General features: G+C 46.4%; 7 protein-coding genes across 11 annotated transcripts in view; 5 read left to right on the top strand and 2 right to left on the bottom strand.

The window, feature by feature from the left end:
- The first annotated feature begins 3,105 nt into the window (after positions 1–3,105).
- LOC134067436 (connector enhancer of kinase suppressor of ras 3-like) lies at positions 3,106–50,961 on the top strand. Of its 2 annotated transcripts, none has more exons than XM_062522715.1 (25): positions 3,106–3,369; positions 16,354–16,517; positions 22,400–22,602; positions 23,772–23,859; positions 28,259–28,300; positions 30,066–30,185; positions 30,678–30,737; positions 32,392–32,460; positions 32,807–32,959; positions 34,499–34,623; positions 35,867–36,051; positions 36,763–36,849; positions 37,278–37,534; positions 40,193–40,230; positions 42,102–42,135; positions 46,255–46,308; positions 46,600–46,639; positions 46,806–46,975; positions 47,273–47,346; positions 47,903–47,974; positions 48,304–48,374; positions 48,773–48,846; positions 49,073–49,415; positions 49,693–49,883; positions 50,218–50,961. In XM_062522715.1, the coding sequence occupies exons 1-25, from the start codon at positions 3,309–3,311 to the stop codon at positions 50,464–50,466; spliced, it is 3,024 nt and encodes a 1,007-aa protein (XP_062378699.1). In that variant the 5' UTR covers positions 3,106–3,308; the 3' UTR covers positions 50,467–50,961. The 2 variants fall into 2 exon arrangements, with proteins under 2 accessions (XP_062378699.1, XP_062378698.1); XM_062522714.1 differs by having other exon boundaries at positions 48,773–48,897.
- A 203-nt stretch (positions 50,962–51,164) lies between these two features.
- Positions 51,165–87,830, top strand: scaf8 (SR-related CTD-associated factor 8). Its single transcript, XM_062523568.1, has 21 exons — positions 51,165–51,287; positions 53,628–53,711; positions 73,819–73,863; positions 74,040–74,201; positions 74,539–74,695; positions 75,172–75,299; positions 76,753–76,929; positions 77,789–77,868; positions 78,300–78,432; positions 78,780–78,911; positions 79,302–79,411; positions 79,960–80,153; positions 81,421–81,521; positions 81,921–82,034; positions 82,261–82,417; positions 83,212–83,342; positions 84,067–84,208; positions 84,332–84,394; positions 85,121–85,420; positions 85,723–86,481; positions 86,563–87,830. The coding sequence occupies exons 1-21, from the start codon at positions 51,258–51,260 to the stop codon at positions 87,828–87,830; spliced, it is 4,467 nt and encodes a 1,488-aa protein (XP_062379552.1). The 5' UTR covers positions 51,165–51,257.
- On the top strand, positions 87,712–172,048 carry tiam2a (TIAM Rac1 associated GEF 2a). 3 transcript variants are annotated; one of them, XM_062523775.1, is made up of 27 exons: positions 87,712–87,844; positions 122,685–122,784; positions 123,259–124,383; positions 127,710–128,262; positions 129,246–129,418; positions 130,654–130,878; positions 134,158–134,343; positions 134,841–134,987; positions 137,911–137,967; positions 141,114–141,281; positions 142,290–142,394; positions 142,755–142,833; positions 143,152–143,241; positions 143,390–143,611; positions 147,855–147,958; positions 159,088–159,279; positions 161,391–161,459; positions 162,119–162,244; positions 162,960–163,068; positions 164,674–164,853; positions 165,525–165,643; positions 166,499–166,607; positions 167,071–167,126; positions 167,402–167,495; positions 168,385–168,472; positions 168,811–168,953; positions 169,733–172,048. In XM_062523775.1, exons 3-27 carry the CDS (start codon positions 123,271–123,273, stop codon positions 170,506–170,508), a joined length of 5,283 nt encoding a protein of 1,760 aa, XP_062379759.1. In that variant the 5' UTR covers positions 87,712–87,844; positions 122,685–122,784; positions 123,259–123,270; the 3' UTR covers positions 170,509–172,048. The 3 variants fall into 3 exon arrangements, with proteins under 3 accessions (XP_062379759.1, XP_062379760.1, XP_062379761.1); XM_062523776.1 differs by lacking the exon at positions 87,712–87,844 and adding an exon at positions 101,177–101,297; XM_062523777.1 differs by lacking the exon at positions 87,712–87,844 and adding an exon at positions 118,480–118,614.
- Positions 172,049–172,394: 346 nt separating this feature from the next.
- tfb1m (transcription factor B1, mitochondrial) lies at positions 172,395–198,896 on the bottom strand. Its single transcript, XM_062523666.1, has 8 exons — positions 198,798–198,896; positions 198,130–198,269; positions 197,706–197,857; positions 196,788–196,896; positions 196,165–196,316; positions 195,224–195,343; positions 174,482–174,609; positions 172,395–173,860 (listed from the first exon to the last, which is right to left on the bottom strand). The coding sequence occupies exons 2-8, from the start codon at positions 198,260–198,262 to the stop codon at positions 173,554–173,556; spliced, it is 1,101 nt and encodes a 366-aa protein (XP_062379650.1). The 5' UTR covers positions 198,263–198,269; positions 198,798–198,896; the 3' UTR covers positions 172,395–173,553.
- Positions 182,938–183,865, top strand: LOC134068163 (claudin-20). The gene has a single exon (XM_062523715.1). It carries the CDS (start codon positions 183,033–183,035, stop codon positions 183,789–183,791), a length of 759 nt encoding a protein of 252 aa, XP_062379699.1. The 5' UTR covers positions 182,938–183,032; the 3' UTR covers positions 183,792–183,865.
- Positions 198,897–201,522: 2,626 nt separating the features above from the next.
- On the top strand, positions 201,523–206,317 carry clic5a (chloride intracellular channel 5a). The gene is made up of 6 exons (XM_062522740.1): positions 201,523–201,805; positions 203,662–203,771; positions 204,120–204,245; positions 204,345–204,451; positions 204,564–204,745; positions 205,019–206,317. The coding sequence occupies exons 1-6, from the start codon at positions 201,758–201,760 to the stop codon at positions 205,181–205,183; spliced, it is 738 nt and encodes a 245-aa protein (XP_062378724.1). The 5' UTR covers positions 201,523–201,757; the 3' UTR covers positions 205,184–206,317.
- Positions 206,318–227,673: 21,356 nt separating this feature from the next.
- Positions 227,674–244,738, bottom strand: part of runx2a (RUNX family transcription factor 2a) — a 51,978-nt gene continuing 34,913 nt past the window's right edge. For both annotated transcript variants that reach the window (XM_062522611.1, XM_062522612.1), the window contains 3 exons: positions 238,652–238,831; positions 236,190–236,351; positions 227,674–231,927 (listed from right to left, as the gene is read on the bottom strand). In XM_062522611.1, the coding sequence (XP_062378595.1) occupies positions 231,431–231,927; positions 236,190–236,351; positions 238,652–238,831 (839 nt within the window). In that variant the 3' untranslated portion in view covers positions 227,674–231,430. The remainder of the gene's footprint in view (positions 231,928–236,189; positions 236,352–238,651; positions 238,832–244,738) is intronic.

The following is a 244,738-nucleotide window of genomic DNA, read 5'->3' as shown; positions in this document are numbered from 1 at the left end:
AGTCATTCACAGGAACTGGTGCACAAAGGCTGGAATGAGTTGGTCTTCCACAAAGCAGCAATTTCCTACCAGCCAGCCCTTAAAATTTCCACAGTGACTGGATTTCACACCGTGATTTGTATGGATGTCAATTCTGTCTCATGTGTCTGTGCATATAGAGTTTCCTGCCCACCTGTCACCTGTGTGACTGCATGGGGGATTTTATACTGTCTCATATTGCAGGGTCTGGCTCAGTCTTAATTCATTATCACCCTATACGTACGTGATATTTCTCTGCATAGTATAAGTCAGAGCTTAATAAAGGCATATGTACACTTCTATGTGGACTCATAGACATCACACACACACACACACACACACACACACACACACACACACACACACACGTGTTGCGCGTGCAGTGCACATCCTTGCACACTCATGCTCTGAGTGTACTGTATACACAGTGCTGGATACAAGCACACATATACATACTGTACATCTACTGTATGTACTCAAAGATTAGATTAGATGTTAAATTAGCACAGCAAATAAGTCCTTAACCTTATAACCTTATAATGAAATAGACTGGAATCAGTGCCATATGACTACATGACTGTCCTTATCAGCTTGCCCTTTCCATCCAGACTGGTCTGGTTCCTCTTGGTGAAATGTCATTGTGCAGCTCTGCTTTCCAATACTCCATCAAGCCTAAACAAGTATAAAAACCCCTCGCAAATGTCTTGGGTGTGTTACGTGCCTAATTTTAACACATGTGCAATTACTGCATGTCAGCCATCAATTTCTTACTGTACGTGCTCATTAGAGAAGCTGTTTCGTGCCTCCTTATTATTAGCAACCACTTAGCGTGCGAATGCATGGCTGCACTATTGTGCTGCTACTGCTGCCTTTGTCTTCTCTTGATAGTCCAGAATCAGATGAAAGAGCGTTGGAAATCCCTTTCTCCTGTTCAGTGTGCAAAGCTGCTGTTTACTGACTGAGCACTGACGAAGAATGACCAAAAACCCTCTGACACCATCCCGTCATTACTTTGCATGTATAGCTGGCATGGCTCTGCTGGCTCACCTCCATGCACAATCTCCATCTGTCACAAGTCAATCTTTGTTCCAAAGTAAACACATGCACTGTGCATTTTACTGTATGTCTGTTTGATTTTTCACAGCACAAAAGCCCATAGTGCAACTCTAATCAGGTGATTCTTCAAAAAGCCCATAGTGCAACTCTAATTAATTAGGTGATTTTTCAATTAAGTTATTGGCTCCCTGTATACTGACTGACAAAGACATGGCACCAACCTGTGGACCTCTAGCTGTTTATCCCAGCGGAAATCTTAAGCTTGTGGTAAAAAAGCAAAAGTAATCGCGGTGTACCCGCATCCAGTATTTTATTGCCTGCTTGCAAATTACTATGTGCTGAAGTGTAATTGCAGGTGAACACAGATTCACTGACTTATAATCCAGCTGCAGAGTGGCAGGAGCGTACGGTACAGTCAGTACAGGGACTATCCCTAGTTGTGTACATGTGACACACCATCTGTATTGTCTGTGTGTGTGTGTGTGTGTGTGTGTGTGTGTGTGTGTCCCTCTTTCTCAGTCTGCATGAGTGTGTGTAGCCCCACCCACACTTTAACGATGCCGCATCTACCTGTTAGTACAAGTGCAATGGACCCATGCACCCCTGTAGACAAAACAGAGATCTCACACAGATGTACGTCACTGCTGATTGTATTTAGGATACTGTGGTGTGGTCGATATGACTAATTTTGTAGTGAATGTGTTGGTAAGGTATAGAGATACCTTCTGTGATATTCTTTAGAAAAATAAATACACTGAGTAGTTTGTTCATACTTCCTTGTTCCCCTGACTTTTGCATTTGGTTGTTATCATATATTAATAAAGTAAGCATATTATATCAAATTCATCATACATTGAACTTCACATCTTTAGTTCCCATTTGTCCTGCCTTTGAAGCAACTGATGAAAAAGCCTTCTCAAGAGTAAAAAGGGGAAAAAAAGCCTTTCCCAAGGTTTCCTTAGAGTAGAAAGTAGGGTGTGGTAGCAAAGTTGTCATGCTGCTTTTCATCCTCCCCTGGGAAAGTTGGGAAATGTTAGACCTAAAAAAAAGGATTCACTTGGCAACCATCAACAACATGAAAGACAACAAGAGAATAATCATTTACGCTGAAGACCTCCAAGAAGCCAGTACACAAAAGATAGATGCCTCTCTGGACAAAGGACAAAGACAAAAGGAGTTGTTACATGAATCTAGCAGGAACACCTTGTTCCTTTCAAACCAAGGGGAGATTTTGATTTGACACATCAGCTCAATGAAAACAATGTTGGAGCTTCATGTTAGGCCCACTACTTCCTCAGTTCAGTGACAAATAAATGTAGGGTACTTTTCCATAAGTAGCCTGTGCCAAACAGGACATATAGTGTTTTTTTCAAAAGAGAGGGAAAACGTCTGTGGTGTTTTATCCGTGTGCCTAAATTGAGGGATTTACATATGTCCCTGGGACATAGTTAAACAATTGTAAATTGTGACTACATACCCACAAGATAACAGTGACAGAAAATTAAGCATTTAACATAACTACCATTCCACCATCGTTCAATTGCACCAATAGAGGGTGCTTTTGAGTTGGTATTGGTCTATCATCGTGAAACGAAGACAGCCGAGGTCTATCAGAGCGTCATGCAGGTTTCTGTCTCTGATTGCCACGGAACTGTCATGTCTCATTTCGATTTTCTATCATCGTTATAACCAGCACAAATCAACGCATCGTCACTCCAAACAGCGTGACTGGAGTTCTTCTGTGAATTGCATTAATGGACTAAAAAAGCAATGTATCAAAACAGCAATACAGACTGTGAACATAGCCTACATTTCAGAGAAACGACTGCTTAATATTGTTACTGTAGGCTACGTCTTGGTTCGAATCATTATTATTTTACTGAAGAGTCTGACCATTTCTTATCATTAAATTATTCATCAACTTGTGCAGAGGATCCGTGCATAGGCTTTGCTCCTCCCTCGTTGTGGCGAACTGATTTGAGGGATGGACTGAATACTGCAATTTGAACCACTGGTAAACCCCCGAGACTTTTTTCTCCGCCCGCTTGTCTGTGACCCATGCGTGAATGAAAGTTCCCAAACGCCAAGTGTTCAAGACTCACAAGAGAAGCGGCTGTTGAACATATTGACAGGGCATGGAACTACCACAATAATGCATTGAGGAACACTCATCCAGTCAATCCGAAAGACTGAAACAGGCTATGAAGTTTTGATATTTAGACTGTTCTGTAAAAATGCAAACAATGGAGCCAATAACAAAGTGGACGCCAAAGCAAGTTGTCGACTGGATGAGAGGTAAGATCGTCTGTTTTTGGTCTTCATTATAATAGGGGCCCCAGAAGTTTTTAGGACCTGTAGCCCAGTATCTTCTGTGCCTTGTGTCTCATAGCTTTGTTTAGCTCTCGGGTTTCGTAGAAACTGGCTTCCTATTCAGCAACTCGGCACTGGCCGCGCGTAACTTGTTTAACTGTGGAAGTCAGGGCTATTGTTATTTATACGGATATAAGTATGGTAATGTGACAGCACATTACGACCCTTAAGGATGTCCGTAAATTGATGGGTTCAAGCTTTGTTTACAACCGGTTGCTTTTTCAAGTTGTCAGAAAGTGTTCTGTTTTTTAATGTTTTCACTGTCGTGGATGGATGATCATTCGACCAGTTCAGCTTTGAATGTGTGGTAGACAGAATAGCAGCCTAGGTCGCCTAGGGTAGTCTAGGCTACTTTGTTGAAGCCAAACTTTTGCTGAAAGCTACAAATGTAACCTAGTATGATCTTTCGCACATCGGAAGGTTGTCAGCCCAATTAGTCTAGCAATGAGTGAAGTCAAGGAATGGAAGTGTCCACTGATTGTTGTCTGTCACTTGCTGGTTTTGGAGACGGGGTCACGGGACACAAATAATAATTCAATCGATTAATCTCAGTCAGACGTCGTAGTTTTTATCCATTTCCTGATGGTTACTTGTGATGTCACTTTTGAAAGTTTTAAAAACTTCCCGAAAATACCATGCATTCCTCTCCGAGGACGACGCAGTGAAACCGATTCAGCGCTGAGCATAACGAAGTATGCCTGCTATGAACGTGACCTCACCATTTAGCTATTTTGTTCTTTAACACCCTCAGAAGCCTTTCCAGTGAAACTTGAATTCTGAATGCATACTTTATGAATGTATGTTACAACCAAGCTCATATTAGGTCAGGCGTTCTGTAGGCTGTCTTTTGTATGCAGACTTGCAGTGGATTTGGAATGTAAAACTGCCACCCTCACAAGCCATTGGGGTTTTGACGAGAGCCTGTCTGGTGGACCATTTCTGATGTCTGGATTTGGGTTCATTTTCAACTGGTGTGTTAGCAGTATGATGACTGCCCTACATTGGTCATATTTGGTTACCCAGCAGCTCACTTGACACTTATTATTATTTACTCATTTTGCAATGGTAAGCATGCACCCATTGAGTCTGAAGACTGTTTAGTCATGATCCAAAATGTGGAGCCACACATCATAGGCCTACTCCCACTATGAAATGTCAGAACGTGCTGTAATTCTCTGAAAGTATTCCTGAAAATGCCGAAATGCTGCCGAATATTTCCCTCTCACACGAAGCAGTCTCTCCCTACTTGTCCAACTCCTCAGTGACAGACTTGCCGACTGCCTTTCATGGCTCTCCAAGTTGGCTGAAGTATCTCAAACACAAACACAACTATACAGTGATCCTTGCAGGCAAGTTCAAAGGGCACGAGATTTATCAACCAGTGCTGAAACCTATCCTTCAAAATCCCCCAAAGTTTTCTCCTCAGGCAAATATCTCACTGCCTGGACTCTGGGAAGCCTGGGTCATCACAGGACTTTAATGGGCGTGAGAAATGTTGCCGCTGGTTTATTTTTAGGTAGGCGGCCATGATTAGAGAGCGGATGATCTAGTGGCCTACATCTGGGCCCTTTGAGGTGACCGGCACTGTAGGGGTCTGAGGCACAGGAAGGGAACATGCCACTGTAGGCTCGGCCAAACCTGGTCACCGTGTGGCCACCTCCGACATGCTGCAGGTGTGTCCGGGGAATGTGTGTGTTCGTGTGGGCTCTGCGTACATGCATGTGTGGAAGGACGCGTGTGTGTGTGCGTAGGCCAAGGATTTATCTGAAAGGATGAAAGGGGAAGCGTTGGCAGAGGCCAGAGTGATGGGTATCAGGTGTGTGTGTGTGTGTGTGTGTGAGTGTGTGTGTGTGTGAGTGTGTGTGTGTGTGAGAGTGTGAGTGTGAGTGTGAGTGTGAGTGTGAGTGTGAGTGTGAGTGTGAGTGTGAGTGTGAGTGTGAGTGTGAGTGTGAGTGTGAGTGTGAGTGTGAGTGTGAGAGTGTGAGTGTGAGTGTGTGTGTGTGTGTGTGTGAGGGCAACATGCCCAGCTCCAGGTGAGAGGCCACATGAGGGATGGAGGAAGGTCAGATCAGGAGGCCCGCCTGCAGCAGCGTCTCGACTCTAACGGTTGTGTGGTGCGTGTTGAAAGAGCTAGATTTGTGTAATTCATGAACCTGTTAATTACTGTGATGAGTGTTTGATGACTCAGTCTGAGTAGGATGTTTTGATCATCGAAGGTGATGAGTCATCTGTGATAAAGGATGAGAGAGAAGTTACTTGTAACCAAGTTACACATTTCCAAATTATCCCATTTAGTCATGCTCTTTTGTGGATTCCTCCCAGTGGTCACTTAACACTTACACGTTTGTCTCTCTGAGCAACAGCTGGGAACGACCAACCAAACATCTCAACCAGCAGCCAAGTGATGTCTGAGTTTAGCAACAGTGACTCATTTGTGAAGAAACTCAGTGAGCCTCCAGGGAGGTCTTCTGAGGAAATTTGGATTTCATTGTTGTGAAAACGCACTTATTGCCTTCCCAATTAAAGTACCGGTACAAACCATTTCTTGCTGTTTTAGTCGATGATTGGAAACACAGAGAAATAGTTATCCCCTCTGTAAATAAGCTGTTAAAAAAGGATGAATAGCAAAATCTCCAAAATAGTTGCACAAACAGTATCTCCAGTCGATGCTGCTGCAGCTTGGCTTTGTCGAACGTGATAAAAGGTCACCTGTGCCTCTGCCAAGTCGGCTGGCTCTCCACACGAGCTCTCCCCGCATCCAATGCAAATCTGGAGATCATCTGAGCTTAGTGACGGGTGAGCTTGGCCCTCTCGGCCCCGGTAATAGCGGTGGCCTCTGAAAACACGGAGCTTAGCGCAGCGGGAAAAAAATGCAACCTCAGGTAGCAAAGCACACAGGGGTCAGCGCACATCCATGGTTGCTTAGTCACGCAGAAAGATGGACAGGACACGGCAGGCTGCGTCGAGGCCGGTTGCCCTAATCCACGGGATCGATGGAATTCCCTGAGAGAGGCTGGGGAATGCTGCAGAGGCCTACAGTCCTGCCTAATGCTGCCATTTGGCAGGCTTCCAGTTCCACGCTTTCGTAGGGGGTAGAATATGTGATCAGCTTGCTGTCCTTGTGAACTCTATTTGGAATGTCATTGTGTTGCTGTGGCCGGCTACTTTACAGGTACAATGAATGCACCTGAAGTTTCACTGAACAGGTGCTATTAGGTAATGCCTTGCATCCTACAGCCCAGATTCTGACAAGATGCTAGTTGGACAACAGATTGTGCAGGTGTCTTGTTATCAAAAGAGCACATAGACAGATAAGCAACATATTTTCAGCATTGTCACATAATATTTGCGAGGTTTTGCCAAACAATTGTGGGTTTATTTGTGAGTAGTGGCTTATTTCCAGTCTAGTTAAAGAGAGCTGACCGTTTTTGAGTCCCATCAAAACCACATGGTCTGGCCCGTGTTTAAATAACTAACGAGTATGACAAGAATGTTGCTGGCTACCAAAGCAAAGCGGCCGCTTCAGTGGCTCGTGAACAAAAACATTTGTTAATGTCCTTTTATGCACTTGTAGTCAGTCACTGAGCTGTGTGGGATTTCTCAAAGGCAGGAATGTCTTGTGATTCTTGTCAAATGAATGAGAAAAACACTGTGGTGATTTTCACGTGTCTCGTGTACTGAGACATACACATGTATGAATATACCTTTAAGTTTTTATGAATAATATTGGCCTCATTATCAAATAATATTTGTATACATTTTTACATATTCAATATTTTAGAGCCTTTTCTATATGTAGGAGCATGTCCGAACATGTCTACTTTCGCCCCCCTCTATGACTAAAGCGATTGTAAAACAGGTCTGGTCTCTGTCTAGCGTCTGTTTAACTCGTTCTAGGATGTGGGTAACCTTCAAACTGGAGGCCTTGCCTTGTTTTGCCTAAAGGTTTTTTTTGTGGTTGTGAATTTTCTTCAGGGTTTGTCAGAGATCTGTCCAAGTTTCAGGCAACGTTGCCAACGTTGCGTCAGTAAAGGCATTTTGTCATTCACAAGGGACTCACAGTCAAAGTTGACTGGGATCTCATTGACCAATGCTCTGACCAGACACATCATCTCTGATGAGGTCATATTGTCTATCGGGCCATTAACACAAATGTCTAGAGATCAGATTCACACATTATGGCATGATGTTTGGTCTCTAAAGACTGGTATACACAATGTCTTATTTGAGAATCAAGGTAAAAATAGGTTTAGATAAAGACTATTCCTCGACATAGTTGGCACTGCTTTAGAAAAACGCCGAAGCATTTAATGTGCCACATGAGTGCTTGGAAAGGTCAACGCATAATAGTCCCTCATCTAACACCTGCACTTGAGTAAACAGGGGAAGGGTGTTGCTGCTCAAACACAAAGCATGTGAAGCACGGCATTCTGGGAAATTCTGTCTGGCTTCTCCCCTGCTTCTGTTAGGTACCATGGGGAAAGCAAGATGCCATTATATTGTGCCTTCATGTGCCTTTTTCCAGTCAATGCTGAAATAAGAAGGTCAGGAACTGACCTAGATAAAGTTGGACGAGTTTAAATCGTTCACATTTACACAATAGTGTCAAAAGGCAATTGCATTAGTCTGTATTTCATTTTTTTTAATTTGCAGTTCCTTCAACAGTGAATGTTGTGAGTTTTACTGAAAGCAAGAACTAAAGGCCCAAGTACAAACACATGATGACAGTGGAAAAAAACAAAACAAGAAATCTCCCCATTAACTGGAACCTGAAACCCAGATTAAAAAAGGACAATGCCTGCAGCTAGACCTGGGGACGAACAGAGTCACGAAAGAGGAACGAGGTAAAGAACAGGGAGTGATGAGGAGGAAGTGATGAGAAGAAAGGAGAGAACAGCAAGTAAACCTGTAATAGCAGCTCTTCATACAGGCAACATCTATTCTACACATTACACTTTTATTCACCAAGAGATACTGGTACTTAGACTTTGAAAGTACTTTTATGATTTCAAAACATTTGGTCAGTGTAAAATGTTTTATTACCTCCACCATGACGGTTATATTTTCAGTGCTGTTTGTTTCTCTGTTTGTTCGTCATTGCACACAAGCTACAAAGCTGTCAGGGTGAAGTAGCATTACTTTATGTGAATGTGGAGATGAACAGATATGGTGATAGAAAGACAAGGAGGTTTGAAGGTTTAGGTTAAGAAAAGGAGTTCAGTCTCTGTATCTTGCAACATTCAGATACAGATATTAACACTAGTGAGTTTTCTAGCTTGAGTTTTCTATGTTTTGTCATAGTCCATCACCAACCGTCGCCAACAAGTCCCCAACCTCCCCCCCATGTTTGTGACATCAGCACCGTGACTCACTCCTACCCCGCGGGTGTCAGATCAGGCAGTCATGCTGTCACTCACAGATACCACAGATCACGATTCGTCTGACTCATCAACAAGCACCACCAGGCATCAGTCAGTTAGTCATGTTCCCAGGCTCCGGTCTGCCATCAACCCGCCACTGAAAACCCCCACAGTGCCACGGCTCTGCAGCTCCAGTTAACAGCTCAGGTGTCCGGACCTCAGACTGCTTCAGAGGAGTTTGATTTTAAAGTGTCAGTCAGTGACATCAAGCATCATCCCTCTTACCAGCTGACCCTGGATCAGATAAGGCCTAGATTCGCACGATTCTGTCCCAGTGTTCCTCAGGGATCTCAAATAGCCAGTATAGTGAGGTGCCAAGAGATCCATGTAGCCTCTGTACCTCCCTAACTATCAGCAGGAGAGTAAATATGTGTAAATAATGACATGTCTCTTCTTTAGTTGTTACGAAATGGTGTTCAAAGCTTGAAAGTGTTTTATGTGCGGGTTGGTTTATAGAGCGATGCAGTCAATCTATTTGACCCTCATCTCCTCCTCCAGTGACCCAAAGGGGCCTAGGCTGTAAATCGTGTTCTGACGCCCGCTTCCCGCGTCTCCCCCCAAACCCATTGCCATAGCGACATGGGGGCTTGTGTTTGTTTACCCCATTGACTGTATATAAATGGTCGGTTTACCCCCAGCTAGCATGCAATCACAGGCTCTCCTTTTGCCCGGTGTTGGCACTTAACTTGGCACTTAGCTTGGCACAGACACAAGAGTTTGCTCTTAATGCTGGATTTAACTGTTAAGAAAATCGCCCGTAGCTACACCAGTTGATTGTGCAGAGGCTTGTGAAAATGTGCCAGCAGCTTCATTTGCGTATCAGAGGAGACCTACAGTATCCCACTCATTTGCCAGAGGAAGGTACTGTGTTTTATGGCATAACCCATATGGTTCCACACAGCTGTTTTAGTAGAGCGCTCAAGCAGGTTTTCTTTTGATGTTATGTTACTTGTGTGGAAAGTTGTTTGTTTATTGGTTGAACTGGTTTTGATTATAATACACCAGATTCCTGAGTAATGGGTTAATGGACCACCAAGATTGTATGCAACACATCTCTATGGCATCACTATTGCCCTAAGCTAAGGATGGGTCATGGTATGTATCCTCGGCCTTGACTGAATGAAATGTGTAGGAGTTCTCTGTCAGCTGGAGTATGACAGTAATTTCAGTTAAAATGAATGGTTTCAGTTTGGTAGGTTTTGGTGACTGGCTGACTGCTGTAGTCAATGGTTCAGACTCTCATCCTTGTGTTTTTTCTCTGAAAACCACTTTCAGTTGACACTTTCTTTGCGCCATGCCTTTCACAAAGACTTTGGTTATACTGTAGTCGTCATTCTCTGAAAAAACAGCAACCGCACTTGGTCTGCTACGAGCTCCGTGCCCGATGTTTAAACACCGGGGACGTTTTTTTGTCACCCTTTTGTTACTAAGCCACTCTCACAGTTGTTTACGTTAGTGGTAACGAGCGGCATGGCTTCCATGCCGATGAGTGATGAGTGTTTATGTGTCGGGGTGAGACGAGTTTCCAAAACCACTAGCATTACGCAGGCCCCCAGACATCACTACAGCACGATCCAAGAGGCATGGATGGTCCAGTCTACCTTTTGCCATTCTGTTGGCCAAACGAGGTGAGAAAAAAAGATTCATAGAGATAACATTGCCTTTATTGTGCAGGTAGAATCAATCCAAGTAGATGGTTAAATTAATCAGCAGCCACAGTCTTGAACTTAAAGAGTCTTTGTGTTTGTCTATGCTTTTATTTAGTTAGTGAACGTAAAAGATAAGCTATGCTGAACAAATATTGGGGAGTGGCTAAGCTGAAAGTGCTGACACCTACATTTTTGGCCATATGTACGTAACAGCCTGTAATTGATGCTAAGTGAACCTGTCAGAGAGGTTTCCTTTGTGCCCGAGGCCTTTCTTCCTGTTTCACCCCCATTCTACTGTTGCCACGTGGATCACATGCGTTATTGGCCAAAAGGTCAAAGAGATGACCTCCCCAGCAGCCGAAACTAAACTACCCACCTCAACCCGGCCTGGGGCAGCATCAGCCTTATCCTTAGCCCCATCAGCGGCTCCGTTTCCCTTATTGACAGTACAGCTGGGCAACATGGTGAGGAAATGCAAGCCAACTGACTGGTTTGTTTTGCAATCAAGAGTTGTGTGAACCTTTGTCCATCAATCCTCAAGCCTTTCATTTTCTCTTCAGAGAAAAACCCTGTGGGTTGACAGAAACGTCACATTCCTACTCCACCGCCGCCATTGATTGGAGGATGATTTCAGAGACATTTCAACATTGATAAGAGAAGGGGTTGTTGATTCTCACACACACACACACACACACTCACACACACACAGACAGTGGCCGACGCTTCCAGCCCTTATGTAACCGTCCCATTAACACAGGCTCTGTTTGGGTCTTGTTGTGGCTCTGTGAAGTCATGCATTAGGGGGGCAGCTTTGCACACATTCAGGAAGAGTTTTTTTTTTAATTGCAGCTCTCGCAGGCTTCGCTGGCCCAAGGGGTCTGGCCATAGAATAGCGTTGTGGCCCGCTGGAATTCCCACAATGGGACGCCTTCGGAGAACAATGGACATTCCTTTCGATCCCCACAGGTTCACTGGAAGTCTAAATAAGATGGGGGGGAGAGAGTTACAGTGACAGCGCTATTGTGTACACCGGCTCTCCCAGTGGACACCGGTGGCGGGGGCACGGCCAGGCCCAGGAGGGGGGCCCAGACTGGGGCAGGGAGCCACAGCAGGAGGGATGCATTCTGGGGGGACGTGGAAAGCCTCTTTCTCCCTGGAGTAGTAATCAAAACCCTGAGAACATAAGCCTCCTCTGCACCATACATACTGCCGAGCAGGAGGCAGGAGGCGGATGGATGGGGCTTGTATGGATTTAAGGAGGTGGCTGGATGAGGAGCAGAAGAGTAGGATTTGGGGGTTGGGGAGTTTGCATCCAGATTGTGAAAAGGGAGGGAGGAGGGGGGGGGGCTACTGAGGTGTTTCCTGCCAGAACAGATGTGCGTGTCACCAAAAAGCTGTGGCTCATTACTACTGTGAGGGTATCGAGTTCACCATCAGGCTAAAAGTCTGTCTCAGGGTAAAAATCCATTTGACAACATTGATCATGTGTGCATTTAAAGAACAAGCAAGAGATTCGTCTTATATTGTTGCGCAGGGATCTGTTGTAATTGGTTGTTATTGTAGGTCTGCAGTTTTGTATCCAGAAAATGCCATTCACAATCACTCAGGATGTACAATGTCCCTGAGACTGGGATAATCACAAGATTATCATGCATCTCCAAAAGTCTGGCTCCCTGGGAACATTCCTTGGTTTTTGCCCAAAATTCAAGGGCTTGGTCTTCAAAATAAAGAAACAGAGGCCTGCCGTTTCTGTACTTCCTAAGGATGTTAGTCAGGAAGTGTTTGGGATCATCGATGGAGCAGAATAAAAAGACCGCAGCGGTGGGGGTGCAGAGGGAGCAGCCAAAAGGAGTCCGATAATGTCCTGACGATGAGGTCAACTGCCCCGGCAAACGTCCCTCAAGACCAGGAGAGCGAGAGTTTCAGAGATTCAGCCATGCAGGCCAAACTCTCACGGACCTGATATTGCTCCGTTGTCGTTTCGATGCCTATAGCACTTCTCCATTTAGAGTCTGTGATCCATAGACGTGTTAGTCTACAGGGAGGCCTTGTGTGCTGTGAGCCCTGCACGTAACAGCAGGTGTCCCCTGGGTCCTAGTGGTATCCTCCCAACCTCGTTGCCCTCTGAGGTCATGTTGATGGAAGGACCGACTACTAATGACAGGATGATGGTGGCCGAGCTGAGCTGAGCCAATCGTCCTCCATTGTTGTGAAAATCAATCAGGCTTTCAAAAGGGAACCCGAGTCCTCGAGTTACGGAGAAAATAGCCCAAGTCAACCTCAAGCCATATGTTGACCTCTTGAGGGTTCTCACTGGCCCAGGCGGTCGTATGATCCCCGTGATTTGCTGTTGTTGGACACTATGGCTGATGTATGCAAGTGAAACTCATCTGCACCCCTGCTGTTTTTGACTCATTAGGGATTAGGTCTTCTCGAGTGCTTAAACTCAATTCTTGCATAAAACCAAAACAAGAATCACTACTTGCTCTGTCAAAACAAGGTTGAATTGCTTTTTGATTGAAAATCAATTGTATAGTGATTCTGCTTCGGTGAGTTACTTTATGCTAGTGGCTTTATTGTTACAATATCTCTATAATTGACTGAATCTTAAGTGTTTAAATCTTAAGTGTTTATGGTTTCAGTGAAAACATATTCTCCGTCTTTTTCAAACGCACATTCTCATGCTCTGAAAAGATCTCCGTCCTTTGTTCAAATCACACTAATGTGACACTCTATCGTCCCCTTTTGTGTTCACCTCACCATTTGAAACTGATAGTCTCTATCACACACCCTAAAGCCATTGATCTCTTTGGCAGTGTTATAAAATGCTGTATCAGCCCTGTGTGAGAACTCTGCCTCTGCCTCTTTCTCTCTGCCTCTCTCTCTCTTTCTCTCTCCCTTCCTTCTTTCTCTCTCTCTCTCACTCCCTACTCTCTCTCTCTCTTTCTCTCTCTCTCTCTCTCTCTCTGTTTGAGACCCATGGGAAAAGATAGGTTGTGACTTGAAGGCCGGCGTTTCCCCCTGCCTCTGCTTGTGGAGGACCTCTCAATTAAAGCCATTAGTGTTGCTTGGTGGGAGAGAGAGACGGCAGGCAGGTGGGATGGGGCTTCACGCGGGTGGCCAGCAGAACTGCCCTGCCCTGCCCTGCCCTGCCCAGCTTCAAAACAACCCAATTAAACACTGAGACCCGTGAGGTGGGATCTGTGGGGGACCACAGATTCCAGAGTCCCCATGAAGAGGGTATGGAGGGGGGGGTGCTGGATTTTTTTCTTCTTCTTTTTTTTTTTAAAACCCACTCTCTCAAAAGAAGGATAATCAGTCCTGTGCTGTGCTGTTTCTTTCTTACCCTTGTTTCGTCAAAACAGCAATGAAAACGCAGAAGGTCTTTGTGCCTGGCACAGGCAGAGGCTGCAGTCCCCCCTCTCTGAAGGGCTCTCATTAGCAGGGCTTGAGAGAGATGTTAATTTCAGTGTTGCGGAGCCACGTCGAGCTGTAATGAAAGCAAACCACAAGGAGTGGGCTCCAGCGCGCCCTGTAATCACTCAAAGGCATTCCAGCGCCACTCTCCTTTCCCCCCTTGCAGTCGCCGGTGTCCGGAAAGATCCGAATTGAGAATGGCATCGGTCCTCCTCGGGAAATGCCTGCTTAGCACAAGTAGACTGCGTGAAAGCCGAAAAAGAAGACTCTTTTTGCACCCTTCTATTACCATATCCCCCCGTATATCCGCTGGAGGTCGAGGTTTTTGAGTCTCTGTTTGTCTTGGGTCTCTTCCACTTTGATTCGGGGTCTCTCCCTTACGCTTGCGGTCAATCATTAAAGCAAATTCCTGTGGCCCTGAACCGCTCCAAGTATGGATGAGACCCAAATTCAGCATATCTTGCATGGGAATTCTCAGAGGAATATGTGAAATATGTTTTGACAGCAACCAAAACAGACTTCAGACATATTAATGCATTACTGGTGCAGACTGGCATTATCCCTTAAAGTATCCCTTCTGCAGATATGACCACATGAGACTGAGAGACATGAGACTGTGTGTGTGTCTGTGTGTGTGTCTGTGTGTGTGTCTGTGTGTGTCTGTGTGTGTGTGTCTTTGTGTCTCTGTGTGTGTCTGTGTGTGTCGTGTGTGTCATTGTAGAGCCATACACCCCACACCCCATCCCCCACCCCTCCGGGCTGCTTGATTAAGGCCTTCCTTTAATATCTGAAATCAGATCTGGAAACACAACAGTCCACTGGAGACCTCCAGCTCATCCACATTCTCTGTACTGTAACAGGATCGCCTAGCCCAGGGCGTGACGGTACAGGGAGAGCATCTCCAGCATACCAGGCTGTGTGTGCGCCCCACACACACACAGACACCCCTCTGCACAGACAGCCTCGACTCATAAGGGTTTTGATTGGGTGCCTCTCACCGCACAACAATCCACTGCTCTTTTCTAGGTGGCCTGTCTTCAGGAGATGGATGATGGGTGAAGAAGAGAGAGAAGGGGTGGGAGTGTGTGTGTGGGGGGGGTGGGGGGGGGAGTGTGTGTGTGTGTGGGGGGGGGGGAGTGGATGGAAGGGGGGGTTCAGGGAACGTGTATTTAGCTTCTAACACTGGAGGCCTTAGCTGTGTCTCAGCTGACGGGCCTTTCAGGAGTCCGGGGCCCAGGGCCAGGCCGCCGCAGCTGCCCCCTGTGAGAGCTGCCTTTGAGAGGGGAGACGCCACCCTCCGCTAGCCTGCCACGCCACCCACCCCCCACCAGCTCATTCTTTACCCCGCTGTCACATCAGAGGTGGTCAGCGCGAATGAGAGAGGGCCATTGTTTTTCTCTTTCTCTCGGTCTCTCTCGTTCTCTCTCTCTCTGTCTCTCTGTGTGTGTGTGTGTGTGTGTGTGTGTGTGTGTGTGTGTGTGTGTGTGTGTGTGTGTGTGTGTGTGTGTGTGTGTGTGTGTGTGTGTGTGTGTGTGTGTGTGTGTGTGTGTGTGTGTGTGTGTGTGTGTGTGTCAGTGTGTATATTTGTATGCGTGTGTGTGCATGTGTGTGTGTGTGTGTGTGGTAGGATATCAGATGTGAGTTCCTGTGAGAGCAGAGCTGGCCCTTTCTTATTCATGCTTGCGTGCCCATTTGCATTCTCTGAGAGGATCAAGGAAGCACGGCCATTATATAACACGCAAGTGACAATTCTTTGGCCAAACAAAAGTTTCAGCTCCCAGCTCCTGCTCCATTCAGGGATTTTAACTTCAGTTTGCTCCTTCATCTGATTTCTCTAAGGGAAGGACCGGAATAACTGCAGTGAACAGAGCTCAGAACAGAATAAGATCTTTCTGTTTCAAGCTCCAGCTTCTTTGTGTGTCAACCAAATGGGGCCTTGAGTAGCATTAGTCATTAAATAAATTTAAAGTAGCCGGCAGTGACCAGAGTTCACCTTCAGCAGATATTTTACTTCCATTGTTTAACCAGCGTAACACCTGAGGCCAGGTGTTTATGGGATGGTGGTTTATGGGGCCTGTATTATCTGGCGTTGTGCTATCTGTTATGGTTCTTTTGTTATCTCTCTCTCCATCTATCTGGGTGACACACCTGCTCAGTAGAAACTGTTGCAGGGGGAACCTGTTTTAGTCAGACTGCACATGTGTGTCAATACGCCAAGAGGTCACCCGGTCGTTCATGTCCTTATCTTAGCATATTTAGCATATAACCACAACAATCCAGGCCGTGTTTTTCACCGTTAGGCCCCGTGGGCATACAGAGGTTCCATAGTTGAATTGAATTGAATTGGTTATTGTTCTAATGCCGTTATCAATTTTTCAATTGCCTCTTTCTTTCTTTGTCTCCCGTTCTTCTTGTTTTCCTAGGACTGGACGATAGCCTCCAGCAGTACATCCATAACTTTGAGCGGGAGAAGATCAACGGGGAGCAACTGCTGAAGATCTCCCACCAGGACCTGGAGGAGCTGGGCGTGTCCCGGATCGGCCACCAGGAGCTGGTTCTGGAGGCGGTGGACCTGCTCTGTGCTCTGGTTGGTGCCGCACAGCACACTCACTATTCATCTCACTATACCCTCTACGCTCTACTTTTGTGTGTCTGAACCTGGCACCATCTCAATGCCCAGCGCTGCAGTGGGTGAAAATTTGGCACGCAAGGGCTCCTGTTGCTGTTGTGCTTGTCACAGCAGTCTGGTCTGTGTGGCCCTGGAAAGTGCAACGGGCTGGCTGGGACAGATGGTGGAGCGTGTCCAAGCATTAAGAGGAGATCAGATGAGATGTAGCTCAGGGAGCTATGGGCCACTAGCCCTCACCCCACCCTCCGCTGTGCCCTGCTTGGGGCCAGCCAGTCCTGGGCAGCAGTCCTTGGCCTCGCTGCCTCAGCCTCAAGCTGCACAAGTCAACAGAGCAGGAAGCCTCTCAGCGGCATTCCCACACTGCTCACTTGGGATTGTGAGCGGGCATTTTCACACAGGGAAAGGGAGGCCATTAAAGTTATTACTCATTTGATGTTATCTGAGATGGGGGGCGAGATGGGGGGCAAGAGGGGGGGGGGCATACTTTAAATTTGTGGTTGTTTGAGTAGTTTGTTGAGGCAGTCGGCTTCTTATCGCAATGCAGTGGTGTTGGTGATTGAACACTAGAGCCTCTCCCTCTCATTCTGCCCCATCAGTTATGGAAAGTAAAATAGAAATGATAAGTTAGCCGTAAGTGGATGTAACCTCAGTGTTCACTTTTCCAGTATCGGGAAACAAAATGTCTGCACACAACCAGAGACTCATGGGAAAATGTTTTTGGAGGACTCCATAGAGCGCTAGAACCTGACTAGCTTGTCAGCAGAAGACTATAAAAGCTGCCAGAAGAGGATTTACTGCAGGCTAGACTGTCTTAACTAGACCTTCAGCATGACAGTTTCAGAGGAGAGGGGGAGGGAAGAGAAGAGGGAGTAGAAAGTGTAGAAGAGGTGGAGATACGTTGAAAAGACTAAATACAACCAAAGTGAGTTTTCAGTAACAGCCAGCTCTCTGTCCGTGTCAGATGGGACTGATTTGACCACATCCTGTGTCAGAACTGCTGCGTGTCGGTACAGACTGATTCAATCTTCGACTCTGGAGGTGTATGACGTGTACAAGTTTATCAAGATGTTTTGATTACCAATGGTAATGAGCCTTTAAGATGTTTATTCAGCCATGTATTCCCTTTATTTCAGCTGGCTGTACTCTCTTGCCTTGTACTCTTCTGGCTATGCTCCCTTGTTTTAATTTGTTTTAAGTCTTTGGAAACTGTGATTTTATAGAGCCTGGAAGTCAGGAATAGTATCTAATAGTCATGCACTGAAGCTATAGTATGCATGTGAAGTCACGCACTAAAGCTTGAACAGTCGATCAGTTGTCCTGTTGGAGCACAACTGCGTTTACCTGACTCATACAGTACATGGACAGTACACACACAACCTCAACAACCCAACCCAACAGCACAACCAGACAGTGGAACAAGTCAAACATGGCTAGCTGCACACAGTTGTGCCACCAAATTAGTGTTAGGCCCCGATTCAAGTGCAGGATTTAACAGTAATATGAGTTTGGCTATTATAATATTTCCATTCAATTTTCCACTCATGCCCTAATATCCTATGTAGACAGACAAAACAGTCCCAAATGTGTATATGGCTGTTTCAGTAGAAGAAACAAACGAGCTCCTAAATGAGACGGCTTTGAAATGTTCTCGTTTGTCTCCACATAGATCTCTGTGATCTCCTGTCTAACAGATAAGGTGTAGTCATTTGTAGTGAAAGCGGAGGACACATGGAAACATTTAAAGCCAGTTTGCTTAAAGCTTTGATATATCCCCGTGTCGTAACACTTGAGCCATACCATACATCCATAAGTCCAGAGCCCCTCCTTACAGACCCTCTAATTGGGCCCAGACTCTTCTCCTCCCGGGCGGACCACTTTCAGCAAAGCCCAAATTGTTTTCTTTTGATCCGCTTCATAAATTTTGCCTATGTTTTCACTGCGTTCCCTGACATGATATGTAATCTCGGATAAACCGGCCATTAATTGAGAGCGATATTAGGAGTTGCATAAGTCACACAAATAAGATTCAGGAGCATGTGAGGGGGGCGGCGCTGAACGCTTACTGACCCTTAGGAAAGGGAATTCGAGGCCATCGTCACCGCGGGAGACGTTCCATCAAAGCTCCATTTTCATCATCTTCAGTGACTTTGCCTATTTGTCACACCTTATTTTCACAACATTCCTTTTATTACCTCCTACGGAAGTTGGGATCTCATTAAAAGTAACGTCCTACAAAGTCAAGGTCAACACTATTGAGAAAGATGTGTTGTTGTTGCAGTTCCCCAGAACCTTTTCACCTACAGCTGGTTGAAATTGAGTTTCGCCATGTTCTCCTCAGAAGTTATGATCCCTAAAAAAAGCCATGTTCTCCATGCCTATGTTTTGGACACAGAAACCTTGGCTGTGTCCAAAAGTCAAGCGTGCACGCTGGATAGTACCTTCTTTCCAGTAGCGTCTCAGTAAGCCCGCTCCTCAGTATGCGTCCGTCCCTACCTACATTTGGACAGCACTAACTAGTTGGCGTCACCTGACTCGGGGAGGGGGGTGTGTTGACAATTTGCATGACGTGTGGAGCTTGACCTGCGCTGCGCAATGGATTATGGGATATCTGAGGCCAAAAAGATGCATCGATGCACGTTTGGAAATCACGCCAAACGAAGTACCCATCTAGTGAGAGCGCTTGACTTTCGGACCGTCTATTCTGACGTAACTTCCGGAAAATGCACACTGCCCAGCATGTGTACTGCCCTTTCCCTACCACATGTATTTTACCACATGGCTTGAGAGGTAGAACTTCGTCTCACTGCATCTTGCTTGGATTGTTGTGCACTCAACTTGCCTACGTTGCAGCTTTGTATTTTGTCTTGGCCTAGACAACGGTTGGCTGCAGGCAAGACCACTTGCATAGTAGCACAGTCAGTCACAGATGTGCTTCTCCCAGTACAGCATTAGTGTAGCTTAGCATATTATTTCTGATTTCTGACCTAATATTTTATCCACTTTAAGTTTCTGGTATTTATCTAATATCTAAAGGTATTCTCAAATAACAGATGGAGCATGAACCTGGACCAGGGGTTGAGTATCTTCATTATTTTGAAAGCCTTTTCTAAGCTCTTTTTTTGTAGTTCTACATGTTATTGGCATTTCACAGCGCCTGTCTTGGACCTGACATATAATATATAGCATCTCTCTCCTAGTTTAGAATCATCCTCTGCTCAGGTCTTGATCTGGTATCCCCCTGTGAGGTAAAAGCCATCAGAGCAAGCCGTTCTCACAAAGGAGTCGTGAAATAGCTTAATGAAAAGAGCTTGGATTCATGGCCTGTGATGATTCCAGCAGAACCTCCTCTGAAACCCTGCACCTCTCTCGTGCTCTTCCAAAGCCTTGTGGCCCTTTCTAAGGAAAGAAACCACCTATTGTCTTGGAGGTCTGGAATAGACATTAGGGCTGTTTGAAGCCAAGTGAGCGGTGGAACGTGTGGTGCATTACCAGTGCAGGAGAGCTCTCTCTCTCTCTCTCTCTCTTTCTCTCTCTCTCTCTCTCTCTTTCTCTCTCTCTCTCTCTCTCTCTCTCTCTCTCCAAAACTCCAGAGCGTGTCTCAGGAGGAGGCAGAAACAGATGTGGACCCCCACCTGTCACCAGGGCCGAGCTGAAGTTCTTGCCTCGGTGCTTGTAGAACAGGGGAGCTTGTGTCCACAGAGAGCCTTGTGGTATCCCAATGGCCGTCCCAGTTCGACGGCGTCTGTTCCCACCTCCTGACTGCAGGGACTTTGGGGAAGAGACCTGCTGTTTCAATAGTCCCGCTTCATTTTTCAGTCCGCTCCTCTGGCCAGGACATGAGTTTGCTCACAGAGCTCTGCGGGCTGAGCGATTTCAAAGCGGCCCTGGCCGTAAACCTGTCAAAAGCGGTCCCTGGGTTGACACAGCAAGCAAGCAAGAGGCCTTCAAATGCTTTCAATTTAAAACTAATCTGACGTGGTGGAAGCCACTCGCACCCCCAGTTTTTTTTATGCCTCTTCCCAAGTACTGTGCGACAGTTAAAAACATCTGTGTGGAGAAGTCTCAAGGGGTCTGGGAGCAATTAAGACTCTAATGAAAGAGCCAAAAGAGGTGTTTGAGATTTGAACCAAAACAAATGGCGGAGCAGCTTCCACGCCAGGGCTGCTCAGCAGTCAGTGTTGAGGTGAACAAAGGGATGCTTGCGTCTGGAAGCATGTTTATTTTTATGTGTGCCAGACACAACAACGCTGTTTGTGTCCCGATTAGATCTCGCCCATGACTTTGCCTTAATATTTACTGATGCGTTTTGTTGCCCAACCACTTTCCACTTTCCGATTTTGTCAGTTGTGTCTGGTTACCACATTGCATCTTTTTCACTCTCACCTTCTCTATTAAAATGGTAACTCACCAGGGGGTTACACTTGTAAATTCAGATTAAGCTAGGTCCAAACCATTCCCTTTGTTCAGCACATCAGGTGAGGTTAAAATGCAGGAGCCTGGCATGAATTTTCACCGTATAGGCCAAAACAGGAGGCACACGATTCAAGAACTCTGGCTCAAATGCATTCTTTCCATGATATTTATAAGGAATGAAGTCGCCAGATTCAGCTTCTAAATTAAGCAACACTTTTCATGGCCAGCTATTCAAGAGTCTTTGGTACATGTTGAATAACGGTGCAATAGGTCAATGATCGTTTGGAGAGTAACAAGGTGGAATGCGTCCATTTTTATTTTTAGCTTGTGGAATGACAAACACGTCCTTAAATGTGGTGGTGGTGGGGACGGCGCAGGAAGTCATCTTATAAGATCAAGCTGCCATACCTTTTCCAGTCACATCTATCTATGGTTTTGTACTGAGCTGAACTGACATGGTGGTGTCTGTTTATGAGTAACTTTCCGCCTTTGAACATTTGACAACTGGAGGATTTTAAATGTCAAATGTCAAATGTCAAATCCGGCAGTTGATGGTCTTTGACGGATTAAAAACCTAAGGGCTTTTGGGGTCTAAAACTTGGTGGTAGCACTCGCACTTATCTGTCCTCAGTGTTGACCTGCCTGCAAGTGCAGTTAATTTGCCGATAATATGTAGATCCCTTTCCAAACACGAGGTTGTGCTTACTGCTCTCATTTCATTTGAGTTCCCACCAGCGGAACAGTGTGATCAGGGCCAGCTTCTAGAATGTAGTCGCAAGCATCGCAAGGCCTGTCAGGTGACCCTGCTGCTGTAACAGCAGCACTGATCGGCGAAGGTCTGAGAAAGAACCGCTGCAAATTCGAGGAATGTGTGAGGAGGAAGTAGCCTGTCTCAGGAATGTGAACTTTGCTCACTCCATGGGAATCAGGTGAGGGCACGTGCAGGACTTTACTGGAGGTTTAGGAGAGACGGAGAGGGGGGGGGGGATCTGCTGGGGAATTCTGAATAACTCCCTGGAGATAAGCAGTGACTGATGGCCTCCTCAGCGTTGGGCGATGGTCTTCAATTGAGACTTCATACTAACCGGCCAGCAAACGTGTTACATTTTGACTTAAAGATATTAAAGTTCCAACTGGCATAATCGACTAGCACAATCAGAACCTTGAAACTTGTGATTATCTAGTGTCATCAGGGAATATCACTTTATCTTAAACTACTGGCCAAATAATCATATTTGCTGTGTGTTCAGTGGAATAGTTTTTACTGATTATGTACTTTTGAATTTTCATGTGTTTGTTAACTGTCATTGTGTCGATTTGACTTAAATACAGCATAGAACAGTTGCTCATTCATTGTGATGAGAAAGTGATGTGCTATTCAGTTTTAGTTTGCCTGACTCATTCCTGTTTTTATGTGCTTCTCCTAGAACTATGGCGTGGAGACCGATAACCTGAAGAATCTGGTCGTACGAATGAGGGCGGCGTCCAACAACCTCCACATGGGAACGTCTGAACGGCGCAAAAGCTCCACGTACGACGGCACCAGCTCCCACAAGCCCCCCAACGAGTTCCTGACGTCTGTGGTGGAGCTCATCGGCGCGGCCAAGAGCCTCCTGGCCTGGTTGGACAGGTACGGCGTGATGTCACTTCCCTTTAGTGCCACTAGGTCTAATGGTACACTGCACGCATGACAGACGTAGCATCTGGACAAATGAACGCAGTTCAGCCACAGAATTATACGTTGATCGTGGAATAAGCATTTGGGCCCACTGATAAAAAATCTATAACCTCATGCACTCCCTCACTGGAGCTATAACATTCACAGAATCCTCTTATGACTTATAAGGGATCTGTTTCACTCCAAAACACAGGATCCTAAATGCTTGCAGACAAACCCAGCAGGAATACTATTTCAAGTCATTTTTGTCTTTACCCTTGAGAGTGTTTTTTTTTTTTGTCCATAAATGTTTCAAGGGCAAATGAATGAAACTAGATCTAGTCTGGTCGGTTTCCGCCGTCTCATTTGGTCTGGTCAATGTCCAGCACTTCCCATATTAACGGAGGGCATCACTCACCAGAAATGATATCTGTAGAATGTATTACACTCATAGGGACTTGTGGGAGTTTGGTTTTCAGTGCTATGGTTTAGGGAGGAGGCCCTTGCAGAGGGCCCATCTCAGACTAGCCGTATAGTAGAGCTGATGAAACCAGACTGTCCCTCAGTGAGGTTTCAACAGACTTTGACTTCATGCCATTAATTGTTGCTTGATGGCTTCCCCCTCCACATTTGGCGATGGTTTCATGGTTAAGCAGAGGAGGAACTGACAACTTTTTCTTGTGGCAGACAGATTTGTGGGAAACTCCTCAGTTCTAAGCTTTTTTTCCCCTCCCCCGTGACCCTAAGCCCTGTCGTCTCCAGACGCTCTGTGGTTAGGCCGCCGGCCGCTACCGCCGCTATTGTGCGCGTCGGCTGCATTAGCCCCCGTGGAAGCAGCCGAACGTCACTCTGTTGTGCCTGTGTGTGATTGATGGCCTATTCACTGTTTTGATATACCGTCAGCGTGCAGTCAGGGGTGGGCAGCCTGGGACATGAATATTGTGGGAAAACGCCAACTAAAGTAAAACCATTTTTTTGTTGTCTTTTTTCCCCCTCACTCTTCTCTCCTCCTGCTGTCTGCCTCATGCCTGTCCTTTTTTCTCCTCATCTCCCTCCCCCACATCGACTCCTCCGCTCCGGCTCTCTGTTTTTTCCCCTCTCTCTCTCTCTCTCTCTCTCTCTCTCTCTCTCTCCGTCTAAAGGACGCCCCTGACAGGCATCAGCGACTTCACAGCCACCAAGAACAAGATCATTCAGCTCTGCCTGGAGCTCACTACCACGGTGCAACAGGTCAGTCATCCTTTACCGTGCTATACATCAACCCTGTCAGCAAAAGATCCATATTTCCTCCCGTGCCTGGTCTGTTCTGAGGCTGCTCTTGACAGATTGCGAGATCCCTTCAGGGTTTGCACAGCCTAGACATGATGTAGAGCTCGAGGTGAACCGTGTTAGCATATGGCAACACGAGTGTCAGGTTTTTTTTTCTTTTTTTTTTCTTTGCGATCTCTGTTTTCTCGCTAATGAGGGGAACCCCTCGGTGTAGCAGTCGCAGACAGCAAGTTTACAGTTTCATTAAAAAACCTCAGGCCTTTAAAAGTTGGCCGCCTGCGTTCCTCTGCCTCATCCTCCCTCTCACGGCCATGTGGATCCAGTTTCACCCCTGCAAGATGTTCACCATGGGAGGCTCGCTTCGCGGCGCTTTCATTACCGCCAGCGTTCAAAAGAAATGGTGGTGGTCCAGTTCTCAGTGGCAGTGGTCTATGAATACTACTACTAATAATAATAATGTGATGAAGTCCAAATGGTGCATCTATGAAGTCTATACATTTTAAATATATATTCATCATTTAACGTGAAGATACTGATAATGACTTTTCGTATTAGACTGTGCTGGTTAACTGTTTAACTTTTACATTTATTTTGTTGAAGCTTTTGTTGCTTTTTAACTTTTTAAACAGAGAGAAAGGACTTCCAGTCTACGAATTCTTGTTGAATGCCCGCTGAGATTGAGAGAAGCCTTAGCCTGGCTGGGAATGGATTGTGTGCCTTAAGCAGTGGGCAGCTCGAGCGGGGCAGTGGGAATGTTTTACTGTTAGTGGGAGAAGGTCAGGGTGTTAATTCCCTGCAGTGGCCTTTCCTTTGAAGTGAAGCGTTTCTGTGCAACCCCAGCCTTGAGACCTGTGGTTTCTCTCTAGACCTCTATGACCTTAAGCCTTGTAGGAAGTCATAGTGCTCCCTCAAGGTCTGGCAACCGGACCGGTCTCACCCCTCACTGTTTGGAGGCCCCATTCAGATGTGCACTTTCAGGAGGGTGAATTGTTTACCAAATATATTATTGGATTTGAAATGCATAATATTCTACCAATATTTTTATATGCAATATAAGACCATATTTTTGTATGCATTGTAAGGGAAAGGATGAACCGATGTACTGTTTGTGTGTTTTGAAGTTGGACAACACAAACCACGTCTATGACCAAGAGTACTGGGACCATACTGGGCTTTTCCAATGTTAAGTCCAGGACTGAGCTGTGCCAAACCCTTTGCCTGCTGCGATTCTGTTCTCCAGCCAGGGTATTTGTGTTGGGTGCAGACCTCGTGAGCCTTCACGGATACTTAATGAAGAATAAGCTCCTAGCGTGACCAATCGATGCGCGGCACTGTCACAAATTAAAAGTGTTCCGACACAATAGCGGCAATAGACATTCTCTCACTCGACCCAGAGGCTGGGAGATTATTTCGCTATATATAGGGATTTCAGAGGAGGGCTATTGAGATATTGCTGAAGGCAAAACACATGCAGTTATTGTACAGAGAATGTAATGGGGGGATTCGATTTGTGATGGCCAGGCTTTGTAGCCTCAGCTTACTATACTAGCCCCCCTAAGCTGAACAACAACACTGGCTCAGTTAGTTTGCCAGCATAACACTCTCTCTCTCTCTCTCTCTCTTCTCTTTCTTTCTCTCTCTCTCTTTCTCTCTCTTTCCCTCTCTCTCCTTCGGTCTGCCACTTCATCACTTGGCAGGACAATTTGTCTCTAGTTTCGAATCAAAGATGGCAGTCGGCAGCATCATTTGATCCCTATCAGCTGGCGTGTGTTGACGTGAACACCTAGGGGAGGGTTTTGCTCGTCAGTGCCGTGTTTGCGCCCGTATCCCGCTTTAGATTTGACCGAGATTGTCTCATTACGATCACGGGCTTCAGATAACCGTAGTGTGCCACAGAGAGTGGGTTTTTTTGTCGGCACAGAAAGTCTCGATGTACAAATGCCAACGTGCTTTAAAATGTTGTTTTGAGGACGTCGTGAAAACCGAGAGGCCCACTAAAAGGCCCATCAGAGAGAATATGGTGGTGAGATTTTTTGATGTGGAGCAGACCAGCAATGTTGGCTTTGTTTTTGTCTCAGGATTACACAGTGCTCTCAAGTTAAATCATTGAGGAACACGCTTAATTCACCGTGTCGTTTTCTAAATATAGAATGATTTGTTGTCTGATGTGATGGAATGCACTGCACATTTTCCACCAAAACCGACATTTCTTTCCACCTACTTTTGGAAAATCATTTTGGGAAAACGTTTGCATTGGATCCAGAAATGAGTAAGAATACATGTTTTTCCACTTTGTTCTTCGCCTCCACAGACAAAAACATGAGTGATATGAAGCAATTATTCTCCATCCACATTTGAAAACACACAAAAACCAGTTAGAGAAAGTCTGAGTCAGTGCGGGAGGAATTTAACAGCACAATATCCCAGACAGCTTATTCTGATTTGTGGTTCGCTTGGTCCGTTCATTCATTTTTAAAATCGCTCTGGATCTCTCTCCTCTCATTCCATGAATTGGGGAAAGTGGAGTTGGTCAGGAGAAGTGTGTGTGTGTGTGTGTGTGTGTGTGTGTGTGTGTGTGTGTGTGTGTGTGTGTGTGTGTGTGTGTGTGTGTGTGTGTGTGTGTGTGTGTGTGTGTGTGTGTGTGTGTGTGTGTGTGTGTGTGTGTGTGTGTGTGTGTGTGTGTGTGTGTGTGTGTGTGTGTGTGTGTGTGTGTGTGTGTGTGTGTGTGTGTGTGTGTGTTGGTCAGGAGCAGGTTACAGGCACAGACCCACTGGGAGTCCCCTGCTGTGTCCATTCCGTGTACAATAGCTTCACGTGGCCTACTACAGACATGCCTTTGTGGCCCTAACTCTCTGCGGCCCAGAACATAAACAAATTAACATTCTTTACATGTTTACATTGAATACCACTGAGGGACCGTAATTGAACGTTTAGCCTGAGTTTTTTTTTTTTTTTTTTAAACGGCATTAGGACATCTCTGTTTGTATTTCAGCTGCCTTCACGCCAAGGTTTTCCTATTTTCTCTGAGAAGTCTGAATTTATTTTCCGAACTAATGAACTCAAGCCGTCGATCTCAAGATCTCATTCCATCCAGTTCGCGCTTCGGCTAAAGAGCTGAACGCCTGGGATGTAAACTGTGGCCATAATACACTTGAACTTGAGAGGCTGTCCATTCACAGCCCGTAGGGGGATTGTGTTACGGTGTGTGACCCCTGCTCTGTGGACATGGGGCGACGCTGGCTCCCACACAGTCACGGCTGATGGTGGGGGGACAGGTGCCCCCCCTTACATTCCCAGCATTGGTGACGTGCTGCAAGCCGTCTGTTCTCAACACATGCAAACGCACACTCACGCACATGGAAGGCACCCACGCGAGCGAGCGAGCGAGTGAGTGAGAGAGTGAGTGCGCACACATCTGACACTTGCACACACAGACTTTAACCGGCGTGCTTTAACTTGCAAACACATACCCACTCAGAAATGCACACGCTCATGTACATTTGAAATGCTCTGTCACGGACACACACAGAGAGACACACAGAGACACACACAGAGACACATACAGAAATGCTTGCACACAAAATGGACACATGCATTCAATATGTATATGCAGACACACAAACATGACCCCCCTCCCTCCCTCCCTCCCTCAGCTGTGTTCTTGCAGCTGTGAATGACCAGTCCCACCTGTAGCCATTGGTCAGAGGGGGGGGTCACTCTCTCTGCCCTCACTGCAGGCTGACACAGCAGCTACTCCTCGATAGACACTTAATATCCCCCCGCAGCTGTCGCCCAAAGCAGCGCGCAGTTCCCACACAGCCGAGCACATGTAAAAAAATCACAGTCTCCCTCCATCTCAAGACCCCCTTGTTTTCCAGTTAGCCCGTTAGACTTTAAAAAAGGCAGCAGCAGCAGCAGCAGCAGGCACCCACAGACACGCAGACTCCTATCCGTTTTCTTTTAATACATGGGGCCGCGCTGACTCCTGCCTTGGCCTACTGCTTTTAGATCTCGGCTCTTGCCTGCCAAGCCTGTTTGCTAGCCTACCCCTGTAGTTTAGCGCAACCCCACACGGTATGATGCAATTATCTTGTCCTCAGACTGACGGGGAGATGTAATTCAAATCTGCTAACGCCTGATTTTCAGCCACCTCCTCGTCCCACAAGTAGCACTACGGCCACATGTTTACTTACATCATCTCCCTTGTATATCACATCTGACCTTGCCATTTGGTTTGGGTGTGCATATTTCGATTTTTTGTTTTTGTTTTGTTTTGTTTGTTTAACTCTTAACTGTTTGGTGTCAACTTTTATGCTGGAACTGTGCTCTTACAATGTTGTGTCTGATCTGTCTTCTGTAGGACTGCACGGTCTTTGACATGGAAGAGAAGATTCTGGAAGTGGTAAGGATCCTCCAATACCTTACTGTTTGTGCTGTGTGTGCGTGTGCGTGTGTGTGTGTGTGTGTGTGTGTGTGTGTGTGTGTGCTGATGCTGAGTGAAGTGAGTGTTTTAATGAATATTTCTGCCAGAGCCCCTCGGGGAGGATTCTTAACTCTGCACTTAGAGGCCAGATGTTTTCTGCCCTTAATTCCCATGGGGGAGGGGGGGGGGGGGGTATCAGTCCACCAGTCCACTGTATATGTCTTCAGCAGTTCTCCCTTACGCTTTTGGCACACGTCCAAGGCAATAGAGGAAGCAGTGAGGAGGTGTTAGAACATTTCAGAAGGGAAATTGGTAATCCATTTACAGGGAGATGGAGTGACAGGGCTCTCAGCAGCACCCCTCCCCCACACTGGGAGCGCTTCAGACGGGGGCCACTGGTGAAACGCAGGGGCTCATTTGCCTTCTCTCATCCATCAGTGCTTCCTGTTGGGTGATACTCTCCAGAACCCCCCCCCTCTCTCTCTCTCCCTCTCTCTGTCTCTTTTCTCTCTCTCTCCCTCTCCCTCACCTTCACCCTCTCTCACACACACACTCACACACTCACACTCTCACGCTCACTCACTCACTCGTGCGCGCACACACACACACACACACACACACACACTCTCACACACACACACCCACACACACAGAGACCATGACAGTGGACTTCCTCTTTTCCCAGACACCCCAGTGAACTCCATAGCAACCCCGCACATGGCAGGGCCGGGCCGGGCTCCACCACCCCTGCACCTTCCCTTGTGCTGTGTGTTTAGTCAGAGCGCTAGAAGTAATGGCAGGACAGATCCAGCTCTCTGCTGCACAGAGCTGAGAAATGCTGTTTTCATTGTGGTCACCCTTGTTTGCACATCCCCCCTCCCTCCTGTGAGCTGTTAGTATATTTGTGCAGTCAGCAGAAAATTCAATTGAGAATGAATTGGTTTGCTATAGCAGTGCTTCTGTGGTGTGTGTGTGTGTGTGTGTGTGTGTGTGTGTGTGTGTGTGTGTGTGTGTTTCTGTGAGCGTTTGTTTGTTTGTGTGTCATATACCTTGACTTCAATGGCCTGTGTTTGTGTAAATTGAATGACGCTGCTTGAACATCTGCGTAAGCGTGCAAGTTGGTGTCTGGGCTTGTTTGCGTCAGTCCCTCTTTGTGTCTTGTGAGCCCGCGTTTGTTTTGGGTGCTTTGCTATGAGCTACGAGCTACGAGCTGCGAGCTGCGAGCTGCGAGCTGCGAGCTGGGCTTGAGAAGAAAAGCCTCTTTCTTGGGCTCACGTCACCCGACTGCCTCCGCTAATGATGACGAAGTGGTGTGATTGGCCTTAATGATGGGGGACGGGGGGGACGGGGGGACGGGGGGGGGGGGGCTTTCCCGCCAGTATTTACTGATCCTTTATAGCACCCTTCCAGCCATCTAATGGCACCTTAATGATCCGCATTCTTTTCTCCGAGACGAGAGGTCCACACAGTCCTAGCCAGCCTCCGTTCGGAATCATGGTCAAGGACACTGCTAATGATGTGTGTGTGTGTGTGTTGTGTGACCATAACAGCTCATATGAACTCAGTCACACATGCAATTGCAAATGTAAAGTTCGGTTAACATACTCCATGTTCAAAGTGGCCAAAAACCATGGGGCATGTGAATCTACAGTTGGACAATGAATAGTTGCTTGTAGTGTGTCTGTTCTACTTGGTCTCCCAGCAACTGGGCGGTTAAAAGGTTTTCTTCTTCTGTCATCTGCAGTCCAAGGTGTTGAACACCATCTGTGACCAGACTGTGAGAACGACCTCTGACCCCCTAATGAGCCAATCAGCTTGCCTAGAAGAAGTCCAGCTGAACAACATCAAACCTGGAGAGGGCCTGGTAAGACATTAAGCTATGAAATGATAATGTTTACTATTATTTATTATTAGTCTGCATTCATGTTGTTAGGGGTGCCATATCAACCAAACTAAGGCTCAATCTAGAAGCTTCACAATCAATTTTTGTCGTATTAAACACAGCTCTCCCAAAACTCTGATCTGCGTGCTTCCGTTAGAGACAGAAGCTCAGTATTAATAACCGTTATATCACAGCCCTTTGCGTTGCCCCCTCACTGGCGTCGTCTGTGTGTGTGTGTGTGTGTGTGTGTGTGTGTGTGTGTGTGTGTGTGTGTGTGTGTGTGTGTGTGTGTGTGTGTGTGTGTGTGTGTGTGTGTGTGTGTGTGTGTGTGTGTGTGTGTGTGTGTGTGTGTGTGTGTGTGTGTGTGTGTGTGTGTGTGTGTATGAAGTCTGGTGTTTCCTCTCCTTTTGAGTCTTATTTACAGGGCTGTCAGACTGACACACACACTCTCTCTCCCTCTCCCCTCTCCCCCAGGGCATGTACATCAAGTCCACCTACGACGGCCTCCACGTCATCACCGGCACCACGGAGCATGTGAGTAAGACGGGCGGGTGCACACACGGGGGCTCCGAGCGCCCACCCGGTGTCTTGTCTCCGTCCGCCGCGGATAAATTTAACCGGAGCCGCCCCGGTGGCTTTGCCGTCACGAGTCGAGGCACCGTATTGAATGAACTGAGCAGCATCGATCGCGCTTCAGTCTCATGAGGCCAGAAGACCGCCTCCTGACACTCACTCACACACACACACACACACACAAATGCACTCGCACACACCTTCCCACACAGCCACCCACACACCCATCCGCTTTGTGTGAGCCACCCCAGCCAGAAATAGCTACCGACTCACGCACGCACTCACACACACACACACACGCACACACCATAAATTGTTGAAATTCACTTTTCATACTCAAGCGAGTAAATTGGCAGAGATGGGAAAGCATTGGATAACATGTTAAATTGTGGCGTTCTTCCACTTTATCTGGCAACCAATGTCTCTGATCAACAGAAACAAAACTGAATAGGCTACATGGTATACTAGAAAATGAGTGAAAATCAAGGAAGTCCATTATGGCACTTTGAAGCCAGTATAGGACTATGATAGCAGTCTGTTTTTGTATAAGTCGGGAGATAACGACCGCTCTATAGGATGGAAAATTACAAACCAGTGCCACTGAATTCCGTTGGCGCCTGATTTGCATGTTAACAAATATCCTTTTGCCTGAAAACACATGCCATGTAAATTCATACAGCTTTGCTAGAGCTGAGTAGTAGATTGCACTTGCTTCAGCACTTTATTTTTATATACTATATGTATACAATGCATTCTTTATTGAGGCAGTGATAAAAAAAAAGACAAAATTGTTGATTTTTGAATGGTGAAACAGTCAGTTGCCCCAAAGATGCTAAAACACATTTGATAGTAGTAGTAGTAGCATTTGATAGCCTTTCCCTCTCTTTTTATCTTTAATATTTCCTTGACAACCCCCCCACCCCCCCACCCCACCCCCCACGCAGTTCCATCAGCATGGCAACACAAGTGTTGTCCGTAAACAGTCTGTGGCTGCTGCCAAGAGCTGTGGGGGAGAGGGGAGCCGGGGGGCTAATGGAGGGTTAGCTCTATCCATCCCTCCATCTGGGGCCTGTTCATTCTGTGGGAAACGTATTAGCTAGCTAGCACACCAGCCCCCGCGGCGCGCCCTGCCTCACTGTAGGTAGGGAAGGAGCGAATCGGAATGAACCTTCAGCAGACTCCGACGTCAAACGCCACATAGGTGTGAGCTATGCCATAAGCAATGCAGCCCCTGTGTTCCAGCATGCCAGATTAGATTCCCAGGTCCCAGATTCCCATGATGAAGCACATCTAATTAATCACGCTGACATTTTACGTCTGTTCAAGAAGCCGAGCAGCTCAGTCTTTTATCATTCTAATCTCAGGGTTTTTGTTCTTTATGGTTTGTGTTGGACTTGGTATGGCCTGCTTCACGTCAGCCTCACAGATAAGAGTAGGGAGAATGCTAACAAAGTCTAAATCCTGTGTCTTAAACAGCCTCGATGAGGCTTTCCCTGTTTATGTCGAGGTATTTCTTGCTGTAGCCTGACAGAAAGTAGTTTAAGGACTAACATCTATTTTCCTTTCTCATTCTTCCCTGTCCCTCCCCTCTGGAACTGCTATCCTGTTGTTACAGTCTCCTGCTGATATGACGAGGAAGATCCATGCAGGTGACGAGGTGATCCAAGTCAACCATCAGACCGTGGTAAGGAATTCCATCTCTTCCATTTTGCTCTCGATTCTTGAAAATATCTTGATGATATTCATTTTCATCTTGTATAGATTTTTGATCTTGTCTTGACGATATTTTTGATCTTGTATAGACTTTTAATCTTGTCTTGACAATATTTTAATGTTGTATAGAGAGTAACACACACCAAAACACAATTCATGAGATGCTGACCTCAGGGGATAAACTTTAAAAATAATAAGAAAGAGTTGTATACTCTGGGCTTCAGATGTGCGTTGTATTGAACAAAATGTCTAGTTTTATAGGCCGCCTTCTGATTCCTAATCATTTGATTTGACCAATCATGCCTCCTGTTGTCCAGGTTGGCTGGCAGCTGAAGAACCTGGTGGCCAAGCTCCGAGAGGATCCCAAAGGCGTGGCGCTGATGCTGAAGAAGAGACCCACGGGCACCTCGGGGTTCACCCCTGCACCCCTCAAAAACATGCGCTGGAAGCCCGCCATGCCTCAAGTACAGGTCAGCTTCAGCACTGGGCCTCTCTCTTTCAAATCTCTTCGCTAATTGATTGGCAAACTAACCAGGCAAACTAACCAGGCTCCATTGGTTACAGAATGGAGAATTGCCATTCCAACTACTACTAGAGGGGTCGCTGGGCACAAGAGTTTTCTTTTTTGAAAATGACATTATTCTCTAATGGCAGGCCTGGTTCTTGTCTTATTAGCTCATGGCACTAGTAGGGAACAATGCTGCTATTCTCCGCCACAATACCAGTGTTTTCTACAAAATGATGATTCCACTATGATGTCACTCAGCTGTGGCCTGCGGCGAAGACTAGATTTGTAATGACCCGCACAGCCGTGTCTCTCCCAATGGAGAACAAGCATTGTTGTTCTCAGACGTTAGGCTGTTTAGCTGCAAACCGGGGAGAATTTCTGCTGTTCTTGGCATCGCCAGCGGGTATTAAATGAAATTACTTAAATCTATTTTCAATCTCTTTGAATAGCTTAGACTAACCCCTCTCGAAAGAAGGTCAGACAACACTCACACCTTTTGTTAAAGAACATAATCAAGGCTCCCAAATTCCGGTATTCAGACATTTATGTAATGCTAATCCCGATCAGAAGCCGCGTTCATCAGGGGAAATTAGGCTGTCAGGGCCGCTCTGCCCCAACTCCCCTTCTTTTGATCGGGATCCTCGACAAACAAAAGGCCCTTGTAATCAAGCTCGCCCGGCTGGCTAGCAGCCATGCATTGCCTCTCAGGTGCCCGCGTACGCTCTGGGAAGACCGAATCTGATCAAGCCATCTCAGTCTCTTTTCCCTCAAACAAAAAAAGGCCTCTTATTACAAAGGGGGGCCAATCCAGGCTTGTCTGCCTAATTGTTTGAACACGGTGTCTAGAAATCACGGTGGCAAATCTCTGAGGTGGACGAGCTGACAGGCAGAGGTAGATCACCCACGATGAATCCGAGATGTGTCAGGGGCCAGCCTGTGGCACTGGGGAGGTGCCAGGTGCTTGAGGATTTGTGACATGAAAGCATGAGCTATTGCACGACATTAGAAAAACATAGGAAGAGTTGGGCTTGGGAGGTGTGTAATTGATTTCTGGTTACTGAATTGTGGTCAGTACTACTGTATATGTTAGATGGGAAACAAGCTGGGAGACATAAAAGAAAAACAAAAATTTTCTAGTTCATGTCTTTAATATTTAGTGCTTGAAGAAAGTCAAATCACAAAATAACAGGAGTTATATGATGCAACATTGTTCCAAACTAAGCATGCAGTTTGTATTAGGTCTTCCACACTGATGCCATTGTGCCTAGAAAGAAAGGGGATTTCTTTAATGTCAATGTCAATTTATTTATATAGCACTATTATAAACAAAGGCAGTTTACCAAAGGCTGTGGACTAGCTTATCAGCACATTCAATCCTATGGGGGTCTGAAGATTGTCATCTACCGTACCTATGGCATGTGCACAACATGGCCAGGATCATGCTTAGCAGATGCCAGAAGTGAGATGGATGTTCACTGAGTGTTTATATTCCCTTCTGCAGAACACCCACTCCCCGACCAAAGCCCAGTCTCCCAGCAACACGGCCGAGTCCTGCTCCAGGAAAGAGAAGCCGGCCATTCTGGACCTGTACATCCCTCCACCTCCATCAGTCCCCTACACCCCACGGTGAGCAGAACCACCTGCCCCGGCTCTGGTCATTCCTGGGGGCTTAAGCCCTGGCTATCTAATGCATCTGCTCCCTCTAGCGTGTCTCTGTGATGCCCTCCACCCTCTATCCTCCACCCTGCTCTCCATCTCCACCAACTATCCTCCACCCTGGCCCCCCCTTCACCCTGCCCCCCCCCTCCACCCTAGACAGTAGAAGCTACAGCACATTCTGTTCTGCCGTGCAGCCCTGTGAGCACCAGCCGAGGTTATGCAACGTTCGTGCCGAGTTTTGACTGAGCCAAAGCCTCCGTCTCTCTCTGGCTCACTCACTCCGTGTGTGACCCCCCTCTCACCCCCAGCGGCTGACTCACTGGGCTCCTGTCTCTTATTGCCCCTTATGTATCTCGGTCTCTTGGTCTCGCTGTCTGTCTGTCTGTCTGTCTGTCTGTCTGTCTGTTCTAGACTCTAGTGTTTTTGGAATGTGAATTCCAACAGTTGATTTAATCATCTATCACAGCTGATGATTAATGATTGACTGTTGCAATTTTCATTCTCATCTTTCTTTCTTTCTCTTCTTATTTTTGTCTTTGGCGTTATGGCTCTATTCTGGGACTTCTCTACCCTTCTATTTGAGCAAAATGGCCTGTTTTATATCCTCCTAAGGCAGGGAGAGTAACAGAAAGAACAGAGCAGGCATCAGGGCTGGCTCTAGGCATGGCTTAAGCCCACCCAAGCATTGTGTCCTAGTACCCACCCAAACAAAGTCAAGACATTTCTTTTTTCAGTTGTCTCAAACCCTGCTTGGATGTAGATGAGTTGGTGTTGAGTGTAATGGTAGCTAGCTGGTACATAGCTGTGTAGTAGGCCTATGTATGTGTGTCAGGTAAACCCCTATCCTGATGCCTTAATTAAAACTCATTTTTTACATTGATCCCTGTTTCTCAATCATTGAGTACTGTCTGTATGAGAAAAAAAAAAAAAAACATTCAGTGCTACCTAACTCAAGTTTCTGCAGCCAACAGCTAGAACAGCCAGGCAGGTAGCCTGTAGGGGGAGAGGCATGAACAGGTAGTGTAAAGCAGTTTAAATAAGGTGCTGCATACAGACGTAGCCAATCGTAGGAGTAGCAGCGGATGAGCTGACTGAGGCCAGGCGTAAGCGTGACTCGGTGGCCAGCCCAAGCTAGCGCTACGCTCAATTTAGCGCCTGCTCTGTCTCACTAGATGACATTGTTTATGTCTGTTATGTCTGTGCCCTCCAGTGACATGAGGAACAGCACCTACGCCGGCATTCACAAGATCGGGAAGGGCTCCGAATCGCCCAACTCGTTCCTCGACCTGGAGAACCGGCGGCGCTTCACCATCGCCGACTACGACAAGCTGAACGTCTACCCAGTGGAGGCCAACGTCATCCAGCCGCGGATGAGAGAGCGCACCACCTCACGTAGTAAGGCCAAAAGCCAAAAGCCAAAAGTCTCCATGGTCAACCTATTGCAGATAGCTTTAGCTTCGCCAGTGAATTGTTGAAAGGGAATGAATGCATCCCCAAAATAAATATATTTCAGCCATGTGTAGACATAGCATAAACACAGGCAAGGACATAAAGTATAAATGTATCAGAATTGTTCAGAAAATGAAGACCTAAATAATCAGAGATTTGTCTTGTTTGTAAGCAAATGTGCAAGTTTGTAAGCACGCTTAGTTATGGATCAATCTGCGACAGATAGAGCTCACTCACAAATATCCACCGTCTAGATTTGTGCAGACAGTAAAGGCTCCCTGTTCTGAGCTTTTCATTTGGTTAATATGGAGTTGGAAGGAATATGATACCCACATGGGCTGTGATGTCTGGCGACTACAAGTAAACAGACTTTTAAATATTGTCTGACTGACACTGACACTGAGCATTAAAATTAATGTCCTGATACTTTAACTGTGCTGCCAGTCTGCCAATGAATGAGTAACATTGCCAGCCTTTTTAACTTGACAAGACAAACTCTGTGACACCCTGAAGACTCTCATAAATGTCAAAGCTGTATCATACTTATGATAACATCATTTTTGAATCCCCTCATCATTTCAATGAGTTTCAACTTTTTCTGGAAAAAGTGACTAACGTGAAAAAAAATGTAACCGTGAATCGTAATCTCTCTTACAGGTAAACCCCGCCCGCTCTCCATGCCTGTAGACACCTGCCTCAGTGTGAATGACGGCTACACTAAGCCCTGGGCACAAGGAAAGAAAGGTACTTACTGTTGTCTGGCTGCACCTGGCACAGTAGCTCACAACAGTGGCTTCAATACACAACAACGGAGTTAGCCACTTCACACAGATCACAATCTGACCTGTCATTCAGACCCATGTCTCCCCTGATACACTTCAGAGAGATGTCATGTGTCAAAGGCAGAGTCCTGAACCAATGTTGGTGTTTTAGTGTGGAAGGGACCAGTAGACAAGTACCATAAATTAGCCGCGGCTTATACATTGATTTTGCAAAATTTCTTAGGGGGACAGTTAATATGGTGTTAATATGGTTTTGTTTCATTTAACTGGCATAAAACACTGTCATACACAATGTGGCTTATATGCGGGAAATTACTGTACACTTCTGCTCTTTTTAGAAGGGTCTTGGAAAGGATTGTAGGTTAACGTTCATCATTGTGTGTTCCACAGGGGAAGAGCTCCTGTACAGGTACCTGAGTAACGAGCGAATCCCCACCATCGCTGAGGAGAGCCCTGCCGGCGGGATGATGTACAGGTCCAACGGGGACCGGACGCCGGTCCGCAGCCTCGACCACATCCGCAGCGGCCGTTACCTGGTCAACGTGGACCTTCACAACAGCGCCACGATCCCTTACCAGGAGGACTTCTCCAAAAAGGCCCCCATGTCGTCCACCCCGAAACGGCCTCCCGCAGAGCCTTCGCTACTGGTCAGTTGGATCACACGGCTTAAGCTATTGACTCACTGACATTCGCTTCCTCGTCCCCAGGCTACTACCTTGTCTGTCCTCTAGTGCCTTCGTCCAGCTGTTTTACGCTGTTGTCTTTCTATCTTTTCTCTGTCTTTTTCTCACTTTTTTACCCCCCACCCCCCTCTAATGCCCCCATACCCCCAGCCTGCTAACTCGCTAACTCCAATGCCTTTCTGGAACATTTCAAAAAGTGAAATGTGAAAATGCATCAAGTTGGGATGTTTCACCAGCACAAACTAAAAAAGAAAACTTCGTAGAGGTGCTACGGTTGTGGAACGGATTGCTTTTGATAGTTCTCTCAGTGTTTTCAGGTCAGTCGTGGTTCATTCTTTGTTCTTTTTAAGCTGTATTTTGTAACTACTAAGTCATTTCAGCATGAAACCTCTTAGGACCTTCCGTTACCTTTTTGTTTTGGATTTTCACTTGCCAAAGTTTTTTTCTCAGTTTGTGTGCACTTTCATTTACCTCAATAAAGCAGTGTAAACAGAAAAAAAAGAGTGAAAATGCGTAGGCATATATTTAAATCAAATCACTTTTCTAATGTGCTGTGGACATTATTAGTGTTGCGTTCAAAACATGCATCTGCTTATTTAAGCATCCACACAAGCTATGCATTCAGAAAAGTGTCTGGTGTCTCCATTGCCCAGCCATGTTGGGCACAAGAGACTCTTATACATATAGGTCACAATGGGACAGAATTATCGGCTCTGGGTTTGAGTGTTTGCACTGTGTAGGTTACGCTCCTGTGTTTTCAAATGATGTGCTTGGATATATTATTTCCTTAATGACAGCTGAAAAACAGTACATATTAGCAGGTGTTACTTAGAGAAAACCTGCTGTAGTGCCCCTCACAGACACCCTATCCCAATGCTGCGGATTTTTTTCAATGTCAAGGGTTACAGAATAGGAATTGTTTAACAGTATTAAATGCTATAAATGCTATGTCAAAAAACTGTAACAATCCATTGTACTTTAATTGCATTATTTTGTAATTTGTCAATAGTTTATTAAAGGTGCAGATCATTGTAATACTGTTTTGTATTGTCTTTTTTCATTTCAGCGTAACAAATAAACCTTGTGGCATTGCTATCATTATACAGACATAATTATTTTTTTTAAAAGAGGTACTGAAATGCAATCAGTGTGTTCAGTCACTTGTTTAGGATGTGCTTGAATAAACATTTTGAGGAAGTATACTAACCTGGGGTTAATGAACTCTGAACCCTTGAAGAGGGTTTATCAGCAACAGGATTTCCGATGTGCTAAACGTAGCCTACTGTACACACCCTCAGATATGTTTACGCCCTTCCATTCATATAAGAAGCCTATTAGCAATTCAGCGGCTGACAGACCATGAAGTCTTGGATGAAGTTCACATGAAGACCTACTGAATAATATGTTATTAACACATATTTCTGAAATATAGCAGCTTGATTTGAAGAAAATTCTCAAGAATTTTCTGAGGACTTCTGTTTTCTTAAAGGGCTTTGGCAAGTTGATAATCAGTTTTTTAAAAGAAAATGCTAAACAGCACAAACAAATGTCAAAATCGGCCTTTGGTGTATGCCACACAATTCAACAAATCAGATGCATGGTCACATTTTATTTCCACACTGAGATGACTTGTTTGTTGTTTGTTTTAACAAAAACACCCAGTGCACACCTCAGCTTCCCCCCCTCCCAATTCTTCCTCTTCTTTCTCACCTATATCCTCCTGGCACTCTTCTCCTCTCTCATGCCCTGACTTGCATACCTGTGCATGCCTGTGGGGCCGACTCACCTGCACGTTCCTATTACTTGATGAATGAACAGTGTGTGTTTAACCTGCTTCGCTTGGCCTTTCACTACTAACAAAAGCCACACACATGGATATGTGTCCCATTGTATGATGGAAGCTTTCTCGTTTTCCTTGGAGATTTACCTGTTTCAGGTGCTGGGCCTCAAAGCTCATGTATGCCACTGTGCTCTCTCTCTCTCCAACTCTAGTTTGGTCATGAATAGTTGCATTGACTTGCCTTCGTTTTTGTATTGTGTTGTATTCAGTGCATGCTATATTGTTGCCTGTGGTCGTCTGGGATTGGAGAGCATTGTCTGCATGATTGTAAACTGATGGCACACATACCAACGCTAGAACACAGAGTACCAGAACAGTCAGAGTAGGGAGACACTTCTTCTCATTGGCCTCAGACAGGCATCTAACTCTAGTGTAACTTCTCACACATCAATGCTGATCAGCCTTTCTATGCCAGTCCACTCAGGTCATTATTAAGAGAAGTCTTTTTCTTCTCATGCCTTAGTTAATAGTTGATAGGCTGTATTTTTACAATTAATTCATGATTATACTTTTCTACAAAGCATGTGTAGGGTTCACAGACAGTGCTCAGCCATAAGCAGTCCTCAGATCAGTTTAAGATTTAACAGTGAACTATTAAAATGGTAGTGGGTGAATTGTAGCACTGTCATACTGGGGGGGGGGGGTGCCATTTTAAGTGCTCTCCAAACACAGGATCATATCTCTGAAGCACCTCTCAAGTATACACTCGTCCCCCCCACACAGATCAGAAGGTCAGCACGCCAGACTAGGGAATGTTAACATGTGTCCGTGTTCTGCTCTAGGTGTCGGACTGGAATTCTAGCCGGGGCTTCATCGACAGGTGGGTATTCCGCCGGTGGCACACACACTACACTACACTACAAACACAGCCTCTCACTTTCCACTCATGGCTGTCCCTCATCTCCAGACAGGGACGTTATGACAAGTCGTGAGGGATTCGGTCTCTCCTAATTGACGGTGTCACATGCCAGCAATGCAGTGGCTTTTCTGCAGCAGCAGGAACGCAGTGGAAGTATATGGGCAGCTCTCTTAGTCATTCACATTAACTCGCCACAGGCAGCCAGGGGCTCACAACAGCGCCGTGTCCCTCGGGCCCCCAGACAAGACGACACAACAGTTGCAGTTGCAGCTGCAGACAGAATTCTGATGAAGCTCACTTTACTGGCGTAGTGCACTGCGCACACTACAGTATGCTCGATTTGATCCCTGGTGTTGGGTTGCAGAGAGAGGCAAGCACAATGAGATCTCAGGGAGTGGCACACAAATCTGGGGCCAGCGCCTTGCTCTGCCAAGCCTCGTGTGGGTGTGTGTGTGGGTGTGTGTGGGTCACTTCAGCTTACTGATTAAACCTGACTGCGAGGTAAGAGGAGAGAGGAGGAGGCCTGTGCAGCCGAGGTCTGAGCCTGTGGCCTTTTCACACGGCCCGAGGGTGTGTGACTCCCCTCATTAGGGCTGTGATTGATGAGTAATCCGCCCCTCTTCTTTGGCTGCTATTTAAAGGCCTTCTCTCCTCTCCTCTCCTCTCCTCTCGCTCCTCTCGCTCGTCAGTCACACTCCTAACGAGAGCGGCTGATAAGGCCTCCTCTGACCATTAAATGCCCAAGCACAGAGATATAATTGTCCACACACAGCATCATTTAAGGCCTTACTCATGTACGCAAGGAGTTGTAAGCCAAGAAAGTATTTGAAACTCATCCACTTTGTTATTCTTTCATGGTCACCGGCACCGCAAATACTGGCCGATATACTCCCTGAAGCACAGTCAGCGAATTAGACCCAAATACCTCGGCTATTACAATTCATCATTTTGTTATATTAACACATTAACACAAGTTAATTGGTACATTGTCATATTTTACACAGGAAGGCATGTGTCTGTTAACATATTGGTGAAACAACTTGGATTAACTTCATTTGCACTAGATCAAAGAAAAACAAAGCCTAATAAGATCAGTAAATGCAGTTGGTCCATAATCGATACTCTGATAGTTACAATTCCTTAGATTTAATGGGTTTTTTTTTTCAAAGCTGTAGTAGTTTTGTGGCGTTTTCCTATAGAATACATCAGACAGTAGTCTGTATGGAGTGCCGAGGGGTGAAATATAGAATTGACAAACAGGAAGTTGAGGAAAACCGAAGCCATTTTTTATTTCCCCCCAAATTGCAGGGTGCCTCTATAGCTTCCTATCAGTACCCAGGCCTGTATTTTAAGATCAGGTCATACATGCACTTTAGCTCACTGCGTCTGGGTGTTTGCCTAATTTGTCGTGACTCTGAGAGAGATAATGCCCTTGCAAGAGGCACAGTCACTATTAGTTGGACTAAAACAGCATATTGTGGCCAACTGTATTGGTACTTGGATGAACATGGTGAGTGCTTTGGGGGAATTCCCTCCATATGAATGGCATGTAGTCATTTGGGCAGGTTTCTGTGACCACACATAGTCGGAGCGACGGAGCGATAACTGCCCCTGTGGTTCGGGTGGATGTATATTTAAGTGGCCTTCCAACTCCGTATGCTTGAGTGTAAACTCACAACTATGTAATTAGACGTGAACACACATGACTGTTATCACAACTCACTCACTCATCACCTTTGTTTTGAACATCTCTCTGAACGTATACAGGCTCTAATGGTCCTTGTTTTACCCCCCTCTCCATCTCTCTCTCTTTCTGTCTCTTTTTTTCACAGATACAACCATCGCTCGTGGTCCTTTTCACAAGCAGTAAGAGCTCCTGCACTACACAATCTTGTAACACCTTTACAAAAGACAAAATGGCGTATGAATGATCAGATCAGTCAGTGATGTGTGCACACGCACTAATGGAGAAAACAGGAGTCGTTTTTGTAAACATAAAATAAACACAAAACAAGGAATGCTTAGCTGCAGAGCTGACCTTGCTCACCCTGACCACAGTGTATCCTTATGTAGGGAGTAGGCTGGAAAATGCACAACATACACACACACACACACACACACACACACACACACACACACACACACACAGAGTAACTGGTACCTCGTAGCTCACACAGGAACTCCGCTGGCCTTGACCTTTGGGCCTTTGTCAACATTGCTGTAAACAAGGGGCCCCTGAGGGAGTCCTTTTATTTAGTAGATAACCCTGCCCCCAAACACACATACACACACACACACACACACACACACACACACACACACACACACACACACACACACACACACACACACACCCTGCCCCAAAACATGAACACACACACACACACACACACACACACTTGCACACTTGACTACAACCATAAACAACCATATCGGTCTTTTCTTCCTTTCAGACCCAAAATGTTGCTTTAGTTTTGGTGAAACGTATTGCATCTTAAGGGTGACAAATGCAATTTGTATTGTGAGCTAATGGCTGCCTTGAAGAAAACAATATGCTAATGATAATTTATCACCACGGTTCAGTCCACTCTGTATTTATCAATTCACAATCTATATTCTTCCATTCTGAACACTGTAGGCTAAATGCTATAGTGATGCTAATGGAAAATGAGCATGCGTACACTAAGGTGACCAGATGTCCGAGACCAACACACTGGGGACATAATCCCAAAAGCGGGGACATTTTCAGTTTGACTATCAATCTGATTGAAATACATACACGTTTTATCTTCAAAAAAATGGGGACATAGGTAGTTTTTCTGTATTTTCCCAGGGACAGGCAACCAAAAACGGTGACTGTACCCTGAAACCGGGGACGTCTTGTCATCCTAACATACACAGTGCATTGGGACGTTGTCGTCTGCTTGCTAAATACACGGGCTGCACCCACAGTGTATATGCATTGGCACAGGAACTGGTCAGAGCTCTGTCCACTGTGTCAGCTCAGCCTGGTCCTCAAAGAAGAGCTGCTCTGTGCCACCCGCAGGCATCAGGTTACCTGACCTACAACTGAACGCTCACTATCTGAGTCTCGGTGGATCGTGTTCCCTCACCAGCCCACTCCCTGCAGTGCCCGACGACTTTGCCTATTAATGCCTCGCACAGGCACGGAGTTGAATTTGAACCCTGAGATGGGGCATCGCGAGTTAACACATCAGATATACACTACTTGCAGGTGCAGGGCTTCTGAGGTCCAGTACTCTAACACAAAACATGCAACGGTATCGGCCTGTGAGACCTGACTATAAGAATGAACAGCTATTAAGATGGCCTCGTGACTACTGAGTATCTGTTTAATTTGTTCAGGCACAAAACACTATAGTTTGGGATTGAGTTGGTAATCTTGAATTTCCTGTAGATTTCTTGGTTGGAAAGCAGGAAAGGAAAGAAAAGAACCCCACTGTGAGAGTAAGATCTTGACGAATCACTGAAAATGTCATGAAGAATAAACTGATAGCAAAACAATTCCCCTTCTATTACGCATGGAAGTAGCCTACTGCCAACAAAACAACTGCAAGTGACGCTTGAGAGATCACCGGTGCCATATTCTCGCCTATTTTCTCAGCGTGGTGCAGAACAGTAGAACCTGATACCACCACCAGGCCAAGCTTTGGCAAAGAGTCTTCTGGAAGAATGGCCACTCTGTGTTCCTGATATCCCAGGGGGTCGGACCCGGGGGGATATCTAGTTAACTGGTGTGACAGTTCCCAGCATGGAGGCCTATTAGAGATTTCGAGCCACAGCGATGTGATGTGACCAATCCACGCTTCCCTGAAGCAGGCAGTGAAACTGTAGTGTGTTGTATACAAGCATTTACAGGACACTGCATCCAATATCTGACAGTGACACATATTATTTAAATGATTCAAGAATTCAGGAACCCAGTTAAGGTTATAGGCCTACTAGGTAGCGAAGATCAAAGCCTTTCTCTTGGCTTCTGGATTGGCATTAGGAGACACTAGCACATCTCTTAACAGAATGGGAAATATGACATCAACATCAACTCATCTCAGAGGGATTTCAGCTTCCCGCAGCAAGCAACTGCTCTTTGTGTAAAGACACAACTGCTAACTAGTATCGCTGCCATATAGAGTGAGTATCGGCACACAGGGCTGTCTTCACTTCAGTAGATTAAAGTGAGACCATGGTAATATCCATTTATTTCCGCTTTCTTCTTCTACTTATGTTTTTGCCAGACACTGCTGCCTGCAGATGTTTACAGTGTTCAATACACTTTGATCTGACTCCTGTAGCTTGCCCAGTTACAGTCTTGGGAAAATGGCAAGTCTGCCTTTTATACTACGGCGACATCTTCTGGTCACTAGATATTCCTGCATATAAAGAAAAGTCACGATAATTTTCATAAATGTCAGTCGATTGAATAGTTGGGTCTAAAAAGGAAACCCCAGATAGCATGGCTTGTTTGAATGACACATGTGGTTTAAATGTAGTTTCACTGCGCGGTAAATAGCCTACTGTATGTTAGGAATACTACATGGACGTTTGCGGTCATAATATTTGATTGCAATGATTCAGCCTGAGGCCATTTGGATTCAGCCGCTGACACAACTTGCGCAGAGGTTCCTCTTTCTCACAGATGGTTACTGTGGACTTTAACGAAATAGGCTGCAGGCTATTGGCTGTTCACAAGATCAGTATCAGTCAAAAATTTACAAAATGTTTTTTGATACTTTTATGCAGCAGTCTTTTGGCGGTGGCCAACCCTGACATGAGAACTGAGACCCCTCTCGTGTGTCAGCTACCAATTGTAGGCTACCGTCCGGAAACTGACTGAGCTCTGTTGTGCAATAATGACAAGTTTCCTCAAAGTTTCGGACGAGCTATGTTCATTGACTCTAATTACCCACTCTGGGAAGTCTTAATGGAGCTCAAGCTCTAAAAGCGGAGCAGGTTTGGGATCGTCGAAGCAGGTGCGTGATTAATTTTATAGGCTACTTGTCATACAGGCAAATGTGTCGCGGCTGCGTTTTTTGTGTGGAAGGAGCATGTTGATTGAGAGGAAATGTTTTCTAGGCTACTGTTTGAACTGGTAGGCTATTAGTATTTTCGTCTATGAACTGGCTGTTTATTATGTTGCTGTCATAAATCCTAATTTCGCTTCGATGCAGAACCTCGGGTAAACCCTATCTGTAAAATGTGCAAACATGTTCCTCATTTTCCTTTAGTGTCTGTCTAGTAGGCTATACAGAATAATTTAATAAAATTACTGTACAAGAGATGTAGGGCTACACTGGTGTCCCTGGCTGCCTGAGATTAGGCTACGTTTATTGAGGGAAAATGATCAAACCATCAGAAAGTAAAATATAGGCTAACTTCTAAGCTATACCTTTCACAACCATCATAGTTTATTGAGTCTCCTGCAAAGAGGAACTGACACTAAACGAGAGGGTTGAGTAATCCCTAGATTTTTTGTTTTGACAGGCTTGGCATGAGCTGTGACATGATGTTCTCTTTTGGGAAAAAAGACTGCTGCCTGGCAGTTTTTATTTGTTGCATAGTTTTCTAGGTAGTGTACTAGTTGAAAGGACTCCATTGCAATATCACAGAGAACTATTTTGCAGACAGTGTTTTCCCCTCTTCCTATGAGGCTTAGGCAGAGACGGAAATGATTCAAGTTTACGGTCATAGATGTCCTCATCAGTTGCACTAGATATCTGTAGATGGGTCTGTTGTGTGATGCATGTGAAACATTAGTCATCTGTGTGGTGATGAATGCTCACCGTGCTGTCCACTGTGTGGCAAAGTGTAGAAATGCCGTCTAATGCTCTGCAACGTTACTTCCCCATAGTGGTAAGAGAACTGTAACAATGTGACCAAGTGATAATTTGTAAAAAGTCAGTCTATCTCTCTGTCAGATTGTGATCTGGTTTTAGCCTTTACTGACCTTCTGCTTTTCACTTGCAGGCCTCGTTCCCACTGTCTGTTGCCCCACCTATGGCAGCTGATGAGTACAATCCTGTAAGTACAAGAGGAACATTTTGTAAATGCATGTTCATTTATATGACTTAGAGAGACTAGGGCTTATCCAGGGTTCTAAGTGTCTTTTACAGCTGTTTTTAATTGTAAAGACTGTACTCTCCTATACACTCTTATATAATTGTGTTAGGGAACGTTTCTGTGTGTTCAAGTGTTTTTGACTTTTGGTGTTACTGTGGGTATGAAGTTTAGCGGTTGGTTTATGTGTATCGTAAAGGCTCTAAGACCATCAGGCTTGAGCTCTGATTGTGCACTCTTTTTCTGTGTGAACAGGTATCTCTAAGGCCCAAATCCAAGAAGAAGACTCGTGGAGGTAGGTGTCAGACTTTTGCAATTTGCACATTGTGATGCATTCTTGAATTATTTAAACATTATTATGGTTTCATTGATGTGATGTGTCAGCTTACCAAACACACTCTATGTGTGTGTGTGTGTGTGTGTGTGTGTGTGTGTGTGTGTGTGTGTGACTGTGACTATAGGCAATGTCAACATGAGCAGAAGGCGAGTTTCTGTGAAGGAGCTGGGCCCGGTGGACCACCAGGGCTGGCTCTTCAGGAAGAAGGAGGGGAAGGGCTTCCTGGGAATAAAGTGGAAGAAGTATTGGTTTGTCCTGAAGAAGACCTCCTTGTATTGGTACACTAGTGAGATGGTGAGTCATGGGAGTCAGTCAGTGAGTCATAATGTCACGTAGTTGAGCACTTCCTGTCACTGTTGCTGAATTGGCATATGGTAAGGTCACTGTGACTTCACCTCTTCTGCTACAGTTCTCAAAATGGACACTTACTCATGTGTCAATCAGTCCTTTTTAACGCAAATACCTTATTCATAGTTGTGCTTCTCCATTTGTAGAATTGTTCCAGAAATTAATATGTTGTCATTTAAAAGGAATTTTAGAGTGAAGTTAATTGATTTTCCCCCTAACTTCTCTTTGTGGTTTTCTTTTCAGGCGGAAAAGGCAGAAGGATACATAAACTTGAAAGACTTCATGATTGATAGGGCAATAGAGTGCAAGAAAAAATAGTAAGTCATTTGCATTTCCTGCTATATCTCTTGCGGTCAGACCACATGGCATTTTGAGTTTCCATTCTACCCTTGAGTGTTTGAAATGCATGCTCATCCTGCCCCTGTACTGTAGACAGCCAGGCTGGTGGCTGATTATCTATTGTGGAAGTGATACTTATGGGGTTTTGTTTTCTAAAGTCTTTAGTGAAATTGACCTACTCTCGGTCATATGTGTATTGTTAAATGGGACATCTGCGGTTTCCCTTGAAAGGACAATGCAGTGTCACACACAGTTTCAGTGGTAACCTGTTTTTCATCTTTCAGTGGTATTGTGTTGGCCAATATTTCCATTTAACAGTTTGGCTGATGCTATCAAAAGAGAGGAAAGCGCATCATATTCCTATCCAGCATATCCACTAACCTGGGGCACATTTCTCAAAACTATAGTTGCTAGTCCCATTGCCAACAAGCTAAGTTGCCAACAGGTCAGCAACTATGGTTGTGGGAAACGCACCCCTGGCTTTCATGCCTACATACATGTACCTTAACCTCCCTTCTTCCTCTGCTCCTACAGTGCCATGAAAGCCTGCCATCCACAAGTCATGATGTTCTACTTTGCAGCTGAGAGTCTGGAGGACATGAACAGGTAAAGGTGCAAAGGTCAAGAGACCAGGCAGGAGGAACAGAGAAAATTACCAGGACTGAAAGGCAGAGGCAGAACCTAAAATAGCCTCCAGTAAAAGACTGAAAGACTCAACTTAGTTTCACTTCTTCAGGATATGTTCAGGACAGAATCGTCATTAGTTTACTGCTTAACTGAAACGGTTTGCTCAGCAGATTCGTTTCCCAGCTTATGTGTAATGTACCAAAATCTGTGCTGCAGCAGAATGACACACCTTTAAATGTCCTTAGAAATTAACATTATGAATGTGAAGCTGACAGTTGATGTTTTCTTGTTTTGTGTGGTGCTTCCAGGTGGCTGAATAAGCTTGGGCTAGCTTCCATTCAGTACGAGTACGAGCCATCAGAGCCTACACAACCAGCAGGTAAGTCTATGGGCCCTAATTTTAATGGTGGGGGAAGTGCCAAGTCTTACCGCTAAGTAAAGGTAATTTAATAACTAGGCTAAATCAAATTTAATTACATCGACTTCAAAACCATAAGAAAGGCGTTTTGATGACATGGTCCAATAAAGACTGTTAAAGAGTCTTTAATGCTTGAGAGTGCTGTTTTTCAACTTTGTTTTCATAGTCTTCTTTCAAACTCAGCACTTGCCCACCATTTAAAGTAGAGCCCTATATGTGATGAATTCATGACAGACGAGGTTCCTCTGTAACCCTCTCATTCAAGCTCTAATACTTAGTTACATTTCCTGATATTCATGTTCCCTCATTCACTGTGTGTGTGTGTGTTTGTGTTTGTGTGTTTGTTTTGTCATGACCAGAGTGCTACAGCGAAGCAAGTGACCATGAGGAGACGGAGACCCCAGAGGCACCCCCACCCCCATACACAGAACAGGTGATGCAGGACTCCTTGCATATTGATGCTCAGCATGACAGTGAACCACAGGTCAGTGAAACCTGTGTAGCTCTGTTCTAGACTATTCACCCTGCAAATGGGGCTTACATTTATCTAACCATCTACTTCTGCTGAGAAATTGAAATTCCTGTAGGTTATCTGTAATGTTTTTTTCTGAAACATTTCTAGTCAGATGTCTAACTGACATGCTCCATTTTGTCTACAGGGCACTCTTCCCCCTCCCTACTCCTCGCCTCCTCCCAGCGAAGCTACTGGAACTCTGTCGTCGCCTGTCAGCACTATGACCTCACACAGCTCGGCCTCCTCGCTGGCCAAGCATCGCCAGTCCTGGCTGGACCTGGTCTCCCAGTCCGCTCCCCCTGCCCCGGCCCGAGACACGGTGGTCTGCTCCGTGCAGGTTCACGCACAGAGTCCTCCTCTGGAGGAGCCCTCTGTGTCCTGTGAAGACCCTGCTGCTCCCTCTGATGACCACTCGGCCTGCGCGGACACGGCTGAGGCCCTTATGGGATCCGAGCAGCTGCCAGAACCGGCTGAATCCAGTCAGACGAGTGAGTGTGTTTGTAGAGAAACTGAGAAGTGTCTCATTTTGAATTATGTCTTCAAGACCTGAAAATGTAAGGAAATGTGGGTGAAGGTTTTGAAGGGGAAAACACATACTGCCTTCTTAAAGAACAAAATGTTTGGGAAAAGTCTGGAATTTTTATTTTTAGGAAAAGGATAAGTACCCCGTGTCATGACCAGAGAACAACACAAAGAGACAAAACACAAAATAAATGTTTTCCTCACTTTTCCACATTGTCCTTGTCTTTCCACTTTTATTCACAGACGGTCTAGAAGATGTCGCTGATGAGATGGAGAGACTCTACATAGACCTGAAACGGGCCAGCCTCTCTCCAACTGGGGAACGCAAGCCTTCAACTAAGCGGGAATTCAGAGCGTCATTCATAAAACGATGCAAAAACCATGCAGTCAATGAAAAGCTACATGTCGTCAGAACTTTAAATAGTACTTTGAAGGTCGGTATTAAGCATACAGTTTTCCCATTTTCAACAGTACTACAATACGCATAGTATTTAAATGTATTGTTTTTATTGAATGCTAGAAATCTAGAAGTCATTGGGGGGCGGCTACAGCGCTCGTACCATGTACGGGTCTGAGTGCCCACGGGGGCCCAGGTTCGAATCCGGCCTGCGGTCAGGTCCCGATCACGTCCCATCTCTCTCTCCCACTTTGTTGTGATAAAGGCAAAAAGGCCCAAAAATATTCTTTTTCTTTAAAAAAAAAAAAGAAAGAAATCTTGTCATTGCTATTGATCACAACCCTCCTCTGCATGTGTTCCCTTTGATGTAGGCTAAGGAGGCAGATCTGCTTACGCTGGACCAGGTGCTCTCTGACCCGTCTCTGTCTGCTAGCAAATTCCGTGAATGGAAGGAGTCCAACACAGTGCTCCTGCAGGAGATCTGTATGCGCCACAACTTGCGGGAGGAAATCCCAGAACCTCCAGTTGCAGAAACAGGAGCAGAGGCAGCAGAGGCAGCAGCAGCAACAGCAGAAGACGTAGTAAACATCGCTGGGACTTATGCAGAGACCAGCATATAGACAACGTAGTCCTTACAACCAAATGGACTTGGACTTGGTCAGAGATATTCATAACCACATCAGTGCCACTTCAACTAAATTTAAGGACCTTGAAAAATACAGGCTCTAAACTGTGGTGTATTTGTAATAATTCTAGAATGCCATCTACATCACCAATGCCTTAATGCCTAAATGTAACTAATGAATGCCATGATTTTTGTATGCCCATTGCCATTTTATTTCTACATTTTTGTACAGTGTGCAGTAGGCTTTAAATGATGCAATGGATATTTCAATAATGTACTGCTCTAAGTTATACACAGCCTACACGATAAATGGCATAACCTAAATAATTTTGTTTAGCTAAACCTTCTGTAGGTTGTATCACTGTAAGTATGTGTATATTTTTTATTATTATGTATGTACAGGTATTCATTGATGCTTTGTTGAAATGTACATATTTCAAAGATAGTAGAGTGCTTAATAAAATTAGTGAACTTTTTTTAGTCTAGATAATGAATAGCCTGTTTGATTTGTGTCACAGCAAGCGACTTTATAATTCAGTCCGCTTTTGTTCCACAAGGTGTCGCCATTAGACCAAAAGTTTTTAAAAAGAAAGAAAAACGTGTATTACCTATGTTTAACACTTGGAGCCGCTGGTCTTTGTGTTGAATATCAATGTTTGTCCGCCATATTGCCAAGCTCCTCCATCTCACCCAACGATTCCAGAGCATGCATGCGGCCTCCGAGCCGGTGTAGCTCGGGAGCATTTTGATATTAATACTGTAATTGCGACCCTGAAAACCGGCATCATGGAGGCTGTTAAAGCATTTAACGGCGAGGTTTGTCTTTTTTCTACAATTATGAATCCTATATTCTCGTAATTACTTCTCTCGGTGTAGAAACTTAGCTTACGTTCGACCAGATGTCCATCTCCGACCTATGAAGCGTGTAGCAATAGCGACTTGCCACTGTAGAGGGTGGTCAATGAACCCATAATAGGCCTCATATGTTGTGTGAATGAAAGTGTTGCACGATTCTAGTATCAGAATGAGTTACGCAAGTTCTCTACTTAGACAAAGTCAGTTGTTTGCAATACGATCAACCAACCTCTTGATTCAGGAAATTGTCAATAGCTAACTTAATTTTGTATTTGGTAGGCTAGCTCGCTGTTGATTGCTAGCTGCGAACAACGCATTTAGCGTTAGCCTTTAGCATTCGTAAAACATAATAACGCCAGCTAGCTAAGTTGCCTATCTCTGAAAGATGTGGTTGTTTTGTGCATTGATTCAAGAAAGTTGTGCAAAATAAGAGATTTTAAATAACAGGCCTCAAATGCAACCTGCTATAGTACTGCGTGTGTATTCAGGGTATGTTAGTGGAAAATAGCTTCTCAGTCTGTCACCCTTGCATTGTTGAGCTGACAAATGTCAGGGACGCTTTTGCGCATTCACAAGCTAACCCATTTTCATAATTCAAGATTATAGACTTGCAATTAATGGGACATTAGAGTCACGCCCACAATTAAACGTGCTCTGATGGATAAAAATATCACTAAACTCAAGAGAAAGTTTAACTCCAAGTTAGCTGGACGGCATGTAGCGTTAGCTAACGTTAGATGCCTCACTGCGTATTAGCTCGGCTTCTATCCATACAGGCGAAGACCGCAAGCTCAGGAGTTATTGGCGCGTTAGCTAACATTACTCTAAAGAGCAATCCAATCCATTACTTATCTGATAAATAATTTTCTCGGGGCAAAAATGAGAGAGCCTCTGAAACAGCGATATTATTTGACGGTAGACTCATACTGTTAGCTAACTTTAGGTTGCCAGTGATTGCGTATTGTTTTGCAGGCCACGCTGTTACACTGAAACAACTTGTCAGACATTTTTGATTCATGCTTGGTGCATTTTATTGAGTAACGTTATTTCCAACGTGAAATATATATGATGTAGATATCCATTTCTGTAAACTACACGTAACATAAACGCTAGCATACTGAGGCTGTCTGACAGCTAACGGTGTGAAGTTAATGTACCTACAGTCATGAAAAGGTCAGTTTCTCTGCTTAGGCCAGATATCTGTCGCCAACTTAGATGTATGATGCTGACTGGTCGTGAATGAAAAGTGATCCCAGATATCGGCCATCCTTAATAAGACAACGCCCTAGGATATCCAAATTACACCAATGGCAATCAATTCTGTTTCGCTTGTCACATTTAGCCTTCACCAGTGTCCCTTGTTGTTGCAACATTACCCCATCCAGTTGATGACTACCGAATGTTAGCGACCATAGCACTAGCTGCTAGCTGGCTAGCTAGCGATCATTGTGTGCTAATGAAGTCAGCAAAATCAATCATTTAGAGCATCACCATACACACTTTATTCACAACTATTAGAATCATTACCTCATATCAAATTAAACAGCATGTGTGACCAGCATGTTTCCACGCCCACGAACAGTGACAGGGGAGCTGAATATTGGCAACAATGTGTCTAGTGTTGACAGATGTGATGCAATTTGCTTTTAGTTTAATGAAGGATCATTGGTTTATTGTTTGGCCCCTTTATTAACAGGAAATATCAGTTATCTTTGTCTTGGTCAGCATTACTGTTCATCATCATGCCATAAACTTACACTGTTTCATTATCTCAGTCCTTCCCCTCAGTTGTAGTGTTGTTACGCATGAATAAAGTTACTTCTGTTAGACACAGACACTTAGCTGTACACCTGATAAGGAAATTGCATGAACAGTTATTACATTTAATGTGATTAGATAGACAGACACACACACACACACACACACACACACACACACACACACACACACACTTTATTGATTCAGAAGGAAATTAAGGTGTCCAGTAGCTTAAACACATCATATATACAGACAACATAGGCACTCAGGTATATGACATATGTCATGTATATTAACCCTTTCAACAGCATAAACAGACATGTGTGTTCCCAAGGCATTTCTGGTGGCACAGAAAGCAATATTGAGCTATTGGTAGCTTGCCTGGTTTAATGTTGACATTTTGTTGACATTTTTCAACCGGAAATCCTTTAGGAACATTTTGAAATGGTCTATTAGCTGGTGTAGATTTGTCATTCTGTATCTGTCTGATGGTGGATGTGTGATACTATTTAACATTCGTTTTTTTTCTTTTCTTTTTTCCAGCTGTATTCGCTCAATGAATACAAGCCTCCGATCTCCAAAGCCAAGATGACCCAGATCACAAAGTCTGCAATTAAAGCTATAAAGGTAGGTATTTGTAAGTACAGGAAAGGAAAAAAATACGTAAGTGCTAGAAACAAGTGAAGGCACTCATCACTGTGCTTCATCCTTCGTGGTGATGGTGATGCTAAATAGGTCCATGCCTGTAAAACGGCAAAAAAGAAAAGCAATTTGTAAGTAGTTTAAAATTATAATAGTGACAAAAAAACGCATACAATTAACTCTTTATCTTCTCTGGACTTGGGTCACCCAGATATTTTCAGACTAATCTGGTATGGTATTGTAATGATTCAGAGAATTAAATGTCAAGTGTGCTAATAGAAATTACAAAGCTAAAGAAGTCGTTATTGAGACAGGATTTAAATTGCAGGCCCTAAAATCAAAAAGATGTTTGGCATAAACATCCTATTATACAAAGTAGAACATTTCTGTTATGCTCTCATTATGTTGTTCACAGGGGATGCTCAGAAATTAAATTTTCTCTCATGAAACAGAATTCTGATAGCTGACCCTCTGTGAGGTCCAGGGCGGTCAGGGCTGTCCGTCAAAATCCCCAGTAGTGCCGAGCCTTAAGCAATATTATATAAAATGCATTCTCCATCCCTCAAAAATAGTTCCGATCTGATGTTAGCGTTTCCATGCAACAGATACTGCCCTCTACAGTCAAGAGGAGTCCAAGAGGCTATTTGTGCACATTTAATTGCACACTCGTCGTCTGTTTCCACATCATGTTATGTTGATGTGTACGTTCCCTCTTCCCAATTTGGGTTCTCTCTTCACTCAAACTCTGCTCTGCTTCCACTCCCTGGAGCCATAGTGGGTGTGCCAACCGTTTACTTTTCCTACAATTACAAAACCTGTATGCTCATAATTACTTCTCTCTGTGTAGAAACTTAGTTTACGTTCGATCAGATGTCCATCTCTGACCTATGAAGCGTGTAGCAATATCAACTTGCCACTGTAGAGGGTGGTCAGCGAACCCCTACAGGCCTCATATGTTGTGTTAATGAAAGTGCACTATAGCTTCAGTGGTGACATATGTTCTTGTCAACTGTCCGTGGCTTGTCAAGCAAAGCGACTGTGACTGGTGACTGTAGCACTTTAGTAACTACCCAGTGCCAAGCATCTCTTTGCAACATTTTCACTGGTAAAATTAACTTTGTATACATTGCACTCTCAACTCTGCCATAAATACATTTAGCCTATAATTATTTTTTTGCATTATTTTGTCATTTGATCATTTTGTTGATTAGTTTCGATCTAAAACTGTGAAGGCTCACTCCCTAAAATGCATGACAGTAATTGTTTGACCAGTTGAACTCGGTGCCTGGGGTTGGCACTTAGGTTGAAAAAAGAACCTTTTAATAAACAAACTGTGTTATAACTTGTGTAGTGGCATCATTGGTTTTAGCTGTGATTGCCACTTAAGAGCAAGTGGTCTTTAGTTATCATCATCATCATCATCATCAAGAACTTCTATTGTCCGACTCAAGGTCCATTCAGATAGTGATTGCAGTTGTGCTGCCAGTGCCTGCTTTGAATGAGTCATGCCGTGAGAATGCCATGCACTAGCCTATCAGTTATTTAATAACATTGCCTTAGATGCATAGTCTCTTGGCTTATTTTTCTCATGGTGATCTAGTGTTCCCTGAAAAGCCTAGGCTGATTTTGTGGTCGTGCTTTTATTTTGGTTATGATTTTGATTTTGATATTTACATACAAAATTGGATTTGATTGTGATATGGCCAACACCTTTGGGCATCGTCTAGGTTATTCACTAGATTGTGGATTGCTATGGCTCCATCTTCTTGTTTCAGATCTCTATGGGTGGTTCAGTATTTACAAGGGAGGGAGTTGGGGCTGGGCGATAAATAGATTTTATCGATGTAATTGCCAAAGGTGGTGGCACGACAATTGTATTGCAACAGAAGCATGCAGCCGAGTAAGAGGTGTTGCTCTCTTTGAAATGACCGTGGCAGCACTAACGCCGGCCAAAACAAGCTAGAGTTGTAGAGACATTTCGAGGCATACTCATCTATCCCATAATAAGACGGCAATCCTTACAAATAGCCGTAGAGGAGCTTGTATGATTATTTGTTATGTCGTTTCTGTCTGTCTGTCTGAAAATACTTCTACGGATCTAAACACTTCCCGTGCTCATGCTACGTGATCTAGTTTGATGTCGTTATAGCAGGTTGCAACACTGCAGCACTGCAGGTTGGGGATGTCACACATGAAAACAACGCTGCAGAAGCACAAAATGATGAGGCCCTTGGGTAGACTAAATGGGTCATTCATACAATCCTCGTTGAGTTCTCATTGATGTCTGATGCATGATGGTGAAATAATTTAAAGGAGTCTGGTTGCTGTCTTTTATAGTGACTGTGCAAGATTCCTAAATTGTTGCAAAATTATAGTCTGTGTAATCTGACTTTAAAATCTGTGACTGTCTTCAAATGTAAGAGGACGTGATGGCCTACCTTTTTTAGCCTACATCAAAGTCTTCTGATGTATGGGCAGTCTATCATCCTTCCCTTGCTTCTTGTTGCACTTTGACCGCAAGGGAAATTTATACCAAATCCTAGAAGGAAAAATCAAAACAAAAAAAAGTAAAAACCTGGGTTTGGTGTGAAAAAAAAATCAGACTCTTTTTTTATGCTATATCGCAAAGCCTTTTCAATATGCGCCTATACTCAATCACAGATAAGTTTAGTATGAAATACAAAATTGTAGTCGTATAAATTCCAGTATTCCAACAGTGTTCTCATTTGAAGTCTTTATGTGAATACCCAGCATGGGCTAGAGTTGCCGTAGTGTCTTATACAGTATTTATAGGGCTATATACTCATCAATAACACGTTTCAAGTTCATTGTCATGTACCTGAGAAAGATGCACTCTTCTTTTCAAAATATTTTTTTTTCCCCCATGGCTGAAGTGGATTTGCACTTCTTGATAATATTGCCTGGAGGCATCAGCAAGGGTCATTTTTAAATTCAAACTTCTATGAGCAGACTTACATATTGACCTTAGTCATTTCAGATGTTTTTGAAGTGTTTTTGAAGAGCCCTGTTGGAACGTTTTTTTTTAGCAGTGAGGTTAGGGTGGTTTGGATGCACGTGATCTAACACCAGGGGCAGTTGATCAGATCCCTGACTCGGATGTCTCAACAGACTGTTAGAACCACTTCAATGTACTTTCAGTATCATACTTATTCAGCATCATATTTTTAATGTGCTGTCAGTGCCCTATGCATTCAGCATTTTAACACAGATCCAGGCATGCATTGCATTCTGTTTTTACTTTTGTGTTCCTTTTTCATAGGACCCAGGTCTTAGTTGCACTTTGTTTTAGCTGATTTAAGTCGTTTTGTAGTTTGCTCCCGGATCGTAGCTTTAGGGTAGGCTTTTATGACCGATGTTTGTGCATGTCACATGTTGACAGCTATTTTTATTTGTAGAACTGTGACCGAAGAATGTAACTTCAAACTCTTGTGTAAAATCATAGTGCATTCTCTCAATGTTGAGTTAGAGGACGTTAGTTATTGGAAATGTGGGGACAGTGGATTTTTTTTAATTTTTTTTAAAATTTTTTTAAAAACTCTTTTTTTTTAATTCAAATAGTAAATACTTCTCTACTAAATATGTTCAATATCATGACTAGTAACTTCTGCATGTTAAGGAATCACTGGTTGACCTTCACAGACTGAATGTGCTCAGATGTCTGGGTCTCAGGCATTTGGTGAAGCGCACACACTTATAAACGTTTCGAAACATTTAAAAACGAACATCTTCTTTATTTTACTTGTGTGACGTCTAGGTACACAACCGTCTCAGTGCTGACTGGACTGAAGTGAACAGAACAGAACAGAACAGAACAGAACAGAACTGCTTTCTCTCTCTCTTTCTAAGCTTGTCTCTTCTGCACCTGTGTTTGTGCTGACTGTGATTTGCTTGTGAAATAACGCCTGTTTCCCCTGTTTCCCTCAGCAGCTCCCCCAGCTTCCACAAAGCACTGAGCGTGAAGCAGGAGGATGGGGCGAGAGAGAGTTTCAGAGAGAGATAAGGGAACCCTCTAACCTGCTTAGGTAGGAGATGGGCTCTTTCAAAAAGCAAAAAAAAAAAAAAAAAAAAAAGGAAGACGGAAGAAGCCACAGTGATAAATGATAACACACAATTATAATTTTGAAAAAAAGTACTTTCAGAGATCCCTCGGCGACTTGAGAGGCGTCAGGACCAGCGGTTCCACCTCTCCTCTCAACCCTTCTCTCTATTAAGCTTTGTTGCGGTTGCAAATATGGTTGATTTGAGAGCCGTTAAATTGTGGTGTTTGAAAATTGAGGTGTGGTTTGCACGATTCAAGACTTCTGTTTGAGGCTGCCGTTTATAATGAAAAAAACAGCACGGCTGTAGGTTTTGTTTGGTGTACTTTACTGTTGATTGGGTTGTCTATGCAGGGTTGTCAGGCTACAGTGATTAATTATGGATGTGGAACTGACAAAGTTTTGGCAGTAGGATTTTCTTCCTTAGCTGTGAAGATGTAAATGTGCAGTGTTTGCATAGCTTGTTGGGTAGGGTGTTGTGGTGTGGACTTGTGGTGTAAGCTGTGTGGTGCCACAAAATGTCTTTTCCCCCTAAGGGGCTGAGACAGTCGAGACAAATGTATTTATTTAGGCTAGTGTTTTATTTATTCATTCAGTTACAGGGATGTTTGGGCTATAGCAAGTCACCTGATGGAATTGCCAGTGTATGCATGCCAAGGGCAGGTTGATGAGCTATTTATTCAAATGTTTAGGTTTAATAACAGACTGTTATCTCATGGATGTTTCTGTCAAGTAGACATTTCCAATAGTGTAGCTTTTTGAGATGAACCCTTGACTAGAATGCTTCCACAGGACAGGGGACCTAACTGAAGGACTAAGCTTTGGTTCTAGATTAGTTTTGCTCTCGTTTGTTTGTGTTGTTGTAACATGCTTATATCCATTGCACATATCTATTATTGGCAGTAGTATTTTGTGTAAGATAGCACAGTGTAGCCTACAGGTAAATTGATGGATTGAGCTTTTTTAGTTTTTTAAACTTGTGTTAAGTCGATCATCTAGTTGTTTAGAACTTTTCAGTTTGCCTTACTGAAAATATGCTGACTATGCAGCAGGCGGTCATGTCTTCTTTAAAGACGCTTTTGTCATTTTCTTCTATGCTTTGTATGATGGGTGTGTTCCCCCTTCAGCCCACCAGAAGATGATTTATTCACTGAAAGATGATCTCGGTCAACATACGACTGGACATGGCAAAAACTTTAATGTCAGTCTAGTTGAATGGGCCTAGTTGGCCATTTTGTTTTAGATCCCCAACATATCAAGAATTGTATTGTATTTTGTTGAAAAGTGCTTATTTTTTGCTCAAGTAGACTCCAGATCCTTTGGAAACATTAGGATCTCAAACAGCATCGTAGATGCTAATGAAAGGCGTCACAACTAGCTGTACGGCAGTCTAGTTCCAAGGAGAGCAGTCAAATACACATTGCCAATTGAAAATATCCTCTAAAAACTCTTCACGCTTCATGGAAATAACACGTATGCTTGGGATTGAAAGAAGCCTCTACCTTATTTTGCCATTTCTTTCCTTCATCCTCTGCTACTAAGGTAGTAAGTAATGTGTTCTAGCGAATGGGGACCAGGTACCTTATACACAAAGAGCCAGGCCCATTGATGTGGCAGTCAGAGTGCATACCCAACCGTAGTGACGGTGCTCCGTCACACGGCCCTCCCCTTCGGGAGTGGTGACCATGTGCTTCATGCACACTGACGTCAGTCACTCATGCACCCACCAGCTGTGCCTCTCCCATCCCAGGATGCCCCCACAGCCCACACACTAGCGCTACTCCCATCCCAGGATGCCCCCACAGCCCACACACTAGCGCTACTCCCATCCCAGGGTGCCCCCACAGCCCACACACTAGTGCTTCACCCCAGAATGCCCCAACACACTAGCGCTACTCCCATCCCAGGATTCCCCCACACACTAGCGCTACTCCCATCCCAGGATGCCCCCACAGCCCACACTAGTGATGCGTGGTTCAGCCCATTACCCGCGGGTCGGGCGGATTTGGGTAGGCCTAGTAGTTTTTTCTAAATATTGCGGGTGGGTCGGGTCAAAAAAGTAAAAATGCACATTTCTCACTTGTTAACTTCCGACATATTAGGTGGCGATGCACCTGCAATACACAGGAGGTGTGGTCGAGCGCAAAATAATTAATAATAATTTCTCCTAAATTCAGCACCCAATTGCGCCATGCGTGACTGACTGAAAAAAGTCAATCGCGCATTCGCTACTTTATGGACATGGAGCCTAATGATCTGGGATATCGAATTTTGTGAATACCTTGCTTCTGTCATATACACGAATAAACAGCTGTGCTTGTTAAATGCTTGGCAGTGTTTCACGCAAAAGTAGGCTAGCCTATGAAGTTGCAAGAGGAAATATGAATAGAAACTTGTTATGATGAAGATGAGATTTAACACTGGCTATGTCTAGGCTGCAGATTATGAATGGTGTGGAAGAGCGCAGATTGTCAAAATGACAGATCATTGTAACCCGCTGTTGTCCTCATGTGGGAGAATTAGGCTACGAAAGACGTTGGGTGCGTTTTTTTCCTTTCCGTGGGTCGGGTCGGATTTGGGTCACAATTCGAACATATTTTTGCGGATTGGGCGGGGTGGTTTGGATCTCCTGAAGAGTCGGGTTGGGGTGGGTTTTAAAAAAAGCCCACCCGCGCATCACTAGCCCACACACTAGCGCTTCACCCACCCATCCCAGGGTACCCCCCCACACTAGCGCTACTCCCATCCATCCCAGAATGCCCCCACACATTAGCGCTTCACCCATCCCAGGGGTCCCTCAAACGGATCACACACGCCTCCGATGGCCTCAGCAAGAGCATCCCACCTCTGACACTATGGGCTGGAGTTTGTCGGCGATATAGGCAGCAGGAGCTATGTCAAGCAGAGCCTCTGGTTTATGCAATTTCACTTCATCTTAGAGGTCTCGCCAAATTCAATCACATGCAACCAGTGTTAAATTCTGATCTATTTATCGTTTATTAGTTTACTTTGGTCTGGCCACAGAGTGCATGCACCGTCGGCAAAATGTGCTGTCAAACTGGCGCCCCATATGTAGCAAAGGGCGAGAGCAGTCACCCCACCCGGCCTCCTGGGTACCAAGCCTCCAGTCACCCCGGCCTCCTGGGTACCAAGCCTCCAGTCACCCCGGCCTCCTGGGTACAAAGCCTGCAGCTTGACTGCATCGCTAAAGATTCAGGCATACGTAACCTAAGTGATGCCACTCCGTCACAGTAGCAAAACATATGGGGATACTTCAGTGCGATCTTAAGCAGGTATCGGACAGGGGTTGTATCTGCTATCTGCATACCAGATCTGGAACAAATCCATTTTCTAAATCCTAAACCTTATCAGGTCTCTGAAACAGAGGTTCTCAACATGCATGTGGCTAAGGCACCCCTAAGGTTGAACCAAAATGCCAAGGCACACTGACTTATGTTTACTGATGAATGTCTCACACATTGTTATAGGCTATAACAGCTGGGTGCTCGTTCGTATATGCCCATATTTTCTCCATACTTACGACTGTCCATGAGCTGAGCACAAAAAGGGCAAGTTAGGACATCATTCACACTCTGGGAAAGGTGGTTTTACTCAGTTGCGCAACATGGGAAAAATTATGAAACTGAAGTTTTGAGTCCTCTGCTTAGATTGGTTGCTAGATGTGTGCTAGATTTTAGTGCTGGAGCAGGCAGGGGATAAAGTTGCAAAATGTAGCAATTGCAAATAGCCACGACTCTAAACACCACTTGACCTTTCTCATTGGATGTAGCCAGAGAGGGTTAAAGCGGAGTGAGAGGCGCAAACGTTCGATCATTTCCGCGTTCTGTCTTCGCAAAGGGGAGGGGGGCTAAATCCCCCTTTAAGCAGACCTGTTAACATTCGAACTGAACTGCTTGCTAATCTGCCAGAGATCGATATCCCACTATGACATCTTTGCGACACGCCTCTTTAAGCAGAAAGGAACTGTTCGAATTTTTCTTCCATAGAGATGCATTATGTTGCTCTATCTTGTCAGTAATGAAGGATCTTTGATGTAGCCCTATGCTCATACGTTCACACTAAGGTTGCAGGAGGGACTTCTGGAGAGAAGGAACAGCCAAATGCCAACTCGTTGCAAAATCGAAACCAATTCATCGATTTTGTCTGGCAGCACAAGTCGCAAAGACCATATGTTTAGTTTTACTTGTTTCACATTTTTTATATGTTGTCCACTGATAATTCACTGGGTTGTTTTGAAGGTGGCATGTCGCGGTCGGGGGAAAGATGGTTTTGTAGCGTGTCCATTGGTCTGTTTGTTTGTTTGTTTGTTTGTTTGTCTGGCTGGCTGTCTGTCTGTCTGTCTGTGTGTGTCCATCTGTCTGTCTGCTCCCATAACTTAAGTTAATTTACTGGGTTGAGGACGAGGTCCTGCAGTCAACTGACAGCTCCTGTGTTTGTTGCTGTTGTTGTTTTTGTTGTTGTTGTTTGTTGTGTGTGTGTTCTTGGATGGAAAAAAATCAATAAGCAAGAGGAAACCAGAGGTCCATCAGAGGAAGCATCTAACCCTATGGGTGACCACTTTAGATCCCCCCGTAAGGCCCAGTAACGGTTTTAGTGTATGCCTTACGTCAATGTAAACAAATAGAATGTTGGACGACGGAATGACTAGTAGCTCTGTGCATATGATGTACATCCAGGAATATGTTTGGTGCTCTTGGACAGGGGGGAAAAATAAGAATCATTCCAAGAAAGAGGGCGATTCAGAAAGTCGGCCGTCAGTATGACTCCTAGTATATGTAAATATCAGCTTGTGTGCAGTCCTATTTTACTGTAGGAATGATGTATGCTACCACTGCGATGCTACATGTTCCCACTCACGGCTGCCCCACTCAGCCGTGGGGCAGCCGTGGCCTACTGGTTATGGCTTCGGGCTTGTAACCTGAGGGTAGCCGGTTCGATCCCCGACCAGTCCACGGCTGAAGTGCCCTTGAGCAAGGCACCTAACCCCTCACTGCTCCCCGAGCGCCGCTGGTTGGGCAGGCAGCTCACTGCTCTGGGTTGTGTGATTCACCTCACTGTGTGTCCACTGTGTGTTCACTGTGTGGTGTGTGTTCACTGATTCGGTTAAATTGGGTTAAATGCAGAGAACTGAATTTCCTCACGGGATCAAAAAAGTATATATTCTATTCTATTCTATTCTATTTAGTGCATTTTGGAGGAGTAGAAGATCAGATGAAGCCCCAGTGTTGAGGCAAAAGAAAAGTAATTATGTAGTAGTCAGCTTTTTGTTGTCAAAGACTGAAATCCTTCCTTGCCTTAGAAACAGTTAAAGTCTGAGCAGCATGCAAAATTCATGGGAGTCTGTATTGACATACTGTTTTCTTCCGTGATGTGTAAGGTAAAAATATTTTGTTGTTGTTTTTAAATCTCCGGTAGAGAGAGATGAAGAAACATTTTTATCTTAAGAACAGGAAGACATTCTCCTCCATCCGTTCCATCCAGCTTGGGGAAACCGGAGCGTCTCGGGGTGTCTTGTCTGACGTCGTTGGTGTCAGTCAGCCAGCCTACACTCCTGGAGAGCATCATTCGGCATTTTGCTGCATTTAATGCTGCTGAGGGTAGTGTGTCTCACTGTAATTAACAGATTAACAGCTCAGACATGCATTTTTCATCCATGGATTATGAGCATTTGAAAGTAACATTTATATTTGACTGGCAGAGCCCTGGACTTAAGCACTGATGCATGCAAGCAAGTCCAATGCACTCTCATGAGAAATCTTGCCAAACAGAATACCATCTTGGATTCTAAGCATTGGCATTTGGCGAATGTGTACGCATACGTTAGGATATTTTTGTTTAACCTTGTGTAAGGACTGCACACAGTAACGTCATTTCCCGACTATTATCCGCGACCTATACACTGATTTTGCAAAATTTCTTCAGCTATGAGGTTAATACATGGGGGCAGTTAATATGGTTTTATTTGTTTTAACATGCATAAAACACTGTCCTGTGGCTTATACACAATGCGGCTCGTATGCAGGAAGTTACTGTATAGGCTTGTTAGTCACAATTCAGTTTGTTGTCTTGGATCTAAAGAATTTATTCTGTCTAGGACACAGCAGGATGACGGGCTATTCTCAAAATCCTGACCAATCCTTATCACCATCTTGGGTGTGTTGTCCTGTATTATCCTGCATCCATCTCTGACCTTGGTTGTAGCTTCATCACATATTCAGGATCTCCCCTTAGCGGCACCCATTATTTATACATATCGGATGTTAAGCTTTTGAGACAGGATTGTGCACATTGTAGAGAAGTGATAGAAAAAGCTTTTCATAAAGCTACAGTATACAGTATTTCTAGAATTTTTTTTTTGAGATTTAAAAACTAGATATCTCTCAGAATCAAGTTAAAGGAGAAATCCGGAGATTTTCACATAGAGCTATCGAGGTCACTGAGTACTGTTGGTATGAGAAAAGCGAAAACAATCGTATTTACATACAGTACATAGCTCAATCAGATAAAGCATCTATCCTTATAGAGATCTATGTGAAAGGCATCTCAAAAATGGACTACCGGTATATGTAAAGTTTCTTTCACACCTGGTACAGTTTCAAGAGAATTTCTAGGTGTTGATGCCTGTGAACAGTTTTGTACTGCAGCTTTTTCTGTGGTCCCTGTCTGCATTGCAAACATGTCAGAGTATGACAAGCAACCTACTGATATATACTGTGCACTGGAAAACAAAGCCTCAGATCACCCTTGAATAGTTACACTCTGCTGCCTCTTATGGAGATCTCCTTGATATTTTTCTTTTAATCTGTGTTGCTTACAGTGCTAACATGGAGCCTTGGCATCATATTTAAGCCTTGCAAAATGATGCATAAAGTGTAGAAGGAATCACCCCTATGTAGTGGACTAGTGACCGTTCAGCAGAGGCTTCAAAGCTTTTGGCTTGCAGTAGTTTTGAATGATCATGTAGTTTTGCCTTGTAATTAGATTGGCCAGTGAAATAACTAAGATGTGTAGAATTAGCAGCCTTCACCCAACGTAGCCTGCACTGTATTACCATCTGATAATTTTTCGCATGGCACAGCTTGAAGTTAACGGCCGATTGATCTTGTTTGAGACTCTTTTACCATCTTGCTCAAACATGTCAACTTTTAGATGAGACTCGTCTTCCTGATATCAAAACAGCCATGATAATGACACCTGACCCAGCTCTGCCTCTGATAGGGTCCGACACTGATACTGACATTCTAAGACTAATCCTCACTCCTGTAGACCAATCAAAACCAGCAAAGGCAACAACTACTGACCAATCAGATGTAGTGTAGAATAACTGCGCACTCATTCTGAGGAAATGGGCATCTGGAGATGGGCATCTGGAGAGAACATGTTTCAAAATGTTCTCCCTGTAGAGTAAGACTATCTATTCTAGAGCAAAATATCTACATAAACCACATTTTAGAATTTAACACAACAGAATTTGTATTGTACTCTCACAGAAAGAGCCTCTAATGCAAATCGTCGCATCTTACAGACAAGTCAGTAGATCTGTGTAGAAACCTTAGAGAGTTCTAAAAGACGCCCAGCTTGTCTGTTAAGCCCAGGACTGAACGCCATGCTCTAAAATGGGCTGTCTATCAACTTCTCTCCCCATTCTGCACAGTGTCAAGACCTCCAACACAGAGAGCCGGTCCCCCCCCCCCCCCCCCCCACACACACACACTCCCTCTCTCTCTTCTCCCTCTGTGGTCTGTTGTAACCCTGTTATCCACGTGTGTATTGCTGCCTCTTCTGCCTCAGTATATTCTAACTGACTTTCTTTCCTTGTCTTCACGTCTAAAGACAGCGTGACACCTGAAGGATTAGTGTACAGACTAGAAGAGACAGTTTGACAAGTTAGTCAGACCTGACATTTTCCCCTTGCATTTTTTGTCTGGACCTCTTACTCTGGCTGTTGGTTAGTGTGTTACAATTTGATATGGCAAATAGCACCCAAGATTAGGCTGGGTGAACGAACCCTGTCTGACCTGCTGGCTAATTTGGATTTCGTGTGGCAGCTCAGGCTGGAAACCTGCACATCTATCTCCCCTGCTTCCTGTCCACAACCTTTGGGTCCAATTACAAACTAGCTTATCCAAAAGACGCACTGGATCGTTGGTCTGATTGGTTGAAGGACTATCCAAGCGTACAGGGTCATTTGAACAATGCCAATTGATCACACCTCTTGTGCAGTAGAAATAAAGTGCAGACTCGCCATACTAATGTTTAATCTTAAAAGATTGAGCTTGGTATGGTGATAGCCAGACACTTTTGTGTCTTCGGTCTTTTTTTTTTTTATTATTATTTTTCTCGTAGCGACCTTTTCCAGATTTGTCTGGTGTGGATGTTGCCAAAGCCCTATTCTCTGGTAATTTCCTTGTCAGGGTGTTGTTTGTGAGCCAACTAGTTGCGAAGGCAGGTCGATCTGTGTCGGTCACACTGAACCACAAATTAATGATAGATGACAAGGGAATTTTAAGTGAAAGGTTTGTTGGGCTAATGGTGTTTTAATTGTCCTCCTCAGTGAAATTGCATGTAACTTAAAATCCATCAAATATGCCATTCATGAGGACTGTAATTTAACTATTATGTGGTCAGGATTTTCAGTTGCATTTTAATCGAGTGCCTATGACGTGACTGAAACCATGCACATTGTTCTTGATTTTCTCATTCTCATTCTTGATATTCCCATTCTCTTGACCGATGCCTCACTTTTGTGCTGTTAGCCTAATTTCCCGACTATTAGCTGCGGCTTATACATTGATTTTGCTAAATGTCTTCAATTATGAGGTTAATACTGGGGCGCAGTTAATATGATGTGAATATGATTTTGTCTCTTTTAGCTTGCATAAAACACTGTCCTGCGGCTTATACACAATGCGGCTTATATGCAGAAAATTACTGTACTGTCCCTTATTGGATGGAAATATATCCATAGTTTGCAAACTACGGGCTGCTGTGTAAATGCTGTACATGAATGAGAGGAATAGTAAGCTATTCTGACATTAACCGAAATAGTAGAACAGAAAGCACTGATGTAGCTTTTAATCAGCGGAATACAGGATAGCTGAACAAAAGTAGAATTATGAATTCCTCAATAGTAGAAAGTGTTGAGCAGTTTGTGATGCAATTTGTATAGTTTTCCTACTCATATCGCATCACATCTTGAACACAGACCTAACATTTGATGATTTTTCCCAAAATGCAAACAATCGAAAAATATAAGTATTTTATAAATATAACATAGATCTATGTTATAGGATCTGGGAAAAATACATCACACGGTGAAATAAAAACAAATCCTTGGTTACTGCTTTGTTTCAACCCTCTCTTGCGAAATGTCACCAACTTAAGATTCTGACACCATCCTTGCAACATCAATCCCTAGCAACGTCCTAGACACCATCCAGGATGGTATCAGAATCTTAAATTGGTGAAATTTCACCATGTGATGGGATTTCCCAGATCTCATCACATCACATACACTACTCACAAAAAGTCAGGGATTACTCTGCTTTCGGGTGAAATGTGTCGGCCTTTGTTTCAATGAATTGTTTGAAATGAGGGAATCACCAATGCATGATTCTACTTAAATGTGCCCCACTTTCACGTTCACTGTAGCTTGAACTTTTTACATTTTCTATACATTTTACCCAAAAGCCAGATATCCCTCATTTTTTGTGAGTTGAGTATGAGTAAAAGTCCTTTTGTCCTCCTTTTTGTCCTCTACCTACTTTGACTCCTTGAATTATATAGTTTTACACAGCATGGTGAGCCTTACTGTAAAACTCTGTATGGTAGGCTACTTACATAATTATCATTCAATCAAGTACCGTTCAGATTATCCCATTTATTTAATTTCACAATCTAGATGTGATTGGGCTTTAGCCTCATCTGCTCTGCCACATTAGTAAACAATAACACTAAAGAGTATTTGTACTTTTGAATAATTTTAACATTTTGCTCAGGTTTTAGTGGTCAAGCTGACTAATTTGATCTGGACATCTTTGTGACTGCAATTGATGATGACTATGGCATTGTCAAATAATGTTAAATAATATGTTGTATTTCTAGTCATTCAATTGCAATTTCCTTGATCATTCGTTATGTGTTGTAGGGACCTCTTCCATCATTCGGTGTAGTTAAGTGGACTGTAAGTGTGGGTTTGGCTGTCAAGGCCTGTGCTTTGAAGGTTAAGATGGTATCAGAATCTTAAGTTGGTGAAATGTCGAGGCCTGTGCTTTGAAGGTTCTTGTACACAGAGGGGACAGGAGTTTCTAATCGTTACTTTTGTAAGAGCATCAACTCAGATCTTTGTGGACTGTGGCGTTATGGTAGAATCAGGGCTGGCACTAGGTACTTTCTGTGAGGTATTTGTGGTGTCTTTCTACCATTCCTTTCCGCCCCCACGCACATTGTTGCAGGTACTTGTATCAAAGTCCTTATAGGCAAGTCCCGTCCCCCACCCCCCCAATCAGCAGCTATCTTAGTAATGCACATAGGCAGTTATGAGGCAGTTATTTTCCTATTTAAATGAATGGGGAACCATACGTAAGGATGTGGCTAGGATGGTAACAGAATCTTAAGTTGGGGAAAATTCACCATGTGATGGGTTTTCCCAGATGCCATCACATTTTGGCATAAAGGGCACATCAGGCGAATCTGTGTTTAAGTGTGAATTGAACGATATAAATATGGACCCCCCCCCCAGATTGCTAGAAACAGGCTAAAAATTATAGATAAAAAAAAATGTGGTTAGTTACTTACATTACAGGAAGGTGCAGGATACGTAGACAACTAACTACCCCATACAGTACATTTCTATGGAGGATTCTTTGAGTCTCTGTCTACTCATTAGAACGTCTCTGCTTGTATGCGGTTAGGATACTTCAGATACTGTTTGGGAAGAGAGGGATTTTACTGAAGACTGTGAATGCTTGGATTGGCTACAAGTTTTGGGTGGCATCTGCTTTGGTACTTTGAATTGGCATATCACTGTCTGCAGTGAAATGTTAGGATGGAGGATGATTGACCAGTTCATTAATTTAAATTAACAAATTTATTTCTTCATTTTATTTTAGTATTTTTTTTTTCTCCCCGTATTGTTTGTTTTAAATATTTGAGCCCATTCACATCCCACCTTCACAGACCCGCTTGCTCTTTCATCAGTGTTCCTTCCACTAGTAGTCCATGCTTAATCCACCACATCAAAATACATATTTAGCACTTGCACACCTCAACTTCATTCCTGGAGAGGTCCCTGCAAATAAGTAATTGATTAGTAATGAATGTGTGTTTCTGCATTACAGCAGACACAGTAAGATTATAGTATGTGTGTGTTCTTGTGTAGCATACACACCACTGTGGGTGAGAATTGGGAGCTCAACCATTGGCTATAGGTCTATGTCTACCTGCTGTTACCTGAGTGGCAGGGATCCTAACCTCTTATTTGTAGGAAAACCAACGCACACCTGTGTTTTTTGCGAAGTGCTGGTTACAGGATGCATAAACGTAGGTAAAGTGGAGGAGACCGCACACTCTTTTCCTGATGCCAGTTTTATTGAAACTGGTTTCAATAAAACTGGCATCGGGAAAAGAGTTCCCTCCACTTTACCTAAGGATCCTAACCTACCATTTAATACAGAGGACTTGCTTGAGATGGATCGTTGAAGTGACAGCATTTCTAGATGCGTGGCCGTTATGTGGTGTTCTGGAGGGCAAGGCAGTGCTGATGGGGTTGTAGCTCAGTTAACCTTTAGTTTTGTGAGCAGGCAGGTGTCCTCCCTTTTCCTAGCGTAATCTCCTCTGTGGTGAAAGGTGGAACTGGCGTTTTTATCTCTAGGCGAGAGCAAAAATATTTCATTTTATCAATGATGTGCTTTTTTATCATTTTTCCAACGTGATCTTAATCTGTTAAATCTCGATCAAATTTAGGTGTTTTCCAGGACGCGGTCGCTTTTATAGAAAGCTGTTGATATCTCAACAGATTGAATCCCTAGCTTGTGAATCGAAATAAACAAATTGTGGCATCTGTGGAAATACCCAGCTCTAGCTATCAGGTTGTGATTCATCTCTGTGCCTGCCATTAATGCTTGTCTGATTGTCTGAAGTCAAAATATAGGACATGGACCATAATGGGTAATGCGCTTAAAATTCCATCCCAAAGCCCAAGTCATAGTGAGTTCACCCTGAAATGTGATTGGAACCTAGGTTATGCTGCCTTTTTTTTTCTTTTTTTTTGCAGCTGAGAGCTGAACAAACATCAATAGTTGAACAGTTGAGAGTACCGGTAATAACATTAACCAGACTTCTTTGTCTTGTCTGTGTTCATTTACTGTGGTTAGCTTTTTGCGCCAAGTGCCAAACTAGCAGAATTTCTCAATGATTTCAAGAGTTCATAAACAACTTTTTAAAGAGTTACATTGATACTCTACAGCTGCAACCATGGCCATTAGCCAAGATGGTAATAGCATTTCATTGTGCTTCCTTGTTTATATTATTAGATGCTATTTATAATAGCTGTTTGGCTCGTTGGACAAAGTAGGAACCTGTCCCACTTGGCAAAAGGACAAGCGTGTGTTGAAGTTAATCGTCAAAAATGCATCTAGCGCAGTGGTGTGGCCTTGGGCCTCTCAGCTTCCCATCTGCATTAAGTTGTGACTCTGAATTTAAACCACAATGTAATCGTAATATGCACTCTGGGCATACTTCAATCTCTAAAGCACTTTATCCTAAATCTGACTACACTTGACTGTGACCGTGTAGTGTGAAATAGGTAATGTGATGTGTTTATGAAGAGAACTATTTGCTTCACCTTTGCCCAGCTTATTGATCTCCCTATCTTCAAGTTATGTTCAGCAATTCATCTTGTCATGTTATACATGTTAATTATGCACACATAATTACTACAAACAAAGCTGTGAAGCTCCTGTTTAACATGGGTAATATCAGTCACATTCTAACAGCAAATGGTTATAAAATATGTTGCAGCAATATATTTACTGTATAGACAGTTAGCTAAACATTTTACCAATCAACCCACAAATTGAGAGATGCTGATCTAACCGGAGTGATGACTAAAGTTCCCTTAAGTCCTCTGGCTCTGGCTTGCTTTGGATATTGGGTTCACTGTTTTTTCTTTAATACTTTCAATACACTCTTGTAAACTTCCCAGTATTGTGCTCTCATTTCATATAGCAGAGTCACAAGTTAAAATTCTAATTTTGGTGTCGGCATCATGTGGTTGTGTGAATCACAGATACACACTGCTGTATCTGCTAGCTATGCTGACTGCACTGTGTAGTTCATCCCATGGAAACATAAGCTTTCATGGTACAAAATGACCTGTTATATTGCTAAAGACACCAGTTAGCATGTGCCAACTGAGTTGTTGGTGGTGTTTGCAAGCTTTTTCATTGGCTTTTAGTTGGTGTTTGGTAGTGGACTTAGTTTTAGACTGCACTGAGGAAATTGTGGTTATTTTAATTATAAAGCATGTTGTAGGATATGACTGAGGAAGGATACCAGAGCAACACAGAAGTTTTTGAAACTTATTTTTTTTTAAATGAAACGTAACGGTGCACAGCAAAAAAGACTTAACGTTTCGATGTTGATTACATCTTCGTCAGAGTCTGCTGACAGTTATCGACTGTATCCTTCCTCAGTTTGATCGGTTTGTCCCCTCCCGTGGATGCACCAGCTGTGTGCAGAAGTGCATTAGGATCTACCCTTTCTTTGATGTTGTAGGATATATTTGGTGTAGTGGTGCAATTATCAAAATGGGTAAAACACCTTGACCTTACTGCAAGTGTATGTGAACTTGAAAGCAAGTGCGGATGTAATTTATTAGGTATAAGTCCAGGTATAACCCAATTACACCGTTTGAGGATGAGACAGAGATAAAGCACATCAGAAGAAGTCGATTTGGCACCTTCTAAACTAATCAATTGACTTGGAGAGGCTAAAGTCAATCTCCTCTCAGTACATGACTTCTAGGCTAATCAAGTGACCAGAAGGGGCTAAAGTCACTCTCCTCACAGTATATGACTGAGTGTGGAGGTCCAGTGAAATGCCCTCTGCAGTTTAATGTGTCTGGTGCTGCAGAAGATTCAGTGCAAGTGTATTTGTGTGCGGGCCTAAAGCTAGAATCTAGACATTAGAATCAACGCGCTGAATAGTTTTTAACCAAATTGTTTTGTTCACAACACACAACAAAACGTTGCTTGATAGCACTGAAAAGGCTGTGTGTATGCTTCTGAATTGGCTTGCAGCTTTTATTATCAGAACTGATGTCTACGGAGCGTTGATGCTCATCCTAACACTTGAGGAAAGTTACATTTATGTAACATAACATAATGTTAAAACAGTTCAATTGCACTGGCCATTTTAGATGAAGTATTGACTAAAATACTTTAATTACAAAGCAGATGTACTGTTTTTTTTATTATTATTATTTTTAATGATTACCCTATTGCATAAGATGATGAGAGTACTACAACTAGTTATGTCTGCTATTACATTCATATTTATTAATTTATCAGATGTTTTTTATGGATAAAGATGTAACATTCAATCCACAATGCAGAGGAGATCTTAGGTAGAAATCAGTTCTGCATCAATAAATACTGGTGCCTGAGGATGAGAGTGCAGAGGTTTTGAGTGAAAGTGCGTCCTGCTGATGTGTGTGAAATGGCTAACCTGACTTTCGCCAGATCCTGTAGTTCGCTGTCTGCTTCACACAAGGATCTGGGACTTCTCGATAGGAGATGTATTTCTGAAGGCGGGTCCTTGTAAAACATCCTCGCATGTGATTTGATAAGCCACTTGCCTGTTATCTTGAATGACGTGCTAGGCTTCCTCGCTGCGTGCCGCCATTGTTATTTGAATCAAACACTCGCTTCGGCGCTCCTGATTGGTTGCTCATTTTTTGATCACTGGCACAGGGGTTTGGATTGCCCTCGCGTCCAGACCCTTGTGTGGAGCTCAGCGAAACGCCTCTGGTGGAGCATGGCGGAACTACAAGGGTCTGGCGAGAGTCAGGCTATGAAATGGCACCAGCCACAGGTAGATCGTTTTCAGACATGTGACTGGATTTGTGTTTTACTCCTGAAACACTGACACATGTAACATCAGCAACCTAACTACCCCTGAGGTGTTTCATTGGTCAGGTTGGAGCAGTTGTCCGTCTAGTTTTGGCTACATGTCTCTAAGTATGATGCATCAAAACCAGAATCTCTGAATTGACATCTGGCCCACTATTTACTTGTGTGTCAAACATTCAGATTGGGAGCTCATGCCCATGTTTTTCCTCTAGCCAGAAGTCTTTTCATACTTTTAGGGCTGACCTTCAAAGTTCAGTCACAAGGCAGGAACCATAACCCAGGGCTTTGTCATTGAACATGACTGGTCTGCTTCTCTTTTCTGTGGCGTGATATTAAAGCTAAACTGTCTCTTCTGCTGTCGCTCAGCCAGAGATCTGATCTGAGTAATGTCCAAAAATATCTTAACAAGATTTCAGACCGTACATTTTATGATGATGAGACTGAATTGAATTAGCATTCTCTCTTCTGACAATGCTGTATTTTAGTAACCCTTTACTTCAGAGGTTTTCTACCAGTGATCTATGGCCCACTGGTAGCCTTTGAAGCCATTGTGGGAATCACTTTTTCTTTTATCAGTGATGGTCATCAGGTTGCTTACTTAGTCAGAATGGTGGTCCTGGGGTCACAATCAGTTGAAAACATATGCGTTTATTCATTTAGCAGTCAATTTTTCCAAAGCGATTTATGAAAAGCCCTGCTTTACTTGAAAACATGTTTCCAACATGATAAGACGGGTGATTGTTGCTGCTCCACTGTGAACACAGGCTATTTTTTCACAGCTTTTATTTTGATACCGATCTTTACACTGCTTACAGAGACTTGGCATTGTTTAAGTTTCAGTGGCTGATGTTCTGTGTTTGTTGTGTTTTCTCTCTGTTTCAGTTCTACAAGCACGTGGTCCAGAGCGTTGAGAAGTTCGTTCAGAAGGTGGGTTTTGTTCAGTAAAAGATTGCGGTATTCACCACATCTCTCCCCTCATTATTTTAATCAGAGGTCGTCGTCCTGGCTCTTGTAGATTTCTATTTTGGTGCGTGTGGTTGAATGCGCTGCTTTTGTTTTGTTGGCCACCTCACCTTTGACATGGTCTATCCTATCTATTCCAGTGTAAACCAGAATACAAGGTGCCAGGGTTGTACGTCATTGACTCAATTGTACGGCAGTCACGGCACCAGTTCGGTCAGGAAAAAGATGTGTTTGCGCCACGGTTCAGCAAAAACATCATCGGAACCTTCCAGAACCTCTACCGATGTCCATCTGATGACAAAGTGAGTTCTCCTCCTACCGTGATCCAAACGTGTATTTTAAAATCTGAAATTCCCGTGATCTGTTGAAAGGTCTAGATATTTGTCCAGTCACTGAAATAACAAAGTTAATGTTCAAATGATCTCGTTGTGCCGTATCTTTACTCAATGACAACTGTCAAAGTTGATTGTTTTTCCACCTAATTGAAGACATTCACTATATAGTGATCCTCTGATATATGTTAATAGTAGATGTAACTGGAACTACAAAACATAAAGCTATGAAAGAATTCCTGACTCTTCATCTTCACCTGTGTGTGTGTGTGTGTGTGTGTGTGTGTGTTTTTCCTGTGTCGTGCAGAGTAAGATCGTCAGGGTGCTTAACTTGTGGCAGAAGAACCAAGTGTTCAAAAGTGACATCATCCAGCCTCTGCTGGACATGGCGGCTGGTCTGCCACCCCCCAGCGTCACGCCCGTCACCTCCAGCTCTGCTGCGCCCGTCAACAGCACTACTCCTGGTAGGTACACACACACACACACACACACACACACACTCAACATGTAGTAAGTAGCCTGAAAACTTGTGGGTTCAATTCCCCCGTTGTGCCCTTGAGCAAGGCACTTAACCCAACGTTGCTCCAGGGTCAATGGCCCTTGTAATATCATTGACATGTGCTTGCTCAAGTCGCTTTGGATAGAAGCGCCTGCTAAAAAAAGAAAAGAATAAACTGGAAGCAACTTTTACGGGCTTCAACCCTGACAATGTCCTATCATGCCGGTAATAAACCCAACTCTGTGTCCCTGTATCCATCCTGTAGTGTTCACCTTTCCTTCCCTCATGTTGGTAGCAGTTAACAGGGTCTCATTGAAAGCTACAGCTTATAGTGGGGCTGACATGCGCATGATGTTGGTTTACAGTGCCACCTTGTGGTCAAATGGAAATGGGTCCTTACTGAGGTATCAGTGCGTTCTCATCTGTTTTCCTTTCCTCTAGGTACTCCTGCCACTCCAGCAACCCCTGCTAACATAGTGCAGAGTCTACCAGACTGGGCCGCACAGATCTCCAACACAGATACGGTGGCTGCAGTGGCTCAAATTCTACAGAGCCCTCAGGGCCAACAGGTGAGCCCACGAGCTGCGAGATTGCACAGATATGGCCATCTTTTAGTACAGTTTGTGCGACTGTTTTTTGAAAGTCAACAAATGGTGTTAATTCTCTCACAAAGAAACTGCTAATGTAAAGCGGATAGTAAAGGTAAAGGTGAAAATGTAAAGTTGCTTGTCCCCGCTTAACACCCTAATGAAACAAACAGAATGTCCCCACGCTTGCTCCCGTTTACAGGATGTCCGCACACTTGCTCCCGTTTGTATGTGTGTGTGTGTGTGTGTGCACCCACCGTGGTGATCATTAAAAAAACTAAACGGAAGCAAGTGTGCGGACATTCTGTTTGTTTCATTAAGTAGGGTTCAGACCAAAGATTCCCGACGAGACAAGATGAGCCGCAACGTTCTAAAACCTTGCGACTGCGACTCAACATGTTTAATGCTCTGCGACGGCTTGCGACGGCTTGCAACTACGTGCAACTTCTAATTCACACCGCTGCAACTCTGTCTCGTCGCGTCGGGAATCTTTGGTGTGAATTGGGCTTTAGTCTATGGGGGTATTCACACCTGCCTTGTTTAGTTCGATTAAAACGAACTCAAGTTCGTTTCTTGCTTGGTTCGGACCTTTTTGACTGGTGTGAATACAATCACTCGAACTCTAGTGCGGACCAAACAAGCGGACCGAGACCCAGCTGAGGAGGTGGTCTCGGAGCGGTTCCTATCGAACCCTGGTGCGGTTCGTTTATGGTGTGAAAGCAGACCGACCTCGATCCGACCCAGTTACAGAAATCTACCTTTTTTGGATTTGACGAGCTCCCGTAGTTTTTGCGCATTATGGGAAATGTAGGATAGCTCCGTGACGCACAACAGCTGTAAGCAGCAGTGGGCTAACGCTTTTTTGCCAACAATAATTTGATTTTGCATCTCCTACCCGTTCCGTCTTCCGTAGGCCTGCTGTTAGCATGTTGGACACACATGAGAGCTCTTCTCAGCTGTTTTGTTGCACGTCTTCGTCGTTGCAAAATTACGAGCATGATGTTGTTAAACTTGCATCAAACGGTCTTGACGCTCAAGCACTTCTGCAAAGCTGTAACTGTATAAACTATATTGCTAGGATAATAACGAGTACAGTACGCAAACATAGTATTTACGTGGGCCAACTTTGACTTTGGCTTCCTATTCTTCACCCCACCTACACGTTTACCAGCCAATGGTTGAACGACCTTAGTACATGTGCTTTTGTTTATAAATTCTGGTCCGGTTGCAATTAATCACGGTGTGAAAGCGAACCGCACTAAAATAGAAAAAAAGAAAAAAAAATTGGTCCGGACCAAATAAGTGAACTAACGGACCTTCCTGGTGTGAATACGCCCTATGTTTTTTTGTCCAGCACCTTTATTTTTTGGATGTGTGCATCGCTACCTTTTTGCCTGCTTAACACCCTGACTGTTTTGTTCCCTGTCTGGTGTAGCTCCAGCAGCTGGTGCAGAGTCTGCAGATGCAGCAGCAGAAGCCGCAGCCGTCTCTCCTGCAGGCGCTGGACGCGGGCCTTGTGGTGCAGCTGCAGGCCCTCACCGCCCAGCTCACGGCCGCCGCCGCCGCCAACACGCTCAACCCCCTGGAGCAGCGGGTCTCCTCCTTCAACAAGGTGAGGGGGTGGAGGGGAGTGGACAGAGACCTCAATGAAGCCACAACAGGAGGGGAGATGAGGCTTGCGCTGCGTTGTGTTGCATTGCGTAGCGTTGCGTTGTGTAGTGTATAAAAAAAAGTGTTTTTACTGAAATCAAAATGCAACACGAGCAGGTCAGTAGTCGGTGGAGGTAAACAAGAGGTAAACAAGAAGCAAGGATCAGGTCAAAGAGCAGGTCATCGCTTGAGGTACGAGTGTACAGGGAGTAAAGTTGTAGGTGGGGGAGAGAACAGTGTACAGTGAGTATGTGTGTGTCTGCATGTATATGTGTGTGTCTGGCAGGGAGAGAAGAGTGTACAGAGATGGAGAGTGTGTGTGTGTGACCGGGAGGAGAAGAATGTACAGTGAGTGTTTTTATGTATGTGTGTGTGTGTTTATGTGGGGTGGGGGGAGAAGAGTGGACAGAGAGTGAGGCGGAAGAGCGTAGATGAGCATGGTTGTCTGACCTGAGGCTGCGGAGATGGACAGAGGGAAGTGGCATGTGTTCACCACACAGTGCCTGGCTAAGGGGGCATGTTAATCATCAGAAATACATTTCCGTGTGCTGCATTATGGATGTGGCGCTTGGTATGACCCCGGGGCTTCGCTGTGTGATATCGTTAGCATACATATTTCAGACAGGACAGAGAGGAGGAATAATCTGCCCTCGTGTCCGCCCTCATGCATATATTCCGCTTTATCGGAGGTCAGACATCCTGAGGGCGCTTATAGTGTGTGTTTCAAATTCAGGGTCTTTGGGATGATTCTGCAGTTTTTGCCTATTAGCTCAGGATTTGGGATGTGTTGTAACTTTGTGGCTCCCTCTCTCTCTCCTCAGAAACTGTTGGGGCAGTTTGACTTTGGGAATGAAGCGGAGCGGCAAGAGGAGACCAAGAAGGAGACGGTGCAGCCTCAATTGTGAGTGCTCGTCTGGGTGAAAACGCTGCCTTGGCACTTTGTTGCCCTGTGCGCTGACATGCCTGTGCAGACCTGTGCGTTTGGTTGACGTTGAACCTACTGTAGCATACTGTGTTTTTTTCCTCTCTAACTCATCCTTCTCTCCATCCTTCCATTTCTCTCTCTCTCTTTCTCTCTCTTGCGCTCTCTTTCTCTTTTTTTCTCTTTCTCTCTTTTTCTTTCTTTCTCTTTCCTTTCTCTTTCTCTCTTTTTTTCTCTCTCTCTTTCCCCCTCCCTTCTCTCTCTCTCTCTTTCTCTCTCTTTTTTTCTCTCTCTCTCTCCCCCCCTCTCTCTCTCTCCCTCACTCCCTCCCTCCCTCTCTCTCTCTCTCTCCCCCTCTCTCTCTCTTTCCCTCCCTCCCTCCCTCCCTCTCTCTCCCTCTCTCTCTGCAGGCCCATGGTGTCTGAGTCCATCAACAGCTCCATCTTCCATCAGTTGGCTGAGCAGCTGCAGCAGCAGAATCTGGAGCAGTTCCAGAAGCAGCTGATGGAACACCAGCAGCACCAGCAGCAGCATCAGCAGAAGGTGCGCAGTAAAAACAATAAAAAACACATTTACCAAAACTGCTCTGTGCGTCTCAAAATGTCTGTTTGTTGCCTGGTGCGATAAGACATTTCTATTACTATATGAAAGGAAGAGGAATGCCGGTGCAACGCAGATGTCTTCTTTAGTATTTATTTAAAAGGTGCAAAGCATTGATGAAGACGTTTGTAACGTCGAAACGCTAGTCAGAGTCCATACCTTTCATACACTATCTTGGCCTGGTTGTCGCACAACTGCAGAAGCGCGGATAACTTTCCTTTGTTTACATTTATATTACTATCTGCGTACAGTCCTTTACCATTACATTCCCCTCTCTCCCTTTTGCACAGACGATGTCGATGGAGAGTCAAGAGTCCCTTTACGGCCCAGATAACAGCTCCACGCCCACACAGGGCAGCAGCCAACTCCAGCTAGCGGAGACGGACTCCAAGATGGATGACTCCATAGACAACCAGCAGCAGGCAAGTGCCCTCCTCTGCCCTTCCTCTTGACTCTAATTATGGAGGACTAACAGCTAGTGCTCCTGATGCCATGATGGAAGGTGCCAAGTGAAAGCGGGGGGGCAGTATGGTTGTTCATCAAAAAACTCTGAAAACCCAGCTCTTCAGAGAACATCTCCTTTCATAGCACAACTAGTCCTAGACTTTCTGCCTGACTATAACTGACGCTTGACTGTTTATAAACAGCACTCACTGATGCACTTAATCTTATTGCACTCCACCTTTTAAAAAAAAAAAAAAATGTAAACTGTAAAAATGTAATGTAATGTATTTGTGCCTGTAGGATATGGACATAGATGCTTAAACTGTAAAAATGTAATGTAATGTAATGTAATGTATCTGTGCCTGTAGGATATGGACATAGATGAGGGGCAGGACACTATGGACGAGGAGATGTTCGAGACCGATGAGAAGAAGACCAGTGGGACTCGCTCCAGGTCACGTTCCAGGTCTCGCTCCAGGTGAGACACTTGGGGATCAATTATTGTGACCACAATGGCTACTATGCTGACTTCTTCATGCTTCATGTTTCTCGTCTACTGTGATGAACAGCCTTTTTAATGTGCTGTGATGTCCCTGATTGCTTTGTTGTTATGGAACATTCATTCCGTTGGTTGCTTCTAGGGATGCACCGATTTATCGACCAATATCGGCCTTGTTCACTGTCTACTGTTACTATCGGCACATTTATATGCTATTTGCTCATGCCAGTGACGTTGATTTTTATCTGTTATTTTGCATAAATTCTGCAAAATGTCGTGCTATGACGTCCTGAAAGGTGTGTAAATGGTTCAGGTATTTTCTTCTATGAATATTTTGGTTTACACTAAAGGGTATAATTAACAACAAAAAAAGTTAAGAAAATGAATATTGGTATCAGTTAAAATATTCGGGCAAATTGTTATTTTATGGATATTGGCCCTAGAATTTCACAATCGGTGCATCCCTAGTTCCTTTTATTGCACACTTGTTCTGAAATGGCACCGCTGAGCTGTAATCTCTCCCCCAGATCTCCCCGCAAAAGACGGTCAAGATCGCGCTCCGGGTCTCGGAAGCGGAAACACCGCAAACGCTCCCGCTCCCGGTCACGAGACCGCAAGAGGAAGTCCTCGCGCTCCTACTCCAGCGAGCGGCGCGCTCGAGAGAGAGAAAAGGAACGACAGAAGAAGGGACTCCCTCCCATACGCTCCAAATTCCTCAGTGGTAGGCACACTTCAAATGTCACGTCTCCATTTTCATAATTCCTCATGGTAGGCACACTTCAAATGTTACATGTCTCACAAAAAGTTAGGGATATCATATCTGGCTTTGGGGTGAAATGTATGGAAAATGCATAAGTCAAGCTGCAGTGGTATTCTATCATGAAAGTAGGGCATTGAAGTAGGAGCATGCATTGGTGATCTCCTTATCTCAAACAGTTTATTGAAACATGATGACAAATTTCACCCGAAAGCCGAATATTCCTGACTTTTTGTGAATAGTGTGTATATATATGTTTGTGTGTGTGTGTCCATATATATGTATGTGTGTGTGTAAGTAAATCAGCAAAATTGATTTTGATATTGTAGATCAGTGATTCCCTGTGAGTCCCATACCCCTAGAATGATTGAGTTGGTGCTCGCAGCCCACCACCCGTCCCTTTGCCTGCATGCTCCCAGCACTTTTATCAGTCCCAATGATGGATTCCATTTCAGCTTCGCTGCTGTGCTTTTAGATTAGATTAGGATTGGAGTGATGACTTGGTACAATGTTACTTTTTTTAATGAGAAGCCTTCTCCATTTCTACTCTACCAGCTATCCATCACAGGTGTTTTCATATAACATTTGTCCCACATATTCGTAACAGCCATTCCTAACCATACACTACAGTGCACAGCTAATGTATGTGTATCTTGACCTAAAATTATTGGCACAAAGATTAAAGTCTACAATATTACTATTGCCAGTTTACTCATGCACAACTTAGGCCAGATTGCCAATGTACAGTATAGACTGGCTGGTATGCATGTGTGATAATGGAAATTGGAAACAAAATGGATGAAAAAAAATGGTTTCATGTAGAAATAGAATGCTATTTTTTCACGCAATCTGGCGACCCCCAAAAATTCTCACAACCCCCAGAAGAACCTCTGCTTCTGAGAAGTCCAACATGCATTTTCTCTTAGATCTTTGCCAGAGTCTCCGTGACCTTTTGGGTTTTCTAAACATGTCTGTTGATGTAAGCCACTGTGCTTCCTCTGACCACTTTCTCAACATGTCTTGCTGTGTTTATGTGCCTTTGCTCTTAATAATGCGCCTCTCTCTCTCTCTCTCTCCCCTCTCTCTCACTCTCTCTCTCTCCCCTCTCTCTCACTCTCTCTCTCTCTCTTTCTTTCTTTCTTTCTTTCTTTCTCTCTCTCTCTCTCTCTCTCTCTCTCTCTCTCTCTCTCTCTCTCTCTCTCTCTCTCTCTCTCTCTCTCTCTCTCTCCAGTGTGCAGCACTACTCTCTGGGTGGGCCAAGTGGACAAGAAGGCCACCCAGCAGGACCTCACCAACCTGTTTGAGGAGTTTGGCCAAATTGAATCCATCAATGTGAGTAGCTCTAAGTCTGTCCTGACCCCGTCTCCCTCTGTCCCTTTGGGTGTGAGTGTGTGAGGCTCCATCTATCTAACCCTGCACCCTGTGCTGCTCACTGCTCACCTCCCTCGGTCCTCACTGTCAGGCTGGAATAAATCACAATAGTCTTTTTTTTTTTCCCCTTTTCTGCCGCTGTTGTTTTATTTTCACATCTGATACCAATATCACACAGTCTGTCCAAACACGTCTTTTTTTTAGCCTCTTCTGGCACAAGGACGGCAGACCTCATAGTCTCGTTTCTTTGACTTTAACACACACACACACACACACACACACACACACACACACACACACACAGCGTTGTATCAGTTTTGACACATGTCGGCTCATTGTGCTGTCTGGGTGTCTCCACAGATGATTCCCCCTAGGGGCTGTGCCTACATCTGCATGGTGCACAGACAAGACGCCTACCGTGCTCGCCAGAAGCTCAGCACCGGCTCCTTCAAGATCGGCTCCAAGGTCATCAAGGTATGCGTGCATAACATAGAATGTCATTGTGTCAAGTGAACGTCACCGGAATCATGTTTGACATTTGAAGTGCTATCCCATACGTTCAGATGTTCTCAAGACATCCACATTCACAGTCCACAATTCAACGGTCCAGTCACCTGTCTGGCTATTTTGCTTGTGTCTCACTAATGCACTTTCTTGACTAATGGAACACATTGTCCATTCCTTTTCTATTTCCTGTCAGATTGCATGGGCACTCAATAAGGGTGTGAAGCAGGAGTATAAACAGTTCTGGGATGTGGACCTTGGCGTTACCTACATCCCTTGGGAAAAAGTCAAGCTCGATGACCTGGAAGGCTTTGCTGAAGGAGGAATGATTGATCAAGAAACCATTAATAGTGGTAAGCGCAAATGCTTGCTTCCTGCATGTTTTTTGTAGGTTTTGAGAACATCATCGTAAAGTGAACTTTGTAACACAGATACAGGCAAATAACCCAAGCACATTTCAGTCAGTGATGCCAGTCATTTCTGTCAGTGATGCCAATTGTAAGAAAAATCAGGAACAGCGTTTTGTTTACAATGATGCACATCAATGGGGAGAGAGCATGACTTCACCTAAAGATCCACCGGGTACTCTAACTAGACAAGGAAGTAGTTAGAGTTTAAGTGTCCTTCCAGGCTGACCAGAGATGGCATTGGTCATCCCATCTCACATGGACGACACTGAATCAGACTCTGGGCAATAGTGGGCAGATAGTTGCTAACACAGCCATGCAGAACTCTGAACCTCTGCAAAGTCATAATATCCCCTCTTATCTCTAAACACATAGTCATACACAGATATACACAGGGACAGTATAGGAACAGAATGAAATAACAACAGTCATCCCGTTTGTGGATTAAGACATAACAGTAACATCAGGACATAAACCCCTTGTGAATATAAAAATCATAAATTCTGAATCCAGTGCTCTGTACAGTAATTTCCTGCATATAAACCGCATTGTGTATAAGCCACAGGACGGTGTTTTATGCAAGTTAAAAGAAACAAAACCATATTAACATCATATAAACTGCCCCCTGTATTAACCTCATAGATGAAGAAATTTTGCAAAATCAATGTATAAGCCGCGGCTAATAGTCGCGAAATTACGGTAGTTGTCTGAGCTGATTGTTGACGTTGTTGTAACTGCAGACTGGGAGGCTCAGAAGAATGCCGAGGCGGCCAAGGAGACGCAGAGCCAGGCGGCCGCAGCTGAGGCCAGTGCCGTCACTAACGCCCAGAGCGAGGCCTACGCCCAACCTGTCACCATGATGCCTGTACAGGTGTGTGTGTGTGTGTGTGTGTGTGTGTTTTGTTAATGTAGCAACTTTGTGCAGTGCCTTTCTTCCTCCCCTTCAGACTTGGTCTTGGTATAAGAGGGCTTTCTTGTGTGTTAGCAATAATAGAGATGTTGTTAGGTTAATGGCTTTTTGAAACTCTCCTTCTCTTTCTCTGCCACACCATAGCAGGCACTTCCTGACTCAAATGTGACCCCCCCCCCCCCCCCCCCCTTCCCACAGTCTTAATCGCTTCTGGTATCCAAACACGTATAAACACTATCACACTCTGGGTGTGTTAAAGTATCCCCACTGTGTTTGTTTGCTACCAGCAGGAAACATATAGCAACCAATTCTCTGCCTGTGTCTGTCTGTCTGTCTGTCTGTCTGGTCTAGTGTGTTTATATTGGCGCTGAAACTCTTTTGGCCGTCTCAGCCCATCAGAGTTTATTATCCAGTGAGGGAAACGAGTAGCAGCTCTGTCTCTGTCTCGGACTGCTCTGTTTGTTTGTCTATGGAGCTCTTGATTATCCGGAGTAGATTACCTCGCCACCTCGGTCTGTTTACTCGTGTCCTACTTGGCGTTGTGAAAATGTACATAAAGGAGCGTAATCCCCTCCGGTGTGTCAGAGGCCACGCTGTTGATTAGAGACGACAGTAGAGAGAGAGGCTACATAAATAAGATGGAGGCTGAATAAATAATAATACTCTTCGCGTGTCTCTCTTCCAGATCCCCGTGGCACAGTCTGCGGTCCCTGCAGTCGGCCTGGTGCCGCCTTCGTTTCCGGTTACCATGGCGATGCCCCCACCTGGCTTCGGTCCTCCTCCGCCTTTCCTGAGGGCAGGATTCAACGCCTCTCAGCCTCCACCAGGTTGGCATCAAGAGAAGAAGAAAAAAAGATCTGTTTCTGTTTCTGCAATTGTGATGTCGCTCAAGTGAGGTCCCTAATGTTTTTGTTTGTTTATTTGTTTGTTTGTCTGTCCTGTCTTCACAGGATTCATGCCTCCAGGAGTTGCTCAGACCACTGTAGGAACTGGTCTCCAATCAGCTGCAGCATGTACGTCTGACATACCATAATATTTACCACAATATTTACACTTACATTTACATTTATTTGTTTAGCAGACTCGTTTATCCAAAGTGACTTACATGAATGTGGAATAATGCAGAGGAGGCCTTGTGTAACAACAACTAATACTAAATCAATAAGTCCTACCACTACTACTACTACTACTACTACTACTACTACTACTGCTACCAGAGAGTGCAGTTTAAGTTACGTAAACGTTACCTTAAATAAGTACTAGTATATTCTAAGTATATTCAAAGGAGAAAGCGGTAGAAAAAGACGGGGGTAGAGGAAGGCAAAGAGACATCTGTGACTCTCATTCCAAACTGATTCTTATGGTTGTGCAGTCACAGTATAACTCTAATGCATCCTCACGATCACAGTATTCCCCATGGAGATAAGGACTGCAATGCTAGCGTAGAGGCTAAGGAGCTGGGCTAGCATGCAGTAGCCTGAAAAGTGCCTCCCTTGTGCCCTTGAGCAAGGCACTTACCCCCAAGTTGCTCCAGGGTCAATGGCCCTTATAATATACTTGACATATGTAAGTCGTTTTGGATAAAAGTGTCTGCTAAATGAAGAAATGTAGATGAATGGATATATCTATAACATAAATGCACAGGCAGGCATGTTTCTTTGTTGCATTGTGTCAAAGCTTTCACGTGTGTGTGATGTATTCTCAAGAGATGTTCCTCGTTCTCTCTCTCTCTCTTGCAGCGCTAGTGCAGCCCTCCATGTCTGGCGCACATGAGAGTAAGGACTCTCCGTACGCAGCTATGCTCCCCCAGGCCGGCTTCTTACCTCAGGGCATCCCTGGAGTATACAACCCTTTGGGAGTCCAGCAGCAGCAGCAACAACAACAACAACAACAACAACAGCAACAACATCAACAACATCAACAGCAGCAGCAACAACAACAACAACAACAACAACAGCAGCAGCATCACGGAGGCATGGAGAAAGCACAGCAGCCTTCAGAGGGCATGGACGCCACTAGTGCAGAGCTCACGCTGCAAGGTCAGATAGAACTCATGCTGTTGGTTATGACCCTGTCCAGACGCTGCTTATACATTAGCAGAAATTAGCATGCTCCTGCATAATAGTCTAGAGGGGAATTGAGGCATCATAGGACTGTGTCAGTTGTACTGTACATAGAGTGAAAGCCATGTACTAATGAAAACGACAGATGGAATATCTGGGATAAACCTAAAGTAAACCATAAGGGGGAGTGGGTGTTCTGCAAGAATTGTCTGTTTTGAGTTCTACTTTTCTGTAACACGTGTCTGTCTGTCTGTCTGTCTGTCTGTCTGCTCCTGCAGGGATGCATAACGCGGTGCGCAGCGGCATGGGCCTGCTTGGCATGCACCCCTCGACGGCTCTTGGCCACCAGCTCACAGGCCAGAGGATGCCTGGCCTCCTGCCCTTGGATCTGCGGCCCAATCTCCTCCAGGGTGCCAACGCCCGCTTCCCGCTGCTCATGCAACAAGGCCTTTCGCACCAAGCTAGCCTGCTGGATGCCTCCCTCCAGGCACAGGCACAGGCACAGGCCCAGGCCCAAGCCCAGGCCCAAGCTCGTCTCCGGGCCCCCTTCCAGCAGATGGAGGCCTTCAGCAGGGCCGCTAACCCCGCGGCTGCTGGCGCGGACAAGCCTGAGGAGGAGGCGGCCCCGAGCAGGGCGGAGGGCAACGCGCAGCAGGACGGAGACCAGGACTACCGCTTCCCCCCGCCGGAGAAGAAGCAGAGCACCGGCCTGCTGAGGACCCCGCCGCCCGAGATGCGGGAGCAGCAGCAGGCCACCTCCAGACCCCCGCTCCTGGAGAGACCTCCGCGACCCTCGCTGCTAGGCGACGGGCGCAAAGAAGCCAGCCTGGCCGGAGGCTTCCGGGGCGAGAGCCGCTGGGGGCCGCCCAGAGGGGACTTTGACGAGCGAGACGTACGCGGGGGGGCGGCCGCAACCGGGACCCCGAAAGGTTTCCAGGAAGAACGGCCGATGGCCAACTTCCCTAACCGCTTCGAGATGCGTGGTGGAGGAGCAGCGGCAGCAGCAGCAGCCTCAGTGTCTTCTTCAGCAGCAGGAGGAGGAATAGGAGGAGGAGGAGGAGGAGGTGGAGGTGGTGGAGGAGGTGGTGGTTCAGGAGGAGGAGGAGGTGGTGGAGGAGGAGGAGGTGGTGCTAGTGGGGCAGGATCTGCAGCAGGAGGTCCTGCCTGGAATAGAGGAGGCGCAGCCTTCAACGCAGACATCCACAAAGACTTTGATGACAGGCGGCGACCGTGGGAAAGGCAGAGGGACCGCGACGAGCGCGAGCAAGACTTTGACTTCCGAAGGGAGATGAACGGCAACCGGCACAGCCGGGAGCGTGATCGAGACCGCGAACGGGAGAGGGACCGGGACCGCGAGAGAGACCGAGACCGGGACCGCGGCCGGGACCGCGGCGGAGATCGCAACCGTGACCGCGACCGAGAACGAGGGGACAGAGAGTGGGAGCGAGACCGGGATCGAGATCGAGATCGCGACCGCGAGGCTGAGCGAGAGAAGAGGGATGAGGAGAGGAAGCGAGAACGCGGTCGCGGCGGCGGTGGTGGTGGGTGGACCCCTCTTGCCCCTCTGGTCCAGCCCCAAGCCCCAAACCAGCCTCTACTACCCCTGCCACAGCCCCAGCTCCAGCTCGGGTCTGGTCTACGACCCCTCCTCCCTGACCCCAGGCCTCCTCTCCTCCCTGACCCTCGTCCTCCCATTCTGCCTGAGCCTCGGCCACCTTTGCTGCCTGTCCCGACCCTTCAAGTGCAGTCAGACCACAAGCCAGAGCTCAAAATGGAGCTCAAAGTGGAGCCTAAAGTGGAGCCTAAACCAGACCCCAAGCCAGAGGTTAACCTCGAGCCTAAACTGGAACCCATGTTGGAACCTAAACCAGAGCTTAGCCCAGAACCTAGCCCAGAACCTAGCCTTGAGCCTAGCGCAGAGCCTAGCGCAGAGCCTAGCCTAGAGCCTAGCCCAGAACCTAGCCCAGAGCCTAGCCCAGAACCTAGCCCTGAGCCCAAATCGGAGCCTGAACCAGAGCCCTTACCTGAATCCCCACCAGTAACCAGCAATACTGAGGAGGAGATGGCAGAACCACAGACCCCCGAGGCTTCCACTCCATGTATGAATGGCGAAGAGGCCGACATGGGGCCCACCGAAGATTTTGTCCCAGACCTCGCAACCCCCCCACCAGCTTGCAGCCTCACGCCCAGTCCCGCCCAGTCACCGTCACCATCACCTTCCCCGTCACCTTCCCCCTCCCCGATCCCGGACGAGCCCCCTGAACAAGGGAACGTCCCGGCTAAACTCAGCCCCCCCGTGGTGGACACTGACAGTGAACAAAGTGGGCCGAAGGAGGACGCTGAGGCAGAGCCAGTGCTAGAGAAAACAGACACTGAGGGGACATAATCATCACTCAGTAGGTAATGATCATTTTGTAAAGTTGTCATCTCTGTACTCTGTGTTTAAAGTGGCTCTACACAGAATTCGCCACACAAAGTTAACTCACGCTGTCTTGACACCCTAACAAATGATTTTATTCACTATGATGGAGAACGTCCTAGATGGCTCACGATAGAGGAATAAAAGGGTAGGTAATGTTTTTTTTTGTTGTTTTGTTCTTGTTTTATATTTTATTTGGTTTTAAATGCAATCCCACTACTTTTTATGCTAGGTTACTTTTGTTGAAAATTTGCTTGCCAAAATGTTTTAGCATAATGTAATTTGGGTGGGGCGAGAGCTTTGACCTTCCTATGGAAGAGAGTACGAAACCTGGCTTTTCCCAATCCATGGCTGAATACTTGAAAACAGGGGTTGCTGGCCTATTTCTCTCCTCTGTTTTAAAAAGAAGACACATACCGCTGCAAAGTTTGATGAATGCCTCTGTGGTGTCCTTGCTTCTTGTCTCTTAAGCAGAATATATGAATATATATCTACACACACACACACACACATACACACACATGCATACACACACACACACACACATTCACAGCAAATCAGTGAGAACAGTACCAGTCTAGTTGCATTGAAGAGGAACCTTAAGAAAAAAATGAAATATGATGTTACCCCATGTTAAATGTCTGTGATTTTATTCATCATATTGCAGTGATTTCAATAATTAAGCCGAAAAAAAAGTCGTATAAAGGAAAAATGGATGTTGGGTACATTTTTGTTTTTAGTTGAAAATAAACATGCTCTGTTTGTTAAAAAATGCTTTAGGACTGAATTTTCTCTGGAGGAATGCTTCTCTTGCACACAGATCATGAGCTCACAAAGTGATTGTCTTGGGGGGGATGAAAGTGTGAGAAAATCGAGGTGCTTTTAGATCGTGCTTGTCTTGTGTCTTCTATTTTACTCGAAGTCTCCTCGTCTGAAAGATGTGTTCTCAGGCAAGAGTTTCAGAAGCCTACAGGCCAAGTTTGCTTTTGCTGAAAAGAAGTTAGGTGATTTATTTTTTGGCAACTACTTAAAACAGCTGTGCGGGGTGGACGGACGCTAGGCCTACATGGTTTAAAAATAGTCTTTATGCGGTCTGATCTTAGCCAGTCATCTGAATGTGTCCAAGCCTCCCAAAATTCCCATAATTTCTATTTAGATGCTTTTGGCTTGCTGTAGTTCATGGCAGTAGAGCAGAGCTGGCAACCGTAGCAACCAGCTTGCACTCTAGAGTCTCTATAAGGTCACATCTGACCGGTTTCTCGACCGGTTTCTCTTTGGCGCTTCTGCCATATGTTTTTACCTTACATTTAAATTGGAATGTATTACCTTTAATCTCTTGCCAAGCTGTGCTGATGAAAAAGCTTCTGTTTTTTTTTTCCTCTGATTACTTCTGTGATGATTCTTATACCAACCAAAACTTGGGCTCACGTAAAAACACACTTCAAGCTCCAACACAAATGCCATGTCACAGCCTCATTATGCAAAAACATGTTATTCTATTGTTGTAAGTCGCTTTGGATAATGCGTCTGCCAAATGATTAAATGTACTGTACATTTAAAAAACAGTTCAGTTTTTATGCAGAAAAATGAGGATAAAGGTTGAAATTTCTAACGGAAAGAGCTTTATTGTTTTCTTATAATAGATGCAAATACTTATCACAACTCTGTTAAAGAACAGAATAACCAGGCACATAGCAAATTCCATCCAATTAATGCTGAATGTATTAATAGGATCATGTGAAAATTCAAAGATTATTTAGTAATGCACCACACATACTAACCACTGATATATGGCTTTCACATACAATAACAACTTCTTTCAGTAATGTACCAACATGAAATTAGCTGACAATAATAGCAGTCATTTGCGACTCCAAACCCAAAATTGAGAGAGAAAAGAAACCAATTATTGATTGTTTACGCACAAATCATGTTGATGTTGCACTATCAAAAATGCTATCACATCATTATCACATTTTCCCATACAAAATGTATGCATGTTTACGCCTAAATCATGTCGGATGTTGTACTATCAAAAAATGCTATCATCAAATAATTTGTTCATATACTAACAACAACAACAACAACAAAATGATGCTAATCATGGTCACATTTTCACATACAAAATTAAGCGCAAAATCGTATTTTCTTCAAACTCGCATCTGGTGCGAAGGAATGTTAAGTTCACATTATGCATCACAAAAATAATCACAAGATCCCGTCTCAAAGCTCCCCTTTTCACCTGTGACTCTTATAACAAATCTATTTCACGGGGCTTGAGGAGGCCAGTCACTCTGAAGTCGATCTGAGGAGACGGCTCATCTGACCATCTGGTGAGGGCTCGGCGCACAGCACAACAAAGGTGGGCCGCCAGCCAGCACGGGTGGGGGATTTTGGGAGCATATACAGTACAGGGACGCTGTACTGCTCTCCTGCCAGAGTACTGACGCTTCAGCAGTGCTTACTAAGCACTAGCCCTGTTTATAAAAAAAAAAAAAAAAAAAATGAAAGGAAGGAAGCGTCGAGTGCACCATTCTGCAGTTTGGCCCGCCTAGCATCTTGGCCTTGGACTCAGCATATGCCAACTGCAGCGCGAGAGAGAGAGAGAGAGAGGATCTGTTCTTGCTGTTCTTGCCTCGGGGCTGTAAATACCATTCAAAGCGAACAGGGATAGAGGAGACTTGTGTTCATCTTGCTTCTCATCTCTTCGTCCTCGACTGCATGATCCCCACAAATGTTGATTTTTAAGATCACATTGTCCTGTTTCGGACAACACACAAGTGGGTGGACAGCTTTTTTACAGCATGATAGACTCGTACTGTTTTTGGAGCACTACAAGCAGTGGCAGACTGATTTCTGAGGCTTGCTGCTTTTACTAGCTTTCTTCACGCAATGCATTCAATCATCTTCTGTAGCATCTGGCAGCAGTGTGCCTTCTAGACCTAGAGAGGATCCAGCTTTCTACACAGCACACATGCTCAGATTGCCCAACCACCACCACCACCACCCAATCCTCATTAAAAACCACTGCCAGCCTTACCGATACTGACACAGGGGAGCAACAAATTTATTTTGCCCGCCACTGAAGTTGGCTTTTGAACCAGTTCCATCTAACAAAGATAGGGACTCGTGAATCCGTCACATATCAAGTGGATGTGACCGATTAGGAAGAGTGCGGTACGCACGGGTGTCACAAGTCCACCCTGGTGCTAATTCTGTGTCTGCCGAAGAGTAGTAGGGCTGTTTTTGGACTGGCATTCCCACAGTGCTCATACCTACCCGGGCACAAGCCATAAAGCCAGGCAGTTCATACCACACACAAACAAACATGCGCTCTGGTCAGGCCCCAAGGGGGAACCACGGTCGTGCTGATCCTTTATTGTCGTGGCATGAACCCCCAGCGGAATGTTCACACAGATCCGGAGTTCATTACGTACCAGCTGTGGCCAGGTGGAGATGATTAGTCATCCAGGCAGCGAGTTCTACATTCTAAACTACGCCATGCTGGTTTTAGATTGCGCCTCGCCCTAATGAGCCTGTGCTGAAATTGTCATCCAATCATAATCAAGCCTCCTGTAGAGTCACTGGAGCACACATCCAACACTGTTGTTCTTCAATTTGTGAGTCATTTTAATAAAACTGTAAGAGGAATACACAATCAGCCTCCGAACAGTTGCACAGAGTTCTATCAAGTCTGACGCACCACACTAAAGAGAAGTGCTCCAAAGAGCCTGTAGAGGGCAGTGTGGCGCTGCTGGAGTCGGTACCCAGGGTGTTTGCCAAATGATGGGTGGAGGGTTATCCAGCCGTCGTTTTCTCAAAGAGCATCCACGTGCTGCGGTGCCCGAAAGGAGTGGAGCGGAGCTGACAGTGCCCATGCGTTTAACAGACGCTTAGCCTCTGCAGCGGCCTGGACATAAAACGCCTGACGTGATGCTCGCAAGGCATCCATAGAATATGTTGTAGCAGTTCTGTCATTGTGAACGTTTTTTTCCCCCTTTCGACAGTCAGTGACTAAGCCTTTCCGTGTGTATCTCACGCCCAAATATGACTTATAAGGTGCAGTTTAATGCAGACTCTGTGAGACTAGAGAGCACAACTCCTGCTCAACTCTAATTGTCTTTTATTCAGAAAAGTGATGGGGAAACAGTGCGGGAGATGGAGCCTATCTCCCCTCCAATACTTGCCTTCTCAGTTCCCCCTCCTATCACGGCTCAGTCGCTCTCTCTGTAATTAGTTTGCGGAGAGATTCCGTGAAATTCTACTGCCTCTGGAGGAAGGCCAACCAAGGAGCTCTTTTATCAGTATTAGCAGCCTTCCCAGGGGCCGCTGGATGCATGAGAGAGTTCTGCTCCCTCGGAATTGGGTCCGGGCACAGGGTCACAGCCATTCATAAAGTGCATTTCTAGCCTCCTTGAGCCAGACACGACTGGGAGATTCTTAGCAGAGTCCCTGTACAGAATTATTAGGCCTATTATTATTTTTATTTTTTTTCTGCAAGGAGCACTAAGTTGATTGCTTAGATGCAAATCTGTGAAAGTCTGTCCCCAGCTGTCTTCAGCTGACAATCTGTGGTGTTTTTCCACACAAGTCAGATGCTTCAATATATTGTCCTGATTGTGGTCCCATGATCCCTTATTACTACCTCTTGGAGTGTCAGTGCCGAGCTGGAAAAGCAGACCGTACTGTGACTGGGTACATGGCCCTACGTGTGACCTTATATGACGCGCTCTGGCTTCAGCTTTGTTGTCCCCTTAATCTGTCACAAGGGCAGACACTTCACTTTGGGTTTCACTGAATTCTGTCTGCCACAATTAGGTCTCTGTGGTGTGTGTGTCAGTGTGTGTGTGAGTGATTCAATCAGCTTAAGACCTGAGGGTGAGGATGGCTAATGAGTAAAATACACATGAACATGTTCCTCCTGTTCAAGCTCTCAGGCAGCACTGTGCCAGTACTCATTCTATAAGATGAGGGTCAAAGTTCGTCCATTCATTTGGCAAATGGCACAGAAGTTTGGTTTGAACGTTTAGTGGCACTTGTCCATTGCCCTGAAATGACCGAAGTCTATGTTAGGCCTAATTTGAATAATACACTAGTAGCATCTAACACAAGAACTGGAATTTCACAATATATCAACAACAAACATTATTCAAACGGACTGTCACGGTAAATCCCACAGGTATCGTATTACGATCAACATTTAATAAGACGTGTCATTTTTCATTCTTTGTAGAGTGATTTATTCGAGCCAAATACAGAGACTAAAATGCTCATTGTAATCTTCACTGTTAAAAGATGACTATACCTGTCAAGGGCAAGGACAGAGAGGAGGATTTCATATCTGAACGGATATAGGTCTCTCAAATTCTGCTTCCACAAATAAAATCTCAATTCCACACAGTGTACTTTCTTTTCAACTGTGCTCATATTGATTTTAAAGTTGCCAGCGCATTTTAGTTAACTTTAATAACTAAATAAGTCGGGATCATAATCCACGTTCTTGGTATGGCGTCCACATTTGGTTCTTGTCATTGGTAGCTCAAACGACACCGATACAATGAAACATATACATTACATAAGTGAACATTTGATAACAGGCGTCTGCCAAATACCATAACCATAACAGTGGCTATTGCTGGATCTAGAATCATCTGATACTGTACATAAAGCTTAGCGCTCTACAGTCCTATAAGTTAAATTCTTTAGGACTAGGCTTTCCTGGGTAGTGGGCTTGACAGTATTGGTAGCCAGAAGACTTACTGGGTTGATGTGTTTTCAGAGCATCACACCATTCAGATTACAGGACGGTACACTGCTTGGCCTGTGGATGTATCAATCAAAACACTAGAGAGTGAAAAGAGGCTAGGATTCTCAGCACTAGTGCAAAAAGAAGCTAATGGCTGTTTGTTTCCAATTAAACCTTTTTTTAAGGCGTATCTTTTTTTATCTTCATTTCTTTTACTGAAGTCAATATTCAGTCGTGCGTCATGACGAGCGTGTTTCCCAAGACTGCCTCACGTGTAGGTGGAGCAGAAGCTATTTTTCTCATAGCTTCACACGATGAGTAACACACTGCCTCGGGGCACGACACCTGGTTTAGCGGCCTGATGACAAAAATGATTTCACTTTTTCCACGTAGGGATCGGAGTCTGCCCCACTCGTGGTCGCCGTGTCTCCACTGCGTTTGTTTTAAACAGATGTACACGACTCCACGTTAGCCTCCAGGGCTGCCTTGTTGTCTGTTTGTTTTCTCAGTCGCAACCTCTCCTTGTTTAAAGACGTGACCCATCAGACGTGCACCAAACACACTTTCCCAACACACACACACACACACACACACACACACAGTTTCAGTCTCCGTCTCGAGGCTTGGAAACAGCAAGTCTACATGAGGTGAATTTCAATGACCTGTGCGGTTTGTTAACTCTGCACTTCATCATTTTTTTAAGAGATTGTCAGACTCTAGTGCTGCCTTTGAATCTTTGCCATATAATAATAACAAGCTAAATCAGTTGGCAGTATCAACAGTTGCCTAAATCTGTGAATAGCAGGACAAACCCAGAATGTCAAATCTCCTCGTACCATAGACATGGTTTGAAAAACTGCATGTGTTATGAATCAGAAATTAGCCAAAAAAGGGAGGGGGGGTTGTCGCAGTATAACATAGTTGAAACTCGATCTTTCTTGAAAGATTGTAGTCTTTTCAGTAAAGCTTGAATGAGGGGCATTAGTTAAAAGACTACAATCTTTCAAGAATCTCTCCCAAATCTTATCAGTGTAAGGTAGGCTTGAGTTATAGGCCTGCTGAGCTGTGGCTGGGCCCTTGAGTTGTGGATGGGTGCATCTCGCCCGTGATTTACAGCTCTTCTGCTCCGTTTCAATCTCCCCTCCGCTGCCAACGCCACCACCACCCCCCGCGGCGCTCTCAATCTGCTCACAGCGCTTCATCTATATCGCCCACTTAGTGTCATTAATTATTCATGATCATGTTTATTAATGACCACAGGCATCTGTATATCCCCCTCCACCACCATCACCACCTCCACCCCAAGTCTCATCTCTTCCTCCTCCACCTCCTCCTCCTCCTCCCCCCTCCTCAGTCTTCCCCATGCTGGCATCAAAGTGTGGAAGTGATTGGGATGATGGTGTAACGGCGGCACTGGTTTACAGACGCGCTCATGCGTTAAATGGGAAAATGAGCCCTTTTCCGGCCTGATCCCCTCAGAAGGTCTGCAGGGAGACAGAGACAGAGAGAGAGAGTCTCAAAGGGACCCAGGCATTAGCAGCTTCCCATAGCTACAGGGACATCTGTCCTGGCTCAGCTCGCCCTCACAGCCACAGGGGGATTGGGTGGGGATGGGGTTGGGATATGACGTCCCGACACTGAGCTGGATTTACTGGGGTGGGGACGGGTTTGTGTCAAACAGTCAGCTGGTGTCCTGACTTTGAAAGAGCAAATTGTAAAGATGCAACAGGGGCCGATCGGAGGAGTAACGTTTGTTTTGTGCTATTCCACAAATATCCCTGCTAATTAGTGGTGGGAAGGAGACAACGTGTATAGCTCGCGCGCTATTCCCTGGTGCTGGAAATTGCTGTCTCCGTGCCCCTTAAATGTGCCGGGAGAAGAGTAACGTGGCGTTCCGTGGCGTTCCGTGGCGTTCTGGACATGTGAAAATGAGATGAGAAATGACTCTCGTCAGGAGAATGCTGAGACAGCACAGCCCTCGTTATATGCTCTCTCTCTCTCTCTCTCTTTCAGTCTCTCCCTTACACACACACACACACACACACACACACACACACACACACACACACACACACACACACACACACACACACACCTATTCTGTCCTGGTGCTGGGTAGAGGGATATGCAGACAGATGCTCAGAATCTGGTACAGTGAGGGCGAACACATCCCGGGCCGTGCACAAACCCCTCTACGGTTATCGATCGTGATCGGATATGGCTGGGCAGGCTGGTGGGCGGAGGAGGGGGAGGGGAGGGGAGGGGGATGGACGGACGGACGACAATCTCATGCATGAGCAAGCAGGGCTCTGGTCTGTATCTGCCACACCCGTATGCGCCGATACGCACACACACACACGTACACGCACACAGACACACATGTGCGCGTACGCACACACAGACACACCGTCTTAGGCGTCCCTAGAGGATGGTGCTGAAAATGAGAAACATGAACCTGGCACTGAGCTCTTCTCAAATAAGGCCTGTGAAGGGCTGCGGCTCACACACATTTGTCAAGCTGCCAGAGACAATGCCACGGCCGGGGGAAAAAAGCAGGAACAAACGCCACAGTGTGTGTGTGTGTGTGTGTATGTGAGTGCAGTGTATATTGGTAAATCTCGCTGCCTTTAGACACACAACACGACGCGATCAAAAAGTGGGCATGAAGGATTGGCAAGTGAGCTCCGCAGTATATAGCGTGACGGTGAGACCCCCCCACGCCTGCCCTGATTGGTCGGCGGTCAGCGTGAAATGGAGTTTAGCTCTGACGCCCTTCTCGAGGAGGCGTTATCTCCAGGCTCTGTGTGCGTATCTGTCTGGATGTGGAACCGTCCCCTGCCTCCATGTCTCAGCGACGCCTATCTCCTCCACTCAGGCCGCCTAACCAACCAGAGAGTGTCCCGCTAACATCTCACCGAGTGTAGGCGGCAAAAAGCCATATATCAATATGAATGTGTGGTGTTTGTCTTCCCTATTCTATAAGGCTGTAATTAACCAAATTCCTGTCATCTTTTTTTAATGCTATCAGTTGGTGTGCTGTTTTTTTTCCCCATCTTTGTAAACACTGTTGCCATGGATGCCTCCAACCAGACCTATAAATATGTAGACAAGTCAGAATGAGAGGTCTGAAAAAGAGCCTAGGGCTTTTTTTCCCAGCCTGTGTGTGTGTGTGTGTGTGTGTGTGTGTGTGTGTGTGTGTGTGTGTGTGTGTGTTTATGAAGGGACAAATAGGCTTGTGGAGGTTGAACCATTTACTACTTGTTTCACACCAGCAAGACCTCATTTTCCTTCTTTTAAACACGCTTTCTGTCCTTTTCCTTCTTTTAAACACGCTTTCTGTCCTTTTTTTGGAGGAGGTGTGGCCCTTGGCAGTGATTAGGAAACCCATATTAACTGGGCTACAGTCTGTTAGTTTAATATGGCAATTTAACAGGTTTGTTCTCCTAAGGCTCAGTGTATGTGTGAAAACACCTCTCAGCAGGAGGACTGGCTAATGGTAGCAAAGGTTGGAAAGGTAGCCTGTCTGGTCAGCTTCTGCTAGCTGTATATTTAACAGAATTAAAAGATATTTACATTATGTTTAGGAGGCACTAAATAGTAAAATAAATAGTTGTAGTACAATAAATTGTAATAAGAATAAACTTGTTCTTATTGTTATTTGTATTTACTAGATCTGCCTCTTCAGGAATTATTTTTGTGATGATGTTATAAGGGGGGAAAGCCTCAATCATTTTTACACTCTGCCTGTCAAGTGCCAGTCGTGGAAAACTAGCATGGCGGGACTAAAAGTAGTTATTATCTTCTTTTTCCCTCTCATTCAGTCATGTTACCAGGCAACTCGGAAACAAGGGAATGAATGAATGAGTGGCAGAGGTATTTTTATTACTGAAAGGAAGCCCTTTCTCATTACGAATGAGCGAGATGACATTTTAGAGGTTATTAATGTACTGTTGTCTAAAGGCAGTGAGTACCCTGCTGAGAGCTACCTTAACTGTCTTATTGATGAATAAGCTGTGCTTTATTAGTCAATAAGTCACTTGTTAAATTATTAGGCATTTTTCAGGGAAGGGCTTTATAATATAACATTTGCCATCTTACACTGCTGCTATTACCAAAGATCCTTAAGAAGCCAAGATAAAGCAGCTCAGGCTTCTATAAAGCTTTTTCAACCGTCTCTGCTCTTACCCATTCATACTATTCATCGTCCATACTTTAAATAGTGTGTTGCTTTCAATTATATTCCATCTATAGTAATAATAATGATAATATTAATTTAAAAAAAAAACAGATGTGTAAATTACAAAAACTTAAATAACATCTTTATTTTTTCGATGTCCATACTTTAAATAGTGTGTTGCTTTCAATTATATTCCGTCCATAGTACTACTACTAATCATAATGATATTAATAAAAACAGCTTTGTAAATTACAAAAACTTAAATAACATCTTTATTTTTCGATATAACCGTGTGGTTAATCCGTTTTACCCAGTCCATGGCTCCCTGTGAGGGGGAGCAGTCCCGTCCCCTGCCCCCCATGTCATAGCAACCCCCATCTCCTCCACTCAGGCCGCCGAACCAACCAGAGGGTGTCCGCTAACGCCCCTCAGAGTGCCGACGGCCAACGCCATATATGTGTGTGAAGGTGTCTTGTTTATCTTCTCTATTCTGTAAGGCTTCAATGAACCAAATTCTTCAATATAACCGTGTGGTTAATCCGTTTTGCCCAGTCCAATGGCTCTCTGTGAAGAAACAGCTTAAGCCAATGAAAGGCCAAAGTGTTGCGCTGAGCCCTTGCCTGAAATGAAAAGGTCATTTCATTGGGCGTCTCTGGGGCTTTCAGTCTGATGTCATGACCACAGGTCCGGCATGCCCTGCATCTTTAATGTTTTCTTATGCCATTTTTGGATATTTCTGGCCTCCCACTGGTTGAGAGACTAGCATGGCTGGCTGGAAAAACAAACAAATTCGCTCCCTCTGGTAGCTTGCTGGGGGGGGGGGGGGTTGACTGGTTGGGCCATTTGGAAATGTAGCATTTAAGGTACTCATTATGAAGGTCCTCCTGTCCAGTAATTGGCTGTCTCCGCGTGATGCATTAATACTCCCAACGCATACATGCCATACTATCTGTGGTGCAATTCCGTTCTCTTTTTTTTTTTTTTTTTTTTTATCCAGAATGATTCAGATGACATGACGACACTGACATCACCAACCTCATTTGATATACGATCTAGCTAATAAAGCAGATATTTTTCAGACCATACGAATATTGGAAAACACTCTGGTGTGTGTGTGTGTGTGGGTGTGTGTGTGTGTGTGTCGTCATGTGTGTGGTCTAATGGTATTTTTTTCATTCAATGCGTTCCCTTTAATCCTTTGGTGTCTGTCAAAGAGGAGGTGCTGTCATTGATGGCCTTGGCAAGGCTCGCTGACAATAGGCACTGTCACTCACTTTTAAAACAATCGGCATCAACCTAAAGGCTTTGCTTTGTTGCCCTGTGTGCATCACCTTCCTGCAGGGCGGCCTTGGTGGGGGGGCTCTTTGTTTCTCCCCAATTGATTTCTCATTAGCCAAGACATTAACTGTCTGCTGGGGATCATTTACATGGTATTAAAGAGTTCCTCTTGTAATTACAGTGGCCATCAGAGGCCTATATGTTCACCCTTCACGGTCAAAGGCGGCAAAATATTATGAAATCTGTCATAACGCGGTTGATAGTTCAAACCTTTACCGTGTTTTAATGCGCCTGTGCAGCTTCAGCTAGTCATTGTTATGCAGCAGAGCCAGTGGTGGGGCCATTAGTACAATACTGACCGTCTGTGTCTTTTTGCCTGTCTCCCTCTTTATTTCTCACTCTCTATCTCTCCCTCTCCTTCTCTCCCTCTCTTTCTCTCTTCCTTGTAATGTCACCCAGCCAACCATATTCCTCAGACCACATGACAAATTATTATGGCCGTAATCAGGTCTGAAAGACCCTCTCTTAGATAGTCTTTAACAGCCATGCTAGACAATAGCCACAAATGAGTGGGACAAGCAAAAAAGAAGACCATGATGACCTTGTTTCTGTGGCTTATTACGGAAGATTGGACTTGTGTCTTGTGTGACGTTATGAAGAACAGGGTAGTCGAGGGTTTTCTGAGGGCATTCTGCTTGTTCCACTCTTACTTCATTGCTGGCAAATGGAGGGACATTATCCAGAGTTTAGTCTGTGCGTGTCTTCTGCTAATGTGTGTTGGCATGCCAACTCTGATCTTGGACTTGCTCTTGAGTCAGATCATTAATAGGGGAAGACGGGTCACAAGCGCTCCTCAATCAGTTTGTCATGCCGGGTGCGCAAGCATGTTCAGGGAGACGGGGGAGAGGGAGACGTGCAGGGCGGGTGGGGTGGGGTGGGGTAGAGAGGGGGGATGTCAGACCATTTGAATGAAAGCTGACTAGCCACCACCATGAGCTGCCAGACCAAACTAACTTTTACATAGACGGTGTCAGAACAAAGTGACTAGGTCCACACACACACCACTGTTCTTGTTCATAAAAGCCAGAGCAAGCAACACATCAAAGGCTTTAAATTGGCTTTAAATCTAGGACACTTGAACATGTACTCTGGAGGAAACATGCTGTGCATATTACAGTGTTTGTAAATTTTGGATTGAAGTGCCATTCAATTCGTTGATATTAATCCAAGTAGGCCTACATTACAAATATGCGTGTAGCTTAATCAAAGAGAAATGAAATTATGATTTGTAGATCTGTGAAAGGCAGACTAGTAGGCTCTATCGTTGTTGTTGTATTGTTCCTTCCCAATGAATGGCTACTTAACACCATCCAACTTCAGAAGTTGATCAAAATGCCAAGTTAGCGCTGGCTTATATGACTTCTCTAACTGCTTTAACATGTCTGGGCAGTGTCCAGACTCCAGACGCAGCCACAGGACCTCCTTTGTTGAGCCAAGACGGTGTTTGCCAGTGCGTTACAATGACAGAGACACTGTGTTGATAGCCATCTCTCCTGGCGCTGTAAATGGCCATGAGATGGCCGATATAGATGGCCCATCCTCTTAATGGGAGCCTGGCATTAACTCATAAAAAAGCATGGCCAAATACTGTAGATCATTTATGAGAGAGACATTGCCATGGAGTAAATTGTCTTTCCAGCTCCACACAGTCACACACGGCACACTTTCTATTGCATTACATGTATTTTGTTAAATGTTAATAGTGAACACAAAGAGATCAATGATATTAAAAAACACTGCAGGGCCACATTAATATGTAGACTCATGTAAATCATGTAAAGCCTAGCCCTAGACACCCTACGTTACACTTTTATAGACTATACTTTTATACTATATTCTATCAGTGCATTGGGAATTCTTTGTGTCTGCCGCAAGAACAATGACAACTTGTTACCGCCTTGAAAAAGGAATTGGCTGCAATTTTTACTGTGATAGCCGAACGGCAGCGTCAGTCATGTAGAAGGCGTGGTCTAGCAACCCTCCCTCCATTAGCCATGGGATTGGAAACAGGATAGGGGATGCCGAGGGGCGAAATGCGGGACCTCTGTTGATTTACTGCAGACCCAGTCACCATTTTTTTTATTACACGAACCATTTGGATGGGACAGCGGACGAAAACAAAAACAAACTCAATGATCTGCGCGTGTTAAGCTGTATTTACCTGTTCAAAACGGTAAGTTTGTTCCGTTTTTAAAAGTAGCCTGATTTATGTTTATGAAAGGTCGAATTGCGCTTCTTTATGTTCTTTCTTTCTACATTGCAACATGATAGGCTACTTTAATGTGGCAACATAGTCTGGCTGTGTCTTTCACTTAGTTAAACTTTTTGTAGCCTATGGGCTTCTGTGATTGAGGATGATACAGCTGCCGCCCGCTGTTAGTAGCACCAGGAGTCGGCATTGAATTAAAGCAATTTATCTAAGCGGTCCGAACTCGCCGGGTTGTGGAATAGCTTGGGAAACGGCACTAAGGGCGTTTTAGTTTTAACGTTCATCTCTTTAAAAACGAAGCAGCCTTTAATCCTAAGAACACGCACGTGGTGCGGTTTGAGTTGCCTACGAGCAGCGATAGGTTAATTTAGGAGCGCAAATCAGCGAAGAACCAACTTTGAAATCGTGGAGTGTCTGGACCTCTTTTAAGTTGTTAACTTGTAGCCTATATCTCGTGAAGTTGTTGTCTGTCAAGCATCTATCTAACGGTTATGTATCCTACCATAATATTCTGCGCTAAAGTTGTCTATTATACAGTGCAGCGCAGCGCAGTTGTTCCCCTTGCTGTGACCTGTAGATCATTTTGTTGTTCCGTATTGCATCTCCAGTAAATCTCCTCGTGCTGCTTTAGAATTAACCAGGATCGGTTGAACGCGTCATATGTAAGCCATCTGCTACAAGTGGGATTGAGACGCTTTACCGGTCTTTACGCTGAACATCCACAATACTCAGACAGACATTTGTGAGTGTGGTGTAGGCTACTTAATTGTCCAAATGCATCAAACTCTGCACCAGTGGCAGAAAGAAAATGTGCTATAGCAGAAGCACTTCAACTTTCCCAGATCATTGTGCACTGCAGCGTAGTGCACAAGTTTTGTGTGCTTTAGTTTTGGTATGGACTGATTTATGATGTGGTGTATTCAACTGGCTATTCTCATTAAAAAAAAAAGTGGTGGGCCTGGCTCCCAGGTTGTCCAGTGTGTGTAAGTAAGGGCTCATTTAGCTCCTGGGCCTTTGTTTGTGGGGGGAGTGTGGGTGGTGCTCGGGAAGAAGAGTGTCAGGTTGTCGAGAGGCACAGCCATAACAAAAGGGGCCAGAGAATCCCTGCAGAGTGTCACTGTCCAGCGTAAACGTTGGCTCGGCTGTGGCAGGAAGGCGCGGGCCGGGCATGCCATTTGGTCAAGAGCCCTCTCCGTCATGGTAACCAAACACCATGGTGTCCACTCAAAAAGTCATGCCACCTATTGTGCCTTTTTAAAGAGAAGCTTTTTCTCTTTTACATTTTTTTTTTTTACTCTGGCTAATATGTTACAAAGTGGTACATTCTCACCAGGCCTATAATTGGCCATATGTGTGCCACGCTGGAACACTGTGATTGATCTGTATGGTTAAATAAGGTTTATGCAAATAGCCATGTCTTCCTCAAGCATATAATCTTTTTCCCTTGGTTTCTCAAAATGAAACAGTACCGGAGCTCCTTTGGGTGTAATATGTTGTCTATAAGCTAGTTATGTGTGGTTCTAAAATGATTTGGATACAAATCATTTCCTAGATGCGGGCATGCGGCCATATCATAGTGATTATCTCCTCAGAGAAGCTGCTGGAAACATTAACAAATTGTATGTCTTGTTTTAAAACAGTATATACTTCAACAGCAAAGATACATGTGAGTTGTAGTTCATTAAGAGGACTATACAATCATAGCTCTTTCAGAGTGAAGGAGGTGGGGTTCAGAAGCATACTTTTCTTTAGTGACTTCTGTAGAAAATGTTAAATGCACTGTATTTTCATAGCCGCACCACATCTATTTGATTACCCAGCGACAAAAAAAAAGGGGGGGGGGGTGGTGGAAAGCCACAGTCCTCCCTCATAGAATTGGCAAGTAATGTTATTTGTCACCAAACAGCTGCTTGTCGTTACTGAAGTAAGTCAGACAATATGCATTACGATAAAATTGTATGAAAACAACATAATTAAAATGAATGAGCTATGTTGTTTTGTTGTTAGGTCATGAGGCTCTGTGGGCTTTACTGTCATAGTCCTGGGCACGGACCAACTCAAATCACTAAGTTGTAGCCTCTGTCTGTCTGTCTCTCTCTCTCTCTGTCTCTCTGTGTGTCTCTCTCTCTCTGTCTCTCTCTCTCTCTCTCTCTCTCTCTCTCTCTCTCTCTCTCTCTCTCTCTCTCTCTCTGTCTCTTTCTCTCTCGCTCTCTCTCAAACATATTTTGTGTGCTTTGTGAAGATTACTATTGGTGGGATTTGCATCAGTGTGACAAAGATCTCTCTTTCCTTCCTTCCCTCCTTCTTGAGGTGTTCTTAGCACCCTGTGCGGTTCTGTGTCGGTAGAATCAGCTTGTTAAAGGGAGTCCTCTTTGGTCTTCTCCCCATGTGTGAATGCAGTAATCACTTTGGTGTGTGTGTGTGTGTGTGTGTTGGGCTGGCTGGGGGGGGGGGGGGGGGTTCTTCTCCACATGCTTCTCAGATAGTGGTTCTCATTCTGTGCTGTTAGCAACCCGCTGTGAAACGCACATATTTCATGTCCACACTCATTTTCTTGTCGTTTTCCCCATATAAGGGGAGCCTGCTGGGGCTGTCCATGAGGTGGTAATGTCTGTGCTTATTGTTACATTCCGCTAAGGAGAGACAGAGTCTGTTACAGTCTGTTTATGGAGGCTCAGCCTTACAGAGAGAGAGGGGCCCCTGGGCTGCTGCTACCCTAGTCTGAAGAGTCCGACTGAGATTGAGTACAGACAGAACACAGTTAGGCCACTTACATGTATTTATGATCCATGCAAACTATTGTCGTCCAATATTAATCATTTTCCATAGCTTTAATGGAATTAAGATTCAAAAATCTTTCTTTCCAGAAGACAGCAGAGCGAAACCCTCCTTATTGACCACTAACGGAAACACGCGGCCCGTTATTTTTACCCTTCTGCGGCTGAAATTATATTTGGCCATTGAAGCAATGGCAAAAGTGTCACATCGCTGCACGAGGGCACAGACGTCTGGAGCCAGCTATAAAAAGCAGGTGAGGTAAGAAGGGCGTTGAAAGCTTCCTGGAGGAGACTTCAACTTCTGTCCAGCGGCCTGTCGACAGGCCAGCGGGTGAAGTCGGCTGCTTCCTGCTAGTGCGAACACTTTGACAACGAGCAGACCGGTCTGACCACAACCTAGACCGATGCCACGAGTCATCCTCTGCGCTTCACCAAATGACAGAAAATAAGCATTGTTCGCTGCTTATTCTGGAGTGTCAGGGATCCGATGACTAAGTTCGACAGTAGCACTTAGCCAGTGAGCCATTTGACCAGGCAACTATAACACGTACCTTGAGCTCACGTGTCGCTCGGCAACACAAAGGTCCACTGTTCATTAGACGAGACAAGACGCCTCAACAGTTGAGCAGATGGGCCTGTGGATTGTTCATGTTCGGGGTTGACACCTTAAATGGCGACAAATTAAAGCCTTTCAGAAGATTAATGCCGTCACTCAGATGGAATTGTGTTCTTTCACGTCACGTCTCAAGGTTCACCCGTGTGGTCTGAAAAGGAAAATGAAGATTAAATGCTGGTGAAGGCTTAAGCGATGTGTTAAATGAGCTTCCAGATTACAGTCTAGCATGATGAATATAAAACATAGTCTCTCCCCAGTACATGTGGCAATCTTAGTGGAGAACTGACCTCATCGAAAAGGCGGTACGAGTGGCCCTTGGATTTCATCTTTTTTCATGCGCACAGCTGCTAGGTTGCATTATGTATGATTGTTCATTTATCAATATGCTCAGTCTCTTTAGGGGGACGGAGTCGTTATCTGAGTGAGCAAGTCTCCTGTGCCCTTTATGTTATGCTACAATTATGCACCATGAAATTACCAGACCTCTTAAGTAAACATTACTGCAATCCATTATCGGACATGAACCGTTGGATTGTATTCAAACACAATATGTAGTTCCTTTTCTAGTGCTCTGAAGTGAGCACTGTAGGCTGGGTATCAGAGAGAGAGAGCTGATTTATCAGTCTGCCAGTGGACTGGGATGACTGACGGGCCTGCTGGTTCATATGCAGGTTGCCTTTGTTTAAAGTGCTCCACATTTCCAAAATCGTTGGCATAGAACCAAACGAATTGAAGAACAGAAGAATGTGTTTTTTCCCCCCCTGAGGACTAGCTATTCCATTGTCAATGACCACAAAGTCAAATCGCAAGACTTATTTTTTTTCCTCAGATGTTGTGCCTGTTACACAAATATGTGCTTTTATACAAAAGCAGTCCATTTTCTCTGTCCCTTCTCTCTCTCTCTCTTTCTCTCTGTGTCTGGTTTGAGAGCAGTTTGAGTTTGAAGGTCAGCCCATGACTGCCAGACAGATTTAACAGGTGAAATACAGACGGCCGGCAGAAATGATGCGCACATGTGCTTGTCAGTTTCAGGTGCCGTTCTTTTTGTGTGTGCTTCTTTTGTGTGTGCCTTTCACACTTTCGACTGGGAGGCAGCTGTTCCCGATTTTAGTGACTAAACCAGACCAGCGCACTAATACTAATTGTGATTGATCTCTGCAGTGTGACTCCAGATACCATTTGGCCCGGCAGACCCTCCTTCTGGAGTGGGACTGAAATTGGGAGAACAAACACTGGCTTGGGGAGGGAGTCATGGAAACTGGTGTCAGTGGCTCTTGACGGCACGGCGTCATGTGCTTTGTTAGTCATGATGGATGCGGAGGATACAGTTTAATCAGCCCACCAGCTCATCCATGTAGCCTCCATCATCCGTTGTTTTCGCTTTTTCTTTTTTTTGCGGTTTCTTTCGGAAGAGGGGGGTGGGAATGTCGGGAGATGATTTTCCTAAGTATCTACTGTAAGCCTAACCAAATGTTCCTCATTCTCCCTTTACTCGTAAAGTCATCGCTGGTATATGAGATCTAGAGAGCGTTACTCTACGAGTGTGGAATGTGTTAATGCATTGTCTTTAAATGACCTCTGATTGCTCCTTTGCCACGGCAACAACAAACAAAGAGTCCCATTTGCTGCCGTTAGATTCATGGAAGATTTGTTGTCCTTCTCTTGGTTGTTGTCTTGTCTCTGATGCACATTGAATTAATCGTCTCTGTTTTTGCACTCTTGTCGCCAACATTCAGCAATGACTGTCTTAATTATGGGGCCACCAGAATCCGTGAAATGTGAAAGCAATTAGTCCAACTGAAACATTTCGTTCTGCACTGATACGGATCTTCATGGCCTATTACGACTGGAAAGTGGCAAAAAATAAACGGAATTCCGTTTGGCATGGAGGAGATATCAGTGTGGAATGGATGCAACCAGGGCTTTAGTGGAGAATTCATAGTTTACCCACCTCTTATGTTACCACAGCACCCCTGGATGCATCTGTCTGCTTGGCTGTTTAAACACAATGGCACTGTTCAGAAAGGGTCAATGTAGTACCTCATCAAGGTCTTTAAATACACTAAACCCTTAAAACATGCAGACTGTCCCTGATTAATCTTTTCAACATAATCATTGTATCTCATTTCAGTTTAACAAAATAAAGCATGGTCGTACAGCCCGCAAGGCAATCTGTAACTTTATCTTACACATAGCGTTAGATGCCTTATAGGAGGTCCTGTTCTTAAGTCAGCAACTGTTCTGGCTCAAACTCCAAAGGCCGCAACTCTAGTCCAAGATCTCTTTGTACTGTGGAAACACAGGCAGTGGATCCACTCCATTACATAAGCGTAATTTACCCCGGACTGTTGGCACAGCAGCCACCAGGGGCATTAAGGGCAGTCCGTGCATACCACACATCGCAGCCAGTCATCTGTGTTTATTTTCTAATAAGAGTGCCGACCGCGGACGCTCTGTGCGTTTCCCTCCCTCTGGTGTCGGGTTACAACAATTGCGGGAAGGTGCTCTGGCTTTTCTCCTTGATTAGGCACTGCGGAGTGAGCTACTGTTTGACCCGAAAGGCTCTGCGTTTCTGGCAGTAAGGCTCGTGTTCAACAGTTTGTACACAGGGAGTGTTTGTGTAGCTAGCATGGATTGTGTCAAAAATCCGTTGAGACAGGAAGGGTAGGGTGCTGTCCCGCTGCACACCTTTAAACACATTCAACTGGGCAAATATTGTGCTTGGCAGACAGTCACTTCCCCCAAACCCAGCAACAGTGGAGGCTGCAGGAGACCTGGTGGGCTCTCTGCTCAACTCCCCAGCTTGAATAATTCACTGCAAACTCTGGCTCAGGCTCAGTCACTGTTTGTATGCTTTTGACACCGTCATCAGACTTGTTACATGACAACCTGTTCAAACATAATGAGCTGAAACGATCTGCCAGTGTTTAGCTCATATTTGTCCTGGCACTAAAGTGATGGGCTAATTGTCGCATTACACACTCTCTCTCTCTCTCTCTCTCTCTCTCTCTCTCTTTCTTCTCTCTCTCTCTCTCTCTCTCTCTCTCTCTCTCTCTCTCTTCTCTCTCTCTCTCTCTCTCTCTCTCTCTCTCGGTTCTTCCGTGACAGTCCAGGCATGGGCAGTGGACTTGTGAGGCCACATGCCCCGTGCGAACTTCTATTCTTAGACGTTGACATTCATCCGTCATTTGAGAAGGTTCGTCCTAATCAGTCCCCAGCTCGGTGTTTAAATAATGGTGTAAAAGGTACTCTGGTGCTAAAGGTACTCGAGTCAGAAGAGAAGCTGGTATTTAAATTTTATTGATTTCGTGCCTACATTTTTGTTCTCCCCCCCTGGCTTGTGGCTTTGCCTTCAAGTCCTGAATGCTCCGTCGGTCCCCCTTCCCCCCATCATTTCAGTTGCAAGTGCCCGTGCAGTTGTGAGGTAATCGCTCCCTTCTGGTGGGGGTCTGCCGCTATGCGTCCGCGTTACCCCCAAGGATTAGTAGCTCCGGGTCAGTTCTCTCCCGCCATGCCTCTCTCTCTCTCTCTCTCTCTCTCTCTCTCTCTCTCTCTCTCTCTCTCTCTCTCTCTCTCTCTCTCTCTCTCTCTCTCTCTCTCTCTCTCTCCACGCTCAACAAGCCTCTTTGTTGGCCAGCCCAGATGGGCCACCAAGGAGGAGAAGGAGAGGTGGGGGGTGCTTCGCTTAAATCTGGGCCTCTCTGGGGAGGAGGATTTGAGTCACATATCCTGTGTGCTGTGAAACAACTGCCGACCACTGTGTGTGTGTGTGTGTGTGTGTGTGTGTGTGTGTTGTGATTTGTTGCGACACACACACACACACAACCCTCAAGAAGCACTCCCGGCGGACTGTACGGGAGGTCAGTCATTGCATGTCATGCTGGGATGCTCGAGTAGCCTACATTCCTTACAGGCTCTTAACAATACGACTGTTCAGGCCCCATCTACTAGCACGCTGCATGATAGTAGAAGCATTCATATTAAAATTTCATGGACAGCGCCAGTGTCCAGCACATGTCCCAGCAGCTCACCATCAGCTCCAGACATGTTGATTGGCGCTGGTCAGTCACAGCCATTAGGTTGTATTGAGGCTCTGAAAGGAGACATTAAAGTCTTCATCGTGTTCATTCTTACAGTGGGACATGTGATGCAAAAGAGGAAGAAGTTGCATTTCATTAAACAACAGAATGGAAAGGCTCACACACCCGTTTCTGTGACTAATACAGTCCATTGGCCAAGGAGTCACAAGGAGTGGTCACTCTGTCCGGTGTTAGGTCATGTCTTAGGGCGTGGAGAAGTTGTGTAAGATGTGCTTCACTTACATTTAATGATTTTATGTCATTCTCTCTCCCCCACTACAATGTTCTGTTATCTGAGAGACACGTCGTTTGTTAATTCTGGCTTGTAAAAAGATAACTCGTTTTGTTAATTCTGCCCTAGGGGTAACATCTTATTATGCAAGGAACATTCTAATGAGTATTATTGTTATCCACTTCCCACATTTCTGGAGCCTGTTTAATCTCAGCCACCACCAACTCCAATCCTGAATCCTGGGGTAATTTTCGGCATGAAGGATGTCTCTTTCCAGCAAAGATTCTAGAACAGAGCAAGATGGATCACTGGCCGGAGAATACGTTGGATATGTTGAAGTACATTCTAACGCTCCATGGGCGCCATTTTGGTAAGCCGAAAAGTAATAAATCGTGCCTTTCACACGGCCAGATCATTACCGAGTAACAAAACAAAACAAAAAACAGCTGGCAACGGCAAAAACAGCTGTTGATGTGGGTTTATATGATTGGAACTGTGTCTGAAATGTTGCTGAGCTTACCAAAATGGCGCCCTGTCGTGTACTTCATTCTTTTGACGCAACTGATCCATCTTGCTCTGTTCTAGAATCTTTGCTTTCCAGTAACGGGGCTGCTGTGGCGGGTGAAAGGCATCAAGCCTTGTGGTCTGTTTGCTCACGGAGCAGCATGCCACATTGGAGACTTGTGGCTTCTTCAAATAATAACGATATTTTATAGTGAGGAGCTCCACAGCGGCATTCCACAGCTTGTAATAACGGCGTACAGAAAAGCCAATGGACTCATTTGCCACTGCCTGCATGGTGCTGTGTGCAGTGTTATGATTTTAACCACAGCAAATCAGCAAGCTTCGTGTTCCTTGACATTGCAGTATGTGTCAGTCTGATTGGTGCATGACCCTATGTGACCACCTTATCAGCTCATCCTACTCTATTAGTGTTGGTTGCTGGTGGGATGACTGTAAGCTGTACACTTGAGCTGTAATGAGCCTCCATGGCACAAAGTGGAACACACACACACACACACACGTAAACACAAAAAACGTATACACACACACACACACACAGCCTCGGGCTGGAGGTATCTCGTGAATCATTGAGCAGCCTCTCTGTGGAATGTCTCAGGCGATGCCGCCGAGTCCTCTGCCCATGTGCGAGGAAGTGGGATGCCAGGCCTGGATAATGACGGCGCTTTTAACAAGCTGCCCCCTCTCCTCTCCACGCCAGCCACTCCGTGCCCACCAGCAGCAGACTCTGGCCCCGCTCTCAGACATGCTATATGGAACAGCTTGTGCCCGGGCTGTGTTCAATTACCTGTCATTACAATGCAGCACACACAACACACACACACACACACACACACACACACACACACACGCACATACTCAGAGGGAGCCGTTCCTCTAAAGCCGCCTCTGCCCTCCATCAGAGGAGGACTCATGCAGAGGCCGTAGGCACATTATTTAGCTTAGCGGCGCAGCGCTATTACCGCACACAGCTGTGGCTGGTCCTCAGCAGACCCCACTCCATCGCATCATCTAGCTCTCCAACGGCCTCACTCACTCTTACTTATTGTGCGCTGCTTATTCTCACAGTCGTGGGTGTTTTTCTGTGTGTTCTTTCTGCAGCAGCAGCACTCTTGAACCCGTCCCTTTCTGTTCTTTCCTGTCATTATCGTGAGACGACTCCGACTTGGTGGTGAAGCGCCGACTTGGTGGCAAACCCTCGATTAGCGTTTATTTTTTTTTACATTCTTTTTTTCTCCTCAGCCTGGAGACAAAGAGTCTGATGGGGAGCTGGTGGTGTACTTGCTGCGGGCGCACGGGCCCGAGCACTGATCTGTGGAAGTGTTTTTCTTTCAGCGCCCAATAACTCTCTTTTGCGGCCAGTGTGTTGTGAGCTAGCTTTAACCGCAGGAAGGGGCAAACGGAACGGGGTTTGTGGCAGTTGAGCTATTGCCCCCAGGGTGCAATATCCAGAGGCAATATCTTTCAAGTTGTCTTCGATTTAATACTGGAGGTGCAAGAGGAACGGCCCCGTTTGTCCTTTCGCTAACAGAAACAGCTTGACCTCTGTTGCCCTCTGTGAGCAGAGGCATCTGTTAGACCTGCTCTCACTTTTCTAGATGTGCTGGGGTCATGCCCAGGAGACCGTTCTCAGCTGTTGTCCTCCATTTGTTCTGAGGGATGTCTACAATAGGACATCATTGTATCAGAATACAGTTTAATGTCTGTATTTGACAAAATATTCAGCATTTGATAATACAGTCTGTTTTATTTTGTACATTTTATCATGATGATATTGTATCAGAAAGCTTGTAGCCTTGATGAAATGCTGCACAAAGGCACAACTGTGTATCAGCATAGCTGATGGCCATGTTTTAGGGAAGGAAAAGGTTTAACTAGCTTCTCCATCTTTTGGATAGCGCTGCAGCTAAGTTGGCTAGTTCTTTTCCAAGTCTTGCATCAGTTCTGTGCACTTGGCACAGAGAGCAGTACTCTCCCACAGCTGTTTTAGTTCTTGTGCTGATTTACCAGACTGGAGTAACTCATCTCCCATGTGGTGCCTCAACAGTAAACCGATCTCCTCCTCTACCGTGTTCTTGTTTCCCATGTTGTAGTTTTGCCAGTGGATTGGCACAATGTATGGGTGTTTTGAAGCAAAGTGAAGCTTTTATGTAGATCTAAAATACACTGATACCGACCGACACCCTGGGACCGTCCCTCATTCACTGGAGAAATAGAAACAGCCATTAGCCTAATCAGTTCCTTCTGATATAAGTAAAACATTACAAAACCACTCATTCAATCATTCTCACTGGGTTGTACCAAGCAACACTTCTGAAGCATATGTCTCAATCTTACCCTCCACTCACTGGGGTTTGAGGACACCCCCTCTCTCTCTCTCTCCGTGACACACTTCCCTGCATGGTGGCCCCCCCACTGTTGACACACTTGCGAGAGGAATCTGGGTTGCCTGGCCGCCTTGCGCTGAAGCCAGCTGCTGCTTATACCTGAATAAGGCGAACAGGCCTGCACCCATCCCCTGGGACTAAAGCTCTTAAGAGCCTTGGTTAGGCAGTAAAATGCTGCAGATTCCAGCAATAAAATCTCCTTGACATCCATAATGAGTTGTGTGAGTCATTGTCGCTTTTGCGAGCATTGCACCCTTACGTTGCTACACTGTCCACAATAGAAGGCGGAAGATTTCACTTACATATTTCACAGCTATCTTCCTTTGCTTTGGCCCATGGTGGCTGTGGATCTTGGAGTGGGGTCACACTGTTTTAAAGGCTCACCTCATTGAGAGGTATAGCTGGTCAGCAGATTTCTCGCTGCTTTGACACACTGCGTCTGGCCTTTTGCCAGACTCACTTCATCATAAATATGGTCACATTGCTGATGGAGTAAAATCTCTCAGTCCCCAGTCCCCCCCCATCCTCTCCTACATGCACGCATGCCTCCACAGCTAGGATCCCGAGCCGGACTACGGCACTGAGGAGGTGTGATAAGATTTAAAGTCCATAAATTAATAGACCTGCCATGGGCTTGGTTCAGCGGGCCCATTTGTGAAGCAAAGGCAATTATACTTTGAGTTAGCCAGCACTGCACTATAAGCACTATAAGCACAAGGACTTAACATATCCTCGAGACTTCCGCGTCTGACTGAGGACTAAAATAGTATTTTTTTTTTTTAATCTGAAAATAAAAAAGAAAGGGAGTGACCCTGCTGCAATGCCGTCTCTAAGCTATGGTCACTTTGCTTGTAGTTCACAGTAGCAGCTCTTCATTTGGTCCCCTTGGTTCTTCTCATTTATTTCTCATGTTTTTTGTGTGTTTTGTCACTTAAACAGGATGACAGTATAACTGTTTAAACTATACTAGCAAAAAATAAGCATAAATAATAATAAATACTACTACTGTTATTACCGCTAATAACACTACTCATAATAAACAATAACAATACTCAAGAATAAAAATATGATTCCCCTCGGTTCTTTCTCCCTCCTTCGCTTCCTCCCAGCCAGAGCTCAATGTGTGTGTGTGCACTAGCCAGGTGCCTCACGTTGTGTGCTGCTGTGTAAACAGTCCTAAACTCTAGAGCCGAAGATGAGGCTTAATTGATGGTTTATTTGGAGACGGTGGCAATCAGACTGTTTACCCAAAACGGCTCCAACAAACCTTCAACGTAATGAGACAGGATACCCTGCGCTCTCTGTTAACAACCCAACTGTTCTGAGCCCTTGTACTGGCCACACAAGTACGGAAAAGTCAAATAAAAGATGGAACAGAGGTGACTCACCCAACAGCCGAAAGTGTTAGCATAAAACATCAGTCGGTAAATACACAGTAAGTTCCAAACCAAGCAAATGTTTGATTTTTATTGGAGCTGAAAATCACTGTGTACAGAAAGGCTATTTAAGAAACTATGTAAATTGACAAAATAATATGTAAATTCAGGCAATCAGAAGGGGAATCAGAATACATCAAATAAAAAATTCTGACCGTATTAATAATGAGGTTTTTGTCACCTTCTGCACTATCGAGGGTCCTCAGAGACACATACAGTATTCAGGCAGGAGCAGGCGGGAGTGCTGAATCAGCTGCAGAGGAGCCTTGGATCTCCACGATGGCCTTCGCTCCAGTTTCTACTCCGATATCTTTATTCATATCCTCATTTATTCACTATCTGATGCCAGTGGGCGCTCTGTAGAAGATGGTGCTACAGGATGGCTTTTAGCGCAGATGTCCAGATGGAGTTATAACACAAGCATATTTTTAAAAAAAATAGTGTATTAACGGCCGGTCAGATTATTGGCTGCGCCGTTTTCTGTGCCCTCTCTTGGATTGTATACAGGTGCTCGGTTCGTGGACGAGCCTCAAAGCGGAACAGTTTGGACTTTTATCTCCAGCATATGGTCATTAGTGGTGTACGGCCGTGAGAGCAGTTAACCTGTGATTAATGCTAGTGTCTGTGTGCGGTGTCAAAGGCCTGAGTTTTCATACTCAGCACAGCAGTCTGCAGAGCAGAGGTAGTTCGATTTAAAGACTTTCTGACGTCACAGCTTCGAAAAAAAGGTTAAGACAATGGAGGTCTTTGTGGGCGGTTTAGGGTCACTCTCACACTCACACGCACAAACACACACTGGACTACACACTACACACATCTCTGTCGTAATTCCCCAACTATTAGCTGTGGCTTATACAGTGATTTCACATTTCTTTTCTCAACTGTGAGTTAAATACATAGGAGCAATTATTACAGTATTAATATACTTTTGTTTCTTTTAGCTTGCATAAAACACTGTCTTGAGGCTTATAATCAATGGGGCTAATCTAATACACAGGAACTTACAGTAGAGACCATTTGAGTGTGGTCGCTGCTGTGATTTGTGTTTAACTAATATATTGTTTTGCATGTGAACATGAGGTTAATTATTAACGTACTCAGTCACAGTGTAATCAGATGGACCTCTCTGCACAGGCTGGATGGCACTTTGTTTTGCATGTGGTCAGTCCGTCTGATGGATGAGGAGCCGGGAACTCTAATTTGTCATCTCCGTGTCCCTGTCAACTGCAGCAGCCGCCACAAAGTAGTGCGTGGGCAATGCACCATGATTTTATTAATCACCTAGCGCCCCGTCTGTGGATGTGACTGATCGCTCTGCGCCTGGGACGGGACAGCCTGAGTCAACCTGATTCAATTTAAAGAGTAGATAACACAGTTTAGGCCTCACTCCATATGTGTCGCGTCTGACATTATTGTGTGTGTGTGTGTGTATGAGAGAGATGCGGCAGGTCCTCACAATGGGGTGGAGAGCCTCGACCTGCCATATGCCCACATGGCGAGCAGTAAGGAACTTGAGGAAGGCGGGCGAGAAGTAGCCAATGTGACCACCACGGTGTAAAAATTCTTTCCCCTTGTTATGTAAACAAAATGGCTTCTGGAGCACAGTGACATGAATGATACGGGGAGGAGGCTTCGAGTACAGTTGTTGATATCAAGGAGCTCAGTCTAGCAGGCAGTTGTGGAAGCTACCCCCTTGGGGCCTTGTTTGTGTTAGATCTGTGCCAGGTAGCGTGTGTGGTTAATATTTTAGCTCTCGCACACTGGCTGGGTGAGAAGACCTGCCTTGTCTGGCTCACCGGAGGTGTGTTCTTCACTCTGCTGTCGTTCTTTGCAGCGTAGGTGTTTTTTTTGCTCTCTGTCACACTCACACGTGATACCTCTACACACACACACACACACCACCCATCTCAGCACCAAAGTCCCAGTGAAATGCAGATTGACATTCCCCCAAAGGATCAGAACACTCGCCTTCCATCGAACCTGACACTCGCAGCGGTTTACACACATCTCTGCCTCAATGCCGTCTTTTTTCTCCCCGTTTTTAACATCTATGTCAGTCAAGCTAGCGGCTCTTTTTGGGATGCTCCCAGGAGTCCCACTGACACTGAAGAGCACTGCGGGGCTTTCATCAAGCTACCCGTCTGAAGCTGTTGATTCCTGTGTCAGCCGTTACGTTTCTGTGTGATGCACGCCTGGCGAATTGTGGATAAAGCAGAACCTGGCAGGCTATAACCAACAGGAAGAAATGTTTCAAACTCATAGTGAGCTTGTGTCGCTTAAAATGTCTGTTTCGTGTTTTATGCAGTGTGATGAACACACACTGGTTGAACTGGTGAACACAAAGGCCATGTGCTTAAATTGAGTCATCCCTACAACACAATTAAAAAACAAGAACAAAGGGAATCATGAATAATTGCTCTGGAGAAGTAGAAAGGTGTTCAGTGATGAAAGTGGCGTGGTGAAATTGAAGTAAATAATTAGTCTGGTTCAAAGGTTTAACACTTCAGTCAAGTATTTGAACAATGTCCCACTGAGGTCTATTGTGTGATGCGAGCTATTGTTACAGTCCTGTGGTCTGTGTGCCAGGACATGGTTCATGGCCGCTGAACGCCAGAGTAGTTATCAAGTTATTTTTGAGGAGCAAAGACATCAACAAGATAAGAAGAACAAAAAAATAAAAATGAATTGTACTTTTCTCTTGCCACTAAGTTCGACACTGATTTGAGAGAGAGAGAGAGAGAAGAAAAGAGGCTGGAAATTAGGGGCAGCAAGTCACGAACTATGACCTCTGGGTCTCAGTATTCAGATATGTCTGCATTCCGACTCTCCTTCTGCTTGCCTCCCTAGTTCTCTCCTTTCCTGGACCCTCCCACCCATTTCTGTCTGCTTATTTTTTAATCGTTAGATGATTACATCTCCAGAGAGTTGTGTTCAGCGGCTGTATTCTCGTTGGGACAGCATTAATATGCAGAATTATGACTGCTAATGAGTCGACATTTCCCTGTTAGACTGCTCACACGAATCTGGGTTGTTTGGAACTTAAAAGTAAGAAGCTTGTTATTTCTCTCCCTCTCTGCCAGCTCTCAACAGGCTTAAACATTGCCCCTACCCAGTGCTATTCCTTAGTACTTAGTTGTTGACATTGTAAGCCCAGAGGTTGTTCCGAATTGTTTTTGAATGAGTAGATGTTATCATTGTTTAAAATTGAAAGGGGAAGATAGTGCAGTCACATAATGTTCCACCGGGGAGCATAAAGAAAAATAAAGTAAAGTAGGCATGAAATACATTTGTGACCTTTAAAAAAAAAAAAAAAAAAGAGTTAATGCCAAAGTTGACTAGTATCAAAGATCGTAGAGCGCTCTATGATCTTTGCTAGTACACAGACCAGTCTACAGCTTCACTGTTAAATGGATTCCTTGGGTATTGTGTAGTCATTTTTTGTCTGCATTACCAATAAAGGCTGGTAATTGTGGTTATGATAAACCAATGAGGATCAGGTATTGTGCTTTCCAAGATGAATGCTAATCGAGTATATCTGACTCCACATTTGTCGTGCGATGCTCAAATCGTCACAAAGCCAGATCTCCGCTTTCGCCACTTACCAAGACCATTTGGAACTGATCGCCAGTCATTGTACAAAGAGGCTATTTCTAAAGCACACACACAGTGAGTGGTACATAAATAATTGAGAATGTGGTTAAAGTAAATGGACAAATCTATAAATACAGCGATGTGTATTACGCAATGTGTTAAATTATTCGGTTGGAGTTCTATATATATATATATCCTCTTTTGAACAGGGCAGTGAGTAACAACATTGAAGTACTGTAGCTGCACTGCCAAAGGCGTAGGCCTTTAAATCAGACAATGTTTAATTGAAACAAAGATGGCTCCCTCTGTTGGACCTCATTGTGTATTAATCATCTATACGTTTTCAAGCGGTTAATTGTGTTGAAACCACGGGCAAGCTCTTTGGTTCCATTAACGATGATTATCCACTGACGACTTTTGTGTCACCGATCATATATCATGTTTTCTCAATAGTTTATTTCATTCTCTCAGTGTTTTGTCCTAAAGTGTGGACATTTAATATTTTGGCATGAGTGAAATTGAACTGAAACTGAGACTGAGAAAGAAAAGGCAAAGAAGAGGCCAGAACCCCTTGGCATGCTGTAGTCCGGTTACTGGCTGGGTGTTTTTGTGGTTTTCTGAATGGGCCAGTTTGAATGAAGTTTCTGTGCAACCTCAAATATGCAAGTCTTGGAAGAACACGTATGTTTTGACAAAGATGTTTGTGACTGAGAGAGAGCTCACCGGGAAAGCACAACATTTGCTCTGCAATTTTTCTGATGCTAATTCCTTAGAATTTGTGTGGACTTGACATTTGACCGTTCGTCTCCCCTCACCCCATTTATCAAATTTCAAAAGTCACTCAAGTTCCCGTAGCCTCCCCCTCCCCTGACTCGCCTGCCTTTCTTCCTCCCCCTCTCCCTTCCCTCCCCCTCTCCCTTCCCTCCTCCTCCTGTCATTCTCTCTGGCTCTCTCGTTTCTCTGCGAGGGGCAGTCCTACTCCAGAGTGTAGTGTAAGTAGGGTGACGGAGGTATGTGGGGTCAGGCGGAGCAGCCCCGGTTATAGCGCACTCCTCGCTGCCTCTCGGCCACTCACTCGTCAGCCTGTCTGGCCCCATCATCTCCAGACGGCCCGTTTGGAAAACCGCACGGGGGTTACTCCCACGTCGTCCTGCGCACAGTCGCGGGTTAACGGAAAGCGGGCGACAAAGGGGGGAAAAGAAGGAGAAAAAAAGAAACAGTGTGCAGAGCTGGCAGGAGGAGTAGCTCCCTAAACAAACAACCCGGAACGTGAAAGAAAAAGTGAGTCGGAAGGAGGGACCGGTAGTTTACTCCTCTCCTCTCCTCTCCTCTCAAGCACGCGCAGTTGCCCTGGTATCCAGGCTGCGAGGATTAGGAGTTGCTTAGCCCCAGCAGCGTCGGGGCGGGAGTTTCCACGTGTGCCTGGTCTTGCATGAGTCAGGGTGTGCGTGCTTGTGAGTGTGAGTGTGAGTGTGTGTGTGTGTGTGTGTGTGTGTGTGTGTGTGTGTGTGTGTGTGCACTGTTTGTGCCTGTTACTTTAAGAGAACAAGCCCAACTCAAGAGAAGCCACTCTGAGATCAGAGAGTGCTGGATTCTCTGTGGCTCTTCAAAGAGATGATAGATTAAAGCTCAGGATAGAAGGTAAGGCGTGTGTGTTTTTGGTTGTGTTTCTTGTTTCATCTTCCTCTTTGTTGCCTCTATTAGAGGGATTTAGTAGTGTATGGGAAAAAACAGAACAGCACAAAAGTGTTTTTATATGGAGCAGCAGGTGTGGACTTAGACTAGACTACACCTGTCTGCGATCTGGCTTTATTTACAAAGTTTCCGTGTTTGCTTTGTCTGGAATCATTACTTGGCTGAATATGTGCCAGAGGCAGCTCTCTGCCACACACACTCCGTGTGTTACATGTGTTCTCTCCGAAGCTGGCCCTTAGTACTCTCTAGAAGCTTTCACTAGCTCGCTGTTTATTGACAGCGTTGTCAGTGTACTATTTACAGCCTGACTTACAGTTTGCCACAATGGAAACTTGACGGTGCGCCCTAAATTCTTTGAACTACTTCTGTGTCCAGATTTCACTTCTTAGAAAGCAATTTGAAATGTGAGGGTAATTGTCATTGTTTGAAGTTTAGCCTGTATTATTCCCACGGTCCAAATGGAGTTGCCAAATTGCCTAAATTGATGTTATGTTTCTTCTGTTGACCTGTTGCTATTTGGTCCAAGAGATTCATCTGTGAATCACCGGATGCGTCATGCCCTTTTTTTTTCGCACCACTTCAAATGAATGGCCAGCGGTATTCTCCATCAACCCTCTTTCTTTACAACAACTTCCTGCCCTCCCTGGCTTGTATCCTTCGTCCATGTGTCTTCCTTTCACTCGGCATTTCCCAAACACTGAGAATAGCTTCCTGTCCTCGTGGCTGTGTGTCCCATCTGAGGGGATTGCACATATGTTGTGTCCCGGAGGGAGGCGATGGGGGTCAGTTCCCCGCGCTGATTTAACTCTGAGAAGTTGGACTAAGGCAGCCACGAGGCTGCTAAGAATAACAATGTACGTCACGAGTGTTAGAGAGCTTTCCAAGTTTCTCATCCATCACACACTCAGTTGTTTGTTTTGTATATTTTGAAAAATTACGGTGCTGATTCGATATGGTTCTGTTAACATTTCAAGTGTTGCTGAAAATGAATCGTTATTGTGTTTGTTTGTTTGTTTATTATTATTATTATTATTATTATTATTATTGAGAGCCCGATGCTGATTTAATTTCAACGTTTCAACAAGTATCAAGAGTTCCAATATTAGTGTGTGTTGTTGTTGCATTTGAGGAGCCTCCATTCCCTGAGCTTGTGTGTATTGTGCTGTGTGGCCATGAAGTGTTGATCTCTGCCTTGTTCAGCAGTGCTGGGAGGGTTTGCACAGCGCTGCATTTCTGGTGGTCCTCCGGTTCAACCCAGGGGGTTTAAATCCACCTTGCCATGGCAACTTGCGTCAATGATTTGTAGGCGTATTGTTCACTCACATTTACAGTCAAGGGCATGCAGGTTGGCCTGCACGACACGTGCTGCTTTTTTCTCTGTCTCTTTAACCATATCTTATCCGTTTTCTCTCTCTCTCTCACACACACACACACTCCCTCTCTCTCTCTCTCTCTCTCTCTCTCTCTCACACACACACACACACACAAACACACACACACACACACACTTTCCCAGGGCTCACAGGGCCTGATAAGGTTAAATGGAGCCAGAGTGGGGAGAGAGGCCAGTCCCAAGGACAAAATGACATTCACATACATGCACATGTAAACACACTGGTATACACACATTTTATGTTCACAGACACTTGTTCACACACACACACACACACAAACCACACACCACACACTTTTCATTCTTATCTATGCAAGTGCATGCAAACTGTGCTCAGTGTGATAGGGATCAGTAATCCCTAATCAAGGGGCACTTAAACAAAAAGGAGACAGAGGAGTTTGCAGCATGCAGTAGTGTGCATGCTTACTGACAAAGTTGTGAGGTTAATAGGGGTGGTTCCTCTCACTTGCGAGCAGATGGCTCCCATAGAAAGCCAGACCAAAGTTCACGGCTGAAGTGCGAACCCCGCGGAGTGTGTTGAACGTCATGGCATTGTAATCAAGGGCCTGTGATGGACAAGGTTGCCCTCGGTGAGGTACCCCTAAAGGAGGACCTAAAGGAGGACTCAGCCTTCCGGCAGACGGCCGTCGTCTGGTTCGCGGGGGCGAGTGCTTGTGTGTCTCTGAGTCCCTTTCACAGTCGCAGCCTCCCCTCTGTGAATAGCGTCAGTGTGTCCGGGCAGTGGCTATTTCTTTGCTAGCATTGTATGTGAGAGCAGGCATTGTGCTGACCTTCTGTATGGCGACTGAGGCAGTGCCACAGGCTCATTTGTCTGCCCAACAAACCCTCTTTTCTTCCCGTCTTGTTGCCTCCGTGTGTGTGTGTGTGTGTGTGTGTGTGTGTGAGGACGGGCCAAGCTTTCTCCCCTTCTTTCAAGCCGCTCTCGGCCAGTGGCACCACTCTGTCTTGATGCTAATCAGGGAGACAGGGGGTCAGCTAGGGGAAGACATGGAAGAGAAGCGGGCAAAGGGTGGCAGATGTTTTCAAAAATGCATTTCCCAGGGTGCTAAGCCCTTGTTTTCCCACAGTGGAGGGCATGGAAGGTTGCCACTAGCCCGGTGGAGTGATCAGCTGTGGGTCAAGCATGGCAAACGCTTCATAAGCCGACGGCTTTCACTTTGTTGTTCCTTCTCCTCGTTCGCTTTCTCTGCGTCTTTGCACTCCGACTGGCTTCCTTAAAGCCACGTGGTCTTTACAAGGTCCTAAGCTGTGAGCCTGAGAGTCATAGCTTGTCCAGAAAGCTACTTAGATAATTGATACTGCTATGCAGTGTCTTAGAGATGTGCATGAACCAGAGCACCTTCTTTTTAAGGCTTTTATTTCGTTTTTTTTGTTGTTTGCCTTACACGTACAGTTATTAAATGATTTTGATCCTCAAGGTTATCATGCTGAATATGAGAGTACTTCCTTGTGCCTTGCGTTGAATAAACAAGGACCTTGGAGGCTGTGGTAGAAGCATGTTCCCACAGATACTCTGGGAAGAATCAAGTGTCTCCAAGACATATGCTTACCTGATATATTTGATCGATCGTGTATCCTTGAATTTCCCCTTGGGGATCAATAAAGTATCTATCTATCTATCTATCCATACATAATTTAAGCAATTCCTTGCAAGCGAATCTCAACAGGGCACACAGTACCCCCATAAGCAGCATGGATAAATCTACTTTATACGTTGAGCTATATCTTGCTATAACTCTTGCTTCTCACATGTTTTTATTTATTAAATGTTACCCTTCAAAAGAGTGTCTTGAGATGGGAGCTGGGTGTAGAGGGTTCAGGTACGGTGAAGCAAACTCTGTTTAGAGTATTGAGTTGTGTGAGGGTCATGATTTTGCACAAGGGGTGGGCCGGTCTAGCGCAGGAAAAGTCTCTGGCCACTTCTTCATCTGGCATCAGCTGCTGGACTGACTTGGCAGTGCAGAGTGAAGGTTTTGAAAAAAGAAAAAAAAAAATCCCAGGAATTCCAGCGTTCAAAAATAAACAGCAGGCAAACTGAAGACAGCTTTTTTTTTGGGGGGGGGGAGTTTTTCAACCGACTGAGTAAGAGCTCTGTGGGGATGGAAAAATGCAAGTAATGCTTCGATTTGAGAGTGAAATAAGTCTTTCAGGTCTTTTCAGCTATGGAAGTACCAGTCTCCTGTAGCACATGAGATTGAACTGGTAGAGATCAGACCGCATTTCATTCTGCAGGTTCAGCATCTGTGTGTGACTGAGAAGCACATCCTCTCACAGAGCAGATCCTTACAATTTAACTTAGGATCACACCAATTAATGATGTACATTAGATGGTAGTGTTTTCTATATCTTTCCTAAAAGCGCATTGAGTCTGTGTATGCCATATGAAATGTGCTATATAAATAAACTTGAATTGAATTGAATTATGCATTCCAGTATGATGAAGAATTTATTTGTGTGGGTTACATAAAATGTGTGTTGTAAATGTGTCAAATCAGTTTGTGCTCTGCTTTAATGCATTGCAGTGTTTGGCATAAACCATCTGCTATCTTTAAATGAATCTACTTTCCATACTTAGTCCATTATTTTGTTTTTATTTCCATAGATGAACCAGCGCAGACTTGAAGGCGGCTTGTTGGGAGCAGAAAAGAGAACCACGTAAACAGGATGGTCACAGATCACTGAGTAGAAACCAAACAGAGCAGGTGAGTCTACTTGATTGTGGAATGTGCAAACAAAACAAAACAAAAAAAATTAAAGAGCAAATTTTAATGTACTAAAATGTTTTTAAAGGTCAAAAATCTGATTAAGCGAAGCCATATATCAAGAGTTAATGTGTTATGTAATGGTTTATTTTACAACGTGAGTAGTTTGACATTGTGTAAGGTGTCTGATGTGACCACTTTAGAAGAGGACACACCATATTTCATTTATCCATTTAGTCTTGAAGTACCATGACTCTCAAATGATTCTCACGGGATTGGAATTGAAAACGCGGCCCAGTTCACACTGAATCAATTCGTCAGGCTGTAAAACGCCGTGACCAATTGAAGATCAAAGCAAAGGCACTGATATCAGAGGACAAATCGATCGCTGAGGGGGTTATCACATCACAAAAAAACCTCGACATCCATGAATAATATCACAGAGAATCTTTTTTTTTTCATTCTTTCTTCCAGAGAGAAGAAGGTATGGGGAATTCCGAGAGCCAGTATAGCATCCAGGGACCTCGAGGCTCCAGCATCGTCCTTCCAGGGAGACAGAAGCCCTTCCTGAAGTTCCGCTCCACCAAAGAGGAGTCGGTGTCGCCTCACGGCTGCTGGCGTGTCATCCCAGGCACGTCCGCGCACAAGTCCAAAGCTGTGGGCCAGGGTTGCCTCTCTCAGCAAAAAGGCAGTCTTCCTTACGTGCCCCGCCATTATGACTACATTGCAAAAGGAGCAAATGAGGGAGGGAATGGAGGACTATGGAATGGTTCCCATGATCCCTTGGCATCAGAGGGCCACTTGGTGTTATCGTCAGAGAATGGTTACGGACAGTATGAGGATGCCGCAGGAAACGGCAGGCTGAATGGCTACATGACGAATGGACACAAAACCCCCGAGAGAAAGGCTTGTCCAGAGTCTCTGGAAGAACAGAGCAGCCCGCGCGTGGTCATCAAAAAAGATGGCAGCCTACGCGTGGAGTTCACCAACAACGCCAGCAACAACCCCCTGCTGTTGGACGAGTGTGCCGGGCCTGTCCAGCTGCTGAAGTTCTCTCCGAACGTGGACTCGACGCCCAGCCTACCTGGGGTCACGCGCAGACATGACCTGCACCACGGAGCAGCGACGGCCACCAGCTCCACCACCAGGACCAGTAAGGGCAGCTCTCTGAGCTCCGAGGGCTCCTGGTACGACTCCCCGTGGGGAACCGGGGCCGAGCTGAACGAAGCCGACAGTCTGTCTCCCAGCAGAGTAGGAGGCAGCACGGGGGACAGCCAATCGAGAGTCTTAGACGATCAGTCGCTGCCTGAACTTTACCGTGACCCCACTATGGCGGTCACCTTCAACACCATCAAGGACCTGCCTCATCGGTTTCCAGATGAGATGGCCACCAAACATCGGGCCTCCTTCGTGTCTGTCATGGAGGTGCCCACTGAGGAGGACTGTCCAGAGGTCAAACAGTATGCCTCCTACACGCTACCCTGTCGCAAACCCAAGCCTGTCGCAGACGATGCCGTCAAGAAGGAGTCCATCAGAAACCGCATGCGGCGCCTCAGTGACTGGACCGGAAGCTTGAGCCGGAAAAAGCGGAAAACGCAGGTAATTTGAGGCTTAGTATTTTACTATGATCGTTCTTTATTGTATATCATTTATATATCAGCATTTTTGTTTGCTAATACAGAGTTTGAAGCTCTGTCGTGGATAGCCATCTCATATGGTATGTAGAAAGGGCTGCAAAGATGTCTGTCTCATTTCCTGGTGAACAGCACATCTGGGAATAGTTTCGCTGTGAAAATTTAAAATCGCTGTCCAAAACTTTTTTAAAAATAAATGTTTACCCAGGCTTTCCCCTCGTGTTCGCTGAAGTCAGTCATGCATTATTTGTATATAGTAGAAACTCCACATTTCCTGTGCTTATAATAGCACATTGCAAGTGCAGTGCATGACTCTCAGATAGGCGTGTGCAGATATTAGCGTGTCCAAGGTGAGGTCATGCTAAAACGGAGCCCAACACCCACGCACTGTCGGTGGAACTCACCAAGTCACGGACAGCTTTCGCTCGACGGGGACACTGCCTGTTTACTGGCATCTCCGCCATCCTCGTTTCCCTGCTAGTTAGGAAAGGGTACCCGAAAAAGAGCCACCACCTGACAGGTTCTTGGCGGCCCGCTTCACCTGGGCGGCGTGCCATTGTGGCCCAGTGTTGCTTTGTCAGGAGCTGAACGCCCATCCCATGTCGGGCACAATATTTTCAGCCACGCAAAGGCCAGCTGTCGGAGAGATAGCAGCCACGGGGCTCCGACAAATGAAAATCGTGACCCACTGTTCCCCAGAGAAAGACACGGAGAGCTGATTAGAGAAGCCCTAAGATTATCATGGAGAGGCAGAGCAGTTCCAGCTCAGGGACGTCCTTTTTTTAGGTCTATATTGAGGGCAGGATTTGTCCCTTTGCCCACTGGCCATGACCTCCCCACAACCTTCACAATCAACAACGGGGTGCTGGAGCTCCAACCTATTGGATTTGCCAGACTGCACGAAGGAAAGTTATGGCCTCGCTTACTATAATTGCTTTGTTTTGTCTTTGTTTTTGGATGTGTGAGAATGCAATGTGTTTTGAGTCAGAAAACAGTTATTTCAGTGGAAAGTGATCTTTTCCGATTCATTGAATATATAGTTTTAAGTTTAAAAAATGCATGATGACAACTGCGCTGCTTTGATGCTGTCTCTTGCTCTCTAACGAGAAGTGTCAGGATATGTGTGTTGTGTGTCGCGAGGAGCCGGACTGCTCTGTGGCTGTAAAACGAAACCGCTTTAACGAGGAAGAGGGGATGAGAATAGCTGCAGAAGTCGAGCGCAGAACTGCTGGCAGAGCTATCTGGCCATGGACTTGGATGGGGCGTGTTTGTGTGTAAACAGAGCCATTCTAAAGTCGCTCAGGGAGGATTCTTTATCGATATATGATATGATTGATGGGAAGGGCTGCCACGGTAGATATCCGTCTGTGTGATGGGTGGAAGATGGGAATGTAGGTTGAGCTTTAAAAAGATTAGCTTAAATGCACCTTTGCTCTTTGCCCATCCCCTTTGTGCTCCTGATTTATCTTATCTAACTTGCTTTCCAAATCCTAGATCTTAATTAGCGTTTAATCCGAGAAACGTCTTATGTAAGGATTTGCTCATAGGCTATAAGATGGGTGTTACACTTTTATGTATAGCCCTGAAAATGAGCAGTTTTGTAGCCTTGGCAAGTTCGTTTGAAATGGAAATGGCTGTTTAACACTCCACGTGACTGTGTTATTCTATCCACTTGAGTTTTGATTTTTGTTTATTTGCTATCATGAAGCTCATGACCTTAGACTGACCCCTGAGGCTCACAGTTTACAAACTGGCGTGCCTTGTTTTGTCTCCCGGGACCCAGAGGAGAGGTATGTTCTGCCGAGATGTCAGTTTCAATCATGTCACCTCAAAGTTCCTCTTCTCCTCGGTGCGTTGGTACCTGGTGACATTGGTTTTGTGGGTTTCCTTTTCATAACTCGTGTATTAGACTTACAGCAGACTTCCATTTCCTTCACAAAAGACAATTGCTGCTATGTACAGTATCAGCACAGCTTACACACATGCATTTATCCTGATGTAAATGACCCTCCTGCATAAAGCATATAGGTTACGAATAGATCTATAGGAAATGGCTGTGGATCAACTGAAATTATGTTTTTACAGATATAAAGCATAAGCATTCTTGGAAACAGGTTTTAATTAGGATAGAGTCCAGATTTGAGGGAACGAAAAAATAGGTCCTTTGTGTGAACTAGTTAAAGCCCTGGCATTTCCTGAGTTTTGTATCCCCCTTGTTCTGAAGGTTTAATGAGGTTTTTGTGTGCTGTATGACCCTCTCCTGCATGTAACTCAAGGTGGCCATGACGCTAGACCTTACAAAGCCCGTACCTGTTGGTGCACGCTTGGAGGCTCCACCGGTACCAGTCTTTTCTTATCGTTGGTCCCAAAGCCCTGTCCAAATGAACCAAGGGTATGAGGGTGAGCGCAGGGTTAGCAATATATCACTTAAGATTTATTTTTTTTTTAACTCTGGAAAAAGAGACTTCTATCCAGGACTCCATTACCTCACACCTGGCTCCCAGATCTTAGTGATGGGGTCAGTAGTTGCCCTCCGATGGGGATGGCTGTACCTTGCCCATTAATAAGAGGCAGCTGTTGGCTGGGTAGAGCTGAGGTAGAGCTTGCTGTGCTCTGCTCTGCGAGGGGCACTTGCTCTCTCACTGGGTGTTTTTGAAGTGCACTCGTCTCGTCCGTATTGAGCAATGGGGAATCAATGGTCTAATTTAAGGGAGTGCAGGTGGGCTTTCATTCTTCATAAAAGAGTGTAATCTCCAGAAGTGTATTACAATGCACTGCAAGTGAGGGTGCCCTTATGAACTGAATGTAATTGCTTAGCATTTGGGTGAGATCTCTCTGGGGATGCCAGCATGCCCATATATTAAGTTTAAAGGACATGCATGAAAATGACAAATAGATTGAAACTCATTTACTGTGAGGGATTTTACACAAAATCTTTATCCCAAAAGCCTTCAATCTTGTTTTTCATGTAGGTCATAATTCAGTCTTTCAATTGTCTGTGGTCGATGCAAAAAGCTATCTTTTTTTCCAGTACTTTTATCAATGATAAATCTATGCTAACACAACACACTAACTGATAATGGCCGCGTTTCCCAGATTCGTTAAGCGCTAAGAGCTTCTTAGGCGCGTTCTAAGAATGTTCTAAGAACGCTCCTAAGAAGTTCTTAGCACTTAAGAGCTTCTTAACGAATCTGTGAAACGCGGCCAATTACAGTTAAAAAAAGAACGATTTCAGCAAATCAATGGATGCATCCCATGACTGTGAACACCCCCCTGTCCTTGTCCCTGTAGGAGCCGAGGTACAAAGACCCCAACGAGTGCTTCGACAGCGGAGTGGACGGCCTCACCGCCGACACCAGCTCGCCCTCCCAGGTGTCCAGTCTCCTGTGGTACCCCAGGGGTCCGTCCCAGCCGCGCACCCGCTCGCGCTCCCAAGCCCTGCCGTCCCGCAGCGAATCGGCCGGCGCCCTGAACCAGGGGACCGACGCGCTGCGGCAGAACATCTACGAGAACTTCATGCGCGAGCTAGAGGCCGGCGGAGGCCGGAGCGGAGGAGGAAGAGGAGGAGGAGGAGGAGGAAGAGGAGGAGGAGGACTGGGCGGCGGCGGCGGCAGCAGCGAGGAGCGTCAGCAGGAGCCGTCCACGGAGGGCACGGAGGAGGACAGCAGCAGCGAGGAGGCGCGGGGCTCGCTGGAGCAGCTGGACCTGCTGTTCGAGAAGGAGCAGGGGGTGGTGCGGCGGGCCGGCTGGCTCTCCTTCAAGCCCCTCATCACCCTCCACAAGGACCGCAAGCTGGAGCTCGTGCCCCGCCGCAAGTGGAAGCACTACTGGGTCACCCTGAAAGGTGAGACACACGGAGGCCTGGATCTCCCACCATTAGGCCCTGTGCTGAGCATAGTGCAACAGCAGCATAGTGTACACAGTGCAAGTGGAAGCGCTACTTGGTCACCCTGAAAGGTAAGACACACGGAGGCCTGGATCTCCCACCATTAGGCCCTGTGCTCAGCAGCAGCAGCAGCAGCATCATAGTGTACACAGTGCAAGTGGAAGCACTACTGGGTCACCCTGAAAGGTCAATGTCAATGTCAATGTCAATTTGTTTGTGTAGCACTTTATAAAACAACAACAGTTGACCAAAGTGAAAGGTGGGAAACACGGAGGCCTGGATCTCCCACCATTAGGCCCAGAGCTGAGCAGCAGCAGCATCATAGTGTACACAGTGCACAGTTTTACTGTCAGACTCCAATCTGTCACCTCCATTTCAACTGGAGACGGCTGGCTTTGCGTCAGTTATGCTTAAGGGTATTATACATTCCTAAGTGGATAATCTCACGACGAATGACCTCCACTCCAGTGATTATGAGTTTGGGTATGATGGTGAATGAGTCTATCAGTATGGCTACTGACCACAGTGCAAGGGACAGCAAAGACCAAGACAGTGACTAGCCTAGATTAGAGGCTAGGCTATTACTATACCATAACCACTCTCCACAACTCCCAAGGCACTGCAAACTGAGGCACAGGATTTGTCAAAACAAAGCTAAACTAAACAAAATCCAAAAGAAATCTGGTCTCTGTAAAGCACATCTCGTTTAAGGCTTTTCAGATTGCCTCAGTATTTATAAAGCTTAATAAAGACACGGAAAGTTGTTATCAGTCATTGTGTCATTTTTATGTGTGGTCTAAAAGGGTGCTCTCCGCTTCATCAAGAGCGATTGCTTTTATTATACAGTATGTGCATTGGAAGTCTGTGTTGAACTGTTCCCATTTTCACTGTTCATTCCCTTTCTATCTCTCCCTACCTTTTCACCTCTCCTCCTACTGCAGGCTGCACATTACTCTTTTATGAGACCTATGGTAAAAGCTCCTGTGAGCAGGACTTGTCCCCTCGCTATGCCCTGATAGCTGAGGACAGCGTTGTTCAGGCCGTACCCGAACACCCCAAAAGAGAGAACGTGTTCTGCCTCAGCAACACCTACGGTGACGTCTACCTCTTCCAGGTATGTTATGTGCTCATTCCCCCCACCTACGCCATATCTTCAGGTAGATAGCTGTCTTTAAATATTTACAATGTATTTGACAGTGGGGAAGGGAGTATAAAAAGAAATGTAGGTATCTCAAATAACTCCCATAGTGTTTATTCTCCTTAGCTTGATATATTCACCATCATGAAGTCACGCTGTCGCTGGCCTGCTTCTTGTCATGCAATGTGTTGTTTATGACTTACCAAAAAATTAGAAACAGAAATTGTTTTTCAGTGTGTGTGTGTTTCTCCTCTTTAGTGTGTGTGTGTGTGTGTGTGTGTGTGTGTGTGTGTGTGTGTGTGTGTGTGTGCGTGTGCCAAGGCTGCTTGGCTTCCCTGCTTTGTCAGCAGTACATTCTTTGGTGATGAGTTGCAAGCTTTGTTTTCATGATAAAAGCTGTTGTGCCAGATTGTTTATAAAATGGTGTTTATTGAATTATTGCCTCTCCCTCAGGGTCACATAAATGTGTTTTTTTGAGGATATACACATGTGACATGTAGTACTTTTTGTTCAGGGCTGTTCTTTCCTTCCTTAAAGAAATGGCAGTGTGATCATATGCATTGCATGACACAAACAACTGTTGGATTATTATTTTCAAAACTGAACTAATTTTCAGCCATCCGTCAGAGTAGCATCCAGAACATTCCAACAGTCTTTTGCGTATTAAAGCAGCTAAGTGAAAAGTCCTGTCCCCGTGGATGGGTCTCATTCTCTGGTGGTATATTTGGGCTGAATAGGAGGATCTGTCTCTGTAGAGGTAACTGGATTAGATTAGGAAACTTCACACTTGTCAGCTCCAACCTCCGGTTTCAAAAGTAAGCCTTGTAGTCTCGCAGACTTTCAGGCCAGCTCATCGTAGCCTCTCTGTCTCTCTCTCTCCCTCTCTCTTTCTCTCTCTCTCTCTCTCTCTCCCTCTCTCCTTCTCTCTCTCCCTCTCTCCCTCTCTCTCTCTCTCTCTCTCTCTATCAATGAAATTCAAATGAGCTCTATTGGAATGACAAATATTTCTGTATTGCCAAAGCAGAACATTTAAAAAAAAAAAAAGGTTTACATAGAGAATGCTTGGAGTACAATATATGACAAACATAGTTATGCATCCAAGATTAACACTCTCTCTCTCTCTCTCTCCCTCTCTCTCCCTCTCCCCCCCTCTCTCTCCCCCTCTCTCTCTCACTCCCCCTCTCTCTCTCTCTCCCTCTCTCCATCCTCAGGCCAGTAACCAGACGGACCTGGAGAACTGGGTGACGGCCATCCACTCGGCCAGCGCGTCGCTCGTGGCCAAGCGTCAGGGGAAGGAGGACACCCTGCGGCTGCTGCGCGGCCAGATCCGCGGCCTGCTGCAGAAGATCGACATGGACGGCAAGATGAGGAAGATGGCCGAGCTGCAGCTGTCCATCGTGAGCGACCCCAAGAACAGGAAAGCCATCGAGAACCAGGTGAGCTGAGCGCTCACTCATCCCTCACTCGGAGCGAGGAATCCCGTTAAGCCTGTCCACTGCGTTCTCCCCCCGAGGGCGGCCTAAGGCCCCAATCCTCGACTCTTTCGCAAGGTCACCTCTTCAAAAAGCGCGTTTGAATCAACATGACCTAGTTTGGGCGCCGGTGCTTGCATAGTGATTTGCCTGAGCGTGAATATTTGACTCCAAGGCCGTGTTTTGGAGGCTGTTTGCATACTGCTCTCACTCTTTTGTCATGACTCAGCACCTGCATAGAGAAGCTATTGATGTCTTTGTGCAGCTTTCGCATGGAGACAGCAGCCTGTATTTCAACTCTCTTTTGCAATGCAAACAGCATTCAAAGACTAGATGTAGAACTCTGTACAATAATAAATGACTGTTGAGGCCTATTCATAGATCAGTTTATTCATAGGAACAGTATACAGTAGATAGTACAGTTTGCAGACGACGCCATATGGCTTGCATAGGGCATCACTTTTGGTCGCTTTCCCAGATGTTTCAGTCCACACGAGTGTAATCGCTGAAATAACTCGCGGTGCATTACTAGGGGTCACCCCCTATCACCCCCCCACTCCAACCTCAGAGACTGTAACAGCCTAGTTCATAAACCTGAGTTTATAGTAGGGTAATTAAGGAGGGGGGTTAGGTTCTCCCACAGAAAGCATTCCAGTACTTTAAAAGCACCGGCCAAGCAGTTCCTCCAACTGAGAGAAATGGAAACCGTGTGCATTTTAAGAGCAATTATCTTTATAATGGAGTTGCTTTCTTCTCCGTTTATGCTACCTTGTTAATGTTCAGAATGTCTGCTGCGAGTCCTTAAATTGATAGTAATCGGCTTTTGCTGAGGACGTGCTCGGAGCGCCCAAATATTCAATGAAATGTGCGCGTTTGGGGGGAGCTCCTACACTAAACATCGACCTGTGCAGCGAGACCCAGACAGCCCTGATTGAGCAGGATTTGCCCTTATTTGGGTACAGGAATATCAATGAGGCAGTCTGTAAGTGCATTTCATCTTCCCCCCCGACTATTCAGTCAATCTGACCTGTCAGCAAGGCTGTTTTCTCGCCATTCCGCCCCAGACGTCCCCCCCTGCGGTTTCCTCTTAGCAATCATGGCACTGCTGGACAGGGGTGTCTGGAGCCAATACTGGGGTCAGGAGGGGGGTAGGGCGGGTCGAAGGAGTGCCACAAAGCGGGATGGATCATGTGGTAGCAAGGGACTGCTGTGGTGAGGTGTGGGGGCTGGGCACTCGGCATGGTGATGAATGGATTTGAAGGCGAGTGGGGCTAGAAGGTGGGGGCAGACTATCCTCTACCTCCCAAGCTTTCTTTTCTTTGATGTCCTGCCCTGCCCTCCCCTTCCCCCTCCACCACCCTCCACCCTTCCCCCTGAAATCAGTGCCAGCCGGGCATACTCACGTCTTCAAGCCCCAAACCTTCAAAAGGAATTCATGGTTGTTTGTCATTTACAACAATTAAGCGTGCGCCTTTTAAAATGAAATAGAGGGCAGATGCCAGAGAGACAAATGAAGGGCACGGGCTATCTGAAAGGAAAAGGCACATTCCAGCCTCCTTTTTAATGGCACTGAAAATGTGACTAAATAGCACAGTTTGTAGAGAGGCCAGATGGGTCCAATATGTGGGGACTCCACTCCACCAGTGCTTTCCCTGCCCACGAGCAGCACGGGGTGCCAGTGTACTATCCAGTGGAAAGGGATGGCATTGTGTTGTGCCCGACTCTCTGCCCCGTTCAGAGGCACCGCGCACCATGATGTGGCGCTGCAGGCTTTCGCTCGGGAAGGATCCTGCCTGTAATAATGTTAATGAGCGTGCCCTGTTTTGTTCATAAATTACCCACCGTGCCCAAAATGGCATTTCAAGCAGTATTTTTTTCTGTCGGCTAATTGAGTGCGGATGCATTGTTTTTGCTTATACCTGAGCGCATTCTTCTCGCCCCGTGCCCGAGAACTCGGTGCATTTGCAATACTCACGGGACGCTGAGCTTCAAAGGTTTGGAAATGGTGGTGCGGCCTTTAATTGTCCTGAGCTGAGGATGGAACCTAATCCGCCTCTTCTTCAGGAAGGGAGATGAATCCCTTTGGCTGACACCTTAATGCCAGCGCTGTGATAAAGGCCTTCTGTCTCGGGCAGAGTCCCCCAGGAGATCCCTTTTGTGAAGGCGGTCCAGGCACCCATTGTGATGCGCGGGTCAGCTGATTGGATTTGCCAAAGCGCAGGGCCTCTGTAAAGCCTTAATGAGGGCCACACCGGTTCCCGTGAGCTATCTCACCCCGACCACGCAGGAGTCTCGACTAATCACGCCATTAAAGCGCCTTTTTTTTACCCTACAAAGTGACGGGGAACAGAGCGGCCTCCCCAGTCGAGGCATTAATGGGGTAATGTAACCTCATCATTGTGTGAGGAAGAGTGCTTATGTCGGGCCGGAAGAATCCTGTGAACTCGCGTTTGTCTTTACAAGAGAGACTCACACTGTTTTTATGAAGTGAACGGCCTGTCTTAGCAGATGAGACCCATTTGAGCGCGCAGCACAGAGACAGAGAGAGAGAGAGAGAGACAGAGAGAGAGAGAGAGAGAGAGAGAGAGAGAGAGAGAGAGAGCCGAGCAGCTCTGATGCAGTCTCATTTAAGATTCCCCCAGTCAGCACATAAATTAGCATCTTCCCGCTGTAAACATTGTGTGAACAAGCACTGAACTGTTTTTTGTGTGTGTGTCTTTGGAGTGCTGCGTTGTGTCTGAGGAAGGGAGGGAGGGAGGGAGGGGGCGTGGGTGATCATCGGAGTCAACCCAGCCACCCCCACCCCATGATGACTTTTATTGGCTGGGCTGACTCCAATGTGGGGATTAGCCATAAGCTCCCCCTCTGCTCTTCCCCAGTCAAAGCAGCAGCTCTCATCCCACCCACTCAGCCACCCACCTTTCCCCCCCAGCTCCAGATCAAGCCCTCCTTACCCCCTCAAGTAATTATGCCTCCGTGGAATGTCTCCCTACCCCCCCTCCATCTCAATTAAATGTTCTTCTGGTTCACACTAACCTACACACACACACACGCACGCACACACACACACACACCAGCAGTGTACCATCTTCTTCATCTTCTTAAAATCAGTTGCCTTTATTCTGTGTTCAATGTTTTTATCTCACTCTATTGTAATGCTTGTGGAAGGAAGGAAGGCAGTGCTGTAGTTTCTATGTCGTCTTCCACGTGTGCTTATCTGCCTGTCCCGTCTCTCTCACGCAGATTCAGCAGTGGGAGCAGAACTTGGAGCGCTTCAACATGGACCTGTTCCGCATGCGCTGTTACTTGGCCAGCCTGCAGGGCGGAGAGCTGCCCAATCCCAAGAGCCTCCTGGCCACGGCCAGCCGCCCCTCCAAAGCAGCTCTGGGCCGCCTCGGAATCTTTTCCGTGTCCTCCTTCCATGCACTGGTCAGTATGCACGAAAGACTATACCCACCCTTACAAAAAACAACTACCGTAATAGATAGATAGATAGATACTTTATTGATCCCCAGCGGGAAATTCAAGAAAATCTAATTAATTTCCCAACTACTGTATTAGCCGCAGCTTATACATTGATTTTGCAAGATTTATTCAGGTTTTAAGTTTATTACATGGGGATAGTTCATACGGTATATGGTTTTGTATGGTTTTAACCTGCATAAAACACTGTCCTGCGGCTTATACACAATGCAGCTAATACACTGGAAATTACTGTACATTCAAGTATAAATCAATTTAGTATATCTCTGGTCAGTACACAATAACTAAACTATATGTATACTTACTTACTTTTAGTTACATAAGTATACTAACAGTGCATTTCCATAAACTTCTTTTTTGTAAGGGTATCAGTGTTGAAGGTTTCAGTATGTTGGTATGATGTGTTTTGATCACGATTGTGTTCTCTTATATACCTCTTCCAGATCTGCTCTAGGGACGAGGCCACGTTACGGAAGCGCTCCCTGTCTGTGTCCCAGCGAGGACGGAGCAAACGAGGAATCTTCTCCTCGCTCAAGGGCCTGGACAACCTCACCAGACGGGGGCGCGAGAAAAGGCCCTCGGCCTCTCAGGTACATTTAACGGTAGTCCGCTGCACTAGAACTGAGACTAGTGAGTAGGTATCTCTTCTGTAGGGGATGAAGACATTAAACTACTGCCTATCTCTGCTGTAGGGGATGAAGACATTAAACTACAGCCTGGGGGTGGGTGGCATTGCTCCACTTACTACAGATGTGTTGAATGGAATGTGTGCAGTAGGGTATGAAAGAGTTAACATGCTGCCTGGAGGGGGTGTTGAATGGATCTCTGTGGCCGGGTATGAAAGAGTTAACATATTGCCAGAGGGAGAGCATTGCTCCACTAGTAGAGAGGTGTTGAGTGGATGCCTGCCCGGTGGATGCACCATATGGGGTCTGGTGTGAAATCATCTCTCCTGTTCAGAGAAAAAAATTCCATACCCAGGTGCAAATAACAGCCCTCTGTGTCTCCTCTCTGGATGGTAATTATTGCCTTGAGTGGAGCGTCATTTATTTATGTCTTCCCATTCCACCCCTCCACTTTCCGCTCTAGAAAAAACACCTCCGGAAAGATGCGCTGCTCTTTTTACAGACATCAAAAATATCTGTCTGTTGCCCGCGTTCAAAGGCCCAGAGGCTGAGATGCTGTTGAGCTGTTAAGAGTGGCTTCCACCTTCATTGTCATTGACTGGAACGCTAATCCATCGCCTCTCTGTCTCTGCGCTGTTTTGTGCAACTATTATCTGTCTTGTCCATTTAGACGCGAAATGAATCTTGTCATTATGACGAGCAGTTAATTGCTTTCAGTTTGAGCGGAGCTCACCTCGTGATCTTGAGAGTGTGATTAAACCGCTTGCTGTTGAAAATGCTGTTTTGTTGGATCAAGTCAATTAGGATCACGTTGAACTGGTTCATTTTTTTAATCACATTACCACATGGTGGTGCCAGAATTTAGAATATTTACAGGCGAGCTCTAACAACTCAGCTGGACGTCCCTTCTAGACCACAGTTCATTGTTTGTATCTGTTGACCTATTGGCGCTAGCCTGACCTCACAGTTGGATGACAGCACACCATTGCCATCAGGTGCCCCCCCCCCCAGGCAGGACAGCCCCGAAACACCCCCCCCCCCCACACACACACACACACACACACACACACACACACACACACCCTCCTCATGTCCCTCCCCAGCTTTGACAAGTGTCATGTAACGGGAGATGCAGGCGGCTGGCCTAATGAGACCCAATTCTGCTGTTGGCGGCTCAGACGTCTGAGGTGTGAGAGAGAGGAGCAGGGAGAGTGCAGTGCACACAAATGTGCTGTGAATTATTGAGAGCCATATGTGGTAGATTGCAGACTGCTGCACCAGGCCCCGCGGCTACAAACAGATGGTTCACGTAAGGGCTCCGCGCTGGTTGCTAAATATTAAAACGGAGTCTCACGTTTTTTTGGGAGACGTTAGGTGCTGAGTCAAAGGTGTTGCGTTGTGGATCCTCCTTTGTGATGGCAGGCGTTTTTTTTTTTCTTTTTTTTTTTTTCCAAGGGGATGTTTAATTGGCCTCAGCAGACCTCTGTTACCAGGCAGAATCCCTTTCTCTCGACTCAACGTTTTTTTTTTTTTCTTTCTTTTTTTCAATCCCTCCTTCGGTCAACTGTCCTCACACATGTGAGATAGCTAGATCAAATGGGGGGATGAGAGAAGAGATTAACTAGAAATAGCCCATCAAGCCCCGATACGGAGGCTAAAGCGAGGAGGCGTGGGAGCGTGAAGTAGCTTCACCGTAACTCTCGCTTGTCCTCTACGCAGATGAGTTCAGGGCGGACTGTGATCTCGGGGTGAATAGAGTTACGAGACGCCCCCCCAAACAGGCCAAGTAACCATCCATGCCCTCCACCGAAATCTCTCACTTAAACTCTGCAACGGAGCCACTGTGCTTGAGCTCTCGCTGTCTCCAGCAATCTAATCTGGCATTACTCACAAACTCCCGTAAGCTCACAAGGCACTGCACACTCGCCAGCAAATTGCCGGGGCTTTGTAGCGAGCAGTCCCCCCAGACTTTCTAAAAGCACTCAGCTTTGCTGCGGGAACTTAACATTTAGATTTTCATTTATTCATTTAATAAGATGCTAATGGATGTGGTGGTTAATGACTTGAGAGCGCTGTTTTGTTCTCATGCACCTTTTGACCCGCACCCTTACACTGATACCTGCACGGTCAGCCTTTTTTCCCTTCTTTTTTCTAATACACTAAATTTAGCATCAGTGATGACAGCAAGTTTTTCAATTTCGCTAGCGTCCATCTGCTTGACTTGTCTCTGTTAGCTGCCGAGTTGAAAAGAGACGAGATCTCTCCTAGCTATTCATTCATTGCCACTGTAGCCAGGTTGGAGCTCTGCTAGTATGGGGTCTTTTCAGCGCGGTGAAGCCCTCTTTCAGCCCAGCTCTGACTCAGAGCACCTATTCACTTAGTCACTCCTGCCAGACGCCTGATAGGGCTGAACAACACGGCCCGCCACAACAGTCTGAGGGAAAACAGAAGGCAGAGGGGAAAGAAAGGAAGAGAGAGAGAGAGGGAGAGAAAGAGAGAGAGAAAGAAAGAGGGAGAGAGAGGGAGAGGGGCAGAAGAAACCACCCCATCCACCTCTCCTCCCACAGTAGACACACTTCCCCCTTTCATCTGAATTCAAGCTTTACCGCAGTGCCTATTACTTGCAGCAAAAGCCTCAAAGGTTCCAGCCAGGATGGAAATAGTATCACAGCAAACGGCTCTTGCCGACTGAAGTTGTTTGATCAAATAAAAAAAAAATGTCTCCTTTTGGAGATGGTGAACATGAACATTGCCACCGGTCAACTAGTAAATGAGAAACAATTTTAATGAAGCTTCATTTTTTTTGCTTCCCTCATATCTCTCTCTCTCTCTCTCTCTCTCTCTCTCTCTCTCTCTCTCTCTCTATGTATCTTTTCATCTCCTCCAGCTCTTCGAGAGTGAGACGGAGATGCAAGTCAACTATCTGCCCCCATACAGTTCGGAGGTGAGTAAACGTGCGCTCGTCTTGGAGTCAGCATCTTTTCTAACAAGACCCAGGTGCTGCTGATATCAAATGAGTCCATCAGAGATGGCTCTGTTCCCAGCCTTGACATCAGCAGACGGAAATAGGACACATCTATAAAATTCGACTGAATTTCTCTATTCAGCTGCGTTTCTTTGAATCAAATGTGCAAATTTGTACGCTTTACATGAGACAGTCCCCGCACGCAAGTTCCTCATTCGTGGCGGCTCTAGCTACAATGCGGTAGTTCAGTGGACAGGATATCCGCCCCAAATAGTCTCACCATTAGTTCTGGGCCCTTGCACAATGGCCAGCATTGAAAGCGGAGCTGTGAAGTTGAATGTGTCCACTGTAAGTCCCCCAAACAGAACAACTACACAGACGAGAGGAGAGTGCGAAGTTGCCAAAATAAAGCGCAGAGATGCCTTTCCCCCAGGAGGCCGGCTGAGAGTCTCTTTGTGTGCCCTGCTGCGTCTGTGTTGTGCACTGTGCTCTGGTGGTGGCGACATGGCCATCTTCTGAAAGCGTCACAGTTTTTTTTCTGCTCTCTTTTTTTTTCGTATTTTGTCGGGAAGTCACTGTCCCTGGAGACTGTCACATGAAATCAGCTCTTGTTTTTTTTTTTCTCTCTCCCATGTTTGTCCTTTTCTCCTGCAGAAGACACAGATGGGCTTTAAGCCCAGCGCTCATTTGAGTTGTCATCTCACATCTAATCCCGTCTACTTTCTGTCTTTTTCAAAGTCGTCCTGGAGGAGCACGTTGCTTCAGAACCCAACTCCGTCTCCTCGGAGGTTCCGCAGCACAGCGCAGCACTCCTCTTGAGTCCTGGCAGCCTAAACGGCTGGACGTGGAGGTGGTGCGCGCGTAGCCAGTGGCCTCCGCCGTCACCCAGTGAATGTCGCTCAATGGTGTTTTTTGCCCCCAACGGCACCTTCCAGGCAGCACAGCATAAAAGGCACTACCTTTACCCTATTCCTAACCCTAACCCCCTCAACCCTCATCCTACCCCTAAACTGAGGGGAGTAGTGCCTTGAAGGCAGCGCTGCCTGGAAGGCACCGTTGAGGGCAAATAATACCAAAGACCGTGAAGAATGTCCCCCTGTTTTTCTTTTGAAAAGTTACTTTGTCAAAGCCCAAGCACCACCACCCAGAAGACTCAACAGTCAGTCTCAGCCGGCTTTGGCACAGCACAGCAGAGCACACTCTGTCCCTTATAATGGAGGAGGCTCAAGGACTCTATCCTTTTACACGCTCGGCTTGAGTTCATGCCCAACGCATTGCACTGAGTCACTCAGAATTATTTAACAGCAAATATATACGCTGTTAACAGCGACGGCACACATTCAAACACATTAAGATAAAAGTCGCGCTAATGTGAGAGTTCAGATGGGGGAGATAATTGTGCTGTGTCAGTCAATCGTTTCCCTGAAAAGACAAGGTTGAATTGTTTTGACTGGGTGTTTATTTGAATATTGGAGCGTTGCCTGGCGACCGTCTAAAAAGAGTGTTTCGGTAAAGTGGATACTCCTGCCAGTGTGCCTGCTCAACTTGGTTCCATCTTTAGAAGGCTCTGGGCGGAGGATGGTAAATAAATTATTTCCTCTGTATAGGGGAAAGTCTGAAGCACAGGGTTTTGTTTTCACACACACCAACACACACACACACACACACACACATACACACACGTGCGCTTAACTCTACAGAGGAGAAGGCTCAGACTCTCTCTCTCTCTCACACACACACACATCTTCACTCACAGCCACACATCCTTGCACACAGAGGGCATTGGTCTGTGGACAACCTTGGCTGCGCATGTGGAAAGTTGACCGGGCACTTGCCGCTCTGTTGCCGTGTCTGAATGAATGAGTACACAGTTACTCAGCTGCTGAATAAGTGGGGAGAGAGAGAGAGAGAGCAGCTGACTGGTCACCAGTGGCTACAGACCCCTACGCCCCTCCACCCTTGTCCCTCTCCTTTCCTCTCCTCTCACACCATCATGTCTGGACAGGCGGTGATGCCGTTATGCAACTGTCCGCCCCCCCTGGAAAATGTTGTTTTTCCTCCCCAAAGAATCACCATGAGCTCAGGGCCCATGGTGAGTGCCCACACTGTGGACAGGGGTGCTGGGAGAGAGAGTACTCTCTGTTCGGTAACGTCCAAACACCGATGTCTCACTCGGACTGGAACAATCTAGAGCTCTGTTTCAGAGGGGGGCCTTATTTCTGCTGGTAATTCTTCCCAAAATGGGCGTGAAGGTGAAGTCAGATTGTTTATTTTTATTTTCAGTGTGGCGAGCCATTTCCCATAAAATGTGGTCAAAGTGATGTGTTATTTTTTTATTTCTGGAGAAAGCAATAGCAAGTGTTTGTTAGCAAACATTCATGACTGTATGAAAGGCTCCCAGTCTCCATACACCACTCAGCCCTTAGCAACAGCTAAATATATGGGAGGTGTTCACTGTTTGTATTGACTACATGGAAAAATTTAGATTTTGTTTTACTTAGAGTCTGTTAAAAAAAATCCTCATTTTCAGCCATGGGCTACATACGGAGTGAGTGTGTACCTTTTGAAATATTTATGTAGCCATACGCAAGCTTGTAACTGGCACTCACAACTGGTATGTTCTCATCACCAACAAAACATAGTGACTAGACAAAGATGAACGCCTGACAGTTGAAGCCCTGCAACAAAGATCATCCTGGCGCTTGATGTCTTTATATAAGTCGTGTGTGCGTTGCATCTATAAATACCAGTGGGTATGAGACTGGGTGCCAGTGCCAGTTATGTTGATGAGAAACGGCATCTGTGCAGATGTTCCACGGTGCTGAGCATGTGCGAGCGGCGCTGCCAATTTCCATACAATCATTACCCACTACACCCTCATTATAATCACCGTGCGATGAAACGACGTGGCCCACCTTGTCAAATCATTTCTCAATGGCCAGTTGGGCCACAGCTCGCTTTGCAGATTGAGGCGTTGCCAATTTTTACATTGGCCTAATGGAAGCTTATTGATTTTTGATTTATTTGTTCTCTCCCTTTTCTCTCTTTCTATCCATTTCCTCTCTCTCTCTTTCTCCCTCTTTCTCTCTGTCCCCCTCGCTCTCCCTCGTTTTGCCTGGTTGCAGAGACTGGACAGCCTGGCCAACCTCTACTCCATAGCACCACCTGAAGGCGGCCAGTGGAACGACAGCGGCGAGAACCAGTCCTGTATCTACATGCCGGACAACCAGGCGGTCACGCTGCCTCTGAGACAGGACCACATGGTGGCGGACGCCCTCTCTTTGGCCTGCAAGGTACTGGAAGTGGGCGTAATGCAAGTGATGGTGCCCTGAATGACCTTCCTTCCTGCCCAGCTGAAATAGATGGTGCCCGTGTGGGTGGTAGCCGCAGGCGGACGGCTCGGAGGAGCGTATGGATCACAGAGACAGAGGGATGTGACAGATCCCTGCCTGCCATCTCTCTTCTGGCTGGAGAGGGAGAGAGGGAACACTGCAGAATTAGCGGTGTGATTTGTGGTGTGAGGGATTGACTGTCTCCAGTCTCCAGTCTCGTGGGTGCAAGATTTAGCAGGGGACAGATTAGGGCCGGTCAACTCCACATCCACACTCACTTTGGATTCGGAGCCAGACAAAAGAACAAGAACAAGGGGAACTTCACAAAAAATGCAGTTATGAACTGAAATACATTTGTGTAGCTTATCCCTCTCCATTGCAAAGATGTACTGTTGAAAATATACTGCATGTGCTAATCACAGGTCCAATAAGGCCCTTTTCCCCACTAAATATGCACTGTCATTGCTTTTGTGTTTGTATTTGGGCAAATGTCTGTTGCTATGTGGTTGTCAGGCGCAGGGCGCGTGTGGTCCTTGGCCGAGGCCTCGGGCAGCACTTTAATGCAGCGGCTCGTGGAGTGTGAATTGCCAGAATAGATGACACACAGGTGCTCCCTCTGTCACCTGCCATGTCCTGGTGTGTGTGTGGATTGTGTTGCACTTGTGACGCGGTGTGAAGTGTGAAGTTTCCAGCCATCTTTCACACCTTGCGCACCTTTGCAGCTCACACACACACACACACACACACACACAACACACACCCCGCCTCTCTGGCGTGTGGGTCACTGGCCTTGACCTGGTCTCTGTGTTTCAGAGCGCTTGCGTGAGGCAGTGTGAAAAACCTCCTCTGTCACTTCCTGTGTCAACCGCCCCCCCTGATCAGACGACGCTGATCTGAGAGCAGGCTAAGATCACTCTTGTTGAGCTATCACACTGGCACAGCGCTGACATATTTTTCTCACCGCCACAGGCCAGGCACTTGGAGCCCAGCCTGCACTTCCTGAGACTGCGGAGGTGCGTCGGTCAGTGTGTGGAGGTGTGTGTGCCTGAACCGGACGAGCTGCTGCAGGACCTGGTATGGAATGGAACGCTCTCTGGTGTATCGCTTCGTGTTTGTTTTGCAGATGTTTAGCGTGTGATTACAGTCATTTCCTGTGTATTAGCCACAGTGTGTATAAGCCACAGGACAGTGTTTTATGCTGAAGTTAAAAGGAACAAAACCATATTAATACCATATTAACTTATATATTAACACGTGTATTAACCTCATAGCTGAATGAATTGGGGAAAATCTATGTGTAAGCCGTGTCTAATACCGTAGTTGTGAAATGACGGTAGACTGTGAAGTGACAGGAAGGTTCCGTAACCTGAAGTGGACGTGTGGCTCCACTGACTACTAAGAGCAGGTCTGAGGGCATGTTATTGTCTGTCACAGGTGTACGAGGAGCTGGAGGTCTGTCCCCTGAATGTATTCTCCCTGCATATGACTAGACCCAGCAGCACAGCAGACTACGGTGAGTCCCCTTTAGCCACTAGCATTAGCCAGGGGTGTGGGGGGGATCCTGTTTTGACTTTTGTCTTAACACCAGAAAAGCTATGACAGGTAATTTTGAATGCTACATTTTCTTTTTTCCAAAAATTACTTCCTTAAAAAATAGAAATAGTTCTTCTGCTGTTGAAATTTTGAGTTCAAAAATGGTAAAAAAAAAGAAAAAAATCCCGGTCTGACGGTCAAAATGACTGCCTTGGTAGTTCTAGTGTCAATGTTGTTGGGGTCACTTTGGAGTTGTGTGGGAACTCAGCTGATGTCCTTTGTTTGATTCCCTGTGTAGGTTTTGCAGTGACTGGGCACGTCGACGTCCTCAGCCAGAGCCGGATCTTTGTCAGTGAGGTGCTCCCTGATGGACTAGCCTTTGGTGAAGGTACTGTTTCACGGATGTCCTTGTTTTGCTTTCACTGTTAAACCAACCGGAGGTCATTCTCGGCCACTGACTAGCCTCCTCAGTTTAACATTCACTCTCTATGGACACACTGCTCACTTTGTTTTTTCCGCCGTTGGGCTTTCCTCAGGCCTGAGGCCCGGCGACGAGATCCTGGTGCTGAACGGGTGTGCGGTGTCGTCTCTGGACCTGAGTCTGATCCAGAGGCTGTTTGCCGAGCACACGTTGCAGCTCACCCTGCGGCGTGACCCTCCGTCTCAGCGCCGCTTCCCCGACGACAACACCCTCTCGCCGGACCCCTCCCCCGCTCAGAACGCCCTGCAGAAACCTCCCCGAGCCAAGTCCTCCACAGGTTAGAGCTCACCAATCACACACCTCCTCTTCACCTCCCCTCACCCCCAACACACACACACACACACACACACACACACACACACACACACACACCACGCACATGCACACAAACACACACACACACACCCACACACCACGCACATGCACACACACACAAACACACACACACACACACACACACACACACACACACACACACACACACAAACAAACTCGCATCAACAGCCATCACATAATCAACTCAGGGTCTTGACGTCAACGCATCCAAATGAGCTATCAGGTGGATCACCGCGGCAGATTAGCAGCTTACTCAATTACCACGGAATCGAGTGCCAACGTGTGGGTGCACACATCCCATCCACTCCCATCCCATCCTGCGGAAAAGAAGGACGTTTTGCCTCATTAAGGCCGATTCCTTCATACACAGCAGATAAATGAGGAGCTTTGCGCTCGTTTTGAGCTTGACGCTAACTGCAATTGGAGACAGATGGCTCAGAGTGTGAAAGTCACACTCTTCTTCAGAAACGCTACTACTGGTCGGAAGCTGTGGCACACCATGCGAGCTGACAGAGAGTGTGTGTGTGTGTGTGTGTGTGTGTGTGTGTGTGTGTGTGTGTGTGGGAGGGGTGTGGGTGTGCATGCTTGACCTAGCCCTCGCACTAGACACAGTTATGAAAGGGCCACGGTAACACACTGGTTTGTGTGAACTGTAAGCAAGTCTCTAAATGTCTCTAAAACAATCGGAAAACGTCTCTTTACTGCCTACAGTTCAGAATTCACACACAAAATTGCTTAATATCTGCTTGGGGACCAATAACGTATCTATCTATCTATCTATCTATCTATCTATCTATCTACAGTATCTATCTATCTATCTATATCGCTTATATCCGCTTACATAGTGCGTGCATTTTTGTTTTTGGGTCGGGGTTTTTGGTAACAGACAGTGGTTTCAGTCACAGAGAAGTTCAAGCGAAGCTATGGGGTGACGGTTTGCAACCTCATCGATCTGTTTCCTTGACACCAACATGATAGGAGGGAACTTGCGAGTGTATTTTGAGGAACTTTGAAAACATTTCTAACATGTCAATTGAGGCATATATCCTTGCAGCCATAGCTTACCCAGCAAGCAGTATCATAGCATTCAAAGGCTCAAAGTTCAGTTCAGCCTTAAATGGTGGCTCATGTAGCTTGTTGTAACATAGCGGTAGAGAGACTTGAATGTATTACATGAAATTAACTCTGAAATGAACTGTTGCTGACAACTAGAAGGTAAGAATGGCACGTGTCTAACTAGTTCAGTATTGCATCAGGCTTTAGTATTAGCAATGTTTTAAAAATATACTACTCTCTATTTTTTGTTTGGCTGACAAGTATTTGAAGGCAAGTTTAAGATGACTAAATGCAGTAACTGGTATAAAACATTTGTGCTAAACTTTTCCTTTTCAAAACATTGCAAAAATAATTTAAGGTTAATTTTTTGCTTCACACCTACTTCCAAGTAGCTATCTGTAGAGACAACACTGAGTCAGAGAGCAGGTTGTGGGAGGCGTGATGTGTGAGTCAGACAGCGACTAATCGCAGGCCATTTTTGTAAGAAAACACATAACAGGAGATTGTAGATAGAATGTTAAAACAACAGGGTACACAGGAAAGGAGACATTTAAAAAAAAAAAAACGAGTGCACAGACACACGAGGTCTATCAGGGTGGCCTGTTGGCCCAGATGAGAACCGTGTCAGCACCACAGAGTTCCACAGAGTTAACACTCCACAGGCGCTTACAGCACAGGAGTCTGCTACGGGTCTCTTGTCTAACAGTTCAGAGCATCTCTTTGCTTAGTGCTATTAGCAGCACCTGATGCTCTGCCAAATGGATGTTACAGTTCAGTTTGTCAGGGTTTTCGTTCTAAATAAGCAGCACTGTAGCCTGGTAACGCTATTACAGCTTGATGGTAAAATACTGCAAACATGGCTTTTTTTCTCTGCTTTCCTGATCAGATGGCTGGGCTGTGCTGTGGGGTGCCCGTGCTCACTGGCCTTGAACACCGGATGTGTGCTGTGAGCAGCTGTGTGTCTAGTGCCTCTGCTGCAGCATCCTTGTTTTTGTTTTTTTTGCCACAGCAGTGGTAGTTCCACGCACTTGCCTGTAGAGGGCGATCTGTGTCAGCTGCACTGGTCAGGGCGGAGGGGGGTTGTGGTGATGGGGTGGCGCGGGGGGGGTGGCACGAGCCTCGCTGATCCCAGGCACTGGCAGGCCCCGGCTCCTGGCGGATGCCCGCCTGGCACACGGCAGCTCCAGCTAATGAAATCACTCCTGCTGCGGGCTCACTTTAGCTGCAAAACATCGTGTGATGTGTTCCAAAAGAGGCTCCTGAGGGGCCTCATTCTATTTTTAGCCCCCCCCCCCCCCCCCCCCCTTCACAACAGAAGCTTGAACTTTGAGGTCTTTTTCAGCTGAAACGTCAAAATTTGTATGAACAACTCTTGTCTTTGGTTGCTCTCTCTCTCTCTCTTTCTCTCTCTCTCTCTCTCTCTTGTCTCTCTCTCTTTTATCTATCTAAAGTATTTGTCTGTCTGTGTACTGTTTGTATCGCTATCCTACTCAATATTCCTTTTCTCTCACTTTCTCTTGACATTGTTCTTCTCAAGAGTCAGACTAAGTGGAGAATTGCGTCAGCATCTGTGCCAAATAATTAATTTACATCTCTGATCCAATCCCGGCGTCGTAATGAATCTGTGGTCTCCCTAAAGCTTCAAACAGTTTGAGAGGAGTTTAGCAACTCACGGCAGAAATTGAATAGGGAGCTTGATTTGCTGGCGGTTAGTTTTTCCGCCTTTCCCTTGCTTTCCTACACGGCTCCCGCAATGCTGTCTAAGTGAATTAATGGAATAGATTAAAAAATCGTCTGCGTCTACGGCAGTGGATTTGTTTTGCTGCTTTCCCTTGGCTCTGAACGGCTACAGCATGCTCACCAGTTAGTCTAATCAAATCTGCTCCTGGTCCAGTTCAGTCAGGTGCATGATAAGGCCAGATTGTTCTCTTTCTCTCTCTCTCTTTCTTGCTCTCTCTCTTGCTCTCTTTCTTTCTCTCTCTCCCTCTCTCTCTCTCTTTCTTTCTTTCTCTCTCTTTCTCTCTCTCTCTCTTTCTTTATCTCTCTATATCTCTCTTTCCCCGTCTTTCTCTCCCACTCTTTAGGGGCTGTTTATTCTGAAACCAATTTTCAGTAAAAAGACAGAAACTCACATTGGTTGACAAATAGGACAAGTCCTCCTCCAGAGCATGTCAGCGCTACCCACACCGGATTTTAGAAACATGTGGGGGAGACAGTATACACATACATATATATTTTTAACTGCAGAAGCAGTCCACGGTGCAGCCTGTGTGTACCCTGGCATTCCCCCTGGCTCACTGCAGCTCTCCTAGCACGGTTTGCGGACCTGTAATGCCACTGCCCGCCTGTGTGGGTTGACTCTGAGTCCCCGTGCATGCAGGTGCGAGCGGTGATTTGTGTGGCTTCCCCCCAGGGGGGGGGGGGGGGGGGTTCCTCTGTTCAGGATATATGATGGGGGGGGTTCCTCTGTTCAGGATATATGATGATGGGGGGGGGGGGGGGCACTGCACCATTTTGTACACGCCACGCCACACTAGCGCAGAGGAGCAGACCCCACGGAGTTCAGTTCACAAAGCATCCCCTCCGCCGCTCTTCAGCGGCTCCGTCTTTCAATATGACTGGTGAAACGGCGCTGGTGTTACGCAATATTTTGACAAGTCATGTAGTGAACTGTTTCCTGAGACGCCCAGAGAATTGCATATCTTTCCTCTGTCAGTAACACACTGTGCCACTTCTGTAGCTTATTATGATTATCATGACTCTGGGCATCTCTGGAATAGAGCTGATTCAAGTGAGACCTAAATCTGACACTGCATGGTGGTCTTGTGAGAGAATTTGGGAAATATGTGGAGTAACACTCAGTCTAACTCTTAACTCTAACTCTCTATGTGGAGTAACACTAGCTCTCTCTCTCTCTCTCTCTCTCTCTCTCTCTCAATTCAATTCAATTCAAATTCAATTCAATTCAATTCAATTCAATTCAATTCAATTCAATTCAATTTCAATTCAATAAAGCTTTATTGGCATGAAAGTTTCATGAACATTATTGCCAAAGCTCAATTACATGTACACGTAAAAGGTTAAAGAAAATAAATAAATGCTTAACAGAATTAACTCTCTCTCTCCAGATGTGTCCGTGGTGCAGGAGGGCCCCAGTACGCTGCTAGAGGCCGGTCTGGAGAATGGTCAGCCCCATCGGCGGCGCAGCCACAAGCCAGTCCAGCACAGCAAGGTAAGAACCCCGGCCAGCCACCGCTCTAGAACTCTGGCCAGGTTACGACCTCTCAGGTCAGGGTGTGCTGCTGAAGCGCTCCGTTCCGTTCGACGGACGTTCCATTGGTTCTGGAATGCTCGTCAAACTGTTTTGAATGTACAGTACACATCACTCTCACGTCTGCTGTAGCCAGTTCCATTGATAACAGTAGAGGTTGAATTGTAGCAGCGTGTACTCTCTGTCTGTGAACGGAACGCTTCAGTTGCGTACATGGTGTAGCCTGCCCTGTTAATCCGAGCCATGAGGTCTGGTGTAGGCTACAGACTAGCAGCCAGGAGACAGGGTGATGGCCCAAAGGCTGGCAGTGAACATTATGGTCTTAATCCTCCTCAGCTTGCCTCCCAACCACAATGCCATGGGAATTGGGTCCAAATGAGCTGGTGTGAACGTGTGATGTAAACAAGCTGTTGGTCGTGTGAAAGTGGGCTGACCAGAGGTTGTTGCAGGGTAATTATCTGGACTCTGCCAGAGGGCTGGTCTTGTCTGGTTGCCATCTTATTCCCTGTGGAACACGCCTGGCTCTCATTTGTGTGTGAGCCGACACCTAGAGTACCTGGGAAATGTAGGAGTTGCAGGATATGGGGAGGGGGTCACAGGGGAGCTTCTCCTTGTGTTTGAGCTGAGCTGCTGTGATAGGTGAGCACAGTCATGTGCGCTGGACATGTGGAGGGCAGCTGTGGCATTAAAGATGGGGCTTGAGGTTTGTCATTATCTCCGCTACATGTCCATTACCCTCCCCGTCCCCGTCCACCCCCGACGCCTCCCCGAGGCCGCTTATTACCGCCTCCGAGCGAGGGCACGCGCTCCTCCCCGAGGGGCACGCATTCACGGGCACCGCCGCATCGCCACACCGTGCCACGCCGTGCCGCGCCACGCACACCTCCTCTCTCCCCCGGCGGCACGCTGGCACTGGGTGGCACAGCTGCGGTGGCTGCCGCGTTGCCAAATAAGCCCCGGCTGATGTTCATGTTCCGGCTGGCGGTGGGCGCGCTGGGCAGAGCTGCACAGGAGCTTCCCCTCGTCCGTCCTTGTCCAGCGCTACCGCTACGCCAGACTGGCTGGCTCCAGCTGCACTCGCACGCCTCCGACAGCAGGCCCCGCTCCGCAGCCCTAATACAATTAGAGTCGCAAAAGCAAGAGCTCTCTCCTTTTTCTTTTTTCTTTTTTTTTTTTCTGCAAGTGCTCGCTCAAGACGACACAGGTCGCCTACGCTGGCCGACTTGAGATGAGATTTCGTGTCCTGTGCCTTTATAGTGTTAGTGCCTCGCATGTGTTTAAATCATTTAATACAATTTTTGGCTCGCACAGAAAAGGGTTGTAGATGCCTCTGTTGTTCTCCTTCACGTCTGTGCACGCCTGAGTCCTTCACCGTGAGTATGAGCTGGCTATCCCATCTGTGCCTTGTGTGATTGCCTTGTCTTATTTCCTCAGCCTCTCTTCAGCGCAGTTTGTGTAGAGACTGCTTTTGATGTGTTAATGGATTAATTAAAATAGCTGATTTATGTTCGGGCGTCACATTGCAAAGTCCTTGTCACAGTTTTTAATGAGTAAATAATGTAAATTAAAACAAACGGAAGCTGTGACTTTATTATGGGTGAAATAAGTCCTTTGTTTTTTGGAATACAAGTTAATTAGCGAATCTGTTGATGTGCGAAGCATTAATAAAATCTCCTTAAGAATTTTAGTGTCACATGCCTCATTCAGACAGTGAGAATGGAACGCACATTACTTAGCATATTGAACGTGCTCCACACGGACGACGCAGTTCGTATCTCCTTCAATTATTCATGCACACATAAATGTGAGCGGTTAATGATTTGACGCAGTCTGTGGCGTACAGTGCGTGTGCAGGTAATGCTGTAGCAGTATGTAAAGTGAGCTCAGTGTGCAGTGGCGGCGACAGCAGCACGGACCCTCGCAGTGCTGTCGCTCGCCTTTAAGGTTTCTCCCGTGTCGTCTTTGGCGGGCGTTTGATCTGGGAAGGAGGTGGATTAGACGGAACAGGCTCCTTTGCCATTCCCTGTGTTTGCCCAGAGATGAGCCCGGAGTCCCTCCGCGTCGCCCTCCGCTCCCCCACGCCACCCCTCCCACTCCTCCGCCACTCCATCGTAGGCCCCTCGGTGTGTTTGCCCGCGTGGCGCGCGCTGTTGATCCAGCAGGATCCACTGCGGCTCGTCTCCATCAAAGCCGTGTTGATATTCAGGAATGGTAGGCAGCAGCGGCGGCAGCAGCAGCGCCAGGCTCGTGCGGAGCCGATAATGATCACAGATGTTGCCGTTTTCCCAGCCTCGCTGCAGTGCCTCGGAGCCCCAAACACAGAGCACAACAACGCACAGGACTGTAACACACAACAGCACAACATCAACGCGCAGAAACAATGCGCCCTAATAGATTTGATCTCTCATCATAGGTGCACGACGCTATCTGTAACAGATATCTGTGTGCCCGGTGGGGAAGCGACTTATTTCAAGCCTCTCGTCACAGCGTGTAATCACGTTTGTTCTGGAGAGTGACACACTTTGATTTCCTGGTCTACTTCTCTCCAATTTGTTCCCATTACCCTCGTTGAATAGGCGTATTCTGCGCGCGGCTGAAAGCCTTGAATAGTTAGTGGCGGCTGAGACGACCTAATAGGGGGGTATTTTATTTTCCTAAGAGGCTGGCACAATGGGTCCAGAGGTTGGCACGGTGGCGGGCATTAGCCATGGCACACGCCCACCTCAAGGGGATGGCTCTGTGTCAGGAGCGCTCCACAAGGCCGCCCGCCTCTCAGGGGGGGGGGGGACTCCGAATGAGGCGGGGGCTGGTCTGTAATGCCAGCTATCTGCTCGCTAATCATGCGTGACCCACTCCACAGCGCCAGCAACGCTGGGACATTTGGAGGCAGCCAACATATGCTCGTTTGGTGCTACAGCACAGTGCATAAGAAATATCGCATATTTTGTTTTTGCTTCGCTGTGTGAAGTTAATGTGATCTTATTCAGCATTTTGTTTTTGAGGGGGGGGGGCTTTTTAATCATCGAGCGGCAGATGATATGAAATCGCTAGCTAAATAGGCGACAGAATGTGCTGCTGCTGTTGATGTCGCAACCCATTCTTTCTATGGATTCCTATCCAGCTAATGTGTCCGCCCCCACCAACCCCCACTCCCACCCCCACCCTCGATTAGGGGCCCCCTGCTGCAATGGTGGAAGCCCTGTTTTTCCTCCTGTCATAAACAGATGGGCGAGGGAATGATCCCTAACTAAGTGGACACAAGAGTTTGCACTAATCTGGCCAAAAGGAGCCCAAAAAAGGCAGACTTCCTAGGCTGTTATCATACTGTACTAATTCCACTGCTCACAAATGAAGTCTTTCGGGATCGGGCTGTTTTACAAAGCGATGTTAGAAGATGAGGAACTTGCCCATTGAACTGAGCTTTTCATTTAGACCAATATTAAATCCTTAAGAGAATTGTTATAGGCTTGTTCAGCCTGCCAACTCCTCATAAATTCAAACAGGCTTTAGTTGTGTTCTCTGATTTCTGTGCCAGGCAAGTATCCAACTGTATCACAACTGTGTACACAATTGCAGAAGTACCTTCTTGGAGGAGCTACAGTACTCCTTTTCAAAGAATGACATAGCAATGATAAGACAATTTTTTTTTGGATCTTGCACTTAGCCTTCTACTACTAACATTCTACTAATAAAAATGGTCTCTCGTGGGGGGTTATTTTTGTAATGATTTATTTGTTATTACTAACTACTCTCAATAAACAAGCAAAACGTTTTAAGAGGATTGGACAACCTGGGAGAATAACTCCATGTATCCAAGACCCCTGCTTAGCGGCAGAAGGGGTTGGTGGGTGGGAAGTTGCTTGTCTAAGCCCGTCAGTCAGCATATGGTCATGAGCCGCCTAATAATCTGGCTTATTTGTTTGGGTGGACAGGGCGTGCGGTCAGTGTTGCTCGCGCAGGACATAAGAGAGAAGCGGTGCCCCGTACGAGAGCGCGAGAATTAACGAGGGGTAGAGGGGGGCGGGACGGCGCGGCAGCTCATGGGGACCGGGACGGCGTCGATGGCCGAGCGGAGCGAGCTGGACGTGACTGCGTCCACCGCCGCCGCCGCGGCCGGACCGTGCGTGTGCCCGTCCGCCCTCATCGAGCTCTTCATGCGCGAGCAGTCTCCGGCGGACGCGGCCTGCTCGCTGCTGGCCATGTGCTGGTTCTGGCCCGGCTGCCTGGGCGAGGAGAAGGACATCCTGCTGGGCTCCGCCCTGCTGACCCTCTGTCGGCTGCTCCGCCGCAAACTGACCTGCCTGCTGCAGGACATGGCCGCCTGCGTGGCCTGCGAGAAGGCGGCCGAGGCGACCACCCTCCTGGTAACGTTGACTCCACTCCTCCCTCTCGCTCTCCTCCTCTCCTCTCCTCCTCCCTCCTCCTCCTCCCTGTGTAGCCGCGCTGGGTAATTCACTGCTGCTGCTGCTGCACTGCTCGCCCAACAGCTTCCCATTCGTCTCGCCGTTCGATTGAGTTCAATCTCAGTCAAGTAGCTCACGCCGCAATGCAATCGTGTTTGTAAGGTTGCTCCGCTAGCCATAGTGTTATTCTATTGAGCTCAGCATTTACATTGCCTTCATTCTAATGCACTAGATTGTGCTGTGTGTGTGTGCGTGTGTGGAGATTGTGTTGTGTGTGTGTGTGTGTGTGTGTGTATGTAGATTGTGTTGTGTGTGTGTGTTCTGGTGGCTGATCCTGCATGCTCTGGGGACTCCAGAATGGGTTTTAATAGAAGAGGCTTTCATTATTAAAACATTGGCTCCAAACTCCGCGGAGACCCCCGTGGAAGAATAATATTTGTTTAAAATGAGCACCGCGGCGTATAATGGGCAGAACCAGTGAGCCTCGGCTTTGCCTCCCTGTTTGATTTATGTGCGCGTGTCTTTATTTATTGAGCTTTGAAAAGAAGATGGCAACATGGTACAATAGCCCTAACCTGCGGGATGAATCACATCCTGTCAGGGCTTTACTACTGCATGACAGGATATTTTCTGCTGAGGAATGGGCAAGGGGCACCGAAGGGACGTGCCATATTTTACCTGCGGCCCCTGGCTACGACTGATACTTTTTTGTGTGTGTGTGTGTGTGTGCTCAGAGACAACAGACCCCTTTGTGCCGATTGCTTTTTTTCTTTTTCTTAGAGCGTTTTCATCTCCAACTGTAGCCGGCTGAGCGGATGGCAGTGATGCCTCGCCCTCCCTTTCAAAAAGCGCTACGTCCTCCGTCACTTCTCTCCGTCCCGGTGAATGATGTCAAGTGCAAAGTCGGGGCAAAGTAGAGTCTCTGCGACGTTTCTGACGGATGTTTTTTTTTTTTTTCGTGAAAGAGGGGAGGTGTGTGGGATGGTGGCTACACCTTGCTCATGGAAATAAACAGCAGACCAAAGGATAATCCAGTCCACCCTTGGCAGACACGTTGGGATTGGTAATCCCTGTCTCCTACCACGCCTCCGGTGACCTGTGATATTGTTGTTCCCCTCGTGGATTCCCAAAACAACGGCTCTCACACACGCGGCCATATGACAGGAGGCAGCGTCGGGGGTACAGAGACAAAACAACCCTCACTGGATTAATAGGTTCATTCTCATGATGCGACAGAGTCCTGACATCTCATCACAGTTGTTTGTGTCTCCTGCAGTATTGTTCTGTCTGGATGCAGATTCACTGTTTGTAAACAGTCTGAATTTTTCAGACAACCCCCGGGTTGCGCTGAGCCACACTAACAGATGTCATTTGTGACCTGCAGTGGCTTGATAAATGTTAAATGAAAAATAAATCTGCCACCGTCGTCGCCAGTGCGCGGGGTGTTGCGCAGCCTTGCATGAGGCTCCTCGTTGCTGTGGGAGGGGGCCTACTGTAGCTGCTTTTATCTAATAGAGAGGAAGGTCGGTCACATCTCCCCACGCACACACACACACACATACACACACACACACACACACATACACACACACACACACACACACACACACACACACACACACACACACACACACACAGACACAGTCCCTCGCTGTGCAGCCTCCCCCTCAGTGGACAGCAGCAGCAGCAGGCTGGGGAGGATCAGGTGACCTGGCTTTGGACTGAAAGAGGCTCTGTGTCACTTATCCAGTGACCTTCAGGGAGCTCTGTTGACCAACACCAGCACCAGGCGCCCAAATCCCTTTGTGTGGCCCGCCGCGTGTCTGTGTGTGTGTGTGTGTGTGTGTGTGTGTGTGTGTGTGTGTGTGTGACACATCAGCCGGCGCCTCAGGGTGCCGTTTGCTTCGCCTCACGAAAAATTCTCGCCGCGTTTCAAAGGGGAAAAGGGGGAGGGGGGGGGGGTCATCTCATCTGCCCAGACTTAGAGAGCGAGAGCGTGTCGAGCCTGAGCTGTCCCGCGCTGCCCCGGTTTCCTGAAAAACTCCCGGCGCCCCGCGGATGCGTGCGGTTCCGGCTCACTACCGTGACGAGGGCTGGCGGCGGCGCCGGTGGAGAGAGGTTACGCCGGGCTGCTGCCGTCCGGCCCCCTGCCCCCTTGTTTTTCCCCCTTTTCTGTGTGTTTAATCCGCGGCCAGTTGTGGTGAATCCCCCATTCATGGCCTCCCTGCCGCTCAGGCCGCGGCTCCTGTTCAGGCCAGCGAGAGGTGGGTCCGGCCAGAAGGCTCGTCATTGTGTGTGTGGAGGCATTATTGAAAGGGCCCGGGGCCTTTGGCAGCGGCCCGCAGCTACTGTCTGCTCATGTGTTATGCTCTCTGGAAGCTGCGCCGGTCACGCGAGGTGGGGATGCACGCTGTGTGTGTGTGTGTGTGTGTGTGTGTGTGTGTGTGTTGTGTGTGTCTGTGTGTGTGTGTGTGTGTGTGTGTGTGTGTGTGTGTTGTTTGGTGTGTGTGTTGTTTGGTGTGTGTGTGTGTGTGTGTCCACCTCTCCACCTCACCCCTCACCCACCTCCACCGCACAGGGGTGCTTTCAGTCCACGCTGATAGATATGCAGATTTCGGTGGGCGGCAGCAGTTTTATGTTGTGCCTACGCGGCCAGAACGGGCCGTCCGAATCGATGCGTTAGATCCCATCAAAAGCCCCCTCGGCTCCGCAGGGACAGGCTCGCCTCGCCGCGCGGCTGTCAGGGGATCGGGGAGGCCTGCCGCAGAACGCTGGACATCGACAAGCAGAGGGGCAGCGAGCAGCCTCGACATGAGGCTGTGAAGAGGCAAACTCACGCTGTGTGTGTGTGAGTGAAAGAGTGACACAGAGATAGAAAGAGAGAGTGAGTGAGTGAGTGAAAGAGAGAGAGAGAGAGAGAGAGAGAGAGAGAGAGAGAGAGAGAGAGAGAGCTAGTCAGAGGAAAGGGCCAGCTGTGCGAGCATAGCCCCAGCCTGACTACCGCCACCACCACCGCCGCCGCCCAAACGCCATGCCAGCCTCGCGGCCCGGTCGGCTCCGCAGGAAGGGCTGCTCCCTGGCACGCCGCACCCAGCGCCAGGCCACGGCCGCGTGGAGGCTCCTGTACCGGCTGCTCTTCATGGTAAGTGCCCGCGGGACGGGCAGGACGGGCAGGCAGGATGGGTGGAGGGGTGCAGGGGCCCGCCGGGGCCGCTGACGTGTCGGATCCCAAACAGACGAGGGCAGAGGGGTCAGGGGTCAGGGCTGCGGAGCGGCTGGGGAGCGCGCGGCGCCCGGTGATGGACAGAGGCAGAGTCAGGATATTTTTTTTCTCTCTTTTCCTCTCTCCCCCCCTCTCTCTCTGTGTCTCTCTTTCTTTCTCTCTCTCTCTCTCTCTCTTTCTCTTTCTCTCCCTCTCTCTCTCTCTGTGCGGTGCACAGTGTTGGGGCTGCTCAAAAACGGGTGCGGAGCGTAGCTTTGACAACCACGGAGCATCATTGCTGGAGCTGTCAAGTGCACGCCAGCGGAGGAGGGGGAGGAGGAGGAGGAGGAGGAGGAGGAGGAGGGCTGAACCCAGACCTGTCAACATCGCTTGTCATTTTCTTTGGTTTTCGTTTTTTCCCCACCCTCCCCTCCCTCTGACTCTGCCTGTGCCTCCGCAGACTCCCGGTCCGCGTCCCGTAATTAGATAAGTGGGTCATCTGGCACGTGCCACGCAGGGTGGCTTCGCGTGGTGGCTTCTGTGTGTATTGTTACCAAAAAAAGCAACAAAAAAAGAAAACTCTCTTGTTCTGACTTTGTTCCGTTGTTGTCGTTTGAACCTGGCGGATCGGGCTAGTCGGGGCTTGTGTGGACTGTGTGTCTGTGTGGGTGTTATTTGCTGCAGTACACAAAGGCGAAGCGTGGGCTCGTCCAGGTGTTTGTGCGCCGGCCGCTGTGCTAGGTAGCGCCGGCCTGCCGAGTTCCCCTCAGCCCCCCGGTGACTGCAGCAAAAGCAAACTGCAGGCGAGCGCGCCGCACAATTACTGTGATCAGTGGGAGAGGAGAGATGGGGTAGATATCGAGATAGATCGCCTCCACTCCGCACCGCACCGCACCGCTCGCCTCTACTCTCCTCTCCACCATCGATTAGTGTCTGCACCCGCTATCGTTTAATCGCTCACCACCATACCGCCAGCCATTGGATTATGTTAATACACATCTTGTTTGTTTGTGTGTGTGTCTAGGTGTGTGTGTATACGTTACGGCCCACCAACAACATATGTGTGTGTATCTGTATATATACACGCTTTGTTTGTGTGTATGTGTACGTGTACATATACATATGCTTTGCGTGTGCACATACACATGTTTGCAGGTGTGTGTGTGTGAGAGACTAACTGTGTGGGTGTGTATATGTGTGTACCTGTACATTGTACATTGTTAAATGCACATTTCTGCTCTGTGCATGTGCGTGCAGATGTGTGTGTGCACATATGCGTGTGCTCTGATGTGTCACTGTGGGGATGTTGGAGTCGGTATGTGAAGTGAGCGCAGTGCCATTAAACAGAGGCGCTTGCATGTATCTGCTGCGACGCTGGCGATAGAAAGAACACACGTGCGTGAGCAGCTCGCCTCCCAGCAGAGCGCAGAGTATGTTTCATGTCCACAGCATTAGCGCTGGTGGAATATATGCATTCCTGATGTGACAGTCCAGGAGCGCGCCGTGCAGCCGTTTCTGTCGACTGCAGCAGTAGCAGCAGCAGCGGTGGTCCGTTGTTCCTTAGCAGGACCACTCGACTGCACTGCGCCGCGCAGGCTACTTCCCTGGGTGTCCTCACCGGGAGGTGGGGGAGTGTGTGTGTATTGGGCAGCTCCTGTTCCACTTCACTGATTAGCTTTGAAGCTCTTCCCCCCGCTCGGTCTCGGAGGACGCGCCGTAATTAGCAGACCTGGTCTCGGAAGGCGGCCGTGGGCCTCTGCGTGAGGCCAGCGCTCTCCTGGAGCTGGAGCTCTTCCGTTCACTCCGCTGCACTCCTCTGCACTCTGGGCTCCTGTGTGTGTGTGTGTGTGTGTGTGTGGTGCAGAGTCCACCTTGGGACCGCAGACCGGTCCCCTCTTTGGTTGTGGTATGCGTGGGTGTGTGTGTACCTGCGTTGCATGTCTATGTGTGTGTGTATCTGTGTGTGTGTCTATGTGTGTGTACCTGTGTGTGTTTACGTGTGTATGTATCTGTGTGTGTCTATGTGTGTGTACCTGCATGTCTCTATGTGTGTGTGTGTGTGTGTGTGTCTGTCTGTATGTAAAGAGAGCGAGAGAGAGAGAGAGAGATGATTGGATGTTTACGTCTATGAGTATGTTTCATAGCTCCGAGCCCTCTTAGACACGCACACACACTCCGATAAGAGATGCGTCTGCGCTGCAGTTACCAAGGTCCACCGTGCACACTGCACACACTCCCACTGAGGGATGCTCATCTGCCACCACGCTTGGCGCCGAGCCAGTCGGAGTCTGTGGAGTTTCTTGCCCTCCCTGTCGCCCTCGGCAGAAATCCCCCTCCTTCCCCCTCTTCCCCCTCCCCCCTGCCTCCCCCAGTCCCATCCAGAGGACGGCGGCCCCTTCAAAGGTACTTTAGTCTCAGGGACGGAGCGGGGAAGCTGGGAGCCGGGGCTGTGCTGGCAAATGGGGAAGGCAAGCTGTGCTGCGTTTAGTGTTGGGTTAAGGACACTGCTTTTAAAGGAGAGAGAGGCTCCTGCGTCCTGATGGGCTGGCCAGTCAGCTGGGCTCACCCCACCTCATTGTCATGCAGAGGAGAGCAGAGCTGCACAGTGTCCTCTCTCTCTCTCTCTTTCTCTCTCTCTCTTTCTCTTTCTATCCCTCTCTTCCTCTCTTTCATTCTCTCGTTCTTTTTCCTGCTCTTTCCGGTTCATCTCAGCCAATCTTGCCCCCATGTACATAATGAAGGCTTTCACTCTAAAAATACCCTTGCAGAGGGGGTTGAACATCCACAAAAGGCAGCATTTGGAGATATTTATTTTTTCCTTCCTTAGATGTGCAGTGGTGCTTATTCTTGGGCTTTCAGAGTGCCCACCTCTCCTCCCCTCCCCTCCCCTCCCCACCTCTCCTCTCCTCCCCTCCCCTCCCCACCTCTCCTCTCCTCTCCTCCCCCTCTCAAAGGTGAACGTCTCAGCCGTGTGTTGTACTCAATACCATTTTTCAACCTCCTGCCCACAGATGCGTGTTCTAAAGATCATTCCTGGGAGCTCAACAACATGCTGTCACGAAATGGACAGACTGAGCTGCCCCCTCTTTCTCTCTCCTCTCTCTCCCTCTCTCTCTCTCTCTCTCTCTCTCTCTCTCTCTCTCTCTCTCTCTCTCTCTCTCTCTCCTTCTCCTCTCTCTATCTCTCTCCTCTGCAGAGAAGGGTGTATTACGCTATACTTTGCTTGTGGATTTACAAGTCTTTTCAGTCAAGGAGTTGGAGATAATGTATTCCCAGCATCTACTGTATACGGTAGATAAATTAACTCTCTTTCCTTCTTTCTCCTCTCCCTCTCTCTCTCCTCCCCCTCTCTCTTTCTCCTCTCTCTCTCTCCCCCCTCTCTCCATCTCTCTCTCTTCCTCTCTCCCTCTCTCCCTCTCTTCCTGTCTCTCCATCTCTCTTCCTCTCTCTCTCTTCCTCACCCCCCCCCCCTCTCCCCCCTGCAGAGTGTGGAGACGGTGTGCACACTGTACCACTCGTTCCAGGAGGGCTCTGGAGGTCTGATGGAGGGCCAGAAGGAGTCGGCGGCCCACGCCGAGCCCACGCTGCTGCGGCCCTGCCCCCGCCACATGTCCGCCACCGAGCGCCTGCGCAAGGTCATCCAGGAGCTGGTGGACACCGAGAAGTCCTACGTCAAGGTGTGAATAAACTCCTAATGGGATCAGGTGAAGAGGTGGCTTGGGTTCAACTCTCAGCCTGATCTCAGCCTGATCTCAGCCTCTCAGCCGCTGAAGGGAGATCCTCTTTGTTTTCACATGAAAGTCATTAGAAAGGGACCGAAATAAAGAGGAAACATCATGGCAGCCATTACCACTCAAAAGCAATGAAAATCCTCCACAGTGCTAAGAATAGGCTGCTCTCTCTCTCTCCCTCTCTCCCTCTCTCTCTCTCTCTCTCTCCCTCTCTCTCTCTCTCTCTCCATCTTTGGTGCATTAAGAAAGCAAGTCATTAAGTGTGCTCAGCGCGGCAGCAGCGCAGGGGCGACTGAATGGGCTGTTCGTCATGTTTAGATTTATTACGCTTAAGCAGAAACTGCACGCCTGCGTGGGACATTGAGCTCCCCATCATGCACTGGCTTACACACACGTGTGTGTGTGTGTGTGTGTGTGTGTGTGTGTGTGTGTGTGTGAGTGAGCATGTTCCCATTGGAACAAGGAGATGCACTAAGTGGGGAGAGTTGAGTGTGTGTGTGTGTGTGTGTGTGTGTGAGCATGTTCCCATTGGAATAAGGAGACCCAGTGAGTGGTAGGGGGGTTTGGTTGAGACGGCGGATCAGGCGGAGCTAGATGGATGGATGCGCTATTGATCGCCTTGAGGGCAGCTGATTAATTAACTCCTGGGCCAATGAGAGGGGAGCGGCGCGGAAGGCAGTCCTCTGTGCTGAATAATCGGAGAGACCTTGAGAGGTTAAATTGGGAGGGTAGGGGAGAAATGGGGCGCTTTCACCTGGATCATTTCTTAAAAGCCCAGGCAGGGTTCATGTTTCAGCAGACCACCCACCCCCCCCCACACACACACACACCCCTCTGGGAAGCTTAAAGAGTGTCTGTGATGATTACCCCACCACACACACACACACACACATCCTCATTTGCACACACCACAAACACAACCACAAGCACACATACACACCCTCAGCCACACACACACACACACACACACACACACACACACTCTGACACACACACACACACACACACACACACACACACACACACACAGACACACACACACACACACACACACACACACACACACACACACACACACACACACACAGACATACACACACACACACACACACACACACCCCACACATCCTACTGTTTAAAGTGCATCAGGGGAAGTGGGTGATCATGCTGCTGCCTGGTGATTTGTGTCGGGGTGTGGAGGTGGAGGAGGATGGAGAGGTGGTGTGTGTGTGTGTGTGTGTGTGTGTGTGTGTGTGTGTGTGTGTGTGTGTGGGTGTGTGTGGGGTGGGGGGCACTGCCTTCACAGCGTCCTTTGCCGGAGCAGGAGCCATTTGTCTGTGATGTGCTGCGTGCGCGAGCCGGTGGCTCCCCATAAATCAGGCTAATGAGAATATCCAGGCTGACGCCCTGACAGACCGCCAGTGCATTAAAACAGGGAGAGCAGGCAAAACAGCCCAGCAATCTCTCTGGGTGGGTGTGCGTGTGTGTGTGTCTGTGTGTGTGCACGTGTGTCTGTGTATGGGTCTTGTCTGTCTCTGTGAGAGAGAGAGAGAGAGAGAGAGAGAGAGTGTGATTGGGGAAGTGTGTGTGCTTGTGGTAGTGTGTATTAGTGTGTGAGTGTGTCGATTGTGTATGTGTGTGTTTGTGGTGTGTGCGTTGCGGGGGGGGGGTTGAAGATGTTTAGAGGGATGCTTAGTAGCTGTGTGGTCCTGCAGATAGAAGGCGTTTGGTGCACTGCAATTAGATAAGCCTCCTCAGGCCCATTAGTGTGAGGTCTATCTAGTCTAGTGTCTTTAGATCACGTATCGTATAACACTGCTGTTGACTAAACTCTGCCGTGGCCCCAAGGGGCTGACAGCACGCCGCTTTGGAGGTGACGGGGACTTCTGACTATCAGCTTGCTTAAAAAAAAAAAATAAATAAAAAAAAAAAGCTAGGAGGTGTCAGAGAGAGAAGCTAGACAGGGGGAGTATGCACAGCACAGAGATGTCTTGGGAACATGTCAGTGTTGCTGTTTTGACGCTTAACCGAACCTCACGTCTCTCCCCTGTCTCCAGGATCTGAGCTGCTTGTTTGAGATCTACCTAAAGCCCCTGCAGAAGGAGACCTTCCTCACGCAAGACGAGGTAAGGCTGCATGAAATTGACTTATGATGTGCTAACGCTAAGCCTTGCTAACCCAGATAAGATAACAACAACAGGCTCTGGATCAGCTCCACGTCTGATCTGAGAACAGACTTGAGCGGAGGGGAGTGGACGAGGGCTGACCACACCGCATCACAGCGGCTGTAATACCCAGTGAAAGGATTTCTGTCTCATTAGTTTGACTAAGGTCTTAGTTAGCACGTGCCTGCACACACACACACACACACACACACACACTTAGCTCTGGTTTAGCGGTTCACAGTCACCTGGGCTAATAATGACTAGCGTATCAGCCCCGTCAGTTCCCGCGTAGTCACCCCGGTGAACTGGTGCTGACCTCGCCACCGCCGCCAGCTTCCCGGAGGAGAGATCAGTCGATGCCCGCTAAGCCCGGGGCCGAATGAAAGCGCCATTAAGACGTGACTTAGCATGCCACGGACACACAGAGCGCTGGCAGCGGCCCAGCCAACTCATGTGATGAAGCGGCACGCAGTGCAGGGCAGGCAGGATGACACTGCATATTAAAACTCTTTTTAATGGCGTGTTGTAAGAGGAGGCTGCTCTTGTGTTCTGTGTGTGTGTGTGTGTGTGTGAGTAGCTTCCCTAATGGCTTCTTCTCCGCATGGCGTCTCTTCTCTCAGATGGAGAGCCTCTTCGGGAGTTTGCCCGAAATGCTGGACTTCCAGAGGGTGTTCCTTCAGACCCTGGAGGAGCGCATTGCCTCCTCGCCGGACTTCAGCACCTTGGAAACTCCCATGCAGTTCAAGGTAAGCCCCCCCACACACACACACACACACACACACACACACACACACACACACACACACACTCACCTCGCCCCCCCACACTCGCCTCGCCCCCCCACACACACACACACTCGTCTCGCCCCCCCCACACTCACCTCGCCCCCCCCACACTCACCTCGCCCCCCCCACACTCACCTCGCCCCCCCACACTCGCCTCGCCCCCCCACACACACACACACTCGTCTCGCCCCCCCCACACTCGTCTCGCCCCCCCCACACTCACCTCGCCCCCCCCACACTCACCTCGCCCCCCCACACTCGCCTCGCCCCCCCACACACACACACACTCGTCTCGCCCCCCCCACACTCACCTCGCCCCCCCACCCGCCCGCCTCGCCCCCTGGTGTCCCCTTGTCACGTCTGCGGCGGGTCAACAGGATTGGCCGAGTCACCCTCCAACATAAACTTGCCTCTCAATGAGTGTCCAATAAAGCAAGATGAAGTATTGACGATGTGTCATGGCGGCATGCTCGACTGAGCCGCGGTGAGGTGCGGCGCTATTGATTGGAGCAGGCTTAAGTGGAGCACAGGCTCCTTTGATCCGCGCGCTACAGCGTGTAGAGAGGGAGCTACACAGCGCAGACCAGCAGGAACTAGAAACACAACATGGCCGAGAGAGAGTGACGCGGCGGATCTTTTGGGTGATGGTGATGGGTTTTATTTTTTGTTTCTGCAGAAGCTGCTCTTCTCCCTGGGCGGGTCCTTCCTGTACTACGCCGATCACTTCAAGCTCTACAGCGGCTTCTGCGCCAATCACATCAAGGTCCAGAAAGTCCTGGAACGAGGTAGCCGCAGCAAAAAAACACACACACACACACACACACACACACACACACACACATCTTTCCATCTTCATCTCTGTTCTCTCTCTCTTTCTCTCTCTCCCTCTCTCCCCCTCTTTCTTGTGGCCACTCTCCCTTCTTAAATCTCATTGCAGCCTCTTTGCATCACTGTCTATGCTTTTAAGCTAATGAGATTATTGTTTGCACCCCCCCTCCCTCCACATGCCTCCCGGTTATGAATGAATAACATGGTCCACTTATCGTCACTAACTTTGTCTGAGCCCGTAGGCAGGATAAAAGCGCGCGTTTGGTACACACCGGAGGTGAGGAAATGCTAATTCGCTTTAACTGTGCGGGATTTGGGAAGTGGTTGCTAGTCCAGCGTTTCCCGCAGCTCTCGGTATCTAATTTTCCCGATCGGATCGGTGAGCTGGCCCGCCTGCCTGTGGTCCTGAAGCAGGGGGCTGTTTGCCCGGTTTATAACGAGGGGAGGGTTGTTAAAAGCTTACAGTGTGGGCTAATCATTATGAGACTCTCAGTATATGACGGAATATAAATGTTGAACTTAATTTATGCCTCCAGCATTGGCCTGCTTCTCCGTGGTGGGCAGGCTGCCCGGTCTAGAATGAATGGGAGCGATGGGGGTGGCCTCAATCGCGACGTAAGGGGAAAATTGTACCCCAGCGCCTCTTTAATTCCTCCCATTACAAGGGCCCAGACGCACTTCTACGGGCAGGTACCAGAATTACATTTTAATGGCCGACAGGGAAGAAAAAAGACCTGGCAAGCGCCTCCAGTCATTTTCTAGAAGGACATCCGTGTGTGTGTGTGTGTGTGAGCGTGTGTGCGTGTGTGTGTGTGTGTGAGAGGGTGAGAGTTTATGCTGGGACAGAAGATGTCTGGGGGTGGGAGTAGGATGGGGGGTTGAGCGTCCTGTCGTGTGTGTGGGTGTGTGTCAGCAGCCCCCGTAATTACACGTTCTCACGCTGCTTTGTGGCGCTGAGCTGAAGCCTCCCGTTCTCACTGCGGCTGGCGGTGGGAAGGGTTTTTATAGGACCAAAACGTGTTTACTCGCTAATTGCCTGCCAATTACTTGGCAGCATTGCATGAAGTGTCAATGTGTGTTGACGGTCTGAGGGCTCTCTGAGTGCCTCAATTATTGCCCTAATGGCACCTCTTGATTCCCGTGAGAAGCTAAAGAACGTCTCAAACGTGGAAGGAGCTGAATTGGCACGGCCTCTTTGTCCTCGACGTCACCTAATTGTGTCTGTGTCCAGCGGACGTGTCGGCCAATGGCCACCTCCAGCACTCTCCAGAGGCTGCTCAGTCTACTGTGTTATGCGGTGGTTCCCATTTTGCTGCAGTGGTTGTAAAAAAAAAAGAAGGATGCTGAGTAGCCACTACTGCCCCCTTGTGGACACGGTGCAGGGCAGGTCCTTTGAGCCTGACAATCCCCCCTCCCCCCTCCCCCTCCCCCCTTCCCTCCCCTCCTTGACCTGCAGTCCCCTGCAGTGTCCACTGAGACTGGACATCTGTATTCACAGAAGGGTGTGTGAAAGTGTGATCTGACTGTTGCGTTGTCTTGTTTTTCTTTTCCCCCATCCTCAGCGAAAACTGACCAGGCCTTCAAAGAGTTTCTGGACGCCAGGAACCCGACCAAGCAGCACTCGTCCACGCTGGAGTCCTACCTGATCAAGCCGGTGCAGAGGGTGCTCAAGTACCCTCTGCTGCTCCGAGAGCTGGTGTCGCTGACCGACACGGACAGCGAGGAGCACTACCACCTGACAGGTACACACACACACACACACACACACACTTTTCTTATTTATTTATATTGAAGTATAAGGCATAGCACAAGTGAGCAACTGTGAATGTGAATATGAAAGTGTTCAAGATCCTTTATGCTACAAACCAGTGAAGTGTAATCGAATTGATACATTTCAACACTTGTGCTGTCACGGAAGGTCAATCATGTCCTGTCTCTAGACGATGTTCCCTAAATATTAGATATGTGGCCAAGCTCAGCTCTGCCTGTCAGGCGTCATCACCCTGTAAAGCCCAGTTACATGTACCCCATGGTTATGGCTTTGGACACTACAAGACATTCAGAGTGAAATAGTCACATACACAAATACACACATTTACTTATTTACTTATATAAAACCCAGTATGGTTATGGCTTTGGACTCAACGACAAGACACATTCAGAGTGCAATGGTCAAACACACACACACACACACACACACACACACACACACACACACACACACACACACACACACACACACACACACACACACACACACACACACACACACACACACACACACACACACACTTTCCTTTATTCAAAACCCAGCATGGTTATGGATGTGGACTCCACTACTCCACTAAGATGTACGATGACTCCATACAGTACAATGGCCTCACGTGCTCCTATTGTGTGTGTGTATCCACAGAGGCCTTGAAGGCCATGGAGAAGGTGGCCAGTCACATCAATGAGATGCAGAAGATCTACGAGGACTACGGCACTGTGTTCGACCAGCTGGTGGCGGAGCAGAGCACTGCAGACAAAGAGGTGAACCCCCCCCACCCCCCCACCCCATCCCCCATTCCCCCTTAAGTCACACACACACACACACACACACACACACACACACGTACACTGATGCCAGCAGACCTGTTATGTCCCTTTAAAGCTTGGATGGGCAGCCTCATCCTCGAAGGGCAACTGTGACAGACGGGCTTCTTCACAGCCAAGCAGGAGCACACCTGACACAACAGATCAATCACACGCACACCAGAATTAGCTAAGTAAATGAGCGCGCTAATTAGGGAGCTTGCTAACAACGCTGGCGTTTCTCGCTAACCTCTGCCAGACATGGAGACCACATGGGCTCTTCCATTACCCAGCCTGTGCCATGCACACGGCAACACGCAAACAATTAGCGAGCACTCGTGCCCCCTCGCTTTTTTGAGAGAGCTTCCTGGTTAATGCAACCCTGTGTTCAAATTCTCGTTTCTGCTTAGCGAACGCCCACATTGCCTCTTTTGTGCATTAATGTTTTTTTTGCGATCACTGTCATTACGAAGAGCCAGCTGTCTGTAGTCAAATGATCATTTAAGGCAGCCCTGAACGAGCACATAACACGGTCGGCCATTAGGAAACACAATACAGCTAGAATATGACAATTAAGATCAGTATGGCTAAGCCAAAATGTCAAACATTGCTTTGGGGACGTTTGGGACTGTTTTGGGACTATTTGGGACCGACATTCGGGACTGTTTTATGGAATGTGTGTCCAGTTCTCTTGGCATTCCATGCAGCCGTGATCAGTAAGATTGGACTGGACTAACCCTGGGGATGTTTTTTTCCCTCCCCCTCTCTCTCTCTCTCTCTCTCTCTCTCTCTCTTCCCTTCTTCCTATGGCAGGTCACTGAGATTTCCATGGGAGAGTTCCTCATGCATTCCTCGGTCATCTGGCTCAACCCGTTCCCTTCGCTGGGCCGCATGAGGAAGGACCCGGAGCTGACCGTCTTTGGTGAGTGAGGCGCTCGGAAGCATCATGGGAATTGGACATTTCCGTGCCACATGCACTCCCAGCATGCTTGGCCAGTTCCATCAGCATGGCTAGTGTCCCTGGGTACCACATGGCGCTCGGAAACACACACTGGAACGCTAGCGGGACGAGATTAGAACAGATCAAAATCGCCATTCCGGAAAAATCACTCACATTGTTACGTGAACGTCTTTCGGGAAATGAGAGTTAAGATGAAGCGCATTGCCGCAGAGTTTAAGAAATTCCATAATGGGTTTTTCCCTGGGCGCTTTGATTCAATTTTAAACAAGAGGAAAATTAGATGATATGGCGGTGTAAAAGCATTGGCAGAGTCTTGTCTGAGATCTGAGGGAATCCCATCTAGAAGTCTGGATGGAGCCCCATTTGAGTGTGGTGCGGAGCCGCCTGGTCCAATTTCACAGCAACTCCTCTTTTCTCTCATCAGTGTTCAAGAAAGCGGTCATCCTCGTCTACCGGGACAACAACAAGCTCAAGAAGAAGGTGATGAGACGTCCCTCTCAGAGGAGAGCCTCCTCTCGTGTAGCTAATTACTGTTCTCCTGTCTAAACAAGCTGGAAATCCCCACTAACTCACCTCATTGTTTTTCTCTGTGTGTGTGTCTATGTGTGTATTGTGTGCGTGTGTGTGTGTGTGTGTATTGTGTATATGTGTGTGTGTGTGTGTGTGTGTGTGTGTGTGTGTGTGTGTGTTGTTTGTGTGTGTGTGTGTATGTATTGTGTGTGTGTGTGTGTGTGTGTGTGTGTGTGTGTGTACAGAGTGGCCCACGCTCGTCCCACGGAGACACGGACCCGTTTAAGTTCCGCTGGCTCATCCCGCGCTCCTCCCTGCAGCTGCGGCTGAACTCAGCAGGTGAGCGTCCCCTCATCTGTTTACCACAGCTGTGGCTTTGTCCACATACTACACACACACAACACACACACATAGTATACACACACACACACATACTACACACACACTACACACGCACACACAATACACACACACACACACACACACACACAGCACACACAGCACACACACACACAGCACACACACACACACACACACACACACACATACTACACACAGACACACATACTACACACACACTACACACGCACACACAATACACACACACACACACACACACACACACAGCACACACAGCACACACACACACAGCACACACACACACACACACACACACACACATACTACACACAGACACTACACACACACTACACACGCACACACAATACACACGCACACACACACACACACACACACACACACACACACACACACACACACACACACACACACACACACACACACACACACACACACACACACACACACACACACACACACAGCACACACACACACACACACACAGCACACAGCACACACCTCTGGGCAGTTGGTACCAAAAGAAGGGAAGGGCCTGAGAAAAGGGAAGATGTTTTGTGCACTGAGATTAAATTTCTATGTCAATATATGTGCTTGCGTGTGCGTGCACTTGTCGTGTGTGTGTGTGTGTGTGTGTGTGTGTGTGTGTGTGTATGTATGTGTGTGTGTGTGTGTGTGTGTAAGCTGATCCTCTTAAGTGGGAGCTCTTCCTCATATATTAATATGAATCAATTCAATTCAATTCCGGTTCCTGCATTAGCATGGCTGTGTGTATACAGTACTGTGATGGCTATTGTGGAGAACAGCAGAGTAATATCATGATCCCTTTCTCCCCGTGTTGCCACCTCAGGCTCAGAAACCAGTTGCATCTGGGAGCTGATCCACACCAGGTCGGAGATCGAGGGGAGGCCAGAGACAGTGTTCCAGCTCTGCAGCAGGTGAGTGCACACACACACACACAGTCGGGGGGAGAGAGAGAATCCTTCAGAGGTGGGGGCCAGTGCCACCGTAATGTCCTGTGATTAATAACTGAGCTTTACACATTGATTAGGTTGAGGTTAAGATGAGGTTAATACACTGGGTCAGGAACAGGAATATACTGTATTTTATATCTTTATTCTTCTTTATGATTAAAGCACAAATTTGAGCACTGTGGTTACTACATGGTTTTGTTTTTTTTCAATTTGTATAAAACACTGTCCTGCAATTTATACACACTGCGGCCAATACACTGGAAATTATGGTAAACGAATACTCAATCTCTCTCTCCAAACAGCATTCCAGAAAACAAAGTCAACATCATCAAGGTGATCCGGTCGGTTCTGAGGGAGAACGTGAGGCGGAACATGCCAGCAGACCGGGCCTGCAAGGAACGTCTCGTCCCACTCCGCAACACCCTGCCCTCCTCCGCAAGGCTAGGTCAGTGTCCCTCGCAAAAAAAACCCCAACAATTAACACAGGGGATCGGTCATCTGGGAGTAAACACCAGGAGCACGGGACAGATGCTGATAGGGAGAGTATTGTTGTTTGTGATAAGGCTGATAGGGAGAGTATTGTTGTTTGTGATAAGGCTGTGGTGAGGAGGGACAGATAGGGACAGTATTGTTGTTTGTGATAAGGCTGATAGGGAGAGTATTGTTGTTTGTGATAAGGCTGATAGGGAGAGTATTGTTGTTTGTGATAAGGCTGATAGGGAGAGTATTGTTGTTTGTGATAAGGCTGTGGTGAGGAGGGGCAGATAGGGAGAGTATTGTTGTTTGTGATAAGGCTGATAGGGAGAGTATTGTTGTTTGTGATAAGGCTGATAGGGAGAGTATTGTTGTTTGTGATGAGGCTGATAGGGAGAGTATTGTTGTTTGTGATGAGGCTGATAGGGAGAGTATTGTTGTTTGTGATAAGGCTGTGGTGAGGGGGGACAGATAGGGAGAGTATTGTTGTTTGTGATGAGGCTGATAGGGAGAGTATTGTTGTTTGTGATAAGGCTGTGGTGAGGGGGAGTGAGAGCAGCTTTGTCTCCGGGGCATCTGACCTTTCTGCTCTCTGATGAACCGCTGCGAGCCTGCTGCTTGTGTACGCAATCATCTCAGTGGGGATAATCGGCTGTGATGGTAGTATATCAACCAGATGGTGCCCTCTCTGAACGCCCGCAAACCTGACAGACTTGTTTTGGTGTGTGTGTGTGTGTGTGCTTGTTGCAGGTTCCTCCAGGGCGTCCTGGCTTTGCAGACTGGACCCTCCTTCCCCCGCCACTCCCCACGCAGATGTGCCATGCCGGCGGCCGGCCGACTCCGACGACGCCAGTCTGAGCAGTGGCACCCCCAGCGACGGGCGTCCCCCGAAACCCGCCGCTCGTCTCTCGCCGCCCTCGCCGTCCTCCGCCGCCTCGTCCCTGTCGCCCTGCGGCAGCGCCTCGGAGCCGCCGCTCAAGGAGTCGGACATCCTGAGCGACGAGGACGAGGAGTTCGCCGAGCGCCTGACGCTGACGTCGTCGACGTCGTCGTCATCGGCGGCCCGCAGCGACTCGCCGCCCAGCGCCATCGAGGCTCAGTTCCGCCGCCTGCGTCTGTCCGAGGAGCAAGCGGCGGGGCGGGCCCCGGCACCCTGCGTCCAGCCCGAGGGCGGTGAGGTGGACACCCCCGAGAGGCGACCGCCCACGTCCCCCCGCGTCGAGCCGGGACTCCAGCGCGGCCACTTCTGCCCCATCAAGAGGAAGAGCGGCAGTGGAAGCGGAGGCAGTGGAAGCGGAGGCGGTGGTAGCCTGCGGCGCAGCCAGGGGGCGCTGTTGAGCATGCGCGAGCACAGTCGCTCGCTGGACAGCCAGACGGACGCGGCGGCGATGGTGGCGGCGGCCGACCTCAACAGCCTGCTGGAGCGCGAGTTCAGCGTGCAGAGCCTCACCTCGGTGGTCAACGAGGACTGCTTCTACGAGGCGGCCGAGAGCGGAGACAACAGCGCCGCCACCGCTAGCTCCTAGCGCCCCGCAGCACACCAACACCTCCACCCCTCCACCGCGCACCACGACAACGACAAGCCCAGACCAAAGACCTGAGGTGCCTCTCATGCAGCGTTTATACGTCCTCCCTCGCTCCTCGGGCCTCGATCCTCACTGATCTACATAAAGAATGATGGGGGGGAAACAATGGGATAGTCTATCCAGTGTTAGTTATAGATCAGTGGGAACGCCCCTCGAGGATCGAGCATCGAGGATCGAGGAGGCATGTTGAGAGGCACCCCTGGCGTAGAGCACACATCATGACTGACCTCTAGAACAAACGTTTCCACTGCCATTCAGGAGGAGAGAGACTGTGAACTTGAACAATGCCACGGTGACATGAAGGAAGAAGGCCTGGAGGATCTCCCCCCATATTCTCACAAGGCCTGGAGGATCTGCCCCCATATTCTCACAAGGCCTGGAGGAGCTCTGATGGCCTCTTGCTGCCTCTAGTCAGTATGAAGGTGCAGGTGGGAGAGACAGACTCGAGTCCACCACAGTCCTGTGGGGTGGGGGCTTGGCACTCTGACCCCAGCAGGGGGGGCTTCACTTCCTCTGATCAGAGGGCCGTCTCTCCGGTCGTCTGTTTCCGTGCCTCGACTCCCCCCCCCCCTTCCCCCGAACCCAGCGTGGTGTCCAGTTGTGACAGGGATCGCTCCCCCTTGTTTTGCCATCTGATGAATTAGATGCTGCCCTCGTCATGGCAACAGGCCTCTCGCCTGAGAGCCACATCAGGTGACTTTCGCTGTCTAATCTTGGCCTCGGCTACCGCCTGAGCACTGATGCACAGCCAAAAGCCAGACACACACACACACACACACACACACACACACACACCAGGAGTGCGCACCTCGGACTGAGCTGCTCTTGACCTCGTCCCCAGTGGGACTCAGAGTCGCGCTGAAACAACAACTGAAAGATTTATTTTTTCTTTTTTTAGTCCAGACTATCTGCCTTGCTGTATTTTTTGTGCACTGCATACACAATTTGCCTAAATTTGAAGCGTTGCTTTTTATTTTTTATTTGTACATTTCTTGGAATTGTTGGATTTTTATTGAAAAAAAAGAACAGTTTTTCCTCTCTCTTTTTTTAATTTATTGATAGTTTTTTTATTTTATTTTTTATATAGGAAAGCAAACTTTGGGCTATGGCTTGAATTCCTGAGACACAAATGCTAAGGGGAGACAGAGCAATCACGAGTCTTGCATTCTAATGTAATCTCACCCAATTAGCATGGTGTTCATGCTCCCCCTGCGTTTGTAGCTACCAGTGTACGGGGTGGTAAGTGTCCAATGGTATCAGCAAGATTTAATTGAAATAATGTGTTGACTTGGCAAGTTGCCGGAGGGGTGAAAAAGCTCAAGTCGTCAAAAGGCGCTCCTTCGAAGATTGTTCCTTTTTTAAATGTCCAGATATGAACATAATACTATTTTCTCTGTACTGTAACTTAATTTGAATTTTATATTCACAGTTCTTTGCAAATGAAGACAGTGTAACTTGTAATAAACAGTGTCTGACATGACGGTGGTGTGGTGATCCTTTCCTTTCTAAGTGGCTGTGGAGATCCAGTGCATTCTGTTGAGTATAACTCAGCTGGACGTGTTCAACAAATCTTTCTTTTGATGCTGCCAAACCACATGACTGAAAAATAGCTCTCTCTCTCTCCATTATCACTAAATAAAAACTACGTTGAGATTACGCCCACCACGAGGAATCACTTTCAATTGTTTGTTGTGTTTTTGGTTTCCTTTACTAGACTTTTCATCTAATTATTGGCATGTTAATTCAAATAGATCAATTTCACAATGTTAATTTTCATACAGTACTATTCACAATGAAATCATTATGAACTCTTGATGAGATTCCAAGTAAACATACACATTTATTGAACAAATCAGATACAGATACAGAACACAATTACAGAAGCACATTTGCAGACATCACAGGTGCTCTCCGTGAAGCCTTCCTCTAAATGCAAAGTAATAGTATCTATTTTTAAAATGTGCTGTCATCCTGGAGCAAAAAAAAAAAGAAGAAATGCGATGACTCTTTTTCTGTGCTTGTGAAACGTCTGAGATAATGAAGAGGCGTCTTGCTCTGATGTGATTAAAGCTCTCCTATAGCTGCTGTAGGCTCCTCCTGACAGCGTCGCAGGGCCCGCCGCTACCTTCTCTACCTTCTCCCTCTCTCTCTCTCTCTCTCTCTCTCTCTCTCAGCGGCTTCTCTCCTTTTTCTTTTACAAATTCCCCAGTGGCTGATGCAGAGCGGGGATAAAATGGCCTCAATAGCTGCAACTTGTTCTCATTTTTTATGTTGTCCACAAAAACCCTTGTCGGTGTGATATCTCACACACCAATGGGCCCTAGTGTGAGCACGCAGGTTTGAGGTGGAGTGTGTGACAAGCGCACCCACCGCCACCACCTCAGCACACACACACACACACACACACACACGCACACCCCGTCCCACGGTTTTAACGACTTCCTTTTACCCCCTTTCACTTTCCATTTCATCACTGGGCTTTGCTCGTCCCAGAGCAGCGCCTATGCATCTCAGTGAGTCTGTCAGCCAGGTCATGGTGGCAGAGGCAGGCTGCGTGCGCATGAGTGTGTGTGTGTGTGTGTGTGTGTGTGTGTGTATAGATGTGTGTATGTGTGTGTGTGTGTGTGTGTGCGCGTAGGTCCTCTCTCATCCAGCTTCATGACTGGAGCATCTCCAGTGCCTGGCCCACCACCACCTCCTCCTCCTCCTCCTCCTCCTCCTCGGTGCCTCCTGGAGACAGGGAACCCGCGCTGAAAAATTCATGTCCCCTGGCTGGTGGGACGTGGCCACTAAGAGCAGTCTGTTGTCTCTCTTTCTCCTCCCTTGTCATTCTTCGTTTCATCCCTCCCCTCACTGCACCCGAGCCAGCTTAATGTTATTCCTCCTCCTCCTCCTCCTCCTCCTCTTCCTCTTCTTCCTCCTCCAGTGGAGCTGGTCGGGACTCTTTGAGGGGGTGCGGGCGTCTTCTTTAGGGTGCAGGTGGGTTCATTCTTCTGCCTCGTCCCGTGGCGCCCGTCGTCGGGTCTCTTTGCGGGGCGGTCCGGCGGCGGCGGCGGTGTCGGCGGCGACATCAGCGACGTGTTTTTTGCCGTGCAGCCGCTTCAGCCGCAGCTCCTCGCGGAACTCGTAGGCGGCGAGGCCCGGCTGCTGGGCGCACAGCTGGCCGTAGGCGTCCGCCAGGGCGCGGAAGTGCGGGATGGTGAGCTCGCCCGGGCGCAGCGTGGGCTCCACGCACGCCCGCCGCATCAGCTCGTGGGTCAGCTCCGAGCGGTCCGCCTCCGGGAATAACATCCTGCCGGAGAGAGAAAGAGAGCCACACCAAAGACAGAGACACACAAACAACCAGTCAGTGAGTCAGGGAGTGAGTGGGAGCCAACGAGGCGAGCCAAGGCAGGGGAAACAGGGCGGCAGCACCACGGATCGACGATGCTACAGTAGGTAGCGCCCGCTAAGGCTGTTGAGGATGTTGTGGGTTGAGCACCAGTCTGATTACATGGTACAGACTCTTCTGCTGGAGCAGAAATATGAGCACCAACGCACTCTGTTAAAGCAGCTGCTATGGTTACATAAGCCCTTTACCCTCGTCTAGAAATGACACCCCCATGACTCATAATTGCTGCCCCCCCCCCCCCCCCCCCCGCGCTCCTTTGTTATCTTGGCCTATATTGACTCCTAGCAGGATTATGATGGAGAGGCGCGAGAGAAAAACTATTTCACCAGGGAAGAGCATCTTATCCACAGGCCAGGAGCGGCTATCAGATGTAGCAGAACAGAACAGAGAGGGCAAAGACAAAAGAGGGGAGGAGGAGAAGAAGAGGGGAGGAGAAGGAGAGGTGAAGAAAAAAAAAATTAAAAGAAAAGTTGTACAGTAGGCTATATAGCTGGAGGAGAGGTGAAAGGAGAGGGTGCTTACGCAAGCCCATGGAGGCAGTGTTTTCTCCGGAACTGGAAGGCGTTCTTGACGAGCTTCTCCACCAGATTGAAGGGCTGCTGGATCTGGGGCTGGGCCAGAGGAGTGAAGTGCAGCACCCCCACATCCACCTACGCACACCACAGGAGACACAGGCAGACAGATACCATGAAGGCTAAAGCACACACACACACACACACACATATACACATACATACACGCTCTCTTTCTCTCTCACACACACACACACACACTCATATACACACTCTCTCTCACACACAAATACACAAGACACACACACGCGCACACACTGTCTTTCTCTCACACACAAATACACACACCGACACACGCACAAAGGCAGCCAAGTGTAACAGCCTAATCTCAGAGTGCACTAAAGATCGGCTGGCTCTCTACATTGATGGCTGAGATGGAGGATGGGAGAGCGAGGGAGGGGAGAGGCAGAGAGCGAAAACAGGGGAGACCAGGAAAGGAAGAGGAGGAGGAGGAGGAGGAGGGGGTGAAAAAAAGTGACGCAGCATGTGATGACAAGCAGGTTCCAGTTGCCACAGTAACACCTGTATGAAGGACCTTAAAAATCCAGCCTCTTCACATCAACATGCTACGCAAGGCCCGCCGCACTGCCAAACGAGTTCACCAGACACCATCACACACACAACCACACACAGCCACAGTCTGCCTAATAAGCTGCAGTCAAAACACCCTCACGTATACACAGCTTCTCTCTTCATTCTCTCTTCATTCTCTCAGGTCTGCTGGGGGGGAAGGCATGGCCATGCTATAGCCTCAGCTGGGCGCGGAGAGAGCGAGTGTGTGTGTGTGTGAGCGCTGGGATTAGCGTGGAGCGGAGCGGGAGGGATGGGGGAATGTTGGCCGGGCTCCGCTCCTCCTGCGGCTGAAGGGGGGCGAGCGGAGCGGAGCCTGTGCCTGTGCCTGGCGCGGGCTCTCTAGCGGCTGTCTCCCCGATCCCTTCCCTATCAGCGCTAAGCTGATATGACAAACTGTTGAAGTAATCGTGCCAGACCCGGCAGAGCCCGGTTCCTCCTCAGATCTTGCTCGCTCTCTCTCTCTCTCTCTCTCTCTCTCCCTCCCTCCCTCCCTCCCTCTCTCTCACTCCATCCCTCTCTCCTCTCTGCCTGGGGACAGCTCTCCTTTTCATTGTGGGTAATGAAAGGGACTGTACACACAAAGAGCCGCGTTCGCCACCGCTTGTGCGAGCCACACTCCCAGCCTCGGCACTTTCTCCCTTGATCTGCCGCCCCGCGGAGGAGCGCCGGCTCGTGTCTTTCTCTCGCACGCGCACGCCGCTTCACAGGAGGTCTCCGCGAGCATTCAGCACGGCAAGCAGACCTCCAGCGAAGCCGACCGGAACGCCAGCGAGACCCGGACAGAGCAAGAAGCGCCCAGAGGCCAGTGAGAGAGAGAGAGAGAGAGAGAGGGGCACGACGAGCCTGGTCCTTTCATCTCTCGCTCTCTCTCTTCCTCTCTGTTTCGCTCTCCCTCTTCCCTGCTCTAACCCTTTCAGCCCTTCCTGATGGAGTACGCTTGAGCAGGCGAGGGGACTCGGGAGAGAGCTGTGGCTCAGCGTCACAGCGGCGGCAGCAGCGTCCGAGCGGACGAGCAGGGGAGGGTAGAAGGGGAATGCGCTGGCGACCGAGTCACCCCGCTATACCCGCCGAGCTCAGTGGCGCACAGGTACGTGAGCACTGCAGAGTTCCACGCTTGCGCTGAGCTGACTTCGCCATGCCTGTAATTGTATTAGGCTGTTAATTGCCTTCGCCTCCTCCCCGCCTCTGTTGTTATCTGGGTCTTGGGGATGGGCGGAATAATGTGGGTGAGGGGGGGGGGGGGGGGGGGGGGGGGTTGCTAAATTAATCTAAGGAGAGAAAAGTTGCAGTTTATTTGCATGGTATTGCTTAATAACTACATTTGCATAAAGGCTCTGTGATCTGAGCAATATCGCAGTAATTCCTTCCAGAAGCCAAACTTTCCAACGATTACTCCCAGCTCTCTACTGACAAAAGTGTAGACGCCTCCAACTGAACCCGTGAACCCGTAGGTCACTTCACAATCCTTCTGCGTAGGATTGTAAGGCTCAATTGTTCAGGCTCGGCAACGAGGACTCGTCGCGTGACAGTTGAGAGTTGGCTGGGAAGGGTGTCAGTGCCAAGAGCCATCAAAAAAACATTGCTTCATCTGCACGTGTGGAACGCTAGCCTCCAACGCTTTCACGCAAATCAATTTTGTCACCTGTCAGTTGCACACGCGAGAGCGCTGCTTTGTAGATTGTACCCCTCCCCTCCCATCCCGTTCTGCAAACATATCCAAACCACAGGAAGATGACGCAGACACAAGAATGCTCGGAAGGAGCATGGGGGGAAAGAATGCTTTTAATTCTGCGCTCTTGGAGTAATTAGACCATTTGTATTCTGCACTTCATGATTTAGGAAGGCACCAGGGGAAACGTCGATACCCTGACTGTACGGGCAGCAGAATATCAGCAGTTGGCTTGTCCCAGTCACTTTGGTGGGTGATTTATGGGCGGCCTCTACATGGCTTCACTTGCCTCTCTGCTGTAATGTATGCCGTGCGAACCATTCATCTTCGCCAGATAACCCTGGCACACAAGAAACTTTCATCTTAAATCACGACATGGGGCGGCCTGCACCACCCAACCCCCCATCACTACCACCACCACCACCACCACCACCACCACAGCCTCAGACACAACGTTCATATGGTCATACGTCACGTCAAGGGGGCTGCAAAGCCATGGCCCTAGGCCTGACTACATATCCTGTGGTAGCCCTGCTGGTCCATGTTTCCCTCCAAGTCTTCAGTCATTTCCTCCTCAGTGGGAGAAAAGGTCTCGTGAAACGGACAAGTGAAGGAGTTTCCATCCTCTAAAAGTACTTGGCTGGCCTTTTAGAAGGGAGGAATATGAGCAAAGAAACGTATCCCCTAATGATTTCTCAAAAAAAAGCAGAAAAAAAATCCAAATTGGATTGTTATGTAAGAATCTATATGCAAACTAACTGATTTTTTTTTCTGCACCACAGCCAATTTATTACAGAGTATTTTTTCTTTGTTTAGCAAAAAATGACTTCAAACATTTACACAGATTTTAGCCAGTTTGTGGAGCACCATGTTCATTAACGAAGTCTTTGCCATCTTTCCAGTCGTGTAAACAGCATTTCCCTCAGTTGCTAGAATTGCTCTCCATCTTTAACCATGTCCTTGGAATGTCTACAGCCCGTAAATGAATAAAGACTCCATGCAGGCTTAATCCATTTTTTTTCTTAAATCCAATTCAAACGCACAGCACGGAAGATCTGCTAGATATAACCTTCACCACCAACAAGGGGATCTCTATTATAGAGCACACTTGCCCTGCCTTGCTCCTATAGCGCTCCCAGTCCCCTCACCCATTTACACCTACCCCCCAAACCAAGAGAGAGCACACAGCACACAGCAATTTGTCATCTTTGACTTTGGCGAGGAATAAACCAAGTTATGGTTGTGGGCCTTCAGGGATCCAACACCTGAGAACCTGTCAGTTCCCTTTACATAAGAGCTCCAGTAGCCTAAAACAATGGGATGGAGGAGGATGGGGAAACATATTAGCTATAAATACACAATCAAAGCACAAACTATGTTGGTGCGAAGGAACACAGACACGCAGGCTAAAAGATAATCTGAACATGCAGAAAGAAGTCTTGCTTTGTTCTTAGAGCCTCACATGGAATTGCTACCGCAAGAATGCAGGATTGCTCTCTGTTCGGATTGCTGTGGTAGTGTTACAAATAAATAAATAAATAAACAAATAAATAAATAACATGAAATAAAATAAAAATAACAACAACAATAATCACCAGAGACCAAAATAAGCTGTTCCTCAAAGTGCCTCAGCTGAATCAAAGACAGGTGACAGACAGGACTAATTTCATACACTCTAAAAAGAAAAGTAAACGAAAGTTCACGAGCCAGATACAATGTTACAAGTTACAAGGCTACAAGGTTTATGGTCATGTGATTTCAACCCGTCTCTTTCTGAAGCCATCCGTTTTCAGAAAATGAATGATTACATGAATCGTTTAAATTGGGCATGCATTACTGAAAATGAGAATAATACATACTAGTTACATCAAGAATGAACCCACCGCCAACTTTACGAGGTTTGTATTTGTAATATTAACATATTTACTGTGCGTAAAGTTATGGCTATTTAGCTGACTAGCATGTTATTAACTGAAGTTATTGCTGATGGTTCCATTTGTAAAGCTAGCGGTCTTTGAATATAACTTACTCTGATATGTTTGGTGTACAGTGAAATGTAACCTTAGAAAAAAGGTAACGTCAGCTACCAATGCTGGAATATAAATATGGGATATATTAACGTTTAATGTTAATGTCAGAAACAATATCTAGCAAGGTAAAGTACTAGCTTACCTGTCTGAAGAAAGGCTAACGTTAACGTTAGGAAAATTCCACCAACGTTAGACCATGTGCTCCTAGGTTGCACCAGCACTACGTCTTGGTGTTAATTGAGTTATTTATACTGAACCAGTTGCCTACTAAACAGCTAGCAAGCAAATCTTACTAATAACCCGAATTCTCATCATGTCGCCATTAAAAGACATTAACGTCTTGGTAATGTGTTTGTAATGGTCCTCATCCGACCTCAAGTTAGAACCGATATTTGAGCTCCCTTTGTTAACATGACCAAGCTGATTATGCAAGTGCTAAATTGAAGTCTGACCTGGCCTGAACCCATAATTTACCAACTAGCAACCAGTCCGAATATGTTACCAAAATAAATAAAACCTGGTTTGTCTGGCTATCACCATTCATTCACCAAAGTACACTTTTGGGTAGTCCTTCAACCAATCAGACCAATGATCCTGGTGAGCCTTTTGGATAAGCTAGTTTGTGATTGGAGCCAGCAAACGTGGCCAGGAAGCAGGAGAGAGATGTGCACTGCAGGTTTCAAGACTGAGCTGCAGGGCGAAATCCAAATTACCGACTGATCAGGCAGGGATTACCCAGCCTAGGTTTGAGCAGGAATTTCCATCATGGAAGGAACCCCACTCGGTAATGGTAACCCAAGTCTGTCCACAACAAAATGTCGATTTCGGAATGAAAATCATGTTGATATACTCTAATGTGTGTGTTTTAATATTCCGCTGTTTACAGTTTAACACACCTTTTTTGTCTACTTCTAGAGACCTCTGTCAAAAACTGGGTTATCCCAAGATCACAGCCATTTGTGCCATGCATGCAATTACAAGCATATAATATGCTAATGAGATTTAAAATTCATCATCTGAGAATAGGACAATCTCTGTGTCCAGTCATGCCTTTACAAATGGCATGGTGAGGTGATAAACTAAGGCACCATGCTTATAATAGCTTCCCATGGCTTCACACATCAGCAGCTCGCACGTCTATAGTCCCTGGGTACATGTTAACTGCCTCCCTCTTCAATCTCCCAGTCACTTATTTATTTATCTGCCTCACCAATAGGATCGCGGCTATAGGGCTCTCAGAATCTCCAGTATGATCTTCATGGTGAGGAGAAACACACACACACACACACACACACACACACACACACACACACATACACACACATACTGTACACACCAAAACACACACACACACATACTGTACACACCAAAACACACACACACACACACACACACACACACACAGGCACTCAGGTAGAGGACATTCATTAAGGCAGTTAACCACCTGGGCCCAAAACATGACATCTGAAGGTCAACATCCTGCAAGGTAGAGCTGCAGTGGTTTCCCCTCTCCTATACCGCTGGTGTGTCGGTGTCATACATGTTGGTGTATGTTGTCAGTTCTGTTTGCTTCAGGTCACACTGTATTGATTCACAGGCGGATCAAGAAAAAAAGCTATATAAATTGATTGGTCAGCCAAGTCATAAACAGGGGGGGGTTAAAAAACAGATCCCTGGTCTTAGATGAAGCCATCCCTTGTTGTGATTCTGATGAGATCTCACAGACCTGTCAGTCACAGTTAAAGTCATACTATGATAATGGAGACCGCACATTTTTTTTTCTTTTTTTCCCTGGGACATCATGTCTATATTATCTCGGCACAGTCTCCATTTTCCTCCTGTTTTGCCCTCTTTGTCATTCATGAATCAAGGCCGTCTTGCCACTCCCTCCCCCTGTTCCTCGCCCTTGTGGAGGGGGAGCCGAGAGGAGGGGAGCAGCTGGGAGTTTAGCCTCCTAGAGAGAGAGACTGCTGATGCTCTTGCTCAGGGGAGGGTCATATATGGTGGGCTGTCCATGGCTATGAGCTATGTTTGATGGATCACCTTTTGGACTACACAAAGACAGACAGACAGACAGACAGGAGGGGTATTCAATCTCAACCGCGAAAGTGGTAATGGTAAAAACAGACAAAATGTCATAACTTACTTGTCATACTATACTAAGTTTCAAGGTTTGTGTCAAGTATTTTTTTTAGGCAATACATTCTGGGTTGGTTTGAACTGAGGGAATGTGTGTATGTTTTTGTTGCTGTTTTTTCACAGAAATGATTTACACCAAGTTGAATTTCACACAGTGTGGTTTTCAGTGAAATATTGTTTAACTCTATATATTCTAAATATTGGGTAACTGTGCAGGTGAATAATTTGTATAACTTCTTATTGTGTCCAGACCAAAGGTTCTGATGATTAATGGCTGATCATGAAAGCCAGGAATACTAAATGAGGCTGAAATGACAGTGATAAGTCTTATCATGAACTGGTGTTATTGCGGGTTGTGTCTACCGCATGGCAACTGAAATGAGCTGACGCAGAGGATGGTTAGTCCAACCACAGTACACTGTAGCAAACCATGGTTGTAGCGTAGGTGACTACTTGGGAGACTTTTAGATGTGCACCCAGACCAAGACTACTAACTCGTTTGAGGGGAAAAAAAAGCACCGTGTTAGTTGATACATAGAAGAACGTGAATCTGATAACTTGTATGTAAACCGGTAATAACATTCGTGTTATTTATGTAATCGGACGACCGTTTTTCTGTCAGATATAATGTGTTAGTATGTTTTCAACTATTTAGAACTATACGGAAAATTAATAAAGGCGATCATAGGAAAAAACGAGACAAATTATTATGTATTTTAAAAGTAACAAATAAATGAAAAATAAATATAAACACGATTGGTAAGACTTAATCCGAACTTGAAGAAAAAACAGTAAATCATTCGTGCCGTCTCGATCTCAGCAGCTACTGATGTGACGTAGGAGCGCTTTTCTGTGGAGCTGAGGAGAGCTGAGGAGGAAACACGATCGCTTTTCAAATGCTCCGAGCAAGCATGTGTGGTCCGTGACTGGGATGTCCTCTAAGATACTGTTGCTAAGGAAATTGATGAGATGAATGGATGTGTACGGCTGTATCCTCGCCCCCTCACCTCCCGTGTTTTTTTCCTCTCTATCCTTTTTTTGTATGTGTGCATTCAGCGACTACAGCAATCAACCTGACGCGTTATAGCACCCGCTGCACCAGTCGAGGTAAGCATCTCAACATTCCGCTCACTCTCGCATTCTAAACAAATGTTTAACCATGTCCTTGAACTAATGCCAGGAAGAATGCCATTCTAATGTACTAGACGTTTATATGACGCAATTATTGTTTTAACCAGATAAATGGAAAATACATGAATTGTATTGATGATACAAAACTTGTAACAATGATTGCTACGGAGCTAAATAGTATGTAATAGTTAAGTGTAAAATAAATTCTTTACCTTGTGTGTGGATGTCTAGTCATTATGTTGCAGAAAACAATCTCTTACATTCTCCTTGAGGATGCAGCAGCTTTTAGCTAATAAAATTAGCTAAATACAAGAAACTTAACTCTCCTTTCCAGTAACAGTTCCAGAGGGAGCTTAACATGGAGCAAGACGCAAAGTGACCAGAGGAAGGGAGAGAGATAGAGATAGAGAGAGAGAGAGGGATGGAGAGAGAGAGAGGGTGAAAAAAAATGCTAAGGCACACAAAACCCAGGGTCTCCAGTTCTGATCAGCAGCAGCAGCGGTAGTCTGCCCGCATCCGCCTGGCTCCCTTTGTTCCCTGTCGGAGTGAGAGAGCGTGAGTGAGTGTGTGTGTGTGTGTGTGTGTGTGTGTGTGTATGTGTGCGTGGCGCTGCTGGTCCTGCTGCTGGTAGAAGGGGGGAGAGGGAGGAGGAGGAGGAGGGAGGGAGGGAGGGAAGGAAGGAAGGAGGAGACGACACGCTCAATTCTATCCCTCATTCCTTTTTTTTTTGCGCCCAGGAACTGCAGCCGCCATAGCGGCGGAGCTGAGGGTCTGAGCGGCCACTGCCAGGTCCTGCAGACGGGCACGAGGAGCAGCGGCGTCAGGAGGAGGAGGAGGACGAGGAGGAGGACGAGGTGGGGGGCGGAGGTGGTGGCTGGCAGCCGCACGGGCAGGAGGACGAGGACGAGGAGGTGTGGGCGGCGGCAGTGCCACTGGCGGTGCCCGACTCTGTGCCGTGGATGCTGCCCTCTGGGGACGGCCTGAGGATGGCCTCGCCCGGCATGCAGATCTTCGGCTTCGTGCTGGCGCTGCTGGGCATCATGGGCGCCACGCTGGCCACGCTGCTGCCCAACTGGAAGGTGAGCGCCGACGTCGCCTCCAACATCATCTCCGCCATCACGCAGATGCAGGGCCTGTGGATGGACTGCACCTGGTACAGCACGGGCGTCTTCAGCTGCACGCTCAAGTACTCGGTGTTGGCGCTGCCCGCCTACCTGCAGACGGCGCGCACCACCATGGTGCTGTCGTGCGTGCTGGCCGCCCTGGGCCTCTGCCTGGCGTCGCTGGGCCTCAAGTGCACGCGCTGGGGGGGCGCCCGGCGCTCCAAGCAGCATGCGGCGCTGGCCAGCGGGGGCTGCTTCCTGCTGTCGGGGACCCTATGCCTGGTGCCCGCCTGCTGGTTCACCGACGAGGTCATCAAGAGCTTCCTGGACTCCAACGTGCCGCCCAACAACAAGTTTGAGCCGGGCGGCGCGCTCTACGTGGCCTTCGTGTCGGCCGGCTTCCTGCTGGCGGGCGGGTCCATCTTCTGCGCCACGTGCCCGGGCAAGAAGCAGGGCGGCCCGCGCGACCTCATCCTGCTACCCCCCGACAAGCTGCTGCTGCAGCAACAACAGCAGCTCCTCCAGCAGCAGCAGCACGACCAGCTGCAGCACCAGTACTGCTCGCTCTCGCCCATGGACAACAAGACCGGCTACAGCCTCCAGGACTACGTGTGAGGACACTACAAACATCATCACGCTGGACTGACTGACTCACACACACACACACACACACACACACACACACACACACACACACACACACACACACACACACACGCACACGCACACTCTCACACTCACACACACTTTAATGTCCATACGTGCTGCCGCAATCTGTCTGGGAATATGCTTTCTGTGAGATAAAAGGAGGGGGAGTTTAAAGTGATGAAAGACGAAAGATGGGAGGACTAACGTCTTTTCACCCCCATCCATCCATCCCTCCCTCCCTCCCTCTCTCCCCCCGTTTTCCCCTGTGCAAGCACAAGCAGCGGAGGTATTCCCTGTGCTGTGCCTGGAAGCAGACGGCCGGTGAATACTGAGGTGTGCAGGGGAGAGCTCTGCAGTGAGTGGAGCAGAGACAGCAAGCGAGCGAGCGAGAGAGCGAGAGTCACAGCCAGGAGAAGGAGATGCTGAGCATTTCACCATGACGTAGATGCTGATCTAGACTTCCTTTGGGAGAAGGATAAAATCACATATTGGATACCTGGTCCTTTTTTTTCTCACGCTTGCCCCCAAAAGGATTGGATCGAATTGAACAATTCTCGAAAAACGACGTGGGAAAAGCAATCATTTAGCTGCTAACAATCGGACTTAAATAAGGAAAAAAAAAGCAAGTTGGCAATATGTGTGTCAAAGAGGCAATAGTTACGTGGAGTCCCTTCTGTTTTGCAAGCATTTTTAGTCATGTTGGACTGTCCACTAGGGTAATAGCTGAGCTAATGAGATAGATCGTCTTATTTTTGGTAGCTGATAGAATGATCGATATTCTGCCGAAGCATGCTGTCTGGAGCCTGTGTGGCATGCAGCCGTATGCCTGGATAGACGCTGAGACCCAGCCAGAATGCCTGTGCCTAAAGAGCCCTAGTTTGTTTATACCGCTTAAAACTGTTGATGTGAGACTGATGGCCAGACGGAGAAGGGCTTGGTCAGTAGAAGGAGCGAGGGGGGGTGGGGGGGGCAGTTGTTGGGGTGTAGACGTGTTGGCTGCTGGACTGTGCTGAATTGAGGCTGCATCAGATATGACTGACAGGAGTCGGATTGTCACTGCTGCAGGTCTAGATGAGTAAGATAAGTCCGTCGCGCCAGCAGAGTGGGCAGTCAGAGTGCCGCTTTTTCCCCAGCACGACCCAAACAACAACACAGAGCCGCCGTCGCCAGGGTGCTCCCTGCTCATTCATCACACACACGCACACACACACACACAGGCACGCGCACACACGCATTCACCTAAAGGCACACATTCACTTAAATGCACACAAGCACACACACACACTCACATACACACATTCAGTTAAAGGCATACACACATACAGACACACTCGCACAGACACACATACTCACATTCAGTTAGAGGCACACATGCGCACACACACACACACACACACATTCACACAGACGCGCGCGCACTGAGCTGCATGCACGCTTCTCACTCTCGCCGTCCCTCACTACCATGGAAACAGAATCCAGCACCCAAATATCTTTATTGTCCGGGGGGGGGGGGGGGGGGGGGGGTGAGGAGGAGGGGGTTGTGTGTGTGTGTGTGTGTGGATCTGTAATTGCGCAGAGGGTCGTAGCTTACTGCTTGCTTTCAGTCTCTCGTTCCCTGCTCCTCTCTGCTACCTTCACGCTCCCAGTCGTGATTCACCCTTGCGTTTGCAGAGATCAATGCCTGGAGACAAAGCCCTCTGCGGCACCTCCTTCCAGGCATGGATCTGTTTACCCTCCCCTCTCCTCCCCTCTCCTCTCCTGCGGAGGTCACAGGCGTTGGGCTCAGGCAGTAGTGTACGTGGCTATATATATGGGGGGGAAGTGGAAATCCCTTTCCTTCTCCTTCTCCTTCCTCCCCTCATATATTATGAAAATATGCATGATTTTTTAAGAGTGGCCTTCATATGCTTGTTACAAGTGTTCATCTCGTCATGATCACGTCGAGGGTGGATTTTTCAAGAGCGAAATCCACCTATAATTTATCGTCGCCTCTGTTTGCACCAGTAATAATACGCACTGCTGAATGTGTGTATATGTGAGTGTGTGTGTGTGCGCATGCATGTGTGTGTGTGTGTGTGTGTTCCTACATCTTCCCCACACTTGACCATCCTCTCAGCGAGCACCTCCTTGCTCTCGCTAGGCGCATATGGAACATGCCTGTGACAGCAGGAACAGTTGCATGTTGAGTACAGGCTTGCCAGCAAAACCCAGCCAACCACACACGTAAACAACCAACCCACCTCCTCACAAGCAGCACACATGCACACACATACACACACACACGCACTCATGCACACACATACACACACACACGCACTCACACACACACACACACACACACACACACACGCACTCACGCACACACACACAATCAGCAATCTCCCCTCCTTCCTGTTGACTGCATGTCAAGTGTGTATCTGTCTGTGTGTGTGTGTGTGTGTGTGTGTGTGTGTGTGTGTGTGTGTGTGTGTGAGTGTCCGTGTGTGTCCGTGAGATTGAGCGTTTTGATGGGTGATGGAAGATAGCGTCTCCAGCCTGAGATGAGGGACTCTGGTGACAGGGCGGGCGCTTGCTCGTGATGTATGGCGCGGCGTGATCTGGAGCCCTGCCGGGCGAACAGATGGCACAGACCAGCCCGCCACCTGCAGGCGGTGCTGGGCGCGCGGAGAGGGCAACGCCAGGGACCTGGCTGCCCTTCTGGGGGTGGATTACGCCACCGCCATAGCGGGCACGACGGACACCTGGACCATGGTGGCTGCCCGGGCACTGTTACGAAATTGCAATAACTATGCTGAATGTGCTCCCCCGAAACAGAGGCTTGCAGGATGTGTTGGGGTGCAAGAATGTGCCAAATCTACTTCTCACAACGAGTTTTGCCATTTATGTATTGTACGTACAGTCCAGTAGTTCAGAGCTTGCCAATTCGACTAAGATAGAGGAATGTGGTACAGTAGGAGTACAGTATATCCAACAACACACAAGACAGACCCTGTCCACGCAGACTGAACATCCACTGAAATGCAATGTTGTTTACAGTTTTCATAGACGCAGTGAGCATTTCTGAATTCATTTTAATGTATTTAATCTCTTCTGCAATTCCAGAGCACAATTATCTCAGTAGAGAAACCTGGTTTAGGCAGAATGTGAGCAGCCTGTTTTTTTTTTAATTATTATTATTTGAGGAAAGGCACATCAGTTGTGCATTTGGGATTTGTTCTCCTCTGCATCTGAGCTTGAAGAAGCATTTTCAATTAGCCATAACTCTACGAACTTTTCCTTTTAGCGAGGGGACGTGCAGTTGAACCCTCACTTAAGCATCCAAGCATGTTCATACCAAATCTTCTTTATAAGAAGCGACACATTTTACACCTTGACGTGTGACTTAGATTGACAGCAGCTGGGTTGTGGCTCAACACTGCAGATGCCCACCGAGGGGGGAAAGACATTTTCTTTGTACATAGTTATGCTAGCAGTGTGAAGTCCCTTCCCCCCTTTTTGTCTGGTAAAATTTAGCAGGCAAAACTAGGCCGGAGTCATTTATGTGATATTGCAGCTTGTTTATCGGCACTCATTCATGAGCTTCAAATGGCCTGGGTGTAACAGCTCTCCAACAGTTGAATATCATTACTAAATATAAACAATAATAATAATAATTAGCATTTGGTTTAAATGCAGCTTATTTTTGTGGATGCTTAAAGCACTTCATAATTTTGCAAAGGGTTCCAGTTCAAAGCGTTCCAGTACTGTTGTCTCAGTGTGCTTGTGCAAGTAGTTATATTTTTTACTAATAAAACTATTTTGTGGAAGCAACACGTCTTCATATTATCCTCATTTCTTCTCATCTTGTTCTCCTAAAATCCTTAAAATATCCATTTGGTTGGCTGCTGAAGGGTGGTATATTTCGCGTGCCAGAAACACAGATTTTTTTGGACTGTTCACGCTGTGCTACGAGTGGGCTGCTTGTTTACAGTGTTCATGGATTGTGCCTATATATGTAACATTACCAGAGAACCATGACTTCACATGACTGAGTTTCTATTTTGTGCCTTATTGGGGGACACACATGAACTACTGAATTAAAAAAAACACATCTGAAGGAATGACATGAAACTGTGCACGACAAAATGTTCCAAATGAAACTCAATGTGATTGCATGGTATAACAATGAAGCTCCTTCAAAGGAGAACCAGAGGAAAAGCACTCTACCCAGCTGGAAAGCACACAACAGAGCACCGCGGAGATAACAGGGGGGGAGAGAGGCGCTGCTGCGCTACATGCATGAGCACGGACAGCGTTCGGATGATTCTACCCAATTAAGATTCTCTGGCGTGGAAAGCAACAGCTGGTTGAGCCGAGCAGGTTGCGGCGACGAGGAGAGGAGAGAGGAGAGGCGAAATCTGCATCCTCCTCTTCGCCGGGGTACACAGAAGGACGGAATTGGCTCGGCTGGTTCAGGGAGATGTCTAGTCACACAGATGTGGCATGCAGTCTGAGTCTTCACAGCTCGCCTGCCCTGCATTCAGCTAAATTTAATCCACATTTGCCCATAGGCACCCTAACTGCCATCTGAGCTCCCTGGGAATATCAACTACCCCTTCCCGCGAAATGGGAACATCTGAGGATGCTTCACAGATGCATTTCTCACCATTTTTGTTGCTCACAATATTTGGCTGGCATTACAGGCAATTACTCCAAGTCTGTTGACATATCGAAAACATGCCTTTTTTCTTTTTGCCTTTTTTTCCCTCGAAGACGCACCTCCCCACCTCTGGATTCATCACAGGCTCGACTCTCAGTTATGCAACCAAGCCGAGTCAAGATATGAAAAAAAAAAGATTTTTTTTTTCCTTGTGGGTAAGCACTAATAAGATCCTCTCCTCTTGTGTGTTTAACCTACATTTGGCTTCAAAGGCTCTGGCCCGGCGTTGCCGCCGTGACACATCACAGATGCAGGGCTAAGAGGCGGGATGAGTGCTTCAAATCCTGCTCACTCTACCCCCACACTCCTATCTCCACTCATAACAGAACCCAACCACTGATCCCCAAACACATCCACACACACACAAACACACACACACATACCAAACACACACACATGCACACAAACAGGCACATACACACACACACACACATACACACACACACACACACACACACACTTCTGGAAAACACGAAGAGACACACACTCTCCTCTCAGTCTTATGTCCCGTCCCCCTCTGTTTCCCGCCACGACGAGGGAAAGGGCATAACGGCGCTTGATGTATGGAGCCGGGTCGTTACAGGTCCATCACGAGGCATGTACGCGAAGGCGCCGCGCCGCTCCTTCCTGGCAGGTTACACGGGGGTGTGACTGATACGAGACGCCAATGCTGAGAGCCATCAGTCACCGTTAGCTCCGTCCGCCACAAACGCCACGCTGTAATATGCGGCAAAAGGGCCGATCAGTCAGAGGACTCCAATAGCTCACCCTGTTTAATGGGAGGCATTCTCGTCGGGGCAATCGCCATCTTCATAAGGGTTCAGGTGCGGGGAGATATAATACGCTTGTCAGCTGCGGGGCAGAGGATGACCTTGGCCTGTTCAACGCTCCCCGGTGTCCTAGCATGGATCAGACCCTTCTGGAATAATGATGCTGCCCTCGCCGCACCTCCGTAAACTGCTGAGACAGGCAATATAGTCTCCCAAATGACAGAGGGGCTTTTGGAGAAAAATAATACTGTGACAATTTGCAGATCTTGATCCAAGAATTAAATTGAGGTCAGATCACAGAGACCTTTTTCTCCCCGTCGAAGGAAACGTGATAGTGTCCTTGAATGACTGGGTGACAATAGGTTTTGGGAGTCATTATAAAGTAATACACAAGTGCATATAAAGATAAGGTTTTCTGATGGCTTCCAAATATAGAGGGCACGTACCGATTTACTCTAATACAGTCTAATGCACAATACATTAACCGCTTAATGTCACCAGACTGTCGAGAACTCTTTCACTGCAGTGAACCGGTGATCTGCCGCAAGGGAAGGGAAATGATATCTAAAAAACATGTATCAACCAGCACAGCCGAGACTGGCGGTCATCCACACATGCAAACTAGATAAGTGGGATCTCTAGTTTGGGCATGAATTATTAGTGGACGTGAACGGTGCCGCTGCACTGTACTGGATTCTACTCCACTGCTCCTCCGCTGGACTCCCCTGAGCTTCGCTCTTTGTTTCGGGATGAGCACCGAATATACCAATTCAGCAGAAAAAAAGAGGGATATTTACACTCAGCAGATCGTCCAAAAGAGCAAGCAGCTGTTCCTCTCTCTCTTCTTTTTTTTTTTTTTTTTTTTCTAGGGGAATGAGCGACCTTTTGACCTCTTCTGAGATTGGCGCAGATTTTATCCTCAAGGGTGCGTGTTTCTGATATCCAAGCACAAATAATGGTAATGCTAGTTTTACTGATGGGCCTCTCTGACTCTCTGGCATACTGTAACACGTCTACCCTCACCTAATAAGACCTGTCTTAACATGCAATTAATGAGGAGTATTTTTAGTTAGTAACCTAATTAGTCGGAAACCACACCATAGGGTATTATTCGAGCAGAAACATCTAGATTATTCCAAACATGGATCAAAGATATTTTTCCAGAAAGATAAAAAAACCACACAATGCATTACTGTATAAATATGAAATGATCCATCCAATGCCATGTCATAGAGGAGAGAGCCCTTAAATTCTTGATAAACCGTTGCTGCCAGCCAAACCATTTCAGTTCAAAGTAGGTATCTGTATTTTTAGAGTGTTACCTTGGGACTGTCCTGGACTCAGAGTTTGCCTTCAGGCACGCATGTCATTGGAATAACTTTGCCTTACTCTTGATACCTCGCTTGACCCCATTCACCAGGATGGAATCCATCATTTATGGGCCACCAACACCATTTAATGGACTGTACAGTATATTCACATGTTTCTGGTGATTTAAAAAAGATAATACTTCACATGAGGCAAGTTCACAGCAACTCATTTCAACAGCAAGGATTTCTCACTTTCCCTTCCCTCTTCCTCCCTCTCACTCCCTAACATGTGTGGTCACTGCATACACACACACACACACACACACACACACAAAGATAGTATCTAATAAAACTAAACCACACACTGTTGTCTGTGTTATTAAACGGTACAGAGAGCGATTTCAGCGTATATATCCGCGCCGCAGCTCGTCTAACCTGTGGTCTCCACTGGAGGGGCAAGGGACGGGGCTAACATCTGTACGAGGCTAACATCTGTAGGAGGCTCCCCCCTCAGCGTCCAGTGGGGGCGGGGACCAGGCGGCCATAACTCAGGACGGCCAGACAAGCATCTGCTCCAGGTACGCTTCACTCTCCCTCCAGATCGATCTCTGTCATGAATCAGTCTGGAGGCTCTGCCTGTGCTGTGCTGTGCTGTGCTGTGCTGTGCCTTCCTCCCCCACTCCCCTCCTTTCAAGCGCTGGCTTTTTATTTCTTTTGTGATCACCACCACTGCAACACCATTTCTGCCCCTCTCTCTCACTCTATATCTCTCTCTCTCTCTTGCTCTCTCTCTCTCTCCTGTCTGTCTCGCTCTCTCTGCGGTGGGTATGCTTTTCAGTCTCTGTCTCTGCTGTGTGTGTGTGTGTGTGTGTGTGTGTGTGTGTGTGTGTGTGTGGCTCAGGTCGTGATGGAGAGGCTATTGAGCCGCTCTCGGAGCAGTCGATGGCCGAGATAGAGCTTAATCAGGAGCGGCTAAACCAGCCTGGGAGGTGCAGAGGAGTGAGCCTCTCACCAATACCCACACACACACACACACACACACACACACACACACTGCTCTCCAGCCAGCTAATACACTGACCGCGTTCGGTGGGTTCCCTGGAGATGTTTGCTATGCAGATTAGCATGTCATGGCGCAGTATATCAAATTGGTCTGAGCGGCTGAGGTCATCCAGGATCCTTGACCCCCCCCCCCTTTCCTTTCCGCCAGTGGGAGGGGGGAGAAGACGACTAGCGACAGGCTAAGAATCCTGCTGTCGTGTAATTGGCTGCGGATGTGGCCATGTCGCCGGCGCTCCGTAATTAGCATGGGGTTCTTGTGGGGTTGGATGCGGCGCCCACGTGACAGACCCAGGTGGGGGACATTTGTCTTATCGCCATGGCGGCGGCGGGCGGCGGCGGGGTAGACCCAGTGCACAGTAGCCCCGGGGCCACGCCACCACCAGCCAATCACACGCCACACAAGCCTTCAAGGACAGTCAGAGTCACTCAATGTGACAGTACAAGCTGCCTCGCAGGGGTGTGACAAGAGTGCTGGAGATTAAAATAAAAACACACACACACACACACACACACACACACACACACACACTAAAGCAGAAGAGAGCACCTCGGAGGGGTACGTCAATACATGCTAATGCCTGTGATTACGAAATGAGCCAGATCTGCCCAGCTCTCTCCGCCATCCCTCATAAATTCCCGGTGACCTTTCCAAAACAGGTTCAATGGAAAGATTAAGCCTGCCGTTTCCGCGCTTTTTATTTCCGTTCTCAAGGAGCCGGGGAAGATATTTTATGAAACGCGGTGTCGGCCCGTCATTAAGCCAGCGCTGAAGCTAATTGCCACGTGCTCCGCTCTGCCCGTTTCTCCTTCTCTCGCATACGTGCTGACGAGCGGAGGAGAAAATTCAGAAGATAAAGGATGTGGTGTGTGTGTGTGTGTGTGTGTGTGTGTGACGTGTCGGGACGCTTCTGCGAGCGGTTTTCTCAGAACTGTTGACAACTGTAATTACATGTCCAATGTTCTTGCCTCGGCTGACAAAGAGCCGCTTCATCCCACAGTGTTCCGTCAGAAACACACTGCCAGGATTCAGGAACATCGGAACGCTGCACACAGTGCCCATGGAAATAGGGTTCCGAAAGCATTCCATTCGTGCTTCGCATTCCCTGACATGTTCCTAATCTCAGGAGTGCCCTTGGATTACCGAGACGGATTGGGGGGAGGGAGAGGAATAAACGCTCAGAAATCAGTCAATTTCAGCAAATCCCAGAGCATAAAAAAATAATTAGCGATCCAAAGCCACTTAGAACAAGATAATGCCAACAATTAGGACACAGAGCGGATTTGTTGGATTTGTGCAGTCTTCGAAAGAAAAACACACACACACACACACACACAACGCACTTCAGGACAGAACACTGCTATATTATAAAAGCAATGCAGCCACAGTCCTTCACACATGCGCAACCACACACACACACACACAAACAAGAGAAGTTGGCCTTTCTCCCAGCTCATCCCCTCATCCGGTGTGTAGCCATGGAAATTGTTCAGTAGATGTTTCCTGAAGCACTCAGCCCAGTAGGCAGCAGTGGAGCTCGTGTCATTATGGCACGGGGCAGGCCTGTGGGTGGTGAGAGAGCTGAGCAGAACACCCACGCATGCCCATCCACAACACTCGCTCCATTTTACATTCTACATTCTACATTCCCAATGAGAACTAGGCTGACTCCACACATAACCATCCACAACACTCACTCCATTTTACATTCTACATTCTACACTCCCAATGAGAACTAGGCTGACTCCACACATAACCATCCACAACACTCACTCCATTTTACATTCTACATTCTACACTCCCAATGAGAACTAGGCTGACTCCACACATGCCCATCCACAACACTCGCTCCAATTATATTCTACATTCTACATTCCCAATGAGAACTAGGCTGACTCCACGCATGCCCATCCACAACACTCGCTCCATTTTACATTCTACATTCTACATTCCCAATGAGAACTAGGCTGACTCCACGGATGCCCATCCACAACACTCACTCCATTTTACATTCTACATTCTACATTCCCAATGAGCGCTGGGCTGACCCCACACAGGGACACTTTTCAGCACAATCTGCTGCGCAGGTTATATTCTGGTGCCGTTTAATTACTGTATGCGGCACGACAGAAACATTTAACGTTAAGCGTATGCGATATAAAATTGGATAAATGAATAATATATACTGTAGGTAAAAATCTATTTCTGGAATTTAAAAAGTAAAACAAAGAATCTGTGTCTGATGACTTGATCCAGTGTAGACGATGGTGTCTGATTTCACACAATGCATGAATGAATGTGCAAGGATTTATGTGAAACCACTAACTTTTTCCCACTCATTTAAAGTAATAGAGTGGCACATTTAACAATGACACTTCCACCATAAAAACCATTACGCAGATAATATTTTCATGAACTTGGTAGCAGGCACTCTCTGCTTGCATTTTTTACAAACGGGAAGTGCCATAAGATTCAGCATCGGAGTAAAGTCATCTCTATGAAAAATGCACTTTATCACTTTTTATGACGTTAACTTTCGAAAATGCTCCCTCTCCCAGGCGCTCATGTGTGAAGGCCTCTCTTGATGCTGCGGCTGACTCGCGCGCTCACTCACACCCGCGCAAAGAGCCCGGCGCATGATGAAATAATCATTGGGAGACATTTCTTCTGAGAGAATGAACAATCAGACCCAGTTTTCTCGCTCTCGCTCGCTTCGCCAAGGCAGCTCTCCCCACACTCTGTCTAGATGAAATATTTACACACGCGGGGGCCTTTGACCAACGGGGACGCTGCTCCTGAGGGGGACACCGCACCAAGTCCTGCACGATCCCTGGCAATCCCTTGGCCACACACACACACACACACACACACACACACACACACACACACACACACACAGTGCACACACACACACATTCACAGCAGTCACCGGTTACGCAAGCCACACATTTTTTCGGCTCTCGTCCCCAGTCAATGAAACAAACACCCTAATTGAGACGGGGGGGGGCACACAAGCGAGCGTATGACTGCTGTGTGTCTCTGTCTCCGTCGCCGGGCGGAGGTGTGAGCGCGTGGCACGTGGCGCGGAGGCCCAGAATGCCCAACAGGCTTCGTTACACGCGGCATGTCACGCCACTGTCACCACATCTGAGGCCACGCCGCCTTTCTGCATGTCACTAATGAGGCCCTACACACTACAGGACCTTTTATCTGGGACTACTGAGAGCGCCGGATGAGAAAAACACAGAGAGAGAGAGAGAGAGAGTATATGTGTGTGTGTGTGTGTGTGTGTGTGTGTGTGTGTGTGTGAGAGAGTGTGAGAGAGTGTGTGTGTGTGTGAGTAGGGAGAGAGTGGGAAGAGAGAGAGAGAGAGAGAAGAGAGAGAGTGAGTATGTGTGTGTGTGTGTGTGTGTGTGTAGGGAAAGAGTGGGAAGAGAGAGAGAGAGAGAGAGAGAGAGTGAGTATGTGTGTGTGAGTGTGTGTGTGTGTGTGTGTGTGTGTGTGCACGTATGGAGATGGGACAGGGGGATATTAAGAAGTGAGGAACAGAGGCGTCCTACCTCAGGTTTGGGAACGAAGGCCTTCCCCGGGATGGTGAAGCAGCTGCTGACGGTGCAGTAGGTCTGGGCCATGACCGACAGACGACTCCTCTGTCTGCTCCCTGTGCTCGCCGTCAGCCTCTGGGGGAGAGGCCAGCATTAGGAGCGACTCACCGACTCACAATACAATACACACACAACTCACAAACACACACACGGCCGCAATTTCACATTCACAAGGACTCACTGATTCACAATACCCACACAACTCACACACACACAGCCGCAATTTCACATTCACAAGGACTCACTGATTCACTATACCCACACAACTCACACACACACGGCCGCAATTTCACATTCACAAGGACTCACCGACTCACAATACCAACACAACTTACACACAAACGGCCGTCATTTCACATTCATCTCATTCCACTTGAACTTTCTGTTCAAAAGGTAATTTCCATTAACATACATTTAACTTGAATACTTCAATAGGTAAAATAGGTATTTCAATAAAGCATTAAATAGAACATTAATGATGAGTAATGATGAGTAATGTTAACTTTCTGCTCATTATCCAGTGAATCATAATGTTATCATGGAGATGCTGGCTGAACGCATTTCTACTTTTAAAGTTCAGCTTGTTTTTGTTCAGTAGAGTTCATTTGCAAACTTTGCATTAATTAATAAACTAATGAGCCACTGTGACCAGGAAAACTCTTGAACATATTTCTGGACCGAGGAAATGACTTCCGTCCTCCGAGGCCTCGTCACAGCGTACTGTTACTGTTGCTATGAATTATGGTGCTGGAGAACTGATCCTCCGAGGGGACTCCATCTGATATCCAGCTAATTAGCCACTAATTACGTGTCATGCTGCATTTCACTTCTGCCAGAGTGAGGGAGACGCTTGATGGAGCTGGGGAGGGGACCGAGAGAGAGAGGAAGCAGCTCACCTCGGCCACTTCCTTCTGGAAGGTGAGCGTGAGGCGCGTGCGGCCGTACACGAAGGGCCCACTCCGCGTGGACATGGCGTCCAGCCACTTGATGATGAGCGGGGTGGACACGCTGAAGGGGAGGTTCCCGATCACGTGCAGGTTGGGTGGCTCTGCGCGCACACACACACACACACACACACACACACTCTCTAAAACACCACTTCACTCTGGCACTTCTGGGACTGGAGTCTTGCACAGTTCATATTCTTATTTCTAATTACACAAAGGCTACAAATAGCCATAACCATAATAAATTAATAAATGATATTAATATTTACTCACAATCAATCATGAGGTGTGACATAAAGCTAAAGTTAATATATTCATCTGCAAGTCATTAATTTCGCCATTATCTGGCTGCATACTACATACAAACTGAAGAAATACATACATACAGTAATTTCCTGTGTATTAGCCACTTTGTGTATAACAGTTAATAGTTGGGAAATTACAGCAATGGGAGTGATTATGCTATTTAGCCGTGACATATTTAGATTTGGATGTGTAGAAGAGCACTCTGTGTGCAGAGATGTCCAAGATAAACAAACAGTGCAGTCTTGTGCGCTGAGCACATCACTCACCGTCCTCCCACTTCCTGGCTATGTGAGGCTTGAAGCCGCGGTCCATCCTGTAGGTGAGGATGTCACCGTGAACTATCCTGACCCTGCCAGGGGCCGCCTCGGCCAGAAGCTATCGGAAGAGAAGACACATGGCGCCGTAAACGCCTCTCCGTGAATCACGACAAGCACCCCCCCCACACACACGGGGAAGAGCACTGTTAACACCATGTACGTTCAGGGGATAGGCTAAACACACAGATGGCGCACATGAATTATGAGTGTCTCTCGTTTGTGGCCCTTTGTGGAGAACATAGCGCATTAGCCTACTTTAGCCTTAGCAAGTGTTCAGACACTCTTGTCTCATTTAGAGCATCGCTCTTAGGCTGAGCTCCAATAGATAATGTGATATTAATTTATCTCCAGGCAGCACAGATACAGGCACTATGAGACCTACTTAAAATGTTTCAACTGAAGAAACACTGAGCATCAAGGCTTCAATATAGCCCCCTAATAATCAAACAAACAAACAAACATAAATGCTTCTTTATCATGTATTTTTGCACAAACCTGATTGCACTCAGTCATATTGTACAGTAATTGCCATTGAACGGCCCTGATGCTCGCCCATGCTAAACACCCACACTACAAATGCTATTGAAGGACCACTTATCAAGCCACAAACAACCCATGAGGGAAAAGAGCTTGTTAAAAGCGTGTAATCCATCTGCCATCGAGAACAAACACCGATCTAAATCATTTCTGGCCTCACATAGTATCGACATACAGTAGAGCTGAAATGTATGTGCCTTACAAGCGCTTAAAAAGGCTGCAGGCTTGGTCTGCTATGGGGGGCAGGAAGCATACTAAAGAGGAGCATTCTTGAGCATGTGGTAGCGACCCCTACAGTGACCTCTGGCAGTGACCCCTAGTGACCCCTACCTTTAAGCTGGGGATGAAACGACTGTCCTTCTCCACCACCAGCACGTCCGCAGCGCCGGCATTCAGGATTGATCGGGTCAGTCCCCCGGGCCCCGGACCCACTTCACACACATGGGCGTCCTTCAAGATGCCCGCCTGACGCACAATCTTATCTGTAATAGGCAATTTACCACGGTCACATCATGTCACGTCACGTCACGGCTTGTCTAAAATGAAATGAAATACTCGGCCTAATAATAGTATGCATGGCTGTCATATCTCAAGGCAAAACAAAAACATGCCAGTGTTCATTGGTCTGACGACGGTGGTACTGACAACACAGCTCACATTATGCATATCCTGTCATTTCAGTGTAGATGGTGGACACTGGACAGCCTTTTGATTATAATCAGTCTTTGTTTCTTTAAAGCGTTGCTTTACACACCTGTAAGCCTCAGGTCCAGGAGGAAGTTCTGAGACAACTGCTTCTCAGCTCGCAGGTTGTAGAGCTTTATGATCTCCCCTATGGTGGGTAGCGGGGGCAGCCGCAGAGCAGCTAATTTGCCAGATACTGCCATCTAGAAACTAAAATGCAATCAAATCGTCAACAAATGTAATACTGCTGCTCATATTTTCCATATACCCTTTGCATCAAAAACATGGAGTGCGCTCGCCATCTAGTGGTTATTTACATCAACTACATGTACAACAAAAATGGGGTGCCTTACATCCAGCCATAAAATACAAATAAATACTTCTGTACACCCGTCTGTCTAGAACAGCAAGTAGAAATGTGGTATGCTGCCCTCATGCATTAATTATTGCTGGCACTGCACTCTTGTAATAGTGCTTAAGTCTTTCAGATGCGTGGAGCAGGGCCGAAGAAATGTTCAAGACAACTAACAATGGTTCATAATTACTCTGTATTGATGGCACCATTCATAGCATGTACAATGTCATTTGTAAGTTCCATGGGAAGGAGAGAAGTGTACCTGCTGAGGCTATGGGGTTTAACACGTTGACTTCACACATGAGATACATACACAAGCTTAACTTTTAAAAACAGATGTAAAATGCACCGCTCACAGTGAAAAGTTCGGATGTCATACGTACACAATAGTTAATTCCAAATCAGCTCATCGAACGAGTAATTACAATACAGTTGGTAGGACCATAACGTTGGAGCCTCATCGCATGTTTCTTCAGTGCGATGTTCTTCCTGTTATGGGGGCGGGCTCTATACCACTTCTGTCCAATTGCACGTTATCAAATATAGTATTAACCAATCCTTTGGCAGGAAGGCGGGACTCCTTTGCCCTTGAAGACCAGCGTGTCTAGCAGCACGGTGGGATGAGCAACACTCAGAAGTTGTCAGGATTCCGGTATGTCAACATAAAAGCTGTGACTGTGTCATGAACCTCTCCAATCTTAGTCAGTGCTTTTAATAGAACAGTTGGCTAAGGTCAATTAATGGGAAAATGTTATTTTTGTCGAATGCAAATGTCTCTCGACGACTAGCCTAATCATGTGACAGAAAATTCGAACCACTCACCTCATATTCAAACCATTTCCTTTTTTCTTTGACAGCTTCTAAATATGATTCAGATAGCTCAAAATGATAAGACATTACTGTCAAGATTGCAAATGACGGTAGGCTAGTTCATTTGCATTTTAATAGTTTGTTTACAGTTCGAACTTTTATTCTGAAATATTATTTCATTTATATTGCCTGGAAGCTATCTTGATGTTGCTGATTTGACTTTGGTCCATTTAAAGAAGTGTAAATTGGTTGTACAGGAAATTTAATTAATTGGTGAAAGAAAGAAGGAAGGCATTATGAGGCTATCAGACAATTAGGCCTTAATTGAGAAACAGTCTTTTGGGATAATCATTTCCACACATTTTCCATTCATGTGCCATAACACAGCACTACATTAAACACAACACCACATACAATAGCATAACACTAACATATATTCCACCACACAGCACATAGCACATGATATAACAAGTGACATACCTATTCAACACCAAATACATCACATTAAGACACCCACATAGACACATCAAAGGGGAAAACATAAGTCTACAAGGCAGTAGGCTACTGACTGAGGTGATGGTGGCAACATTACAGTTCAACACCATGACGACGGTGGGGAAGGTAGGCTATGTTTATTAGGTATAAAGATGTTGCCCACACGGAAGTGATATTGAACAGATGAGGTAGGCTATTTAAAAATGTTATTTTAGGTTGGCCCACTGTAGACATAAATTAAGAGAATTCAGTCTGACGTTCTAAAAAGCAAGATCCTCACGTCCACAATAACAAATGTATTCTGTGATTGGTGAAAGCCTTGATGACAAAAGTCAATTTAAAGCCCTTTTTTCAATCCTCTCAAAGCAACATGCTGATTGAAGGGACATGCTAATGGATCGGTTTGAGCATGTTTGGCTCTAACCGAGTCACAGATGCACTGAATCGATGACTGAGGAACTCGTAATTAACTGAATTTGACATAATTGCATTGGATTATAATGTGTGTGTGTGTGTGTGTGTGTGTGTGTGTGTGTGTGTGTGTGTGTGTGTGTGTGTGTGTGTGTGTGTGTGTGTGTGTGTCTGTGTCTGTGTGTGTGTGTGTGTGTGTGTGTGTGTGTGTGTGTGTGTGTGGCTGAGCCTGTGACTGTGTTAATGACAATGAAGTGAATGGAATACAATTGGGCCTCTGTGTCTACAGCTTTTAACATTTGCCATCACATCAACATCAATGTGTTAGGCCATCCCATCTGGTCCTAGCTTTTCCTTATCTCATCTCACGAAGCGGACATTGTGCTGACAAGGTATTCCATTTGCCCCAGCATCTTTAACCATGAGGTCAGTGCACTTTATCAGACCTTTTCCTCATCATTGCTGATCATGAGGGTGCACCCTAAGTTTCCACTATTGTCATAAATGCCATGGCCATCGAGAGGGAGAGGCGCACTGCTCTAAATTTAGCGCGGACTCAGCTGGAATGTCCTGGCTCTCCTCGTTGCCTCTTGCCAAAATCACACTGTTGATTCACAACAGACGCAGTTCCCCTTTCATGTTGCCATGTGATGACTGACTAGCGGGAAAGGCCTCTGGATGAAGATGACACTTGGGTGCATACGCATGCCCAAGGGAAGCCCATGTTGACCGTCCAACACATCTTGAGCCAATAACGTGTGCCTAAATTACTACATAGAGAAAACTGCACACTTACAGGTCTAAGATGGAACTAAAAACATGTCCTGTGACTAACTATCACATATAATTATGTGTGTTATTTACATTCATTCCTTTATGTATTCATTAATTTTTTTTATTTAGTGTTTGTATTCTATTTTTTATTCTCTAAGCCAGGAGGCAGTGAGAGAGTTTAGGTGAACCCTGCAGTAGGCCCTCATGTTAATGACTATTTGAGAATGTGTTACTGATCACCGTGTACAGTATAAGTGAGCCCCTCTTACCGGAAAACACACTACACAGTACCCCCTCCAGACTGCCACCACCCGTTCAACCCACTGCATTCACATTAATCACACCCTCCCACCCCACCATGTCATTATATCACTCACCCCAATAAGGGAATGGGGACTGGACGAGGAGCGTGCGCCGTGCGCGCGCGGTCAGGGTTGGGTGACACCGGTGGCTCAGGTCTCCGCCCTCCCTCCGTCTCGCGGCTATTTCTGGCCCGGGCCCTGTGACAGAGCGAGAGAGCGAGAGTGTGTCTCGTCCTGACAGTTGGCCGCCACGTCCAAATCAAAACAAGGCAGCGCAAGGCTGGGGCACAGGCTGGAGACCGAGACCTTACCCCCCCTGACCACCGTAACGTCCGTCGCCGCAGGTGCAGTGTGCTGGTGCTAACAGGGCAGACAGGACAGGGGACGTGAGAGACGACCGAGGCCCTGGACACTGAGAAGTCTTGAGACTCTGAGCTTTTCAACTGAAGTTTATTAAGCCACAACGAAAGGATTTTTAATAAGTAGGGGTCTGACTGAAGAGGCAGACATTGACCCAGCAGCAAGGCACTTGAAGTTGAATTGAAGCAAAGATGACAAATGAGGAAGACAAGGATCCTGATATTGAGCTTTTTGTCAAGGTAAGCACTCCAAATACACGGTCAAGTATTTGCTCTTCCCCTGTCAACCGTTTTGATATTGGTATCAAAGAAGGGAGCACTTTTGATGTATTGCTATCAAGCGTCCACATTGTATTTGTTTTGTTCAGAACCCACAAAGGGCAATGTTTACATGACATCCATTTCACTTTTCTAAAGGGCTGCTGTAACACTATATTGTTGCTTGGGTTACCCATGGGGCATTATTTGGCTGTGGTTGTTTGGTCAGGCTGATGTGTGGGGCTGAGGGGAGAGGGAATCTAAGGGGGCAGTCTCCCACCAGAGGGTCCCGACTGAATAGGGTACGGTAGGTTCCCCACTGAATAATTTCTCATCTCTTTTCAACACAGCTCTGGCCACTGGAGGTAAAGGTGTTCCTCAGAGATAGGTGGTCTTTTGGAGACATGTCAATTAATCACTGAGATTCTCTGTATTGTGTCACTGTATCCTCTTCAAACAACCAAAAGCTCACATTGCACATTTATCATATGCTGTGTATGAAACTGAACTTCGTTTGTTTCTGTTGCAAAGTCAATTTTATGCTCAAATGAATTTCAATTATACTTCAGGAATTTATAATTTAGTGCTAAGACATTTCATTGTGAGAAGGTGCTCATTATTTTTACTTCTAAGCTAAGGATGTCTGTTGTAGCCTAAGTCTGCCTGAGCAAGATAAGAATTTTTTTTTCTTCATACGAATGAGTTATTTTTTCTAGTCAGTCAGATGTAAATTACAATAGTGTTAACAGTGCACTCCGTATTAATACATAATATTTTTCAAACAAACTAACTTTATGACTTTTGTTCTTTTCTCTGAGCAATGCTATGTCTCCTGTATGCATGTAGAAGCCTACAGTATGTGTCTATGTAGCATCACAACTGTATGAATCACAGGACACACTGGTACAGTATACTCACCAATCATAGGGCTTGTGATACACTGTCCAGGGGAGATCGGTGTCAGTCAGTGCAACACAATCTTGACCTTAATCTAGGAAGAGCTACTCTTTCAGGAAGCCCTTGGTGGGTGGAATAGGGAGAAGTCTGGAACAACAGCTCTGTGACAAATGCCTGACGTGACGTTGCATGTGTGAATGCTCTCAGTCGGAAACTTTGATAACAACAGTCACTTGCTTTGCACCGCAAGTTAATTGCAACCTGAAACTTTGATACCCAATATACGCCTTGGACGCCGAGCGAATGGGCCATGTGGAAACCAGATCTTTTCATCCCAAAGCCTTAAATTGTGATCGTCGGGAGTCAGTGTGCTGCGCGGAGATCAAGATAATGGCTGGACTTAAAGACTCAGCTGCTGTTTGCTTGTGTTCATAAATATGTGGGCCAGTGATGTCAAACCTTTAACTCTCTTGGTCTAGGCCTACTGAAGCAAGTAATGGAATTTCCATGCATAATTCACACTCTTCCCCTCTCCGGTGTCCTGATCAGCTTTCTGAACAAGTCTTGTTTGGTATTTTTGCATTGTGTGTGCATCTCTGTTTTTCAGATATGGAAATTTGGCTGTGATGCATTATTGTGGCTAGATTATTAGCCTCTGTTCAGTGACCTTGCTAATTGGTATGCATTCAGAACGTATAAGAGCACAAAGGGTTCCTACTGGTCCGCAGACGGGCTCCATTTCGGTCTGGTATCTGCCCACACACACTTCATTGGCGTCGGTGAATGTGACCTTTAAGCTTAGTCCTTCTCTTAGTCTCTGGCTGTAGCGCTCGTGTGGTCTAGGATGTCTGTACAATGACCCTCAGTTGACTGTGAATGCTGCAGTCTGCTGCTCCTGAGTGTCTAATAGTTGGCCTTTGTGTGTGTGTTGTGCTGTGCAGGCAGGCAGTGATGGGGAGAGCATCGGAAACTGCCCGTTTTCACAGAGACTCTTCATGATCCTGTGGCTCAAAGGCGTGGTGTTCAATGTCACCACCGTTGACCTAAAAAGGTAATTTCACGCAGGATTAAAATGAAATGGATTTAATGCATCGCTTAAACCTAAAGACAAAGTACCATCTCAGACTTATCCAAATAAACTCTGTCCTGTCATTTCTTTGAAAAAGCATTTTTGGCACAAGTCATTCCTAATTACTTGACTTCAGTAGATAGACAATGATGATGATCACCTTGGTATAGTGAAATATCTGATTCAGTGGATAGATGATGGCGATAACCTTGGTACAGTGAAATATCTGATTCAGTAGATAGACGATGGTGATAACCTTGGTACAGTGAAATATGTGCCGAGTTCCAGGCACTTGCCTGATGCTTTGACCTATGACCTTTGTGGACATAGGAAGCCTCCAGACCTCCATAACCTGGCTCCTGGGACCCATCCACCGTTCCTTACCTTCAATGGGGAGGTGAGGACCGACGTCAACAAGATTGAGGAGTACCTGGAGGAAATGCTGGCTCCCTCGAAGTGCGTAGACCATAGAGGAGGCATATTGCTATCGATCTGACCTAAAGCAATTTGACGCCCCATTTCAGTCAGAGTGATGAATTGCTTGCGTTGTTCCAGGTACCCCAAGCTGGCTGCAAAGAACCGGGAGTCCAACACTGCAGGAAATGACATCTTCGCCAAATTCTCAGCCTACGTGAAAAACACGAAACCAGAGGCCAATGCAAGTAAGCTACTTTATAGTCACCCGCTCACGTTGAATATGGATGTGGAGCACACTGGTGGTGTAGCTTTGTTTTGGGTGTAACTGTACCCTGCATTTGCCCTCTCTTGCCACAGGTCTTGAGAAAGGCCTTCTCAAAGCTCTGACAAAGCTGGATATGTTCCTGAACTCTCCACTTCCCGATGAGATCGATGCGGACAGCATGGAGGAAGAGAAGGGATCCACACGCAAGTATCTGGATGGGAATGAGTTAACCTTAGCAGACTGCAACCTCCTGCCAAAACTACATGTTGTCAAGGTGAGCAAAAGCAGCCAATGGCTGGAGAGAGTTTCTATGAGGTACATGTACAGTATATTCAGATGTGAGTTGCCCAAAGAAATGACAAAGTTCAGCTGGCAAGAGAGTTCTTCTCCCGTAATGCCAAAGAGGAGATCGTTTTTCAAAATTGTATATAATTGTCTGTCATTTAAACTGGGAAGAAATTGCCTTAATAAATGCAGTTTGTATTGTGTAATACCTGTGGTATGCTTCAGAGCAATTTAAAGCAATACAACACTGTCCCCTTGGCAGGTTGTGTCCAAGGCGTTCCGCAACTTCGACATCCCATCGGAATTGACGGGGGTGTGGAGGTACCTGCAGAACGCTTATGCCCGTGACGAGTTTACCAACACCTGCGCAGCAGACAAGGAGATCGAGCTTGCCTACCAGGATGTAGCGAGGAGAGTTGCCAAGTGAGGAAGTCTGCTACACCACAACAGCTCTGGCCTTGACAAAAAATAACTTTTTTTCCTCAAAAAGGATTTCAGCAAGGGAGTACAGAGGAGGGCTCTTCCTGCGGTGTTTCTCTCTGATAGAACCATGTGTGTGATGTTCTTGTAATTGCACAAACGAGTGAATGAAGCTCTCTCTGATGATCCTACTGTGCATGCTGTTGCCATTTCCCTGTAGCATCTGTAGCCTACTTTTACCTGCTTTATGTGACGTGCCACTGAACTTAGCCTTATATCTCATGCTGCAGCTCTTTAATAAGGGGAATAGTGAGGTTCGTTCTGTAATGTTTATCATAATAGTTATTAATTGTAAACAAATCATTTACATAGTCTCTTTTTTATTTTTGTGTTTTGTCTGTCTGTATTATATATATGTCACCTAAAATGCCATCTCTATGGCTGAAAGAACTTTTTACCTTGAAAATGTTATAAACAAGTTTCAAATGTAAAGATGAATGTTAATCAACCGACGCTCTTAATAACCATAATCTGCCTTATCGTTAGTACTGAGATGCTGATGCTGTCTTGGACAGAGGGCCTGACATACATTACCGTATGTGATATGTGTGGTATGTCATATTTATCAACTTAATACGCTGAATGGTCTTTCCTGATTTCTTGTGGCGTTTTTGTTTACATGAATGTAAGTCCCACATGGTGAGGGGATGCTGAAATGAATCTATTGACAGTATTGAGATAGAAACTCTATACAAGAGGTATTGGCGCCATCTTGTGGTAGTGAGGTGGACTTTCTTTTCTGAAATAGGTAGGTCAAGGAGATGAGGCAATATAAGGATGCTGACTGAAATTGAATGTATATTTATTGCTGAATTCTTTGGCTATGACATGTATTAATTGATATTATTTCAATACCCTTTGGGTAGACTCAAAGCCTTAATATATTCTTGGATGCAGTGAAGTCAGCATTTCCATAACCGCATAGTATGCTTCAGTCCATTACTCTTTTATTCCTGTAAAAGATGGGTCTGGATGATCTCTCAGGAACCTGAGCCCCGGGAATGATTTCAATTCTCTTCCATTTATAAACGGAACACAATGATGATTGTGCTTGGATGAATAAAGTTCTATTTTCACAGTGTTTAGTCTATGTTCTGTCTCAAAACTCTGTCTCTTCTCCTGAAGCATGCGTATAATTTTGGATTAATTTGAACCAGAGGAGAAATATGATCTATGACAAGCCTTACGGTTTGATTGACATATTCCTTACTCTCCAGACCTTTAACACAATGGTATGGGCAGTGGGTTAAAGACGCAGTCAGTAATAATTACACAGGAAGTCTTTATTTTGTTTTGTTGCTGTTTAGTTTGATTATGTATGTGTTTATGTTTGAATTTATTTGCAGATGTTTTTGTCCAAAGGAATGTACCATAATTTCCCGACTAGTCGTGGCTAAAACATTGATTTTGCAAAATTTCTTCAGCTATGAGGTTAATACAGGGGGGGGGGGGGGGGGCAGTTCATATGGTGTTAATATGGTTTTGTTTCTTTTAACTTGCATACAACACTGTTCTGCGGCTTATACACGATGCGGCTTATATGCGGGAAATTACTGTACATTTTATTTGAACAAAGGACCAAAGGAAACCCACCAGAGAGGTAAGCTCACCTATCATCAGTATTCCGAGAGAATCTCCATGTGTGATCAGACAGGCTGCCCCCACTTTGTTTGTTCCCAGTTTTTGGAGCCTGCTGCCTACAGAGTCATTTTTTTAACAGTGTGCTCACAGAATGGGCAGCTAGCAGTTGGGAAGAGATGATTGCTGAAAGTGACAAAAAATGTGACAGGCTTGAAATGGCATGCAATCGTGGACAATACCTTTGAAATAGCTAAGATTTATCATTTAAAATAATCTAACACAGTGAAGAAAGTGATGAATGTGAGAATTGGAATCTGTCATGTCTTTAGATGTCCAGTGATGAGAAAACAAACCAAAGGTTGCATCATCCTGTCAATGTCTGTCGATGATGCTTCACTCACCACATACCACAGGTTTGCACCTCATCAAAACATCAACAAAGCATCTGTCTAATGGTTTGAATGCATGTCGAATCATTCCACTGAACCAAATCTCTGGTCTTACAGGTACATTTCTTTCAAAAGATTGCATTTCATTTTGCACTCATGGAAACTTCCACGGAAATTGGAGGAATTTATCATTCCTTTGGGTTTTTGGGGACTTCCATCTACCAACAGTTAATAAATCTGCTGTTTGCAGCAGTGGCTATAGTCTGTTGATCAAAGACAATGTGGATATGCAAGAAAAGTTCAGCTCTGATAGACTTAATATAGGACTACTGCATAGTGGTACAGAGATAGAGGGCATAGTGAATGCAAGATAGAGAATATATAAAATAAATGGTATGAAACTGAGTATTAAAGCATTACAACTGAACCTTCGCAATCTTGTTTGAATGAACTGTGACTGGACGAGGCATTTCCCCTGGTCTGCTCATTCAGGCCAATACACACACGAGACAGGCCTGTGGAAAGCCCAGGGAAGCATGGCTGTATCCTTCAATATCTCCTTTTGAAGAGCTCCCACCGTGTCATTGTTGTGGGTGTAAAATGTGTCTCAAAAGAGTTTTCCCTCATTTAAACCCTGTTTTCGTCTGTCCAGTTCAACCTGAATGGCTTGTGCGAGTGGTCAAAATGTCACAGCCATTCATAAAAAGTGGCATCTAAACATTCAATCAGAGCGTGTCGAAGCTGCTCGTTTGATTTATCCGCCCGGGCGTTCATTAGACGCTAGAATAATATCTGCGCGCCGTGATGTGAGTTTAAGAGATCCCGTTGGCAGTGGCGCTGGAGAAACACGAGAGGCTTTCTTCGGCGGCCGCCCACCGCCCCCTCACCCCCCCCTCGCCCCCTCCTGGCCCCCCCGCGCCCCCCCCCTCGCTCAGGGCTCTCTGCAGCCTCCTGGGTTTTAATTACTGCAGTTCCTGCCGAGGAAGCCCTTTCAGCAGCTCCAGCCATTCCAACACATTTCTTTCATTGGAAATTCAAACCATCTGCATTCATGTCTGCAGTCTTATTTGGGCTTGCGGGGGTCGGAGGGTGGGGGTCCAGGGGGTGTGTGTGGGGGGGGGGGGGGGTGATGTCGGCGGGTGGGGTGGGGGTAGGGGTGGAGGTGGAGGTTTCGAGGGCAGCCGGGGTAGTGGGAAGGCACTGGGGGGCCTCCGACGTGCACTTGGCCCCGGCCTTGATTACTTAAGCGAGTTTCGCGCCGCTCAGGACGAGAGAATGTCAGGCCCCCGGGCGCAGCGAGGGCCCAGGCAAGTCATTCACACCCTACACATCACTCCCGCCGCTGCACCCCGCGCACACCGCGCACCCCAACATAAGACATCGTTTGTCATCGTGAAATGATTTCCAAATGTACCAACACACACACACACAAAAAAAACCCTCTCTGCCTTTTCAGGCATGAACCGCCCCTCCCATCCCATAAAAAGGCTCATTGTTCATACAGTCCATTAGAATTAATTTGATACCGTGCAGCACATTTCAATACGAGATGAGAGTAAGCTGTTAAATGTTTTAATTGCTTATTTTTTGAGCTGCCAACAGGTGTAATCTTTTCACTCACTGACATTGCTGATGAAGTTTGATAATGTAAAACAAACACACACACACACACATACACACACACACACACACACACACACACACACAAAACCCCACTTGTGCTATTGCTGAGCTGATCACCCCTCTAATCCATATGATGCAACCGATCTCAAACAAACCAAGTTAATAAGTGATAAAAGCAAGGGGCTGAAACATTTACAAAGCATTACATCACACCGTTCATGTTGGGTTGAAACCCAGAGCTCATGTACTGTAGGAGAGTGTGTGTGTGTTGTGTGCGAGTGTGTGTGTGTGTGTGTAGTAGAGAGCGGGGCCCACTGCTGACAAAGGGCCTCAGACAGAGGCAGCGCTCGGTAACCAGGAGCTGACCCGCCTAACCACAGAACACCTGTGAAGGAGCCCTGTGGCGAAGCAGTGCAGTGGGAACGACAGAATAACCTGCTGGAGGTGGGAGAGAGAGAGAGAGAGAGAGAGAGGGGGAGGGAGAGCGAGAGAGAGAGAGAAAGGGGAAGAGAGAGAGTGAGAGAGAGAGAGAGAGGAGGGGAGAAAAAGAAAGAGGGGGAAAGAGAAAGACAGAGGGATAAAGAGAGAGAGAGGGAGAGAGAGAGAGAGGGTGGTAGACAACTACTTCCTGTGGAAATCTGGGCTCCTGGAGAGGCCAAATGGGAGCCAAACGAGAACAGAGGAGTCAGGGCACTCAAACTGACATGCAGGCAGTCGGAGGTTTGTGTTCCCATGTTCACTTTGTCACCTTTACAATGAACCTGCCCACAAACATGGAGTAGAAACGTCCCGTACTGAGGACATGCAGGCAGTCGGAGGTTTGTGTTCCCATGTTCTCTTTGTCATCTTTACAATGAACCTGCCCACAAACATGGAATAGAAACGTCCCGTACTGAGGACATGGTGAGCACCAGGCATGTTGAGCTGATTTGAACACCATTGGCTTTTTAGATATCTGTCATGGGATATGGATTTGTCATCCAAGTACAATTACAACACTAATACGCCATCTGAATTCATTTGTGTAATTCAACTCCTAACTGACTTGGTAAAGCAGTAGCAGGATCCACTTGTTAACAGACTATGCTCTGGAAGTGTTGACACTGTAGATTGGTCATGCTATGGTGGGATTAAGACAGGGATTTAGGAAGAGTGTAATTGAGCCCAGCAAATTTTCGTCTGCCATATTGCTGTCATGTATGGGACTTAAAGAGAGAGACACTGGCAGGAAAGTCCACTTAAAACTATGAGATGGAGCGTTTAACTCCTTAGATTCAAACACGATAATTACCGTTATTTGCTTGATTTTGTTTACAATCTCTTTGATTTTATTTACAATCACTGTTTGATTTTATCCCTCCCATTGCAAACACAGAAAAATACATTTACATTTGCACTTTGCAGATAAGATAAGTTGACAAGAATTACAATGCCTCCACTAAAACAGCAAAAATGTTTAAAAAGAGCTTCACATTTCATCCATCTTAAATCAAACCAAACTGTTCCTTTAAATTTATCCCATCTAAAAGTTGAAGTGATTCAGCAACAGAAATATCATACCGCAGCTTGCAGATCTATTAGAGAGCAGAACAAGAAGACTGAAACTTGAATTCTTGAAGGACAATACACCTCTGTTAGAAGCTGAGGCACTGCCTTTCTCCTCATGAAATAGCTTTCCACAGAGACATTATAAATTATACTTGCCACGGGGGTCACCAGTAGAGGTCATATCATTAACCATAATGTATGTTGTTAATTTGACCATGACCACTGACTTGCACTTCTCAATTTCCACATGAGTGTGCAGAAATAGTAATCACATCTTCATTGCTTCAAACACAATCCATATGGATGGGAACTTGAAGCAGTTTTGTCGAGAACAGAGCCAAAATACCTGAGTCATTCTCTCTCTCTCTCTCTCTCTCTCTCTCTCTCTCTCTCTCTCTCTCTCATGCAAGTTGGCTCAGTTGCCTACACATTAAGCAGTTTTAAAGAAAAAGACAATTTGATCTCTAAACATGATCCTTCCTTTTTGTCTGAGAGATACAGTAGATTGCGGTTAATTACAGTACAATGCCTTATCATCATCTACAATCTAATCTGCATTTCTTTAGATTCAGCACTTCATGTTTTGCTCAAAGGAGACCTGTTTTGATTGGGCTGCTGTCCTTGCTAACGTGCCTTTTTCCCCCCAGTGCAGCCATGAGTGGTGATATCAGAGACACCTGAGAGGTACTGTACAGAATGCATACGGTATGAGGCCAGAGATATGAGACCAGCGAGGAACTCAAACTCTCCTGCCACTGGAGTACAAATAAGAATTGGATACGTTTACGTAAGATTTACTTCCAAAGCTATGTACTTAGGCTAATTATGTAGTTCCCCTCTGTCCAGTAAATATTTTGGATAATACATAACAGTCAGGCACTGTTTAGCATGTCTGATGAGCAAGATATTTTCTCTCTCTCCCTCTCTCTCTCTCTCTCCCTCTCTTTCCGCCTCCACTAGTGTCTACATCAGTAGGAGCTCGGGAGTGTTGCTATGGCTACGGGTCCATGCCATGTTTGGGTCCATGAGCTGCATGCTGAGACAGAGTCTGAGACCGACCTGCGGTCATCTCCCACTCGCTTCCTGCCGATGTTCACTTCCTTCATGTCCTATCTAAATAAAGGTAAATGGCCCAAGACATCAGTGTAGACTGCTGTGTGGTGTGATGTGGTCAGTGTGGTTATATCTACTGTATGTGTGTGTGTGTGTGTGTGTGTGTGTGTGTGTGTGTGTGTGTGTGTGTGTGTGTGTGTGTGTGTGTGTGTGTGTGTGTGTGTGTGTGTGTGTGTGTGTGTGTGTGTGTGTGTGTGTGTGTGAGTCTCCCTGAGGTCAGTCTGGAGTCTCTCTCCCCCTCTCACTCCTTCCATCTCCAGATTCAAATTCAAGTTCAGAATGCTTCATCAGCATGCCATGGTCACTGGTATTGCCAAAGCAGTTATTATATGATGCAAGAAATCTGGACATACACATACATATCAATAGATTCTGATAGTAAAAAATAGAAAATATTCTCCTCGCTCTCTTTCTCTATTTGTGGCCTCTCTCTCCATCTCTCTCTCTTCATTTGTGGCATCTCTCTCCATCTCTCTCTCTCTCTCCATTTGTGGCCTCTCTCCATCTCTCCCTCTCTACCTCTCCTCTCTCCATCTCTCTCTCTCTCTCCATTTGTGGCCTCTCTCTCCCTCCATCTCTCCCTCTCTCTCCCTCCATCTCGTCTCCCTCCGTGTGTCCCTGCCTCTCCTCCTCCCTGGGCCCAGTCCCCGGTTCCCTCCCTGAGGGCAGGGTGCTGCTGCTGTCGCTCCTCACTGGGATGTTTGAGGTGGAGAGGCTGATATTTATATACACTCTCCCTGTCCTCTGTAAATACCATCAGGCCCAGGAATGCTCTCATCCAGCCCTCTTGCAGCATCCTGTTAGTATCCAGCATTTGGGTCAGTATGAATGAGTTCTGACCGTCTTTATGGGCTCTGAAAGAGTGCATCATGGTCTGATTTTTGCATATTGTGCCTTGCATGTGAAGCTGTCTTTTTTATATATATATATATATATATATAAGTATATTTTTTGGGCTTTTATGCCTTTAATGATAGGACAGTTGAGAGAGACAGGAAGTGAGAGGGAGAGAGCGTTGAGGTGGGATCCGGAAAGGACCAAGGGGCGGGAATCGAACCCGGGTCGCCGGCGTGCGGTGCAGGTGCCCCAGCCAGTCGCGCCACGGCTGGGGCCGAAGCTGTTATTTTTACATAATGTTCTATATGAATGTGACAAACTGTCAACCCCCCTAACATATTATGAAGAACACCAAACTGCTGCTAAAACGCCATTTCATTTGATGGTTGATGGTGCCAGTGATGGTTGAAAATGAGAGAAAAGAGTGGAGCACGTGTCTTTATTTGAGGGAGGCGTGTGGTGATGGGGTTGTTTGAACGCACAGCTTTATCCAGAGGAGGGCAGCATACTGTAATCCCAGCCAAGTATTGTTCTACTGCTGTCTCAGTGATCATGTAAATCATGGGATCCTCTACTCACTTCTCTCCCTGAAAATGTTTTTTTTTCTACCAATTTCCATCGATAAAAATACAAACAGATGAACATAAAGGTAGTGCTCTCTCTCTCTCTTTATGTCTCTCTTTCTATCTCTCTCTCTCTCTCTCACACACGCACACACACACACACATACACACACACACACACACACACAGGTAGGGAACACACACACACACACAGGTAGGGAGGGAACACACACACATATACACACAGGTAGGGACACACACACACACACACCCACACACACACACGCACGCACACACACACACACAGTGTTGGAGCCGTTTTTGATATTTACTGTATGTTTGCAAATCATTTTCAGTTATTATTATTATTGATAAAATGCCAAAGACATTAGAATGATATTTATGTTCATGAAATATGATTTAGAATGATGGTGAATATGATTTAAATGTATGGAACTTTAAGTTAAACCTGTCTAGCTAATTGAGTGACGTCTGGCCGTCTGATTGACGGAGAATCAATTATAGGGCTGGCACACCTCTGGCCAGGTAGAGCGGAAGTGGCAAACAATTTTTCAACCGCGTGAATGCGATAGAGGTTTGTTTGTTTTGTACTAGTCAAAGTTTAGTAAAATAAATTTCTATAATCTAAAAAGACGCGCGTTGTCCGGTGTTATCCGCTCTCTGAAGCGGCCGCCGAAAGGCTGCCACTACATCAAGTTGAAAAATTGCTCACGGAACGTCGGACAAGCTGGAGAACTTTGTGGATTACTATATGGATTTATTGGATTATACCCGTGGATCTACTTTGAACTTCGAACATCGACAGCTTGTTTCGTGAGTAACCTGACGGTTTGCATTGTCTACAGACCCAGGTACGATCAGACATCACCGAAAGACTTTGAAATGTTTGATGGGACAATACAATTGCGCAATCGTTGAAACCTAAGCCTCATTGAGATCCCGACCTGTTGACTCAATGTGGACACTGTTTTAGGAATACATCTCAAAATAAACAAAGACTAAATATAACTTGCAATTACGCATTACGAGCCTGTCCTGCAAGCAACGCAGTTTCACGAACAGGCAGCAGAACATTAAACTGCGATTAAATGAAAACGTTACGCAGATGTGACTGAATCAAAAGGAGTAACATAAATTGTGATAAAACGAAATAAAATAATTGCAATCATGTCTGATCACGAGAACGAACAACCCGAACAAACTCCTGAGACGGCCAAACAGACAACACCTGTTTTTAAAGAGCTAAGCGCAACCCGTCGCGGCAGGGCTGGACTGGGACCAAAAAACGGCCCGGGCATTTTTGGCCATAGTGGCCCACCATGATAATTTAGCCTACACGATAAAACATATGTGCACACTGTTTTGTTTGTAAAAAATATTTAAGTAAACCGCAGTAGCCTGCATGGAAGCGAGTAGGCTAGCCTTGCTAAAAAAATATTAATTATTATACTCACTCACTCACACTCACACACACACACACACACACACACACACACACACACTGAGTGACCTTTAAACCAGCAAGGATGAGGTTGTGCACAAAACTCATGCTATTAAATGCTTCACTAAATAAAACCTGCCATAATTTATGTTGAGGATTTGCACAGTTTTAGCCAACAATTCACCTTGATACTATTTAGTGAAGATGTATAGGCTACACATCCTTCCTGTTTCATTCCATGCGTCTGACTGCATGTCTGTGTGTATGGGTGTCTGCTTGTCTGCGCAAAGAAATTTGATAGTTTGCTTGTTGTACTGCGTCCAGATTGACAACAATTTCGACCAATCGTGACTGTCTTAAGATTTCAGAAGGTTGATGGCGAGCCGACAACTCGTTAATTTGATGGGTATCGCAATTCAAATGCATGCGAGAGGGGTAGGCCTACTCAGAAACCACACAAAAAGACGCGCTCACACTATAACACTTTGTTTTGCTTAAAGGGATATTCCGCCATTTTTGGAAATACGCTCATTTTCCACCTTCCCTCGAGCAAAACAATCGATATTTACCTTGTTCCCGTTCATCCAGCCATTCTGTGAGTCTGGCGATACAACTTTTAGCTTCAGCCTAGCATAGATCATTGAATCGGATTAGACCATTAGCTTCTCGCCTGCTAGCTTCATGTTTAAAAGTGACAAAGATTTCTGGTAATTTTCCCATTTAAAATGTGTCTCCTCTCAAGTTAGAAAGTGCAATAAGACCATCTGAAAACGAAACCTGGCGTTTTTCTAGGCTGATTTGACATGGAACTACACTCTCATCTGGCGTAATAATCAAGGCAACTTGCAAACGTACCATAGGCGCAGTAATATCGTACGCAGCACCTGAAAATAGTCCCCATAGACAACAAGCAGTAGTAGTGCCAGTAGTCTGCAAGTTGCCTTGATTATTACGCCAGATGAAAGTGTAGTTCCATGTCAAATCAGCCTAGAAAAACGGCAGGTTTCATTTTCAGTTGGTCTTACTGCACTTTTTAACTTGAGAGGAGACACGTTTTAAATGGGAAAATTACCAGAAATCTTAGTCACTTTTAAACATGAAGCTAGCAGGCGAGAAGCTAATGGTCTAATCCGATTCAATGATCTATGCTAGGCTGAAGCTAAAAGTTGTATCGCCAGACTCACAGAATGGCTGGATGAACGGGAACAAGGTAAATATCGATTGTTTTGCTCGAGGGGAGGTGGAAAATGAGCGTATTTCCAAAAATGGCGGAATATCCCTTTAACTGGGTGCTGAATCCTACATAGTAGACAGGTTAATACATCTAAGAAGCAAGGGGAAGCAGCAGTCGCAGATTTCAAACTTTTAATTGTTCGTTGTGCGCCCAAAAAGTTCAGCCAACATTTCGGCTACTTCTTACCTGGCTCACAGTTGCTATTCTGACCTCATCCCCAATCTGTCCCTGCTGGGTCACGTCTCTCACCTCTTCCTCCTCCTCCGAATCAATTTGAATAGCTACTCCTTCCTCTGTGTAACTCTGTTGCACACTCGCATGTGCCTCTCTGAAGCGCACTCGGTGCTGCTTCTGCACTGCTGCTATGTTGACGGCCCTGTTTGAACTTGTGGTGGCAAACATTTCTGTAATTTTAGCACATTTTTGCTGCATCCACTTGTAGGCTTTTGCCTTTTATCTCGCAACTTCTCTGCGCCCCCCTTGCGCTTTTGTGGTTTGTCTTTGTACATTTTCATATACGGACGGTCTCAAACTCCGGTCGAACTCCAAGAGGGAGATGAGGCCGGGAGGGAGACAGGGAGGGGCCTGAGATTTCATTGGATTAGCTCAATGTCCATTAAGGCAGTCAACCAATGGGCCGCGATTCGCTACCGTTGCGGCCGGCTAATATTGGGTTTTATAATTATGAAATTATGACAGCCTCGGCCCAATATATGCGTCGGCCCACCGGGCATTGCCCGGTATGCCCTATGGCCAGTCCATGCCTGCGTCGCGGCAAACTTGGCCATTGCACTCGCAAAATGAATGAAATTAACGAAATGGTTTGGCGGGGCACTGGCGAAGGCAATGTTGAAAAAGTGAAAGAACAACTAAGTGTATTCCATCAAATCCTTGACAAATTTAAAATCAGTCATGAATCTGTGCAAATATTGTTAACTGATGATGTAAAAGAAAACGAAAATATTGATTGGTATGAACCAAAGATTGCAAAGTTTAATGAATTTATTTCTCAGACTGATATCTGGTTGGAACGTAAGCTGACTGACATACAATCACGTGACATTGCTGACACTGTTGACGTGACTGATAGTGTGTCAAGAATATCTAAAGCTGACTCAAAGGCATCATCATCCCATTCAACACGCATTCAAATTGCTGTGGATAAAGCTGGTTTAATGGCCCGAGCCAGATCCATGAGAGAGAAACATGAAATGGAAATGGACAGAGTTAAGTTACAAGCTAAAATGGAAGCATTACAATTAAGAGAGGACCTTTCTGTCACTAATGCAAAACTACAGGCCTTGGAGGAAATTGAACCAATAGAATCAACATTAAGGAAAACTCTCAGGTCTGAGGATGACATGAATGCTTACCTGGAGAAATACATGGATCAAAGACCACACCGATCAGAGGAGCCATTGGAGGTCAAATCAGTAGAAAGCAGCAGAATTACTGGCATGTCTCAGATGGATTTTGTGGAATTAGGAGCAATACCTAAAACACCATTTCAGAAAGCTGCTATGCACGTACATCAGAAGTTAACGACGGTGCCACAGCCACCCACTGCTGCGGCTAGAAGGGTACATTTACCAAGCCGACGAACCTACAGAACTACTGAGACCCAACCAAGAAGATCACAATCTACTCCTGGAATGGAACCACCAGAACCCCCAGATAGCACAGACTTGACAAATCTGCTCGTATCTGTTCTAAATCAAACATCTCTGCCAAAGAAGGAGGTTCCTGTGTTCAATGGTGATCCTCTGGACTTTCAGTTGTTCATGCAAGCATTCAAACACAATGTTGAAGACAAGACTGACAGTAATAAAGACCGATTGTACTTTTTGGAACAATATACAGTTGGAGGGCCAAAAGAACTTGTCAGAAGTTGCCTTTACATGGACGCTGCAACTGGTTATGCTGAAGCAAAGCGCCTGCTCAAGCACCACTTTGGCAATGACTTTAAAATCACGACTGCCTATATGGAGAAGGCCTTAAACTGGAGTGTAATTAGACCAGACGATGGAAAGTCACTTCACAGTTATGCTCTATATTTAAGAAGTTGCAGTAATGCTGCCCGAAACTTTCGCTATATGTCAGAACTCGACCTGCCGTCTAATATGAAGCAAATTGTGTCAAAACTTCCATACAAACACAGAGAGAGATGGAGAGCGGTGGTATGTGACATAACGGAACAGACCCAACAGAGACCTACATTCAATGACCTCGTCAGGTTTGTTGAAAGACAGGCCAAGATCATGCAGGATCCAGTCTTTGGCAACATTCAAGATGCCCATAGAGAAGCAAAGGCGAGAGCACCTACAGCGAGCTCGTCCTATGTTAAATCTGGCAGCAAGCAGAGCTTCGCCACTGCGGTTTCTCCAGTCATCACTGTTGCTAACGCCAACATCAAAGAAACTGGAAATCAAGATTCCAAGAATTCTACTCCTGTCAATGCAAAAGATGCTTTTTCTAAACCCTGTGTTTTCTGCAAAGGAGAGCATACAATGGAAACATGTGAAACAATATTAAAACTCCCACACAAGGAGAAAGTTGAGTTTCTCAAGAAACATGGATTTTGTTTTGCCTGTTTGATTAAAGGACATCTTAGTAGAACATGCAAGAAACGTCTGACATGTCGCTCATGCGATAAGAAACACCCTACCATCTTGCATATTGGGAATTGGCAGCAAGATGGCGCCACATATGCTAAAACACCTGCAGTAACCACGAACAAAACCAGCTGTGGCACAGCTGTTCAGGCCAACTCTGTCACTGTCACCATGGCACCAACTGGTCAAACAGGGGCCGGCAATACTGACCACAAACTGGCTATTGTACCTGTAAGAGTGAAGGCGAGCAAGGGTAGTTACTCCATCGAAACATATGCATTCTTGGATCCCGGGAGTTCCGCAACCTTCTGTACAGAGAAGCTAATGGAACAACTGTCTGTCAGAGGGAGGAAAACAGAAATTCTACTTCAAACAATGAGTTACGAAAAACCAGTGAAAACATATAAACTGAGTGGACTGGAAGTAAGCAGAATTGATGGTGATGACTTCATAGAACTTCCAGAGGTCTTTACACAACATGCCATTCCTGTGAATCATCAGAACATCCCGAAAGAAGAAGACCTGAAACAATGGCCTTACCTGAATGCGGTCAAATTGAAGTCCATTGAAGCTGATGTTGGTCTGTTGATTGGTGTGAATATTCCAAAGGCCATGGAACCACTGAAGGTCATCAACAGTCAAGACAATGGCCCATACGCTGTCCTGACACATCTTGGATGGATAGTAAATGGACCACTGGGAATCAGCTCACATGTTGACGAACACGGTCGACCACAGATAACAACCAATAGGATATCAGTGGCTCGTTTGGAGGATCTTTTGATTCAACAGTACAAACAAGACTTTCCAGAATTGACCTATAAAGAGAAAACAGAACACTCATTTGAGGACAAGAAGTTTCTGAAAATTATGAATGAATCGATCAGAAAAAAGGATGGTCATTATGAGATCAGACTTCCTTTCCGTAAGGATGATGTCTGTATGCCTAACAATAGGCAAATGGCTGAGCAAAGAACCTACAGCCTTAAGAAAAGATTCGAAAAGGATGAGTCATTTAAAAATGATTATGTGTGCTTCATGAAAGACATCTTGGAGAAGGGGCATGCTGAGATGGTACCTGAAGAACAGCTCCTCCGGACTGATGAAAGACTCTGGTACATTCCCCACCACGGAGTGTACCATAAGCAAAAGAAGTCAATCCGGGTGGTCTTCGACTGTACTTCAGCCTACCAAGGTACATCTTTGAATGCTGAGCTGCTACAAGGCCCAGATCTTACGAACACCTTATTAGGTGTATTGCTGAAGTTTAGACAGGAACCCGTAGCTGTGATGGGGGACATTGAAGGAATGTTCCACCAAGTGAAGATTCCTGAAAACGATGTGGATTTCCTGAGATTCTTGTGGTGGCCGGGTGGCGATACTACCCAAGAATTAAGAGAGTTCAGAATGACTGTGCATCTTTTTGGTGCTGTTTCATCTCCCAGCTGCGCAAACTTTGCTCTCAAGCAGACCGCTGAGGACAATGAAGGAAAAGCTGATGCCTTGATACTCAACACCGTCCGTCATAGTTTTTATGTGGACGATTGTCTGAAATCTGTTCCAGATGAGAAACAAGCCATCAGTTTGGTCCAGAATCTTAAGATCATATGTGCAACTGGAGGATTTAAACTCACCAAATGGTGCAGTAACAGCCGTTCTGTCCTCGCATCTTTACCTGTAGGGGAGAGAGCAAAAGAAGTTAAGAACATTGACCTTGAGAAGGATAAGCTTCCTGTAGAGAGAGCCCTTGGCATGCGGTGGGATGTTGAGTCCGACACATTCTTCTTTGACATCATTCTGAAACAGCAACCTGTTAGTCGAAGGGGAATTCTGTCTGTGCTCAATTCTGTTTACGATCCCCTGGGATTCTTATCACCAGTTATGCTCACAGGAAAGCTGATACAGCAGGAGTTGTGTAAGATCAACTGCGGATGGGACGAAGAAATCCCAACTGCCCTTGCATCAAAATGGAGCGAGTGGCAGAGAGATCTTCACATGATCTCCAACTTTAGAATAGAGAGATGCTACAAACCAGTGGATCTTGATGTCACTGACGTCCAGTTGCACCACTTCTGTGACGCCTGTGAGAGAGGCTATGGGACGGTCAGTTACTTAAGATTTACCTGCAGAAGTAGACCACCTCACATTGCATTTGTGATGGGGAAATCGAGGGTTGCACCCTTGAAAATAGTAACAATTCCCAGACTGGAGCTCACCTCAGCAGTTTTGGCTGCTCGGATGGACAATATGCTCAAGAAAGAACTAGAACTTCCGATCTCAGAATCCTTCTTCTGGACGGATAGTACTTCTGTTCTGAAGTACATCCTGAATGACACACAGAGATTCAAAACTTTTGTGGCAAATAGGGTATCTGTGATTCGCGATCTGACAGAAAAATCTCAGTGGTGTCACATTAAGACCGATCTCAATCCAGCAGACAATGTGTCTAGAGGAATTCGAGCTGAGACTTTTCTGAAAATAAATAGTTGGCTTAAAGGTCCAGACTTTCTGGCCAAATGCGAAGCTGACTGGCCGAAGCTTTCTACAGAACCACCGACACTTTCTGACAGTGACTTGGAGGTAAAGAAAAAAGTTGTAGCCTTTGCAACAGTAGCCCATGAAAATCCTCTGACTCACTTTATTGAATACTTCTCGTCTTGGGACAAACTCATCAGATCTACAGCCTGGCTCTTGAAGTTCAAAAGGACTCTGAGACACTTGATCCAACTGAAGCAAGCAGGTACCTCACAGAGTGTGAAAGTGAAATCAGAACCTGCAGACCGACAGCTATCCACACAGGACCTCACAGACGCTGAGGAATCGCTCGTAGCTTATGTTCAACGGCAAGCCTTCAAGGATGAAGTGAAAGCCTTACAAATAGGCCAAGCTGTACGAAGGAGTAGCAGACTCTACAAATTGGACCCCATGATTCATGACGGAATATTAAGAGTAGGAGGCAGACTGAGCAAGCTGGCTATGACTGAGGAGATCAAGCACCCAGCCATTCTGCCTAGTGATGATCACCTCTCAAGACTTCTTCTGAGCCATACCCACCATCTTGTAGGTCACTGTGGAAAAAATCAGATGCTTTCCAAACTCAGGACGAAGTACTGGATACTCAAAGCCAATCAGGCTGCAAGGAAAATAACCCGTGATTGCATATTCTGCAGACGATGGCATGGTACTGCTATGAAACAGAAAATGGCTGACTTGCCTCTCGTACGCATAACACCAAATCTTCCCCCGTTCACGCACACTGGCTTGGACTACTTTGGGCCCATAGAAGTCAAGAGTGGCCGTAGCCGGGTGAAGAGATATGGAGCCTTGTTCACGTGCCTTGCCAGTAGAGCTGTACACCTAGAGATGGCCTACTCTATGGATACCAGCTCATGCATTTCAGTGTTGCGAAGATTCATCTGCAGACGTGGTCAGGTAAAGGAAATCATTTCAGACAACGGAACAAATTTTGTGGGCTCAGAGCGAGAATTAAAAGAAGCATTTGCTCACTTAAACATGAGTAAGATCCAGAATTCAATACAGGAAAAGGGCATCAAATGGACGTTCAATCCGCCTTATGGTTCTCACCACGGCGGCGTGTGGGAACGCCTTATCCGAATAATAAAGAAAATCCTCTACTCAATCACAAAGGAGCAAACTTTAGATGATGAATGTCTTCAAACTACTCTGTGTGAAGTAGAGGCGATTCTGAATGCTCGTCCCATTACGGAATCATCTGGAGACTTTAAAGATCCTGAACCCTTAACTCCAAATCACCTGCTTCTCTTGAAAGGGAAGCCCATTCTTCCACCTGGGCTCTTCACCAAGCAGGACTGCTACTCCAGAAGAAGGTGGAAACAGGTTCAGTACCTGTCAGACCTCTTCTGGAAGAGATGGACACGGGAGTACCTTCCTTTAATGCAGGAGAGACAAAAATGGAATGAGGTCAAAAGGAACCTAAAACCTGGAGACATTGTGCTGATCATAGATGAGACCTCTCCACGAAACTCCTGGCCTATGGGACGCATTATGGAAACCTTTCCAGATACAAAGGGCTTCGTACGTCGTGTCAGAGTTAAGACCCAGACAGGCATCTTGGAGAGACCAATCACCAAGCTGTGTCTTCTCAAAGATATGTCCTGACTGACCAACTGACTTGACTAACCCACTAATACACTACACACACTACGCTGTACATTATATACAACATGGTATTTGTCTCATGAATAGTATCCTGAAAACTACTGAAATAGTTGCTATTCACCAGATATGTTTTGACACTTTAAATGAGTACGAATATGAATACCTGTTGATGTTGATGGGGTGAGATGTGTAAATGTGTAATAATGTGACTATTGAATGGACTATTGAATGAACTTTGATTTTTTGCGAGACTTTGAAAAAAGACTTTGAAGCCCCCTTGACCTTTTTCTTTTTAAAAAGGGGCAATATTTTTTGAAAAAAGAACATTTTGACGAACTTTCTATGAACTTTTGAAACTGATATGTGAAAAAAAGAGAAAAAAACATTGAAACATGTATGCACTTTGAACTTTGAACTGTGCGGCTCCTTATGAATGTTTGTTATGAATTGCCACATTATGGTCAATTAGGGGCCGGAATGTTGGAGCCGTTTTTGATATTTATGTTTGCAAATCATTTTCAGTTATTATTATTATTGATAAAATGCCAAAGACATTAGAATGATATTTATGTTCATGAAATATGATTTAGAATGATGGTGAATATGATTTAAATGTATGGAACTTTAAGTTAAACCTGTCTAGCTAATTGAGTGACGTCTGGCCGTCTGATTGACGGAGAATCAATTATAGGGCTGGCACACCTCTGGCCAGGTAGAGCGGAAGTGGCAAACAATTTTTCAACCGCGTGAATGCGATAGAGGTTTGTTTGTTTTGTACTAGTCAAAGTTTAGTAAAATAAATTTCTATAATCTAAAAAGACGCGCGTTGTCCGGTGTTATCCGCTCTCTGAAGCGGCCGCCGAAAGGCTGCCACTACACACAGATATAGCTTTCTTTCTCTCTTACACACACACACATACACACACACACACACACACACACACACACACACACACACATACTGACCTCACATATAATTGAGTTATTCACGGAAGACCGTGAAATATTTCAGGCCGAATGGAAAAAGCAGTCGAGACTTAGATGCTCCTGTCACTCAGGCTTTTCCTAGCCTCCCACACACACCCCTTGCCACCTGTCATCATTTAAGCTTCCCACCTGCCCTGCACTTTTATAATGCACCATTCACATCCACTTCACACACACACACACACACACACACACACACACACACACACACACACACACACATACACACACACACACACACACACACACACACACACACACACACACACACACACACACACACACACACACACACACACACACAGAGCCTCCTTGCCATGGCCTTGTTGGCTCAGGTTGATCGATGGCTTTCAGCCTCTCTCACAGACCTTCTGGATGCTCCAGGAGGATGTGGGTGGGTCTCTGTCAAGACGACCAGACCACTACATCAATGAGTTTCCCTTCAACCCCACACACACACACACACTCTCTCACACACACACACACACACACACACTCTCTCTCTCTCTCACACACACACACACACACACACACACACCTCCTCTACATTCCCCGCTTCCTTGTGTGCGGCTCAGGCCGGCTCAGCCCCGTGCACTGCCAGTGTGCTCCAAGTGTTTAGTGACTGTGCAGCGGCCGCTCTCCCCTCCCGTGAGCTTCACACTTCATTTGTCCGGATCCCTCCCAGTGGCAGCGAATACTTCATCAGCGCCGGCAGCCAGTCGGCCCACATAAATCACCCGGCCTGGGGAGGCTGTCTCGGGCCCGCAGACAGCCATGGGACATCGGGGGGTCTCCACTTTCAGATGTCCCCGCCATCCCTCAAGAAACGCTCGGTCCAGTTGTGCGGCCCCTTGTTAAAAAAGAGGGGGTTTGGGTGTGTGTGTGTGTGTGTGTGTGTGTGTGTGTGGTGGGGAAGTGGGGGGGGGGGTTTGAGGGCATTGTCGTTGGCTGAGTTCCAGGCAGAGTGGGGGACAGCACAATGCAGAATGTGGGTGCTTGTGAAAGGACTTTTGGGGAGAAACGAGGGGCTTAGCCGGTGAGTAACGACTGGAGGCCTGCTGCACACGGTGAAACCCAAGCCCTCGTATTTCAAAGGCCCAAGAAATATGGGAAATGATGCGTAAATCAGCGCTCTGAAAACAAAGATCCAGAAGTGTGTGAAATACTCAAAGAACCTTCCAGAAATCCCTGCGGTTCAGATATTGTAACTATTGACCAAAGAAATTATGTTTGTGTGGATACCATAATGGGGTGATTTTTTTTAATATATATAATTTCACCTGTAAAGAACCGTTCTTTCTCTTTTCTTTGCTTACTTGTTCTGTGAAAGCAGAACTATGTTATTGCTCCTATCCATTCCCTAATCATGCACAAGGTCTTCTAGCAGAAACACGAGGTGTATCTCTTGCCAGGATTGTCACTGTTTCCTTTTTGTCTAATATTCTGGTTTTGCTAGTAGCAAGTAGACCTAAATGCCCCCATCCAGTGATTTCCTGCCTCGACGGATCCAAACCAAACACAGATCCAACTTGAACCCCGGGTTGTTTGTCTTCTCCATTGATACGGCTCTTAGCGCAGGTCTAGACAAACAGGGCGCAATATGCTGGAGTGCCTCCGAGCACCAACCAATCTATCTCATCTTACAAATCAGTTGGCAATACTCATCCCACAATGGGGGGGGGGGGGGAGAGAAGTCCAGGAGGGTGTTTGAGTTTCTCTCTTGGCCCGTGTTCTAACAGGAAGGAAGGAAGGAAGCAAGGAGAGAGAAAACAGTGTTCCACGGCTCGCTCGAGGAGACATAGATACAGACAGGAGTGCAATGTCTGCTGGTGGAGGAGTGAGATCTTGTTGGAGCGGGAGGTGATTCTGACTGGCTGCAGGGTTCAAAGGCAGACAGTGTCGGTTGGGGAGGGAGGGAGAGGGCATCTGTCCAGAGACACACGTGTGATGAAGTTCACCCAAACACTGAACATTTCACCCAACACTTCAGCTTTACTGTCACTCTAATCTACACACTCACACACATACACACACACACACACACACACACACACACACACACACACACACACACACACACACACACACACACACACACACACACACACACACACAGAGACACAAGGGGAGAGAGAAAGATAGAGAGAGAGAGAAAGATAGATAGAGAGAGAGATTAGAGAGAGAGAAAGATTGAGAGAGAGAGAGAGAGAGAGAGAGAGAGAAAGAAAGAGAATGTGTGTGTGTGTGTGTGTGTGTGTGTGTGTGTGTGTGCGTGCGTGCGTGCGTGCATGCGTGTGTGTGTATTTCTGTGTGTGTGTGTCCAGTTGAGTTGAGTGCTGAGGAGAGCCATGACAGGGCCTGGGCCACAATTTCTTCATTATGTTCAGACACGCTCTGTCAGGAAAGCCAAGTTTGGCTGAGTCGCTCCTATACATAGCAACTGCTTTATTAGCCGAGGGGGGGGGGGGGGGGGGGGGGGGGGGCTTCTCACGGATGGGCCCGATAGCACTCAGGGCGACTCGGCAACAGTGCTGTGTGCCAACAACGTGTAGACTCACTGACATTTAGAAAGACAATTATTGTTTTGTAATTCACTCATGGAATTAAAGCTTGTCATTTCTAGTTTATGCATCAGAATGTGTCCAGATTTCCTACTTGTTGTAAAACTCTCTTGTTGTAAAATTGTCTCACAACTCACCTGTGTTCATTCATCACATGTCTCAACTGGGCACGTCTGGTGGGTCGGCCGTGAACAGCAGCCCGTCTGTGAGCGAACCTCTGCGCCTTAAAACATCTGGACGCATTCGGCTCATAGCGCATGGAGTTCAGCTGACCGGAGAGATTAATTGGTGTGTATATCTTGTGCCATGACAAAAGACACTGGCTAGGTGCTTAACTGTGCTACTGAGGGCCTTAACGGGGATTACACACAATCCCCTCCCTGTGAGTTTTAGCAACGTCTGTGAGTGGGGAAGCATTAGAGGGAAGATTCATATGGATTCTGCAGGGTGTGTGTGTATGCGCTGTACATCCAACATAAAGAACATCGATTTGTCATCAGTGGCGTTTGCATGTGCGCTGTCGTTTTACGCTTTGGAGTGTGTTTTTCCTGGACGCTGATGTCTTACCCTTTACTGCATTTAACACATAACTCACACGCAGAGTCAACACCACCAGAGTGCTCCTGGCACTCGCTCTTCTCCATATTTCTGGAGGTGGCAACGTTAAATCTAGCGGGGGAAGAAATCACGACCTGAGACAGAGGGGGAGAGAAAGGGGACTGCTGCAGAATGTCTCTCTAGTCTGCAGGAGAATTCTGTGAACGCTATACGGTTCTTTTGCTGGGGCTTATGAGCAGACTTAGACCAGTTTCATATCTACTGTGGGATCAATGCTTCTCTTACAGTAATAGCCCATTAAGCAGAATTAATCTCATAATATTGCTGCACTGACTTGATGAATGAATCATTGAACAGAAATTACACACAAAAGTCTGCACTTGCTCAATTGTCCAGTGATGAGCTGATTGGGCTATTGTATATTTGTTAAAGTGTTCATGATGCAAAGACAAAATGACAGCATCATACTAGCATAGGAGAACACCAAGTAGCTTCAACATGGATTTTGTAATAGTAGGAGCATCCCAGTGTCAACACTGTAGGCAAACCTACTGTAACATGACAGCGCCCTTCTGCAATACAATTGAGAATGCTGGTGTTTAACACTTCAAACTATATTGAATAAGGTTTACAACTCGTACTATCTGATGCTTACAGTCATTACCAATGTATAGCCTATTGATGGACCACCTGAGTGTCTTTGAAATGTTAGGAGGCAGAAGTTTCTTTTGCTGTGTCTAGGCCTCATGCCTAGACATGATTGTCTCATTTAATGCTTTAATGGGGACAGCATATAAACAACTACTGTGTGCATGTCATAGCTTTGGGAGTATAGAATCAGCTATGACTGGAAGAACCCTCTGGCTCTGATCAAGATTAATAATTGGACAATACAGTAAATGTGCCTATCGTCACTTGTCTGTCTGTGAATTGTCTTATATTCTCCCATAAAATAAAAGTTTACGATCACCACATTTCATGACCCAATTGTAGATAAGTGATTTGTGAAAAGGCTGAAAATGAAGAGCCTCTTCAAAATTAAAGTCTTTTAACTTTTTCCAAGTCCTTGCCCTCATAATCTCTGCCTTCTAGCACAGTGACATGAGACATTTCCTGGTGGATTAATATAGGCTATACGGATTAGACTACTCCATATGGTTTAAACAATGTTCTGTGCAATACAACAAAAGACAGTGAGGTGAGACAATATAACAAAATGTCATGTTTATTCTAAAAAGACCAGATGATACAATCATTAGAAATGCTGGACAATCAATTTCTTTAGGACTGTTAGACCCTCATAACGCTGGGGAAAGGGGGGGGGGAGCCTTTTTTTCACAATGATGTTTGAGAAGAGAAGAAGTAAATAACTGACAAATGACAGACAAAACAAAAACTGTACAGTATGTGCATGGAAAGCAATGCTTGTTGAGTAAGGGTGATGCATAAGGAACCCCACTGGGCACAGTCATATTGAAACATCAAGAGGACTACTCCTATTCGTAGGGGAGTTAATATAACAATACTACACTCAGAGACATATCTATGATAACATGATAAAGAGAAAAGATCTTCAACATATCCTGTATCCTGCTCAACATTTTTTTTGTATTGGCAATTTGAGGTCCAAACGTCACGTGTGTCATCTAATGTCAATGACTGCTCTGTTTTCTGTAACTGTGTTTACATGTTTCCTATCCAATCAATCACAATGATTGTCACTGGGCAATTCACTTTAAAAGTCTTTCCTCATTGTACTTTTTTTGTTTAAAAATCCCCCTCCCCCATATTAAAAAAGTTAGACAGTGCATGGGCTTGCTAAGATTGCTTGCAGCTTTGTAAACATTTTGTAAACAGATTTTCTCTTCTCACAGCCGAAGGATATCATGTTACTGTATCAAACATATGAAATGTAATGGAGCTTCAAAGCCCGGGAGAGTCGTAGAGAACTTATCATTACAATAAGCGACACAGACATAATCTCACACACACAAACACAGCTATTTAATACTGTCTTGAAACCATGATTGCAGATGTACAGACTGTAGGGAAAAAAAACAATCTACAATTTTCCTTTGGTTTCTTTTCAGTTTAAAGCCATATCATTCCAATATGTCATCTGTCATATGTCATGATGGCTCCTGATAGAACAGCTGAGTGTGTGAAATCAGGACAGGAGGAGGGTGTACATTCCCCCATAGTGCTGCCATCTAGTGTTATCATGATTATCGTATGCCCTAACCTTTAAAAAAAACCTTGCCAGAGGGGGCTTCCCTTTCATCCAATGGATCTTTATGCTTCATTCAACTTTAAAATGAACAGACAGAAGCCAGTCGAGCAAAAGTAAAGACAACAAACAAACAAACATAGAAAGAACAAGTTGAAGTGTTTTTGTCCACGCAAAACAAAGAAATAAAACTCACAAGGGTTTTCTCAGCATGCTGCCTGCAGCCTTTTACATAGCATTTCAGTAAACATTTCAGAAAGTACCACTCAACTTTTTAAAATGTTTGTTATATAAACAGAATTCACCTCTAGACTCTTCACAGCCCAGAGTCCAAAAGAGTTCAAATGGACTGTGCTGGTGAGAGTAAAATGAAGCCGTTTTGTCCAAAGCAGGATCATCTTTGGTTAGTGCTGGTAGTATCACATATCGTTATCATTAGGAAGATTGTTTACGTGCCTGAACTTGAACACTGAAATTCTTGCACATCAATACTGTCCTGCAGACTGTGGGAAATGTTGATGGGCCTGCGTTCAATAGTGTTCATAAGCAACTCCAGGTAATGAATTGAGATTCCGACACTCCGCTGTCTCCTACAGAATGTCTAAGTGCTGATTCACTCTAATAAAACTGAATTGTTTTGTCCTTGATTAAACTCACAAACAACTCCATCAGTCATCTGACCAAATCATAAACAAGAACACAAACAAAGGGCATGAAAGAAAGAGAAAAAAAAAGCTCTACTACAGTAATGACCAGACACAGCATACACTGCACAATGACCTGAAAGTGAGAGTCTAGTCTAGTATTTAAACTGTAAAGTAGGGTTCAGACCAAAGATTCCCAACGAGACCAGACCAGACCAGACCAGACCAGACGAGCCGCGACGTTCTAAAACCTTGCGACTCAACATGTTTAATGCTCTGCGACGGCTTGCCACTACGTGCAACTTCTAATTCACACCGCTGCAACTCAGTCTCGTCGCGTCGGGAATCTTTGGTGTGAATGGGGCTTAAGTCTGTGGTCTTCCAGTTTAAGGGCAGCCCAGGGTATGAGAGGAGGAGTGGGCGCGTGAGGGGCAATCAATGCTGGTGCAGCCTGAAGTGCTGGAGGGAGCAATCTACCACTCCAATCACCACGCACCGGCCTGCTCAGTATCCTACAGCAATGCACTGTAGCAGTGGTGATTATACAGTAGCAGACGTGGAATAGTCCAACTTCAGCAAGTAAAAGTCCTACCACATATCTGTGCCAACCATTCATATAAACCAGCTGATTCTAATTAGCACAACTCTTCAGCGAGGTAGAGCAGCTAATTAGTGAGATCACCTGTGTTACTGTAAGTGCACAGGTAGAACCAATACATGGTCGGACTTTTTGCTTTCTGAAGCTGGACTTTTTCACCTCTGTACAGTAGCCTACCTACAAACCAATTGTCAATTCTACACACACACATACACACACACAGGGGGAAGGCTGAGGCAACAGCAGAATAAGCATTTTTTGGTCAAGTTTATAGTCACTCAGGGACATGAAAAAGAGATTCAGAATAAATTAAATTGACAGACACATACAATAACAAACTTGGACAGAGAGCGGAGGGCAGACTAGGTCTTCTCCATTCACAAAACTGCATATATTAATTTCATCATCATGGAAGAGCCATTCCTTGGTTAAGTTGGTCGTTGTTTCATTGACATGATATGCATCACTCAGTGTAGTCTCAAGGTTATTTTGAACATATATATCAGGTAAGGATTAAGATCATTATCTAATGATCATTCATTATCATTATCTTATTAAAGATTAGATGATCAGACTTTGAGTTTCAAACAAACATCATAAATAAAGTATTTCACTTGCAAACAGTCTGACATCTAAATCTCTGACCTTCATTGCTTATGTACCTCAGCATATTTGGTTATTTTACAATAAAACTGCTTTTTTTAAATTACAAAAGAGAATAGGTAATTAAGTTATTATGAGAGGTTCCATATAATAACATTTATTAAGTGTCCACAAAAACCCAGTTTCATTCCAAAACATTGCATAATTTAAAGATCGCTATGGCTTATTATTATATTGCTTTTCAAACAGTACCATTCCTGCTACAATTTTACTTTTAAATTAAAACAATTCGTGAGAATGAGCAGAGTTATTTAATGCCGGTACAGGAGAGCATGACTTCTCCTCTCTCACTTGCATAAATATCAAAGAAACAGGCATTCAGTGTGAAAAAAAAATGCAAAATAAATTTAGTTAGTACCAAAAATATACTCAGCCAATAGTCAAATAAAAAATTATATTCACGTAATAAACATTATTTACGCCAGTTCAGTAATTCAGTGACTGACTGTGCAGCTATCACTGGTTCTGCAGTGGAATGTCAGGTTTATCTCTAGACTGTAATGCCTTGACTGGTTCCCTTTAAGGGCCTTTCTCGCCTCAGGGACGCATCAAAAGCTGGTACCTTTGTGGATAGATATTTGTTGAAAACAGGATTTAGAAATATATGACAACAGTGTAATAGTAAATAACACACTGATGTTTCTGCCAAGAAGAAGTATTTAAAACTGAAGTTTTGACACAAACGATTGTACTTCAGGGATATTCTGAACAACTTGTTGAAGCCACTTTAAAGCCCCCCCAAAAAACGCTCTTGTTGTACTTCGAGGCAAACAGTGCTCAGTGAACAGGTGTAGTTTTTTTTTGTTTTGTTTGTTTTTTTTTTTCCCGTTGCGTTCTAGAACATTTGGTGTCTCTCAATATGGCCGCCACACGGACTCGTCCATCCGGCCGCTGGAGTTGAGCACCGTGGGGGAGCTGCTGTGGCTGCCGTCCGCCTCGCCTCCGTCCGTCTGGTTGGGGAGGTTGGGGTTGATGAGCGAGCTTCCTGTGGACGCGCTCGTGCACGGCGGCAGCATCCTGGACGGAGAGCGGTTCCCTCCCGGAACCATGGAGAACTGGTAGGAACCGGAGGAGGCGCCGTAGTACAGGTAGGGAGTGCTGCTGGTCTGGAACGGGCCGCTCTGGTTCTGCGTGGAGCCTGGGTAGGGCGGAGGCAGGTAGGTGTGGTAGTGGGTGGTGGTGGACATGCCCAGGGACATGCCCGAGGTGACCGGGGTGGGCGTGTAGGTGAACGTGGCCGGGTAGTGCATCCTGGGGCTGGAGAAGCGGCTCTCGCTCAGCGAGGAGAGGCCAGGGAACTGACGCTCAAACTGGCGGGGGTCAGCAGAGAATGGGCTCAGATCAGAGGTACCTGGCAGACACAGAGAAAGAAACAAGCTTAGTATCACAGTAGAGACCCAGTCACACTAACCACACATTACATCCGGTACAGGTGACCATGACTTCTCCTCTCTCACTTGCATAAATATCAAAGAAACAGGCATTCAGTGTGAAAAAAAATGCAAAGAGACCCAGTCACACTAACCACAGTTACCACACATTACATCAGAGGCACCTGACAGACACACAGAGAGACAGAAACAAGCTTAGTTTCACAGTGGAGACGCAGTAGCCCTAATTACACATTCAGAGACTAGTTCAGGACATGTTAATACAATATATGAATGGGATATTCTATTCATCATGAAACAGCTTAGTTTCACAATGGAGACGCAGTAGCCCTAACTACACATTCACAGACTAATTCAGGACATGCTAGTACAATATATGAATGAGATATTCATCATGAAATCCCAGGCTCTGATGCCTCTACTCTCCCAGGCACTTCATCTTTGACATTAGGGGGCGCTGTCACAACATCTTACACAGACACAAAATCACTGCACCATTGGAATCACTCAAAGTAATGGCTTCTTATATCCTTCAATTTCTAACACTGCTCAAAGATATAATGGTAATGACAGCCTGTCAGGTTTGTTATTCATGCTGCAGAACACCAGGCTTCCTCTGAATTAGTTGCTGAAACAAAAATAGGTGAGTTATGATCCTCCCTAGTGAGAGAAGCCGAGAGCTCTGTCAAGCACACTATAATTACTTAGTTGAGAATTACTGGAAAGGATTGGTCAAAGGGAGTGGGACCAACATCATGCAGCCTCAGCTGCCATTTTCCCTGTTTAAAAGACAATCTGTCTAGAGAGACTGAATCAGAACGGGCCGCAGTACATCGTGTACTAGTTAAACGGAGAAAGCACTGGAAATTCGCAGCCCTTCTGTGGAAAAACAGGTAATACAAAAGTCTCTGCACAGAATGTGACTGTGTGACAGCAGCTGAACATTATAGATGGAAACACCACTGACTCATGATGACAATGCCTCTCCTTGATAGAGCCAGAGCAGTCTTTCACAAAGAGATTGGAAAACGGAGATAGAACACGTCTTCTGTTCACCATATCAGCGCTAAGGCTGCATGTATATCACTGACTGTAATCTTGAGCACAGACAAATATGAGAATGTGCATATGACTAACATGAGCATGGTTACTTGTAACCTGACTTCTTGTGAGAGCAGCCCTTTAATAAAGGAGGTTAAAAGTAACGGAAGGACGAGTCATAGTGAAGGAAGGCCATCTTTCTGTTCTCGCCCATTTGTGTTGTTGTGATACAATCAATTGTCTATAACCTATGTGATGTTTTGAAAATATCTTCCAGCTTGTGCGTGTTTGTGTGCATTCTGCGTGTGTGTGTGTGTGTGTGTGTGTGTGTGTGTGTGTGTGTGAGGATGCATGCATTTGTATGAATATCAAAGTACAACCCCTAAAAAATCTCCGGGATAAATCGGGTGCACATATGGAAACACTCTGAGGAAAAAGCAGTTTCCATGGGATGCATAATCAGGCCCCTCAGATGTGGCTGCATGTCTCCGATTAGGCAGAGAGACGGGCAGCGCTGCTCTTGCAGACCTTCTGTTGGCTTCTCTACAAATTAGAGACCACTAATGGGCAGTGGCTACCAGCGCACTGGGCAGCGGAGTGAGAAGAAAGAAGTGAGACTGTCCACTCGTCCTCCAGTGGCTCTCTTCTCTTCTCTTCTCTTCTCTTCTCCGCTGGCCGTCTCATCCTCCTCTCCACTCCTCTCTCTCTCCTCCTCTGCGCTCCTCTCCTCTCTCTCTCCTCCTCCTCTCCACTCCCCTCTCTCTCCTCCTCCTCCTCTCCACTCCTCTCTCTCGCCTCCTCCTCTCCACTCCTCTCTCTCTCCTCTCCTACTCTCCACTCCTTTCCTCACTCTCTCTCCTCTCCTCCTCCTACTCTCCACTCCTCTCCTCTCTCTCTCTTCATCTGTGCATGGGATTACTTTGCTGCTAGGCTGCTGGATGCTCTTTTGCCCCCTGATTCCCTTCACTGAACTACCCCCCCTCCCTCCCTCTCTCTCTCTCTCTCTCTCTCTCCCTCCCTCTCTCTCTCTCTCTCTCTTTCCCTCTCTCCCCCCTCTCTCTCTCTCTCCCCCTCTCTCTGTGGGGTGTGCTGTGCTGTGTGCTGTCTGCTCCCTGCGCTGCGTCTCTGGTGCTGAGGTGCGTTCCCTCTTATCATAAATCATGAGGCGTCCTCTTTGTCAGCACGTCTGCAGCGGCCGTGTGTTTACGGAGCCGTGAGTGGCACGTCGGCAGATGTGCGCCGGGGCCACATGTGTGGTCAATTATGACCACGGTGTCTCTTCGCATTATCAGATCCTGGCCGTCTCACGCCAGACAGGAAGTTCTCGGCAGAAGGAGACAACAAGATAAAACAGGGCGCTCTCCTCTGTACCTAGTCCAAGAGAGAGATAGAGGACTGGACGGCCCGCCCGCCAGAGCCAACTGCCCAGACGCAGAGCCAAGCTATGCAAAGCGATCCTGTCATGTTGATGCAGGTGATCTGGAGCAAAACAAGGCCGAGAACGAGTGCAGAGGACTGGAGAACTGAGCTGGCAGAGATCCATCGCCATCACGGACATAATCGAGCCGGAGAAGTAACTTTGAACAAACGCTACATTCTGATCCATCAATTTTCTTCCTTCAACATTTTTTTTATCTATTCATGTCACCTAATCCACATCAGACATACAAAGAAATAACTTTCCAGCACACATGGCTAAATAGATGCAAGGAATAGACTTTCCACCCATGTATTAAGCAGTGGTGCCCGCACGTTCACTTTTTTACTACTTAAGCATGGGAACATCCGGGGGGCATATTTGAGCATGACCCCCAGGCAGAGGTGGAGTGAGGCGGGCAGAGCCGGGCCCACGCACCCCCCCCCCCCCCAGCATCTGTTGCTGGTGAGGCTCCACCGGATGCCGGTGCCAGCCTGAGCTCCATTAAGCCAGCACTCAGCGCAGAATAGGGGGGGCGCTAGGACCGGGGAGGTGCGCGTGTCTCTTTGAGGGGAGAACAAAGGCTGACATCTCCGAGATGAAAGGAGGATGAAATCTAAACTAATCAAACCCAACAAGAAAGCTGGCCGCCGTTCAAATAATAATAGTGAAAAAAAAAAAAAAAAGATATGTGGCAGGCAACGAACAGCCACGCCGAGAGGTAATTGAAACTTTCACGTGCGCTCCGAGCTCCAAGAAAACAGTTAGGGTGGAGAAAAGGCACGAGAGAGAGAGAGAGAGAGAAAAAAAAGAAAGAAAAAGCTGGCAGAGAGTCAAACAGGTGTATCGAAGGCAAACTCGTCTATGTGTTTGTTTCAAAGCAACTCTGAGTTGGGGTGGGGGAGGGGGGAGGGGGGAGGGGATTACTTATTTATTTAGTAAGAGGCATAGTTGTAAGGCCACCTCTCACACTATACGTCCACAATCGCTTTCACAGAGGCGTACATCCACTGGTGCCTGTGAGTCAGAAACTCAATTCTTTTTTATTGTTCCTTTTAATGCCCGTTTCAAAGACAGACTCTCACAAGTTCAAAGGCCTTAACTGGAGGGATACTGGGAGTGGAGAGATATTCTTTCAGATTTTCACTCTTTCACAAAGGTGCCATTGGTTTGAAGACATTTGGCCCGAGGGCGATTTCTTCTGTGCAACAATTGCTCACAAAACGGGAGTTGAAGTGGAGAAAAAAGGGGTCTTTGATGAAGTTCCAGTGCACGGCGCGGTGGAGAGAATGGACAGACAGAAGTTGAGAAAAGTTCACACGGTTAATGCAATCACTCCTCAGCTAGTTAAATCTGCTCCCTCAGTCGCCTTGTGAACTTGAAACTCAGGTACAGAGATAGATGACAGACATAATTTACCTACATACAGTACACACACACACACACACCCATCCATCCACCCACACACACACACACCTACTCACCCACACACATAACGCCACCCCCGTCATCACACACACACACACAGACAGACACACACACACTTACTCACACACACACACATAACCCTGCCCCCCACCCATCAAACACACACACACACACATACACACACATACACAAACACACACATTCCTAAATAACAGGAGCCTTGTCAGACACCTCAGAAGACCTAACAAGGCCCCCTGTGCTTCATGTAGGTCTCGGCGTGAGCTGAGCTGAGACAGCGGCTCTTTGAAGCCGAGCGCCGCGAGGGACTTCCCCTACCTGAGAGCCGTCTTGGCACATCGCTGATGGCGGGCAGGCCGGTGGCTCGGGTGGAGGGCAGGGGCGTGGTGGAGTGGATGGAGGGCGAGGTCATTTGGCTCAGGTACGGAGTATACGGCTGCTCGTAGGACCAGGGTGGAGACGACTGCGACTGCCTGGGGTCTGTGTGTTGAGGAGAACCACAACCACACACAACCAAGGTGAACAACTTATACAGTCACTGACACAACAAATCATACCTAACATATCACAGTTTCATAACATGTTAGCAAGTTAGCACATTAGCTAGACGACTGCGACTGGGGTCTGTGTGAAAAGAACCACAACCACACACAACCAAGGTGAACAACTTATACAGTCACTGACACAGCAAATCCTAACATATCACAGTTTCATAACATGTTAGCAAGTTAGCACGTTAGATAGAGGACTGCGATTGCCTGGGGTGTGAGGAGAACCACAACCACACACAACCAAGGTGAACAACTTATACAGTCACTGACACAGCAAATCCTAACAAGGATGCAAGGAGGTTTATTTGTCACACGCATATCATTACTAAAGTAAAGAATGCAGTGAAATTGTCAGAGAATGCAGTGAAATTGTCAGATAACATATCAGAGTTTCATAACACGTTAGCAGGTTAGCACGTTAGCACGTTAAGTTGATACGGATGAAACATTAATTTTATAAAGATTGTTTATAAAGATAAACTTTATAAAGATAGTGCGCTTATATCAGCAGATACGGTCTGGTTGATACGGACTGGTTTATAGTGATTTATTCAACCAGGTTTGGAGTGCAGGCGTGTCTTGGGAAATATCTAAATAAGAAGGAGAGCCACTGTGGTGTGAAGTGGTTTGGCAGAGCGTTGGTCTGCACAATCCAAGTATGTCTTCTGCCTAATCATTTGCATTTATGCCGTTGACAGGGTGTTTCCATGAACAGGATCGCGTCTGGAGGCCTTCCAGAGAGGTGGAGTACTCTTCCCACAGGCACAAAGTCATGCACTATTGAGCGAAAAACTGATATGCTGCCACGCACCCTAGGCAATGTTACTGTAACGTATGTCGCTAATTTGTATATTATTGCCATTGCATTCACAAGATGTGATCAAAAGATTAGACAGATTTAATTATAATTGCCATGGAAAGAACAAATGGCCCTCTGAGATGGCAAATGCATGCATGAATGGTATAGCATGGCATGGGATGTAAAAGGGACTGTGTCAAGCCAAAAGAGTAAAAGGTCCGCACACTTGCTCTCACTTTACTTTATTAAAGACAGGTAACATTTCGAGCCGCGTGGCTCTTCTTCAGACTGTGTCAAGCCAACACATACTGTTCAATAGTATTCATGTGGACTCAAGTGATGAACACAAGCTTCCACCCTCGCCCATAAAAGGTCATGACCTTATTTAGTTGTTTCAAGCTCTATCAGTAGGAGTAGCTGGGCTGGAGTAGAACAACATGCTCTCATAAGGGCACGGCTGAGTGGAGAGGAAGAGTGTCACTGCAGCATTCCTCAGCCTGCATGTAAAGTCATGAATGATGTGCCGCTGGATCAGAAGGAGCTGCTGTCAGGTGACAGTGATAGATACGGTGATAAGCAGCTCACGCAAGAAACGATTACGCACGCCAACAAAAATATCTTTCCGTAATTCCCCGGAATTACTAATGACTACAGGCCGTGGTTTATACATTGATTTAACAAAATGTCTTCGACTCTGAGGCTATTACACGGGGGCAGTTAATAAGGTATTAATAGGGTTTAGTTTCTTTTAACTAGCATAAAACACTGTCCTGCAGCTTATACACAATGCAGCTAATACACAGGAAATCACTGTAACCGATCTCCAGTATTTACACGTTCAGGTTGTGTTCAAATGGTGGTCAGTTGGGATAGAAATGCTAGAGGCCACGTTTCACTACATCTGAGATGGAAAATTGAGGTTCCAACTCACAGCTCTTCTAAAAGGTTTCCGATATAGCAAACGTGAAGACAAGATGTGGTAACTATAATGGTAGTGTCCCAAATTGATTTATTGAGGCGTCCTACAGTATTCATAAACTATAACAAAATGGTCACCCCACCATACAGCTCATGGGTGGTGAGGACAGCAGTGGTCAGAGCGGTGATGCCACACCGTCCTCATATGCGGTGTTTAGAAGAGTTACTGTTTCCGTTTCTAGAGAGTTCCATTATCAGTGTCATAGCTTTCCATTTCAGCATTCCATATGTTCTTAATCTATGGAATCTAAATGCATCTTAATGCACCGGAACTCATTTGGGAACAAAATAGAACGTTCAAACATTGTGTTTGTTTTTCCTGTTGAAAGGGTCTATACAGTGTATGCAAAACCATTTGGGGTATCTAAGAAGGCATGTGTCCTATAAACACACTTTATAAGTGCAACCTTTCATTGGTTCACACTGTCCCAATCACCCCCCCGCTCTCTCACCTGACATCTGATTCTGGCCCTGTGGGTTGAAGGAGTTGGCCACGGGGTTGAGCGACGGCCGTGGACTCTGCGTTGGCACGGCGACCCTCATAGTGGTGGACTGTCGGAGGCGCTCTAACTCGCTCAGGCGCTCCGAGAACAAGCCGGCCTTCGGTGGGTCCTCCAGCTTCTGTCTGTGTCCTGGAGAGAGAGAGAGAGAGAGAGAGAGAGAGATTGTACATCAAACATTCTCTATGTAAACTTTATGTTTAAATGTTCTGCTTTGGCAATACAGAACATATTTGTCATGCTAATAAAAGCTCACTTGAATTGAATTGAATGGATTTGAGAAAGAGAAAGAGAGAGAGAGAGAGAGAGAGAGAGCAAGCAAAGAAACATGTTTTATCACAGCGTCTGATCCTGTGATTGATTTGGCAGCCATGCCATCTGTTTGCCTGAGGTAAAGATCATAGTCACGATTTTGAAAGAGAAAGTTGTTCTGATGTATTTAAACTATGCCATGGTTCGTTTCAAAGATGAATGCTCTATCATTTATTCTCACCATAATGTGTATAAGTATAGCACAACTGTAAAACATGGAAGAATTAAAAAAAAAAAAAACAGTCTCTAACTGCCTGCATAGAGTTGGCCTTAATGGTTTTACAGACAAAGTGTAGGTACAGCAACAGTAAAAGACACTCAGTGATGAGTAACACCCCCCCACACACACACACACCCACACCCACACACACACACACACACACACAGAATCTGAGCCAGTCGGAAAATGCTGTAAAAGGGAGCGATGACGCAGCATTGGTCCTGTATAGCCAAAACAAACTCAGCACATACGCGTCAACTATTTCAAATGCTCGAGCATCTTTCACTCCGAAAAAAAAACCCCTCTCCTGTTTACTGACTGCCTTACTGAGGAGGAGGAAGAAGAAGAGGGCGAAGAGTACGAAGAAGATTAAAACACATGCATGCCACTTTCTCCACCGGAGTATGACGACAAAGGATTACAGACCCATCCCTCAGAGCCGTCACGCCATGCCCCGTGAGACAGCCAGGACTCAGTGGGCATTGCCAGGGGAACGGTCGCCGTGCCCACCCCTGGGCACTCTGGGCATAATCTTCTAAAAGGCCATAGCGACACACACACACACACACACACACTGGTTTAGGCTGAACGTATGTGTCAATAAAAAGAGGATAATAGAAGTTAAAGAGAGACTTTGTAAGTCAAGTCCCTTTTGTCTGTTTTTTTCCTGGTTCTGTCTTCTTCTCCCCCTCCCTCCCTCTCTCTCCCTCTCTCTCTCTCTCCCTCCCTCCCTCTCTCCCTCTCCCTCTCCCTCTCATTGTGCTTCTCTACCTCTGTCTCCCCTGACTCAGAGCGTGCCTGTCTGTCTAGCCCCTGGTTGGCTGCGCTGAACGGCTGTAAAGTAAATATCAAACAGAAGAAAAGAGAAACTCCTGCTGAAGCTTGGCCGGCCTCCAACTGGCATGGCTCGCGCCAGCGCTACCTCCGATCCTGCGAAACCTGATTGTGCTTCTCGGCTAAGCTGAGCAAATAACACTTTCTGAGAAGCTGGCCTTATTCAGGGACAAACTCTCTCTCTTTCTCTCTCTTTCTCTCTCTTTCTCTTTCTCTCTCTTTCTCTCTCTCTCTCTTGCTGTCCTTCCTTCAGAGAAAAAGTCCGTACACACACAGAGCAGGATTAATCCCAAGGTGCATTCAGCACAGAAGGCTAAATAAAAACACAGGCCATCCCCCTCCCCCATGCCATCAGCCACTGGCTTTACTGTTGAAAGGGGGAACCAGTTGAGCTCCATTTAAACGAGTTTAATGGGCTGCTGACTGTTCCTCTGGTGTGTGTATTGTGGTAAGCTTCTCGCTCACCGCAGAATTAAAAGGATCATGAACTCCACAAAGACCTTTTCTATATTCAATTAAGTTGATCTGCACATTGAGGCATTAGGGCTGTCTGGCTGATGAGGAAGAAGAGGCTGATGCCACAGGAACCCGGCGCTAATGGAGGAGGCTAATTACTAGCGCCTGGAGAAGCCGCCATGCTGTGCCTACTGGACCTGTGAGAATCACTCGCATCCTCCAGCAGACCCTCTGAGCAAGAGAGCGAGAGAGAGTGTGTTCATTCCCCGACTAAGAGAGCGAGAGAGAGCGAGAGAGAGAGTGTGTGTGTGTGTGTGTGTGTGTGTGTGTGTGTGTTCAAGAGAAATGAGGCACTAGAGTCTGATAATGTGTGTGCAACAATGCTCCTGTAAACTATGATGGCTATCAGCGATTCCAGGATGGCAGTGCCTGATATGTCATAACACGTGCCCAGACGTGAGTAACGGCCAAGCGCACGCTGGCTTATGGACGCTCTGGAGGGACTGAAACACTAGTCTTTATGCGTCAGTGCATATCTCACTGAGAGAGAGAAAAAAAGCCCCACTTAGAATAAGTTCAGACACCCACATCCCCCCACCCCAGACGGTGGCGAACGTGGCTTTGATCTTCAGTTAAATTTTCAACTGAAAGTCCAGGGGGCATCTTGGCCCTGACCCTGTATGATTCATCGCTAACAATGGAAAGTCCCTGACAGTCGCACTTTTATGCTACACGTGCAACAAAGGCCCATTGAGCTTCTTGTAACAATGGATAGTGATACTTTAAAAAGGGCTATGGGTTTCAAGCGCTCTGAAGTAGATGCACCTCAACTTGAAGGACGGTCAGATGTCTGCTGACACCTTAGACATATAACCTGAAGCGGAGAACAGAGTGACTGCCTGGAGCGCGAAAATGGACAATGCAAAAAAAAGACGGGACCAAAACTGCTGCTAAAAAACAAGAGACTATGAAAGCTTTGTCTTTCTCATGCAAATCTGCCGCACCACAGACTGTAAATAATACAGCAAGGCCGTATTGCTGGCAGCGTTCCCGAGCGAATGTGAAATTGCCATCTGATAGCGCTACGACCTGCAATAACACCCTCCGCACGTTAAACACAAGCGCGCTTTTAACATCAAATATCGGCCTCGCCGGCCGTCAGGGCGCATCAATCATCCGGTGGCGACACAGGGAATGAAACGCATGGCAGAAGAAAGGGAAACATACATCCGTCTAGATTTCATTTCTTTAATTGCTGTGGTGTGGGGAGAGCCCACTCCTCTGAAGGCTGAAACAATGGATTATTTCACATGGCAGCTATGCACTGGGAGCATGTGAAATTAACGGAGAGAGAGAGAGAGAAAGAAAGTGAAAGAGAGAGAGGCAGAGAGAGAGAGAGAGAGAGAGAGAGAGAGAGGAAGGGAGAAGAGAGAGGAAGAGAGGAGATAGAGAGAAAAAAGAGGCAGAGAGAGAGAGGGAAGAAGGGAGAGGAGAGAGAGAGAAACAGAGAGAGGGAGGGAGAAAGAGAAGGAGAGAGGGAGGTAGGAAGAGAGTTGGGTCTGGCCAAGAGACAGTCTGCACTAACTATCTTACTATAAGCGGGGGCTAAAAAGTAGAAGTTTAAGAGAGGCAGCAAACGAGACACAGAAAGAAAGAGAGAGAGAGAGGGAAAGAGAGAGTGAAAGGGGGACAGAAGGAGAAGGAGAAGGAGCAGGAGAGGGAGTAACAGCAGCCAGCCAAGCTGCACTGGCCCGTGGCCAGAAGCCTGTGTGGTCCGCGTGTTCCAGGCTCCAGGAAGCGGCGCGGGCCAAGAGAGGGCACACACGCTAGCAGGGTTCTCTCTAAATCCACGGGTTGTCTTCAGGAGGCAGACATAATGCAGCATTGCTAAACAAACATGGAGCAAAAAAAAAAACACACTTCCCCCAGAAGAAGAAGTTGTTTTTTTGTATTTTTGAAAGATGAGGAGAAATGATTTTCGTAGCAAAAACGAACGAACGCACAAAAAGAACCTGACAACTTAATCAGAAACCTAATATGAACCTTGTCAAACTTGACTGCATGAACGGATGAGTTTCTACAACGGTACAAAAATTTCGCTTACTGAGCTCACGCCATAAATTGCTTTAGTCCAAAAGTTGGTTCTAGCTTACCGAGCACACAGATCAGTGTAAGTCTAGCAAGTGTTTTTGAAGTACTGCAGATATTTATTGCAGGGATTCAAGCCAAGGATCTTCCTCTGGGGACAAACATCCCACATGAGCTTTAAGCCTCCTGTCAGATATATTCGGGTGAACTGCTAAAGATTTCCCTACTCCTATACGTGCGCCATGCAAGTGAGCCGGTGAAATATTCTCGCCCATGAATATGTATTGTACAATTCCTACATTGTGCGGGACGGAAAATAAGGCTTTGCTTCGGTGGTGTCCAGTGAACTCACTGGGGGCCAACAGACTATGGCTTTGCGCTGGAAAAGACAAGGTGTATTTTACCCTACTGTACGGCTCGGACTGAGGCTGTCAGCCTCCTGTCGTTGATACAAAGCTCACAGTTTCTCGCTTGCCAACAGCAACAGTAACATACTTTTCTTTAAAAACTGGCATTCTGCTCTCAGAGGTGCACGGGGGAAAGGAAAGTACAACCAGATATTCTGCACAAATGAGCTAGTCCTGAGTGCTGTTTATTTTCTATGGACGGCTCCTTCTTTTGTCTGCTAGTCCAACTTCATGTGCGCCCACCTGTCAGGACATGCTCTGAATGTTCAAAGGCAGAGGTGGCTATTGAAATTTACGGTGAAATAATTCTCTGAAAATTAGGGGCTTAAGTTACTGGCTAGTCTACATAAACGGTCTCGAAATGTAATGACTCCGCTCGCGATTTGAAAGCTTACTTGTAAGAAAACAACAAGCATAAAAAAAAAGTCAGCGAAGAGAAGAGAAGAGAAACACCTGAATAGAAAAAAGGGATTTGTCATGTTCAGAGGCCGCTCCATGAAATGTGGGTTTGCCGAAACACTTTTTAATATCGCTCCTTTGAACCGGCGGACAAAAGAAGGAGAGGAAATAAAAGCGTACGAGAGGAGACGGAGCGAATGGGAAAGAGAGGTGGGAGGAATCGGCTCCGGGAGCGAAGAGTGCCCCCGCTGACGTCATTTACCAGCCTCTGTAAGCTGACAAACACCGAGGTGAAGCTTTGAAGACTGTCTGGCTACCGCTTTATAGGAGCCCTGCGCCAGACAATAGTGCTTTTCCAGCCGTCTGCCTGGCAGTCAAAACAGGTTTAGGAATAAGCTTGGAAAATTAAGTGCCTTTGCAACAAAAAAGAAATAAACATGTAGGTGTATTGGGTGTGTGCATGTGATCATGTGAATGATTTAAACAACCTAAGCACAAATCCTTCGCAACTACATGATGGGCCTTTGGATGGATAACACCACAGTGGAAGTGGATGAGGACAAGCGCTAACAAAAGAGCAACGTCACGAGATGTGATTGCTTGTGAAAGAGTGACTGGTGGTAGCGCTGTGGTGATAAATGGCCACATCTTTTACTTCCAGTGACTCTAGACGTGTCACTTCATCAGATCCTGCTGTCACGAGGAGACGAGCCCAACATTCTCTCCATTCTACCCAGATTCAATGTCATCTGAAGCCCCCCACCAGGCACCCACACCCACTCATTCCCTCTGTCTCTCACTCTCTCTCTCACACACTCACACACTCACACACACACGCACACACACACACACACACACACACACACACACACACACACACACACACACACACACACACACACACACACACACACACACACACACACACACACACACACATCCAAACTGGATCTCTGCTTCTCACTCCTCGGAGTGTCTTGATCCAAACCGAGTGGCTGGAGCCAGCCAACATTCCATAAACAGTTTTCTGATTGGCTTCATATGCGTCATTATGTGCGCTGCAGCGCAGTGACAATAGGCGACAGTATTTCTTTCGCCTGCCCATAAAAAGAGCCACATTTCATGTGTGGATCCCTTATAATTAACAGATTCCATTTCCTCTGAAACGTTACGAAAACATCTGCCATCGCTGTCCATCAGGGGGCTGAGAATAAGCGCCCGAGCCGAGCCGCCGATATATCCGCTTCGATCTGAGCTTGGGTGGCTCACTCTGAACTTTTAAAGCAGCTCTCAAGCAAAACACCTAGGCAGCCGCGCGCGCGT

Source organism: Sardina pilchardus, chromosome 20 (genome assembly GCF_963854185.1).
Source record: "Sardina pilchardus chromosome 20, fSarPil1.1, whole genome shotgun sequence".
Taxonomy (NCBI): domain Eukaryota; kingdom Metazoa; phylum Chordata; class Actinopteri; order Clupeiformes; family Clupeidae; genus Sardina; species Sardina pilchardus.
The sequence above is the reverse complement of the archived record's forward strand: the minus strand, read 5'-3'. Positions and strand labels throughout refer to the sequence as shown.

Coding starts and splice junctions, on each gene's coding strand:
- LOC134067436 (XM_062522714.1), top strand. CDS start 3,309: ATGCAAACAATGGAGCCAATAACAAAGTGGACGCCAAAGCAAGTTGTC. Junction 28,301..30,065: donor AAGAGAAGATTCTGGAAGTG/GTAAGGATCCTC, acceptor TGTCATCTGCAG/TCCAAGGTGTTGAACACCAT. Junction 46,309..46,599: donor CAGCTGATGAGTACAATCCT/GTAAGTACAAGA, acceptor CTGTGTGAACAG/GTATCTCTAAGGCCCAAATC.
- scaf8 (XM_062523568.1), top strand. CDS start 51,258: ATGGAGGCTGTTAAAGCATTTAACGGCGAG. Junction 73,864..74,039: donor TTGAGAAGTTCGTTCAGAAG/GTGGGTTTTGTT, acceptor TATCTATTCCAG/TGTAAACCAGAATACAAGGT. Junction 82,418..83,211: donor TCAAGAAACCATTAATAGTG/GTAAGCGCAAAT, acceptor TTGTAACTGCAG/ACTGGGAGGCTCAGAAGAAT.
- tiam2a (XM_062523775.1), top strand. CDS start 123,271: ATGGGGAATTCCGAGAGCCAGTATAGCATCCAGGGACCTCGAGGCTCC. Junction 147,959..159,087: donor AGCCAGTCCAGCACAGCAAG/GTAAGAACCCCG, acceptor TCCCCCCTGCAG/AGTGTGGAGACGGTGTGCAC. Junction 165,644..166,498: donor AGAGCACTGCAGACAAAGAG/GTGAACCCCCCC, acceptor TTCCTATGGCAG/GTCACTGAGATTTCCATGGG.
- LOC134068163 (XM_062523715.1), top strand. CDS start 183,033: ATGCTGCCCTCTGGGGACGGCCTGAGGATGGCCTCGCCCGGCATGCAG.
- tfb1m (XM_062523666.1), bottom strand. CDS start 198,262: ATGGCAGTATCTGGCAAATTAGCTGCTCTGCGGCTGCCCCCGCTACCC. Junction 197,858..198,129: donor CCTGGACCTGAGGCTTACAG/GTGTGTAAAGCA, acceptor TGCCTATTACAG/ATAAGATTGTGCGTCAGGCG. Junction 174,610..195,223: donor CCTTCGTTCCCAAACCTGAG/GTAGGACGCCTC, acceptor TGGTGTGCGTAG/GTGGATGTGGGGGTGCTGCA.
- clic5a (XM_062522740.1), top strand. CDS start 201,758: ATGACAAATGAGGAAGACAAGGATCCTGATATTGAGCTTTTTGTCAAG. Junction 201,806..203,661: donor ATATTGAGCTTTTTGTCAAG/GTAAGCACTCCA, acceptor TGTGCTGTGCAG/GCAGGCAGTGATGGGGAGAG. Junction 204,452..204,563: donor GAAACCAGAGGCCAATGCAA/GTAAGCTACTTT, acceptor CTCTTGCCACAG/GTCTTGAGAAAGGCCTTCTC.